The 247,735-nt window shown below is 46.4% G+C and overlaps 1 protein-coding gene across 5 annotated transcripts; it reads right to left on the bottom strand.

Moving 5' to 3' along the window:
* Positions 1–15,892: 15,892 nt before the first annotated feature.
* IGDCC4 (immunoglobulin superfamily DCC subclass member 4) lies at positions 15,893–195,725 on the bottom strand. Of its 5 annotated transcripts, XM_039490080.1 has the most exons (21): positions 195,636–195,725; positions 194,973–195,141; positions 131,392–131,721; positions 113,154–113,295; positions 103,670–103,803; positions 70,537–70,674; positions 65,934–66,089; positions 65,022–65,432; positions 62,719–62,883; positions 60,619–60,756; positions 58,509–58,682; positions 57,386–57,619; positions 48,896–49,003; positions 46,732–46,915; positions 45,806–45,933; positions 44,410–44,580; positions 41,392–41,529; positions 40,662–40,767; positions 39,263–39,497; positions 22,267–22,419; positions 15,893–17,561 (listed from the first exon to the last, which is right to left on the bottom strand). In XM_039490080.1, the coding sequence occupies exons 2-21, from the start codon at positions 195,037–195,039 to the stop codon at positions 17,031–17,033; spliced, it is 3,843 nt and encodes a 1,280-aa protein (XP_039346014.1). In that variant the 5' UTR covers positions 195,040–195,141; positions 195,636–195,725; the 3' UTR covers positions 15,893–17,030. The 5 variants fall into 5 exon arrangements, with proteins under 5 accessions (XP_039346014.1, XP_039346013.1, XP_039346015.1 ...); XM_039490079.1 differs by lacking the exon at positions 195,636–195,725 and having other exon boundaries at positions 194,973–195,399; XM_039490081.1 differs by lacking the exon at positions 195,636–195,725 and having other exon boundaries at positions 58,509–58,679; positions 194,973–195,398.
* Between the last annotated feature and the right edge of the window lie 52,010 nt (positions 195,726–247,735).

Below are 247,735 nucleotides of genomic sequence, written 5' to 3'. Positions count from 1 at the left end.
CCTGAGCAGTTAGGTAAAGACACAGACATTGTTTTTGCACCAGCTATTTTATGATCATGGAGCCATATTCTGCACTCATTAGGACAGGTGTAAATCAGCTGGAGTTTTCCAGACTTTCAGCCTGGAGTGAGTTTGCCATTTTATGGAACGTCTCAAAGAGTCTCATTTTATTTGTCAGGATTTTAACTAAGTTTAAGAGCCCCAGTTCTGAGAGATGAGAATTGAGCTGACACCCTCTCCCCTTTTTGGAAAAAGGCAGCACAATTTGCTGTCCCCGGCATTCTGCCTGGAATCAGCATGGGCTGGAATACCAGAGAATAGCTAGTAATCTTCACTGGTTCCAGGATTTCAGCAAAAGGTTTCTATTGCTGCTGGAGTGGACAGAGCAGCAGGCTGGGACACAGGCAACCTGGGATCTGGTCCTGACTCTACTACTGCTTTTCCTGGGTGACCTTGGACAAGTCACTTCTCTTCCCCATGCCTCAGTTTCCTCCTCTGGGAGAATGATACTGACCTACTTTGTAAAGCCTTTTGAGATCTGTGGATGAACAGTGCTAGGTAGTATTGTTAAAAAGGGAGTAATATTTATTTGTCTGCTGTACCTCCACGGCAGCATGCTCCCATGCCTGCCAAGGGCTCTCCACAGGTCTGGGAATCCCTGCATGGCAGTAGGTATGTGGGCAAAGGAGCTGTGTTACTGGCTTGGAGAAAATCCTCCTGCCCCAGGACTCTATGGGGGGTGAGGCAGAGGAGTAATGCTGCCAGATGCTGTATTGCTTCTTCCCACAGATCCCCCTCAGCAGAGAGGACCCCATCTCAGCGAGGATCCTCAGGTCAGCTGTGGACAGAGAAGGCCAACAGGAACTGGGGTAGGGAAGTTTGGGAGCAGAAACGTGACTTGTTTTAAGGAGGACATCCCCCCCTGACAGAGCTATGAGGGGAATCTGGGTCCTCCCTCACCACCTCCGGACTCAGTGCTAGACCATTTAACCAGGCTATTTAATGGCATCTCTGCCAAAGGGATTAGCTTCTATCTCCAGAATCTCTTCTGAAGAGCTTTGCATGGTGACAGGTTTCAGAGCAGCAGCCATGTTAGTCTGTATCAGCAAAAACAATGAGAGTCCTTGTGGCACCTTAGAGACTAACACGTTTATTTGGACATAAGGTTTCGTGGGCTACAGCCCACTTCATCGGATGCATGGAGTGGAAAATACAGTCGGCAGGTATAAATATACAGCACATGAAAAGATGGGAGTTTCCTTACCAAATTGGGGGGGGGGCAACGTGATATATGCCATCGTGTGCCAGCAATGCCCTCTGCCATGTACATTGGCCAAACCGGACAGTCTCTACGCAAAAGAATAAATGGACACAAATCAGACATCAAGAATTGTAACATTCAAAAACCAGTAGGAGAGCACTTCAATCTCCCTGGTCACTGAGTAACAGCCTTAAAAGTGGCAACTCTTCAACAAAAAAACTTCAAAAACAGACTCCAACGAGAAACTGCAGAACTGGAATAAATTTGCAAACTTGACACCATCAAATTAGGCCTGAATAAAGACTGCGAGTGGCTGAGTCACTACAAAAAATAATTTCCCCTCTGTTGATACTCAGACCTTCTTGTCAACTGCTGGGAATGGGCTAGATTCACCCTGATTGAATTGGCCTCGTTAGCATTGACCCCCTATTTGGTAAGGCAACTCCCATCTTTTCATGTGCTGTATATTTATACCTGCTTACTGTATTTTCCACTCCATGCAGCTGATGAAGTGGGTTCTAGCCCACAAAAGCTTATGCCCAAATAACTTTGTTGGTCTCTAAGGTGCCACAAGGACTCCTCGTTGTTTTCTCTGAAGAGCAAGACCTTAGCCAGCTCCCCAGCTGGTGCCAATGGGCCTCGCTCCCCCCCAGTCAATGAGCCAAGTCTATAGACCCTGAGGATCCAGCCCACTCACTTGCTTTCCCTTGTGCGGCAGAGGGTTTCCTTTCAGTCAGTGCAGTGTGCGATGAGCAAATGGCACATCCGATGGGAAGAGGCGCTTGGAGCACAAGGATGGAGGTGGGTTGTCAGCCGTCCTGTCCTGCCTGAGGAATAGGTCTTTCAATCAGTGGTGGTGGCATGGGGTCTCCCATGCCCTGCACTAGCTCCAGCTGGGGGAAATGTAACAGATTCCAGAGGGGAACTACAACCACAGCCCTTCCCAGTCCTTGCTTGCCTGGGTCTTGACAACTGCCCTCTTTACCAGAGGAATTACAGGCACAAAAGCCCCCAGAGGATTAGAAGACACTAATCCTAAAACTTTCTGGAGCCCATCTTCAGGAATGGAGCTCAAAGACACCCCTGCATGGCAATGCAGTCAGATGACTGCTCCTGAGGTCTCTGCTGAGGCACAGGGAGGGCCCGGTGGGGCTTTCCACTGGAAATCGCTTTCTCTAATAGAAATCCTTTGTTTACGGCCCTAATAGTGGCTGTTAAGGACCAGCCTTCACCATTTCATTACAGCCATAAATGAATGGTAGCTGGTGCCATTGTGCCTTGCTGCACCTATGCCGGGTGATTCTACGTGGCAGTTAGGTTGCTGAGCTGAGGAGGAGTGATATATCCTCGATTAATTGAAAACAACTGTGCCAATGATCCGGCAGTTTTGCTGTCAGTGGAAATGAGTGTGTGGCGTCAGCACTAATGACACCTTAGAGAAAATAGAGGCGCACGACTGTACATCCCATGCAAATGAGATGAACTAGGAAATCCAAAGAAATATCCTTCTGGCTGCTAAGTTGTAGTCCCCTCCCTGCCCCGTTGCAATAGCTTCTCAGTTAAACGAGACGATGCTTTAATGCTGATGGTCATCAGAGGCACTTACACCAACCCCACCATGCAAGTGCACAGAGACTGGCTAACCTGATCGGATTGAGATCAAAATAGCTTGGCTGGGTGGGATTTTTCTATTATTGTTTATTGCTGTAAGTAGATCAGAATGGTCCCCAAAAGCCCGTGGGCAGCTCTGGTTACAGGGCCTGATTTCAAAGCCTGTTGAAGTCAATGGCACTAGTATCAGGGTAAAATTTTCAGAAGTGCCTAATACCCAGATTGTCAAAGGTATATAGGTGCCTAATTCTCATTTATTTCCCTTAGAGGAGCTGGACCTAAGTGACTTAGGAGCCTAAGTCCAATTTTCAAACAGTGACTTGGACATTTAGGAGACTAAACCCCGAGGACTTGCAATGAGATGTAGGCTCCTAAGTCACTTCAAAACATTTTTCCATATTGTCTTCAGAGGACTTTGGCTCAGGCCCAATCCCCATTCACCCCATGGGGCTGATACTGTGAGGTGCTGCGTTCCCTCAGCTTTGATTGGAGTAATAGGCAGCATGCCATAGGCATTGCTCATAGCCATGCAGGACTCGGGCTCCCATGGAGGGATGAGGCATGGTGGGAAGTCAGGATTCCTGGAGTCTATTCCTGGCTTTGACATAGACGTACTGTGGGCCCCTGGGCAAGTCATTGAACCTGGGTGGGCCTCAGTTTCTCCTCTTCTCTCCCCCCACCCCCGCCAACCCCAATAGCAGCTCATGGGAATAACATGGGGCTTAATTGTAGTTAATGTTTGTAAAGTGGTTGGAGCTTCTTGGAGGGTTGGTGCTGTGGAAGCTCAAAGTATGTTCGGTTTCAGTGCTGATTGGGTGGGCCATGCCATAGGGCCAGCCTCACGGCAGGGAAGGCACTTAATAAAATCGTTAATAATAATAATGCTTCCCTAGGTCATTGAACATAGCGGGGTCAGCTCCCCAGTGGGAGTAAATCGATGTAGCTCTATTGACCTCAGTGGACCGAGACCAAGCTGAAGACCTGGCTCATCCAGTCCAACGGGCACTCAGCCATCCTGCCACAGTGGTACACAATCTGGCGTGCAGAGGGAGCTGCTGGCGGGTAGATGCCAATTGACCCAAAGGAAAGTCTTATATTGTCGTATCGACATTATCGTTACAAATGCAATAAAATAATTACAAACAAACACGGATGTCTTCACTGTTTGCTAAATCAGTCAATCAACCTTGAATACCTTAATTGTATTGGTAGTAATCTGAGTTCTTGCCAATTTATGCTTGTCATTTTTACATCAAGAAAATATTACAATCAGACCTCGTAGTTTATGCAGAAAATGTCAATCTGTCACTGCGTGAACAACGTAGCAGATTTGGCTTTTGTGTTCCTATTAATACATGAGGTATTATTGTAATGGAGTATAACAAAGTATATGCGTGGGAGATTGGAGGCTCACAATTTGAGACCTGCCGTTCCTGAACAAGTCAAAATCTTTCTCGGCACTCCCGGTTTCCTTTGCCCCGGCAGAAATCCCCTTCAGAATCAATTGCCTTTACTGGGTGATCCAGGAAACACTCTGCTGGATGGAAACACTGGGGACGCAATGTTGCATGAGTGGCTGGTGTATTGGGTTTGTGAATAAGCCCATAATGTGTTTACTCGAGTCGGCACCTACAGAGGGAGGGGCAGTTCTGGGAACTGGCAATACGGGATAAGTATCTGGGGGTTTGGCTACATGAGAATATTTTTTTCAGTTATACTGGTATAGTTAAATACCGATGTTATACTAGGATAACTCCCTGTATGGGCACTCTCATTCCAGAATTAGTGTGGCATTTCTCACTGCGCTCCAAGTGACATAAGCTGAATTGGAAAAAGGGGGAACTGGAATTGGAATAAGGTTGTCCACATCAGAGGGTTAGACCAGTATAAATATAGGGGATTAAATTCACCCCTTACCTTGTACCAGTCTAACTTTCCTGTGTTGAGGAGCACTTAGGCTAGGCTGAGAGTTCCAATTCAAGCCATTTTTTGGCAGCTCAATAGTCTATATTACAGGCGTATTCACTTCAGAACAGGGCTTAGTGAACAAGGACCAAAGGTCCATATAGGAAAGTGATAACGGTATACAGTAAGGTGTGAATTTTAAGCACTAGAGTTACACCACTATCATCACCGTGTGGACATTCACAATCTGGTATAAGGAGGCCTTTTTTCCAATTCAGTTTATGTAGCTTTGGAAGAGTTTAAGCTAAACCAAAAAAGGCACTCATTCTAGAATAATAATGACCACAGAGGTGTTATGCTGACATAACTATAGTGGTTTAATGATACAGCTGAAAAAATTCCCCATGTAAACAAACCCTCAGAAAAGCAGCCCTATATCATAGAATCATAGAATATCAGGGTTAGGAGGGACCTCAGGAGGTCATCTAGTCCAACCCCCTGCTCAAAGCAGGACCAATTCCCAACATATATCTGGCATTAATTTGCACCTTTGTTGAAGAGCAGAGTCTTGTCACTGTTTAAGTTCCTCGTGGCCCTTTTCTCAGCCCCAGGTGCTGAGCTGGATGGCTCCAACCTATTCCTGGGAATCCAGATCCTGGCCACCACAGCTCTGCCCTCTCCTCACTGAAGTCCCTTCACAAGAACCACTTCTCCAAGGACGCTCCTCCAGGCTGTTATGTTCAGTTGTCGATTTACTAGCTACAGAACAATTCTCCCTCTGCAAAAAGAAAAAAAGAACCTATGTAACTTTCAAGCCGTGTAACTTCACCTCTGAGGCCACCACACCACCATCTCGTGTTCGTCCTTCATCTCTCTCCAGAAGCTCGTCTCCCTGTAATGGCTCCTGCTGGTCTCATCATTCCGAACTTTGGCACAGGACTATTTTCATCCACTTTGTACAACACCCTGGGCATCTGTGTTGCCAAGACGATGCGTTGGGAGGGCATGTGGGGTCACACACACACTTGCTGCTTGGCTTGTACTGAGCATACTCAGTAACACTACTGAAGCTGGCTGCCCTCTCTCTGCCCCCCACCCCGACTATCGGCAGGCATGGGCCGTCTTTGTATGATGCTGTATGAGCAACCAATAGTAACTTTCTGCTGGAGCAGGAGAAACTCAGAGAACCCCCTATCCCATAATCTGCCTTCATGGGCTACAGACAATACCACTTTCCCTCAGAATTTGCTTGGAACATCGCCAACTGGACCGTATTGTACGACAGCCAACTGAATTCCATTAAATCACTTGCTGGGTAATTCATTGCATAGTACAGCTACTGAATTCCATAATGCCTCATCGCAGACTAGCCCCATATCTGTAATACCATTGCCGGCTGTACTGTAGCAGAGAGCGTCTGGGGGTAATAAAAGATAGCGATGAGAATGAAATGCAAACCAATGATTCATTCAGATCCTGGCCTTTTTGAAGGCCCAGCTCCATTGTGACAAATTATTGCAGATGGGGAAGTAAGGGGAGCTGCTAACCCTCTGAGTGCAAGAATAAAAAGGAAGTCCCAGGCCGACAGAATGAGCTCCGGCAGAGTTCTGGCTGACTATGGAAAAAGTGGAAGCTTTCTTCTCTGCATTGCAGGGTTGCTTCTTTCCAACCAGAGTGGCTAGTCAAATTTTGGGGCCCTGGTGATGTTCCAATTGGGAGTAGAAATGGGTCACAAACAGTTATTTCTCTGAGGCTGTTTTGTTTCTTTACAAACCATGTACAAAGTCCTGGGTCTCTGGATACAGATGGAACCAAGAAGTAAAGGAGCAGTGGCCTAGCTTGCAGCCCCAAGCCCCTTTAGCCTACACCCACCTCCATCTGGCCACAATGGCCAGTGGCACCCGCTGCCCGTTTCTGGGCACTCTGTTTGCCTTTGTGTTGGGGGGGGGCCCTTCTCTGTTTCTTACAATGATCTTAACTGGAAGGCTCGCGCCCACATCAGTCTGAACACAGTTTTAACTCAACCCTGTAACCAAACAGGCCATTTTGTCATTTAATTGTGTTACTTGTGGCCATGTTGCCAAACTCCTATGTTCTTTCATGTGCAATCGATGTGCGGTGAATAGATTTCAGTTGTAGATATAGGTATAGCAATAAGCAGGATAGGAGTATAACAGTGATAAACAGTTAGGTGTGATAAGTGTGTATTAGGTATATAAGTAGTGTGATGCCTATAGCTGAGGCCTGTAAGATCTCAGCTTGGTCATAGTAGGCTTCAGGGGGTTTGGCATAGATAGGTGACCCAGGAGTAACCCTATGCCAGGCAAGTTACAAGATTACTGCAATAGGTGATGTTCCAAGAAAATATACGGCACAATGTACCTCTCTAAGCACCTGATTGTAACATCATGGAAAAGTCTGCTCTTACCACGGGTTACCATGAAACATGTTTACACAAATGTTTATAAGGATAAGGGGAACTAAGAAGACAACCTATAAAAACAGGGCACCCCAAAATTGACGAGGGGTGGAAGTAAAGATAAGGAAAGGGAGGTTAGCACTCTCATGCATATGCATAACGTGGTAGGAGTGGTCATAACAACAAGATAAAAAGGGTTCCCTGATATGGATAGGGTGGGAAAACTCCAGGAGGAACTACCCCTCCATCAGTGACCACCTGTTGAGATCCACCAGACTCTATAACATCTCTGGCAACGAGAGTATGAATACAGCAGTAGCTATGGCATGGTCTCTCTCAGGGTTTGTGCACATGGTTGTAACCTTAATCATCTGCTTAGTAAAATTTATAATACAAACAAGACTCCTTACCTGTGACTGTGTTTGTGGTGACTGTTCTCGGTCTCCGTGTGTTCCTAGAGTCTCCCAAACGAAGAGATTCGTACGGGTTGACTTTCACCCTATTGAACTGAAAACTGTAGTACCATGGGAGCTCGGCTGTCTCTCTAGGGACACAATAGTTTATCACAGAACTACCAAGGCTGTTTCAAATAGAGGCTACAACCCAGAACAAGGTTTTGCCCAGCTCATAACAGTAGACAAAGGAGGACACAAGGCAGTTAAATTGTGTGTTGCTCTGTAGCCACGTGTCTAGTGGTTAGGTCAGGGAACGCAGAAACCAGTCTCTTGGATTCTGTTTCTAGCTCTGCTACTTGCCTTGCAGGAGTAGAAAGCAGAGCGGTGGATTTACCAGACTAACGGGAGAATCCCTTTCCGCCGCTGGAGCGAGTGGCTGCACTGATGTGCTACAGCGGTTCAGTTGGAGCTGTGCCACAGTTACATTTTAAGTGTAGACATAGCCTGAGCGTTGTGCAAGTCCCTGGATTCCCAGCATGTTTCTGGGTGACCGGTGTTAATGCTGATGTGCCCGGCCAGGTGCATCTCGGAGACAAACCCTTTCACCTGGTAGTTGAGGTGAGCTGGGCCGCTTGAGCTGCTGGTCCCTGGATGGGAATGTTGGCAAGGCTGGGGGAAGGACACTGTCACAGGCCCCAGACTTCACCCTTGGTCTAATACGCTGGGTTTGTTGACCTTCTGGCATTGTTGCAACTGCCTCTCTCGTCACTCCAGCTTGTTGTGAATTGGGTGAGTTGCACTGGGAGGGATCCTTTATGGTGGGATCGGAAGGTCTCTCTCTGTCAATTTTGACATGCTGCTGGATGAGGTGATTATTGCCAGAGAGTTTAATTCCTTATTGTACGATAGAGGTGCCTTGTATAAATTGAAAATATAAACATGAGTCGGGGCCTATTTGGGTCTGAACCCTCCATAGTCACAGCTATATGTAACTGTATCGCACAGTGTAAGTGCTTGTGTCGATTGAGCACAGGCTTGCCTGGCTCTAAGCGACGTCCACTCATTATTATCGACTGCCTTGGAAGTTGAGGGTGTTCGGTATCTCATAGCTCAGCTTCTTGCAGGATTGCAATGCTTTTTATAGCAAAGTTTTTGGAGTCTGAGCTGAACGTGTCAATCCAAGACACCACTGGGAGAAGAATTCCTCCCTTCATTTGCTGGATGCTTCGTCTTATTAAAACCCCTAAGATTCCAGGTGAGATAAACTGCAAAGTGTTTGAGTTGAGCTGCCCTCTCCCCCATCTTCTTTTAACTGGCCTCCTGAGCAGACAGGGATGGAAATATGTCAGGCATAGAGAGATGCTTAACAAATCCAAACCACCACCTGTGACGCAGATCATCCCCGGGCTAGACTGTGATGTGAAGGAGTTCGGTGCCCAACTTCCGTTGCTTGTCCTGAAGATTTGGATTCGGCTCCCTGGGAAAGTCCCAGCCTTCACAAGCGGGTGGATCCCACAGCTCTGCTCCCCATAGCCCCTCCGGGACCTGTCACTTTGGAGCTGGTGCAAACACACCAATTGCCAGACCAGATCAGGCTAATGGTCCATCAACTTGTCTCCAACCATGACAGCTGATTCAAAGGAAAGGGCAAGAAACCCCACAATGGACAATCACGGATCGTACTGTAGAAATGATGGACAATTATGGGCACAGAAATCCATCCTCTCTGCAGCGCACTCAGATATTGTAGAAGTTCCCTCCAGGCCATTCCCTCATGTGAATTTACCCCTCAATAGACAATATTCTGGATTCTAAATGCTGGAAAACATGAATCCTGTGCAGCCCAACACATCTGAACCAAAGAGCAAAAGAGAGGGTTCTGAGGAGCATTGTTTCGCTCAGACCCAAACTTCCACAAGTTCTAGGAAAGTTTGGAACTGGGGGCTTGATGCAAGTCCCACCCCTTTTGTAAGATACCATCTTTTCTGCTATTATATCTCTGCTTTAAAAGATAGTGTAAGTACCACTGCGTAAGAGCAAAACTCCCATTGACTTCAATATTAGCCGTGTGGAACCCAGTAGCCCGAACACTGGTAAGGAAACTATCCCCCATCTGGGCGACAACCAGCTCTACATACAGATTAAATCCTACATTGGATTCTACCTTTTTTTGTAAATATTTTATTAATAATACATTAGTTAAGGAATATAAGGACAATTTCTTCTTACATTTTAACACTAAAGAGTATTTGTGAAGTAAGAATAGTCTCTGAAGAAATAAAGTTATAATTAAATACAGCATGGAACCAAATACAGACAATCTTTGAATAAGATGAAGTTCTGGTTACCCTTCCTTATGTAAAAAAAAAAAAAAGTATATTTCATTTAATTTTTAAAATATTAGCAAAGGGGAAATGATAAAAATAGAACTAGACTAAACATCTCTTTTCTAACTAGGATACTCAGGAATCAATTTCTAATGAGAACAAAAAAAACGTATATAGTGTGATACAAAAATGGTCACTTTCTTATAAAGCATCCATCCTGGACAGATATCAACGTTATTCATTATTTACTTTTTAAAAATCAGAAACCCTAGAAGGTTATAAATTATCTCATTTGTTACTATTTAAACCAGAACTTTACTGTCTGTGAAAAAATAAACCAAATCAACCAAACGAAAAAGTTGACAGCCAGATGTTTTTAACCAAGTCATGTTTCACATGAGAGGAAATTCAAAGAAAAGAATCAGAATTGTGACTTTCACAGAAGCATGGAAAAGATAGAGTTGTGTAACCAAATGGTAACATTAACACTACAAAACTTACGTTGGGGAGACACATTTGGTATTTAAACAATGTAAAAACAATACAGATAGGCAAAAAGTTGAACAGCAATAATCTTTAGTGTTACTGAAGGAAAGAATGGGTGGTGGAGGAAAAAACAGTGCTAACTTTTAGTAAGATAAAAAAAAACAGTGCTAACTTTTAGTAAGATACATGAAATCTGATGTGTAATTAAAGGTATCAACCTTTTGTGTGCGTCTGTGAGAAAGGTGCAAGAAAGCTACTTACTTCTGGAAAACATTTCATGATACAAAAATATATGCACTGGTTATTTCAGCTTTGTACACAGAATGCATAATATTAACCCATTTCTCCAGCTTTTAGTCAACGATGCGAATATAAACGCCCGACACATGTATAATAAGTGCAGGGGCCAGGGAAACAGTCACGTACATTCGGATACCTCCCTAACCGAACACTGAACATAATCCATGGTGTGCGCTAATGTGGAAGATCGTGTTAAAAAGTGACTTCAGTAGAGTTTTGGGGACAGGTCCTCAGCTGGTGTAAACTCCTTGACTTCAAGAGAACGACACTGGTTGACACCAACAGAGATTCTTTTGTTTTTACCAATCCAGGGGCATTGCAGTAAGCTGATGTTCCCGTGCTGTAAGTTTCATGCTCTGGAACAATTCGGATTGGTGGAATAAGAGTAGAGAGGAAGGTTGGACGCAAGGAAACAAAGTATCCATGTGATGCAAGCTTTCTGCCTACACAATAATGGTAAGTAACGCACTGGAATGGGGGGTGGTGGAATCTCCATCCTAAGAGGTTTTTATGCCCGGCTTGACAACACCTTGGCTGGGATGATTTAGTTGGGGTTGGTCCTGCTTCGAGCAGGGGATTGGAGTCGATGACCTCCTGAGGTCTCTTCCAACCCTAATATTCTATGATTCTAAGTAGCACAAAGAGAATCATTCACACTTTTCATAGCATCTTTCCTCTGAGGATCTCAAAGCGTTTAACTAAGCCGCACAAAACCCCTGTGAGGTAGGTTTGTCCAGATAGAGAAACCGAGGCATGGGAAGGTTATGTGACTTAACCAACGTTATATAGCAAGTCAGTGTGGTAGAGGTGGCAAGCAGAATCCAGAACTCCCTCAAGCTAGCTTTATACCCTAGTCATGAAACTCCACTCCCTCCCCGAATGAAAATTAAACTAAAGAGTTGAGATGTGCAGTCACTGAAAGGGTCAGTTGAGAGGGTGGGTCAGCAAACAGCATCAAGCATTCCTGTCAGGTAAGATGCCCCCAAAATTATACATCAATTTACAATAGTTTTTCCCTTTGATATTTCCGATTGTGTATGAATCACCCCAGCATTTGTTCCTGGGAGCTTTGCCTGTGTCAGGCAGCATGACTGGGCCTTTACAGACCATAGGAAAGGGAAAGATCCTTTCTCAGACTTCTCCTGCTTGGGATGGGGAAGAGACACTAACAGCGAATCAGGTCTCTCAATTTCAGAGGCCTGAGGAAATCAGCAATATCTATTGGCTAGTGAGAAGAGAATGCTGTATATGACACTCACGGCAATCTGAGCATTTAGACGAGTCAAGATTTAACCAGAAAGCTGGTCTTAACCTTAACTATAAGGTAATAGCAGTGGTCCATTCTAGTAAAGAGCCTGATTTCGAGATTTGGCCTCCTCCCATTTTGCATCCACAATTTAGGAGGGACAAATTGGAACATCGGAAATGGCTCCTGCCAGTGAATGATTCTAGTCTGTAATCCCATCTCTGGCAGTGGCCAGTACCAGATGCTTTGGAGGAAGGCCCAGGAAGCCCCAGAGAGGCCCATAGGCAGCTAGTGGTTGGTTTATGCTCCAAAGCAAAAAGGGTTATATTCCTTATGTATTTTTATCCTATCTAATGCAACTGTGGGTTGCTCTTATTGTCCATGGAAATGTTTAATCTTTTGATTTTCAAGCCTGCTAAGCTCTTAGCAAAATATCCTGGAGCAGTGAGTTCCACAGAGTAATCGTGCATTGTTTAGAATGCATTTCCGTTCATCCACTTCAAACTGGGTGCTGTGTGTGTCACCCTGCTCTGGTATTATATGACTAAATGAAGAGGAGCTCCCAACTAACCTTCTCTAGGCTACTCTTTATTTAAATACCTGTACCACATCCCCTCAGATCTGCCCCTCGCTAAACTAAGTGCCAACTTTAACTAAGCTAAGTAAATAGTGCAGTATGTGCACGACTCCTCTACACTAGATTCCGTTCACTAGCAACCCCTCCGTGGCCAGCCACAAGTGGCCATTCTCTGGCTGTTGCCAATAAGGCAGGTTTGCGGGGCTGCAGCCAGGGAAGGCAGGTCCCAGAGTTTCCTTCATTGTCTGCAGCCTCACAAACCCGCTTGTGGCTGAGGCCTTTCCTCCAAAAGCAGTTCTCAGTAAGCGACGTGCCGCTGCTAGTATCTGCAGCTCATTAACATGAAAGTCAATGGGACAGGACTGGTTCCCAGCAAAACGTTGCTATTAACCGGACATCGTTAATATCGGGGTTGCTATTAAGCAGCATTTGCTCTACTGTCCTAGCCTTAGTAGAGGGAGTACTACAAAGACGGAGGTTAGGTCGCAGCAAATCTTCGTTATCTATGGGAAATGGTGAGCTTTTCACCACAACTGTATATTGCTCCATCTTACTCGAATCTCCTCTCGAAGCCTTTTATCCTGTTCTGTGCCCCTCTCTGCACCCTTCCCATTTCTCCTGTGCTTTCTGAGCAGGGAGATCCAGAGTTGAACACTGTCTCCAAGCAGAGTGAGTATCATTGATTTGACAATGGCACTCAGTATTTCCAGCATTATTCCCTGTCCCTTTCTTAATTTAGCCTAACATCTGGTTTTGCTTCCTCCCTCCCCCCCCCACCCCCACCTCCTCTCCTTTGACTGCTGCTGCTCACCGAGCACATGTTTCCATTGCAATGGCTGTATTGACAGCTAGGGCTATTTCCTGAGTGGTTCCAGTTAATTTAAAACCTATCGACATGTATGGAAAGAAATGTAGGCATGGCTGAGGTCAATGAGACGTGATTGGCAGCTGCTATCCCACATGGCACTGTCGACAGTTGCACCTGCAAATATTTGCCTCACAAAATTGGGTGAGTGTGAAATTTCCACCCACAAAACAGGAAGCCAGGTGGAGGCCTCATTTGGAACCAGGCACAGACCACGCGTCTTGAAAAAGGCTCTTTTGGAATAGCAGAGCTGCTCTTTTTTCTTTTTTTTTAATTTAGTCCTTGAGCATAACAGCCCCCTTCACTGACCCTGCCATCCCATGGTCTTGGGGCGGGCATTCCTGAGGGTCTAACAAATGATGGTGATGAATGACGGGCCTGTTCAACAGGGATCTCAGGGTTTGGCTGTATGGAGAGGCAGCGAGCAGCAAACTGGGGTGTAGCATTCTAGGCTGCCGTGCACGTAACTACTGCAAAGCAGGGTCACAGGGTGGCAGGGTCCACACGGCCAGGCTGGGGCGCTGTAGATGGACACCCCGGCTTGCCGCACAGTAACTCTTGTAACAGACACGTCCTCGCCCTGTTGCTCCTTTGGTGTGGGTGGCGCTGGGAGCAAGGTAGGTGGGATGCAAATGGAGGTCGCCTTTCATACCACTTTGTGGCTGCTCATGGACTGGCATTCAGGAGGCTACTCTAGGCTCCAAACCATCTTTGGGGCTGGGCAGGGCACGGAAAGACAAAGCGGTGACAGATGCCACTGGTGGTACTGGGACAGAAGGGTGGCCCAAAGGCAGGGGAAAGCAAGGTCCTCAGACTCAGGTTAGAGCCTCCCAGGGCCTGGTCCATTGGCTTGAATGGGTGTTGGACAGGGCCTTTGTAGTACAATCCTGACACTGTACACACACACGGGGGTCCACTTGGAGGCAAAGTGAGTAGGCAGGGCAGGATCGGGCCCCTCAAGAGGGATCTGATTCTTTCCTTGACAGGCACCAGTAAATGCCATGAACATGGATGGGAGTTACAGGCCCGCACCATGGAATGAAAAAACACTGCAGGATGGGAGAGTCCCCTCCATCTACGCCGTCAGAGTTGATGGGAGAGGAAGGCATCCTTCATATCCATCCACGTTAACAAAACGGAGGAAACAGGGGCCTTTGCAGACTCTTGTCCACGACAGTCACTGCCAACGGGACCTTTTGCAAGTAAATAATGATGAATTAAAGGGACCCAGTCAGGTCAATTCAGCTCCAGTTATAGGGCCAGACTGCAACACTCTTGCATGAAGTGGCATCTTGAGTAGCTAACAGGGCTGCTCACAAGGGTGATCCTGTATCACAATCTGGGCTGAGATGTAAAAACTTTTTACAAAGCCTCAGATCAACACAAAGGTCTCCATGATATTTTTCTGGCTAATTCCAATGGAAGCAGGGTTTGGGGATTTTTGTTGTTTTTGTTTTGCTTCGCTGTTTAACCAACAAATGGCTAAATCCTAAGACATGCTGAGCATCTGCTCAGCACCCGCAACCTCCAATGAATTCAATGGGAAGTGCAGATCCTCAGCACCTCTCAGGATTTGGCCCAGTCTGCAATGTTCGCTATTCAGAGCTGCATTTTGAGAATCTGAAAGCGACCCAAGACAGGGTAGGAATTAAGGGAAACTGACTCCTTTCTTTTCAATGGGTCAAGCGGAGAGAAATGCCCTCAGTCAGAAGAATAAATGAGATTATTTAAAGTCTGTCTGGGATCATTCAAGGTGCTATTTGAACAAGAAAGAACAATTTTTTTTAACGTGGCCCTGTCCTTTTAAGGGGATGTCCACGCTCTGAGCAGCGAGTGCGAATCCCAGCACGACGAGACGGCCCATCGACCTAGCATGCTAAAAATGGAGCGGAGTGCGGTGCAAGAGGTTAGCTCCGTGAGTATGCACCATTGGTCTGTAGTCAGGAAGGCTAGCTCCTCCCACAGCTCGCCTGCCCGTGGCTACACTCCATTTTTAGGGCGCTAGCTTTATGGCAGCTAGTGAATGGAGCATGAATGGAGCGTGAATGCTCACATGAATGGAGCATGCTCAGTAACATTGTTGAAGCCGGCTGCCCTCACTCTGCCCCCTCATTGGCCGGCACAGGTTGCCTCAGTGTAAGTCAGTCTCCTCGAGCAGGGAAGCGGACGTCCCCACTCGAAGGCTAGACCCAGCCTAAAAATCCATTTTGGCCAAGATTGTCAGAAGCGACTTGTGATTTTGGCTGCTGAATTTGAGCCACTTTAAAGGGACCTGATTTTCAGACACTGTTGAGTACCCACCCTCAGGCAATCTGGTCTCTTTAAAATGGCGTTGGTCCTGCTTTGAGCAGGGGGTTGGACTAGATGACCTCCTGAGGTCTCTTCCAACCCTAATCTTCTATGATTCTATGTCTCAAGCTGGGCCCTAACAAACTGACGCGCCCCAAATCCCGTTTGAAAACGTCAGCTCTTCATTTTCTTTACCAGCGTGAGCCCCCTAAAAACAAAACGCTGCTAACCATCGCCCCATTGGAGATGGCCTTTTTGTGCAGCACGTGGTTATACGGCCAAATGTCCTAGGGCAGGTGGTCCTGCCGTAACGGATTCCAAAGAAACGAAAGAGCGAGACGTCAGACCTGCAGCACTATTCATTAAAAAATAGTCAACAACCAGTGCAAACATATTCTTTAGAAAAAGGCAGTATAAGAATAAGTTAAAAACTAAAATGGACTATAACAAAAGAGTCAATCTACTGCTTTTTTTTTTTTCTCCAACAGACATGAGGTAGTTGTGTTGTTAAGGAGGAAAAAATAAAGAGAGAAGTAGTAAAAATGCTACTCTAGACCACACTCTACTCCACTTTATAAAATTAAATAATATAAAGATGCTCCGAGGAAATAAAAATACATTGTCGGACATTAGAAGGAGAGAGAGACGTACCTAAAACCATAGGTACAAGAACCTACATAACACAAAGTCCAGCTTGGTGAAGTGACCGAGGTGCTGGAGAAGGTTCTATATAGTACAAGTTGTTAGAGGCACTCGCAGAGTGTGTAATAAAAGGCCACTACATCAGCCTGCTAGTAATATTTACTGTGGTAGTGTACAAAGGGATCATTAAAATCATTTTAACCACGGGCGAGCGGAGAAGGCGGCTGGTTACGGCTAAATGCCTTTCGGCTGGCGTTTGTCTCAACTCCTTTGGGTGCTTGCTTTGCAAAACGCATCGCAAAGCTGAAGAGGGTTAGGCAAGGCTGGGGCCCTCCCCGGCGAAGAGCAACACTGGAGAAGATACGCTTAATGTATCTCCCTCTTTCCACCGTGACAAACGTCCCGGCACTCCCCATCATGGAATAAAAGGAAACAATGGCACAGGCTGAGGGCAGAAGGTTCTGTTTTAGTCGCTTCAATGGGAGCTGGACTGGGCCCACAGCAATCTACACATTGATTTATTTCATGTGTATTTAAGGCTGTTCACCTGTCTAGGAACCTGAGCCTCTGAGGTACTGAGCACCCTCTTTCCCCCATCGAATTCACTGCGAGATGAGGGCACACAGTATCTCTCCGGATCTGGCCCCCAGTAACTCACACCTACTTCTTCTAGCTCTCCCATGGTCAAAATCAGATTAATTTCCTCTTTAATGGTTATGGACATGGGTCACGTTCTCAGATGCTGAGGATGAATTGATTAGCGCAGAGATACTACACAGGGGGGCGTCTTGCTGGCCTGTGGGAAAAGCTTGGCACTTGACTGGCTGTACGTTCCCTCTGCCTTCTTGGAGACAGTCCGAATCCCCGCTTTCCATAGAGTCCATACTTTCTCCGTGCCTGTGGAAGCCATTGGTGAGCCCATGAGGGCCGACGGCTTCCATTTTGTTAGTCTTTCTGTCAGTACTTAACAAGGCATCCTGGGTCTGAAGCTCAGGTTTGCCTTGGCAGTCCACTACCGCTTTGCTGACATTCTGCTTGGCGTTTGCCGAGGTGTGAAGGGGATGCTCATCAGAGGGGACGTTTTCTGGGTTGTGATCCTCAGGATCCATTTCTTCAGTGTCCAGCGTGTGAAGCTGAGAGTTGCAGTCTCTGTCAGAGGCTGAGAAATCAGAATGGACGATGACCTCGGCTTCCACTTGATGGAGGCTGATGGGTGGTTGATTTTTCATTACTTCATTCTGTTAGTAAGCAGAAAGCAAAGGGAGAAAGTGACTAAATTCAGATCATTCAGTCCCTGGATCCTGACAAATGGAGAAGCCCATGTTTAACCAGGAGCACGTGAGTAATCCCATTGATTTCAATGGGCCTACGCACATGCTTAAAATTAAGCGTGTCTTTATATGCCTCACTGGATTGGAGTCTTAAGCACTGCTCACGCTGTAACATGAGCAATAGCCAAAGACAGAATGGCTTTATGGCATAACAGCTTTGTTCCTCTCAGAAACAATGCAGACAACTTTTCCAAGCTTCTCTTTTCAGGTCTAAAGTCAAGAGATGCTATTTTAACCCAACCAGATTTTCCAAAATGCCAGCTGAGTTTAATTGCATTTTCCATCAGCTTTTGGTAATTGATGTTGGAAATAAAGCATGCAGCTCAGAGACAGAGCTCACTGTATACCCAAAACCAAATACGTCATTTAAAAAAATAAACATCAGGCTGTGTCATTTTAAAAGACAAACAATCTAACAAAAGCCTATTCAGATCAATAGCCCAAAGCATTTCCGGGCATTTGTCCACATGGTTTTAGACAGTTGTGATTCCATCAATGATTTCAGGGGGAAAAAAAAAATTCTGGGTTTTGAGCTTGGCAAGTGAGCAAGGTTGGAACGGCTTTCCCAAGACTGTGTTATAAAACGTATTTGCAAATCTGAAGTCAACCCCCGCAGGGCCTGGCATTCACCTCCCCAGTGTGGACTGCCGATCCCCAGTCCAGATGCTAGGCGCAGCGCGCTCATTTACAACAGCGAAGGCGTTCTCTCGGGAATGAGCACAGTGGGCATAACAGAATTCACACTGTAAACTGGGCAGGAGGACTGCGTCCAGATAGGTGTACTCTGCACTTATACAGCGCCGTCCGTAACAGGCCCTCAAGATGCTTTGGAAGCCTCACAACACATATAGCTACAGGTTGGGAAACTGAGGCACAGAGTGGGGCAAAGCCTTCCACAGGTTACCCAGTGAGTCAGCAGCAGAAAGGGGACTAGCAAACTACACCAGGCAGTGGCTAATAGTGTACAGTGACAGGAAGTGGCTGGAGAGCAGTATGGCCAACCCCAAGCATTCAAAAATAATGAATCAGGTTCCAAAAACCAATGAGAGTTTAAAAAATGAAAAGCGTGGGGTTTCTTTTTATTTGCCTTTGGGTTTTGAGCCTTGAGCGTTCATTTTTTCAAGCATGAGGGGCTCGAAATGTACCTTTTATATTTTAAAAGTAAGCTGAGATTCTCATATAATCACATGACTCCAGGAATTGGGACATTAAAAAAAACAAACCCCAGCACATATAGCAACCATGAAATTGTGAGAGTTGGCAATGTTATAACAACAACAGTAGTAATAACTTGCTCTGACACAGCACTTTTCATCAGTAGATCTCAAAAGGAGATTTTTACAAAGGAGGTGAGCATCATTACCTCCATTGTAGAGCTGGGGAAACTGAAGCACAAAGCATTGTATTATCTTGCTCACAGTCACCTAGCAGGCCAGTAGCCAAGCCAGGAATAGAACCCAGATGTCCGGAGTTCTAGTCCAGTACTCTGTCCACAGGGCGACACCACCGAGAATAACATGGAAGCCTTCAGATTCTTAAGGATATTCCCCAAGTCCTTAGCTATCAAATATTGAAATTGGAACACGTACATTACCACAATTCCACAAGGCCCTCTCCCTCTAGAGACAAAGGCTGAGATTTTCTAAAGTCCTAGTGATTTTAGGTGCTTAAAGGGACAGATTTTCAGAAGGTGCATGCTCAGTACTTTCTAATTATCAGGCCCCTTTGCCGCATCTGAAGTTGGGCACCCAAAACACGGGGCACCCAAGTTGACTATTCTCTTTTGAAAATGTTGGCTGCAGTGTACAAGCAGAGCAACATTTGCTAGTTACCTTAATCCTATTTTGTAATTTGCAAAAGCTGTTACAAAACAAAGCCCTTAGAATCGGAAAGAACAGAACGATTTCACTCATGCAACATTTAAACAGTGTCCTGTGTTCTTGGGTCCTTTGCATTTATTTTTAAGCAGGGAGTTACTATATTAGACTAAAATTTGTTAACTAAGCAGATTTCTCTATTTTGGAAGCCTGTAGAGAGTCTCCTAGACAATTAGCTTTAAAATCTTTTCAAAGTTTATTGCCTTTGCTGGTTAACAACTTCACTTCCTGAAAGGAAACAATCCAAAACAAGGAAGTGAACTATCCTATGTGTAACTCTCTGGCTTCCTATTTAAGCCAATTTTGTGTAACATTTACATATTTTAACACTCCTCTCCTTTTGTTGACAAACTCTGATGGGTAGCTAAACTGTGATGTAAATGACACTCTATAATGGGGTTGTAAAACATTGTCTCAACTCTCTATACAACATTAATTGCACCCTGTGTATAACTGATTTTCACACTGCTATCTAGGAAGGAAGCATAGGATAGGAGGAGGTACTTATTAGAGGAGAGAAGACAAAATCTTAAAGCAACACCAGGCAAATCTCTGGCTTTACCGAGTCAGCTGAGTTTATATCGAATTGCTTCAATGGAGCCTTGACACAGAGATGATGATATTAGCCGCTGCTTAACTGGAATAAATCTGTATTCCCAAGTTTGAGAACACAACGTCAGAAATGTTAATGTTGATTTTCAATAAGTCGTGGAACACTGGGGAAGTTCTAGACGACTGGAACAAAGCAAATGTGCCAATATTTTAAAAAAGATAAAAGGGATGACACAGGTAATTATAAGGCTTGCCAGCCTAACATCGATCTTGGGCAAGATAATGGAGCAGCTGATACGGGACTCGATTAATAAAGAATTAAAGGAGGGTGATGTAATTAATGCAAATCAACAAGCATTTGTGGAAAATAGATCCTGTCAAACAAACTTGATATCATTTTTTTTTTATAAGATTACAAGTTTGGTTCTTAGGGTAAAAGCAATGATGTAATACATTCAGATTTCAGCAAGGCATTTGACAGTACCGCACAACATTTTGATTTAAAAACTTGAACTATATAAAATGAACATGGCACACATTAAATGGATCAAAAACTGGCTAACCGATAGGTCTCAAAATGTAATTGAAAATGGGGAATCATCGAGTGGATGTGCTTACAGTGGGGTCCCGCAGGGATTGGTTCTTGGTCCTACGCTATTTAACATTTTTATCAATGGCCTGGAAGAAAATGTAAAATCATCACTGATAAAATATGCAGAAGACACACAGACTAGGAGAGGGGTCAATAATGAAGAGGACAGGTCGCTGATTTAGAGTGATCTGCATCACTTGGTAAACTGGGTGCATGCAAACAGAATGTGTTTTAACCCAGCTAAATGTATATGTGTACATCCGGGAATAAAGACTGTAAGCCATACTTACAGGACGGGGGACTCTATCCTAGGAAGTAGTGACTCTCAAAAAGATTTGGGTGTGGTGGATAATTAACTGAACATGAGCCCCCAAAATAACACTGTTGCCAAAAGAGCTAATGTGATCCTTGGATGCATAAAGAGGGGAATCTCGAGTAGGAGCAGAGAGGTTATTTTTCCTCTATATTTGGTGCTGGGGCGACTTCTGCTGGAATACGGTGTCCAGTTCTGGTGCCCACAAAGGATGCTGATAAATTGGAGAGGGTTCAGAGAAGAGCCATAAGAGTGACTGAAGGATTAGAAAACCTGCCTTACAGCGATAGACTCACATGCTCCATCTATTTATCTTAAAAAAGAGATGGTTAAAGGGTGACTTGATTACAGTCCATAAGTATCTACATGGGAAACAAATATTTAATAATGGGCTCTTCAGTATTGCAGAGAAAGATAAAACACAATCCAATGTCTGGACGTTTGAAGCTAGACAAAATTCAGGTATAAATTTATAATGTTGCAAGTAATTAACCATTGGAATAATTTTCCAAGGATTTTAAAATCAAGATTGGATGTTTTTCTAAAAGATCTGCTCTAGGAATTTGTTTTGGGAAGTCCTATGGCCTATGTTATGCAGAAGATCAGACTAGATTAACACAGTGGTCCTTTCTGGGCTTGGAATCTATGAAACCTGAATTTTCTCCTGATCTGTAGACGAAGGATAATGGAAATTGCTTTACACTACCTTTCAAAGGAATTTAAAACAACCCTTGATTTTTGACTCTTTCTATAAGCAAAAATGCAATTCCTTCTCCAGGTTGGAATAAAATAGATCTTAATAACTCTCTATGCTGGGTATTGTAGATCCTAACTCAGTTTATGTGTAAGTTTACTGCACTGCTACATAAAAAAAAAAATTCTGTTTTCTGGAGCCTGATTTCTGCTCCCCAGATGAGACCACGGCAGCCTCTCCACCTCATTAACAAGGAATCTGCTCCACTCCCTCCTTGGCCACCGATTCAAGACCACAAGGACTGAGGAAAGTAAGGCAGTGAGAACAGGGGGATTGCTGGACCTCTGAGAGAGACACAGAGGACTTCCTGAAAATAAAACAACTTTTCCCCACGTATGCGAATCACACATGACATGCAGTGATATACTTGGGCAACGGAACAAAAACCATAACCAGCAAACTGAGACGAACTCTATGGGGTAAATATTTTCTCTCCCTCTACAAGCAGGGAAAAGACGAAGGGACACATAACAAATGTACCGCAGTGCACAAGCAACTGACACTAAAACACTGAAAACACCCACCGTAACAGCGTTGTACACCAGGGCTTGTAGCAAAAGCTTTTGTCCTGCATTAGAAGGTGGCTTCAGTGTTCCATTCACAGCAGCAGTGGGCTCTTTTGTAATGGCATCTCCACATCTTGTCCAGTTCTGATTAACTGATTTATTCCATGTAGACTGCAGAATAACAAGGAAAGCCATGATCAGATTCTTTCTGAGACACAGATTTGTATCCTTCCAAACCTGAAAGAACAGGCAGTTCAACACAAAGGAGCTGGAGAAATGCCGTATGGCTTAAAAATGTCGGTCAAATGCAGCCAACACACTTCCAATGACGTCATAACAACACTAGTCCTGACAAACTGACATTACCACCACAGAACATGGGGTTTAGTGCACTGATTTGTTATGGTCCGATGTGGAGCCAGGGGCGGCTCCAGGCCCCAGCATGCCAAGCGCGTGCTTGGGGCGGCATGCCGCGGGGGGCGCTCTGCCGGTCTCCGGGAGGGCGGCAGGCAGGCAGCCTTCGGCAGCGTGCCTGCGGAGGGTCCGCTGGTCGCGCGGCTTCGGTGGAGGCGCGGGACGAGCGGACCCTCCGCAGGCACGCCTGCGGGAGGTCCACCGGAGCCACGGGACCAGCGACCGGCAGAGCGCCCCCCGCGGCGTGTCGCCGTGCTTGGGGCGGCAAAATGTCTAGAGCCACCCCTGTGTGGAGCAAGTGGATAATTGGGATTTTCTTAGCTCTGACCCCAAAATTTCTAATACCGTTCTTCCTGTGACACATTACGAGAAGAGTTCATGCTCCAAATCTAACATGGGGTCTCTGCTGATTTCATAGATTTCAAGACCAACAGGATGCAATGTATCAGGTAGCACCACACTGCATGCATCTTCCTTTTGAAGACCTAATTCAAAGCCCTTTGAAGTCAGTGGGAAAATGATCTTTTACCTCAGTTGGTTTGGCATCAGACCCTACTGCATGTACATGCCAAAACACTAGTGGGATGGAGGCAGTGGGAATAACACTCTACACTTCAGTAGCTACCTGCCTATAACAATCTCAAAGCACTTTATACAGGTGGATAAAGATCTCCATGTTACATGTGGAGAAACTCAGGCACAGAGAGACTGACTGACTTGCCTAACATCTAATAGTGGCTCAGTAGAAAAGTTAGGAATAGAATGCAAGTCTCCAATACGACACTCTGCCTCTCTTTCTTAAAGTTCCTCCGTGAGTTAGAATCTTTTAGCATTTTATTATTTGAGCTTTTCCATTCTGCATGTTTCATATAAGAAAGGATCCCATTTTGGGCCAGATCTTCAGCTGATCTTCTGTCCAGCTCCCTCTTGCATGTGCATATGCAAAAACTGCACACTCATATCTATTCAGCCACACTTTGCAAGTACAAAAACCTGCACGGACGTCTTGAAATGTTTAACACCTATAGAATGTGCACCTGCAAACTCCATTAAGGTATTTCAGGGGTACATTTTAACCCCTGTGCATGCAGAGGTGTCCAAAGATGTAGGTAAGCGTTTGCACCTGAAACATGCAGCTCACGTGTGTTTGTGTGTGCGCGCGCAATTTTGTATGTACGCACATAGAGACTGAGGGCTGAAAAATCAGGTGTTTTATATCAATGAATTCTGCTACGAATCTCATCCTAGGAAACCTGGCAGTAGCAAAAGCAGATGAAGCAGTTGGGTTACTTTTGAAATGCACTTTAATAGAAATTGTTACATCTTGGCCAATTTATATTCAGACACTTCGTTAGCAAAATGGTTAACCACGTTCAGCAGCCGCTACAATCGATACATACACACAGTGGTGACAAGTGAATGTCAGAGTTCTGTGTATTATACCAACATGGAATGGGCTAAGCCAATCAGAGGCTCAAATCTCAGTGCACAACTTATTTTAAAAAAAAGGGGGGAGGGATAGCTCAGTGGTTTGAGCATTGGCCTGCTAAATCCAGCATGGTGAGTTCAGTCCCTGAGGGGGGCATTTAGGGATCTGGGGGAAAATCTGTCTGGGGATTAGTGCTGCTTTGAGCAGGGGTTGGACCTACCTATCTTCTGAAGTCCCTTCCAACCCTGATATTCTATGATTCTAACAAGCCACCTTGGAGTTCCTCGGCTCACAATACAGTTATCACCTCATAAATAGGAAGTACCTTCATATTATTGTCTATTCATGTTATTTCACAGTAACAACACAGTAACTTTTCTGGAAGAAACAGTAACAATTATTGGCTATATAATATTTTCATTTAGGACTATTAATGTTATTTTGAGAAGTAACTTTACCATAGCAATTATGGACATTTACCCATAACACATCAGCTAATTCTCTCCAGCCCTGCCTGTTCTTATACTAGCTACCACTAGTCCCTCTCGACGTTTTAACTACAGTACTTTTTGTGATGGAAGGATCTAAGCCAAAACTCGAGTTCTAACGGTGCATCATTAGGATTATTTATCTACCGCTGTAAGTGCACAGGGCTGCACAGTAAGAGAAAGGTGACAAGTAATGAATTGGTGCCCTACTTTGAAAGGCTGCCTGGAACAACGGGTTAGGAATTTATTTTCCTCTTTCATGAAAAATTTCAATTAATTTTTTTTTTTTTATTATTTTCATTGAAATTTTTCTTTGAAAGCTTCCACGGGATTTTGTAAAAGATGCTTTTTTCAGCAACCAAAAATGGGAGAAAAAAAATTACAATTTTGTTTCATTTTGTCAAAAAGCCAAGTTTTTACCCTAAATAAAAGTTAAAATGAATTTCTTTGCAGCAACTGTTTTGGCTAGGAATGACATAGGACAGCAGGTGGGTCACTGTGAGAGCAATGGCAATTTCCTTGGGAGCTCTCACTGTACTGTTTATTCATCCCAGGGGTCTGGGGATTGTCTGTAACTCCATGGGCGATGGGAACCACAGACCCCCGGGAACTAAGAACACTGCGAGGTGATTAGGCATATTCACTCAGGGTATAACACCTCCACAGAGGTACCACCGCCTGGAGAAGCTCATATATATTGGTTGAAACTGGATTCTCCAGAGACCAACAAAGGAAGGACTTTGGATAAGCAGCCTGCGTTTAAACAGGCTTTCTGATCCACCAAACAGACGAGACCTTCTGTCTAAGGAGGGCCCCAGTCTTTCCTGGGAGAGGCTGGAAGATTTTGGCCTACTGAAGCCCCATAAGACTGATGGGTGACTTCTGGTAAGCTTTTAGTAGGTGTATAGGAACGCTTACTGTTGCTATTATGTTTTCTCTGTAACGCTTTCATCTTGAAAAGAAATGTGCTTGCCTAGACCAGGTCTACGCTGCAAACTTATATCGGCATAACTACGTTGCTAAGTATCCGTGTTAGTCTGGATCTGTAAAAGCAGCAAAGAGTCCTGTCGCACCTTATAGGCTAACAGACATATTGGAGCATGAGCTTTCGTGGGTGAATACCCACTTCGTCGGATGGGACTCTTTGCCACTTTTACGTTGCTAAGGGGTGTGAAAAATCCACACACCTGAGTGACACAGTTATACCAATCTAACCCCCAGTGTAGACAGAGCTATGTCGACAGGAGAGCTAGCTACCGCCTATCGGGGAGGTGGATTAACTATGCCGATGGGAGAAGTTCTCCCGCGGGCGTAGTAGTGTCTTCACTAATGCGCTATAGCAGCTCAGGAATGAGTGATGGGAACAAGCTAGCAGTGACATTTGAGTTGAGCAAAGAGGGTGGGAGGCCATGCAAGAGAAAATTAGAGCCTAGATACAGAGAGAAGCTGATTTATGGGGAACCTTCATGGTGGGAGAAGGGAAAAACGTGGATTTCATTGTGGGAGAATGCATCAACTCCCCACCGGGAGAAATGTTGGGCCAGAAAGAAACCAGGAACAGTTCTAGCCTATTGAAAATTAATTCAGTGATAGAAACAAATGGCCTTGTTTGGAAATCAATGGCTCTTTCAGCACTGTCTGATGGCATCATTCGCTTTGGTGACTGGAACAATCAGTATTCTGCTCTATGGAGAAAGACTCACCACACAAGGACACTAACAAGGCACATTCAAGCTGAGGTATGTATGAATGGATTGCCTGCTTAAAGTTAGAGCCCAGGGAAAAAATGTGGTAACTTCACCAATACAGGGGCACAAAATCTTGGGGTGGGAGGTTTAAGCAGACCACCAAGCTATTCTTAGTCGAGCTTCAAATCCCCCAGGCAACCAGTGTTACCTTTTTGTAGATCTAATTAAATTATATGGGCTGAATGCAATTTGTTCTGGGTTCTCTTGGCTTCCCCTTGCAATAAACTGTTGAATGCACACCTCTGTGCATGGGAAATGTGTGCCTTTAAGAGCTCAAATTATTTTACAGCTCAGACTCTTAGTTCATGGACAGAGGTAATTTCTTTGCAGGGCTTGATTTTACTGGGCAACCTTGTGTTTATGTGGACACACCTTGTTACTAAAAGCTTAGCGTGGTTAGAGCAACTCCTCTTTCTGGCTCGGCAGTTAAGCAGAAATGTAGCCCCATTTTTTCTTTGGTGGTCTGTTTGTCCCACAAAGAATAAATTCCTTGAGAACTGGAGAAGAGCATGGCGGGAGGGAAAGGAAGCTGTACAGTTTAAATGGAGGAAAATCACTCTTCTTTTCTCTCTCAATCTAATCCCCCAGTGAGTATATCACAGAGCCTGTGTCTAGCTGCAAGAGCAAAGAGGCTTCTGACACCAGTGTGGCCTTGTATGAGTCATTTGACCTCCTTGTGCCTCAGTCCATCTGGCTGGAAATGAGGTAGCAACACAGGACCAGATGTTGCACGTAAGCCGAGCATTCCAAAGTCAGTCACTTACAAAAAGTCAGACATTAGACCAGGTTGTCGGGGTTGGCATCAGGCAAATAAAAACAAAATGCTCATGTACATGCTTAGGAGGTGCTGAGCACCCTCGGCCCACTTGGACTTCAAACAGCAGCTAAAGGCGCTTAGCACCTCGCAGGATAAGACCTCTCTAGATAATAATTGCTTTGCACAAAAATTTCTAGGGCCAAACCTTGCTCCCACTGAAGTCCCATCGCTACAGGATCAGGCCTGCAGAGACCAGATATCAAAGATGTTGTTTATGCAGCAGTGAGCTTCAGAAAGAAAGCTTGTCAAAGCAAAGCTGTGGCTTTCAGGTGCTTGTTTTCAAAACTGGAAATATGCTGATCATGGTGACAGCATCTCTGCTAACGGTCACTTCCCGTCCATTAACAATACAGTCTATTCTGGACCACTGCCCCCTGCCCCTCTCCCTTTCGTTTGGGTCAGCGATAATTAAACTAACGGTGAGTAATGAGAAAACAGACAAGTGATCACATATAGCTGGCTGGGATGAAACACAATAAGGAATATTAATAAATGAAACAGCATTTAATTACACTAATTTGCTCCTGCTGCCATCTGAATGGCTTTCTGCAGATAGGTCAATGCTGGTGGATTATGAGCTTTTTCCAGAGAACATATCATTACTGAACAAATAAAGTCTGGATGTTTCAGACTAGAAGGTATACACCCAGGGGTAGGCAACCTATGGCACGGATGCCGAAGGCGGCATGCGAGCGGATTTTCAGTGGCACGCACACTGCCCGGGTCCTGGCCACCGGTCCGGGGGGCTCTGCATTTTAATTTAATTTTAAAGGAAGCTTCTTAAACATTTTAAAAACCTTATTTACTTTACATACAACAATAGTTTAGTTATATATTATAGACTTGTAGAAAGAGACCTTCTAAAAACGTTAACATGTATGACTGGCACGCGAAACCTTAAATTAGAGTGAATAAATGAAGATTCGGCACAGCACTTTTGAAAGGTTGCTGACCCCTGGTATACACACACGCACACCACCATATGTGCTGTTATAGATATCTGCATGCACGCACACGCTATCAGAGATACCTGCACACACATAATACCCCGCCATCCCTGGCATACTTGCACACTCTTTTTGTAGACTTCCTGTGCAAACCAAAAATGTGGAAAGAAACAGCAACCCCGGTGCAATCCTCAAAGGAGCAACTGCTAGCGGAAATGTCAATCTGCCATGTTTACATAGGTTTTGATGACTGTGGGAACAGACTGCTCAGCTCCGGCTGAAGTTAGCTGTGATGAAGAGCAAAGGTTTTTTGTACCAGTTTGCTATTTGCAACAACCAAACAAAAAACCCCATCCGCTTCACCAGGCAACCGTAATCCATGTTACTCAGGCAGGTTCCATTTACAAAAAAAATTCCCTCCTAGGGAGCTAATATCTCCTAGGTCAAGCACTTGCAATTAGCTCCAGGTCTGTTTGTTAAAGCTTAGTTTGAGAAGGATAGGGGAGAAGTTGCATGAAGTCAGGAAAATGGTCTCTGGACTTTTACAGTGTATTAGCTAAGGAACCGAGTGTCAGTCTCAGATTTAATTTAGAGGGGCAAAAAATCACTCTCTGAATAATAAACTGTTCAGTTCAAACAAGAGAATGAATATGTAACCATCTTCCAATAAAGGGCCGACAGCAAAGACATTTCAGTTTCAGCTAAACTCATCAAAGCAAATAAGACTTTCACTGTAACCTCTTTGTAGTATCAGCAACTGCTGGTAAAAATGATATTGGTTCATGTTTCCTTCACCAGCAACAACTTGTGATTTCCTGCAACTCTGTTAGCTGGGGATCCACACTTAGAATATGTACATAGCCATTTATACGCCGAGTGCCAAAGGAGTCTAAAGAACATGGCCTCTCACAACATCAGCACACCCTGAAACCGTATTTGCTTTGGGACCCCATCTGTTTAGACTCAATTTAAATCCCATCATGCAAACATACAGACATCATGGTAAGCAGCAGGGATAGAACCCAGGAACATTGGACCCCAATACAAAAAAACCCTCAGGCCTCTACCACTTGAGTTAAAGGAGACTTTCTGTTAGCTGTCAGCAGGAGTAGGGGTCTTATTTAGAACCAGTTGGAAAATGTCCCTCTCAGCAAATTACTCAAATGAAAAAAAGTGGCCAAACTACATCTCCCATGATGCACCAATCTCTACCCTCTTCCTGAGCCTCTCTAGTGCATCATGGAAACTGAAGTCCACTGCAGAGCATGTCCTATTAAGAAAAATGGAGGCATGAGGCAGCCAAACTACAACTCCCATGAGAGACTCCAGTATTGTCTCCAAATGAAAAAAAAAAAAGCGGTGTTGGTGTTGAAAATGTTTGATTTTTGAGTATTAAGTGTTTGGACGAAGCGTTGCCATGGAAAGCATATACATTTTACGAACAATTTCATTTAGCCAAAAACAATTTAGACAGAAAATGTTCAATCTGCCCCACCCACTAGAGGGACACAGAGCCGTACCACCCTTAGCCACTACATTACAAGCATCATTTATCACCTGTCCTGTTGGATACCAAAGGTAGTGGTGTTTAGGAGGTGCATTTGGGAGGGAAAGGGAGCTGTGTTATTCCCCCGATGACAACTGGAAACCAGCATTTGAAGAAGACACACTGCAACACAGACAAAAAACTATCACAAAACAGGCATGACCCTCCTCTGGCTGAAGCAGCTGCCAGTACTATGCAGGAGCGCCACCAACTGGCCTCTGCTGACAGCTCACCCGCAGTAGCAACCAGCTCTCATTACAGCTGGGTGGTTCAAATGTTTCTTTCTAAGCAAGGAGAAAGGATGGCCTTGTGGTTAAGGTACTGGGCTGGAGAGGCATGTTCAATTCTTGGCTCTGCTAGAGGCTTCCTGTACATAGTGTCTCTGTTTCCTCATCTGCAACATGGGTATGATACAAGTATTATATTAATACTTTCTTTCTCCCTACACACCCACACACATATTATACATACACACCTCTATATTATAATACTTTCTTTCTCCCTGTCTGAAACTGTAAGCTCTCTGGAGCAGGGACTCTCTCTCACTGTGTGCTGATCTGGAACCTGGAGCAGCAGAAGCTCCAGTCTCAGTTGGGGCATCTCAGGGCTATGACAATATCATCATAAAGAAAAATCAAAAGGGAAAGCTGAATACTAAACCAAGAGCCTCAACGTGAATTAATGGAGAAAGAACCTCCACGCACTGAGAGCAGCTTGCTGAACGCAGCTGTAACTTCAAGTGCAAGGCGTTCACAACACCACCGATTTCTGGTTGAACGATTAAAGTCCAAGAGCAGATTTGCTAGTTTTGAAAGGTCACGTAGCCTTGTTACTGCCAATTTCTTGGCATCCTGACTACATCAAACTGTGTAAGAGTAATTACAGTGGCAACATTTGTTAAGCCCTGAGCTGTCAAAAGATCCTGATCAAGAATAATCCCAGATTGCACATATAGAGCATGTTTCAGCTGGGGATCTCAAAGCATTCTAAATCAAGAAAGCTCTGCGATAACCCTGTGCGGCTGGTAAATGTTATTAGTTGTATTCGTTTTGCAAATGGGGGATTGAGGTACAGAGAAGTGAAGTCACGTGTTTGCATCAGTGGCACAGCTGGAATCAGTACTCCAGAGTCTGTGTGGCCAAGTGGGTAGAGCATTGGATTGACACTAAGACGACCTGGGTTTTATTCCAGGCTCTGCCACTGCTCTGTTGGGTGATCTTGGCCAAGTCACCTCATAGCTCTGGGCCTCAGTTTCCCCGTCTGTAAAATGGCACTAATGATGCTGAGCTCCTTGAAATCTACTAAGGAAAAGCCCCATAAAAGAACTAGATCTTATTACTGGCAGTCCTCTGCCCCAACCATTAGACCGTACTCCCTTCCTGTTAATGTCAAAACCAGGATGGGCTGGATAGCTCAGGGGTGAATGATGCAGCCTTTCTTCTCTAGTGAAATGACCTGAATGAAAGCTCATTTCACTGAGCTGTCCTGGCTTATCTCATTTCAGTTCCTAGGACAGGAATTCACATCCCCGCTAGTTATCTGGTGGCATTCACAGCACAGAGGGTAAGGAGTGACTGGATTGTGGAGACTGCCCTAGTCTCCTGTCCCTATGTCCAGCTTCCTGCAACCGGGTCTTGCTTTAAAGCACATAGGCGTGGCAGGAAAGTCTGGCCTGCCGATGCCATTCCCTGGAGAGCCAGGGGATTTCTGTCCCCAAGTGATGCCCATCTGGCAATTGCTATAATTTAATATCTTTCAGCCCATCTGTTGCACAATGATCCAGAGCTGCAAGGATGGATGGATGACGCAGTTGGCGAGAATGTGCACTGCCATGCACAGACCCGGGTTGGGGGGCAGCCTGGGGGATGTCACTCCTTGGTCGGACCTGAGCTGGAGGCAGGGGAAAGAGAGGGGAAGGGCAGAGTGCAGCATGCATTGGGCTCTTGCATCCCCTAGTGGCTGGTTACAGGCTTGGAGAAGGAGAAGAGGCTTGCCCTTCCAGCTAAAGTTTAATTGCACTGCTCTGAGATGTTGCGATGAGGGAGGAAGTATCCCTGCACAGAGCCCCAAGTGGCTACAAAAGCCTTCTGCTCAGCAGGCAGGAAGGCTTCAATTTCAAGTTACTGCCTGAGAAACAGACAGCTCCCTCAGAGTAGGCGTTAGCAGCAGCCAGCTGGACCCAGAACAGGGACTTTGTGGTGCAAGAAGTCAGGTTGAATAGCACTTTGGAGGAATAATGGGGCATAGAGCCTTTTACCTCTGGGTCACTAGACTGAATCCAGAGCAGCTACCAGTCGCATTGCTACCACCTGAGGGCTGTTTGGTGCAATGGGCTCAGTGGGTCTCAGCCCAGTTCCCGGGGGACGGGCACCCACATCACAAAAGCCACCAGCCCAACTGGCCACCTTGTTGACACCCTTAGCAGAGAGGCCAGCACAGGGGGGAGAGATGGAATGACCTTCCCCCTGCCAAAGGTCAGGCTGGAGGTAGTGGTGGGGAAAGGCGGGGAAGCCGAGGGTGGGAAGGTGTCATGAGCGTTAGTCCTGTTCTGTGGGATACCACGTCCGTCTCTGGGGTGGCACTCAGCACCTCCCACCAGTGCCGTGGCCTCGCAATGTTTACTAGAAAAAGCAATATTTAAAGAGAGCGAGAATTGCCTGCAGTGTCCCTTTCATCTGGAAAGGGATCAGGTCACCCCCAGAGCCAGCGGTGCCTCCCGGGCTTCACACGCAGGCTTGGAGAAGATGAGCAAACTCTAAACTGCGGGTGATGGTCCAATTTCCTATACAAACCAGATTGGATCTCTACTCTGCTGAGTGGGGCTTCCCTGGGGTCATTGGTCTAAGTCCCCCACTTTCCTATTGTTCTGCTGCTTTCCACAGCCTCACTCGCAGCTCGGAGCAAAAATCCCCACAGCACAGCAGAGCTCGGTCTGTGGCCCAGTGGAGCAAAACTCACCGTGAGACTCTTCCCTCCACTCCGATCTCCGTGGCTCCTAGCCGATGTATTCACGCTCCCTGCGGCGGGAGGCTGCACAGAGGATGCCATCTGCAGCACACAACAGCCGATATATTCTGGGATGTGTTCTGAGCCCCATCTCCTGGCACCTTATTGATCCATTACCTATTTACATTATATAGGGACACAGAGCATTCTTGCAACAAATTTGGATGCTATCTCGATCTCTGCGGTTACAAGGCTTCTGCCAGCCCCGCCCCTTCATTCAGCTGTTCACCTGAGTACCGATGGAGTTGCAGCTTAGCGTCCGTGCCACGCTAACGCCTGAAGAATTTTTCTGTCATGGTCTGTTTCACTCTACACATTTCAGAGAAAGAGAGAAATGAGGACAAGCCAGAAAGAAGAAGAATGCTTCCCAGTCTGACAGCACCGTCCATCGGAGGCTTGCAAATCACTATGCAAGCCTTAATGAATAAAGTTCTTTTGGTATTTACAGGACTCAGTTTCTGTAGGATCGGAAATGCCATGGGAAATGTAACCGTTGCAAAGGAGACATGTCCTGGTTTTAATGATGATTAGGAAAGTAGCATTGTCACCATTTTATGGATGAGGAAACCAAGGTAGGATAAGTTAAGTGACTTGACAAAGGTCATTTAAAGAATCTGTCAGAACTTGCAACAGCGTCCTCATCTCCAGACGCACAGCCCTGAGCTGTAACTACAAGGCCATGACTCTCTCCAGTGACCAAAGAGTAGAAAACTACATCTGCTGGAATTCTGGTCCCCATTTTCTAAGTGACGGTGTCCAGATGTGCATGCTCCTGACTGCACGCACGCAGCACCTGGGGTGTGCTCACAAATTGCGTGTAAGCACACAGGTTAAGTTTGGAATTTTGGAAGCGTTTGTACAATCCACTAGCTCACTCCATGTCGTGATGTCTCCCTCTGCTGCCCATGTCCGGCAGCTACAACAGCCTGCTACTTGCTGCCTGCTAAAGGAGCGGGTAGGGTTTTGTGCATTCAGCACTGAAGATCCTGGTGCAATTGACACTGATGATCATGCTCTAGATGTACGCAGCCAGGCTTCATCACATGTGCACTTTTGAAGACACGGAGCCTTACATTTGTATCCATTTCTTTGTAACAAAATAATGCCCTGAGTCTTCCAGTGAAAACCGTCCAACACACAAGTAGGGATTCAAAACATTCCATTTCTTTAGGATTCAATGGAGCCCCCTACCAATCTTGAAGTCATTCCAATGGGAGACGGGGGCTGGTAGCTACTTAGTGGAGTTGCCACCACATGATACTCAGGGGTAGAGTTAGAATTCAGCTAGGGAAGAGGCTAGAGATGTTTATGAAAAAAACCCTAAACCTGGAACAGGTTAATGATCATTGTAACGGTGACGCCTCTTCTCTGTCCGCACCACCACAGCATCTGGGCCCCCAGTCTTTATTCACCCCTGTGTGGCAAGGCATGCTCATAGTCCCATTCTGCAGATGAGGAAATTGAGGCACAGTGAGACAAGTGACTTGCCCACAGTCACTCTGTAGCAGACCAGGGAACTCCCATGTCCCAGTCTAGTGCCCTAACCACTGAGCAATCCTTCCTCTGTTAGGAGCTTGTTTGTGTCTCCTCAGGCACAGCTGGGCATTGGAGATGCGGGGACACGCCCCACGCCAGCAGGGGCTCTGTGCTTGGCCGGGCTTAATGCCTGCTGGGACACCTGGGAGCACAGCTGCTGTATCAGCCTTTTCCCTGTCCCGTGCGAGGTCGGTGCCGTGGGCCTGTGCAGCTGGGGAACAGCACTAGCACCTCACCCCCTGGCAGAGGCTAGTGCCACCGGGGAAAGTAGGGCCCCGATTCAGCAAAGCACCTGCTTGACTTTCTGCACACGCCTCGTTGCTGAATCAGGGGCCAGCACTGCGGAGTTTACAGGACACTGATTGCGTCCAGCCCCTGGCATGGGGTGGGGTGTGCGGGAGAATCCTTGCACTCTTCCCTCTTGCACACCCATGCTGGATCAAGCGGAGATAAGCCCCGAGAGCAGCTCTGCAGAGAATTCAGATACTTAATCTATCCGATCTGCTGGCAGATTTCGTTCCAAGCATGTGCACTTTTCCTTGGCATCCTTCAGGATAATGCATACAGTTTGCTGTCCGGTGGTGACACAGATGCCCCAGAAATATATTACTGACTTTCTCAGAGTACAAGAACCAGGAAGTTACTGGCTGTCCGAGCTTCGTGGTCATATCTCTGGAGGCTGCACTCTTCTGGCCTATCGAGACTAACGCTCCTGCATTTCTCCTGCTCACCACGCCCAGGTGGAGCTCCAATATAATTTCATGGAGGACTCAGGATTTCTGAAGACTAGGAGCAAATCCAAGGTGCTGCAGAAGCAGCACAGCACTTGAATAGAAGCATGTACATCCAGGGGCGGCTCTAGGAATTGCGCCACCCCAAGCAGGGCGGCACGCAGCAGGGGGCGCTCTGGCGGTTGCCGGCCCCGCGGCTCCAGTGGACCTCCTGCAGGCGTGCCTGCGGATGCTCCACCGAAGCCGCGGGACCAATGGACCCTCCGCAGGCACGTCTGCGGGAGGTCCACCGGAGCCGCCCTCCCGCGGCACGCTGCCCCAAGCGCGCGCTTGGCGCGCTGGGGTCTGGAGCCGGCCCTGTGTACATCTCCATGGCACAGACAGTCCAACAATGCAGGCAGCAAGGTCCTGCTGAGCTGCCAGAAGCTATGGCAGACTGGGACTGAAAGTGAAACTCTGGATGTAGGAGCATTAACCAGCCTCCCCACTCAGCAGATTAAATTACGGCCAGACCGTACACCATGCAAACCTTTGATCTTTGATAATCCATCTGCCGAACGCCAAGACAGGACTCAGATACTGAGATTCTGAGGCCTTAAACTCTCTGAAGACAAACCCTGAACAGACCGTGATTGGCATCCGGGCTCCTTTGGGGAGCATATCTTGCGTTTCTAGGGAATAAATTCCCACTTGGGCAGTATCTGGATTTATCATCCCCAAAAGGCAGGAGGAAAATGAGTCAATTGGGCAGAAAGTTTTACCTCCAGGACCCCAAATCAGAGATCAGGAGCTAAGTAACTCTTCAAAGAAAAACATGTGTTCCTCATTTAATGGAAAGGGCTGTTAAAAAAATGGGGGGAAAAGCAACCCAACCCTTAGATACTAACACTGCAAGGAACTGTGATTGCTACACAGGAAACCTCACGCACTCTCCTATTAGTCTTGATCTGATGGAACCTCTGGGAAACCACGGTGAATCGCTCTGACCCTTGTGACGGTTAAGGCAGACAAGGATGTGGAGTATCAAAAAGAATAAGTCTCCGCATTCTCTAGCGAAACAGACAAATTCTCCAAGGCTGGGCTGCAGTGCCAGCCTCTCGCACGTCTCCCTTACTTGGCACTTAGATTTGATTAAAGTTTGCTATCATGAATACACCTTAACACCAGTGACATACAAGCATATGATTGATGCAAACATGAAATCCCGTGTGCTCACAATGCGCCTGTTTCACTCAACCTCCTAATTACCTTACACACTCTCCCCGGGTTACAAAGAAAGACATAAACAGATTAACTAAATTAGGCCAATTAAAGGTTCCCTAATGGAATGAAATGCTTCAGACAAGCTTGAGACAGAAAAGGGGGCAGGGAGAAGAGAAAGACGAGGCAACGTCAGGCAAATTACACAGAGCTCAGAGAACACCTCCGAACATATAGATCCACAAATAAAAACATAAGCTCCCTTCAACTGCATTTGCCTTCCTGATGTTTGCTCTTCGTGAACATGCTAGTGAACTTGATGTTTATAAAAATCACATTTTAAGTTAATACTGCGGAGAGTATTTGTAGAAAGCAGAAGTCGAATTGGTGAATGCAAATATTTGCATTGGAAACCCGATCGTTAATCTGTGGAATTCATGGCCACAAGATCTCACAGTGTTTAGCAAGATTCACAAAGGGATTGGAACCTGAGAGCATCCACAATATCAGACAGGACAAACCATTTTTCTCTATAAAAAATGTATCAGATATTTCTCGATACAAGTTCTCCAATCCAGCATTCTGGTTTTGCTTTCAATGCTCTCTTCTGTGACAGGTTGTTTTCAAATAAATGGAGAATCTCATTGCTTCAGTCCAAAGAGAAACTGTCGTCCGCTTTTGCACTTCACCAACAACTACTTCAACCTTCTCTCATAGATCAATGGATTCAATGGCCAGAATGGACCATTATGATCATCCAGTCCCAACTCGTGCATAATACAGTCCCTAGAATTTCACCTCATCATTCATGCATCATGTCCATAACATCGGCTTGAGCTAAAGCGTCTCTCTTTTGATTTACTGATTGCCACAAGATCCTTGTGCAGTTACGTGTCTTAAGTGGAAAGTCAAGTTTCTTGGTCATGGTCATTAAATTGCACCAGGCTTGCAACTGAACCAGAGTTATGACCGGACAGGCAACAAGGTAGAGTCCATCATCATCTTTCTTACCGAAAGGCTGGAGGAAGTTCTCCTTCGTTGAATCACAACATGCTATTGTGGAGCCTTTTGATGGACACACATGCTCTATAGCAGGGCTCAAGGAGCTAACCCAGGACCTGATTAAGATTCTGATGAAGCCAATGGGAGTCTTTCTATTGACTTCAATGGGCTTTGAATCAGTCCTATCAATACCAGAGACTGGTCAAACCCAAGCCCTGGTCCAGAATACCATCAAACTTTGAGGAAGCCTGGAGCCAAAGTGTAGGGGATTTAGCAAACATCAGCATCTGTAACGATATTGCCACTGGCCCATAGACATGCCAGGCAGCTAAAACCCCCAGCACAACTCTGCATGTCTACTCGCCTTTGAAGAAGGGGAATCACTCTGCAGAATCAGCATGGCTGACCGTCAACTACAGTAAGGTCTGGCTTTCAGCAGAATCCTTATGGGAAAGTCCAAAGCTAGATAAGGAGGACCTTTCTATAAAGGTATTTTTTTTTAACCATCGTAGAGAATGTAATGGAGAATTACATCCCTCCTATAGAATGCCACAGGACGAGAAAAGCTAAAGAAAGGATATTAAGTCTCTTTTAAATGTTATAGGTTTAATTTCTAAAAATCCCTATTCGTTTTCTACAGAACTCTGTTTCATCTCACCCCTATTAAATTCTATAGGATGATCGTGTTTTGGTCCTAATGGATTCATATTGGTGCTAAGTAGAGGGTGAAACCTTTTCCCCTTGTCTCTCCAGCAGTGAAGGCCACTAGGACATTTGTATTGAATACAGAGGCCACAGTAACAAACACTGCCCTGCCTCTATTTTGGGCACGAAGGACCTGGATGGAGCAGAACCAATGCAGAGAGGGAGCAGAACCTCTCTACTCCACAGCACAGAGCTGTGCTCCCTGGAAATGAGGTGGAGCTGGACTGAGGCAGAAGCAACAGGTCACAAATCCATAACTATGGAGATCCATCCACTATTCCATCCTTCCCCAAAATGGGATCATTGCAGCCAAGAAATCTACTCCTGCCTTGAAGCTACAGCAGCACCCATGGGTCAACGTCACGGGAGCTCCGCAGACTCAGCTCTGAGACTCTCGCCTTTAGAAGGTGTCTTGTAATATATCAATGGAAAGCTAACACCACACTGGCCGCTCCAATCATTACGAAATGTACGTAACAATGCTGTATGTGACATTATGGATATTCTCTCTTTTGGAATCTGTAAACAAACCAAGGAAGCAAAAAAAAGGTTTTTTTCCAGACAAAGGAGAATGGCCAGCACCTCTTGGACTCAACGGCAAACAAATCAAGCCAGGTGTGCCAAGAACACTGGGCCATTCATTTGCATTGCAAAATCCCAGGAGACTGCAAAAATTAGCATGGTGTCATCTCCCTGCAGGACACAGAGAGCTGATCCCCCAGGACAGTTTCTTGGCTTTGAAACCAAAGATTAACTTGAGGCTATCAGGACCTGCTGAAAGACTTGGGGGTAACCATCACAGAGGGACGGTGGGATACAGCATCCTTCAGGCCTTTGAGAGCTGTGTCGTATTAGCCTGGAAGGCAAGAGTTGCTGCAGGGGAGATGGTTTGGGGGGGGACTCAGGACTGAAAGGGCTGTTGGAGTTGCCCTGCAAGAAGGAACCAGGCTGGTGGAGGCCAGGGTGAGGCCATTGTGCCGGGAGCAGGATGCTCGTGGCAGGGCTTGGAGTCAAAGCTGCACAGCACAAAAGCACCCAGGGCTACAGGGCAGGTGGTGACACACCCCCTTACTGGTCCCAAAGCATCACCAGGGTATAGCTTCCTCCGGCACTGGTGATGACATGGACTGTAGGAACTGGGCCATTCTTACCATGGCTGGATATGAAAACCAGCATGCTGGGGGGAAATAGCTCAGGATAACCATATTAGAGGAAAATACACTTGATAATACTCTATAGTGAGGGACACTCAGCATCAGCTGTTACAGAGACCCCCTTGCTAGCACGGTGCCTGCCCTGGAATGATCCATTCCGGCCAGCACTTTCCAGAGCCAGAGGGGAAATCAGACCCAGACTCTGCACACGATTGCTTGGTTCCTTGGTGCCGCTCCAGGTGAAGAGGGTTATCTGAGCAAGGCAGTGGTGAGCATTCGCACCGGCAATACCTTTCTTATCCCGGGGATGCTGTCATCCGGAAGGCTGGTGTGGATGAGGCTGTGCACTTCCGTCAGCTCCGTGATGTCCATCAGGGGCAAGGGAACTTCTTCAGAGAGCGGGGACATGAGGGATTCCAGCTCGTGAGAATCAGACTTGGTGCTGGGCCTGGGTGGTCCCTGCCTGCCCCGGGGATAGGAGCTGTGATTCCCGGCTGCTTGAGAATCCAGGCTTGGCAGAGCCTCCCTGCAGGGGATGGGAAAACAAACAGAGGTTTCCACCTCGGACGCTCCCTTGTCCAGCCAATCGGAGCTCAAGGGGTGTCGGCTCCCAACTCACAAGCAGTGGCAGACGCTGGACCAAACTGCCCCTCTCTGCTTGGGCTATCATCAGCAGGACTGGAACTGCTCTGCTTCTGTCTACTCGGCTGGGTGTGGGGATCAGTGTTACGGCCCTGTGCTCACCGCGTATGGCCAATACACCCTAAGTCCGTGTTCTGTAACAAGCTCAGTCTGCAGATTCTACAACCCGCCCCCGGCCAGCAGAACACAACGGCTGGTGCTTAGTGTCCCATAACGGGAGCGAGAGACAAGGGCCCGGATTTACTCTCACTCATGCTTATCACACCCCACATGACGTGGATAAGTTTAATCATCCCCGTTTTACAGGTGACAGAGGGAGGTTATGTGATGGGGGTGGGTTAGTGGCAGAGCCTGAATGAGACTTTGGGAGCTCCTAGGTCCCAGGCCTGTGCTCAATCCACCCGCTCACAATGCCTCTCTCTAAAACTACGGCTTACGTCAAAAGTTGGGCTTCAAATGATTTCCTTTATAAGCACTTCCAGGGCAGGTTCTGACACCTAGGTCAGATCAACAGGACTCGGCCAATATGCCCCGAATGAGGATCACGCCAACCCACTCCATTACATCAGGAGGAAAGGGAATCCTCTAACAGTCTTCCCTGCTGGACGCTCACAAAGCTGTTCAGAGCATGCTTAGCACTATCAGCCAGGCACCCAAACGCATCAGAGCCGTGTTGTGCATACACAGAGATGAAGAAAGGACAATGCTCTTTGACAGGGCAAGTAGCATTCTATTTTGGTGCAAAAACAATTACTCTAACAATGCAGATTAAAGAAAAGCTACCGCAGCAGAATACAAACCAGCAAACCAGCCTGCATTCATTAACGAGCGCTCCTTAGCGGGCACGCCCCTCAAAACAACATGACAGAGAAGGAATTCTGTATTGAAAGACGTGGATTATTCTTATGGCCAGCATCTTTAACTGCCTTAAATTCAACTGTTCTACAACACAGCCCATCTCAGTGTGGGAAAGAATCTGACAGGGGGTTTTGTGCTGCTCCACATCAGTGCTTTGTTCTCCTGGCTGTCCGGATAATGCAATGCATACCTCTGCTTGCTGCTGCGGAAACTGGCACACATACAGAAGAGTATGCAGAGGAGACCTAAGCAGACTCCCACGATGATCCCGGTGACCGAGTGGATATCCAGAACATCTAGTAGGCGAAGGACAGAGTCGAGTCAGCGTCTCAAGCCCTACCAGGAAGAGGACGCAGAGCGTCCGATGCATTCAGAAAAGCACCAACTTCGGGTGCGTAGATATAAAATGGGCCTGATTACTGATCCAGAGCTAGTGTTCCCTAAAGCCCAGGGGAAGCGGGCTGAGTGGCCCCACGTTGGGCCCATATCTAATCACGCACACAGAGAGATACGCAGACAACACACTATTATGAAAAGTACTTGGCAGTGACTGTTGAAGCAGATAATAGCAAACTGGCATCTGTCTAAAATTCAGCTGCCTTAATACTACATGAACTAATACAACCGCTGCAAGGTGGGAAATGAGAGCCAAATCCTTGCCCCAAGATACGGATCGGCAACGGCCACAGATGTCAGCAAGAGCTGCACACACACATTCAATTTGGCTCGATCCCCTGCACTGGTTTAAACATGTTCATGTTCTGTGTATCACGCGGCAGGATCAGGCAGTTTCATGCATTCGCTTGCACACAAAACTAAACGACACTACTAGCTAAGGGCCATTATGGAGCGTGACTCAATGCTCGGAGTGACTCCTCGAGACCAGGGCATGCTTCCAGGGGGAGTAAAATCTGGGATACCTGACAGCTTCTCACGAAGCGTGTGCACGTCCTTTACGTTCGAGTACGGCCCGGATCCTACAACGGTCTTTGCTCCCATCTTGAAGTAATACCTGGTGTCGCTCTCCAAGCCACGCACCTCGGTGCTGAAAATATTTCCTGTTTAAAAGCAAGTGAGAAGGTTTAATGTTTACAGTTGAGATGCTATCTGCGGGGTTGCAGAACTTTGTTTCACCCTCTTAGCTAGCAGAGTCTGCGAGCAGTATAACGTACAGAGGTGCCTTTTGTATACCAGGATGTTTTTATGCTAACATAATACGCTCGCTAGCAACCTGACCCGGCATGTGTGAAACTTTACTCATGGGAGTAATCTCACCGAAGCCTCTCCTGCAGCTACACTGCCTCATGCTCCTTGGTTCTGGACTGGACGCACGATGGAATTCTCTGGCCTGTAGTATGCAGGAGGCTGATCAGCTGGTCCCTTCAGGCCTGAAAATCTTGACATTTTGCCATTCATTAGCCATACCGCTAGATCACCCTCTCTGTGCTACCATGGATGGAGCCCAATGAGCCATCCCATTGGAGCCAGTGGGAGGACCCTCATGAGTCAAGTTCACTACATGCTGAACTGTTAGCAGGATCCAGTCCCAATCCACTACGTGCTAACTTTAATTCCTAACTAACATCCATTTCAAAATAGTCAACCAGCAGCCTTCACGGTTCAGCTCCATCCATCCCCAGAGATTTTTGACCCGTTCCATTTTCATAGATTCCCAGGCTAAAAGGGACCATTGTGTTCGTCTACTCCAGAGGAGGGCAAATTACGGCCCATGGGCCGGATCCGGCCCATCAGGGCTTTAAATCCAGCTTGCAGGATTGCCAGCCTCATGGCAGGCTCCCTGCCTGCCCTGGCCCCACGCCGCTCCCAGAAGCAGCCGGCACCATGTCCCTGCGGCCCCTGGGGGAGGAAGGGGCAGAGAGCTCCATGCGCTGCCCTTGCCTGCAGGCGCCGCCTCCTGCAGCTCCCATTGGCCGAGAAGAGGGAACCACGGCCAATGGAAGCTTTGGGGGTGGTACCTACAGGTGAGGGCAGCACACGGCAGAGCCGCCTGCCCCACCCCACCCCCAGGAGCCACTGCCCGACGTGCCGGCCACTTTCAGGAGCGGCGCAGAGCCAAGGCAGGCAGGGCCATCCTGGAGCAGCTGGGCCAGAGCCCGCACCCTGAACTCCTCCTGCACTCCGCACCCCAACCCCCTGCCCTGAGCCCCCTAACCGCCTGCCGAGCCCCCTCCCGCACTCCGTACCCCCTCCTACACCCCAACCCCCTACCCCAGCCCTACATTCCCGATCTAGTTTACAAGTGGCCAGCGATCGAGAATGCATCACATCCCTTGGTAAGTTATTCCAATGGTTAATTACCATCATGATGAAAAATTTGCACCTTCTTTCCTGTCTGAATTTGTTTCACTTCAACTTCCAGCCACTGGTTATTGTTCTTTCATCACAGTTCTGTTCCCCAGGTAGGTACTCACCAACCGGGGTCAAGCAACTCCTCAACCTTCTCTCTGTCAGGCTAAATAGATTGAGCTCCATGTGTCAATCACTATAAGGCAGGTTTTCTAATCCTTTAATCATTCTCGTGGCTCTTCTCTGACCCTCTCCCATTTGTCAGAATGCAGAACTGGCTGCAGTATTTCCAAAATGGTTGCACCAGTGCCACTACTGAGGTCATATCACCTCCCTATTCCTGCTGAGACTTCCCTCTTTGTGCATCCAAGGATCGCACGAGCCCTTTTGGCCACCGTGTTCAGCTGATTAACCAAGTCCTTTCCAGAGTCACCGCTTCCCAGCCTGAGTCCCCCATCCTGTAAGCAGGCTCCATTCTTTGTGCCTCGATAGCTAACTCTATATTTGACCGTACTGAAAGGCATGTTGTTTGCTTGCGCCCAGCTTACCGAGCAATCCAGATCCCTCTATCCAGGACCTGTCCTCTTCCTCGTTTACCTCTCCCCCAAGCTGTTTGTCAGCTCTACACCTTGTCAGTAGCGATTTTCTCTTTTCTTCCAGGCCATTGATAAAAATGGTAAATAGCGTAGGGCCAAGAACTGAGCGCGGCGGAAGTCCACTAGAAATACACCCGCTGGAAGCTGATTCCCCATTGGCAGTTACATTTTGAGACCTAGCGGTTAGGCAGGTTTCAACCCAGTTAACGTGTGCCCTGTTGCTTTTGTATCCTTCTGTCTTCTCATTCAGAAGCTCAGTTCTCCTTCAGGGCAATGGGTGAACAAACTGCAAGAAATGACCAGCTGAGCTCTTAACTTCTCGCTGCACCTTACATGTAGCATTTCCGCTCACTGGCCTGGGCTTCGCCTCCGCAGCCGGCAGCTTCACCCTGACACCGTTATCTATCAGATGAAAACCGCCACACACAGGAGCGACCTGGTTTTGCAGAGGGCCTCCTGGACGATCTCAGGCGGCCGATGTGCTCACAGCAAACATGCAGCATTTTCTTTCAACCACCAACCCACCCACTTTCCTCCTTTCTTATCTCTGAGCCACAGCCTTGACACTCGGTCAACAGAAAGTTCTTTCACTGCCTCGCGATAGCATCTCCTCTCTCTTCAGCCAGGATCCGAAGAGCACCCAAGAGCCTTGCTAAAGAGGCAGCTGGCAAGAGAACCAACCTGCTTCCAAACACACCTCCTCTCCCACACGTCTCTTCTCAGTGCTCATGCTCTGCTCTCAGCTGCGGGTCTCCTCTGCTGCCTCTATTTCTAATTGTACTGCAGGCTAGTACAGCCTTTCTTCAACATTATCTGTTCTCCATCTCATTAGACTTCTCTGTTATCAGTGTTTAGAGGCTGGACAGCAGAGACGCATGACTCCCGTCACAAAGCACAGAGGGCAAGGTAAATGGGGGGATTCTGAACTGACATGTATTAGGATTGGCACACGTGCCCAACTAGGATAGAAGTCAACGCACCTCCACTCTGGACCTGGCCCAAGGGACAAGCTCCTGAGCTACTCCAGGTGCTCACCTTCTTTCCTCAGCAGAGTCCACATGTCGTCCGGCTGCGTGTTGTTTGCATTATACAGGATGACATACTCCACGATGATGCCATTGGGTTCGACTGGAGGACACCAATGCACCTGCACGGCGTATGGGTTGACTGGATGCAGCCTGAGGTCCGAGGGTGGCGTTGACGGCCCTGGAGAGACAAAGGATAGGACGACTGCCCCAAACGTGCAACAGGAACCAAAGGGGAAATGGCGAAAGCTCAGCTCTTTGGGCCACACCTCCAATTTGGTGCCCCCAAAAGCGGGCACGTGCCAAAGCTGCCTTTGCAGATGGGAGCTGGGTGGCCGGATGCGCACCGGAGGGATCTGCACGCACCAGGCAGACGCGCGCCTACTTTGGTGGATGCAAATGGTGCACAAACCAGGCTGCTCACTGTTGACTTTGGAGCTGAATGGAAGGGTGTGCTCTCTGCAGCACAAACAATGGGGAGTTTGTCTGTCTTGGCCAGCGAGCTAAGGAGTAGCAGGAAAACACGGGTGTCGCTGCACAGCTCAGTAAGAGATGCACCATTAAAATACGCCAAAGCTTTTCTTATCCTCGGGCCAGGGATCCTCCGAGCCCCCTGCCCCCTTCTGGTTTTTAATTGCCCCGCCCGCAAAGCTCTCTTCTCACCACAGCTAGATGGGACCCACCCTCCAAAGTTGGTTAACTCCACTCCCAAAACAGCCACTGGAGGTTGCTATTGGACAAGAGAGGTTATCCCCTGACTTACCAGAGCTAGCAGCGCTCTCAGCCTCTGCCAGCCCTAGGGCAGAGTGGGAGGCTCGAACTCCTGCCAGTGTCTCTACATCACCATGCTGGGCTCAACGACCCATTTTGACAACATCTGTCAGCATTAGCCAGGACCCATCGCTCAAAGCAACCCCCAGGGCAGCTCGATTCCTCACTAGAATGCAGGATTTCTCAGAGAAAATCCACCCCCCACCCCCAAACAAAAGAAAACTCAAATCTGAAATAAATGTATTTGCCCTGATTCGTATCAATTGCTCTTCTCGAGTTCTGCTTCCATTCCTCTGTGCTTACAAAGCCAACTCCAGTGGCAGCATCTCGTCAGCAGGCTTTGGGATGGCTCTTGGGCTTTCAAATGGCTCTCAGCCTCCACTGATGCAGGAGAGAACTGAGGGCCGAGAAGTGACAGCGAGCCGGATGCCCAAGCATTTCATCGTACAAATACGTTACATCTGCTGAGTGCGTGCACAGGGGGAACGACAGAACTGGCAGCTGAAAACGGTCTTCAGAGATTTACATTGTTGCTCCTCTAGCGGGCAAGGCACAGGAGGTGAGACTGGCCTTCCTCCAATCAGGGAGAGCTCCGTGAGTTTGGGGATTTGTTTTCACCATGTTGCGGTACTTACGGTCGGGAAGGGTGAACCTCTCCACCACGCTGCCGAACGGTCCGTCAATCCCAACTCCGTTAGACTGGACTGCAAACTCATACTTGGTATAAGGTTTCAATCCGCTGATGAGAATACCTTCATCAGAACTGCCAAGGAACACAGACGCACAGGGCAGATTAACACAGGCCGGGGTCCCATCGCCGGCCACCTCAGCAACTTACCAGGAGCCCGTGGGCCAGAAAAGATGTGGGTGCAATGGAGCGGATCAAAGCGGCAGTGCTCCCACCTCTCACGATTCTATCATAAGTCTCACTATCTTCCATATGTTTCTTAAAGTCCAAGCTCCAGGAATCATGGGATTACGTGACAATCACGTATGTTTCTAGCCTTCATGGCTGTTCATTTATTTATGATTTTCTTGCAGAGAAAAGCTTGAAAATGTGATGCCACTAAAGCCTCAAAACCCAGAAGACAAATATACGAGCCACCCCAAATTTACTATATATTTTTAAATGTCATGATTTTTAAAAAAAAAACCCATTTTGGGGCGTTTGATGAGTCATGATCTTTGAATATTTGGGGCTGACAATGCTGCAACTGGCTTTATCCTTAATATGAAGCCATGGGAACTACAGATTCCAGCATGCAGTGCAGCCTGACCCATACAAATCAAGATGGAAAAATGCCTGCTTTCTCCTAAGCCCCATCTCTGTGTTTCAGATACGGACCGTTCTCCAGGAGCCATTTTTGGCCCAGCCCTGATTTAGAATTGAGCAAATGGATACAAGTCAGCGTCACATGCGGCCTGGATGTAGAAAGGCACCGGGTCTACTAAAATTTAAACCACCCCGCCACGAGGTTTCCCGTGTATTTCTCCCGCATGTTTGTTTTCTTTCCAACAAGGAAGCCGTTGGGTCGCTCAGCCTGTTGCGGGACACTCTTACCTTGTGTAATAAGTGACAAGAGAGGCGTTTTTCAGTCCCCAAGGGCTGAACCGCACAGTGTAATTGACGATCTTGACAGTCGTGAAGTCTGGTTTCTTCCACCTGAGCCAAATCGAGGTCGAACTGTTGGACTCTGCATAGACCTGGGCTGGAGGCAGTGGGGGGCCCTTCTGAACTGGAGGGTCTATGGTACATGAAGGAAGAAGAAAGAAATACACAAGTGTAAGTGGCACGGGAGAGAGACGAGCAGTCACTGCTGGTGAATCGAGAGGCGGATGGGCCCAGTGGTTAGAGCACTAGCCTGGGCTCAATTCTCTATTCTGCCACAGACTTCCTATGTGACCTTGGGCAAGTCACTTAGTTACTCTCTGCCTCAGTTCCCCATCTGTGCAATGGGGATAACTGCCCTGCCTCCCAGGGTGTGAGAGGACAAATCAGTTAAAGATTGTCAGGTGCTCAGACATAATGGTACTGGGCAACGTAAGTACCATGAAAAGGCTACAATTTAGTCACAGAATCCGTGACTTCCAGCGACCTCTGTGACTTCAGCCTGCGGCGGTGGGGAGCTGCTGAGTCGTCCCCTCCCCACCCCCCGCCCATGGGGGCAGGGAGCTGCAGTGTTCCCCTACCGCCTCTGTCGGCCCCCGGAGTTCCAAGCCGCCACAGAGCGTGGGGGTACCCCGCAGTTCCCGGCCCCCGTGGGCGGCTGGGGAACCCACGAGCTCCCAGCCATTGTGGGCGGATAGGGTACCCTGCAGCCCCCAGCTGCTGCAGGTGGTGGGGGCCCTGGCATCTCCCAGCCATAGGTGGGGGGAACCTTGAGCTCTGACAGCCAACCTGTGGTGGGGGCCCCTGTAGCTCCTAGCCCCCGCACAGCTGCCCCGCTGCAGGTGGTGGGGGCACCCACAGATCTCCATTTTGTCACAGGTATTTTTAGTAAAAGTCAGGGTCAGGTCACGTCTTCCATGAATTTTTCTTTATTGCCCATGACCTGTCCATGGCTTTGACTAAAAATATCCGTGACAAAATCTTCGCCTTAACCATGAACATACAGAATACGCGTCGAGAATCACAATAGCAGCCTAATTTCACCATGAAGGGAAACGAATAATGAAACTGACGCATATGTCTGTATTATTATTTATCTGTATTACCCTAGTGCCCCGGAGCCCTGGTCATGAACCAGCACAACACTGTCCTAGGCGCGTTACAAACAAGATCCTTCTAGCCATGTCTGACCTCACTGGGGCCAAACGCCTACTGTTTTGCCACCCTTAGAAACAAATCATATTGCACTTGCAAAATCCTGTCTGGGACAACAGCGGCGAGAGGCCTCACTGTGCCAGGGCGAGGTACCAACATGGAGTCAGAGACAGTCCCTCTCCAAAGAGCTTAAAATCCAAAGAGCAGGAGCAGGAAGAGAGAGCCAGGGAGATGCATTAACGTGCCTGTTATCATCCAACAGATCGGTGTCAGAGCTGGGAACAGAATCCAGGCCCCCAGAGGCCACTCCTGGGCCCTATAGTGCCCTCTGGATCTTTCCTATACAATGGGTGGAACCTAGCGCTATCTTGCATCTCCAGCACAGCTCCCCCAGTGTTTCTCAGAAATAGGGTGACCAGATGTCCCGATTTTATGGGGACAATCCTGATTTTGGGGTCTTTTTCTTATATAGGGTCTTATATACCACCCCCCCACCCCACACCGTTCTGATTTTTTACACTTGCTGTCTGGTCACCCTACTCAGAAAGGGGGGTGTGGAGGGACATTGGGGGTGGGTGGGTAAAGGCCATCTGAGTTGAGTGGCACTCAATCATAGTAATATAGAGTGGAGACATTTCCACCCCCTCCAAGATGCTTTACTATGAACAATGAAGGTTGATCCGTAACGTGTTGAGCACTCCAGCCAGCTCCCAAGGAACAGTGATTGGTGGCTCTAAAAATTCGGATGGCCCCGCTCATTCTCAACTGGGAATGATGATGTTGGACACCAGTGCTAGAGCACAACTCCTGTCTTTGGTTCCTAAATGTCTGCCTCCGTATCTTTATCCCTTTCGCTCTCTTAGAGCCATGGGCAGAGCAGAAGAGAGCAGAACATACACGCAGAAGGTTGCGGGTGAAATAGCTAGGAACTGCCCTATGAAGTCACAGGGGTATTTCTTACCTACTGCAGTCACTGGTGCCTTTTCCGTTTTGCCCTTCCACACGGCCGCGTAGCCATCTTCGTGCTTATTGAAAGCCACCAGCTTCACCTCATAGAGTCTCCCTGGGGCTGGAAAAATGAACAACGTTTTTGGTTGCAAAAATCATTCAGTAGAAGTTCATCTTTGCCCAATCTCAACAGAGCTGCACTGGCTTAAAACCATTCGGATTCCATGTTCAGATATTAGCTAATTCATCAGGCTACCACCTCCCTACAAAGTATTATCATCCCCATTTTATCACTGGGGAAACCAAGGCCAAGAGAAGCAAGGTGACTTGCTCAGGGTCACAGATTGAGTCAGTGGTGGAGCCAATATAATAAGAACTCACAATTTCCTGACCTCCAATCCTGTGTGCCTGCCTCTACCATGGAAGATAGCATCATGCTGCATTAAAGCTTCATCACAACATGGTCCCACAGCGCAAGATGACTGTGTTTAAGAGGTCCCGGAAGTTGTTTGAGGAGCTATGAATGTCCTGCGAGCACTGGAGTAGGATTATCTGGGAAAACTCTGATGGGTGGTAACCCAATGGCCTCTCCAAAGCTAGGTGACACATTAATATTCTTTGCTCCAGTTGCTTTACCCAGTAATTTAAGGCCTGATCCTCAGATTAATTGCTTAGATACTGCACTAACAAGCACTCTACGAAATATCTTAGACCTTACACCCTTTTGCTCCCATCCGAGACCAACCTACCACAGAAGACAAGTGTGTTTATTTCTCTCTCTCGCTCTCACACACACGTATGTGTACTAAAGCTGACTCTCCAAAGTAAACAAAAGCATCACATTGAATTTATCCTTGTAACTCAGCAACACCCTTGCAAATCTACAAAACGCTGTGACCTTCATTTTCCAAATCACCCTCTAATTATGCAGGGGGCCCTTCAGCGGCCCCTGAGCTTGGTGGGAGAACTTCTCTCAAAGCGATTCATGGTATGACTCTGCCAGTAACCTCTGCTCAGGGAAAGCCCAGTTCATGTATTCAGAAGGATACATTCTACAGCCACCGGGGGGGATTTTTAAAGACACGGCGCTGGATCCCGCAATTCCTTGCACCATGAAAACTTCTATTAAAGTCGACAAGAGTTTTTGGTGCACACAGAAGCACAGGATCAGTCTCAATCTGTCTCATCTGCCAAAAGAGATTCTTGTCAGAAAAACTCTGGTGCGCACAACAACAAACTGAGCCTACCGCTTTCTCAGACGCAGCTGCTTTAATAATAAAGTCAGGCACCTTCAGAAAGGAAACAGAGATCCCCATTTCAAGGGTAATTCTTCCACTGACCCCAAACGGGGTTGCAGGAAAAGGCCCAGAATATCTCCCAGCAGCATTAGCTGCGCTTTCGTTAGTTCCTACAACAGACACCAAACTTAGCTCACACAGTCCAAAAGGCCGTTGCAAAGCTTGTCTGCCTCTTTCTTCTCGTCTTTCACAAACTAGAAGCCTCTCCTGCCATGTTGGGGGACATTTTAGCAGAGACGTTTATTCAAGGAAACTACTTAAAAGATTCAGAGTTTTTAAATAGAGGGAAACTGGCAATTCTCTCTGGACATCTAGTCCCTTGTTCAGAAAGGCGCTGAAAGCAGCCCACAGTCTCTTTGGTTCCCTCGGCTGCATTTAGCTGATGAAGTTTGTTAATTAGGGACGTGCCTATTCATCCCCTGCCCCGATGGCTCACCGGCTCCCTTACCGTGCCAATGTAAGCAGCACAAAGCCCGGCTCACTGATGCCAATTTTATTATTACTGCTCCAATTATGCTCCCAAAGGGTGCTCGGAAGGCTGCCCCTGCTTCACAAGACGTGTTCACGTTCGGAATTTAAAAACAGTTCGGCCACATTTTCCTGGCTGAAAAGCTCCCCAAAGCAAACACTGTTTTGTCTCCCTCAAAAGCCGCCTGGGTGTTGTGCGATGATGAAAACAGACTGGCTGACCTGCATTCATGCCTCCTCTGAAATTCACCGAGGCAGGAGCGATCATTGTTGGACTACAGAGTCGCTGAGTTCTCAGGCTCAGGGGCACGTAACTGAACAGTGGCCCTGCTCCCTGTACGCTTGCTCAGAGTTTCGCTCTGTGTGTTACTTTCTCAGCTTCACAAAAGCTTCCGAGAGGAACCTGGGGAAATGGGTCTGGTTTGGGGAGCGGAGAGTCAGGGCAATAAGGAAGATGTTGCAAAATGCGCGGTAGCGGACAATCTGCCTCGGAAGAAATAGCACAAAGACGGGAAAGGAAGGCCAAGTCTTACTGTGCCCGCATACACTGTTAACACAGTAACGACTTTCCCCTTTTAAACATCGTGGCCAAAATTTTACCACAATGGGAGCCTAAAGTCAGGCTCCTAAATTCCCACTTAGGCACTTCACTGAGTGGCCAGATTTCCAGGAGTACAAGTATCCAGCGGATCCCACTGACACCAGAAGTTGCGGCCGGGTGCTCAGTACTTGTATGGGAATTGCCAGACTGGATCAGACCTGAGGTCCATCTAGCCCAGTCTGCGACAGTGGCCAGCGCCAGAGGAAGATACAGGAAACCATACAGCAAGCGGACGTGAGATAATCTGCTCCTCATCCTGATCTCTAATAGAGATTGTGAAACACGAGGTTTGATACTGCAAACTTTCTGCAAGGGGCAGCAGTTATAACTCTGGAGATTCTTAGCATCAATTTTTGCCACTTATGCAGCTAGAAGCTGGGATTTGTATCTGCGAACCCTGGCACACAAATCCAGATAATTTCCACTGCACCACCTGAAAATCAGGCCATGGTGGTTTTCGAAGGCTGGGGTTAGACTCCTGTTTCTTATAATCGAGGCCCAGAAGTTCAGTATCTGAAAGCTTACAGGATACTTGTCAAGATTTGCTATTGAAGCTAGCAGGCAGGGTGAAAACAGATGTATTTCGTTGCATCCCCTCATATATGTGTGTGTGTATATTAAATTGATCCAGAATAATCTACTCTGCATCACTTCAAATATGGGATCTGGGTGGCTGTAATATTTCCAATAGACTAATATATATTTTTGCATTTGTTTTTTTAAGTGCTCATTTGGGTGTTAACTCTCCCACCTTTCTCAGGCTAAGAAGTACCTGGTACCACTCCCAAAGTAAGGTACTACTTACTAGCCATTAGCGTGGATGGTGGAATTAGGCCCTCGGTGTTTCTTTTTCTTCTAGCTCCCGGCCCTGGTTGTTGCATTCTGTTACTAATGATTAATTGCTAGAGTCAGACCTAGAATGTCCACTGAAATCAGTGAGAGTTCTTGGAGCTCAGCACATATCAGGGTTAAGCCCGGAGTGACAGACTTGTGTTGATTACAATGTCCCATTTCTCCTATTTCCTGCACAATGATTTTCCTGACTCTGTTTTCTTTTTAATACTTTGCAGTTCCTTATCCAACCCCTCGTCTCAACTGAATTGCAATATTCTCGCCAAGTGCCCAAGGTCCAGATTGTGCAATCCTGACTCGCACACGTCACCTCAGCGAAATCAACAGCTGCTTGTGTGAGCGGGCACTCACCAGTGCAAGGGTTGCAGAGTCGAGCCTTAAATTAGCACACTCATACTTCAACTCTTGATGGGTTTTCACACTCCCCTGCCACCTTTGCATTCTCAGCGTACACTAGGGGCTTCTACCCCTTCCCTTTTCCAAGCCCCCAGGAGCACGTCATTCCACAGAAAAGCAAAAAAGGATGCCCCCAACTGGAAGACATTGCAGCCTCTTCATGAAGTTACGAGAGTTAATCCACATCAGCCCCATCATAAGGAAACCATCAAGAGATGATTGATGCCCAGATTTAAGGAAGTAATTACAGATGAACAAGTGATGTTCTGAGCACTGATGCGCCAGAACATTTGGAACCAATTCAGATCATTCCTGAGCCACTCTCCTGGCTGGTTTGTCAGTGGTAAGGACAGTACACAATGTACAGATGTGGTTTCCTCAGTGCAGTAATTACAGATCTAAATTCTTCAGAGTGACTTGTAACTGTTAACACCCTCTCCGGGCTATGAGCAGACATAGCTGTAATGCAATTCTAGAGGGGGAAGTTTATTTAGTGGCGACACAAGTTAGCCTCCCAGGTCCTATATACTGACTGTTAAACCATCCATACTATATGTTAGGTGTGTCAATCAAGCTGGCATGCACACTCAGACGGCTGTTTCAACAGCTGGCTGTTGTCAACAAAGCAAAATGCTGCACTATACGGGGCCCGATCCTCAGCTGGGGGAAAAAAGCACAACTGCACTGACTTCCAGGGAGTTACGCTGATTTCACACTAGCTGAAGATCAGTCCCATAGAGCCCTACATATTGTAGCTCTGAGTCTAGTAGTTAACCAACTAGTTACAGGATGCGACAATTACAAGGGTGAGCCATGGGGCAGAGGAGGGAAACAGTCTAAGCAGGAGAGTCCTATTTCAAGAGTACATGTGGCATGTCTGATTTCTTAACAGTTGGTTAATTAACTAATTACTCTAGTCAGATACTATACAGACAGTCTATTATAGTAAACGGTTACAAGCATCTTGTTGGCTCAGGTTATCTTTCAGATCTGATTGCAGCTTATTATCCCAGCTGGGATTCAGACTCGTTCTCTGACCTCCAGCTCTGAACCTTTTTGCCTCAATTTTTCTCCTCTGTAAAATGGGGAAAGTAATACCGACCCGCGAGAGGTGTGGTGAGGGTTAACTCATGGTTGTATTTTAATCTGGAGCAGACATCTCAGGTGCTTTTTAACCTCAAGTAACAAACACGCTTGGCTGCATTAGAGATGCATCTTACATACACTGTATGTGAGGGAGCAGTATGATCGCTCAGAGCTCCAGTATGAAAATGGAGAAAAGCATGTTAAGTGTCTGTGGGTTAAGTTTAGAGGCGAGAGCAACAAGGGTGCTGTCGTGGTGGGCGTCTGCTACAGACCACCAGACCATGAGGCGGTAGATGAGGCTTTCTTCGGACAACTAACAGAAGTTTCCAGATCACAGGCCCTGGTTCTCATGGGGGAATTCAATCCCCTGACATCTGCTGGGAGAGCAATACAGCAGTGCACAGACAATCCAGAAAGTTTTTGGAGAGAGTTGGGGACAACTTCCTGGTGCAAGTGCTGGAGGAACCAACTAGGGGCCATGCTCCTCTTGATCTGTGGCTCACAAACAGGGAAGAATTGGTAGGGGAAGTAGAAGTGGGTGGCAACCTGGGCAGCAGTGACCATGAGATGCTCAAGTTCAGGATCCTGACAAAAGGAAGAAAGGAGAGCAGCAGAATACGGTCCCTGGACTTCAGAAAAGCAGACTTTGACTCCCTCAGGGAACTGATGGGCAGGATCCCCTGGGAAGCTAATATGAGGGGGAAAGGAGTCCAGGAGAGCTAGCTGTATTTTAAAGAAGCCTTATTGAGGGTGCAGGAACAAACCATCCCAATATGCAGAAAGAACAGCAAATATGGCAGGCGACCAGCTTGGCTTAACAGAGAAATCTTTGGTGAGCTTAAACACAAAAAGGAAGCTTACAAGAAGTGGAAACTTGGACAGATGACTAGGGAGGAGTATAAAAAAAAATATTGCTCGAGCATGCAGGGGTGTAATCAGGAAGGCCAAAGCACAACTGGAGCTGCAGCTAGCAAGAGATGTGAATGGCAACAAGAAGGGTTTCTACAGGTATGTTAACAACAAGAAGGCAGCCAGGGAAAGTGTGGGACCCTTACTGAACGGGGGAGGCAACCTAGTGACAGATGATGTGGAAAAAGCTGAAGTACTCAATGCTTTTTTTGCCTCACTCTTCGCAGACAAGGTCAGCTCCCAGACTGCTGCACTGGGCAGCACAGTATGTGACCAGCCCTCAGTGGTGAAAGAACAAGTTAAGGACTATTTAGAAAAGCTGGACATGCACAAGTCCATGGGGGCCAGATGCAATGCATCGGAGGGTGATGAGGGAGTTGGCTGATGTGATTGCAGAGCCATTAGCCATTATCTCTGAAAACTCGTGGCGATCAGGGGATGTCCCAGACGATTGGAAAAAGGCAAATACAGTGCCCATTTTTAAAAAAGGGAAGAAGAAGAATCCGGGGACTACAGCCCGGTCAGCCTCACCTCACTCCCTGGAAAAATCATGGAGCAGATCCTCAATTAGTCCATTTTGAAGCACTTGGATGAGAGGAAGGTGATCAGGAACAGTCCACACGGATTCACCAAGGGCAAGTCATGCCTGACCAACCCGATTGCCTTCTGTGAGGAGATAACTGGCTCTATGGATATGTGGACGTGATATACCTTGACTTTAGCAAAGCTTTTGATACAGTCTCCTGCAGTATTCTTGCCAGCAAGTTAAAAAAGTATGGATTGGATGAATGGACTATAAGGTGGATAGAAAGCTGGCTAGATCATCGGGCTCAACAGGTAGTGATCAACAGCTTGATGTCAAGTTGGCAGCCGGTATCAAGCAGAGCGCCTTAGGGTCGGTCCTGGGGCTGGTTCTGTTCAACATCTTCATTAATGATCTGGATGATGGGACGGATTGCACCCTCAGCAAGTTTGCAGATGACACTAAACTGGGGGGAGAGGTAGATCTATTGGAGGGTAGGGATAGGGTCCAGAGTGACCGAGACAAATTGGAGGATTGGGCCAAAAGAAATCTAATGAGGTTCAACAAGGATAAATGCAGAGTCCTGCACTTAGGACAGAAGAATCCCATGCACCGCTACAGGCTGGGGACTGACTGGCTAAGCGGCAGTTCTCCAGTAAAGGACTGGGGATTACAGTGGACGAGAAGCTGATATGAGTTAACAGTGTGCCCTTGTTGCCAAGAAAGCTAATGGCATATTGGGCTGCATTAGTAGGGGCACTGCCAGCAGATCGAGGGAAGTGATCATTCCCCTCTATTCAGCACTGGTGAGGCCACATCTGGAGTATTGTGTTCAGTTTTGGGCCCCCCACAACAGAAAGGATTTGGACAAATTGGAGAGAGTCCAGTGGAGGGCAACAAAAATTATTAGGGGGCTGGGGCACATGACTTACGAGGAGAGGCTGAGGGAACTGGGGTTATTTAGTCTGCAGAAGAGAAGAGTGAGGGGGGATTTGATAGCAGCCTTCAACTACCTAAAAGGGGGTTCCAAAGAGGATGGTGCTCAGCTGTTCTCAGTGGTGGCAGATGACAGAACAAGGAGTAATGGTCTCAAGTTGCAGTGGAGGAGGTCTAAGGTTGGATATTAGGATATACTCTTTCACTAGGAGGGTGGTGAAGCACTGGAATGGGTTCCCTAGGGAGGTGGTGGAATCTCCTTCCTTAGAGGTTTTTAAGGTCAGGCTTGACAAATCCCTGGCTGGGATGATTTACTTGGGGTTGGTCCTGCTTTGAGCAGGGGGTTGAAATAGATGACGTCCTGAGGTCTCTTCCAACCCTAATCTTCTATGAGTCTATGAGAGGTTCTTAGAAATATGTAGGTGGGAACAGATAATTATTCTGACCTGAGTTTTGAGATACGAACGTAGGATACACCAACCATTTCAATTTGTGCTTCACCAGATATAAGTTAATCACTGATTAGAGAATCATCTGTCACTACATTAGCTTTCAGGAGTCTCTGATTTTAATATTTAATATTTTTAAACGATTTAGCACTTGGATCCTGCACTGACAGGTGGTCTTACAAGTACCTGAAAGAGACAGAGATTAATTTCTGCCCCCTAAGCTCTCAGTACACTAATCCCTGCAACAGTTGGCTAACGATTTAACAGTGGGTGGAGCTTTAGAATTTGGGTACATTCAGACTCTGTAGTACAGTCAAACCTCGCAATAGCGCACCCCGCCATAACGCGAAATCGCATATAACACGATCATAAGTTGGCTCCCCTTTAAGGCCTAATACCAGTGGTCCCCAACGCCATGGTGCCTGCCGGGACATTGATGTGCCCCCGCTTAGTGCCCAGCAGGGGAGAGAAGCTGCGGCCTCGCGCCTGCCGGGGACAGAGAACTCCAGGGCTGCGGGCGCTGGTGCTCTCTGTCCCTGGCAGGTGCAGGGCCGCGGCTCCTCTTGAATCCAGAGAGAAGCCGCAGCCCCACGCCTGCCGGGGACAGAGAGCACCGGTGCCCGCAGCCTCGTTCTCTGACCCCGGCTGGTGCGGGGCCGTGGCTTCTCTCCCCTGCTGGGCACTAGGCAGCGCACATCAATGCACCGGGTTGGGGACCACTGACTTAAACTGACCGGCTTGAAACCCCGCTATACCGCGACCCCGCATTGAGCGCGATGGAAGTTTTTGGACCCCAAACATCGCGCTATAGCGGGGTTTCACTGTAGTAGTAAAAGACTCTGTAAGATGCAATGGTACATCTGGAGGGCTTGCAGCCAAAGAACTTTGCCCCTTCTTAGAAGTTCTTCCTCACGACCGCCTTGCACGGCAAGGTGCAACCGCGGTGCCGGTGCATGTTGGTAAGAAGTAGACTTAACCAGCTAACCTAGGCGAGTTAACTCATACTGCTTCACTTTCTTCTTTAGCTTTATGGGTCCCACATCCCAGCTCTCCTCTTCCGGGCCATCAGAGGGGGTTTCGTCACTGGTCTCTTCTGTGCCCACTTCCCGGTAGTACAGCTTGTAGCCGGAAATCTGGGCGTGGTTGGCTGGGGGCTGCCACGTGACCAGGAGGGATTCCATTTTCGCTCGGACTTTTAATTCTGTCGGGGCAAACGGAACTAGAAAAACAAGAGGAAAGAAACTCACATTGCAGCAACTCCGCCGTGTTTCCTTGCTTTGCTAAGGGGCTTCCTTCTCTCCACTGCTGGAGGACAGGCAGGGTCTGTCCCAGGAAGGGGACATGCCCCTGATGTGCCAGCGAGGAGCGGTGATGATTCTGTCACTGATGGGCCAACCAGATGACCACAGAACAACACAACTGATGTTCATCCACATAGCAAGGGGGTGCCGTCTAGCAGATAGAGCTGGTGGCTGAGAGCTACTGCGGTGGGGTGGGGTTTACCTGCCCTATTTTGAGTTAACCACAGCACCACTTTTACCGGCTGCTGTCTGTTGGCTCTGTGTTTCTCTCTGTATGTCGATTTGGCCTACCCACTTCCAGACATGCCCACGCCCATTTTTCATGAGCCCTTGCTTATAACTTGCAGCCGGAGGAAGATCTGGGAGGTGATGGGGAGAAGGACCCATCAAAAACACACCAAGCAGCATGGGCCGGGGAAAAGCATTCTGGTTCCCTACTCTAAATGGAAAGCTGGGGGAGAGGTTCTGGTGTGACTGGGACCTCGTGATACAATTCCCTAGTGTAGACACAACCTTATGTGGGGTTGGGTATGCCATCTAGTCTAACTGCCTGAGCTTCCCCGTCTGTGAAATGGGGATCATGGTATTGACCTCCCACCCTCACGGGGGCGCTGTTCCAAGCCCCAGTGAAGAGCAAGGAGCTATGCAGCACACGCCACGCCCCCCCCTCCCCCACCATAGGGTGACCAGATGTCCTGATTTTATAGGGACAGTCCCAATATTTGAGGCTTTTTCTTATATAGAAGCCTACTACCCCCCACCCCCGTCCCGATTTTTCACACTTGCTGTCTGGTCACCCTACCCTACCGTGCGTTTGGTTGTCCTTGTCAGGCGTACGATGCTGCGTCCACTCCGAAGGGGCGCCATACCCTGCACTGGTGCTGGCTGCAATGCGCACTTTGTAGACTTTATTGGGATGGAGCGACTCAAGGGTGATTTGTGTCTCATTCGCACCCACCTCGGTGGAGGAGATCTGATCTGCTAGAGCCAAGGAAACCCCAATTAGACTTCATTATTCCAATCCAGGTGAATTTGCCCCAGTGCCTAGGGCCAGCAGCAGGAGCTCCGGGCTGCGAATAAGCTGAGGTGAGACTTGCATGGTGCACTGTGCTGGCCTTCGGCCCAGTGGCAAACTTCCCTGCAGGTCACATTGTCACGTAACAGCGCAATGATGGTTTATAACTAGAGATGAGCCACAGCTGGAATCCTGACTCAGCAATCCCTTTCCAGCTTCGATTGTGGGTCACAATCAGAACAGGAAGGGGTCTGTTCTCCCCAATGAACACACACAATTCCAGTCTGGATACAGCAGGAATCGTGAGACAGCGGGAAGCTGGCAGAAAACTCACGAGAACAGCTGATGGGGTGAAATTTCCACCGTTCTAGATGGCAGACATCTCAATACCTTGGGCCAAAATCTCAGAAGAGCCCCTACTGAGATCTTGGTGCCATCAAATCTGCCGCCAAATGCTAGTCTTAAATTAACTGAAATGAACCAAGAACCTTACCCTCAACTCACAGCACTTCAAATCCAGCCTAAATCTAATCCAGACCCAGATTAGAACACGGCCTCCTCGGATCATCTCTGTTATAAGGTGCGTTCAGTTAAAGGTTTAAACAGAGCCTGGTGGGAGATATCCATTGGAGCTGCAAAGATCAGCCTTGCTAGAGATTCAAACAGTGGCCCTATGGTTAATGCAAAGGTCACGTTTAAACAATTCACCCTGTTTGAGCTCCTGTGGGAATTCTGCCCCGGTTCTTTAACAGAAGGCTGTGTCTACACTGCAGTTGGGAGGTGTGTTTCCAGGCATGTCCTTGAGCTAGTGCATTAAAAACCGCAGTGTGGAAGCTGCAGGTCTGGCGGCAGTTCAGGTGGCCACCCGAGTCCAAGCCCGCCCGACCCCCTGGGTCTGGCTAGCCCGAGCTGACAGCCATGCTGCAAGAGCCACACTGCTATTTTTAGCGCACTAGCTCGAGCGACTGTCCTTCCGCGCTGGGAATCCCACCTCCCAGCTGCAGTGCGGACATACCTGAAACAACCACACATCAGCCCCGGGGTGCAAACTTTTCAACCGCTTCCCACTGCCTCATTGGGTTGGCTGCAACCGCTTTTAGGCACCGAGAATAAACCCAAGAACCAGGTGTCATGGTGCAGAACAGAAACACAGCTCAAACGCATGGGAATGTGGCCCTTTGTCACATTTTCAATCCCCTCCTTACATCCTGGAGGTGAGCAGCTGCAGAGCGAGGAATGCTCTAGGGCTGGGAAGCTGGCACTGATGAGAAAGTGCCCATGTCCCCACTGAAGGGTTAGTGTACTGGCTAACAATAGAAATAAAACCAGATCAAGCCGAAACCTGGCACATGTGGTTACATGGGCTTGCCGGGATACTGGTTTTCTTTCGACACAATGATCCGATTTTTTCTAATTCATCGAATGCACTTCCCCACCTACCCCTATGATCACTGAACCCCTTTCAAAACAAAGCACCAGCGACAGCCAGAAGTTGTTACCCTCTGGAGGTTGTTTGCTGGCCCGTATGAAATACAATCCTCAGTCCAGTTCCCATGTGGCCGTAGGCCGACAGGGCGAAATCCACAGCTGGCAAGTGCAATGGCAGAGCTCAGCCAAGGGTGGCCAGGTACTGAATGGGCTCTGGGGAGTGAATTCTTGTCTAACCCTTTCAGGGGAGGTGTGAGGCACATCAGTGGGGCAGCATGGGGACGTTTGCAGTGCTGGTCGCTATGCGGCACGTCTCCTATGGATAAACAGAGGCCTCTGGTCCCAAAGGGTTTCAGCCCGGCACCTTTTGTCAGCATTAACCACCCACCCACCCACACACCCCATTTCTGAGAACTGCAATAATCCACTGAATGCACCAACCTCTGCTTCTCACTGAGCCCATTTCCCCCTCACCTTCCTTGAGGGTGCAGTAGTCAATTTTATATTTCGTTATCTTCCCATTGCTCAGCTCCGGAGGGAGAGGCAGCCACGTCACTCTGATGTCGGCCGGGGTCGTACTTGACAGAGACAGCTGAGGAGCAGAGCTGGGAACTGGGACAGAAGCAACGAACAAATGAGACGTCTCCTCAGTCCAAAACCAAGAGCAACAAGCTGCTTCAACAAGAGGCGCAACTGGGGATCAGCTCCACTTGGGAGCACGTATGTCTGAACCACGGGGCTTCAGAGGTTCAGGGATTGGCTTTGAGATTGCCCGAGCTGACCCACTCTCCTCTGGGCAGGCGAACCTTGGGTGCCCTCGGTCCTGAAAGTATCGTCCCTGCAGAGCATACATGGTGGCATGCTGACACTCCAGGCCCTTTGCTGCGTCTCACATACTTAATGCCTGTAGTTGGACCACAACGGCTTCCACTTCTGTCTTTGCCCCACTAGCATTTCAATGTTTCGTTACCTGTTTGCTTCCAGAATTTAAACACAGATCTCCTAAGGACACTCAGAAATGCTCCCTGTTCCACTAAGGATTTGGTAATTTGCTTTAGACAGGCCTATCTGCTTTCAGTTTTTTGCCATGGAAACAGAGAGATTTAATGCCACAGGGGATGGCTCAAGGATCTAAGCATCAGGTTTGAAAAACAAGTTTCCCTAGAACCACAGATTTGTATTCCGGGCAGCTGCTCATACTTCCGAGGCAGATTGTGACAGGGAATACACCCCACGCCAGCCCTAATGGGGTTATGGTGGCTCAGAAGGGGCCAATTAACCTTCTACGGCACCGGGGGGGAGAGTCAGGATTGACTGAAAAAGTCTAACTTTTCCAGCTGGGCAGGAGCAGGCTGGGCTTGTATAAGCCAGGAAGTAGAGAACAGCAGGGGGCTGCAGGGAGAGAGTCTGCAGTCAGTCACTCTCTGGAAACCCCTGGGGAGCAAATGCCCTGGGATCCTGTTCGCCCAGGGGAGGCGTGGGGACGAAAGCCTGTGGAAGAAGCCCAGGGACAGAGCAGTGAGAGTTGAGACTGTGTAGACCTTGGATGCTGATGATAGCGTCCCTGTGCAGTAACCCAGTGGGCGGGCCCAGGTTTCCTTAGCAACCACTGGGGAAGTGGCACAGACTGGTAATCGGCACGGAAGACGGGGCCGGTGTATGGACAGTTGGTCCGGAGGGACTCTGGGACCCCGGAGGGGGAAGACTAGGAAGTGACCCATCTGGAGGGCTGGGTCATGAAGAGCGAGCGCGGTGAAGTACGGGAGGAGAGACACTGCAGCGACAGAGCGACTGATGGAAAGGGGTACTAGACTGTACAAGACGTGATCCCCCGACCAGCCACCAGGGGGCACCACCAGCAGTGACTGTACCCCATTACACAGATCATGCAGTTTACTAAGTGGGTGAATTTCCGATTAAACTTTACCAGTTCTGTATGGACATTACAGATCCTATAACAGAAGGGGTTTGCCTGGTACTTGGCAAAAAATTCCCTTTAATGTCCTACAGCGTGTTATGGGCTAGCTGGCCAGTGCCCCCCAGCCCGTGTGTGTCTGCGTTTTGGCAGTGTTCGGTACATACGGTTTAAGAAACGCTTTGAAACACTTGGAATGAAAGGCGATATAAATGCAAAATATAATCTGTTAATAGACTTGACTGCAGGCCTGACCCCAAGCTGCTGGCTGTCAATGGGAGTCTTTCCATTTGCTTCAGTGGGCTTTGGATCCAGTCCACATGGAGCAAAATCATTGTTACCTAAATAAAAATCCAGACCAGCTGAATGCAGTTCAAGTAATGGTGCCTGTGTGTCAACTGCACCAGGATCAGAAGACAGCAGGATAATATCGAATGCCTGTTGCTGCCCATGCAGATCACTGTTCCCCACTCTCTGAAAAAAAACGCGTAAATAAATATCCAGACGCAACAGGCCACATTCACAGTGTGTCTGGATTTCTGCAAGCTGACCCCATTCTCTGTAGGGTGTTTTGTGATGTCTCCATTTGCAAAGTGTAACAATTACTTGATTGTTTGAGAATACTTTCAGACACACCCGTGCGCGTCTACTCAACGCACCGTCCTCCAGTGTCCGCACGATAATGGAAGAGGACGTCCGACTGGCTCCTAGCTGGGAGTACGCAACCATGTAGAAAACATAATTGGTATTGGGTTCCAGGTCTTTCACTTGAAGCTCAGTGGTATCATTATTGACAGCAAATTGGTATTCCACATTATCAGTTCCTGGAGACAAGGCAAAAACCCATCATCAGTACAACGAACAGGAAGCAAGACACCCGTCAAGTCCAAAATCAGCTCTTCCACAAAGCCTACAAACGGTAGCTTTTCCTCTCTGAAACCACTATGGCTTCTCCTTGTCCTCCCTCTGTCACCCCGCCCAGTGCCTGCCACCTTCCTCCGTCATGTTCCGGCAAATCTTAACTTAGGCACTGAGCTCTTGGGGCAGGACATTAGATAACTAGGTGTGAACATTTTAGCCCAAGTTAAGCACCTAAATCCATCCTAAGGCACCTAAATAAGCAGCCTGATATTCGTGTGTGTTCCTGCTTCCCATCGAATTCTCTGAAAGTCAGACCCCTGATTCAGATTGCAGATGCAGACACCTAGCTTTAGGGACCCAAGTTTGACTGTTTTAGTCACTGCCGTTGCCCCTTGGCACCAAGCGTTTTTCTGGCGTTTTGTACATTCACTGGTCATAATAAAGGCTACGATTTAGTCACGGACGTTGCGGAAGTCACAGAATCTGTGACTTCCGCGACGTCTGTGACTTCAGCCTGCAGTGGTTGGAAGCTGCAGGGTTCCCCGCTGCCTGTGGGGGCAGAGAACTGTGGGGTACTGATGCAGAAGGCGGTGGATTACCTTGCAGCTCCCGTCTGCCATGGGTGGTGGGGGAACCCCCGAGCTCCTTGTCGCCCCGAGTGGCAGGGAACCCCTGGAGCTGCTGGTGGTGGGGGAACCCCCAAACTCCCGGCTGCTTCAGGGGAACCCCCGAGCTCCTGGCCGCCCCAGGGGGCAGGGAACCCCTGGAGCTGCTGGTGATGAGGCAACCCCTGAACGGCAGGAAACCCCCGGAGCTGCTGGTGGTGGTGGAACTCCCAAGCTCCTGGCCACCCCAGGGGGCAGGGAACCCCTGGAGCTGCCGGTGGGGGGGAACCCTGAGCTCCACGCCATGGCAGGCCCCTTGAGCTGCAGGGAGGCGGGGGCACCCAACAGCTCCTGACCCTCGTGGGCAGCGGGGGACCCCAGAGCTGCAGGTGGCTCCTAGCCCTTGCACACCTGCCCTGCTGCAGCAGTGTGGGGACCTGCAGATCCCCATTTTATCAGGGATATTTTTAGTAAAAGTCAGGGTCAGGTCATGGCTTCCGTTAATTTTTCTTTTTTGCCCGTGACCTGCCCGTGACTTTTACTATAAATATCCGTGACAAAATCTTCGTCTTAATCGTAATAAATGTACCTAAAATTAAAAGGACAGCAGTGTCCTAATGGAATAAAGACTAACAGAAAAGTTTTCAGCAGTGCCTACATCAATGGGATTTAAGCTCCTGAATCTCCGAGGGTGAAATTTTCAGTCGTGTCTGAGTGAGCACACTCTAGATGGTCACCTGCTCTTCTTTCAGTTTTTCACAGCCATCCAGAGGTCAGAATAGTGATTTGGAAGGTAGGAAACGACTTAGTCTGGCTGGGATCCCAGATTAGAATCCCAGCATGGTTATTTCTTCATTGCATCTGTGGGATTCACCGGGGCCTGTTTCAAATGTGCATTTCTCAGAGATGCTCAAGGTCAAATTTTCATCCCAGGCTTCCACTTTTGCACGGCCATTTCTGGTCATGCAACTGATTGCATCACAAAAGTGGCCACTTGCATGCACAGAATGGGGAGATGGGCACCCAATTGCCCAATATGGATGTGTAAAACTGGCAGGTGCAATGAACTGCACGTGCAAAAGTGGGTAAGCAGAGCCAGAGGTGGTCTTAAGGCGCTGGGGTGCAGCTCTGCCATACAAACTGAGCTTCCAAAACAATCCTAGGGTAAAGTGCTCTGAAACCCCGTTGACTCACTAGATTTCTCTGACCCTAGTGGGGAGAAGTCAATAGTATGAGAGGCAGATTCTCTGGAGAGGCTGCAAACACCACAGTACAGCTGCCTGAACTCTCAGGCTAAGCACACCCAGTTTGATCACACCCTGTCTGACATGATAAGAACACATGAACAGCCGCTCCTGTCTGTGCAAGATGTCGTTAAAAAATAAATAACGAAGCACAAGCCCACAAAGGGGGACATGCAGCGCGTGGATTCGTTTTATCACCGCTATTCTACGGTGGCGGTGGACAACCCAACTACACAAACCGCAAGCACCTACCCAGGGCTTTCTGATAATGCAGGGAAAAGCCAATGATCTGTTCGCTGTTGTACTCTGGACGCTCCCAGGACACTAAGACAGTGGTGCTGGACAGGGAGACTGCTGACACCTTCTTGGGAGCACTCGGCAAGCCCTCCCGCACAATGACCGAGAGCTTGGCCGTGGCACATGCCATCCCCAGCCTGTTCTCTGCCACACACTGGTAATAGCCAGCATCCTCCAGCCCGATCTGGTTGATCACCAGGCTGCCACTGCTCTGAATTTTCACCCGGCCATTGGACAGGATGGGCTCTCCGTTCTTCAGCCAGTGGATGACGGGGACTGGCTCCCCTTCTGCTTTGCACACAAACCTGGCAGTGCTGGCACGGGTGCGGGAAATGGTTTCGGGAGACTGGGAGATGCTGGGAGGTGCTGAAAGAAAAGCAGAGAAATGAAGGTTAAAAAAAGAAAAAGCCAAGATGAGCCCTTTCCTCCCAAGCCACATCATGTCTGAAACAGCTCCAGGTACACGGTAGGGTTTGCCAGGCAAACTCTTGAGGCTTAATTTAGACTAGCCCCCAAAAATCTGTATCAACTCGCTCCCTGTTCCTAGGCTGTTCTCCCCAACGGCTTCCATAATACTGAAAGTTAGTTGCTGATACTGATTTTCACAAGGGAACTCTGCAAAAAGAAAAAAAAAATGCTTCAGTGAGTAAAAAAAAAAATGAAATGGTAATAATGCCACCGAGAACTATTCCACGCTCGGATTGAATAACTGGGACCTGATGGCTTTCATCTAATTACATTCCCCTCTTAGACACAGCGAGGGAGCTGTGAGTATCACTTCTGGGGGTGCCTCTGGATGTGGTTTTAGGGGAAAAGCAATTATCCGGAGTGGTGTTTACATCTGAAATGTTTATTCTGTCAACTCACCAAGGACGCTGAGCTCAGCCGCAGCTGTAACAAACTGCCTGGTCTGGGGTTTGTTCGCCCGACAGACGTATACGCCAGAGTGATGGGGCTGGGCCCGAGGAATTAGGAGGTTGGTCCGGCCTAACACAATCACGTCCGTGGAAATAGGTTTCCCGTCTGCGGAGCACAAAAACACACACCATGGGTGTAAAGCCTACATTAGGGATCCCGGCGAGACACCAGGGCTTCCAGATTTTAACTAATAACCATCACCTAGCTCTGCCTCTGTACATGACCTTGAGCAAGTCAGTTGGTCTCTTTGGGCCTCAGTTTCCCATCTGTAAAATGGGGATAAATAGCACTTTTTTTCCCTCACCCATTCTTTATCTGTCTTGACTATTTAGGCGGGAAACAATTTGAGATAAGGACAATCTCTTACTACATGTCTGTACAGCACCAAGCACAAAACAGTACTGCTCTGACTGTACTTGAGGTACTACTGTAATATAACTAATAATAAAATGGCTTCTATTCCCATCTCTGCCACTGACTTCCTGCATGTGTGGCCTCGGTCAAATCACTTAATCACTATGTGCCTCGGTTTTCTGCCTTGGATAATGCAGATAGTATGGTTGTCAAGAGTCTTCATTGTTTGTGAAGTGCTTGGACACATGGACAATGAGCGCCCTGGAAAAACCTTTAAGTAAATAAATGAAATAGCTGACCTCGGGAAACTAGAGGCAGTTTTTAATTGAGCAATTCAGTTGGATAAATGAAGGAGAACAGAGGAAAACGTGGAAGCCACTTCTAGCTCTATAACTTTTAATTAACTTAATTTACTTCCTAATGCAGAACCAACCAGAAGAATAATGCTGCATCCAAGCAATTTTTTAATGGTCTCTATGATAAAAAATTAAATGCCCCAAACTTCATTAACATAGAGCTAAGATTGGCCAGCTAAGCCTTGTGTCCTTCCAGAATATGGAGATTAGCTAACGTAAACCTCTGAAAAACAGGAAATATACCAATATCACCCCCGTAAAACAACCTTAACAGTGGCCCCAACATGTCAGTAATGCTCATGCTAGCACTCTACACTCATCGATGCTACAGAACAATTTCAGATCAACCTTAACTGTAGCAGAGCATGTGTTCTGCTACAATGAAAGTCAAAGTTGTTCTGCTGCTGAGCAATGGATGGCATCTTTCAGGTGCAGGGCTGTGGTGTGGATTTAATCTCATAGTTAATGCGAACACCAGCTCTCCCCAAGAAGAACCTATATTGCGCTGGCAAGGGGTAGTGGCTGAGAAGAAGAGATAGCCCGTGCTTATCATTTTCACCATTGGGTTTCTCCTAGGGATGGACTCAGATCCCAAGTTCGGATCTGGGTTTAGTCCATTATAGCCAAGAAGTTCTGACTTGGAGCCAAACATCCCCTATGCTCTGGGGTGTCTGGATTCAGACCATATCTAAGGCTGACATATGTGAAGAAGATAATTGCTTTATTACATGCCTACTGGACCAGGTTGAGGGATGGAATCCAGCGTGTATTTGTCTGCTAAAAACCCCACAAGCACATTTTGTTTTACAAGGAGCCAGAGCACTGAGTCACCATTAACTGAAGAGATTTTTTCCTGTCCGGCTCCTGGAAGCTGTACTGAACTGGCTCACAACACGGAGGATGCAATGAATTTGCCAAACCCGCTAATAAATTTTTATGTACCTGCTCTGGTTACTGACCTGTAACATATTAGCCAGTTTGATTACATGGGAATTTACTGGCCTGGTTTTGAAACCTAACCCTGTCATGAACAGCAAAGGCTGAATTTTCCACATGAGCCTTTAACCGACATGAGCCTTGGAACTGACAAAGATTTGTCAGATCAGCTACGTTTGAAGACTTCTGGGCTGTTTCTTGCTGTGGCTAGGACACTGCCATGCACAGCACTGTCACTTTGAAAGCAGGGGAGACCCAGGGACTGGCATGAGAAATTTCAGCAAAGAGAGAGAGTTCTTGGAGAAAGTGATCAATGGCTTTGGGGCCCGATCCTGGGGGGTGATGAGAACCTCAACTTCCCCCTGAAGGCACGGGGAGTTGCGTTTGCCCTTGCCTGGTTTTGCTGGAGGACTTCTCGGGGCAAGGGCACAAGCCCAGTTTCCGTGCCTTCTCAGAACCCCTTTAATTGTAACGTCGCTGCTGCAAAGCTCCAGGAGCAATGCTGGGCCAGAGGCCCGGCAGTTCCGCAGAACAAAGAGCAGAGAGCGGGGCGACGACACCCTGATTCAGGGCTGGCCAGGAGTTAAAATGGCCTGGGTGTAATTTAAATCAACTCTTGGCCTCTCTGCCAAGCAGGGATTCGGCGGAGTGCCCCTGCTGCCACCTTGCTCCCAACAGACCTCCGAGGGAGCCGGTGGCCTGGCGCCAGCAACGTTGACACTACGCAACCCAAGCATCCCCTCTATTGGGGAATCCCCAGCCTGCTCGGTGTCAGGGTTTAAGCAAAGCAAGGAGACTTTGGGCCAGATTGAGTTTGTGGGTGAATTTGCTTGCAGGAGGAGAGGCTTCTCTGGGGGCTTGTAAATCCAACCTGCCAGCTACCAGGCTGAGCTAGACGGGGCAGAGGGGGCTCAGGTTTTGCACTCATGCATGATTTACTATTTTAGAGCTTTGTTTTAGGTTTCAGAAATAACGTACCAGCTTCCAATGCACGGTGAGGAACCATGCTGCTCGCCTCCTCTCCCCCGCACAAGAGCCGCGGTTGCTTTCAACCCTGGCACTGCTGCTAACATCCCTGCTACTTCTACAACTTCTCATCCTTGCTGCGATACACGACAAGCAAGAACACACCCGCTGGAAGCTCTGCCATTCCCCCCACCCTCCAAAGACACTGCCCTAGAAAGCAGAGGCTGAAACGCCTTCCTGGCTCCACAGCCCACTGCTGGCTGCATTCAGTCAAGGCTGGATGTGGAGACTGAGACAAGCTTCCTGCCTTCAGGGTACACAGATGCATCCTCCTCCGAGTGGTGGCTTGCTCCGAGTAGCAAGGGCTACTCACTTAGCACAGTCGATGTGGAACGCAGCTGTGAGCAAAGTCTACACACCCTCACATTTACTGCCCGGTCTGCAGATGGGCCGACAATTCAGTACCCAGGCGTTCAAATCAGGAACGCAACTGCAGGCACATTTTGCACACATGCCTGAACACAAGTGACTTGAAAATCTAATCCCAGATGGAACTGACGATACCGACCGTGGCAGAGTTTGACCTGGTAACCTACAGTTGAAATCCTCAACGTTACAGGACTTTACTCATCCAGAGTCTCTCAGCCCTGCTTTTTATTGCCATTTTGGAACCAAATCTATTTTAATAACCACATGAAGACTGATGAGGCCCAATCAGCTCATCCATGCTAAGCCAAGGACATTCAGACTGAAAAACCAAGGACACGGCACAAACATTTAAAAACCAAAGCTTGAAAGAAAATGCGCCACCCATTTAATAAAAAAACAAAAAACACCCAAACTCTCGCTGTGCTAATTGACTCTGATTACAAATACTCTGGGCACTCACCGCTCTCGGTGTAGCAATGAATAAATTATGTAGCATGGGAAAGATGGGTATTGCTAATTATGTCTTAAGTACACGGGATGAAATGCAAGCTTCCAGCTTTGCCTCAATGATTAATCATCCCTGTTTTTATTCCCCACACTGAGTCCTGCAAGCTTTTTTTTTTTTTTTTTTTGGGGGGGGGGGGGGGAGGATAGGAAATATTAGCACATCCAAAAACATTGCCATTAACGAAGAGCCACTGGAGCAGGCAAGTTACAGCTAAAGACTGGTTTGATTAAATGGTTATGAGGGGGAGGAAAGAGGCTTATGTCAGAACATAGATTTTTGAAAACTCTTTCAATGTGTTTTTGATAAGCGGTTCCTGGGCTGAGAACCCACATGGCAAGTTTCAATGTTTAATCGCTCATGTGAAACATCCGACACAACCTCAGTGATGGTTACACCAGCCCTACTTCTGATTTAGGCTGATCAGCCCTTGACACATGAAAGTCAGTCTGGCTCGTTTATAGGCACTTAATGATATCTTTACTCCTTCTCAGACCTTCATTATCTTGACCATAAGAGGATTTACTTTTGAAAACAAGGCCCCTTAAATGACTAAAGAATCTTTATCACATTTTATAATCCTGCAAGATAACAAAAGTTATTTTTACAAAGCAACAGCAGATGTGTTAGAATTCCCACTAACCTTTCTGAACCGCTACAAAAGAAGTGCCATCAACCTGACCCTTATATGGTGACCTTCAATGCTCTGGCTCATACAATACTGCCATGACTAATTTAGATCAAAAGGCATCAAGTAACCAGAATTTCATATATTTTACAGATCAAACAACTATAAAATAAGTTGCATGCTTTGTAACATTTTAGATTCAATTAGTAATCCCAGCTCAGGAAGGACACTCCAGATCACCGCGTACGCAGCCCCATATGGTTGTTAGCAATTTAAAAAGTGCCCTCTCTTCCACAGCACTTTCCCCTTTAATAGATTTTAAAAATAAAGTGTCCATAGACTCCTCTCAACATCAAAAGAATAATTATCTTCATTTACCCTGTCGTATCCAAGAGACAAATGGGGTGGGATCTGCAGAGGCCATGCACTCCATGACTGCACTCTCTCCAACTACCACTGTGGTGTTCTCCGGAGCAGCAACAATAGCGACATCTCGAGTCACTGCTGGTTGGGAACCTAATACACCCAGAAAAAAATAAAAGAGGGATAAAAGAAACTCTTTAAAGAAGTGTTGTCCACATTCCATTTACATTAAAAACTAGCAAATTCCTCACCTCCATTTCAAGAACAAACCAACATAGAAAACAGATTTTTCTTCCTCACTGATTACACTGTTACATTTTTTGCAGTTCACTCAACTGGTCTGGTCAATTTCACCTTTGTTTCTGGTTACTTTCACTTCCTGGTTCTCCAACAGGCGTGCCATGTGGTTGGGTTTGGAATTGACAAGCAAGACTTCACGGGAATGAGTTTCTATTTCAGACCAACATTTCTGTTCAAGTCAAGCCCTGAACCGCAAGCCCACAGCCAAACATTGTGGGACTTTGCGAAAGTGTAGAACCTGATCTAGAGTCCTGCCCCGATCCTGCAATCAGATCCATATGAGTGAAAGTGGATGCACGCCTGGACCCCCACTGAAATTCTGCACCAACCCCAGGTCCCATCCACATAGCTCCAATAACACTATCAGGCACTTTGTGGTTCAGAACCTCTACAATGGACCAGACCAGAACCTGAGATCTGAACGTGCCCATACGTAGAGGAATCCCAGTGCAAAAGTTTGATCTGGAATCTACATCTTAGGTCCATCTAATTTCTCGTCACATTAAATCTGGTAAGCAGCCCTCATCGCTATTGTTTTTGTCTTCAGAACAAAAGTTCAATTTAATTACTTAAAACTGAGACTTACTCTAGTTGACAGCGTCCCTTTAACCAGCACAAAGGGCCAGATTTTCAAGGGGTTCTGAGCCCAGCTGCAAATGCTGGGTGCACAAAATGAGTGGCCAAATTCCACAATGTTGAAGCTGGCAAAGTTTTGCGCTGAACTGTGGTCAGGAAAGGGTTTTCTAAGGATTCCTAGGAAGCTGCCGAATAAAATACTAGAAATTCTTTGTTTGTGTTCACATTTATTACTTTATCCATTAATAGCTGAATCCTGTCTGTAAGCAGAAAGGTGGATTTCTTTGGTTTTAATATGGAAAGGTTGTCACGGACATTCTGATAACCAGCTGCTAGGTTTTAAAGTCAACCACTGAGAGATCAGTTCTCTGCCACACCACACCTTCATCTTTGTGCACAAAGAACAAGTCAAAATATATATATTATATACAACACACAGAGGGTATAGATGTATGTACAGATAATCCAAAGTGTTTATGCATTCACATAAGGCAGTGGTTCCCAAACTGGGGTTCATGAACCCCTGGGGGTTTGTGAAATGTTACAGGGGGTCCTCAGGAAAAAATTCCCTAATGGCGGACAGAGCTGTCCCTAGGAACCCTGGGCAGCATGGGGCCAGGAGCCCGGAGCCCCTGGACTTTCAATAGCTAAGCAGATCAGTGCAAGCCTATCTATCACACTGAGGAGATTTAAACTTCAAGACTCCTTATAAGAAATGGAAAGGGAGGTGGATATTTTTTGCTTTTTTAAAAATTAAATAGGCAGCTAGTATTGTTTTAAAATTATTATGAAGAACAAGTGTAAGCTTTGTTGTAACGTGTGTTGTTTGCCTGGACTGCTCAAGACCGCTGGCTACTTAAATACCTTCCTGCTGTTTCACATCTGATGCTCCTTGATGAAACGTAGGAGCCTTGTCTTAAAACAGGCTTAATCAAAGTGATACAAGCTATGAAAGTGAGATCTTGGAAGAGTGTTGCCATTTTCATAATGTAATAAAAATCCTGTCATGATAAATAATATTTAATAATAAATAGTGTGTAATAAACATGGCATAAAAACAAATTTTATATTTCCAAAATCACTGCTTTTATAATTTATACTCAGGTACAAGGAGAAAATCCCTGGAAATATTCATTTTTAGGAGGGGGTTCGCGAGACTTGAAATTTTAGTGAGAGGGGTTTGCAGGTTGTTAAAGTTTGGGAATCACTGACATAGGGAGATATATCTATATCCAGTGTGTATACGCATTGCACAACTTCTGGACACTCAAGAGTGGTCTTTTTTTGTTTGAAGTGAACCTTCTGACTCTCTCAGCCAAGTTTAGAAGGAGAGGTTACGGAGACAGGAAATGTCTTTGCTGAAACTAGAATTTTTTAATCAGTTGACAGCAGCTTTGACACTAGGAATCCTATTCTCTCTGCAGAAAGAGATTCACTGCTTTCTGAAGGATGCTGTTGTTTTCTTCGCCAGGTAGGAGATATGCAGTGCTGCACAATACAAGGTTGCTCCGGGTGCTCTTGTTCCTGACAAAGAATATTGTGTGCCTTCAAGGACGCTGTCACTCTTTTAGACCCTGCTTGCTGAAGTTACCAAAAAGTGCATGTCATTTTCACTGAGAGACACAGGCAGCCCTTTTAGTGTCCATACAAGAGGGAATGCTTCATTGTCAGCCTGGTGTATTGCAAAATGCATTCATTGTTGGCCTGGTGTACTGCAAAATGCATACAGCAATATCAGTACTTAGCTCTTAGATGCAGCATGTTTAATCCTCAGATCTCAAAGCATTTCATAAAGATGGGGAAGTATTCACTCTACTTCACCTCCACCCTGCCTTCCTTAATTTCTTCTTCAGCAGAGGACAATGTGGAAGGAGAAGAAAAATAAGAAAGCTAATATACCATAGAGTAGGGTTAATGGAAGAATTCCTGGCTCCTAATCCAGCTGCAGCAGCTTCCCTCTGGCAATAAAACTGCATCCTTCCAGAAGCCAGACCCACCCATGACTGTCAGTGAAAAGGGGCCATGCAGCCACTTTCAGGGTAAAGGGATGGGGTGATTTATCTGATGAACCATGGGTGAAATTGTGCCCTCAATGAAGTCAAAGGAAGTTTCACTCTGGACTCCAACAGGGTCAAGATCTACCCCGAAGTGTCTTGACTCTGTAAGTTACTGGTTTTGATCCCAATGCGTCACCACTTTAGGAACCAACCAGCAAACAAAGCCACAAACAGCATGAGGTTAGAGTCTGCACCTGCCTAACGTGAGCTAAAATAGGGGAATTGAATCTTATGCTTTAAGGCGTAAACTGATCGGGTGGGGGGGGGGGGGACAGGAAGGAACTGCAGAAAGACACATGCACCCAGCATGCTCTCCAGCTCTCCTACATGTTCAGCACTGCAGAGTTGCACAGCTGTATTAGTAGGGCGAGAGGGTTGTTTAACTCCGAAATATCAAACATTGGTCGCGCACAGAGGCAGAACGATGGATTTGCTGGACAAGTGATTTTAGCTGGTATGGCAATGCATGTGTTTCTAAGGATTAACTGTGGCATTGTCTACATGGTGAATAAGGGGTAGATATGCGCGCCAGACCAAGGATATTAGCGAGATAAGGGAGGTGAGGTAATATCTTTTACTGGACTAACTTCTGTTGGTGAAAGAGACCACTCCCCAACAGAAATTGGTCCAATAAAAGATCTTACCTCACCCACTTTGTCTCTCTAATAAGGGGCAGAAGCAGCTCCATGGCTCCCCCGAGGGCATAACATTCCCCCAACAATTTCACTCCGAGTCAGTAAAATACCTGAACGTTCCCAGTTCCTTGGCACTGGTGCAGAAAGTCACAACTTTGCTGACAGCCTTGCGCTGGACGCTGTTTTCAGCACAGAAATTCTAATTCTCAGACCAAGACATGACACAGGACATTAGAAACAGAGCATCAGCTAAGGTGCAGGTAGTAGAGCAAACCGCATAAGCTAGGGATGCAGCGTTAGGATATTCCCACTTGGATTTCTCAGTCTTTCTGGGTGGCAGCTAGCACTGGGGCTAGATTGTCTCACACATCTGAGTTTACCCTCTTTGCTGGGATCCAACAGTATCAAGTGATTCTAACCCCTCCCTCTTTGGTCCAATTAGAATCTCTTCATTCACATGAAGTCATCAATATTAGCAGGAAAAAAGTGTGAATTTACATCTTACAAACCAACATGGCCCTCTATCTTATACTGGTGCCCATCACCATGGTATCTAAGTGTCTAGTTAACCTCCTCCTAGTGTTGGTTGACACTAACTCCAAGGCTAGCAAGGAAACAGATTCTTATGCGCAAGTAAACACATAATCTAGAAATGAAACGAATTATGTTAGTGCAAAGTAGCAGGATTATCAACAAGGAAGTTTGGGATTAGGAAACATAACCCACTGACATGTCGATTTAAAACTAACCTAGAAGATTTTCCTGCAATGTTAAAGAGTGGAGACCCAGAAACACAGGAAGCTTCTGCAGTCTTCTGCCAACAAGGCACCGAGTTTACAGAATGGAACAGACTGTATGAAACCCAGTCCATGCACCACACTGTAAACTGAATGTGGGTTTTTTCCTAGAGTTGGGTCCAACCCCTCAAAGTTCAGAACTGGATCCAAATTTTGCTGAAGTCCCAAGTGTGTCTGAATGAAGACCTCTTCTTTGGAATAATGCAAACGTGCTCTAAAAGAGGACTGGGGAAAATCCCTGAGTCAGGACCCTGTGCAGAAAAAGACCAGTAGCCAGCATTTGTCCACCAGATGGAAGCAGAGATACAAAGAAGCACGCTGTGGACTTTTACCCTGGGCAACATTTATATTGGACATTCTTAAGATTTAACCTCCAAACTCCTTCCAAATACCCAAGCAAAGTCACAACAAAGTTCAGAGAAAAAGTAGGTAATTCAGCCAGGTCTGAGCACGTATGACTTTACACAGTGGAACTATTACATTAGAAGGAGTGACTGATGAAAAAAGGCGCATCTGTGATCTGGTTTCATGCTTATAAAGACACTGGGAGCTGAACAGGATTTTGCTACATTCATCAGGCCAGGCCAGGCCTATGGCATAAAAGGTTACAAACACCATTTGCGTAACAGCCAAAGGTACGATCACACTATAGCAAAATTCAAGGGATACTTGAATTAGCTGACTGGGCTACCTTGGATGGTGCCAGATGGCAAAAGACATTCTATTCCCTGCGGTACATATTGCTGTACTTATTGGGCCAAATAGTGATTTCAGTGGAGTTACACCAGCCAAAAGTCTGGCCCACTGTTTAAATATCAAGGGGGTGATTCTCTACCCTGAAATCACTGGAGTTACCCAAGCAGAGAAGTAGTGAGAGGGGAAGCAGGCGCTGAGGACCCACACTCACTCCATTACGGAGGCACATGTTAGAAAACATCAGCAATAGGTGAGAGGGAGGCGCTCAGAAAAAAGCCCTCGGGTTTGCTGATTGTAACACAAGTGTGACACCACTTAACTGCAGTTGTGTTAGGCCATGGATTTCCTTGACACACTCAGGAGGTGTTTACTATAAAAATGCATGTGGAGAGTTAAAAAGATCCATATCGGCTGAAGTATCAGATAAATGCAACTGTATTCTGAATAGCATCTTTCATCAACACTACAGCTCCAGGTCAGCAAAGCAGGGAAGTCCATGAGTCACACTCTCTCTGTTCAGCAAAGCAGCTGAGCACACTGCCTTGAATGGGGCTTTGCTGAGCAGGGAGAAGGTTACTCGCAGACAGGAGTGCGGTGCTGAATTGGGGCCTATATCCCTAAAATGCTTTAAAGAGTGAAATAACACAGCTACCAAGGAGAAACGGTGGAGAGCGGAGCTTTTGTAGGAGAGCAGGGGAGGGAGGAGAGGCAAAATTTCAATCCAGATTTGAAATGAAATGCTCAAGTGATGAGACACAGGGAGGTTTCTCCCGCTGCAGATTAAAAAGCTTCTGCATCAGGTGTGGGCGTATTACACAAAGGGAGAGCAGGCTGGTTCTAAATGAGCCAAGGGGATGGAAAGAGGCAACATACGGTCAAGGAGGGAGGTCTCAACAAGTCCACCAGGGGGCTGGAAAACATGAGGGCAATTTTGAGATGGAACCAGAAAGAAACCGGGGGCAGGGGAGAGAGTGGAGGACATGGGTGTTGGGTCACTACACCCTAAACATGCAAGTAGATCTTGGGTAGAGTCCACCCGCTGGGGTAGCTGGTGAACACATACTCAGGTGTCTGTGCATGCACACAGGGTGACATTTGCTCTGGCTTTGTGCAGGGATCGGGGAATTGTTGTTATTTATTTATATTACCGTTGCAGCCTCTAGTCATGGGGCTCCCCAGTCCACCCGCTGCATCCAACATACCTGTGAGCTGCAAGAGCATCCGCTTTCGCTCTGCACCCCTCACTGGGATTGCCGGACCTTTGGTGCAAGGCACTAGCATAGCCCATGGGGCTGCCCTCAACTCCCCTTGTGCAGTGTCCTGTTTAAGGCTGGCAGCACAGATGGGGTATGGACCCACTGGACCTATTCAGCCCCTTCTTCATGGGGCATATGCAGCACAAAAGGCATCCCCCAGCCTGCTGGACTGGGTTACCTAGGCATGAAGTTGGCCATTCAGGAGCCAGGCTGTGTATTTCCAAGTAGAATCCAGTGATAAAGCAGAACCCCACTCCTCTCCGCTCGGGCCAACGAGCGCCCGCCTAGATGGGAGCGCTTTGCGCACTAGCCATAACCTGGGACCAAGCTGCTGCCATCACAGAGTTTAATGGTCACTTCTCTTTTTCTGCCTGATTTAAGACTTTCCTCGAAGCCACTGCAGCACGGTGCCAGAATCACCAACCAACTCCAGAGTGGGCCTGAAACGCCGGGATTTTAACACTCTGATCAGCCACGCCTCACGGCAGCTACTCTGTCTCTTCCTTCTGCAGACCCCACGCATTGCTTCAGAAAAGAGCGGGGGGAGGCACTTTGAAAACGATTTGCTTAATCAGACGAGCGCCATTTTCTAGCACAAAGCTTTACCAGACTTTTCTGGGTGCTCCTGGTGTGCTCTGGGGTTACAATTTGGGGGTGGGAGGGTTCATGATTTGGGGGGGGGGGTTTCTGTAAAATGGATCCTCGTGCCTCACAACACCTTTTCCTAAAGGGTTTTACAACTTGACTCAATTTTTGGGGTCTTTTACCATAGGGTCAGAGAGTCCAGCCACCGCGGCTAGCGGTTGCTATAGAAACAGCTCAGTCCTCATCCCTAGAGTTCTGCATCCAGAGCAGCTTAGCTTGTGTGTCCCAGCTGCCAAAATATGCCAGAGTTTGAAATCCTACTGGAAAAGGGGGGCCGGGGGCGAGCACAGAGCCCCCAGCAGTTCTAGGCCAGGCAGCCAAACAAAGCACCTTTCCTATCAAAGCCACAGTGCTGATGGCACCAAGAGCCGTGACGTTCTGACTCATACACTTTATAAAACCTAATACGCTAACAGCAGTGAACACCGACCTCCAAGAACAATCTGGGGTCTGGAAAACATGCCTTGTAATAAGAGACTAAAGAAGCTCAATCAATTTAGTTTAGTCAAACAGACTCTAGGAGTGATCTGGGGAAATTATAGACCCGTAAGCCTTACATCTTTACCTGGCAAACTGGTTGAAACAATAAATTAAAAACAGAATAACTAAATAACTGGAAGATCATCATCTGATAGAGTCTGATCACCACGGATTTTGCAAAGGAAAATCATGTCTCTCTAAATCGCTTAAAATTCTTTGAATGTCTCAATAAAGTTGTGGATAAAGGAGAACCAGCTGACCTAATTTATTTAGATTCCCAAAAGGCTTTTGACCAGGTTGCGCACAAGAAACTACTAAAGAAGCTAAGCAGCCATGGGGTGAGAAGCAAAGCTTTGTCGTGGCTGAGAGACAGAAAGCAAAGAGCGGGATTAAATGGTCAATTCTCTTTCCGGTAAAAGATTAAGAGCAAGCATTCTCAAGGACTTGTGTTGTTTAATACATTTATTAATGACCCGCAAAGGAGGGTGAGCAGGAAAGGGCAAAATTTGCAGATGACACAAGGTTATTTAGGCTAGTCAGGACTAGAGAGAGGCATGAGGAACTTCAGAGGGACCTAACCAAATTAGGCAAATGGGCAACACGATGGTAAATGAAATGTAATGTTGACAAATGCCAAGTAATACACATTGGAGGGGAAGTTAAAACTCCTCATACAGCTCTCAATTAACTGTATCAACTCAAGAAAGGACCTGGGCATCAGAGCTTCATGAAAACCTCGGCCAAAAAGCTAACAAGATGTTTGGATGCAAAAGGAATGGGATGGTGAATAATATAAAGAATGGGAGGCCCTGCTGATCAGTGCCTCCCTTCTCTCGGCAGCGCAGCGGTGCAGGAGGTGGTGGAGGAGCAAGGACATGGTGTGCTCGAGGGAGGGGGTGGGAAGAGGCGGGGCAGGAGTGTGGCATTTAGGGAAGGGAGTGAGGACGGAGCCTGGGACAAAGCTGAGGGTCGAGCACACACACCCCGCTCAATGAAAAGTCGGCACCTGTGAAGGTGGGAAATTCAAAACAAGTAAAAGGAAATACAAAAACTCCCTGCCCCAAAGATAAGATAAGAGATAAGAGACAACAGACGGTTACAGACAGACAGGGGAGTACAAGGAAACAGTAAGACATTTATTCAGGCAGCACGGTCAGGGAGTTCAAAGCAGAACAGTGGCTATCAGCTAAGGAAAGGGCAAAATCTGCAGATGACACAAGGTTATTTAGGCTAGTCAGGACTAGAGAGAGGCATGAGGAACTTCAGAGGGGCCTAACCAAATTAGGCAAATGGGCAACACGATGGTAAATGAAATGTAATGTTGACAAATGCCAAGTAATACACGTTGGAGGGGAAGTTAAAACTCCTCATACAGCTCTCAATTAACTGTATCAACTCAAGAAAGGACCTGGGCATCAGAGCTTCATGAAAACCTCGGCCAAAAAGCTAACAAGATGTTTGGATGCAAAAGGAATGGGATGGTGAATAATATAAAGAATGGGAGGCCCTGCTGATCAGTGCCTCCCTTCTCTCGCCATGCCTCCCGCTGTTGCAGCGTGCAGGAGGTGGTGGAGGAGCGAGGACATGGTGTGCTCGAGGGAGGGGGTGGGAAGAGGCGGGGCAGGGGTGTGGCATTTAGGGAAGGGAGTGAGGACGGAGCCTGGGACAAAGCTGAGGGTCGAGCACCCCCCCCCCAATGAAAAATCGGCACCTGTGAAGGTGGGAAATTCAAAACAAGTAAAAGGAAATACAAAAACTCCCTGCCCCAAAGATAAGATAAGAGATAAGAGACAACAGACGGTTACTGACAGACAGGGGAGTACAAGGAAACAGTAAGACATTTATTCAATGTGCAGTGGCAGTCAAAAAAAAGCGAACAGAACGTTGGGAATCATTAAGAAAGGGATAGATAAGAAGACAGAAAATATCATATTGCCGCTATATAAATCCATGGTACGCCCACATCTTGAATACTGCGTGCAGATGTGGTTGCCCCATCTCAAAAAAGATATACAGGAATTGGAAAAGGTTAAGAAAAGGGCAACAAAAACAATCAGGGGTATGGAATGGCTTCCATATGAGGAGAGGGTAATGAGACTTGGACTTTTCAGCTTGGAAAAGATACGACTAAGGGGGGAAATGATTGAGGTTTATAATATCATGAAGGTGTAGAAAAAGTAAATAAGGCAGTGTTATTTACTCCTTCTCATAACAGAAGGACTTGGGGTCACCAAATGAAATTAATAGGCAGCAGGTTTAAAACAAAGGGAAGTATTTTTTCACACAACACAGAGTCAGTCTATGGAACTCCTTGCCAGAGGATGTTGTGAAGGCCAAGACTATAACAGGGTTCAAAAAAGAACTAGCTAAGTTCATGGAGGATAGGGCCATCAATGGCTATTAGTCAGGATGGGCAGGGATGGTGTCCCTAGCCTCTGTTTGCCAGAAGCTGGGAATGGGTGACCAGGGATGGATCACTTGATGATTCCCTGTTCTGTTCCTTCCTTCTGGGGCACCTGACAGTGACCATTGTGGGAAGACAAGATACTGGGCCAGGTGGACCTTTGGTCTGACCCAGTATGGCTGCTCTTATGTTCTTATGTCATTATGACTGACAGTGGTCTCAGCCCCGCAGATACCTAACCATTGTCAGGTTTTTTGAAGGCATCACAGCAAAGGCGAGTTTTAAAACAGGGATTTGAAGGAGGACAATGAGGTGGCTTTGAGGATGTTTAAAGGGAGTGTCTCCCAGCATGCGGGGCAGCACGGGAGAAAGCATGCAGATGCTTGTTTGAAAATGTTCAACGAGCATGCAGATGCTTGTTGAACAAAGGGGCAATCTCAAAACTTTGAGACAGACTTATTAAAAATAGTCCCGAACTGCAAACAAAAAGTTATCCGTTATCCTTTCCTGTTGTTGCTAGAGCACATCATCAGCTAAGAATACTCCAAATGCAACGGGGGAAAATGTTATTTGCTCAGCTCATTTCCGATGGTCACTTCCGGTGACTAGGAGACTTCTTCCAGAGATGGAATTGACACATCTCCCCTAGATGCCATAAACACTCTGCGTCAGCTAAGACACTGTAGGTTAAACATGACTCGACACCGTCAGCTCTCACATGTCAACAGTTTGTTGCCTGATTGCCGGATATCTCGGTATCTCATTCTTCTTTTCCATTAACTTTCTCACCCTCTGTGGAGGAGGAGTCTGAAATCTAATTCATCCTTATAGATCTCCTCTGGGAACAGATTCTAGCACCGAGCAGCTGTTCAATTGAGAAAGTCAGTGCTATTGCTCCTGTTATTCTGCAGCTAATAAAGAGGCAAATTATCCATTGCAAAGCATGCCCCTTCAGAAATACAGGCATTGTGCTTACAAAAAAACTTTCCCCTACTCCCACTCCCCTCAACTCAGGGGCCATATGGATTGTGCAGAGGGAAAGATGACGACGACACAGGAAGAGAAGTAATGTCCCACAAAGCTGCCTTTCCCCTCTGGCTAGATCCTCTTGTGGCACTATCTGAGTTGTTCCTATGGATGCTGCTCATCTGGGAAGGATTGGAGAGCAAAGAGGTTTGGGATGATTAGATTCTAAGATCTCTGGAGCAGGATGTTTGCACACCACCTATGTACTCAAAGTGTGCCATGAACAGTTCTGGGACAATCTACATAATAAGAGACTCCAAAACAGTGTCACGGGCATTGCTGGATTTATAGCAGTGCTCATCAGAACACAGAGAGAGTGTGCATACAGTGCACACAAGGAAACACAACACCAAGTGGCCCAGAGATGAGCTGGTTCCAGAACGAAGCCAGGTCGCCAACATTTTCAAAAGTGACTAGTGATTCAGGGCGTCCCACTTGAGACACCTGAAATTCAGGCCCTTTCCGATGGTCTCAAGCTGGGCGCTTTGAAGTTAGGCTCCTAAGACCACTCGTCCCTCTTCAAAGTTCAAGCCTGGTATTCTGCCCACAACCATGGCAGTCAGGCAAAAGCATTAGAGCCTCTGAAACATGAGCTTCGGTATCTGCATATAGCAATAAATCTCTGCAGAACGCGGCACTGAATGAGACATATCCTGAGCTGGCGTAGATCAGCACAGTCCCACTGACGTCAATGGGGCAACACCAATTTACACCAGCTCAGGAACACTGGCTCAGTGTTAGGTTTTGCAAAACAATGTCAGCTAGTTTGTAGTTTCTGCTACAACCGTCCCAGGTCCAGAGCGTAATATTCCTGTACCTCTAGAGTGTGGTGACTCTGGATAAAAAGAGATTCATCCTGTACCTCTAGAGTGGGGTGATTCTGGATTAAAAAGTTCTGGTTTTGGCCTCTTTTTCCCTCTCAATTCACCAAAGTGCTTGAGCATGTGCCTACTTTTAGGCGTTGGGAACTACTTACGTGCACAGAGTTAAGCACACGCTTAAGCGACTTGGTGAATTAGAACCTCTAACGCTACGTAGCATCAAAAGCTCAAAACACAAACAAAATCTGGCCCTGACCACTGTTGGGGACCCTGGGCTACGAAGACCATTGCTCTGATGAGGTCTGGCAATGCCCATGTTCCTCGCTTCCTTCATGGAGATGTTCATGTCTTTCTTTTTTAGGCTGCAGTGGAGCAGTCCGGTCAGTGCACAAGGCAGGCATAAAGGATATTTTAGAATGTGGAGATGCTTTTCTCTCTGCTTTGATTACACAGAGGATGCTGCATCAGCCAGCCTTGGTCTTTTCTGCCCATCTACATACATGAGCTTTAATATTGTGTCTTTGCTACTGTATACGCTTTGCACTGCTTTGCAGACAGTTAAGCACTTGGTAGTGCAGTGATTCTCTGGGCAAGACAACAGGTAAGAAAATATCACCCTCTTTTAGCTTAACTCTTTGGAACGCTGTGTCTTTCCAGATATCAAGTCTGTACTAGGATAATATGAATATTATTATTAATAAAATAGTAATAAGTATTTAAAGCAATGATGATACATATAGAATGGGAAACAAATGCACCGAGAAGTTAAATGATTTTTCTATTGCCAGTGAAGGTATCCAGATTAGACCCCAAGACTTTTCACCTCCTGCGCTCAAATCATTGCCCTCAAATAAAATAGCTGGAAGTCTAGCCCACCGGAAAAAATATCCCCAAGTCACTAACAAATAAAAATCCACTCTAGTTTTTAAAAAGCAGCCGCTCTCATGCATGTATAACAGCTGGTACAAACGTTACCACTTCATGTACACGGAGATAAGTGCCTGATTTATGAGCAAAGTCAAGTACTTAGATACCAAAGTGGTAGGATAAAATGGCACCTTCAAAAGAAACCCACAAAAAAGGCTCATTCAAGGCCCTTTCAAAGCGAGGATCAAAGAGTGTAGATAGAGTGCGCGTGTGCACACACACAGGGTAAATGTCACAAAAGACTTTCAAAGTATTTCTGTCGAGAGTGTTACACTGGTTAAGCATCATCGCTGGGAGCAGTTCTGGGCAACATCTGTCCAACCGGCTTGAGATGAACAGTCTGTAAAATAGTTTTCCCTTGTCTGTGCTCTGGAGTTGAGACTCTGGGAAGCCAGTGGAGCCTAATCCCAGTGAAAGAAGAGGCCACCAGACAGTTCTGTTTCACTCCTCTCAACTTCCTTACACAGCCAACATGGATTTCTGCTCAGAAATTAAATCCTTTAATGTACCGATTCACCTAGGAAGTCAACATTCTAAACGATGTGTTCCCAAAAGCCCAGCGAGAGCCCAAGCCATGGCATTCTTCCAGGAACTGATTTGTGGATTTTTTTATTTTTAGAAGCCTTGAGGCCTGCAGGGCACAGAGCTGTATTTACAGGCAGACTTAAGGTCTGCTGCTAATCAGTCAGGGTGCACTTTGCCCACCATTCAGCCTCCTGTAAAGCTGTCAACAATGGCTCGCCCTACACACGTTGAGAACTGTTCTTCATTAAGCCAAAAGGGAGCAGAGGCAGCCAGACTGCACTATGGATGCCCCTTTATTCACTGATAACCATTAAGAATTGCTCAGACTTTAGCCAGCCAAGCTTAGCAGGGCATATTTGTGATCTTCCAGCAGGCTCCACTCTGCAGAACGACTATGTAAAGACGGCACCTTCTTATAAAGAGACTTGTGGCTCTTTTGTCTTTCTACTGGAGGCCCTACTTTAGGGATTCCAGGTTTAGGGATGTCAGATCCTATTGGCTATCCTTCTAAACAGGAGGGACTTGCAGGCATAAGGGGTGGAGGCCAGGGCTGAAAGGGGAGGAGTTGGGGGTATGCACAAGAGCCAGTAGGGCTGAAAGGGGCAGGGCAAGGGGTTGCAAGGGGGCGTGGGGTTATGTTGGGGAGAGGCCAAGCTCCAGAGTGGGAAGGGTCTGGGGATGTGAGGGGAAGGGCTCAGATGGGCTGAGACATCATCATCAGAGAGTATAAGGCCAGATCATCTAGTCTGACCTCTTGTAGCTCTCAGATCACCAACCCCACTCTACACCCACACACTAACCCAACAACCGAAATTACACCAAAGTACTACAGCCCACAGGAGACTAGACTATGGCGTGCCACAGACACAGAGCAGGCAGGACCAATGTGCACCAATGCCCGAGGCCCCTGCAGTGGCACGGAGCAACATTGATCGGCTTTGATAAGGACAAGCCCCTTCCCTTCTGCCAGCTGCTTGTCTATCCATTTCTCTTGATTTCACAGGTCATGTGGCGAACAGACAACACTGATGGCAAGTTGTTCGGGGTAGGGTAAGCTTTCCAGTCAGGGACCTGCATAACAGCAAGAAAACCCTTGGAGAAAAGCTCAGGGTCTCCGAGACGGGGATTCCCACTGCCAGGGGCGGCTCTATGTATTTTACTGCCCCAAGCACGGCAGTCAGGTGGCTTTCGGTGGCATGCCTGCGGGAGGTCCGCTGGTAATGCGGATTCGGCGGCATGCCTGTGGGAGGTCTGCCGGTCCCACGCCTTCAGCGTACCGGCCATCGAATTGCCGCCGCGGGACCGGCAGACCTCCCGCAGGCGCACCGCCGAAGGCAGCCTGACTGCTGCCCTCACGGCAACCGGCAGGCCGCCCCCCGTGGCTTGCCGCCCCAGGCATGTGCTTGGTGCGCTGGTGCATGGAGCCGCCCCTGCCCACTGCAGTTCGCTGTGCAATGCCCTTCCCTCATCCTAAAACAGCTATCCAGCCAGCGTATGCTAATGATGCCTGAGCGATGGACCAACAAGCCCTCAAAGTGCTCCTTCAAACGAGACTTGTTGGAGAACCTAATTCTACAGAAGTTACTGAGAAAGTGGGGGGAGGTCTAAAAAAGGAGAAGAACCGCTGTCATAAATAAACAGATCAGGGTTAAGGTCTCTTTTCCCTGGAAAGGGTTAACAAGCTCAGTAACCTGAGAAACACCTGACCAGAGAACCAATCAAGGAACAGGATAATTTCAAATCTCTGTGGAGGGAAGCCTTTGTCTGTGTTCCTTGTTTGCTCAGAGCTCTCTTTGGATCTAAGAGAGGTCAGTCATGTCTCCAAGTTCTCCTGGAGTAGTTTCTACTATTTAATAGTGAGTATTAATTAGAAAGGCGGATTAGTTTTTTGAGTTGCTTTCTATATTTGCAATTGTGTGTTTGCTAAAGGAAGTCTTTATTCCTGTTTGCTGATATTGCTTTTACTGAGAAAGGGGGAGGGGGAATTCTCTCCAGAGATTAATAAGTTTAGACCCTGTATTGTTCCATCTTGGTTACAGAGACAGTGACTTTTCTTTTTTATTCTTTAATAAATTCTTTTCTATTAAGGACTTGGTTGATCTTTCTTTGGGTGGATTCTCAGGGAAAGGGGAGGGGGAGGTATCCCTCTGTAGTTAAATCCCGGTGTCTCTCCTAGGAAAAGGGAGGGGGGAGGAAGCAGGGGGGAATGGTTTATTTCTCCTGGGTATAAGAACTCCATGGATTTGGGGCTCTTGGGATCCCCTAGGATTTTGGGGAAGGATTGTGTCCCAATCCACGTAATTGATTGGGTGGTGGCAGTTTTACCAGAACTAAACTAGGATTTTAGTTTAGAGGGAAACCAAGGCAGGTCCCCACATTGGAACCCAACAGCTCTAAGTGGGGGTGAGACCTATGACAACCACAAAAGGATCTTTCTGTATGTTGTCCACAGAATGGGACCCGCTATATTATGCAGTCCAGAGCAATATCCTTAACCTGCAGTTTATGCAAAAGGAATTCCAGTGTTATTACAAAGCGATCTGTAGGATACAGCTGTTCTCCTGAACACTGCCACTTGGCACTGAACCATACGAACCTTCATTGTACTCATCCCATTACACTCACTTCCTGCAGTCAGAACTCGGCAGGTCTGGCCCCTCAAGATGGGGCTACCATGAGATGAACGGTATGTACAAGAGTCACTCGACTTTAAATCAGTCACAGGCCAGTGTCAGAGCATCACTCCGTGAGCAAGGCTTCCTAACTTGCAATACAAATAACCCTTACAAAACGGGTACACAGCAGAGGCTACAGACACCATAGCTGGCACCATACTGCCAACATGCCGCTGGGCTCGCCTGGAAGGAGGATTGCATTTTGCGCTCCTGTTTGAAGGACTAGAGAGTCTGGAATGTGCGGCAGCAAGATTGACGGCATTGGCTACAGAGAGACAAGACGTGAAGAAAGGCTCTGTGTAAGCTTGAAAGCTTGTCTCTCTCACCAACAGAAGTTGGTCCAATAAAAGATATTACCTCACCCACCTTGTCTCTAATATCCTGGGATTGACAGGGCTACAACAACATTGCACACAGCACTGGCGATAGCCATACTCACGGCCTGATTCTGATCTCACCAACACCAGCTTTATAGTTTCTCCTGTGAGATCAGAATCAGCCCCACTGTGTAGACGGATGCAGGGGTGGGTATCGAGTTCCACAGCATTACCTCGATCCACAGTGAAATCCCTTACTATCCTGGTCCCATTCCTTACGCACTCCTGTCAACGTGCCTCACTACCTACCCGCGACACCTGTCCTGAGACCAAGCCTCTGCTCTGCACTTTCAGTCCTGCCCATCTGCTTCCAGCCTGGCTGTCGCCCCTTGACAATGCAGCTGCTTCAGCCACCCCTGTTTCCGGCTGCCCGACAGAGCCAGGATCTAACCCTTTAAGGAGGAAATGTGATTCAAGAACAGGAGTGGGAGTCATGAGTTCTCGCTTCTCTGGCCATCTCTGCCACTGACTACTCCTGGGGGAATTCTTCACTACTGTGCACGTGCAGAATTTACGTCCCCCGCAGATTTATTTGCTTTCCCGCAGAAAAATGACTCTCTGATGGGGAAGCAAAGGGAAGCCACAAGAGTGGCCACGCAACCCTCCCCAAGAGTATGTTTTGGGTGCCCAGGGCAGCCAGCAGTGGATTAAATCACTGTGGAGCAGGGGGCGGGACTGGGGAAAATCTGGCTGGTGGCTCCTAACCTGTGGCCTCAGACACACACACTGTCAAACACACACACACACACCTGTCTCTGTGCCACACACATGCACCCTGTGTCAGACACACCCACACCCTCTGTGACACACACACACACACACACACACAGTCTCTTTCACACTCACCTCCCAACACATACTTGTATTATTGTTGTTACTTCTTGGTACTTCCTGCAATGCACATATATTCTGTCATTTTATTCTTTCAACGGGTGTTATTTTAGTGTTTTGACTGGTCTATGCATTTTATAATTTTTATTTCTCTTACACTTAAATTTAATTCTTTGAGTAGTGAGTTCTAAAATGCTTAACCTGTCCTGGCTGGAGTAATTATCCCTATGGTAACTTATTAAAAAATATACATTATATCTAGGTTTTTTGTTTCTACTGGTGGTGCACATCCACACATCTCAGTGCACATAACATTTATTCCGCACATGGATGGAAAAAAATTATAGGGAACATTCGTTAGACCCAGATTTCTCCCTCGGCTGCAGGAAACTCTGCCAACTCCCTTGCCGCTTCCTGCACCCATCGCTCCTCAGCTTCAGGGGGAGGGATCCCTGTACAGGGACCTGCTCCCCCATCCACCCAACCCCCATGCATCCAGACCCCCTCATACCCAGACGCTCCCACCAAGCCTCACCCCCCCTTGTACTGAGAACTCCCCCCCCCCCGATGAGCCCCACTCCCCCTGCACTCGGACCACCCCAACGAACCACCTGCACCTGGATCCTCACCCCACCAAGCTCCAAACAGCTGCATCTGGATCCCCACCTCACTGAGCCCTCCACACCAGACCCCCCCTGATGAGCTCTATCCCCCCCACACCAAGAACCACCCCCCCGCTGAACCCCAACCACTTTCACCTGGACCCCCCTGCAGAGTCCGATTACCTTTGCACCCAGAACCCCTCAACAAGCCCCTGTGCATCCAGATTCCCCCCACACCTAGGTCCCCCACTGAGCCGCCTGCACCCAGATTGCCCCACACAGAACCCTCTCAACCCACACCTGGATCCCCCCCCCCCACTTCAATCCTGCCTTGCTGAGCCTGCCTGCCCACACGCGGTGCACCTGGCATGGAGGGGCAGGGCTCTGGGGCAGGCCCGGTCCTTGCGCTGTGTCAGGGTTGGGTGCAGCTTCACCGCTGAGTCCGTGTCCCATGGGGAGAAGGGGGGAGCTGCACAGGGATCTCCCACCTCTGCGCAGCCGGTGGCCTGTGCTCCCCGGTGCCAGGCTGGAGCCTCCACATTTATTTGACCAATACAATTTTCAGAATTTTAAAATATTGTGTGCGGAATTTTTAATTTTGTGGCGCAGAATGCCCCCAGGAGTACACCGACTCACTGTGTAACCTAGGATATGTCACTTGACCTCTGTATAACTTAAAATATTTGTCTGTCTCACAGAGGCAATGTACATGTGCAAAGCATACAATATTTTCCAACAAACGTAGCAAGGGTCAGATTAACAAATATTGAAATATATAAAGCAGCTTGAATCAGGAAGGAACAAATGCTCGACAGGATACGAGTTTGGTGCCTTCTGTCCAGGACCTAATGAACAAGTGTCCACTCCTCCTTAACCACTCCCACGTTGGGCAGTGTCATTCTCAGCTGAAAGACCTACTCCCAGTACTAGGGGAATCCTGCGCTCACCTGTTTGGTGGCTGGATTCCAGTTCCCAGAGCTGCCAAGCTGGCACCTTTCACCGGAGTAAGACCCACAGGAGGCATGCCCAGTGACACCCTGTCTGCAGCAGGGCTGCATGGCTGAAATCCCTAAGTGATTGGGAGTGAGGGAACAAAGCCAGCTATGCCAACACATGGGAACGGACTCATGTACCCACCATGACTCATCAGTTCCCAGACTCACGCTCGCCCTGTCAGCCCTTCACTTCCAAGAATGGATTTTCCAGTACCAGCAATTCAACTTCCATGGTGCCATAGAAGGAGACACTTCCAGGAACAACATTACAGGGCCGCCACGGATATTGTGCTACCCCTTGTGGAGAAGAGTGCTCGACAAAATTCCCCTCATCCCCACAGGTCAGCAGCCCTGTCACTGCCCCCTACTCAGCTACACTGAGATCGTCCCAGGGATCTGTGTAACATTCACGGATGAGTTTCCCCATTTGGGCTCCATCTGGGCTGAAATCTATTTGCATGAGCTCTATTTGCAGTTCACACTATCATACGTCTAGCAGGAGTACTAGGGAAATATATTTATGGCACTAGGTTCCGTAGCAAAACACTGCACATGCTGCTTTCTGATAAGGGTCATTAACTGATTCAGCTCTGCCCGGTGACAGATGCAGCTTTACACTTCTGGTGTCAGGTAAACAATGCTACTTTGCAGGGGGCTGAGGCAATGCACAGGGGACAGATGATAAGAAAAACCTTTCAGGTCCCCCACCACATATCACACACGAACTTGGTCTTGCAGACAGAGTCAGTGTCGTCAGGTCATGCAGAATGTTTTCTCAGAAAAAAGCAGAGAGTTGCATTTGAGGAGTCACAAATGCAACAGATGGGAAGACCAAAGTCAATCGGGCATGAAATCGGAGTGAAACAATGCATGACAACTTGGAAGGAAAAATAAAACCAGGGAGACGTAACTCATTAAAAAAGATCTGTTCTCTCTTCCACAGAAAGCCCAGAAGGAAGTCTGGCCCTCAGAAGAAAAGGAACTTTAGTAATATCCACTCAGGAATGAGGAATGTGCATCCTGTATGTGATGAGTTGAGACATAATGAGTAAGAAGAGGGTGTTAGTGAAAGCTGTTACCAAAAGGAGATCTCTGAGAAAGAAGATCATTTCCTGCTGGGATCCAACTGTCATATTAAAAGTTGAAGACAAAGTGTCTCTTTTTGAGCCTAAAAAGGTAAAAATATCTCGGAAGCTTCTGTCCATCCAGATGGACTTTTTATGGGGTTTTGGTTTTAGGGAGGTAACCATACTAGTTAGGAGGACTCTGCTACTGAAATGCTCCAAAAAAAGAAGACATCCTTAGGGTAGATCACTGCAGTAAGCAGACAAGCCCATCCCCTCCAAGGTCCTATCTTCATTAGGAAAAAAGGTGGGTTCTTAAATCCAGGTCAAGTTAATGCCTACGGGGCACCCAATTTTTAACTCAACCTGTTAACATAGGTGAAAGCTGCAAAGTGCTTTGTCCTCACTAGGATTTTACCCAAGTGCCTTTCTCCCAGTGAAGACCCAGCCCAAGAGTTTTCCAGGCAATCTTGGAAATTCACCAATGACCTTTCTCAACAGCTCTTCCTAGGAACAGTGACAGACTGTTAGTTTCCTTCTGAAAGAGGAAGAGTTGATTTCCCAACCTCTGCTCAAATCCTCTGGGACCGTTCAGTGCTTCAAATAAAGTTTGGTTTGGTTTTGAAAGCCCAGGGAAATTCTTCTGTTTTTCACAGTCATCGCTACTGTCCAGGAGGTGTGAGTGTCACATGGGGTCAACTTGGAAGGCTTTCCTATGGCTGAGCATTGTGAAGTGGTCTCTTGGGCTAAGTGCCATGCCTTTCGTAACCATGCTAAGGTTACTTCTGTGGATCTGCTTCCTCAGCAGGCCTCACAACCACTCCTTCCGTTCTCTAGGTTATAATTTTGGTGACTACCACACCCCCTCCTTTGCCAAGATGAACAGTGTTGTGTAAAACCCACCCAGGAAAGGAATTCACCATGTGAGCCACTCTCTTCAAACCCATGGGAAGGGGCCAATGACGCTGGAAAGGTTGGAGCTGAGTGAATCGTTTGCAATGACTCATTGGTTCAGTGGATGTCGCCTTTCTTTTTCAGTTCCTGATTTGTCCATAAGCAGATCATCAGGTTCTTGAATGATTTGCCAGTTGCTTCTGCAAACGATTCTTGGTTTGCATATGTATGAATTGCAAATATTACAACTGAATATACAATTTGTGATGTATGCTGGCATGTCTGTAATTTACCCAATGCAAATTCCAAACTATACACCAGACAAGACAGAATGGTCTGGTGGTGACGACAACAGCCCAAGAGTCAGGATCCCTGGGTTCAATGCCTGACTTAACTTCCTTGGTGAAATTGGCTGACTCATCCAATCTGTACGCTGCAGGTCATAATGCTTTATCTCTACCACCCTCTGTATTGTCTACTGATATTGTAAGCTCTTTGGGGCAGGAACTCTCTTACCATTAGTGTGTACAGCTTCCAACACAATGAAATTGTGACCCTGGAGGTGCAATTAGGCACAATTACAACGCCCATAACAATGGTGGTGATATCCTCCTGAAATAAATATTGCAGCCCCTTTAGGAAACTGCCTCTCTTGGGAGTTCTCCGGCTGGAAGGGCCATCTCAGGTCAGCATCGTTCCATGTCTTTGTCTCTTTTTTTTTTTAAATGGGACTAAAATCAAACCCCAGGCTCCAGCTGGGACCAGAAACCTCAAGAAAAAAATCTCTGCTCGTTAGTTAATTGTGCAGGTCCCTAAGGCACTGTGGTGATGGTTGCGGCATTTCCCAGTTAGGAAGGGAAATATGGAGGAGAGAAAGTATAAGAAAGAAGAAGAAATGCAGGCTGGGTTTTACCAAGAGGTGTCAGGTACTTGGAAAATTCCAGCTTCCAAACCCAGTAGGTGTAAAGGTCATTTCAATGGCACCATTACTAGAAACAGTACAGAAGTCCATGAGCTTATGCTACAAACAAACTGCTGGCCAGTTCCTACCGATGTTGTTAGCACATTTTGACCAACAGCCCATAAACCAAACCTACTATTCTCCAGCCTCTTGGTAGCACTGGAGAGCACCTCTCTCCTCCGTAAGGCTGAAATCCACCCGGTACAGAGGACTAGCCCAAGTTCCAGGCACCACTATTGTCCACCCCAAGCAGTCAAAGATCCCGAGTCACGGCCGTAAAAAATTACGAGATTGGCTTAAAAATGAGCTTAAAAAAAGAAAATCAAATGCCAGGTTCCATTTATTCACTTTCTGGTTTCGTCACAGGGCACTCAGGACTCTGCAACCAGGAGGGTTAGCAACTTACTTTTCAAAACAAAAGCCGAGATGCCCACGCAATCTCTTAACTGTAGCTGCTCTGGCTTTAAGAGTAACACCAAGGATTAGGAGACTTCTCAATAAAATGGTGAGAGTTAGCAACACTGATCAAGTCCCAGGGTGATTTCAGTGGCACTGCTCACTTGCATCTAGTTAAGCATGTAAACCTTGGGGCCTTAGATTACAAGAGTCCTTTGGAACAGGGACCATCTCTTACTAGGTGCCTAGCACAATAGGGCAATAATCTCAAGGAGGGCCTTTTGGCACTACCACAATGTTAATTATAATAATTAACAACTCCCATCTGCAACCCAGACACCTCAAACCATTGCCTTTTGGCTCGTGGCTAACTGCTGACCCCAATTATTATCTCTGTTCTTAGCCCCTTTCCCAAAGATGTTTTCACAGGTATAGCCTGTTTGTTTAATATCAAAGGCCAGGATTGGTTCTCCTCTTGGACTGGTATAAACCAGGAGTAATTCCATTGACGTTAATGGAGTTACACAGTCGTAAAGAAACTCGCATAGGAGAACTGAATGAAGCCTGCTATTTATACCAGGATTCAATTTAAAGGATTAGCGGGTACTCATCCATTGCTCCAGAAAACCTCCAGTGCTAAACTATTAACGAGTGGTTCTTAATGAAGTGGAATGTTCTATCCAGCTGCCTTAATAACAAAATGCATATCAGGAGTTTAGAGGGACCTTGACCAAACAACAAGTCCAGCTCTCATTGAGCGTGGGAGGTTCAAATGCAGGGCTGTTTGTAATACAGGAGACGTAACGCACTCGACAGCTTCAGACACTGTGGTCAGGTATCTGTACTTCTGGGCAAATCCTCAGAAGCAGGAGAGACAGCTCACCTTGTCCTAGGTTTACATCCTTCATTTTGTTCTATTACTCTTGACATCTTTGCTGCAATCTCTAGTGCCAACGTCGGGCCTTGTCAGTTCTGCTTAATGGAATATGAGGGATGGGAATTTTGTATCAAACCCACTGTCACCTAGGATTGTCACAGTTGTCAGTAGTGCTGCACTTTCAGAACTTCAGAGACAGCCAAGAGAGATCTCAGATCCTCCAGCTCCAAAAAGATTGGCTTCTAACACTTAAAGGGAGAATTTCTGTCAGCAGTATGGGGTTTATGACACACGTGAGCAGTTCTTATTCCATTCAGTAGAAGGCAGTGGTGCGCACGCACATGCACACACCCCAGTTGAATCACTAATAGTCTCCTTAGCTATATTACTCTTCATCATTACTTTGTTGCCAATTTGTAAAGTACCTACCACAGTGTTAAATACTATTTCATGTCCATTTGAGAAGATCTGATATGCTTTAATCAAACACAAATTATTGAGTTCAGTACAGAGGGAACTGGATGAAATTTAATGGTCTGTGTTATACGGAAGGTCAAACTACATAATCTAATGTTTTTTTCTGGCCTTAAAAGACCAGGTCCGCATTTCATCCCTCCTCTTTCACACCTTCCCTGCCTCTCAAAGTCACATAATCACTTAGCACCTTCTGCCAGAGAAAAAAAGATTAAGAGCGTTTTTCATGACCCAACAGGTTCATTATGCAACAGCTTCAAATATCAGCCACCTGAGAAATCTGATCCTAGAAACTCATGTAAACCGAGCCCGCCCAGCTCTGAGCTTTCCTTATTTTCAAAACGGGTTGCAATTCCGTATTTAAATTGCAAGTAAAAAAGAAATGGAAAAATAGAGAGATCGAGATACTAGAGAGGAAGGTTATCAGCCCCACTGGGGAAACGCACTGAGGAAGGAATACATTGTGTAGCTTACAAAATAAGTTATAATAAATGCAGGAATGATTGGACCTGAATCTCTTTTTGCAGGGGCAACTTTAAATGGAGATTGAAATTAAAGCCTCAAAATAAAAGCACAGCTGCCTCATTCCACACTAGAAGTGGTTGCATTTATAATGGCAAGTTGAAATGATCCCAGACAGGGGCAAATGCTGCTTTTCTTTTACACTAGTGTAAAAACTGGAACAACTCCACTGAATTAAGGAGCTTAATTTAAAAACAATGGAGTCAATCTGGATTTACACCAGTGTAAATGAAAGCAAATTTGGATCTGCAGTTTCAAGGGCAGTGGAATCCTTCAGCATGAAAACCCACCAGTCAAGTGAAAGATGGGGATAGCGTCATTTCCATGTCATACAAAACAGGGCAGGAGTGTGTCCTTTAGAACAACAACTCTCAGCTAGCCATGTGGGATGGGACTGGAGCACAGAACTAAAGCTGCCAGCTGTTTCTTTAAGATACAAACAGGAAAACCCTGCAGGTCTTGATCAAATGAGGAGAACTAATTTTACTGCAGCGTGTAAACGTGGGAATCTTTTTCCAGTGCCACAGGAAAGACTCCGCAGAGTTGTTGCACTTCGAAGGCAAGCAAATGCCACGTTCTTCTCTGCAAGGCTCTCTGTACCCCTCTCACCTCCTCACCTTCAAAGGCCCAGCCTCCCTGTCTGAGCTTTCTCGCAAAGGAAGGCTGCATGCGGCTCTCTCCAGAATCCATCAATGCCGTTCTTGAGTTGCCTTGAGAAGGATGGGGTTGCTAGGCACTACAGCAACACAAACAACAACAACAAACAGGGGCTGCAAATGAGAAACCGGACGGACGGGGAAGTATTCTTATCCGCTAGGCAGAGATTGCTCTAATCTAAATGGAGGTGAAGCCACATGAACTAAAGGCTGCAAGATCACTAGCCTTGTGGGGAAAACATCACAGCTTAGCAGCCATAATCCACTGTGATTCTTTGATCCCACAGCCTCACTCTCACTGCAAAGGGTGTTTTAGCTGCTCCTCAGCTCTGCCCCACTTATCAGATTTCATACAAATATTTGACTGAAAAACACATTTCATGGGACGTTGCCGCAGCAAGCTGTTACAACTGTCAATTTAAATGATGTTCTGCCGACGGCAATCTCCCAGCGTCATCTCTAATAACAGAGTATTAAATCCCAATTCACCAGGAATGTGCGTGTCTGCTGAAAGACTTCACAGCAGCCCAGACCCAACGAATACCCTCTCTTGGTCCATCCCAGTGAATCGTCCATCCATTCCTGTGTCTGCTCAGTACAGATAAAAAGAACAGGAGTCACTTTTGGAAGACACGCCTACTTGAGCTGCGTACCCTTTAAAAGCCGATGTCCTGCTATTTTGTAGCTATTACAAGGAAGACCATTGTGCCTTCCTCAGTCTTCACAAGTTGGCTTAATTTAAAGGCTACATACAAACACTCAGGGGATGGATGTTCAGACAAAATTCATGCACCAAATGTCTGCAGCTATGCACGCCAAATCAGGACACCGCACATGCAAACGGCTACTAAGAAGCAACGCAACATTAGATGGTTGTGCTTACCAATGACGGCAATTGCACTCACAGATTTGCCACATAACTGCACATTCAGACTGCACTGAGCCGAATATATTTGCACAGGTAGCCCCGCATCCTTATCATTCAGATTCCAACTACTGTAATAGTTGTAATCTTTCATAATGATACAGCACTTTCCTACTGTACATCTCTAAGTACTTGTAAAAGGTGACTAAGTATCATTAGCTTCATTTTACTGAGGCAGAATTTGTCGCACAGGAACAGCAAGTGACTGCCAAGTCCAAACTCTATTAGAAATTTAAATTGCTGTTATCTCTCACTTTCCCCAGAACAGGCTCTTTCGAGGCTCCAGGAACAAAAGCATCCACAAATACCTGAAAGGCATAAATACCGAGGTGGGAGAGGAATTGCTTGTGGTGGCCAAACAACGTATAACTAGAAAGAACAGGATGAACTTAAGGAAAGGAGAATTTGAACTGAATATCAAGAAAAATGGACACTATCTATTAGGTTGCGGAAGAGTCTTTCAAACGGAGTGGTAGAAACACCACTGCTTGGGACATTTAAAATCTGGACTGGACAAAGTACTTGAAGACAGGCTGTACCTATCCTGGTAGATGTCTGACCTGTTATGATTACTGGTAATGCAGCACAGCGCAGAGTCCTCCCCGCCCCCCCGTCAAACTCCAGCCCTGCTGTGCTGGGTGCGGTACCAACACATGAGTGAGTGACAGGACCTGACCATAAGAAGTTACATTTTAAATAGACAGTGGGAGGGGAAACAGACCCATGGAGGTGAAGTGACTTGCCTGTGGTCACCCAGTAGGTCAGTGTCAGAACCAGGAACAGAACGCATGTCGCCTGGTTCCTAGCCCAACGCACTAGCACTAGACATGCGCCTCTAAAATGTGGATGTCCTCGTAGATCTTAGATTTTGCTCAGTTCTATGGTGCTTTGGGATTCTAGTCTATCACTGTGTGAAGAGCAAAAGACACAACAAACGTAATAAGAAGAGCGGCAGAATGGGGTCCAAATAGCCATGACTGCTGCATATACACAGCATGTAAGGCCTGGCTACATAGATACACTGCTGCTTTGGTTGAGAGTTGGCAGCTAAAACGCAGCATCTGGTGAGTGCCTCTAGAGGGACTGCTGCTCTATTCCTGTGCCCTGCAGTGAGTAGGCATTCTGAGGTTTCTAGTCAGTGGGCCCTGCTAAGCGTCATCTCCCCTCCTTCTGTTGGTCGTTCCTTATCAACATGGTTATGAAGCAAGCCAACGGGGAGCACCTTAGAGCAGTTCACATGCCCTATGGTGGAAAAGTGGGATGGACCCACCCCTCGCGTGCTGGCTTTGGAGCAGATCTCTGTGCCCATAGGTGCTGGAACTAGGGTGCAGGGGGTGCTGCAGCACCCTGACTTAGAATCATAGAAGATTAGAGTTGGACGAGACCTCAGGAGGTTATCTAGTCCAATCCCCTGCTCAAAGCAAGACCAACACCAACTAAATCATCCCACTTGAAGTGGTTTCCATTATATTCAGAGTTTACAGTTTGGTTCAATGGCTCTCAGCACCCCCACTATACAAACTGTTCCAGCACCCATCTGTGCTCTGCTGCGGGGCGAAAAAACAGTTACAAAACCTGAAACACAACCCCATAAAGCTTTCCTGTAGGAAGCTGAAGAAGGGGGAATTTACACAGAGTATGGCAAAGCGTTCCATGACAGGTTCTTAAGGCCATTTCCGGACGAAAGCAAAAGTGGGGATCTGGGGCTCGCTTCCCATCTGTACAGACGAGGGGGTCGGGGACAGGGCTGGCAGGTGTGTTTTGCACTCAGGCCATTGAGCCAAGTATGCTGGGGAAGCAACAGAGAGAAGAGGAAAATCAAACGTATCCTTCTGTTTCTATTTCTGCAGAATAAGGACACAGCTCGGTTTCAGGGCTGCATAACTGCGTCCTGCCCTAAGTTCTAGTATCCTCATTCTTGCTCGAACTGCTGTTCCCGAAGGAATGTCTGGAAATTTACACCGTGACGGCTGTGCAGCTTGAACATCTGCAGCACACACAGTACCGCCTGCCACAGTTGCTGTCTATCCCACTATTAATCTGATCCCAGCACACATCCAGTTGCAGAGACGCAGCAGGTCCTTCCCAGGATTGTGATACTTTCAGTGGAGGGAAAGGATAGCAGATTGGTTTTTTTAGCTCGTGCAAATAATTTGGATGCAGGACAGTGTGAAGAGAATCACCCTCTCAGCTGAGCAAAGACATTGACTTAGCAAAGAAAATGTTACGAAATCCCGGCTACCGTATCGGGAGGAGAAAAACAGGATTGGCCGGAGAGGGTGGATGGCTGAGGGGAAACAGGCCCTTTCCTTCACTACTAGCTGCTAATTCAAATCCAGCTTCATCTGGCAGCGACTGGCAGTCACAAGTAGGAGACGTCTCCTGGCCTGCATTCAGCAGGCTGGTGGCTTGCCTGGTGGAAACATTTCCACCACAATCAGCACCATCACTCACACTCACTCATGCCCGTCACCCCAATCGGGGTATGGGCCGCCAACCACAGATCTCCAGAGTCCTCTATCCTGGGCCATTCACTCTAGCTGGTTCCAGGTATAGCCCATTTTTTTGCTATCACAAATCACCATCGACACAACTGGTGCCTTTATTAGCAGTCAGCGGGAGACCAGATGGAGTGATGGTGTAGGAGCAGGATTTTATAATTGTACTATGAGAATTAATGTATGATTTGATTTCATCCTGCCAGCCACCCTTTTTGAATAGCAGAAAGGAATGACAGACCAGAACAATCCTTATGACTGATTATGGTCACCCTTTTGTTTTAGGATGAGTTATAAAGTCTACTATGGTTTCCTATATGTATTACAAATTAGGCACTCTAGTTAAATATACATGTCTTTGTTTTAAGGTTTAGTAAGTAAGAGACAAGATCTTGTATTGTATCTATGTTAAGGAGATTAGAGGAAGGTTGAGGGCCTGAAGCCCCAATGTGAATTGTTTTAGTTATAAGATTTAGCAAGGCTTGATTTACAATGTATTCTGCTGAATATAAAATACTGCTGTCTGTATACCTTTGAAGGTTTCTGTAAGAGATTGTTTGTGTGAATGAGGAATGCATGCATCAGGGAAAGATAAGGTGTGAAAACCATCACAAATGTCCAGATGGTCAAGAAAAAGTGAGAGACTTAGAAAGACCAGGAGACAATCAGAAAACATCCATTGTATCCGATGCTAAACATGTTAGCAGCACTGATGACCTCAGAGGTGAGGCAGGCACCCCCGAAGGCGAGACAACAAATAGGAGATAACGATGGGAAGCCCGACAATAACCATCAAATGATAACAGCAGAAAACCCCAAGACTAACACCACTTAAGGACAGGATGACGTTGCAAAATGCATGGACTCAAATGGGAATTTACACCTATAAAGCTGGGGTGTGTTGCCATGGAACTCTGGGCTCAGTCCTGCAAAGCCTCAGAGCGTCGGATCGCAACCGACAAAGCCCAGCTCCTCACTCATGCTCAATCTAACTGACCATTAGATTGACTCGAGCTACAACAGACTGGTGACTATAAACATCAACTGGCAGGACTGGGGGGCGAGGGGGGAAAGATTAGTGGCTGCTGCTCCCCACTGTCTGGATAAACAGAGCAGCTTGTCATGGAGTTTAAGGCCGGAAGAGACCACAACCATCTAGTCTGACCTCCTGCACATCACAGGCCACTAACCACCCCCGAGCCACCCCATACCATGCTCCACAACCAGAATTAGACCAAACTATTACACCCTTCTGGAGAGTAGATTGTTGTGTCCACAGGCTGAGAACAGGATGGACCAAGGTAAACTGATGCCAGAGGCCCCCACAAAGCTCGGTCTCCAGGATTTCAATCAGGCATCTTTTACCAGCACTAAATAGTGTTTTGTTTTGATTTGATTTGGTTTTTTGGGGTGTTTTTTTTGGGGGGGGGAGGGGTGTTTTTAAACAAAGGTGTTTTTTTTTAAATACCTGTTTGCATGTACCATCATTTATGGTAGGTAAACCAGATCGCCAGAGGGAGAATAAGCCACCTGCTGGAATTATCAAGATGTCTAAAATAACATGCATCTTATGGAGATCGCTTAAAAATGAAAAAACTATCAACAAAGCCTGAGTCACCCACAGAGATGTCTGTTGCTTGCAACAGGTTCTGCTGCCTTCCACCTGACTCACATATCCTTTTCCCAATTATAAAAATCTCCAGAGATTTGCCAGAGACATGATTTTCATCACTATTAGCTAAATCCAATGAAAATGTCAACCTAGAGCATTCCTTTGTCTAATCAGCGGGCAGCTTAATGCTTCAGAAGTGGGGTGGAGGGGAGAGAAAAATCAAACCAGAAATCTGCTCAGACCCGTTTGCGTGGCAGAAGGAATGCTCCCTTTTTAACCTCTTTGATTGCTTTCAATTTGAAAAGCAGAGTAAACGTTTTAAAGTTACAAGATATAATTATGCAGAGAACAGAACAAATTGCAGTGCCGGGGAGAGGTTATCCAAAGTGTGGCTTGATCGATATCACTTATCAATAACACATCAGGCCAAAGAGGGGAGCTGTCCCTAGCATGCAGAGGCGCCTGATGCTAGAGCTCCCCTGTTACCTTGTGTTTCATTAGGAACCACAGGATCTGGCAAGGGCTGCTAATTAGATACAGAGTGTAGGACTGCTCAAGAATTCTCTGTAGATTCAACACAGATTATCTCCATAACGCAATTCATTGATCAAAGGTGTATTCTTGGACTCCACGGTTAATTACATTCCCTGCTGATGGATGAACAGCAAAGGCATCTATGTGAAAACACATGAGCGGCAGAGGAACAAGCGAGACACTTCTAAACGAAGACAAAGAGGGCCATGGAAGGGTCTCGGAGCTTGCAAGGGAGTTTTGCCCTGCAGATGGAGGACTGAGCACCCTGCGTATGTACCTGGCTCTTTGGCTGATCCTGTAACAATTCTGTGCCTCAGACTCTCCAATGAGAATAAACAAGCAGGAGGAAGCAAGGTCTAGCCAACAGGCTGTGGATCTGGGAGTCAGGAGACCTGGCTTCTAATCCTGGCTCTGCCATTGTCCAGGCTGTGTGGCCTCGGGCACATCACTGCCCTTCTCTGCGCCTCCCACCCTTTGTTTGTCGCCTATTTAGACTGTAGTAGGTGCTATGGCATTACAAAACATAATACTTCCTTACCTTCCTGGCGTGCGGGGAGGGCTAACTACCTAACAGCTGGGAAGTGATTTCAAGTTCCTCACTGAAGACTGCCAAGTGTTCCGCTCATTATCGTTATTATCCACCCACAAACATTCATGGAATTAGTCATGTCGCCTCTGCCCCTTTCCCGGGGAAACCCTGCGAATTAAGCCTTCTCCTATCCCCCTCTCAACTTTTCTGAACAACAGAGACATGGGCCAGAGCAGAGATCCAGTACTTTAATCTAGGGTCGGGAGTCCTACCCTACCAGCCTCTAATCCGCCCCCCTGCCCGCCAGCCTTCCAGAGATCCTCTCAGCCAACACTGATGGAAGAGTAACCTCCTACTGGACCTTCTGCAGGCCACTGCCACTGGGCTGATTTCACCCCCAGCGTCAGCAGGTGCCACTGGTCTGAGGTCAAATGGAGAGGCTCCCTCTTAGAGCAAGCACAATGCCTCTGCCAGGCAGCTCCATCCATGAACTTGGATGATTATGCATGGAAGACATGGGGCCACTTTTGAAAACATAGGAAAGGCTTCTTTGAAAGGATGCGGTTTGTTCTGCGCCATGCCCACCACCAGCAGCTGAGCATGGACATGACCAAAGCCTTTAAATGCCTCGGAGTGTCACGTTTACCCTCCTTCTCCTGCAAGAGACGTCCCCAAAGAGCAAAACGGAAATCCACGGAAAGCTTTGGAAAATGTCGTTTAGGCAGAATTCTCATCTGGTGCAATCTTTTCTCTATCTCTAGTCTCTTGTTGCTTATCCAGTGATGGACCAGGCCCAGAAGCACCAATGCAATGTTCTTGTAGCTCAGACCTGCTGCACGTTGCGTGAGAACTAGAGCGTGGCTCATCTGCTGTTTATTCCTGAAGTCATCTAGGCTGAATTCCAGGGGCCTAAACTTATTACCACTGAATTCCTAAGCGGGGGGAGGTATCTCCTCTTTAGGAGTGATCAGAAGGAACGCATACATCTGAAACAAATCCTTATTGCACAGCACTTGAAGATGGGATTACAGAATGGGCTTTGATTAAAGTTGAATCCATCTCTGAGCCCCATAAGAAACTCTGTATGTTGCTAAGTTTTGATAAGGAGGGAAATCTCCATGTTGTAGCTCCCAAGACTCTACTGGCTCAAGAGGTCAGTCAGGAAACATGCACCAAACTGGAACGCGAACCTTCCAACAAACATGGCCACAAAACACTGCACTAGAGGTAACCCTGCAGGCATGGGAGAAAGTCATGGTTCTGACGAGCAGCAGCACTTTGGCGGCAGCTCAATCACGCTGCTTCTTCGGTGGCAATTCGGCGGCGGGTCCTCCCTCTCTTCCTCTTCGGCGGCAATTCGGCGGCAGCTCAAAGAGGAAGAGAGGGAATGAGGGACCCGCCACCGAATTCCCGCCAAAGACCCAGACGTGCCACCCCGATACCGGACGGAGTGCCGCCCAAGCACCAGCTTCCTACACTGGTGCTTGGAGCCAGCCCTGCACACAGGGACCCCTGTGCAGCTCCTGTTCAGCTGCCCATGCAGATTACTCATTCATGCTGCACAAACAACCCTAATGAGGGAGTGTGCATAGAGAACATAAGAACGGCTGTACCGGTTCAGACCAAAGGTCCATCTAGCCCAGTATCTGTCTACCAACAGTGGCCAATGCCAGGTGCCCCAGAGGGAGTGAACCTAACAGGCAATGATCAAGAGATCACTCTCCTGCCATCCATCTCCATCCTCTGACAAACAGAGGCTAGGGACACCATTCCTTTCCCATCCTGGCTAATAGCCATTAATGGACTTAACCACCATGAATTTATCCAGTTCTCTTTTAAACGCTGTTATAGTCCTAGCCTTCACAACCGCCTCAGGTAAGGAGTTCCACAAGTTGACTGTGCGCTGCGTGAAGAAGAACTTCCTTTTATTTGTTTTAAACCTGCTGCCTATTAATTTCATTTGGTGACCCTAGTTCTTGTATTATGGGAATAAGTAAATAACTTTTCCTTATCCACTTTCTCCACACCACTCATGATTTTATATACACCTCTATCATATCCCTCCTTAGACTCGGGCTGGGCCAGTCAAAGGAACCTAAGCATGGGATTTGGTTGTGACACCTTGGCACCTTTGAAAATCCCAAACTAAGGATGCATCGACGCCAGGTACCCACACCGCACCGCACCACTGAACCTTCTATGGGTCAATGCACAGAGGATACACAGGCTCCATGGGCTTTAGGGTGCCCAGGACAAGGAATGCCAGCTGTGACTAGCTTCTTCGGTAAAACCACCACCGCCCCCGAATCAGAATTTTGCCCATAGAGTACAACACACGAATAAGCTGTACAAGTCAGTGCAGCACTTGTAAGTAACAGATGCAAAGATACCCTATTATTATAAATACAGTCATTTTTAAATTGTCCACGGCACCCCTAGAAGGAGTCCAACTATCCCACAATTGAAGTGACATCCACAGGGAAAATACCATCACCAACATTTCGTGGCAGCTTCTCTATTTATAAGAAAGAATCCTCAGTTCAGTTTTACACAGCCGTACAAATGCCCTTTCGTGCCTTACCTTTTAAGACACTAAGAATAGCGTCGTCGCTGAAGCGTTTCCGTGCTGCATTGGTCGCTACGCAGTGATAGGCCCCAGCGTCGCTTTCCCGCACATCGACGATTTGGAGGATGCCATTAGGAAGAGTTATAAACCTGGGTAAGTAAAATAAAGAGCATGAGATTTGCTTTTCACAGCTAACACGATTCACACCCCAGCCGCTGGAATGCAGCTATTTTCATTCCTTCCTTATACTTGAGAGCGTATTATGTGCACATCACCAAAGCCCTGGCAGAGAAGAGTGGGCAAGAGACTCTTTAAGCTCCCAATAGGAGAGTTTTAAATAAAGCAAAATGTACAACCCATTAATAGCAATGGATTCAACGCAGCAATAAAACTGCTGCCTTCTTCAGACTAAGCCTACAGGTCTCTGCTGCAGAAAACATTCTCTATTAAAAACTACATGCGTGCGTGCGTGCACACACACACACACACACATATATATATACACACGAGTGTGTGTCTGCATATGTAGGTAGATAGAGAGTAGGAAGAACGTCATCTATTAACCTATAAGGGTATATATACAAGTCTTCATGTTCGGTGAGGCTGTAGTTATGTGTTGCAAATGGATTCTTTAGCTCTTATAATGTGCAGCAGAAGCTCTTCTCTGGGGTCACAGGGCTTTTGATTTCCACCTCATCGAGATGTGGCTCCTGCAGAGTCTTGGGGATTTTCTCTGCAGCTTCCAGCCCGGAACTGTTGGAAAAACTGCCCCCAAAGAACCCCTCCTCTGGCTTTACAGAGAGCTTCGTGCAGACTTTGAATATGCACAGCACTGACTAAGCTCTCAAACAGAGCCCAATCCTGCAAGCACCCTCCAGCTCCCATTGATCTGGATTTGAGGGTGCTCAGCACCTCGCAGGATCAGGCCCACTGTGCCAGAGTCATGCCCAAGGGCAATGATTCAGTACGTCTCGCAGGCAGCAGTACCCTGGCCCTGCCAGATTCTGAGCTGGTCGTGCCCCATCTGTAGATCTCCCTGTCTAGGTCCCCCAGTGCTGTGGGGTTGCAGGTGGCTGAGAAGACCTCTGAGCTCTCTCTACTGGTGAATTTTCCTCCCCACTGGGGGCTCGCTCACAGCTGAGTGTCCTCTGGGCAGTAAATGAGGCCAACAACCAACGTAGTTCAATGTTACCTACTCTACTGGCAAGTCTCAATGCCTCTCTTGATAGGAAGTCCCAGCAACCAGGGTCGTAACAGCTATTGAGACGGGAGCTGAAGAGTCTGTTTCCCCTGCCATCTGACACATGCATAGGAGTAACAGACAGATCTATATATTCAATAGCAGAATAAGAGTTTGCATTTATAAAGCACTTTTCAGCTGAGGATTTCAAGGCACTTTTCAAACATGCGCAACACACCCATGGGAGGTACAACAGGTAAATATTAGACCATCCATTCTGCAGACAGGTGACAGAATTAATTTGCCTATCGCCTACCAGCCACTCTGCTCTTCCTAGCTGAGAAACCCCCTATACTGTATTTGCCTTTGTTTGAACAAAGTGTCAGACCTGCTAAGCACCTTCCCTCTCCAAACAGGAGTTCAGGGAGTTGCCCTAGAATAAGGATCCAGGAACGCTTGTTTTAAATGAACTCGCCATTAAATGATTTTCTGATGTCTCAAAGCAGGAAGCTGCATTTTCGGCATGGAAGCTAAATGCCGGGGACCATGCATCAAACATATGTGCAAATAATTAGATACCAATAAGGAACTACCTCCTTGCAACAGCTCCAAAAAGCAGTCTGCCCTGGAAGCCATGCTCTTTTGATCAGCAGACATTTGTAACAGAACGCTGGGTGAGGAGAAAGGGAGATACAGACTAAGCAATGCCTATAGCAGGGGTAGGCAACCTAGGGAGCTAATTTTTAATGGCACTCACACTGCCCGGGTCCTGGCCACCGGTCCGGGGGGCTCTGCATTTTAATTTAATTTTAAAGGAAGCTTCTTAAACATTTTAAAAACCTTATTTACTTTACATACAACAATCTTTTAGTTCTATATTATAGACTTATAGAAAGAGCCCTTCTAAAAACGTATGACTGGCACGCGAAACCTTAAGTTACAGTGAATAAATGAAGACTCGGCACAGCACTTCTGAAAGGTTGTCAACCCCTGGCCTATAGCATACTGGCGTTAACAACTCCACAGGGGAGTACGTGCTGATGGTTAGAGAGAAGGACTGGGCATCAGGGATTTTCTTCCCAGTTATGCTACTCATTCATTAGCTGGCCTCAGGCATGGAATTTTAATCTTTCTGTGCCTCAGTTTCTCCCTTCAGTAAAATACTACATAGCAGTGGTGCTCAACCTTTCCAGACTATTGTAACCCTTCCAGGAGTCTGATTTGTCTTGTGTACCCCGAAGTTACACCTTGCTTAAAAACTACTTGCTTCCAAAACCAGACATAAAAATACAAAAGTGTCACAGCCACTGTTACTGAAACATTGCTGACGTTCTCATTTTTACCATAGAATTATAAAATAAATCAACTGGAATATAAATAATGTATTTACATTTCAGTGTAAGTATATAGAGCAATGTAAATAAGTCATTGTCTGTATGGAATTTTAGTTTGTACTGACTTTGCTAGTGCTTTTTATGTAGCCTGTTGTAAAACTAAGCAAATATTTAGATGAGTTGATGTACCCCCTGGAAGACCTCTGCATGCCCCTGATTGAGAACCACTGCCATAAAAGACTTCTCTCCCTCACACTAGGGTTGTCAGGTGTCTGGTTTTCGACTCGGCTAAAGCCACTCTGAATTCACAATGGGCCAGTGAAAAAGTGCTGACCATTTCAAAAGAAATCACCCATATGGGACGTTTTCCCCAGAGGTGTAATTAGAAAACTGCTGGGATCATCCATAGCTTTCAGAATAGTGCAAACTTTTCAGCTGTGCCCAGTATAACTGAGATCAGGATCTGGCCCTATAGGAGTAGGGGCCAGATCCTGAGCTGCTGTCAATCCATTAAGTCAATGAAGCTAAGCCAATTAACAGCAGCTCAGCAGCCAGCCGACAATATTTAATAATAATCAGCGCTTGAAGAACGCTGTTTACCCAGGGATCTCAAAGCAATTTATATAGGAAGGCACTGCCCTGATCATCACAGAAGTGTTGAGAAGTGACTCAACTAGTGTCACACAACAGGTCCAGGCCAGAGCTGGGGGGTCAAACGCTGGTCTTCTGACTCCCAGTCACTAGACCAGGGGTCGGCAACCTTTGGCACGTGGCCCGCCAAGGTAAGCCCCCTGGTGGGCCGGGCTGGTTTGTCTACCTGCCGCGTCCACAGGTCCGGCCGATCGCAGCTCCCATTGGCTGCGGTTTGCCGTCCCAGGCCAGTGGGGCTGCGGGAAGTGGCGCAGGCCAAGGGATGTGCTGGCACCCGCTTCCTGCAGCCCCCATTGGCCTGGGACAGCGAACCACGGCCAGTGGGAGCCGCCATCAGCTGAACCTGCAGACGCGGCAGGTAAACAAACCGGCCCAGCCCAGCAGGGGCTTTCCCTGGCAAACCACGTGCCAGAGGTTGCCGACCCCTGCATGAGACCATCCCTGGCAGCTACGCAAAGCAGGTTACGGCCACCTACCAACCAGCTTACCGTGGCTGACTACTGGTGGATCCATTGCCTTGTAATTAAAAACCCAGCTTATACGGTATTAAACTGAATCATACACCTGATCAGCAATTAGCACAGAGAACAAGCTGGCTGTCAGGTTCTTCATTTTCTGCCTGGATTCCTACACTGCAGCTTCTTCTTCTTTTTTTTTTTTTTTAATATAAGGCCCAAGCCTACATGAGCCTTTTTAATTATAGATGGGACCCAGTTTTAATTGAAGAACGCTATAAACAGAGCTGCAGAGCTTTGACAGGCAGCTCTGGGTTACCAGCCTTCATCGCGAAGAGGACGCACTGAAAGCTGATTGGTAAGGAAGGGGCAGCAGATATTCTGTGTGTGCGGAAGGGAGAGGAGCGACAAGCACCAATGCGGGTTTCCTGGTCCTGTTGGGAAACACAGCTGTTTGTAGCACCACACATGGCACAGGTTGTCTGTTCACTGAGCCAGCTGGATCTTCAGGCATCAGCTCCCCTCTCTTGTGTACGCTGGTGAATTCGAAGAGAGAGCATTTTAAGGTAGCTCAGCCAGGGAAGCGATGCTGTCACCGCGGGGCCCATCCTGCAGACCTTACTGACAGGAGTAATCTTGCTGGAGCCAGTGTGTCCACTCACGTGAGTCAGGGCTGCAGGACCAGGCCACGTGTGCCCTTGATGGGACAGTGTTATCCAGAGAGCTACCGTGGGGGCTCCTTGGCTGAATGCAGCAGCACTAAGGCAAACATTTCTCTCTCTCTACCGAGAGAGCTCCCCAGTGCAATGAGATTTATTTTTTATCGTGCATCTGCTCTGAGTGTGCGTAATTACTCTCAGCGTATTTCAAACACCAGGCGAGGCATCTACCGGTTCCAAATATAGAAGTCAAACACACTTCCAAAAGCATATGGCTGAGATCCATTACGTAACCGCGTTCTGCTCTGCGAGGAAGGGTTCTGATCCTAGAGCCGCCTGTCGAGACGGAAAATCCAGCTTACAAAAAACAACCAACCAACATCCCCAGAGGGACATTAAACACAATTAGCTCTCATGGCCAGTTCTCGGTAGCATGCCCAGTGTGTGGTGCTTTACTACAAACTAAACACGAGCTCCGAAAAGCTCAGTGTCTAGGGGTCTGTCTACAATGACAGGCTATGTCAGAGGCTGGCTGCTCACATACCTATCCAGGGCCCCCAGGCAGCCTATGCTACAGAACCTTTCACTGCTGTTGTTATCCGAGCTAGTTAGATCAGAGCTAGCTCAGGTATGTCTACACATGCTGCAGTCACACCTCTGATTGCAGTGTAGACATATCAAAGAAGCACACTGACCGGAGATGGGGTACCACATACAGGTAAACATGAAGATACATTGCCATGCCTGAGCCATCTATCTGTGTGTATGTGTTATGTGGACTATCCTCAATTATTCTCATCCTTTAGGGGTTCTAACTGCACAAAGGGGAAGGGGTAATTGGGGCGAGTTACCATGTCTTAGCATAAAGAAAAACCCCAAGGTCACCAGCTATCCAATATGTTTAACACAACCATTTTTGAGAGCCCTAAAGTACAAAGACGGCTTCACAGTACAGCCACTACTAGGGACTGTATTTCCAACCCAAATGCAAGATAGCGACGTATTGCTCTCCCAAGGAAAGCACGGGCACACGAGATAAAGACGTCTTTACACTTTATCTTTCCCAGCAGATCTCAAAGCTTCCAGCTATTTGTGCTCACCACAGTCATGCTCGTCAACTAGAGACATCAAAAGACTTTGGGGTAGGGACCGTATATACTCATTCATAAGCCAAATGTTTTTGGTTAAAAATGACGCACCAAAGAGCAGGGTTGGCTTATAAATGGGTCTACACCAAAATTTGATGATTTTAAACTCCATGGAATCATTGAATTGAATATGTAATACACTGTCGTTTTGTTTACCTGGAGTGTCTGCAGGCATGGAGCCCCTCAGCTCCTTGTGGCCACCATTTGCTGTTCCCAGCCAATGGGAGCTGCGGGAGCCACTTCCTGCAGCTCCCATTGGCTGGGAACGGCAAACCACGGCCACAGGGAGCTGAGGGGCTCCGTGCCTGCAGACGCTCCAGGTAAACAAAACGTCCCGACCCGCCAGCGGCTTACCCTGACAGGCCGGCAGCCAAAGTTTTCCAACCCCTGAAATATAGGGTCGGCTTATGAAAGGCTTATACAGTTTTTGTTATTTTTGCCTATCCATTTTGGGGGGTCGGCTTATAAATGAACGGGCTAATGAACGGGTATAGACAGTATTTATTTCCCACTGCAATGTAGCAAAGTTTGCCTAATGGTTCAGAATTTTAGGGAGACTCTGGCATTATCCTTTTTTTAGTACACAAAGAGCAGACGTAGCCTCTCTGTCCAAATGACCTTCATTGCAGGTTAGGATAAAAACAAAAAACAAAAGTAAAGTCTCCATAAAAACAGAGAACATTCTGCCAGTGAACTCGTGGCCCCACTGAAATCAATCGGAGTTTTGCCACCAACTTCCTCTAGGGTGAGCAGGTGTCTGGCTTTTGACTGGAACATGCAGTCAAAAACGGACCTAGGGGCTCCGGTCAGCACCGCCAATCAGCCTGTTAAAAGTCCGGTCGGCGGTGCTGCGCAGCTAAGGCAGGCTAGTCCCTACCTGTCCTGGCTCCACGCTGCACCCCGGAAGCAGCCAGCAGGTCCGGCTTCTAGGCGGGGGGGCCACAGGGCTCCGCACACTGCCCCCGCCCCAAGCATCGGTTCCGCACTCCCACTGGCCGGGAACCTTTTATTAGTTGATCAATTCTAACTCTACAAGTAGCTTTGCATGTGAGGTGGCTCTCGAAATATTTTGGTCAAAGACAAAAACAAAAAACTGTCTCTCCTTTGAAAAGTTGCCGACCCCTGACCTAGAGTTTTCTTCAGCCCGTCATACGTGACTTCACAGAGCTTGATCCAGTCATGTGTTCTTAATGTTGGTAAGAGGTAATAGTTCCGCTTTGTTTTCTTCAAACTGGTCCTTTTTTGATGGTCTCTTTCCCCTAAAGCTGTTTCATGGATTGTTGTCCTTAAATCTTCCCAAAATTCCTCTGCCTTCTCTGGTAATGGCTTCCCATGCATTCTAAGTTCAAAATCCTGGCATTTCCTCTGTTTTTGGGGGTTAATAGCATTGATCTTGAGCTTGCTCCTAGGTTTTGCTCTATGTAGCTTCTTGGCTGTAATCTTCACTTTACTAATAATCAATGAGTGGTCAGTGTCACAATCAGCGCTGTGGAACGCGCAAGCGTTCTGCACTAAGGGTAGGCCTTTCCTCCTGACGATAACAAGGTCTAATTGGTGCCAGTGGCCCGATTGTGGATGTTGCCATGACACTTTTTGGCGATCTTTTCCTGTAAAATATGAATTGGCAATGCACATTTGGTTTTGGGCACAGAATTCAAGAAGTCATTGGCCATCTTTATTCATCTTGCCAATCCCAAAATGTCCTAGGCAATCTGGCCATGAGTGGTTGTCCACACCGACTCTTGCATTAAAGTCACCAAGGAGGAAAAGTTGCTCAGCTGACAGTATTCTTTTGATGACTTGATGCAAAGAGTTGTAAAATGTATCCTTTTCCTTGGAGCTAGATTTGAGTGTTGGTGCATAGGCACTAATGATGTTCACAGAGCCAATGGTCGTCTGACGTTTAAGTGAGATGATAAGCTCTGACTTCCAAATGAGTGTTTCTAGGAGCTTTATCCACTTGTTTCTCACAGCGAAACCCACACCGTGCAGATGATTTTCTTTGCTGCTTTTACCTTGCCAAAAGAAGATGTCAGTGGCTTCTTGGACAGAACCAACATCTGCAAGTCTTGTTTCCTGGAGTGCTGCAATGTCAACACTGAGTTTGTACAGCTCACGGTCTATCAAATCTGACTTCCATATGCAGCCTGTGTATTGTAGGTCATCATTGTCTGTCAGACAGGGCACAAATGGATGCACTTCCAAAGGTCCAGTCAGATGCCTCCACAAAGGTGAGCTGAAAAAAATCAGTGGCCAGCTTAAGGCTTGCCTGGAATCTGGTATTGCAGAGAGATTCTGGGTTAATGCTGCCATTGGGTCCTGGCACCCATCTGTGTCAGCTAAGCTTGCCCAGCATTCTGAGACCCCCTAGGCACGAGGGGTATGGCTGATGGACGGAGCAAACGTTCCGTGGCCAGCACTTCCTTGGGCACACTTAATTCTTTCAAAAGTCGATTGTATAAAGTCAACAACAGAAAGCAAATCTCCCTGAAATAGTATATTAGCTAAACATGATTTAAAAGCAAGATCTGAAGCCAACGATTATGTCTGGCTGTTACAAGGAAAGCAATTTTCAAGCCACCTATGTTGAAAGCAATCTCCATGCAAGTAATTTCGCAACATCCATCGAGCTGTCATATTAAAAAGCCATTGCCCTATCTATGGCATGCTTCCCTCCCCACCCTCACCCCACCATTGTTTTTTTTAAACACTTGTTTTTCTTCTCATACAAAGCAACAACCTCCCACAAGCTTCAGATCGCCGCATAACAGCCTCAAGGATATAAACAGTTATTCTTACAGAAACAGCCTTTGTTCCCAAATCATTTCTGAATCTTGTTGGGTCTTTTTTAATCCTTTTTTCCCTTTAACTTTCCTCTTGGGGGGAATGACTCTTCCTGCAGAAAATGAAACCTACCAAACTTTAAGGGACTAAAGGACAATGTCATCGCTAGATCCAGAGAGAGCTATGAAGTCTGCAGAACAGGGTGACCAGACAGCAAGTGTGAAAAATCGGGACGGTGGTGGGGGGTAATAGGAGCCTATGTAAGAAAAAGACCCAAAAATCGGGACTGTCCCTATAAAGTCGGGACATCTGGTCACCCTAGCCACTAGCCCCCGGGGTCCTCTTCTTCCCACACTACACACACTTTGATTAAGACAAAGGAGCAGGGCAGAATGAATTTTTTTTTTTAATTTTGTATATATTTTGCTAACTGAAAGTCCATGTTCTGCCTGGATCGTCCCAGAGGATCTATTAACAGAATCTTTAAGCCCTTGTTAAACCTCTGAGGGAAACAGATTGAGAAAGAGAGTTTGGAAATGTCTTCAGAACCAAACTTTGCATTCAGCGCCACCTGTGAAACACCACATCCCAGGCTGCACAGCTTAGTGGCAGCCACGCAGTCTCAGTTGGCCATGGATTTATGACAAAACACCACCTTCGGCACCAACTCTGCAAAGACTCACACGCTTGACTCTATGCACGGCAAATAGGCAGTCAATGGGGATACTCACCATGCAGGAAGTTAAGCACGTCCTTAAATCTTTACAGGACCAAAAACTTGGCAAAATATCAAATATCTGCATTTCCCTGACACTCTTTACGCTATTTGTCTCCTTTGTTATTTCTCTCCGTTGCCAGAGTGTCCAAGTCCCAGCCAATCATTAAACACACTGAATGGGCAAAAGGATACTTACCAACTGTCAAGAGTTGGTTTGCTATTGCACACAGCCCCTGATGAATAGACATCCGGCACTCAATAGTCCTGTTTGACATTTTTGGTTATTAGTCAATTTCACTTCTATGAAATTATCCTTTGCAACTTATACATTAGCTCTAATGCAGCAAATACTGCAGGGGAAGGCTATTCGGGGGGAAGGGCAGTTTCTTTTCTTTTTTTCAAAGTTTTATGGATACATTTATGTTGGTTCTGAGAACATTTGTCCTTACAAAGTCTAAATTTTAGGTCCAAAACTGCCCTGGCACCACCCCTTAAATTCCAGATTTTTATAGAAGACACTCGGCTCTTAATTTTTTTATTATTAACCCAAGAAAAACACTGGCCACTCACCTGGGCTCTGCAGGAACAGCCGCTTGATCCTTCTCCCAGGTGATGACAGGGGAGGGCAATCCTTCAATCCGACACTCAAATCGGGCCATACCATTTTCTTCCACTGTCTGAGACTCTGGCTGCTGAAAAAAACGTGATAAACCTGGAAAAAAGAAGAGAGTTAATGCCTTGAAATTTGTGCTCTGAGAAACAAACACATTTTCAGTCGTTTGAGAAGCTGTATCAGAAGAGAAGAGAATTCATGTTTTCTAACACTCACGAATCTATAATAACGCAATGTATAAGCTAGGAAGACTCCTATTATGTGGTAAAACTTGGCAATACAAAATGACCAGGCTGGACAAGAGAAATGTAATTCCTTGCTGTCCTCCAACCTGCTAGCTGGCATGCCCTTAACAAGCCTGGGTGTGTTACCAGAGGCATCTGAACATGCAAATTGGCCTCCTGCCTCATCTTTGCTGTAAATGTAACCGAATGGCAGAAGCAGCAGGTCATTTGTCTGCCTGCCCAACTGCTTTGCTAAATGGCCCTTCAGTTTCCAGTCATCCCGTTAGAAGTGGGGAGAACGATACTTTCTTGACAGACAACCAAATCTGAGACCCAGCTTGTTATTGGATGAGCCACAAAATTTGTGCAGAGAAGGGTGAATTTCACCTGTTCAGCTCTGCCCAGCACAAGTGTTACATATACGAGTGTAAAGCAGGAGGACCCACTTGTGCATTAATTGATGTTACACTAGCACCTGGAGGCCACACCCAAGGTCAGGCCCCCCGGGCTAGGCACTGCATCAACACACAGTGAGAGACACTCTCTGCCCCGAAGAGTTTGTAAGCGATGGGAGTATTATTAGAGCCATTGTACAGATGGAAAGCTGAGGCACTGAAAGGTGAAGGGACTGACCCAAGGTCACATGGGGGGTGCGGCAGAGCCAGGAGCTGAAACTTGCCTGCTGAGTGCCAATCCAGTGCTTTACCCACAAGGCCGTTCTGCCTCTCAGCAAGGAGCTGATTTGCCGTGAGGCCTGCTTTAGCAGGAGTGAGGTGACAGAGGAGCGCCTGTAACTAAATGCCTAGTTACAATGAAAAGTGATGTGCTTCCCTCCTAAAACACACCCAATCCCAGCTCCCTTTGTCACATTTTGCTCCTTAGAGTAAGGGGCTTGAGACCTGCTTCTGCTCTTGTTTCTACCCTCTTTCACCCATGGTTAGTGTCTATTCAGACCTGCCCTGGTGCCCGATCCTTCTCCCACTAAAGTGTATGGCAAAACTCCCACTGAGTTCAGTGCTGCAAGATCAGTGCCCCGGATCACAGCTATTTTCTGCTCACTGTCCCGCATCGCACAAGGAACTGCAGGATCAAGAACACAGAAATGAGCACTGGTATATAAATTTGGCCAGGCTATTACATAATGCACCACTAAAATGTCTTAGTCACACAGTGGACTTTTGAACACAACACGCCGGCATCCTTAATAGGCTGTGGAAGGTTTTTATTCTCTTCAACCAGAAGAGTTAGCATTTATTTTAAACACATCTCCATTAAACTGCCTATGACATTAAACCTATCCTGCCTTACAAATGCTTTGTGCCATCCTAGAACACAAATGACAGTAGCACCATAATGCACAGCAAAGGTCTAAGCTAGAAAACATGGAACTCTGTTGCTATGCCAAGCATAAAATTGTACTCAGCAGGCTCAAATTTATCTGCCAAGAGTAATTCTAACATTAGTGTGAAATTATTTGTTAGGCTGATTTCTTACTCTCCTCAAAAACAAGAATTCTATTGGTTTGTAGTTTACAACTTTTTACAAAAACAAGACAATGTTTGTGTTTCTGATCCTGGAACCAGTTTAAAGTGTGATATGGTTGTTATTTTACTACATTTTTTAGACCATATTCATATTAAAAATGAAAGGTCCAAAGGGCAAAATGTGTGCATTGCACAAATGGGCCTTTTTAAATATTGGGTTTCACCTGTTTTCGTGTGCAAACACCATTAATTTTTTAAACAGACAACCTGATGCACGTGCAGCAGTGCTCACTCACCCTTGGAGCACCCCCTTGTGTCAGTGCGGGATGTTGCCGCTATCTTCTGCTCCAGCTCCTCCTGCAGGCCGCCTGCCTCTAGCCCTGCCCTCTGGCCAAGTCACCTAATTTCAGACCCCTCCCTCCTGGGCAGGGTCTGGGGCAGAAGTGACAGATTTGTCTCTTCCGGGACCGACCACACCAGCCAATCGCACCGGCCCGCAGGGCCTGGAGCGGTCGCCCCAATTCGCCCTACCCAAAGGATGGCTCTGCTCCTGGAACATCACAGACAAACCTGAACGAAACTGAACAATTCTTCTGCCTTCTTGGGCTACTGAAGTCTTCTCTTCTCTGCTTACAAACCCTGTCTCAGGGTTCCTGCCTACAGGAGCCTACTCTGCTCCATGTAAGTTTCCCTCCATAGGAGAGTCCTGCCTTCTCCACAGTCTCTCCCTAGATCTTGCGCCTTTTTTCCATGGCCCACCACAGGGACCAACTCTGTTCTGGAGACCTTGTTTAGTCTGCCGACCCCAGGCCTTTCCGTGAGGAGAGGCGGGAACTCCCTAACTCCTCTTTCCTGGGGCTTCCCTCAGGGTGTGTCTACACTACAGTTAAAAACCCACAACTGGCCCATGCCAGCTGACTCGGGCTTAGGCAAAGGGGCTGTTCAATTACAGCGTACACATTCAGGCTACAGCCTGGGTTCCGGGCACCTGTGAGGTGGCAGGTTTCAAAGCACCCAGCCCACCCGGACTCTGCTCCTACAAACCAAGGCTGCAGACCAGGGCTCCTGGCCCTGGCACCTGTGCATTTTCCCTCTGACATACAATCTACTTTTCCCTGGCAATATGGAGGATGATGGTGCAGCCCAGCTACAGAAGCACTGAGCCCCTAGGCCGCAATGTTTCTAACAGGACCCACGCAATGCAGTGGGATCCAAGCACACTTTAAGGCCCTCCCCTTTGGGCGTTGATTTCTGCTGGCTGTGTGGTGAAAGGAGAAATCACGAGACAAAGCAAATGCAGTGGGACTTGGCTGGAGAAAGAGCCGGGTAAGAACTGTTCCTCTGCGGGGTAGCACCGCACGTTGCTAGGAGTCCCACTGAATTCAGGAAGTACAGTACTCCTCAGGGGATGTCAGAATCTGGCCCTGAGGTCGGATCCAGGGCCGAAGCCTGCACAGCACCATTCACCATTTTACCACAATGCCATTTTTCATGGGCCCGGGGTCAGGAACTGGTTAAGCCCTCCAGGAATACACTCCAGTGGAAAAATGAATGGTGGAGCACTGTGGGCATTGAAGGGGCAAGGTGACTGGCATGGAACGATGAAAGACATGAATGTATTCAGCATTATTCAAACCACTCTGGCAGGTTTAGATGGAAGTTTTCATTCAGCCTTGCAAATCTGTCATGAAAATTGACCAGTCCAGCCATAAAACCTACTTTCCCTCCCTTCCCAGGATGATGGTTAGAACGAAAAACTTCGTATTTTACTCTCCAGTCGCCAAAGTTACACACTGCAGGTGAGGGAGCGCCGTTCTGCAAGGCTGCCTTAACACCAAATGGCAACGCACGCTGCACTTTTATTAATGGCACATTCAAACCAAGCACACAACCCTCCACTGACATTTTACACTCAGCTGGAGCTAAGCCCCCTCTGATCACACTTTTAACCCTGTCTCGAGAGGTGACTGCGGTCCAGTGACATGCCTCTACCCCACCCTTCTTAGTCCCATCAGCGCAGAAGACTCTGAGCTTGGAGAGATTCCCTGCCGGAGACATTATATCCTGGTCAGAAAATGCAGTCTATGCCTGGAATTTCAGCCGTCTCAAAACGACTCTCTGGTCTTTCGCGCTGCCTTTTGCCACCAAATTCTGTCTCCGTTTATTTTCTACCTTTGTTCCTTTTATAATTATTAGTATTTATTTTTGGATGGTGGCATCCAGAGGCCTCAGCTGAGACTGGGGCCCCATTGGGACACTGTAGAAACCCACTGTAACAACCCCAGCCAGAACAGCTTACACTCAAAATAGACAAGACTGGCAAAGAGTGGGAGGGGAAACTGAGGCCTAGCGAGATGAAGTGACTTGCCAGAGGTCACCTAGCAGGCTAGTAGCAGAGCTCGGAATGGAACCCAGATCTCCTGAGCCCTAGCCCAATGCCCTCTCCATGCTGCCTGGCTCAGTTTTGTAGATCTGCTCCTGCTTCTCTCGCACACACCTATCTCCCAGTGACTAGAAACGATAGGCAGAGCCTTTGACCTTTAGTCTTCTGCTTCCAGGTCAGGTAACATCTGGTGACTGTCCTGTGGCCTGTGTGTGCAATGAGTCGGTAGTCTCAGCAGGGGTCCCCCAAAACCCCCCTGCAATAACTGAAGCGGTAGTAGGCAATCTGTTCCGTCACCAATGGAGCAAGGAGTGAAACTACCCTCTCATGCTGGAGGTACTCATTCCAGGACGGGTTAGAAGGAAACTGGGGCAGCCAGTCTGGGATCTTTCCTCAACACTTAAAATGTTTTATGACTCTTTTGGTGGGGGAGAGGGGGAAGTGACTCCAATTCTGCATGTCCTTTAATATCAGTGGACGTGCAATTTAACTACAACTACTATTCCTTTAAGCAACTGGAACGTAGGTGAGACAAGCCTACAAGCAAGTTTGTTTCTACTCCTACTTGTAAGCTCGTGTGACCCTCCTAACACAATTGCACTACACCCGTTTAGATTACAGATCATGCATATAACGTGGCACTTTGACAGCCATTTTCAGCTTCTGCCGGCAGAAACGTGATACACTACAGCACCATTCCTTCCAGACACAGCAAATATGTTCACCCAACAGCTTACAATTACTGTAATTTTATAGACCATCCCTTGCAAAACTGTTTAAAGTAAATTAACAGCTTTCACAAATGTCGTGATTAACAGGTAGAGCAAAAACAACACACTCCATAGTTTCACTTTGAGGATATTTAGGGCTCTGAGAAACCTGCCAATCTAATTAATTGACTAAACATCTATTTACATAGTAAACAGACTTGAACTAGAAGTCATCACAGATCAACCAGGTCTCATGTGTAACAGTAACCCCTAAAATCAGTGTATTGACTCTGCCATGTGGCCAGGGTATCACTTTTTGTATCCTGATTCATGGCATGTGATTGACACCAGTAAATAAAGATCAGCCTCTTACTCCAGCCCTCTTGTATGACATATGCAGTGTTGCTGTAGCCCCGTCAGTCCCAGGATATTAGAGAGACAAGGTGGGTGAGGTAATATCTTTTATTGGACCAACTTCTGTTGGAGAGAGAGAGAGAAGTTTTCGGGCCCAGACCTGAGGAAGAGCTCTGTGTGGCTCAAAAGCTTCTCTCTCTCACCAACAGAAGTTGGTCCAATAAAATATACTGTGTCACCCACCTTGTCTCTCTTGCATGTCAGCATTGACTATGTTGTGTTCGAACCGTTGACAAAAATGAGGTCACCTGACTCCATTCGTTTGGAAATAAAGCTGCCAGAGAAGTCCACGAAGTGCTACCAAATTTCCCAGGGAGCATTGCAGAGAACTCAGAGAGGGTGAAATATCCCACGCTGCTGCATGCGGCAGGGTTCACTGTCCGCTGTCTCCAGTGGCCACTGCTACATCATCTACGCTATGAAGACTGAATTCAAAGCCCAGTCCTACAGCAAACATAGTTCCCTAGATGCCATCTGCCGGCTAGGGCTACTTCTGAACCCAGCTGGCAAAAGAAGAAATCCAAGCAACTATCTACCACCTTTCCCATTTAGAAAAGGACAGATTACATGCCACATACACATTTGGATTCCTGGATCTAGGTGGTCCCATCAGAGGACAAGTCTGAATTCGACAGCACAATTCTATTGGGCCACTGGTCTGGAATGGAAACTGGCCAAACATTGGACAGAAGCGTGCGCTCTCCTTCCTTCCAGACTTGGGGTGCAGAAAGACACAGGCATCTGAGAATTCTGCATCAAGGAAGAACATCCTTCCCCTGCTGTTGTCTTTCATTCTCTGAAAGGAGCAAGATTTCAGAAGAATGTAAAGGTTCTGTGCAGGACATCTGCAATCTGCTGACTCCAGTAGCTGAACCTGGGGATAAAATGGCTTTCTATGATGTGAGTCTGTCCAAAGGCAGCAGAGATTTAAATGCCGCCAGCCTTTGTAGGGTTAATGAAATCCACATGCCGCATAAAATGGAGCATTGGTTCAGGTGCAATTTTTGGTCCTATGTCAGCCCCACAAGGTTGTAACCATAGAGATTTGTTGCCATGCTGTGAAGATGTCAGAAGTACAACCTGCCACAACACTTGAGAACAGCACCGTCTTTCTGAAGGAAAAAGGAGAGGGTCACAGCTGCATCAAAACAAAGGTGTCATAATTATACCGTCAGCCTCAGAAACCTTTCTAGCCCTGAAGCCTGCCTGTGGAACAGCCGGGTTCTTTTGCACCCAGGCCACTGCAATGGCTGATCATCTGAGAAAGCTGCTCAGAACCTCCTAGTCACCCCGTCCCAAAACAGAAGTGTGGGAAGGTGCCCGATGAAATTAAAAGGCATTTGAACCAAATAACGAGACAAGTTTATTTTTAAAGGCAATATAGAAAGAAACCACACAACTCTCTGTCCCAGGATACTGTTGAGACTTACCGAGTTTCAAAAACGTTCCGACGTTTCTAACAATAATATCGGCAGTTGCAATTACACTAGTGAAGATACAAATCCTACAGGCTTTCAATACCAGGGCTTCAGGGTATATAATGAGCTCTCCAGCTTGGGAGCCAGGAGGGAATTTCCCCTGTGCTATACCACTGCACAATTAAGCACATTGTGCAGGTTTCCACCTTTCTTTAAAGCAGGGATAGGCAACCTATGGCACACGTGCCAAAGGCGGCACGGCACATAAGCTGATTTTCAGTGGCACTCACACTGCCCGGGTCCTGGCCACCGGTCCGGGGGGCTCTGCATTTTAATTTAATTTTAAAGGAAGCTTCTTAAACATTTTAAAAACCTTATTTACTTTACATACAACAATAGTTTAGTTATATATTATAGCCTGATAGAAAGAGACCTTCTAAAAACGTTAAAATGTATTACTGGCAGGTGAAACCTTAAATGAGAGTGAATAAATGAAGACTCAGCACACCACTTATAATAAATAAAATAAAATAAATAAATAATAATTGGAGATATACCAATCTCCTAGAACTGGAAGGGACCTTGAAATGTCATTGAGTCCAGCCTGCTGCCTTCACTAGCAGGACCAAGTACTGATTTTTGCCCCAGATCCCTAAATGGCCCCCTCAGGGATTGAACTCACAACCCTGGGTTTAGCAGGCCAATGTTCAAACCACTGAGCTACCCTCCCCCCCAACCTTCTGAAAGGTTGCCGACCCCTGCTTTAAAGCATCCAGTCTCAGCCAGTCAGGCAGGATGCTGGGCTATGTGACTCCAGGCTCTTTTCTGATGGAGAAATTCTTATGGCTTTACATAGAACAGGTAGCCCATACATCTTGGCAAACCAGATCCCACAAAGGAGACGAGCTTCTGTCAGACTTGTCCTCTTCTCTTGTAACAATAGCTGGCGCAACCCCATAAATTAAGGGGAAAAAATGCTAGGTCCTTCCTGCTGACGCTGCATTCCTTGTCACCTGGCCAGGCCTGAACATAGCTTCCAAACTTAATCTCTTTCACACGTTCCTGGTGAGACAGACTGTCTCCTCTGACCGGTCCCTTTGAGACTCTCGACTCATTTCCGTCTGATACTTTCCCTTTTCCAGTATGGGAGCCAAAAGCCCTTAAATGTCACAGTGGTCCCAAATTTCTGGGACTATTTGGAGAAAGGCACGGACTGTCTCCACAGCCACTGTCTCAGGTTTCCAGCAGAATCCCTGCAAGTGGCTGACTGACTCCACAGGAGACATGTGACCTGACCGGCCCACTTCGCTAGTGCACACTCTGGGGAGTGAAATAGACCATGCAATAGATTTCTAGGCAGCAAAGATGATCTGCTTAAAGCACAGGACTGGGAGGCAGGAGGAGATGTGGTCCATCCCAGGCTCTGCTACAGGCTTGATGTGGGACTTCCAGCAAGTCATTTAAGACTCATCCAACTCCCAGTAAAGCCACAGTCTTGACACTGATTTCAGTGGGTGTTTGACCAACCCTCCTAGCTTTAGTGCTTCACTCTGCTGGTATTTACCTACCTCACATGGCATCATGAAGCTAAGTTCATCATAAGCACCTGGAGATCTCTGGATGCTTTATGAAGGCCAAGTACTGTCATTATTATTTATTATTATTATTATTTGCATCATCGTATTGATCAAAAAAGAGTCCCCAAGCCACATTCAGGATCTGCAGCACAGACTCATCTCATGGCAGAAACACACCACCTTCCAGGAGAAAAAGGTTGCTGGCTGACTTCTTCTCTCCCTCGTCTTCCCGACAAGCCTTGTTCTATTGCCTACCATTAATCACCCATGGCCGACGCAATCAGCATGAAGAATAACTCCATCTGCATGTAAAAAAGTTCTGATCGACCACGGTGCTCTATTCCGCTTGCACAGAAACAGATCCCTTGGAATACTCCGCTCACACGAAACGAATGCTAATGTTGCAAACGCTTCTCTCCAGCCTGCAAAACAAAATGAGCTGGGGGATGCATTTCATTAATCAACTTCCTCGTCACCCTCGATTCAGAAATAAATATGTTATGTCAGGTGCAAATGCTCGCTGAAGCAGCAGCACTTTCCCCGGGGCAGATGGTAATAAAATGAGACATATGAATGCACACATGAGGAGCGACAAGTCTTAGACAGTTCATCTGAATTTGGATGCCATAGGATAGAGCACGGTGGAAGATGGGGGGGAGGAAGGAGGGGGAGTGTCTTTCCTCATATTCTTACAAATATCCATTTCTAAAGATCTAGAAACAAAAATTTGGGAATTTTTTTTTATATAATATTCCCATTTCTAAGCCAGTATTTTTCCATTGGTCTCCCCTACAGGCTACCAGCCAAAAAAACCAGATCAGTTAAACTGTAAGGCACATTGCTGTACCATACGGTGCAAATTTTTAGCAGTGAGGGTAATTAATCTTGGAGATAATTTACCAAGGGATGTAGTTGACTCTCTCTCGTTCAGAGTCCTTAGCTCAAGAGAGATACGCTCTCTAGTAAATTCAGCCACAAGTTCCTGGGGTCGATGCAGGAGGTGCAAGGCTGATGTTATACAGGGGCTGGGGGGGGGTATCACACTAGATTATCACAATGATCCCTTGTGGCCTTACATGCCGTGACCTATGTTCTGCACAGATTATTTGCTTTTAGAATCTTTGAGTAAAATGAAGTGCTGTGTAAGGTGAGGAATTTTCTGTCCGATCGGAGAGAGGCGTAAGGCAGACAGGCAATCCTGCACTGACAGGGAGAAGGGCTGAATTGACCCAAGGTGGTTTTCCCATCTCTTACCATCACAATTTACCCAGTGTCTGTCTGCACTATACCGGTCTGTCTCCTGTCCAATCCCCGGCATTTCACAAGCCCAAAAAGTCACCCAGTTTATTAAATACTGCTAGTAGCTATTCATCTGGCACTGCAAATGTATGCAGAAGGAAGAGAAAAGGAGAGAGGAACCAGCCTTTGGGACACTGTATGCTTAATATTTCCTAAGCAAACCAACTGGTTCACATAGACCCTACCGAAACAGATAACCAAACAACTATGGCTCCAACCCTGCAAAGATTTGATGCACTGTGAGTAGCATTTGACTTGGGTGGGACTATTCACACAGCACACGGTTAAACACGCGTTGGACAGGCTCAGGGTCTATTTACCCTTCTACTAGAGTAAGTGTGTTTCAATGGGCAAGCACAGGACCCCCCGGCTTCCATACTGAAGATGCTGGGTAAATGCAAACCCATCTGTGCCTCAGTTTCCCCAGTGGCAAACAGGGCTAATATTACTTACCTGCCTCACCGTCATTAGGATCACAGGCCGAGAGGCATTATAGCACAGAAAAGTATTACTGCCTTCACATTATTTTCTAACCTAGCTTAGTTTTTAAGTCAAGGGCTGGTTATTTATTGGCTCTCACATTCTTAAAACAGCTCTGAAGGCAATTTCCAAATGCGAGGGACTTTAATCTAGGATATTACGTTGTTTTATTATTTTAATGCCTCAGCTCTCGAGAGATCTTTTTCTGTGCCTGAAACGAATACCAGCCTGAATTGGAAAGGCCCTTCCTTTCATCTCCGCTTCCTTTTATAAACGGGTAGTCACCTTGCGAGACAGCACAGACAGCGCAGAGTCTTTGCAACTTAGACAGCTGCTACCGCTTTTTAGTGCTCTTCCCTGTCTAGGACTTCTCCCCTCGAGTTCAGAAGGGGGCCGTGCAATATACAGTGACTGCTCCTCCTCCTTACCGTCTCGTCAAGAGACACTGGGACAAATTCTGCCCTCAGTAATACCCATGCAAGCTCCTTGGCATCCAGGGGCGTAATCTCACTAGGGTGCTCAGAAAGTCGCAGGAGTGGACCCCTACAGCAGAATGCAACCTATTTCCTGCCCTTTTTTTCCAACCTCTCTAGGTCCCGCCCATGCTCCTTCTCTGCACAGTTCACCTGGGTCAGAGCGCCTCTCACTGGACAGCAGCTGAGTCTTAGGCATCAACGCCTTTCCATGAGGGGACTGGAGAACGACGCCTCCAAACTAACACAGCAGTGTCAGAGTGGGGTTGCAACCCTCGCTGCTCAAAGAAACCCTTTAAAAACAAGACCAGTACATCTGTTGCAGTTCAATCCAGACCGAGGGATTACTCTGACTGTAAAAATAAAGGAAGCTCTGGAAATGAACATTATTGAGATATTCTGGATGCGTGCCCACCCTCTGCAATTCTAGTCTGTCCTGCATTGGAAGCCGACTGTCCTTAGGGGGCCACATATCTCTGGGGTTGGCAACAGCTGGAGGATTGAGCGTTTATTGTATTCACTCAACACGGGACAGATTTTTTTTCTTAACTTTTTACAGAAAGGTCAGTAAAAAGAACCAGGCAGAATGGGACAAATCTAGAGCTGGGTTCTCCACACGCACCCACATGCAGAAATAAGCAAAAACAGTCATTTTTGGACAAAACCTCGAACTCTTCTGCAGAAAGCAGACACTTCTCATGGCGAGCTGAAAACCAGCGTCAAAGGAAATTTTTCAGTCAGCAGCCCTACAGAAAGCTGCCTTGCTGAATCCTGGCTCTGGGACCAAGGTGGCTTAAAGGGGATTGGGTAGGAAGGCCTGAGGGGCCAATCCCTGCCAGGCCGGGGTTGCGCATCTCCTTGGGAAAGGTCACACTGAGCACTGGAAATCTGACACTCGAACATTGGGACTTGCTGCTGTTTTTCTCTTGGTCTGAGCACGCTGATTCTCTGTGCTTCGCCTCCAGCCTTTGAGAACAGCTCTTTCCCCACCCCCAACCCTTTTCTTTAGGTCCAGAAACCTGCCTGCCCATTTCTGTGTATTTTCCCCTCCACCTGGCAGGCATTGGCAATGAGTCAGAAGCAAACCTAGGCTCTCCTCACTCTTCAAGAGGGGCAGAGCAGGGGTCGGGTTTGCATGCTGGGTCACAGATCTCCCTTGTGTACGTGAATGGTTTTCCCTCCACCCCACTATACTTTCCATGCTTTGCACCAAATGACCTGGAGTCGAGGTGAGGGGCAAATATCACCAGTGTATCCTGGGAGAGATGTAGCGAGGTTGATTAGTTTATAACCCTATGAGGCCTGAAGCCTAAGGGCCTATCTTAAGGTCTAAATAGCCTCTAACGTGACAATATAAGGGTGCGTTCTGTGGGTTCTATAGTCTAACACAGGCACCTCAGCTGGATGCCCAGCTTCCACATTTGGGCAATCACATTGGCACGTGGGCACCCAAAGGTGCGGACTCGAGCATGAGGCCTCTACTGCCAATTCAATCTACGAGAAGGCAAGTGGACAGCAGAATCTGGCGCCGTGACCCGCGTTTCTGAGGATGATGGCAAACAGAAGATTTGATGCAGCCAAGTCTTACTCTGCAAAGCAGAGGGTCTGTTTACATCTCTTCCTAGCATGGTGCACACACCACAGGGAGCTTGAGAAGTCAGATTGCTCCCTCTGCCTTGGGCTGGATTCGTGGACTTTGCCTGGTCGAGCAGTCTTGAGGATAAAAGCACCGCCTGGTTTTCTTTGGCACCTGCAGTCAGAGTCACTGAACTGGAGGAACGAAGAGCTTGGGACCAAAATCCATTATACCTTTCTCAGCTACTTCCCAGGGCGCCTTAAAACACACCCGGCACCTGAGGACATCAGCATGTCTGCACTAAAGCTCCCATTTTACTGCCAGCTTGGACTTTCCTCAAATCTCTTTCCCTGCCAAAGATTAAGCCCCTGCCCTGCTGCTACCTAATGGAGCGAAGGCGGAGCTGAGCTTTCACAAGCAGAAGGCATCACTAAAGAGGAGACACCCGACACCGAGCCCAAGAAGAGCGCACAGCCTACATGGAGAGAGATCACTGGCTCCCAAATGGGGCCTCAGCCACCAAACTAAACAACCTTGTGTTTTACCAGTTCCATCAGGTCCTGGCCCATTCAGTGTTGTTTTCCAATCTCAAAATGGCCAGCAAAATTCCCCAGACTATTTCCTCAAGAGAATTGCTTCATCAGCATCTTTAACTAATTCATCTGGGGGCAGATCTTCCGCTGGTATAAGCTGCCATTGCTCCATTGACTTCAATGGGACTATGGTAATTTACACCAGCCTCTTGGTTTTCGTTGGGGCTATAGAGAGCCCCACAGACGTTCCAGTAGCAGGAGCTCTCAGCTCCCACTGCACTCCCTACTGGCCTGACCCTGCCCTCCTTGGTAATGCAAGTGGCCCCCCTGAAGCTACAGGCATTAGTAACAGAATAGGATTGGCCCCATCATGCTTCTATGCTGCAGTAGCTACCCCTTGATCAAGATGGAATGACCAGCTGCAGCCTAATCCCAGTTTCAAATTTGGCAGAAGTGTACACGCAGTGGACTCCAATCATTTCAATGGCTAGTCTGAAGGCCCTTTCCAAAGAGCCCCCCCATCTGGTTTTTAAAACAAGCTGTGGCCCAGGGACTGCCTTTTAAAAAAAATCCATGCTCCCTCCCTGCTCACTCACCAGTGCTGGAATTGTCAGCACCAGTTCAATTGGCCCCTCCCAGAATCTCAGTGTACAAACCAAAACGCAGGCTCGAGAAATTATCGTGCGTTTGGGGTCAGAAACCTGTGCACAGCAGCCAGTTACGTGCCAGGCAGTGCTGTGCAGAAATGCACAACGTGGGTCAAATTTAAGTTGCTTTTTAAAGGTAATTTATTCTATTTCCACAGCACGTCTGGGAGTCTGCAGTGGGCTATCATAAATTCCTCAGAAAACACGAAGAGTCAGTCTTCCCAGCAGCCCTTACGGTTATTTATGCCGGCACGTACCATACAAGTCACTTTTCTGCCCAGACTGGCACCACTAACTGCAACTTCCAAGCTGAGGTTAAGAAACAAATACACAGGGCAGGCAGAAACCAGCAAAAAAAAAGAGTGTGTAGCTACTTTGAAACTTTACGAGTAATATCTTACTGTAAATCCTTACTGCTTTATTGAGGGTTATCCATTACCAAGAACACTCATACATTTACAGTAACTTATTACCAGCAACCTGCTATTGGGAAGTGCCAACTTCAGAGCCACCCAGATGTAACGAGTGTAAAAGTAACTGTTTGTAATTAGTTACTGGATCTCCCAACACAGCTATAATTAAAAGGACACCACAGTTTTAGTTTCGGCCCAATATTTAGATTTTGTTAAATTATTTTAAGAAATCTAATATTAATAGAAAAGTATTCATATCTTAAAAATAAAACAATGAAAACTGTTTTTGGTTGGCTTTTTGTCTGGGGGAAGGGAGAGATATTTAAACACGCCTGTAAAATGTTGAGTCCTGAAGCACCTACATCAGTACTGTGTCAGTGCACCCGTCTGTCCGATTAGCCAGTCTGCACTCAACTCTATGATATCTGAGCACTTTGGGACGCCACTGTATTTTCCTTTGTTACATTTTCTGTTTAGTTCAATGAAACATTACTAATGATCCTCGGTGTTCCTAAGAACTCATTTTACAAAACGCAGGGGGTAACGTCACCTGCCAGGGTCCCCGGTACTATCGGGTCTCACTAATCCATCTAACATACCAGTTAGAACAACCCTGCCTCTTCTCTTTTGTTGCCTGCTTTTTGCACAGATTGACTCAAGGAGGAGCTATGCCAATGAAGGCCTCCCTCTTTTAAAGGGAAACACTCACCCTCCCAAACTAGCCTATTCATGACAAGTTCGAGTACAACCCCCAACGTTCAACACTTCTAATATTTGGTTTCCTTTTTGCAGTTTATGAGTAATGCTGTTAGTGTACTGGGCCCCGTCCTGCAAGGTGCCAATCACTGTGAACTACCCCCCTGTAAGAACCCACTGCTTTCAGTAAATCCATCCATTCCAGCATATATAGGGTCCTTTAAGTTTTACACATGTAACCAATGCTTACTCTGTGCGGCACTCTGTCGCCCTCTACTGGTGGCTGGGGCACAGATAGGAGGTTGACCTGCTACAGCTGTGGTTAAAGAGCAGAGGCCTTTTAGCGCTGACCGTAGAAAATGCAATATTTAAGACTCAGAAGTCCTTGGTTTGTTCCCCACTTGGGTTGGCAACCCACACAGATTTGTCATGTTACATATAAATCAATTAAACTGTTAACATTTTCTTATAACATGTTTTCTGTCTTTCGTGGTGTAGATTTTTTTTTAAATTACTTATGTGTTTGTGTAACATGTAGCTCAATGGGACGTCTGTTGTAACTGTGGTCTTTAGGCACAACCATAATCCAAATAATAATAATTAGCAGGCAAATGCTCACATTAAAGGGATACCATTAATCTGAAATCAAGTAATTTTAAGAGCAGATTGTGTTTCCAACCCTGGCTCCCCTTGCCAAGCTTTGTGGTTGGACAATTTCTATTTCTTGTGTTTCCCATCCCTTACTGCCACGTGTGGGGGGCACAGATCAGCGTTCATGTCGCACCTCATCTCAGTCCCTGGCCTGGGCCAGGGATGCTAATGATCCAAACAGCAGACCAAATTCGGTGATGAATCCCAGTCATGTGCTACCTGAGGCATGTTGCGCATACACTAAGAAGAAAACGACTGCCATGTGTGAAACCCCAAAACAAATTACAGGGGAGAGCATCTATTCAGGAGAAAGAGTGACACTGGCTAACTGAGAAAACAGATCCAAATATCGTTCTCTAAATTCACAATACTAGTAAACAACGGCAGGTAAACTATTTTGAGAAAAGTGTGATTTTCAAATTGACAATGTCTTTAAAATTATTTGCTTTTTAAACTAGCTCTGTAATTTACAATGAAGTACCCGGGTAGGACAGATGCATTGATTTTTATTGTACATTTTGCAAAAGTGCCACTTAGCTTCTCTCCATTATTTACCAAAGCATGTCTCATTCACGGTGTTAAAGAGGTAACTGTTAGATAAGGAACCACAGAACAAACAAACAAAAAAATGAAAGCCAACCAACCACACACCACGTTATCGGTCATGCCTTTCTATGTATTAATGCTTGCATACAATCAAATCACTCTTGGTGCAAGAGTCTTCTGCTCTGCAGCACTCGTCATCTGAAGCCACTTTTGATTGAAACTGGCCTGCAAACAGCTCCCCATTCCCTGCCTTTAAAGGCATTTCCAAATATGTATGCTTTGGCTCTCTGCAGGGTGGAAGGGGTATGTTCGTGCACTGGCCCAAGTCCGAGCACACTTGCAGATCCCTGAACCCACAAAGGGTCATCCTACAGGTCTGAGCAGAACAGAAGCAGACGAGACCCTTTCTAGGCATGAAAGGGGAGGTCGGCATGGCAAGTTCCGCAGGTGGCACCCCAGTGCACAATCTGGCTCCTTGCAGTTACAACGGTGCTGCTGTATCTTTAGCGCTCTGAAATTTTTTAGTTGCCACCTGTGCCAGGATCTCACAGAATTGTTCTTCCCACCCTGTTTTGAGACTCTCAATCCCATTGTGATTTCTCGTTCCGTTTTTGAGACCCTATACCCATTAACAGGAGTTGACGGGAGAGTGATTGGTGGTTGATTTAGTAGGTCTTCACTAGACACACTAAATCGACTGCCGGTGCATCGGTTGCCGCACATCGAACTCCTGGTAAGTGTAGATAAGGCCTTAGTGTGTCTTGCTGTGACTGCTTGCTAGCTACCAGACGGAATTTACTGATCTCATAAGAACGGCCATACTGGGTCAGACCAATGGTCCATCTAGTATCCGTCAACTCCTGTACTCCACCTGAACAAGAAGCGCAAGGGGAGTCAACGGGAGAGCGTCTCCAGTCGACATCGTGTAGTGTGGACTCCGCGGTAAGTAGATCAAAGTACGTCGACTTCAGCTACGTTATTCACGTTGCTGAAGTCGCGTAACTTAGATCGATCTCCCCCTGTAATGTAGGCAAGGCCTCAGTGTCAGTCCAACTTCCAGTATCCACATCATAGAAACCACCACAAACAACTGACAATAATTGAGATCCTTAGTGCTACTGCAACAGAGGGAGAGAGGACTGAATAGTCATGTGGTCTGAATGATCCTCCAACCGTGGGGGGGGGGGGGTGTCCCACTGGACAGGCACAGAGAGCAGAAGCTTGGATTCCAGTTCCTGTGCTAGACCGGTTATCTGAGCAAAGAGGGCTTCGGTCTCCACAAATGCCAATGCAGCACACTCCAAGGGAACTATACTGACACACACAGAGGTATCTTAAAAAAAACCCACCACCACCAATGACAGAAAACATGTTATAATAAAATTGTTAACAGCTTAACTGGTTATAAGTAACATGACACACCAGTGTGGGTTGCCAACCCAAATGGGGAACAAACCAAGGACTTCTGAGTCTTAAATATTGCATTTTCTACGGTCATCTCTGCTCTTTTAACCACAGCTGTAGCAGACTCATCAACCTGTATATGGGGCCCAGGGAGATGGGACCTACCATAGCACAGCAGGTAGTTTGCATCCAGAGCATGGAATTCTTAGGTAAGGCGGAGAAGTCAGAATGTCTGATGCCTTTCCATTATTCAAAGACACACACAGACCTTATTCCCTTTCCCTTGCTCCCCAGCACAGTCTATTTCAGCATCCATTGTTCTGGAGTATTGTTTTCCCACTTCCCCGCACTCCTCCTTTGTGCTAATGTGTGAGCTGAATGCACTAGAGAAAAGGAGAACGATCTTTAGGGGCAAGGATAGACTTTTCAAAGACTACAGCTCCTCTCACTTCCCCATACTTAATGAGCATAAAGCAGTGCTAATTATCTAGCAGATCCCAAAGGAATTAGGTGAATGGTGACATGCTAAGAAAATATTTTGACCTCTGATCTCATTATTCAGGTCCCATGTAAGTCATTCTCCTAGGTACTCTTCTTGCCACGTGTTGGGTAACACTAATTAATATCAACAGCTAATCAAAGTGCAGCTCGGGATGTGCCAATATAATTTATTTATATATATATATATACACACACACACACACACACACACACACACACACAGAGTATAATTCAACTTAACAAGACCCAGCACCACAGTTTCTGTAATAACACTGGGGCAAAAAGAACCAATTAAGAGACTGAATAAAGGAGGAAGGACAGAAGGTTAGCACAGGATGGAACTGCTTTTTGTCACTGAAGAAATGCTAGAAGGTAGCAGATCCTCAATGGTGTAAGCAGGTATAACTCCATTGACTCCCACTGATTTAGGCCAGCTGAGTGAGGCTCTGGCCTTCGGAAATATAGTGCATTCTGTATACGGACCGTGTGTCCTGAAACAAAAAGGACTCGACGAGATAATGTCCCAAAGGAAAAGCCTGGCTTTCTGAGAACAGAAGGGCCTTGTCAGGAGGGAATCTGGAAGGGTTCCATGGGAAATTAAAATGTAACCGGGAGGTGGGGGGGGAAAGACGACAACGTCGTAACTTATTTTACAGAGAATTCTCAGGCCTGCCAGCATTTAAAGGAACCACGTTTTCCTAGACAATTCTTTCTCCACTCTTAAGCCAGGCCGAAGAGTCTATATCAATACCAGAAAAATACTTACTTGAAAATCTAACTGCAGCCGTTTGACTGGCAACCACGCCTAAGGAGCTCTGGGAGACACAGGAGTAATTACCCTCTGCGCCAGTCTTTTCAGGATATTTACTCTCCTTAGCAGCAGCCGGGGACGATATGAAGAGTGATCCATTTGGAAGCACGCGAAGGTGCTCCTGCTCCACTAATGGGAACCCATTCTTCTTCCACGTGATATTGATCAACTGCTCGACAGAAGCCAGGTTACAGTCCAACACCACGGCGTGGCTCGGCTCTAATGTCACCTTTGCAGAGGCAGCCCTGCAGCTCAGCTCCAGAGAATCCCCCTGCAACAGCTTCCCTGCAAGGAAAAGACATTTGGGTTGTCTCCTGATTTATACAAACAGATGTCACAGCACTTCGCAGTTAACACGATCGGACATAAACACGCAAACTTCAGCCCTGCCAGGGGTCTGGCATCTGACGTGTCACTCACAAGTGGCAGCCCCCTTCGCACATCTCTCTCGCACAGCTGAGAGGTCACCCATTAAGCTGGGCTACAGGAATGACCTGCAGGGTCTCCTCTGGGCTATGGTAGTGTCGTCAGCTCTGCAGACAGCCTCCCTGCCTCCTGTGTTGCTATACCGCTGCTGGGGAAGGTGTATGCAGGAGGCGGCAAAGGTGGCAGTAACAGTATCATCAGGCACAAAAGACAATGGGGAGCCAGCGACAGCCTCTGGCTCTCGCACCTGCCTTCCAGACATCCCCACCCATACAGCCCAGCTACCGTCTCAGACACCCTGGCACCGCCCACTTACCCCCAGACTCCCTCCAGCATCCTCCCATCTATTCCTACACTGCCAGACACCCACTCACCTACCCAAGCTACAGTTGTCCAGTTCCTTGCAGCTCCTTGTCCAATCCCTCGCCCCCGCTAGGGGCAGGGCATGTTGAGCATAACTTGATATTTATGGCTATGGCCAAGTATGTAAATTAGCCAAGACTTTTGCATGAAGTGTCACACGTATCACTGCACAAAACTTGGCAGTTATGCCCTTAGCATCATCAGGCACAAGTCTCACTGAAGCCAGCTTACCCCAGGGGCGGATCTCGGCTCAGCACGGGTAGGAATCTGCTTCCTACCAAACTTAATGACTCTTCTTCGCACAGGATGGGTAAACACACAGGAAAAGTCCTACAAAATTAAAGAAAATAAGAGCTTTCCTGCAGGCTTTAACTACCTTATAAGATGTAATTGAGAATTATCTCCCCGCAATAGCATTCTATATGATGGCTAAAAGCCTATCGAAATTCATTTGTGCTCTGAGATCCTTTAATTTTATAGTGTAATTTTATAGTGTAATCCTATGATTTCACCCTTAGGAAGTTCCGTAGAACTTTTCCATAAAGAAGCGAGTCTTTTTTGCTGAGAATATCCAGCCACCCTGTTTAACCTGGATGCACATGGGGAGAGGGGCCATTTTCCTGTAGTCTACTCCTGTGGGAGTTCTGCACCTCTGCACAACGCAGAATTTTGCAGAAATTATATGTTTTTGCACATAATTTCCTTTCCCCCTCCCGCAGAAATGGGCTGCAGTGCTGCTGGCCGCTACTACGGGTTGCTGGACCCAGCAGAATCCAGCTCACGCACAGAAGACACTGTCCGAGGGAGAGGGGGGAGAGAGAGAAATTTCCTAGCAGCTATAGTTCCCCACAGGCCCTGAAGGAAGGAGACGGCGGCATGTGGGAAACTCCACACAAGCCTGGGACCCAGCAATAGGCTGTTTCTCCTTCTGGATCCCTGGGCAGTAGGGAGACATGTGTCTGGGCTGGGGGGAGGAGGGGGCACAGCTGGACTCTGGAGGGGAAGCGGTGTGGGTATCTGGGCTAGGGGGACCCCCACAACTGGGCTCGGGGGAGGGGAGGGTTCAGGTGTATTGGCTGGGGGGCCCACGGCTGGACTCATAGGGAGGGGTTGTGGGTGTCCGACCTCCCAGCTGGGCTTTTAGGAGGGGAACAGGGGGGCCAAGAAACTGGAACTGGGTTGTCACAGGGGTTTCTTTAACTCTCTAACCCTGGGGAAATTTTTGCGTGAGTCTGTATTGTAACAGACATATTTACAGAGAGGTATTTTGAAATAAATTACCAAACTAATCGAAACTGGCGTGATTATAGAGTGTTATTTTGACAAATAAAATTTGCAGAATTTTGCAAAATTTTAAAATATTGTGTGCAGAATTTTTATTGTTTTGGTGCAGAACTTTTAATTTTTTGGCACAGAATTCTGCAAGGAGTAGGTAGTCATAAGCCAAGTCCTAACTTCAAGGGCGTTCAGAGCCCCCTGTAGAAGCAAGCACAAGACAGGAAGTTCAGATCCAGATTTGGATCCAAATGTAAATTGCCACAAAATTCAGAAACCAGCGTCAGACCTGGGGATCTGATTCAGGCTGGTCACAATTTCTAACAGAATGGGTATTTTACATGTTTGCTTTCAGAACTCCATCTCTGTGGGCTGACTGGTAAGAAACAAAAAGCAGAGCACTACAAAAGAGCCAGACCCCCAACTAACATGGATGGGAGCAGAATCAGACCTAGATAGCTAGACATGGTTGTCCGCTGAAGGCTGCACTACTCAAATCCGCGTTACAAAACATTCACCCACAGAGATCTAACAGTAACAAGATCATGAACAAGGGCTGATTAGTGATGAATCACGAGAGAAACACAGCAAAGGCCAAAAGGGGGAAAAAAGAATGAAAAACAGGGAATACCGATTAAAGCAGGTGTTGAATAGCGGATAACACTTCCACCTTTTCATGTTCTCTGTATGTATAAATATCCCCTGTCTGTGTGTTCCATTCTATGCATCCGAAGAAGTGAGCTGTAGCTCACGAAAGCTCATGCTTAAATAAATTTATTAGTCTTTAAGGTGCCACAAGTACTCCTGTTTTTTTTACAAGGCTTACAGTTTATCATAAGGTAAATGAACAGTCAAAAAAGAACAAACAACAGAAAAATGGCCAAAATATCCATCCCACTGGCTTAGCACTCTAACCCCATGATGATCCCTGCAAGCGGTTCCTAAAGTGCTGTATCTCCACTCTCAGTCAAAAGGAAGGATGTTACAGCTACAAACTACTGGACACCGAGAAGACTGCATCACATCTCTTGGCAGCCTGCTTGCCGCAATGAGATCTTCAATCAGTTACCAGTGGTGAGAAAGTTAAATTGAACAGGTCTTGGTCTGGAAGGTTTCCAAACCAACACACGCAATCCCACTTGCAAGAGAGTTCCACCTCTAGCAACAATGCCTCAGCATTTCCTAAAGAATATTGTCATTAATAAAATGCATTTGCTATTACAGGTCTCCAGAGACACTAAGTCAATGTTAGCTGGCAGCACTGCTTCCACACACCAGCAATTTCAATCTCCACTGTGCTAGAAGCATCACATCCACTCTTTTTATGGCTCCCCTCCAAATTATTTTGTCACTGCTCCAATTGAAAATGTTTCCTGCCTCTATAACGAGTTTATCAACACTGGATATGAACCACATGGCTCCCTGCCCATCCCCTATCACAGAAAGCTACAGATTAATTTTATAGGAATTCAAACACCCTATTAAACCTTCTACTACCTACTGCCGATAAAAGGGCTGCATTTTAAAAGCGCGCACTTTAAGCATGCAATTAGGGGCAATGACACGCAAAATTACACATGCGGGGGAATGGAATTGTTTCTAGGCATCGAAAGCTCCAGGTGCCACTGAAAAGAAGGAATTTGCACGGCCCAAGTGCACAGTTAATTTAGTGACCCCCTGCTGTGCAGAAAACCTGTCAGCTTGCAGCGAGCCCAGGGATACGCATTTGTGCTCACAGAGGCCTGCTGATCCGCGGTCTCAGCTCAGAGTCACAGACATACGTGTTCTCGTCTGTGCACTCTCCTACAGATTATAATGGTGCCTTCCCCCGCTTCATCCAAACAATGGCCTTTTGTTGCCAAGAAGAAAATTAACAGCAGGTTAAAAGGTTCTGATAAAGAAACTAATTTTCATTCAACCTGAAATATAAAATTCCCCCCACCCCGTGACGTCTTTAGTTCTTCACACCTGGAGCAGAGCCCTGCCCATGCCTCAGTTTACCTTCTGCCTTGCATCAAGCAAACCACCACACCTGGGGTTTTCACAGTGCTGCTCTCCTTCGGGGTGCAGCTGTCTTATTACCCTTCCCATGTAATACACACTGCCTGCCATCGCTGGGGTGTGTGGAGGACTGAAGACTTGGAACACAGTCAGCACCGTCTGTGCTCAGGATAGTATCAGAGTTATTAGCAGGGTAAAACAGAATGAAAACGTGCGACGCAATGATTTGGAGCGCAACACAAACCCAAGGGTGGGGCTCTTGACGAGGGTAAATCATGTGTCATCCGAATAAACATGTGTCAGTGGATCAGAAAGGGATGAACTGCTTCTCTTGTAGCTTCCTTTGGGCCAAAGTTCAACCGAGTGCTGCCCGCCCTACCGGAAGCGCACAAGTATCTCGCAGGACTGGGCCCTTTGGTGGCTACGATTTATGCCACTCTTCCATTTTTCATTACTAATTTTGTCCCTCACAAGCAGTGACACTAATAGATGTCATAGCTGACTGAGTAGAGGAAGAACATAACATAAGAACATAAGAACAGAAGAATGGCCGTACCGGGTCAGACCAAAGGTCCATCTAGCCCAGTATCTGTCTACCGACAGTGGCCAATGCCAGGTGCCCCTGAGGGAGTGAACCTAACAGGCAATGATCAAGTGATCTCTCTCCTGCCATCCATCTCCATCCTCTGACGAACAGAGGCTAGGGACACCATTCTTACCCATCCTGGCTAATAGCCATTTATGGACTTAGCCACCATGAATTTATCCAGTCCCCTTTTAAACATTGTTATAGTCCTAGCCTTCACAACCTCCTCAGGTAAGGAGTTCCACAAGTTGACTGTGCGCTGCGTGAAGAAGAACTTCCTTTTATTTGTTTTAAACCTGCTGCCTATTAATTTCATTTGGTGACCCCTAGTTCTTGTATTATGGGAATAAGTAAATAACTTTTCCTTATCCACTTTCTCAACATCACTCATGATTTTATATACCTCTATCATGTCCCCCCTTAGTCTTCTCTTTTCCAAGCTGAAGAGTCTTAGCCTCTTTAATCTTTCCTCGTATGGGACCCTCTCTAAAACCCTAATCATTTTAGTTGCCCTTTTCTGAACCTTTTCTAGTGCTAGAATATCTTTTTTGAGGTGAGGAGACCACATCTGTACACAGTATTCGAGATGTGGGCGTACCATGGATTTATATAAGGGCAATAATATATTCTCAGTCTTATTCTCTATCCCCTTTTTAATGATTCCTAACATCCTGTTTGCTTTTTTGACCGCCTCTGCACACTGCGTGGACATCTTCAGAGAACTATCCACAATGACGCCAAGATCTTTTTCCTGACTCGTTGTAGCTAAATTAGCCCCCATCATGTTGTATGTATAGTTGGGGTTATTTTTTCCAATGTGCATTACTTTACATTTATCCACATTAAATTTCATTTGCCATTTTGTTGCCCAATCACTTAGTTTTGTGAGATCTTTTTGAAGTTCTTCACAATCTGCTTTGGTCTTAACTATCTTGAGAAGTTTAGTATCATCTGCAACTTGGCCACCTCACTGTTTACCCCTTTCTCCAGATCATTTATGAATAAATTGAATAGGATTGGTCCTAGGACTGACCCTTGGGGAACACCACTAGTTACCCCTCTCCATTCTGAGAATTTACCATTAATTCCTACCCTTTGTTCCCTGTCCTTTAACCAGTTCTCAATCCATGAAAGGACCTTCCCTTTTATCCCATGATAAAAGGATGGTCTAGTGGTTACAGTGCTGACCTAGGACTTGGAAGACGCAGTTTCAACGGCCTGTTGTACCACAGACGGCCTGTATGACTGTGTATGCATTGTAGTTGCAGCCATGTCGGTCCCAGGATATTAGAGAAACAAGGTGGCTGAGGTAATATCCAGGGCCGGCTTTAGGGTGATTCACCCGATTCCCCCGAATTGGGCCTCGCGCCCCTAAGAGGGCCCCTCAACCTCCCTAAGGACTCTCCGCCAACGTGCCACCAAAGGCACCGGAAGCCAATTAAGCCTCCGCCGAAGTCCCGCTGCTGTCTTTGGCGGCAGCTCTTTCGAATCGGGCCCCGCAGTGCCTAAAGCCGGCCCTGGTAATATCGGTTACTGGACGGACTGTAACCCACCAACCCCCTCTTCATGTCCTATGACTACACGGGTGTTAACAGGCCACTCTCCCTTGAATGGTCCTTTCCAATACGTGCTAACTACTTATGCTACACAAGGCTTTCTAGCTTGCACTTTGCTGTGATGCTGGGAGTTCTTTTCCCAGAGCTGAAGAAGAGCTCTGTGTGGCTCGAAAGCTTGTCTCTCTCGCCAGCAGAAGTTGCCCCAATAAAAGATATTACCTCACTCACCTTGTATTACCTTGGGCAAGTCACCTAATGCAAGTCTACACTCAAAACCCTGCATCGGCTGTATCACTTTAATGAAGATGCTCTAAGCTGATGGGAGAGAGCTCTCTCATCAGCGTAGTTACCTCCCTGAGAAGCAATAGCTGTGTCGACAGGAGAAGCTTCCTGCAGACATAGTACTGTCTACACAGGGGGGGTTAAATTGGTATAACTATGTCGCCCAAGGGTGTGGCTTTTATGGTTTTAAGGGTGTGTTATGGGTCTCACCAAATGAAATTAATAGGCAGCAGGTTTAAAACAAATAAAAGGAAGTATTCTTCACACAACGCACAGTCAACCTGTGGAACTCCTTGCCAGAGGATGCTGTGAAGGCCAAGACCATAACAGGGTTAAAAAAATAACTAGATAAATTCATGGAGGATAGGTCCATCAATCGCTATTAGCCAGGATGTGCAGGAATGATGTACCTAGCCTCTGTTTGCCAGAAGCTGGGAATGGGCCATAGGGGATGGATCACTTGATGGTAACCTGTTCTGTTCATTCCCTCTGGGGCACCTGGCATTGGCCACTATCAGAAGACAGGATACTGGGCTAGATGGACCTTTGGTTTGACCCAGTATGGCCGTGCTTATGTTCTTTTTCACCCACCCCCATGAACGCGTAGCGTAGTGTAGACGAGACCTAAGTGTCTCTATGCCTCAGTTCCCCATATGTACAGTGAGGATAACAATACCTATCTAGATGGCAATTACCAACTTCCCACAGGGATCGTTAGGCTAAACACATGAACAATGGCCAGGTGCTCAGATATTAGGGTGGTGGGGGCTATAAAAGCACCTTAGATAAGCAGGTATTTTTGTTGCTGACTTTTTAAACGTTGGAGGCGGGAGGGCCACATAACCCTAAGCACAACCTTGCATGGGCCAGAGTCTACATATATTTTAATAAGATTTAAAGTCACCTGCATTGATTTATATTTGAAGTTCAGCTTGTTTCACATGAATTTAGATAGGTTGTTTCTATGTACAGTATTTTTTGATACTTCCTTATGTAAACTAAACTGATGTAAACATGACAACGAAACGCTAATGAATCGGCCATTAATATATTGTGCTGAAGCAGGCCGCGGGTCTTATGAAATGCTCTGGTGGGCCATGTATAGCCCGCGGGCGTGAGGTTGGGCACCCGTGCATTAGCCCCAGCAGCTCAGGAGACAAAGGTGTCCCAACCTGCAGCCTCAGCCTGGATATGCTATGCCCACCCCAGCAACCCACAGAGGGAGAAAGCAGTGCGACAGCCCGTGCACTGTTCTCCGCTCCCCTCCAGTGTTCAAACCCCGACAGAACACACAGCTGCTGGCTGACTACACATTGCAGAGACCATGTCAAATTACCCAGCGTGGTAGCCTACATACAGGCACTGTATTCTGCTACACGCAGAGGCATTGCTCTCTTGGAATGCTGGTTATTGCTCCCTGAGTGGCTCTTGGCACAGGAGAGAGGCCCGAGCCTTGCACATTGGTATAAATAACACTGTGAAAGGAAAGGTATTTTAGGCAAAGAGAAAAATACGCCCTGAGCAGGTTACCAAAAAGAGCACAATAGGAAAGTGACATAATCAATGCAGAAAGCTGGTTAACAAAGCATGCAAGGCAGAGGAGAACTCATCAGTCAGACTAAGGACAGAAGACACATCCGGAGTGATGAATTACTTGCAAGAACACCAATCTGTATTCTTCTCCGGCCAGGACAACACTGGGCTTTCTGAGACCCTTCAAAGGGCTCTCAGCCAACGACAGTTGTTCTTGTAAAACAGTTTATGTGTAGAACGTCATATGAACCCTACTCAGCTTGTATTTATATACGGTATCATGTGAGGGGGAAGCCCTCAAAACGAAGTACTGAGGCATGCAAGTCCAGAGCTGCTGCTACTACCAGTTATTCCAAAACACACTGCTACTTCTTATGGGAGGGGTCTGATTTCTTTGCACTTCCTTAGAAATCCTAAGCATTTTAACAGCCTAATTACTCCTACATAAAGCTACATCTATGATGAACCTCTCAGGATGAGGAGGAGTGTGGTAGCAGTCTGAACACTACATTGCAAGGCTGCAGATTCCAACCCTGCCTCTCATACCAACTTTCTCATAGCCCTGAGTCACTTGACCTCTCTGTCTCAGTTTCCCTATTTGTAAAACGGAGATAACACTTATCTCCCTCACAGGAGTATAGTGAGAATTCATTTGTTATCAGCAATAAGGCTTTGGGGGGAGGGGGGGAGCATCAGATAAAAAGCAGCCTAGTTCAGTGCCCAACTCCCATTGAATTTCAGTGGGATTTGGGTGCCTGAGCTCTGAAAACGCCACCATACGTCCTGCATACATTGACTATTACGACTGATGTCGTAATATGGTCTGGCTACTCACAGCATGGTACAGCGACTAGCACAGAAATCCTCTTCTGTCTGTTTTTGGTACTTGGCCGAGCCTCATTAGCGTAGTCCCAGAGCACCTCAGAATCATTCCCACTGTACAGATGGGGACCTGGACAAAGAGAGACTAAGTGACTTGCCCACGGTTGCCCATGGAGCCTGTGGCGAAACAGGGAACTGAATTTGGTTCACTGGCCAGTGCCACTGGATCAGGCTTCCTCCACACCTCTTTACAAGGCACCTTTTCATCTTTGAGCCGAATCACTCACTTTTTACTTTGAAGAGCAAATTTCCAAAGAGCCACAACTGTCCAGGAAAATTGGGCACAGAAAAGGCCCATTTGGTGCTAGCTAAAAATGTGTACCCGCCAAGCTGGTACCTTTGTGTGCAGCCATTAGAACAGCCTGGCTCATTAACAGCCCATTTAGTGTAAGACCATGAGGACTCTTGATTAGGGAAGGGAAGAACTTCTGTTCAGACGCATGTGACAACTTCCCACCGCTTAGCACTAAACATAGCACTGAACAAACCAAATTCAGACCTGGCATGAGTGCATGCAGCTCCACTGATTTCCGCATGAGTGCTGTGATAAGTGTGCAACTACAGCTCTCTGTTGTCACCTCATCCTCCCGCCTGCTCCTGTTTGCCTGCTGTTGCATATTATCAAAACCCTGGGTTGAGAGTTCTGGGGGCAGGGTCTTTGTATTCGTTTGCACAGTGCCAGGCACAGTAGGGCCCAGGGCTCTGACTGGGTGCTAGGCACTACCACAATAAAAATAATCATAAATTGGTCCTAGATATTCAAAGAACAGAACAGACAGAGAGAAATATCTTACAGCCTCCGGAAATGTAGCAGCGTGGCTGGTTCAAAACACCATACTACGTAAAGTACTTTCAGGGTAAAGGATCACAACAGAGGAAAAACAAATATAATCAGGATTCTAAAATGCTGCAGACTATTTTCAATTTCCAGCCATTGTTATGCACTGATAGAAAGAGATATGGCTCTGTTTAAACACACACACACACACACACACCCCTACCTACCCACCCTGTTGGAGTTAATTTGCTACTGAAAAGACTTTACCAACTAGTAGAAAGTGCTTGGCCAATATAATATAGAAACTATGGTTATTCCAGGACTGTTTCTAATTAAGTGGACTCCTGATCCAATAGTCATGAGGTCCCTTTGGAGGTCAGCCATCAAACGTTTTAACCACTGAGACGGCACTTAGGAATTACATTTACTTCTGAATTTAGGACCTGCTAGTATTGCTTCCTCTTAGCCAGGGGCGGCTCTAGCTTTTTTGCCGCCCCAAGCACGGCAGGCAGGCTGCCTTTGGCAGCTTACCTGCGGGAGGTCCCCGGTCCCGCGGCTTCAGTATACCCACCGCCGAATTGCCGCCAAATCCGTGGGACCAGGGACCTCCCGCAGGCAAGCCGCTGAAGGCTGCCTGACTACCGCCCTCGCAGGGACCGGCAGGGCGCCCCCTGGGGCTTGCCGCCCCAGGCACGCGCTTGGAGCGCTGGTGCTGGTCCACGCAGTGTGCCGAGGCGGTCAAAAAAGCAAACAGGATGTTAGGAATCATTAGAAAGGGGATAGAGAATAAGATTGAGAATATATTATTGCCCTTATATAAATCCATGGTACACCCACATCTCGAATACTGTGTACAGATGTGGTCTCCTCACCTCAAAAAAGATATTCTAGCACTAGAAAAGGTTCAGAAAAGGGCAACTAAAATGATTAGGGGTTTAGAGAGGGTCCCACACGAGGAAAGAGTAAAGAGGCTAGGACTCTTCAGCTTGGAAAAGAGAAGACTAAGGGGGGACATGATAGAGGTCTATAAAATCATGAGTGATGTTGAGAAAGTGGATAAGGAAAAGTTATTTACTTATTCCCATAATACAAGAACTAGGGGTCACCAAATGAAATTAATAGGCAGCAGGTTTAAAACAAATAAAAGGAAGTTCTTCTTCACGCAGCGCATAGTCAAACTTGTGGAACTCCTTACCTGAGGCGGTTGTGAAGGCTAGGACTATAACAATGTTTAAAAGGGGACTGGATAAATTCATGGTGGCTAAGTCCATAAATGGCTATTAGCCAGGATGGGTAAGAATGGTGTCCCTAGCCTCTGTTCGTCAGAGGATGGAGATGGATGGCAGGAGAGAGATCACTTGATCGTTGCCTGTTAGGTTCACTCCCTCTGGGGCACCTGGCATTGGCCACTGTCGGTAGACAGATACAGGGTTAGATGGACCTTTGGTCTGACCCGGTACGGCCTTTATGTTCTTATGTGCCTGGAGCCACCGCTGCTCTTAGCTGTCATGGTCATTTCGAATGCAAACATGTGGCATGACATAAAATATTCTACTTGCCTGGATTTCTAAATCCAGCACTGGGGATTTCTGAGAGAGCAACATGAAGTGGTACATACAAAACAGCTTTTTAGACTAGAGGGTGCTCCCACCTGTCTACCCACTATCCACAGATTGCCTCAGGGTAATTAAGAACATCTTGATAACTTCTCGAGAACAAAACAAGAAAGGGTGAGGGGAAGGATTTGGGGAAAAACATTCACTAGTTCAGATTTAGACATACGTAACTGCAGAGGTGAGTCGATATTAAATTCCATTCACGCAAACGGGTCACTGTTCTATTCAGAACCAGATTGTGATTGCTTCAGAATTTCCTAGATTGGATACTGTGCCTATACCAGCTGTGTGGAGGGATTTGCTTGAGACACGTGGAAACACACAGCGTGCATGTGAGACTGGAACCAGGCCCTGGTGTCTTGTGTTAAAGTGTTAGATTTCCATCAAAACTAGCTTCTTTGAAACCGGCTCTGCAGGGCATTATTATATTAATCTATCTATTGCACTGATAACGGCTCGGCAGGAGGTGATGTGCTTCATGCAACATTAAATCAACATTAATCTAAGCAGAAACATACTCATTTTCCTGTATCCCACCTCCTCATTCCACCTGCTTGTTCAGTTCAATCACCTCTTGAATTTTGGGCCCGATCCAAAGCCCACTGAAGTCAGTGGAAAGATGCCCAGTGACTTAAATGGAAATAAATCTGCCCCTTTCAGATGAATGGGGCAGAGACTTTCCCTACATGTTAGTACACAGCCCAGCATAACGGGCCCTGATCCTGGCACTACAGGAATACACATCAATAATCAGAGAGTAGAAAGAGTATGAATCATTGACTTGCAGCAACTGGATGCTTTACACCTTTCATATGTGTATGTGATGACATACAACCGAGAATACATTAGACCCACACACGCTCAACTGGAGCTGAGCGGCTCGAGGCTTAAACTCGAGTAGAAGGTAAAACTGATGCCCTGGCTTTCGTGGATTACAAAACTATAAATAATTCCATCTGGTGCGAGCTAGCAATCCAGCCAAATTTGACAGATTCCTGATGGGTCAGAAGCGAGGCTCAGCGAGTGCGGCTTTCACATGCAGGATACACCGTAACAGTCGGCCACACGTCTGCTGGGAGCTTGCGCTTTGTGTCTGGTAACAGAACTTGTCTCCTCATGTGTTGCATGTAACTCCCGGCTCCTCGTGTTTTGCATGTAACGCCTCACATCTTCCCCCGCCTCCCTGGAAATTTGCCTTTTAAAATAGAGAGGAGGAAAGATCTACTCAGGGACATACCAACGTGGTAACATTTCAGATATCAGAAGCAAATATGTCCTTGATCTCTGTTACACGGCTTGGGCAAACAAAAGGTTACTGTTCAACAGGAGACAAATGGCTTTGGTCAATGGAGAGAGGGGCTGTGCTTTTAATAAACATTTCTAATACCAGCTAGATTATGTATTTGTATTATTTTAATGCCTAGGAGCCAGACTCCATTGTGTTAGGCACTGCACAAGCCCAGGACAGACAGACGGTCCCTGTCCCAAAGAACTTTCAATCTAAGCATCGGACAAGAAATAGGCAGGCTGATTGGGGAGCTCCAGGGAACAATGAGACAATATGAGTCAGCATGATGGGCAGTGGGTCTCGGCACACCAGCGTCTTGACTGTTGCCAAGTGTTTTGTAGGCATCACAGAAGAGGGGTGTTGTAATGAGGGATTTGAAGGAGGACAATGAGCTAAGTCTGCAGATGTGCACCGGGTACTTCTCCCAAGTGCGAGGGGCAGCGGGGGAGAAAGCACAAAGGGGCTTGTTTGAAAAGGTATCAAGTGAGCGAGGGAGGCTGGCAGCATGGAGGAGTTGACATTTTGCTAGTGAAGAAGAGATGATAGGTAGGGTGGAGATAGGTCATGAAAGGCCTTGAAAGTGAAAACAAGCAGCTTCTGTTTGATGCAAACGAGAAGGGGAAGCCAGTGGAGAGACTCGAAGAGAGGGGTAAGAAGGTCAGAGCTGCATTCTGAATGGGTCTCAGTGGGGCAAGATTGCTTTGGTCAAGGCCCAGAGAGAAGGATGTGGCAGGGATCAAGATGTGATTGGAGGAGAGTTTAGTTGGGTGGATGGACAGGAAAGGCCACATCTTACAGGTGCTATACAGAACAAATAGGCAAGATTGACACATAGGCAAGATGTGCAGACCAAGAGAAGTCGAAGCTGAAGATGATGCCCAGGTTATGGACCTGAGAGACAGGGAGGATTATGAGGGGTACACAGAGAAGAGAAGGGATGGTAGCAGGGCAGACTGCCACCCCAGGGCGTGCAGAGCCAGAGAGCAGCAAGCCCTCAGGAGGTGGCCAGCAGACAGGTGATGGAAATCAGCTGATCCAGCTGAACAGCAGTTAATGTTTCACTCTCATTCCCAGCTGGACCCAGCTCTGTATGAGGAGGAGGGCCAGGAGAGGCAAACCCCTCCCTGAGCAGCAGCAGAGGGCTGCAACAGGTTAAGGGCAGGCAGGCAGGCAGGCCGGCCCTGTGGTTCCCCTGAGGCAGAGAGAGAGGACTGTGACCCTTGAGCCACCAGGGGGTAGAGGACCCTGCAGTATCAGTCCTAGTCAAGGCTATTACTTGTGTTTCCTCACCATATTTTTTTGCATTTGTGTGGCAGTGGAATAAAACTTTGAGAAATGAGTCAAAGGTGGTGAAAAAGCAGCTAGGAGTTACATGCATTCAAACACCCTTGCACAGTGTGTGTCTTGTCTCCCATCTAGTGGCTGGTCCACAGAGAAGGTAGCAGCCTACTACTGCCAGCTACTACTGGAGTTACTCCTTAAGCTCAAGCGGCAGCAGTCTGTGTTGATAGTTCTGGGTCCAAGCCCCAATGACAAGCGTGAGTGGTGCTGTTAGACAAACAATTTAAATGCTCATTTCAGGTTAATAAACAGTCAATTACTATTCACAATGGGCCAAAGTCCTCACTGGCATTGACCTGAGTAGGAGTTCTGCCTACTCTGACAATAACCAATACAGCAATCTAAAGTCATGCCCCCAAGACTGCACTATCAGTATTTTATGCTGTCATGTTCTGGGCCATGACCATAAGGTATTCAAGCACCGCTTTTAACAAGATTGAATACAGACTGAGGATCTGCTTTAGGATAGGATTTGTCCCAGTCAAATTAAATTATCACCAGCTGAAAGCTTCCAAAGTATTTATGTGAAAATCTTTGAATAGTTAGTTTAAAAAAAAAATTTAAGGATGTAGCAAGAGAGGACTCATTATAGCACAGGCCGTGGCAGATTAATGCTTCACAAAGAGCGAAGTACAAAAGTTTGCTAATCTGACACACTTCCAAGGCTGACATCACTTTCAGTTCTTGGCAGCAAGAGATTTTCCTGGAGAGCTGCTACTGTACGGCAGGTCCCGCTTTGCCTGGAGACCGGCCAGTGCATTTCCTATTCCATGCACATCTGGCACATTGGAACTGGTTTATGCACCTTGCAGAATCCAAGCCAAAGAAAACCTTCCAAAGCGCAAGAAAAGCCTTTTAAACAGCGCAAGGAAAATGCTCCCTGACCATGTGTGTTCTGCTAGATATCACACTAAGAGAAAAAGGCTTTTTTTCCCCCTCTTTCTATGTCTTGCAGCGTATGGCACAAATTCAAATTGCAGTTAAGCCTCTAAATTGTCGCCTGTCTTAATTTATGTATTTATTTTGGATGTCGAACCAGGAGATTCAACAGCACAATTAATCTCATTTAATCAGGAGTGAATAGCACTGAAGACAAACTGAAGTTATTCCTTCCAAAGGGGTTTCCTACCATATCAGTCAGCCAACTACTGCAGCATTTTCCCACTTGAAGTGTAACATTCTGCTGCAGCTCTTCACGCAGGCCAAGCTTAAATCTTTAAATTCCATTGTCTAGTTCAAAGAGCAATTACATTAGAGTGTGTCCCCATCAGAGGGGCACAAAACACTTTTTCTTCTTGGGAACCTTAAGCACTGATAATTAAAAAACAATAGCTTGGCCTCAGCCCTTGTTCAGGACAATCACACATTGCAAATGGTGGTCTCCGAAAGAAGCATGGACTGAGATTTTAGTATCTTGCAGCATTCTAAAGAGGAAAAGTATTCTGCTTTCCAGTGGAGGCAGTGCTGCGTAGCAGTTACAGCAGGGCATAACATACCCTAAGGGACGGGAAGGATGGCTCAGTGGTTAAGGTGCTAGGCTGGAACTTGGAAAACCCAGGGTCAAGTCCCTGCTCTTCCACAGACTTCCTGTGTGGCCTTGGGCAAGGATCCCTGTGCCCCAGTTCTCCTTCTGTAAGGAGGATAACAGCATTGTTGCACTCCTCTAGAGCGGTAGCAGATCCCACTTTCGTGCATGCTCCCAACTGCGTCGCTGTAGGCATTGTGCCTGCAAGTAGATGGTGCAGGGATCCAAGTTGTCCCAGCACTACACTGGCTCTCAAAATCCATAGCTTGGCTACTGCAAAACAGGAGCAGGCAGGTGATAAAGACCTTTGCAACTGTCATTCATGTGGGTGGGAAGCTGCATTAAGGAGGCTTCTTTGATCCAGTGTGTCCATTCTGTGGCTGTTGTTAATATTTGCACAAGCCCATCTAAGACTTTGTGTGCATTTTAAATAAATCAGAATTGATTAATGGCATTCCCACTACACTAATGGCATCACCCACTAAATAATCATGCTGGACTAAATCTCTGTTACCCTTCTCTTGCTGATCTTTCTGATACGTTTTCCATTACCCCTTCCACACAGAGTTAAAAACCCAGAAAGCACTTGCATTACAGAGACATCACCAAAAACAACTGCTGCGCTATATTACTGTGTACAGGCCACAACTAAAAAGCTGGGAGCTTTTTGAAACTATAATTAGGGTACAGTATGTTATTCATTGCTTTTATCTAAATGTTTCCAAAGGCTGCCAAAGTAACTTTGATAGAAGAATATCACTGTGTGCGCACGCATGTCACACACACACACACACACACCCAATGAAATGAAATGAATATAGTTTAGACTGTTTCTCCGGAACCACAGATTAACCTGTGGTTTTCCTGTATTTGAACAACCCTCCTGCTATTTTGAGCAGTCTGTCTCAAGTCAAGCACTCCTGCCCAGATTAGCCACCGCTCATACTAGGTGTAGCAAGGCTGTGGCTGGTGTCATGGTGAGATATCACTTTCCTTTAGATTCATAGATTCCAAGGCCAGAAGGGATCATTGTCTGACCTCCTATATAACACGGGACATAGGGCTTGTCTGCCCTTACATTTTAGGGCACTCTAACTTGCTGGCTCAAGGGGTGAAGAATCACCCCCCTGAGCGCAGCAAGTGTGAACAGGCTCCCAGTGCTCGGAGCTAATCCCCTCGTGGAGGTGGATTACCAGGAGTGCTTGGAGAGCTCTCTCCCAGGGCTCAAGCGTGACCACACTCGCACGTCAAAGTGCTGCTGCACACCTCTTGGTGAATTGTTCCAATGGTTAATTACCCTCACCATCAAAAAATTACACCTTATTTCCAATCTGAATTCGTCTAGTTTCAACTTCCAGCCATTGGCTCATGTAATGCCTTTCTCCGATGGAGTGAAGAGCCCTTATTAAATATTTATTCCCCATGTAGATACTTACAGACTGTGATCAAGTCAGCCCTTAACCTTCTCTTTGTTGAGCTAAATAGATTGAGTTCTTTGAGTCTATCACTACAAAGCAGGTTCTTTCATGTTTTAATCATTCTCGTGGCTCTTCTCTGAACCCTCTCCAAATTACCAGCATCCTTGAATTGTGACTGTCAGAACTGGATATAGTATTTCAGCAGTGGTCGCACCAGTGTCAATACACAGGCAAAATAAACTCTCCATTCCTACTTGAGATTCTCCTCTTTATGCATCGAAGGATTGTATTAGCTCTTTTGGCCAAAGCATCACACTGGGAGCTCACGTTCAGCCGATTATCCACTACCCACTACAACCCCCAAATCTTGTTCAGAGTCACTGATTCCCAGGATAGATTTCCCCATCCTGTAAGTATGACCTACATTCTTTGTTCCTAGATGTAAGCATCTACATTTAGCCATATTAAAACACGTACTGTTTGCTTGCGCCCACCTTACCAAGCGATCCTGATGGCTGACCTGTCCTCTTCATTATTTACCACTATCTGAATTTGTCTCATATATGATGATTTTATGTTTACTTCCATAAAAAATTTTAAATAGCATTGGGCCAAGAACAGATCCCTGAGGGACCCCATTAGAAAAAATATCCATTTGATGATGACTCTCCATTTACAATTACAGTTTGAGACCTATCAGTTAGCCAACTTTTAATCCATTTAATGTGTATCATGTTAATCTTATATCTTTCTCTAGTTTGTTAATCAAAATGTCATGAGGTATGAAGTCAAATGCCTTACAGAAGTCTAAATATATTACATCAACACTAATATCTTTATCAGCCAAACTTGTAATCTTACCAAAGATAAATATCAAGTTAGTTTGATAGGCTCTATTTTCCATAAACCCATGTTGATTGGCTTTAATTACATTAGCCTCCTTTAATTTTTTATTAATCAAGCCCCATATCAGCTGCTCCATTATTTTGCTTGGCATCAGTGTCAGATTGACAGATTACCTGAGTCATCCTGTTTACCCTTTTTAAGTACTGGCACAACATTAGCTTTCATCTAGTCTTCTGGAACTTCCCTGGTATTCCAAGACTTCTTTAAAATCAACACTAATGGTCTAGCGAGCTCCTCAGCCAGCTCTTTTAAAACTCTTAAATGCAAATGATGCAGACATGCAGATTGAAAAATGTCTAACTTTAGTAGCTGCTATTTAACATCCTCCTGAGATACCGGTGGAAAGGAAAGAATGGCATCATCAAGTGATATGATTATATCATCTGCTTTTTTCCCCAAATACAGAATAGAAATATTTATTGAACACGTCTTCCTTTTCTGCATTATTATTGATAATTCTACCATTTCTATCTAGCAACCATTGTTGCTGGTAGAACCATTGTTCGGATTCTTCTTGGTCCTAATATATTTATAATGTCTCTTTGCTTCCCTTATAAATTTTCTACAATACCTAGTTTCTGAGTCATATTCATTATTATCAACTTCCCCTTTCCTCCATTTGTTATATATATATTTTTAATTTTGTACAACTGCCTTGACACCCCCCCGAACCAGGTTGGTTTTTTAAACATTACGGCCTTCTTCCTCAATTGTCGCTTTTGGGGCATCTAGTAAAGAGTTCTTAATGTGAAATTATCATTCACGTTTTTCTGATTAAAGTCTTCCTCCCAGATTATTTGGCTTATAATTGTTTTCAGCTTTGTGAAACTGGTCCTTTTAAAGCACCAAGTATATACATCACTGGCTTTATAAAGGTCTGAACTTTATTCTGTTTGCCCACTATAAATGTGATCAAGTCATGATCACTTGTATCCACATTATCACTCATTTTTAGTTCCATGATCAGTTCGTCTTTATCTGTCAAGACGAGGTCCGCACACGTTGGATGCAACGCTTTTTAAGTTAGGAAATTGTCGTCTACAATACGCACGTTTTAGTAATGGCAGCATGAGCCCTCCTGCATATATAACTCAAACTGAAGTCCCCCGTGATCTCACAGCTTTTTTTCTACACATTAGAGATAGGTGCATAAGGAGCTGGTCATCCTGCTCCTTTGGGCTTGGCTACACTTACAAGTTGCAGCGCTGGTGGAGGCTTTCCAGCGCTGCAATTAACACCCCGTCCACACTTGCAGGGCACAACCAGCGCTGCAACTCCCTGGTTGCAGCGCTGGCTGAAAACCCATCCGGGTTGGGGTATAAGAGTGCAGCGCTGGTGACACCAGCGCTGCTCAGCAGGTGTGGACACTCACCAGCGCTTTACCTGTCCTCCAGGGAATAAGGAGCTATCCCAGAATTCCTGTTCAGCCACTCTGCACATCAGTTTGCACTCTACTGCTCTTGCCTCAGGTGACCCGCCTTTAAATGCCCCGGAAATTTAAAATCTCCTTCCTGTTTGCTGCAGCCAGGTGTGGAGTGCAATCAGTTAATCAGTTACAGGTTACAGGTAACCATGCCTCCACGCGGCAAACGAGCCCCAGCATGGAGCACAGGTGAATTGCAGGACCTCATCAGTGTTTGGGGTGAGGCGCCTGTTCAGGCACAGCTGCGCCCGGCCGTAGGAATTACGATATCTTTGAGCAGATATCAAGGGACATGCTGGATAGGGGCCATCAACGGACGCACTACAATGCAGGGTGAAAGTTAAAGAGCTGCGGAGTGCCTATTACAAAGCCCGAGAGGGAATCGCAGATCCGGATCCGCCCCACGACCTGCCGCTTTACGTGGAGATGGACAACATACTTGGGGTGACCCCACTGCCAATCCCAGGGTAACGATGGACACTTCTGAGCAGGCTGGGGACAGGAGGAGGAGGAGGCTGCGGGGAGAGGAAACCGCGAGTGAAGCTCCTGGGATGGGGAAGAAACCGCAGATTCCTGGAGGCATGCAGCCAGGAGCTCTTCTCAAGCCAGGAGGAAAGTACCCAATCGCAGCAGCAGCCAGCAGTTGCAGAAGGACAAGCAGAGGAGCGTGTACCGGTAAGCGGCTTTTATTTTCTGGGTGGAAATGTTTCTGGAGAGGAAGGGGGTTATGGATGCATGCATGGCAGCGTCTAGATGTGGAATAGCCCGTTGATGTGGTCTATCACGTCAGCGGTAATCTGCTTCAGTTATCTCAGCAAAAGCTTCATCCAGAGCGTGGGCAATATGCCTGCGCAGGTTTATAGGCAGAGCCACTGTGTCCCTTGTCCCAGTGACGGTGACGCGTCCGCGCCACTCTTCGGCCAGGGGACCATTTCTGAACACAGGCACGCCGCATAGGGTCCCGGGCGGAATCCACATTGCTCTAAAAGAGCCCCGCTGTTCCCTAGTGACTCGCAGTAGGGAAACATCTTCCAGGATTAAGTCCTGTGAAAAATGTTGGGAGACTCTTTAGTGAAGAGATAGGAGATAAGATCACCCCTGCATCTGCATCTTCACTCAACCCCTCTAGCACTCCAGATTACCCAAGCAACCAGCTCCTCTCACTCAAGCCCCACCTCACTCACCATTTCGTGGCTTCTGTTGTGTTTTCCTTTTGGGATAAAGAATGCAAGTGAGAACTTGCAAGTGAGAACTCCTCAGTGTAACAATTCATGTCTGGAGATAGTGGATACAATGCTGCCCGTGTTAAATGTTGTCATTTCTGTGTGTACAGTGACCTTGACTGGACTGCCCAGATGTTCAACATCACAGAGGCTTCAAAATTTGAGAAAAATCCCCGAAAGAGCAAAGAGGACATGCTGAAAACTGTTCTTCAGCACTCTGCTACAGAGAGAAAAGAATTGAAGGAGTGGCGAGAGAAAGAAAGCAGGACCCGCAAGAGAAATGCAGTGGCCAAGAGGAAAAGCACGGAGCGGCTGCTAAGCATCCTGGAGCGCCAAGCGGAGTCTATAGAGTCACTCGTTGCCATGCAAGCAGAGCACTACCGTGCTACTCCCCCACCCGCCCGTCCTTTGTGCCTTGTGCCCCAATGTCAGCTCCAACCACCTTTCCCCAGCATCCAGGCTCTTACCACCACCAGCTGCCTCCAACACCTGTACGTTCCCCAACCAGCCCTGATACCTACCACCACCCTTACCCTCTGCATTCAACCCCCATCACCATGCAGTATATGCACCCTGAAGTGCAGGATTCATTAAACAGCAATCCAGACATGGCATATGCAAACTTGTGACTGTACAGTTCACCAACCCACACCCTTGCCCTCTTGTGTTAATGAAATGTTGTGTGTCTGTCTGTCTGTCAAGGAAGTTTTTTTCTTTTCAATAAAACAATTCTTGGCTTTGAAAACAGTCTTTATTATAGCAGATAGTGAAAGACACCTTAGCCCAGTAAAGAAAGAGGCACTGCAAATCATATTATTATTATGGATAATAGAATAACAGTGTAAGCAGTGCAATTCACTCCCATGCAAGGCAGCAAACATTACTGTTGGCTTTCAGCCTCAAATTCTTCCTCAAGGCATCCCTAATCCTTGAAGCCCTGTGCTGGGCCTCTATTAGCCCTGCTCTCTGGCTGTGCATATTCAGCCTCCAGGACTTGAACCTCGGTGGTCCATGCCTCACTGAATGTTTCACCTTCCTTCACAAATATTATGGAGGGTACAGCAAGCGCTTATAACCGCTGGGATGCTGCTTTCCCCAAGTCTAGCTTCCCATACAAACATCTCCAGCGAGCCTTTAAACGCCCAAAAGCACACTCCACAGTCATTCTGCACCGCTCAGCCTGTAGTTGAACCGGTCCTTGCTCCTGTCAAGCTTCCCTGTATAGGGTTTCATGAGCCAAGGCAGTAACGGGTATGCGGGTCTCAAGGATCACAGTGGGCATTCGACATCCCCTACTGTGATCTTCCTGTCTGGGAAAAAGTCCCTGCCTGCATCTTCCTGAACAGGCCACTGTTCAAAGATGCGTGCATCATGCACCTTTCAGGCCAGCCTGTGTAAATGTCAATGAAACGCCCGCGGTGATCCACAAGCGCCTGGAGAACCATAGAGAAATACCCTTACGATTAACGTGCTCTGATGCCAGGTGGGGGCCAGAATAGGAATATGCGTCCCATCTATCGCCTCCACAGTTAGGGAAACCCATTTGTGCAAAGCCATCCACAATGTCCTGCACGCCTCCCAGAGTCACGGTCTTTCTTAGCAGGATGCGATTAATTGCCTTGCAAACTTGCATCAAAACGATTCCCACGGTCGACTTTCCCACACCAAACTGGTTCCCGACCGACCGGTAGCTGTCTGGATTTGCCATCTTCCAGATTGCAATAGCCACCCGCTTTTCCACCGTCAGGGCAGCTCTCAATCTTGTGTCCTTGCGCCGCAGAGTGGGGCGAGCTCAGCACACAGTCCCATGAAAGTGGCTTTTCTCATACGAAAGTTCTGCAGCCACTGCTCGTCATCCCAGACTTCCATGACGATGTGATCCCACCACTCAGTGCTTGTTTCGAGCCCAAAAGCGCGGCGTTCAACGGTGCTGAGCATTTCCGTGAATGCCAAGCACTCTAGTGTCACACGCGCAGACAAATCCATATTGATATCATCGCCGGACTCCTCACTGTCACTTTGGAGCTGAAGGAATAGCTCGACTGCCAAACGTGTTGTGCTGGTGACACTCATCAGCAGAGTCCTCAGCAGATCGGGCTCCATTTGCCACAGAAATCGCGATTCACAGAGAGTAACAGAAAGACACTCACAATGGCGCCAAACGCTGCCGGAATGAATGCTGGGATGTGAAGCGATGCACCACGGGGCGCTGGCAAACAGGAAGCGGAATGACCCGCACACTTCCTTCCCCTTCCCACAATACTCAGCGCCAAAACGGCGCCAAAACGGGACGAGGTGTTCTGTGGGATAGCTGCCCACAATGCACCTCTCAATACAGCGCTGGAAAGTGCTGCAAGTGTGGCCACACTGCAGCGCTGGTAGCTGTCAGTGTGGCCACACTCCAGCGCTGGCCCTTACACAGCTGCATGAGCAGCGCTGTAACTCCCAGCGCTGCAACTTGTAAGTGTAGCCAAGCCCTTTGTGTAATTTCACGATCTACAGCAGACACTGGTTAGGACAAGGATACATGAGCATTCGAGATCACTTTCTTCTGAGGTATCAGTGACTTGAAAACAGATTTTTGACATTCCCTCTCCCCTTTTTCCCCCACTCGATCCTTCTTTATACCCACTGATTTTAACATTTCAGTGACGAGAAACATCCCGTCGGGTTTCAGTATTACCAGCTAGATACAATTTATGCTCATAAATGAGCATTTCCAATTCCTCTGGTTATCCAAGATCCTGGCATTGGTGTATAGACAATTAAAGAATTTCTTCTCTTCACATCCTTTGGTTCCTTGATTAATTTTGTTCTCAACATCTCGATTTTGTGCCGATTCATATCTTCCCCCTTTCTACCTTCCCTTTTTGTTATTAGTGAGGTGCTAAGCAACTCCTGTGATATGCTAAGTGATCTCAAAGCCTTCTGATGTTACTGGGAATTGAGGATGCTCCACACATTACAGAATGGGGAGCAGATCCCTGGAAGGACGCACCCTCCCAGCCGTCAGAAGGTAGTATAAACCCAATATAAATTAAATGAACTGATGCAAGTTAGATAATTATGATCTTGGAGTGACATGACAACCACCCACATGGATCATCAGCAGGGTTGGAGCACTTCTAGCACCACAGCGGAGACGTCTATGGGCTTGGCTACACTTGAGAGTTGCAGCGCTGGTGGAGGCTTTCCAGCGCTACAACTTAGTAACTGTCCACACCTGCAAGGCACATCCAGCGCTGCAACTCCCTGGCTGCAGCGCTGGCTGTACACCTGGTCTGCTTGGGGTGTAGCGAGTGCAGCGCTGGTGATCCAGCGCTGCTCATCAGGTGTGGACACACACCAGCGCTGTTATTGGCCTCCAGGGTATTAGCAGATATCCCAGAATGTTTTTAACTAAATTACTCTCTTTGTTTTGTTATGCAGCCTCTCTTTGTTTTGTTGTGAACTCGGAGCTCCGGTGCTCCGGGAGCTGCTTATCTAAAAAACAAACACAGCTCCTGTTTGCTGTGATCAATCTGTACCTGACTGTGAACAATCAAATGAGATAACCCCTGTGAATGAGGCAGGCAGGGAGTGAGTGTTTGCTTGACAGAGAAACAGCGGGGGCAGAGGGGAGAAAGGGAGTCCGTTGGATGCAGGCTGTTTGCAGTTAAGAGTTAAGAGTAAGGGGTCGGGAACATTTTCTGATTTTGCAAGGCAGGAAGCTAACACACAGTGTTGGCTCCAAAAATCCACTCTCTCTCTCCCCCGCTCCCTGTCACACTACACCCCACCCCACCCCCCTCTTTTGAAAAGCACGTTGCTGCCACTTGAACGCTGGGATAGCTGCCCATAATGCATCACTCCCAACAGCGCTGCTAATGTGGCCACACACCAGCGCTGGTAGCTGTGAGTGTGGCCACATACCAGCGCTGGCCCTGCACAGCTGGATGACCAGCGCTGTAAACTCCCAGCGCTGCAACTCTCAAGTGTAGCCAAGCCCTATGTCTTGAGCAAAAGGAATAACCTCATTAGTGGGTAGCAGCAGTAGACTTATTCTGTAGTGGATTAAAAGGGATGACAGAAAGACACTTCCATGCAAGCTTCATGCTTGCCCCTCATTGCATACCTGCTGTATCTACGGACTGTGGCACTCCAGAGGGGAGTTAGACAAAAACAGATTTTACATGGAGTGTTAAATTTCATTCAAACCGTGTGTTACTCTAACACATCCTCTGAAAACAAATCACTCAGAAAGATAAAACAAATCAATAGCAATAATAATTGATTCATTGTGTTGAATTATCAATGTCTGTCACAATGCGAAAGCGAGCTACTGAGTCATAAATGTCAGTTGCTCACTTTCCTTCTCTCTGCCCTCAGCAAGGCATTTAGACCAGCAGGTAAAACTTGTGGACCAAAATCTACAGGTCTTAACTCAATTCTTAATCAGGACCCTCCTCTGTGGAAGTTTTACCCAAATGAGGACTGAACACAAAGTGCACGGTTTGTCTTTGGCTGTGTGTGCCCCTCACGATTCTGGTGTGTCACACTACGGTTCCCACTGCGATTTGCATAAAGCTCCATTTTCCAACTTGTTTAAGGGACTGAGCGGCCTAAGCCCATTTTCAAAGCCACCTACATCACAAAAACTTGCTGAAAAATGACCACACGATCCCATGCCCGGCCTGCAGTGGGAGGAGCTGGGACTGCCCCTCGCAATGTCGAGTTTCATTTTGCAAAGGTCTTGCTCATTGCATTTTGTTTGCTTTCATATTTTTCTCGAAAAGCGACTCAAAGGCCTGCATACCGTCTTTCAGAAGTCGGGGGTGCGTGGGGTGAACTCTCTTTGGTTTGCGTTCATGCATGTACAGCGTATACCCACATTAAAATTCCAAGCTTGACAAACAGCACTGGAACAATAACATATCAGAGTACCCTTAACTGGCCCCATAACTCAGTTAATGACAAAATGCAAAGCAGCTGCAATGTTAGAAATGCTGATGCTAATGCAATCTAAGGTAATTATTGGCAACAGACCATCAAACGAGGGCACAGCGTGCACTGATCAGAGACAAGAATCAGATGGCCAGAGTCTAACATAATGGGGCTTCTCTGTTCGCAAATGCAGACGCTGCAGACTGTTGTGGACCTCCACTCGATTCCCATCACAGTTGGCAGAGAACTGCAGCATAGCACCTCCCTACACCCCGGCATTCCACATGGCCTCAGGGCCCACGTGTCTACCCCTACCACTCCACACCAGAGGAAAGCAGAGACAGCAACAGCTTCACATACACTGATCTGTGAGATCTACGGTTGATGTATGTGTAGCTACAATAGCCATCAATGTTCCATCCTCTTGTTTACTTATTACAGTTCCTATTTTTTGTAAGCTACAATGTATTTAATTTTAAGTCTTCACGTTTATTATTTTTTGGAACTGTTTTCCTAAGAGAATAAAACTCTTTTGTTGGGAAGTAGGTTAGATAAATGTCTATCAGGGATGGTCTAGACAGTATTTGGTCCTGCCATGAGGGCAGGGGACTGGACTCGATGACCTCTCGAGGTCCCTTCCAGCCCTACAATCTATGAATCGTTATTAGTTTACAATACATCATGTCCAATGCCTGCTGGCAGCGAACGCAGTGGTCTTGTACACTCAGCCGCTCCACCTCTGCCCGCCACCCCTGCGGCAAGCTTCCTCCCTTTGCGTCACAATTATGCAGCACTCAGCAGGCAGCTAGAGCCATTGGGATATTTTTCACACTGAGATCCAACCTCATGAGTAGACAACGCCAGCGCCATTTCAATCTACCCAAAGCACATTCAGCTGTCATGCTGCACCTGCTGAGCCCATAGCTGAATCCTTCCTCAGTGCTGTCGAGGTGGTCAGTTATACAGCTTCGTGAGCAGGGTAGTAAGGGGCAGGTGGGTCTCCCAGAATCACTTTTAACATTGCCAACTCTAATCCGCATGTCAGGAGAGACAGTCCCTGCCTGTAGCTTTCTGAACAGGCCTGTGTCTTAAAAATGCGAGAGTCCTGCACCTTCCCTAACCAGCCAACACTGATGTCAACAGAGTGTCCCCGGAGATCCACGAGCATTGGCTTAACCATGGAACTGTAGCCCTTTCTGTCAACGTACTCAGTGGAAAGGCAGTCTGGGGCCAGAATAGGGGTACACATGCCGTCTATTGCTCTACCGCAGTTCGGGAACCCCAAAGCTGCAAAGCCATCCACTAAGTCCTGCACATTGCCTGGAGTCACAGTCCTGCACTGCAGGAGATATTTAATGGTCCTGCACACTTGCATGACACTGGCTCCCATGGTGGATTTTCCCACTCCAAAATGACTTCCCACTGACCAGTAGCAATCTGGCACAGCAGGTTTCCACAGTATGATCACACTCGCTTCTCCACTGTCACTGCAGCTCTCATTTTGGTGTCCCAGCATTGGAGGGCTGGGCCAAGCCCAGCACACAGATCTAGAAATGTAGCCTTGTGCAGCTGAAAGTACTGCAGCCCCTGCTTGTCATCCCAAATCTGCATTACAATGCGAGTCCACCGGTCAGTAATCGTTTCTCAGACCCAGGATCAGCGCTCCACCATCTGCAGCTGCTCCATGAATGCCAACCACCACTGTGAATTGGTTCTCTCTATGTCCCACAGAAAACGGACCACCAGGAAATCGTTATGTTCCCCGCAGTTCTTTTTGCAGCTCTGCAAATACTGGAGGACTATGAGTCCTGGGCTTCGGTCAGAGATGATGAGAATTACAAGTTCCGCACTGGTTCATGGGAAATTAAAAATAGACACGAAAATTATGGGACAGAGATGATACTATGGGATGGAGAACTCTGCTTTGTGGAAAGTTGACCCCTTGCTCTCAGTCACCCCTCCGCCACTCATTTCTGCCCCATCATGCACTGCCAAAACTATCCAAAAAACAGTGCGCTGAATAGTGGTGGGTTGCACGGTGATTTACCCATGGTGCACTACACTATGCAGCGACACAAGCACTCCTGGTGCGTGCCCAGCGCCGACACGAAGAACCAGGTATGCAAGTGCACAAGCAACATACTAACTGCGGCAGCTGTGGGCCGACGTAACTGGCGTTGACAAAACTTTGGAGTGTAGACATGGCCCCATTACTGTTATCTCCCTGTGTTGCTAGTTCCTCCTCTGTTTGTGGAGTTGTTCAAAACTTTGCTGCTAAACTGTGGCCCAAACTGAAACTTAAGATTCAAGAACCTAGAGGGGCACTGTCAGGTTAAAATTAATGGCCCAGATTTTCATGATTTCATGCACAACATTTACAAACACAATTAGGTTTTGCATTTGTTTCAGCTTACATCAGCGGTTCTCAACCAGGGGTACATCCAGGGGTACATCAACTCATCTAGAGATTTGCCTAGTTTTACAACAGGCTACATAAAAATCACTAGTGAAGTCAGAACAAACTAAAATTTCAGACAGACAATGATTTGTTTATACCACTCTACATACTATACACTGAAATGTAAGTACAATATTTATATTCCAATTGATTTCATAATTATATGGTAAAAATGAGAAAGTCAGCAATTTTTCAGTAATAATGTGCTGTGACGCTTGTATTTTTATGTCTGATTTTTTAAGCGAATAGTTTTTAAGTGAGGTGAAACTTGGGGTACGCAAGACAAACCAGGGGTACAGTAGCCTGAAAAGGTTGAAAACCACTGGCTTAGAGAGTGAAACTAGCCCTGTCATGCATTTGCAGTGTTACAAGGGATTGGGATGCCAACGCAACAGGGGAGCTTGAATGAAAGGTGTTGTTACAAAGTTGCCAAACATCTAAATATTGAGCCTAAACTATTTAAATTCTAATTTTTAGCATCTTCGTCTCTCAATGCTTTACAGCAATTAAAAACAAACAAGGCTTGATCCAAACGTCTGTGCCATTTGATAGCTCTCCTTTAACTTTATATTAAGTAAAGTAAATTTATATTACTAAATAAAAAGAAAAGAAAAGGGCAAAGAAGCATTCTGGCTATTTCTTATTATTCCCAGTTCTATAATTAAAATATGGAGCACATTTTGTAGTTCCTTTTCCAGAGGTTTTTGTGTACTCCACAAAAATTAAAAACAGAAAACTTAATATTCAGTTCTTCATCTGTAAATTTCAGAGCACTTTACAAAGGAAGATATGTATCGCTATCCCTTTTTTTGAGATGGGGAAACTGAGGCAGAGAGCAGCCAAGTGACTTGCTCAGTGGCAGAACTGGGAATAGAACCCAGGTCTCCTGAGTCCTCATGCATTGCTCTAGGCACCATGCCATGCTGCCGTCCTTTTCAAATGTAACTACTGCATGGACAGCAAAATACTTTCCCAATGCAAATTTCATACAAGATTTTTACTCACACTTCTGCACAGCAAACTGGCAGAGTCTGTCCTGCCCTAATCTATTCATTTTTAAAAAGCCTCTATGTACCCAGCTGGGATGTACAGTTGGCGATTTCCATGCAAGGCTGGTACATAAATTGTTGGTAAATAATTTGTATTATACATGTTACTGACAGAGTAGAGCAGCATGGCCCTGAACTGCATGGATAAACATTAATCACTTTATAAATGGTCCACAATCACAATACAGGGAGTAGGAGGTGCACTGCCTCTGCTGTGCGATAGATAGCTAGACAGATGGATAGACGGACAGACAGGACAGGACAGACAGAAGCACTCCAACATTTAATGGGGGGCTAGTGATCTGGGCTGGAATAAAGATCCTGTCCCCTCAAAGTCACAGGCTTGACGTTGATAGAAATCAGAAGATCGAAGCTATTGCCAACCAATGATCCAAGCTGGTGCTTTCAGTTCACTTCCCATTTGGGCAGGTTACGTGTTACCAAAACCAACATCTACAGCTCGGCAGAGAGGGAAGAGGCAGGGGACACTGGTGGGGCAGGGAGGAAGCTTGCACTTCCGGTAATGCCCCTGCCCTTGACTAAGGAAAGTTTGTGCATCCCCAAAGCTGCCTGGGCAGTACCTTCCAACAGAACTAAATTCACTCCAAAAAGGACAATATAAAAACTAACCTGAATAGAAATGATCAGGGAAGTTCCTTATGCGCCCACCAAACAATGTGTGAAGCAGCATCATAATGGCTGGCTTGAGGAGTTCAGCAGTAGCACAATATGCCGTTGTGTGGGGGATCCATCCTCAGACTTTCACCTTCTGAGAAGCTGGGGCCTTCAGTGGAAATTCTCCCCCTCGTTCCCAAAGGCCCTCTCCTCAGAGCAGCAGCGATGGGCACCAGAGTGAGACGTGTCCGCCATTTTGGACAGAAGAAAGGAGGGGGATTGATAGAGGAGGAAGGAATGGAAGGTACTGGGTGGGGAAGGGAGGAGACAATACACACACTCCTTTTTAAAAGGATGTTTTGCCTGTTTATCACCTTGGTTTATTGGCCTCACAGCTGTGGAGTCCCCCTACAGGTGGCCTCAAAATAATGACCGACCTTACACACTAGGGACCAACTCCTGCAGCCCTCACTCATGGGATCAGACCCATAAACATCAATGGAAGTTGCAGGTGCTCAGCACCTCTTGCGACCAGGCCCTCAGCCCTTCCTCAGGCAAAACTTCCATCAATTCCAACCGGTTTGCCTGAGAGACGGCGGCAGAACTGGAACCTTTATCAGCCACCTTGTCTAGGCACACAGGGCACTGTCGTATGAGATGCTAAACAACATCAGGCCCCATGTGGGAAATGAAATTATGGGGTTTCACCCTTACCTTTGATAGCCCTGGGTTTTGGCATTGGAGCCAGTGCCTCCCCATTACCTGTGCAGTCTGTGAGGAAAGCACAGATGACAGGATGAGGAGGAAGATGAGGAGAAAGCTCTGATTTATCACTGCCTTCATTTTAAAAAAAGCAAAATGCAGCAACGCGCGAGCTTCCCCCTTCCACACCGTGCATAACGCGGAATCATTCCGTCTTTAACTAGATGAAAACATTCAGGGTGGATTTTTTTTTTAATTACTTCTCCATCAAACATTTATTTCCCTTCACAGACTCCACTGCCAGTTGCATAGCCTGAATTGCCATAAAAAAAAAAATTACAACACGACACTGTATGATGTACTGTAAATCAATACAAATAGCCACAGGGAGAATCTGAAAGGCACATGGAAGGAGCACTCGTCAAATGATATTTATGAGCACAGGATGCTGCAGAATAAAACAGCTTTAGCTCTCTGGTGTATTTCCACTATTTACAATGAAATCTGAAAATCAAAATGATATTTTATGCCGAACGGCACAAAGGAGACATACAAAGTCCTTCTCTCAGTCCCATTTACAATATAAATGTTGGTGACGGACCTGGAACAGCAGATGGTCAGAAACACTCTCTTAGAATATTCAGGCAATTCAACTTGAATCTGTGCCCAAATCATTTAACTTTAATAGATTCTTTCATTAACAACCAAAGAAAGGGAATATGGTTGCCAGGCCATTAAAAATCACTTTTTCAATTATACTGTTATAAAATCGAACAAATTAGCTGTAATTCTTAGCTGAAGCCTAAATGGAAGCACGACTTTATGAAAGAAATCAAAATTGATTTGGATTAGTGGGCATCAAGAGCTTTTTAAAAATTAACAAGAGTCTTATGACTTCATAGCACGGATGGGTTAGCCGGAGTTTTCACTGCTCCATGTTTGCTACCTGCCAAGGCGTTGGTGCAAGCTTCACGGGTGCTTGGTACAATGGTTTTAATTAGACAGGAACTGGAGACTGCAAAGTTTGAGGCGGGAACAAAGTTTCTGAAAAAGTTTGGGGATGTTTGAACACACAGTTTGGGCTCAGCCCAACAGGGCCCAGTTCACAACTTGGGCATGGGTCAGAAGGTTTTAGATAAGAGGTTTCCCTTCAGTATTTGCATTATAGTGGCCCCAATCAGGGATCAAGGCCCCACTGGACATGGAAGTAAAAGTCAAAACAACAGTCTCTGTCCCAAAGACTTCACAGTTTTAGATTAGAATGTAAAATACGACAGGTGGACAAAACAAAGGGGAGGTGATGGGGAGAATTTAAGTAACAGAGCACTGCTGTGAGTAACTGAGGAATTGATAAACACCTGTGCATGGGATGAATAATTACTTTGGGGTGCCAGGAATAAGGAAGCTATGACCTCAGGGATGGGACTGAGCGAAGAAAGAAAAGAATCAGGCTGGAGATTCGATGTTAAGAGCTCTATGAAAGACGACACCATCTGGAGTGCACAACAAGTTGTATTGATCCTACAAAACACAGGTACCATGGGACATATTCTTGAGTGCCACCTACTGGCAATTTATCTATTAACTATTTGCATCTCTGAAGACAGCTCACTTATACAGCGCTTCTGTGACATCAGGAAAAACCTTCCTGACAGTGAGATCTAATAGTCTGTGGAACTGTCACCCAAAGTGAAGTGATGGAAGCCCCAACGCCAGGGCTTTTAAAACCACACTGGATAAAACAGAGTTTAGGGAACAATCCTGCATTGGCCCTTTCAAGATAGAATCATAGAATGTCAGGGCTGGAAGGGACCTCAGGAGGTATCTAGTCCAACCCCCCCTGCCCAAAGCAGGACCAATCCCCAGATGGATTTTTGCCCCAGATCCCTAAATGGCACCCTCAAGGATTAAACTCTCAACCCTGGGTTTAGCAGGCCACTGCTCAAACCACTGAGCTATCCCTCCCCCCGTGGACTAGATGCTTCGATGCATCTGTTCCAGCCCTAATATCTATGAAATGATCTGGTGTTGACAATACCTAGTCAGTTGGCAGAACTCGCTCTTTAAAAAGTAAATGCAGCAGACCGTTTCAAAATCATTTTCATGAAATCTTGCAACACAAAGCACTTTCCGTGACCCCTTTAAGGGTCAGTGTATCATATTTAGTTATTTCTACTCTTTATTGCAACACAGTGGTTGACAGTTTGCATCAGTCAAAGCTGACTTGAAAAGTTAATCTTTCTTTGGACAATCCTGCACACTGCTTGCTTGTCATAATCGCTCTATCAGCATAGATCTGGCTTTCAGCCATGCCGCTGAGTAATATTTTTCAATAAGCGAAGGGAAACTGTTCCCTTTGAATTGGATCTTGTATTGTAATCACTGTGGCTCTCTCTCCATGGTCTTGCCAGGATTATTTTAGTACTTACCAGAACAGAACAGAACAGAGGGTAGTTTTATACAGCACCTTTCATGCTCCAAGCTTCCCAAAGCACTTTACAAAGACATGAGATAGAAACCAGGAGCCACATTGTCTGTTACAATGTAACCGAGGGCAAAATTTGGCTCCATGGAGCAGTGACTGTACAAACAAGCACAGCATCCACTATAAAGCAACTGTATTGAAGGCATATCAAGCCTAAAATGTATACCAACACCTGGAGCAACCAGTCCAGGGCCCTTGAAGAAATACTGAAAAATATCTAAAATACAGATAATGTTAGATACCACAGTGACGTGCACCTTCCAGGGGGATTAAACAGGTCAGCAAATAGACAGTGCACTCACACTCAGTCTGGAACACTAAAACTTGTTGATAATGAAAGAAAAGAAATTAATTAATTAACTACCATCCACTCCTGTGGTGCTGTGTATTGAAACTCTCGCACAATCAGCAGCAAAATCCTCCCCAAAACAGGTTGGCAAACAAGGGTGCCCATTAACACTATCTATTTATTTTTGCTTTATAATTCTGCGCTGTGCTCCATTTCATATCCCATTTTTCCCCAGTCTCTCCCTGATGACTCACTTCTCTGATAATGTTCAAATTTGAGTCAAATTTTCAAACCCACGTTTGAGTGGTTTTCCAACTAGACAAAACAAGCATCTCTCTCTAATAACCAGCCTATATGCATGTAAGAAAACACACCCACAATTTACAACCTCACAACTGCACTCCAGTGACTGGGAGAAGACCCAGCATAAACAATTGGGTGTTGTTCAATTGACAAGTATCTGAACAGACAAGACATAATGGGCCACAAATGTAGCTTATGATAATAAATTAGGAAGTGATCTGTATAGTAATTCCATAGAATTAATGAGTTTTAGGAATATGAGACAACACTACTGCTAAAGTAGTGGGGAGGAACCTTATTTTTTCTACAAATTACAAAGTCCACTGTGGATATGCAGTGCAGCTGAGAGAAGCTCCACTGCACTATATGTCAACATATAATATTGGGCAGTAATATATAAAGAGTTCTTACAACTACACACAACTCTTGAAAGTAAAAATTCCGCCAGGCTGTAAACATATAGCAGGTCAACAGTTGTACTTTACAAGGACAAGAACGTTGAGATAGTTTCAACCCAAACCTATATACACATCACGGAGAAAAGACAGACATTTTTAAAAAACTCCACTATACAACTAAGGGCTTGTCTTCACTGCAAAATTAACGTGAGTGTTGTCCCTAACTCAAGTCTCTCCACACACAAACCCCTCAACTTGAGCGTCATGGTGCTTTTAACTTGACCTACTTGGCCCAAGAAGGGTACAGGCTACAACTCAAGTGAGCACAGCTTGTCAGCTGCTAAAATGACCGCTCTGTAGCATGGACACAGGCTAGCTCCACGAGAGTGCCAATAGTCCACCAATGCCTTCCCACAATTCCCTCTGTGTGACTAGAAAGGACAGATAAGTTCTCCCACAATTCACTGGGAGAGAATCAGAGTGGCTCATCTTACTGCAGCGCTAAGAACCCTGGGATGTGTCCCAGAAGTCTTAGCGCCATACAAGTGAGTGTGGCGCCGATGTGGACACAGCCGCTCAAACCGGGGTAACTCGTGTCGATAACTCAAGTTAACTCTGCAGTGCAGACATACAGGTCTGTCACATCTTACGCGCATGTAACATGCGCGATTTCAGCTTTACGCGGTCGGCAAAAACAAAACAAAAACCAAAAAAAAGAGAAAAATAACAATTTTAATACTGTACCTATAGTGCGGGCGATTCCCCCCGCCATTACACTCAATGTAATTTTGACTATACGCGATTTTCGCTTTGTGCGCTGACTGCAGAACGTAACCCTAGCGTAAGATGCAACAGACCTGTACCCTGAAAGGTCAAATCCTAGTCCCCCTGAAGTCCATAGCAAAATTCCCATTGACTTCAATGGGCTGCGGATTTAACCCTAAAGATGTTACAAACAAAAGCTGTGGTGCATTTGTGTTCAACTTGACACTTGAGCACAGAAAAGCACAGAAATTATGTCCTTGAGGAGGAGCTACTGCTGCTCCATGGATAACCTACTGAGGCCATGGCTACACTTGCAGATGTGCAGTGCTGGGAGTTACAGCCGTGTTCGTACAGCTGTGTAGGGAAAGCGCTGGTGTGTGGCCACACTCACAGCTACCAGCGCTGCAGTGTGGCCACATTTGCAGCATTTGCAGCGCTGTTGGGAGTGGTGCATTATGGGCAGCTATCCCAGCGTTCAAGTGGCAGCAACATGCTTTTCAAAAGAGAGGGGTGGGGTGGAGTGTGACAGGGAGCGGGGGAGAGAGAGAGAGTGGATTTTTGGAGCCGACACTGTGTGTCAGCTCCCTGCCTTGCAAAGCCTGCCTTGCAAATTCTGTGTCAGCTCCCTGCCTGGCAAAATTTGACCATTTCCTCGACCCCTCATTCACTCTTAACTGCAAATAGCCTGCAGACCAGATAAGCAGCTGCTCCAACGGACTCCCTTTCTCCCCCTCCCCCCCCCGCTGTTTCTCTCCTCAAGCAAACACTAGCTGTAGACATTCATCCCCCTGCCTGCCTCATTCACAGAAAACAGGAGCTGTGTTTGTTTTTTAGATAAGCAGCTCCCGGAGCCCCGAGTTCACAACAAAACAAAGAGAGGCATCATAACAAAACAAAGAGAGTAATTTAATTTAGTTAAAAGCATTCTGGGATATCTCCTAATACCCTGGAGGCCAATAACAGCACTGGTGTGTGGCCACACTTGACGAGCAGCGCTGCATCACCAGCGCTGCACTCGTTATACCCCAAGCAGACCAGGTATACAGCCAGTGCTGCAGCCAGGGAGTTGCAGCGCTGGATGTGCCTTGCAGGTGTGGACAGTTACTAAGTTGCAGCGCTGTAAAGCCTCCACCAGCGCTGCAACTCTCCAGTGTAGCCAAGCCATTAGAAACAATTCTGTTTATAGACCATCTGTCTTCTGCATGCCGCTGGCTTTTTCTTTTATTCTTTATCATTCAGAGTATTTGCGTGGAAACAGAAGCTCCACTTCTCAACCGTTCATCTCCTCTTGCTGCTTATTATCCACCTGAAGTTGTAGAATACACAGATCCGGCGATCATACAAACTGTCTTAGCTAAAGAAATGAGAGCAGAGGAGCACAGGAAATAGTGTATGAGCGATTCCTGCATACATTAAGGACTCGGTGCTGCTGTCATTATGCCAAAACCAATGTCACTTTCGCACACACAACAGTTACAATAACGGGCCTTGTGAAAATTTTGCAAACCTTGAGGATGGAAGCTGCTGTATAGATGGAAAATGTTCACAGGGGAGTTTTACACATTTTCCATGAAATTCAAGCAGTCACCAACAATCTTGTGACGAGGTACTGCAACATCGACCACAAAGGACGCAACAGCAGCCACCAGGCTAGGGAAGGTGTTAGCCAGAAGCCTTGGCTTACCACAAACGCAGTGTGAACAACTGGAATTTAGAAGAAACACTGCCAGCATAAAAACTAATCAATCTCATAACTGAGTCAGGTATTACTACTGCTCCTGAATTCCCCTGGGGATTTTGCTATTTTTTTAAAATACGTCTCTGTGCCATGTTCCTGGGTGAAAAACCCATACAAACACGGAAACTGACTTTGGCCCTGATCTAGAAAAGTACTTAAGCACAATCTTGAAGCACAATCATGTGCCCAAGTATCTTGCTCAGTTGGAGCCTATGCACACAGTACTGTCAAATGATCAAAGAAAACTAACTGGGGAAAACAGCCCACTTTTTTCCTCTAATTTGATCCATTTCAGTTGTTACATGTAAACGGAGTTAGTCAACAAATGAAGTGGCTTCCTGAAATATTTCAAAATTTGTGGCATGCATCTGACTAAGTGGGTATTCACCCACGAAAGCTCATGCTCCAATACGTCTGTTAGTCTATAAGGTGCCACAGGACTCTTTGCTGCTTTTACAAAATTTGTGAAGTTGTTTTCAATATTGAAGGGTTCAAAATGTGCCTTTTTTTGCTTTTTCAAAAAAACTGGCAAAAATTCTCCCCAAAACCAGGTTTTCATATTTCAATAATGCGGTTTTAATAATGCTTTTGATGTTTCACTGAAAATGTCAATTAAAATGTCACTGCTTTTTTATTTATTTATTATGAACAATAAGAATTTAATAGAGCAGATAATTTTTCACAACAATTTTGAAAAAAAAAGGGCACTTTTCAAGCAGGAAACATTTTAAAAATTTCAACTGACTCCATATGTAACCATCATAGATTAAAACAAATTTACATGCAGGTGAGACTTACCTCCGGCTGAGGCCCCTTCAACTGCTGACTGCCCCCAGAAAACCTGCAGATCCGCTCTTAAAAATCCTAGCCTCACTGACTGGCAGACACATCTAAAAATGAAACTGCTCGCCTGCCCCAGCTTCCTTCTAAACATCACTCAGTGGAAGGAGAAAAGACTAATTGTCTGGCAAAAGCCACTGCTTTGCTAAGGCCCTGTCTTATTTCAGCCACCACTGGCCAGCCATCAGGGTAGATCACTTCAAACAGGAATAAGCTCCACCACTGCAAATTGAGGCTTTGCCTGTCTACAGTAAGGATTGCAACAGTGCAGCTACCCCAGTGGTCAATCACCAGTGGATGAAATAAGAGCCAATCCCCAAAGGCAATAAGGCCAACACTGCTCCCCAGGTTCTGCTCAGCCAGCACTTAATTTCCTTCTTCAGCAGGTGTAGTGAGGATTAGCAAACATCCATACAGTGATTTGACACTGTAAGGCGCTAGAAAACAAGCTCGGTATTATTATCGCCTCCCACTTAGACTAAACGACTCAGGAGCTTGAATTAGTGACCTAAAGATGAAATTCCCCCCTTACCAAAACAGACCCTGATCCTGCAGAGACAGGTACTTGACACCCTGCACGGGGTCCCACTGAAGCCACCTGCGTCAGTCTTTCAGGATGGGGGCTTTGGGTAGGTAGCGACCCACAGCGATTCTCTTCTGACAATGGCAGTTTCGGTTAAATGAGCCGTAGTGATCAAATTCGGCTCTTCTGAGGCAGCATCAGTGTCAGAGACCACGCTATTACATAATGATTGGCAGACTCAGCAGAAAGAGAGTGAAGATTGATTAGGGTGGTCTCCTCCATGGCAGAGCTCTGCCACATTGCCCAGCCAATGGATCTGCTGTGGTTATCTATGAAAGACGCCCACCTCTAGACATGTCATTCTCTTTGCAGGAAGGGGAAAAAAAGCCCTCTCCCATCACAACTGCTTGGTGGTAATCTCAGGGACACAGGGTGAGATCATCCTGCCATTGGTTACCTCCCATCATGAAAGGCACCAGGACAAGGTCTCCACAGACTCCCATTTAAATCAGCCCCCGGCTGTAATCTCACATTTGTAACATGAGCTTCACAGGCTTGCGCTGACATTGTCACTGGCATTCTGGCGAATGAGGCGCTAACATCGTCAAAAGAAAACAAAAGGGGGCTGTGAAAACTCAGTTGCTCATGCTCACTATTGTGAGTATTTGTAAAGCTATAATCACACCAAGTCATTCTGACACAACTTCATTTCTGAGGGCTACACTGGAGTTAGGGGCTTCACAACACCAAAAGGATGGGCTCTAACCCAGGGTCAAGAAGAGTTCTCTGAAATGTTTCATACTGATCCCGGGCAAAGCCTCATTGTCTTTCTGAAACTTTTGCGGGTTTGATGAGAGAGGGACCCTCCCCTGAGAGCTGCATCCAAACTTTCCCAGAGCTGGAGAGGGTTCCAATCCGGGTTTGTGCTATGGATCCCATCTGTGGCTTTAAAACAGATTTAAAACTATTTTTGTATAAAAGAAAAATGGCTGGCAATTTTTCACCAGGTTTCAACCAAGTTCAGTTACAAATGAAGTAATTAATAAAACCCCAGTGTGCACCGGGGGTTTGCAGTGGAAATATTAAACTCTCAAACTTTGCTTTGTTTTCAAATAGACAAATTCTTAGGCACGGATCCCAATGATGCTTACGTCTCTGATAATACCACTTCGTATTTATATAGTTATTTTCATCCAAAAAAGTCAACGTGCTTCACGAGCATTAATGAACTAAACTTCACAACAACGTGAAGGAGGTGGCAAGATCATCATTTACAGATGGGGAAACTGAAGAACAGAGATTTAAGTGTCTTGTCCAAAGTCTCGCATTGGTGGCAAAGAGAGAAAAGAACCCAGGAGTCTTGACTCCTGGCTCCCTACCCCAATCCCCAGACAACACTGCCTGCCTAAGAAATAAACACAAAGCATCAACCAGTTGACTGTTTCCTTGTCCCACTGGGAACCACCAACTGATACTTCAGAGAGAAGAAAAGGATATCTTACGGGGCACAAGGTGATAGAAGTCTCCAAATGCAGGTGAGTTAGACCACGTATCGATAGCACGACATATTCATAAGGAATAAAGTATCTTAGAACCAGGCACACACCTTGTTCCTGCAATCTTAAAGAGTCAGATTCTTAGCCAGTGAACGGCCCGAAAGCGAGCACAGACATATGAACGGCAGAAGCAATTACTGTGCACCTACAGTCTTACGACTAGCAGCCCTCTCTGCAAATTCATTCTAGGAGCGTGAATAATCTGGTATGGGGTCAAGTCAGCACACCAGGCGCTAGTGGGTTAGTCCTGAGCAAAGAGACAATGGTGATATCATCTGGAGCTCCGGGAGATTTCATTCGGGAGAAAACAGTTGAAAAACTAGAAACAACGTTTATTCTTTTCTTTCTTTGCTTCAGTGTTTCCTAAGCATTAAAATCTTTTGCTAATTACTAGCTATTCATTCATTATCAGGTACTTAATACCTCAATTACTTCCAGAGAAAAACTAACCCGACTATTAGGCAAGCAGTTGATATTATATTTAAAATAAGACTTGACACTAATATTGCACCTTCTCTCCAAGGACCTAACAGTGAGTCACACTAATTAATATTAGCCTCACATCTCCCCTGTGGGACAGGGAAGCATCAGTATCCTCATCTGCTATGGAAACTGTGGCACAAAGCAACTGACTAGTCCAACATCACTCAGGAAGTCTCGGCGGAGCCAGGAGTAGCTAGACATCCCGAGTTCTAGTCCAGATCCTTTTGGCACTGATAAAAAACATCTGCCAAATTCCATATGAGTATTATATATGTGTATCTCCGCACAAATATGTATGACTGTACAAAGGCCCTGACTGAGATGGTGGCCACATTGTGCTAAGGGCTGCACATACCAATAGCAAGAGACAGTTCCTGCACGGGAGAATACATTCTAAATAGACAAGATCACCTCTCTGGGCCTCCTGCCCTTAGTTTAAGTGACTTGCCCTGGGAACAGAACCTTAACATCCAATCCTACAGGACCACGCCTTCAGCACTATACAAAATATATGGAAAATTCAAAAATGGGTTAATTTTATTTTTCTTCTTCCCTTGCAGTCTACCCCCCTCAACGTCCCTGCACCCAGTAAGAGACCCTTCCCCCTCCATGAAGAGGCCCAGGCTCTGGAGATTCCAGAACCTATCAACGCCACCCTTCAATTGGCTAGAAAGGGGGTTGGTTCAAAGAAACACAACAGGGAAGCGGACATGCAGGCCTGGAAGGCCTAGATCTAAATTCTGACCCCCTGCACTGGAGCACAGATTTGGATGAAGGTGTTTTGATGGGGATTTTACACTTCAGTCACATTCCCTCATCATGCATGCAAACCAAAGCAATGTGTGTACGGACATGGGAGACATACACACACGAGAAAGGGACCCAACCCAAAGCCCTCACAAATGTAGGGGACATTTCTGTACTGGCCTGTACTGCCCATCTCTCTGTTATGAACCAGACCAAACCTCTGGCTGAAAAAACACTCTCACCCCACCGAACTCTGGGGCAGTTGAGATTCAGCTCTGAACGGTGCAACTTCAGAGTTTAGGAGGGTAGGATGCCGCTAGTTAACTGCTGGCGTATTCCAGATCATACACAGACACTCTAGTCTGCTCTTCCTACCCTCCCCATATTGTGCTGACAGGAAGACATGATAACACAGCACACTGCTCACTCCTTATCTCTCTCCTGAGGAAAGGAAGACAGTGCCTGAGAATCTAAAATTAGCCTCTAATCTAAGCCAGCTCTAAAGCCTTCTTAGGAACAGTATGTTATCTCTCGCTAGCCTGAATCATTCCAGTTAGGTGTGGAATAATAAGGCAGTTGGCATTTGATAATGATGGGCTTACGGTGGTGTGTTTGCACTGCTATAATTTAACGGTGCCTCATTGTTTACATTAGGAAACCCAGTGTTAAAAGGTTTATAACCATTATAAACTCTAGCTCCAGGTCAAAAACATACCCGTGCTGTCATCTGGATAAACCGGGATTACATGCATAAACCCCCATTCTCTAGAAGAGAATATTCTCCATGATATATACGCAAGATTGTGGGAAACACGTTTTTATGGACTGATTATAAATCAATTTGGCCATGTTAAAGTAAAAGGAGATGGTAGGGAAAAGGGGGGAATATGTTTTCTGCTGCTTCTTTTGACCAGTGTCTAAACTGATCATTCCTAAACAGTTTTGTTTTCTAAAATTACGTTCTCCCAGCCGCTAATTCAGGGCCCACTGAAAGGGAATGAGATTTAGAGTTACTGCGAATGTGCAAGAATTATTTTTCTTCACACATATATTTGACTACGCCATCAGTATTCTGGATACACAACCCACAGAGGTGTGGGATTATGAACAGATGATCATTTTTTAGAGGCCAGTTGGATGGAACAGCAAAGCAGCACATCAATAATGCGAGGATTTGTTCAAACCCTGGGGCCCCTTTTGTTTCCTCAGCGTTTGTGCCAACTCAACCTGCCACAGTCACAAGATTGACATACCTCTGTGGAATGGAGGCTGTGAACTGGGCTGGTAATTGGGTGCCCTGGGAAGGTGACTTTGAGACTGTATTAGCAAACATATACTAGGATAGCCAGGATTGCTGACTGTTACTGACCTTAGGCAACAGGCGGCCTGGCATATAAAGGTCCATCTATATAGCAAAAAAACCTGCAAGGAAGCAAGTCTCAGAGTCTGGGTCACTGCCTCGGCATCTCACTGCAGGGGTAAAAACAGTAGTGTAGCCAATCAGCTCTGAAATCCAGGGCCGGGGTAGGGTCTTGGAACCTGGGCTCCAGCTGAGCCCAAAATGTCTACACTGCTACTATTAGCCCTGCAGCGCAAGCCCCTCGAGCCCGACCCAGGCTCCGACATTTGTTTCCTATGTAAAGGTACCCTTACAGACAACGTCTTCCCTACAGCCTCTTCTGGCTTTGATCTTATTAATTCAGATAAACACGGTCAGGCCTGAGCAGTGCTTGGCTGCAGCCCCAAGGGAAACCCAGGTAACTGTTGGAAATGGTGCTGGTGATTTAAAGGAAGGCATGTTTCCCTCCGAGTCAATATTGAAGCGATGCCTGATTGTAGTGCTAGTTTTTAATAAGACCATTTGTACAATGCATGAAAACAGTTTAATCAGCATGGATCCGCCCCATCCATCTGCCCTTTATTGATTATCCAGCTTGCAATATTCCTTCGCCCCCACCACTTGTCGTTTTTCTTCAGATCATTTAAATATTCCATTTTTTTAAGCTGGATTGGCTCATTTTGAGACGTTGCTCTGCAGAAAGATGGGAAGGCTCTTGGCCCAGGTGAATGGGCTGGAATAAACTGCTGTCAATAAGATACTGACCACATCTTTTATATTAACATAAGAACGGCCGTACTGGGTCAGACCAAAGGTCCATCTAGCCCAGTATCTGTCCACCGACAGTGGCCAATGCCAGGTGCCCCAGAGGGAGTGAACCTAACAGGCAATGATCAAGTGATCGCTCTCCTGCCGTCCATGTCCACCCTCTGACAAACAGAGGCTAGGGTAGATTCCTTACCCATCCTGGCTAACAGCCATTAATGGACTTAACCACCATGAATTTATTCAGTATTTATTGAAATACTGAGAGATATACTCTGTCTGAGCACAAAATGCTTTGTTCCAAGGGACAGGTGGGCAAATCCCTCTCATCATATTCCAAGGAAAGGAAGGATGGCCTTGTAGCTAAAATGCACATCCAGGGTTCAGGGGGCTTGGGTTGTATTTCTGGCTCTGCTCTGCCCCTGTGGAACCTTGGGCAAATCACTCACTTCTGTTTCCCCATTTGCAAGATCATATCGCCTTACTTCACAGAGGTGCTGAGGGAAGCATGGCGGCAAAGAGCTTTGCAGTCTTGAGATGGAAGTCATTATATGGGTCCCACCCAATATTTCAAGATGCCATCCCCATGGTGATTCTTCAGCCAGTGCTGGCAATGAACTTTTGACTCATTAGGAATCTGGAGAACAAACGACATTCTAGCTTTCAGAGTTCAAAACGATGGAATTCCCACCAACTCCTTTGGGACACTAGTCTACAGTCTATTATATTTCATTGTCCAGACATTCAACCTACATTTCCCTTTCTTAGCATCATCCCATTACACCTTTCAAACACAAGAACACAGTTATCTCACTTCTTCCCGCCCTCTCAATCATCTTTGAGCCAAGCTCATACATATTTACCTTTTTTAATCTTCCCTCCTTTGTCAGTCCCTCCAGCCCCTTAATAAGTTGCATTGCTGCTCTCTAAATTCCATCCAGATAACACACAAGAAGAGTTCTCTGGTTTGACATGATTGGTGAGGCCTCACCTGGACTAGTGTGTCCAGTTTTGGGCACCACATACTTTAAGAAAGGCATGGATAAGTTGGAAAGAGTCCAGAGAAGAGCAACAAAAATGATAACAGGCTTAGAAAACATGACCTGTGAGGAAAGGGAGAAAGAACAAGGCACGTTTAGTCTAATGAATTGGAGACTGGGGGCATGGGATACTGTTAGCAGTCTTCAACTATGATGAGGTCTGTTATAAAGAGAACAGTGCTTAGTTTGCAGCAAGGGAGATTTAGGTTAGATATTGGGGGTGGAAACTTTCTAATCACAAGGAAAGCCAAGTTCTGGACCAGGATTCCAAGAGGGGCTGTGTTGTCTGCATCACTGAACGTTTTTAAGAACTGGTTAGACAAACACCTGTCAGGGATGGTCTAGGTTTGCTTGGTCCTGCCTCAGCGCCGCAGAGGGCTAGACTGGATCACCTCTTGGGTTCTCTTCCAGCCCTTCATTTGTACAATTCTACAAACCAAAACCGGTCTGCGCACACCTTACAAAGAGTGTCGGCTCTCCCAGATTGGAGTGAGACACCCTGGACCTGATTCAACTTGGCAGGATCAGAAAGCTGAAGTTTGCACCCAGGTTGGAGTTCATCCCTATGGGAGGGCACATGGCAGCATGACTACCAAGGGGCTCTCTACTGAAAGGCCACTTTACATTCCAACTGGGAGTCCCCTGAGTCTGCATTGAATCGGTGCATCTCCACAGGGCAAGTGCCAGCACTAGTCAGCTCTGGGCCGCGGATGGGTAAGTGCTAGCGGGGCTCATGGCACACCTTCCAACACCGGCCACCCACAGGCTGTGGACGACCCAGCACACTAGTTGGATACATGCTGATTCCAACCAACAACATTCTGCTTAGAGGCGGCGGGGGGGAAACTGGCATCAACCCGTAGAGAGGCAAAGAGCAGGACAGCGTGAGCACTGCTGTAAAAAGTCACAGTGCCGGATTAATGACACTCAAGGGCACTCCTGTTAGGTCTTAGGCCTCCAGCCATCACCTCTCTCTGGGTCCCTCTCCCGCCAAACCAGAGATTTAGGCATGTGGCCCCTCTGCACCTCACTGTGATCTCCCCAGCACATCTGACTGTAGGCCAGCACCTGCCGTTCTCGCTCTCTCTCGGGGACAACGCCAGGGTTACCCGGAACCAGACAGCTTTCACAAAGCACAGTACATTTAAGTAGGACAAAAGCATCACAGAGAAAACAGACCACCAAAAAATAAGCAACCCAGCCACACTCTAGCTTACCAGTGTCACTCATCTTCCACACGGAGACCAGCAGGTCCCAGTCGTTCCAACCCTTCCCTCTTGGTTCCAGCTTCATGGCAGGACAAGTATCAAATGAAGGCTGGTGAGTCAGTTCAGGCTCCCGTTTATACCAAGAGCCTGTTCTTTGTCTCTTGAACCGGGTCTGAACAAGCCTATGCAATTCTCCCCAGCAGGTGGTACTTCTCTGGAGCTGTTTACCAGCTGTAATTACCCCACACTGATTTTAGTTCCTGGAGAAAGCTCCGTGACCCTTCTCCATGGAGCCCGAATACAATTCCTAGCTCACAAAGATACACATAACATTTATAGATACCAAAGTCTATCGGTATTGCATGTGCCTATAATGCCTGGCACATCTCCATACAATAGTCTTTTGAAGTTCCCATATTTCCAAGATCTCACATTTGTTCCTCCTGAATCACTTCCAGTCTAGCCCTGCTCAGTACCTCCTACTTATTCAGAGATAAGACCGAAAGCAATTAGTATGCTCATTGCGTCAGATGCCATAATAACCATGTATAATGCAGGCATATACTCCAGGTCTGCATACTATCAAATTTCCCATCTAACTATTAAAATATTACAGCTAATAACACAGGGCAGGGAGGAAAAGTGATTGCAACCATTACCGTCCCACTAGTTATGGCCTGAGGTATAAATCATGTCAGAATAGAAAACTGGATCCAGACCCTAATTTACAGCAGGCTAAACCCATCGAACCATGAAGCGCATCCCTCATTCATTAATTCAAATGGAACTCAAACAGGATTTGAGGCTTCACGGAGAAATACTAGCAGAAAAGGAAAGAGGTGACAAAGACCGATGGGAAGTGGCATGCGTACATATGCCGTTCCATTATAAGCCATTCATAAAATCCCATATTCCAGTCCATTTCTCTTCAATGGATCCTTTCAACGAGAAGGACCCCAAAATGGCATATAAGATCATTTGTATCTATATTAATGCCTTTTTGCAGCAGATCTCTCAGATAGCCCTGGGTCTTACTCACTTATCATTTTGCTCAAACTTTCTATGTCTAGTCTCAAGACAATGAAAGTTGAAGGGAAATCCCTTTGGTGGGTTTTTTTGGGTTATGGAAGAATAAATATTTTAACTGAATACCCTTGCTCCCCAATGTGTAAGTACAGAAGGAAAACGCACAAATATTGCATGTAGCTTTTGCAACCTTAGTCCCCCAGGTACCTTTTTGTGGGGGAAAGGCTAAGACAAAAATGTCTGAAGCCAGTTCAATGAGTGGAGCCACTGAAACCCCACCTCCCTACATGCCATCACTAGCAGATAGGGAGAATCACATTTTTTCCCCCCAGCTTGGAAAGTCAGAGGCTGCTTCCAGGCTAATGCTCGGACAATTTAACCAAAGGAGACTGTAAAGATCTGACTCAGACACACCATTACGCCTTCCAAAACAAACTGCCTTAACTTCAGAAACTCAGAAAATGGAAGATGTGAGAACAAGACAGTAGTTTTCATTTTCCTTAAAAGCTACCAAGCCAGAGCACACCTGGCTGAGATCCATTACATTCACAGCCTCAGGTGGCTTCAATACAGGTAGCAGATTTTCGTAAGTGCTTTGTTACAAACATTTTGTGGACTAAATTAATCTGTTCACGTGACTGTCACAACAAGGATATCAAAATGTGAAGGCTTGATCTTCCAAAGGCCGTTGAAAAGGTTACAGTCGCTGAGCAGCACTCATGAGTTTGCAACAACAGCTTATGCTGCATATGCATTTAGCTGAAGAATAGCTGACAAAGAACACAGATCGAGCTTGCAGGATTTTTCACAGAGTGCACAAATAGTTACTTTATGTTTAATCTAGAATCACTGAAGCCTCGTGAGGTTGTATAAGAACTGCCAGCAATGAACAAGATGAATGTCTCTCAGATTTGAACGTCTGCATTTTGCACTTATATCAAACTATTAAAGCAATTTATTTCCCCCCACCCCCTCCGGATGAATGGGGCCCTATTTGGCTGAGCAAGCCAAAGGGAACAAGATGGTAGACACAACTTCAAAAGAGGTTACGCTCGCTTGTCTGCCTGGAACAGAACGGATGGGAGGGCTGGACAGGGATTCCCCAGGCGTCACATCCAAATGGCCATGGCAGACGTATCTCTGAAACCACTGCTTAGTATTGCAACCAGTTACAACATTTAAGGCTTGTCTACATTACAAATACTCAGCCAGTACAGCGATACTGGTATAGCTATGATGGCAAAGTCCCCTAGTGGAGATGCAGTGTAAGCAGACAGAAGGTGTTCTGCCAGCGCCATTAAACCACCTCCCCAGAATACATTAGCTTAGCTATACCAACAGAAGCACTCTGTCTACACGAGGAGTGGAGGAGTGTCAGCATAGGCATGTTGGCTACGGGGTGTGTCTCTTCTTTCTTTGCCAAGAAGCAGTGTGGCAGAGAACAGAGGACAAGACACCAGGAAGGAGACTAGGTTTCCATGCCCAGCTTTGTCACCACGCTCACTGTTTGGCCTTAGATAAATCACTCAACCTCTCTGTGTCTAAGAAGTTTCATCCCCAAAACAGGGATAGGGATACTTACCCACCTGTGCATCATGCGTTGAGATCTATGGATGAAATACATGATCTACAAGTGTTGCTAATTATTGTTATTTCAAAATTCTGCATTCTTCTTAGAGCGGAATTATTTAACTATCTGATTAGAAACTTGACGTCTCTGAGAAAACAATCACACAATCAAATGAACAGGTACTAGAAGGCCAACACAACAGAAGCTTCTGAACCAGACATTAAGTGTCAATAGCTTTTTGGCTACATGGAAGCCCGCATGCACAGACCTAGCTGAGCAAATACACAGGTGCCAGCAATATTTCAACCAATGGAAATTCAGCTACCTCTCCCAGGAACTGGGATGTCAGAGGGGTGTGCGTCTACAAAAGCCTTCATTGGAAAAGAAAATCAAACAAATGCGTAATAATCCAGGTGGGTTTAGAACTCGTGAAAGGTGCCATGAGCCATAGCAATGCAAGTCTCTGCAGGCTGCCTGCCACTGTGCTTCACCCTGACGCACAAGGGTTCAGCGTAAGCTGAGGGGATATCACATAATTCGATCTCCGTGGTTCATACACTCCTTTGCCCCTCTGCTGAGACTGCCAGAAAGAGGGTTAAAATCTCATTCTTTTTGCAGAGACCACCATCCTTTATACTCTCAATTCCATTCTATTCCAAATTCCGGTCGATTAGAAAAACATGCTTCACCCAGAAACAGTAGCACCCACCCTCTCTTTCCTTCCTTACCGCCTTCTCCATTCGTGCATCGGCATCCCTTCCACCTCTTTCCTCGGCGTTCGCCAAGCCCAAAGCCTCACCCCTCCCAGTCGTCTTTCTCCAAAGACCGTCTGCGGCTAAACAGACCAGGGCCTGTACACCTCAAGGCTGCCCTACACTGCCCGTAGCCCTCTCAAACTATAAACTTCTTTCTCTGCTTCTTCTGCCTTCTGGGAGTTTGCAAAATTGTTTAGAACAGGCCAGTTTGTAATTGTTTAGCACAAGCCATGTCGGGAGTGCAAAAACCAGGGATTCATATCACATGCTCCCCAGAAGGCGCAGAGAGGAAAAAAAAAAATCCATGAAACAAAAATCACAATGGATTTCCCCTTCCAAACACGGCACAAATCGCATGATCAGAGTGAAAATCTTCAAAGTGCTGTCACTGCTGTTGCTAATGAGGATTTTGCAGTTCACATGAGGAAAAGAATAAAAAAAAAGCAGCTAAGAGTTATGCAGGGGAAGCCCATTCTGCTGTGACAGGCCAAAATCTCATCTCTTAAAGTTATCTGTCAAAGAGCAATCTCACTTCTTCGGCCTTTGCAGGGGTTGTGGACACAGTGCACAAGTGTAGTGACACGTGAGGGAGGAGCTATGGTATGAGAAACTATGATGATCTGACGTATTAATCAGCGACAGGGGCAGGTCACTTCACCTAGCCAGGCCTCAGCTTCCTCCTCTCTAAAACGGGGATAATGACTCCTAGTTCCTCAGATGCAAAGCACTGCGGAAGTGAAAAGTTCAAAGAACTCATGGAGGGGTTTGATTACACTTGAATTCCTGGGCACAAGTTAGAATCATTTCTCAGACAGAGCTGGAAGTTTCTGCAGTGACTAAAATCAGCTCAGTTATATTTAAACTACCTAAAGTTCATTTAAAAAAAAAAAAAGTTTCCCTTCATTTGCTCTCACTTACCTCATGTGCCGACATGCGGCTCTGAAGTAACTGCAGGTTCTCTCCAGGGTACGGTGAAGAATACCACACACAGGGACTGCTACCCAGAATAGCTCCTGTTTTGGTCCCATTAGGAACTTGAGAACACTGGACAGGTAGCACCTGCATCTACTCCTCATTCTCTCCAGGAGCTGCTCAGAAAATAACACAGCCAGCAATCAGAACATCTATGAGTAGGCGGGAGCAGATAGCCAAGGCCAGCAGCTCCTTGTGCATCCATAAATACTCCAGGAGTGGGAGAGTCAAACGTCACAGACTGTGCATACAAAAAGTCAAGCCTAGCGCCCGAGAAGTCAGGCGCATCAAGTTTCCATTAACTACCCTGCATTGCCCAGGTAATTGTGCACCCTAGGACTTAATGAGAAATAATGAGCTAGCATGCAGCTCAATGTGGCAGCCAAGAAAACTAATAGGAAAATGTATTTAAATATTTTATTGCAGATGATGGTAGCAAGACTCATTTCCCCACATCTCACAGCATACAGCCCAGGAGAAGAGACAAGGACCTTACAGATTATCTGCACCACCACTGCAACATGGGTGCCCAGGATCGACCTGAGTGAGGACCAGGCCTACAGGGCCTAATTAGCGTAGCATTAGAGACCCAGCATGGTCTCGGGACCCAGCCCAATCACTCATACAGTGTGGCCATGGATAACCTAGCTACACCGCTGCTGCCCTGGCTGCAGAATGGAGCTAACACTGCTTACCTGCCTTGCGTGATTGTGAGGGCAAAGCCTGGCCTTATCTACCCACTCCCTCCTCTGTTCATGTCATTAACGGCAACTATCATTAAGGTTCAGCCGAACAGCCTCACCGCTCCACTGTAAAACATGAGGGGGAAATGAAGGCGCGAAAGAGAGGAGACAGTAAGAAGAACAAGACATTAAACTGCAATGTCATCAAGATGCGCCTATAAAAACATTACACTGATACCTAGTTATTGGGGATCTGAGTGTTTCAGAACTGTGATTACGTGCCTGTGTAACCGCCACATCATTGTTGGTCTGGTTTATTTTTAAAATTTGGCATATAACTGTGCTTTGGAATCTGAGCTTTCATTAATACCCAAAAAAAAAAAAAATTTACATCTCCAGCCTTTCCGTTGTGAAGAAAACCTTCAAAGCACAAAACAAATGGGAACTGGCCCATTTCTTCCCATGGGTTGTTCACGCTGAAGCCCAATCAAGCTGCTTTAAATGCCAGCATCGTTAACCGTTCTGGGGTTCCCGATGCATAATTTGAGTCTAATGTGGCACATAGGATACCCTTATTTTGTAACCCCTGGTTCTCTTTCTGCTCCCTCCTTGCTCTTTGCTGCTCTCACTGCATCATGTCTAGAACCAGGTCCTGATCTTGCAATTACATCTGGGCAGGGATCCATGCATAAACCAAATGAAGTCAATAGGGCACCATGCAAGTGTAAATGGTCCACCCATGTGGATCATATGGCAAGATCAGTACCTTACTCTGCAAGCTCCTCTGGACAGGGACCAAGTCTCATTTGTACCTAGAGCCCAAACAGTTAATATTTCCATAAATCAGAACTAATGGCTGCTGCTGGCTCCAGCATGCATCTTGATGGCAGGAGAAATTTTATTTAGTTTTAACAACTTCTGGCCATTTTGAATAACTGCTTTTCTTTTAAAAAGAAAAGGAAATTGACTATTTCCCACCCACGCCATCTCTCTCACGTTAAGGCCTGCAAAGCCTTGCAAAGTCTCACTGACTTTATCCCACTTTTACTACTGTTGAGCGGGATTAGTGTTAATTGAGCTCACCTCACATTAGCCGAGGATTATTCATTAGTCACCAGCCTATAATCACTTGCGTTTTCCAACACAGCCCGTACATGTATCACTCAGATAGCTCAGTTAATCCAAGTCACATTTTTTTAATGAAATCTACAAGAAACACATACAACCACTTCCCCCCACTCCTCCAAAATACCCAATTAGTTCAGCTTAGGAAACGCTATAAAAATTAATATTGTGAAATTTCCAGCCTAACAAGTTTCTGGTGAGAATATTCCCTCCTAGGGCAATGTACTTTTTTTAAATCACAACCAACCACCACCCGGGGAGTGGCAGGGTTCACGGGATCCAGAGAGCCCCATTAGCCCATTCTGTGGCACCTGGATTAAGAATTAGGCCCAGCTGGGCAGAACCAGGCTGGGTGGTTCCTATAAAGGAAGGACTGCAGGGTTAATAGGGAGGGACTGAGAGAGGTGAGCTGCAGCAGGGAGCTTATCCCCCGGGGACTTGCCCTGAAGGGAGAGGGCAGCAGGGGTGGAGAGGTTCCAGGCAGATGCCAGAGAGTCTAGAAGTCGCACTGAGAAAGCTTCTATGTTCAGCTTTCTGCAGCTATGTGGGTACCTGAACTCTGGCTCCCAAACATCTGCAACAGTCTGGATTTCCCCAGTGCTAAGTGTCACCCAACAATCCCTATGGTGTTTTTCTGCATTGGTGCATCTAGATGCTGTGGCATAGACAAGGGTAAAAAGGCTTCTCTAGCATCAGGACACTAGTAAGGAGACCTACATTTTTTCTGGATTTTAGCTCCCACTGTTGCTAGCACTTGTGCAGAAAACTGCTCACGATGTTACGGAGTATAAACCCACTCAGGTTGCTAGCCCCTGCTGAAGCCTGCCATGCCTACACTACTATTGTTACCCATGCTAGTTAGATTGCAGCTGGCGTGGGGATGTCTCTCTTTGCTACAATCATCTCTTCATGTGCACTATAGACATCCTGTTAACAGCTAGCTGTGCAATGCTGTTACAGCTTAGAAGGCGGCTTCTTGGCTTTCTTAAGTATGGGGAAGGTGCAGAAAGCTGAATGAATACACACACAGCCAAGAGTCTCTCTCAGTCACTGCATATGGGAAATCAGAACTATGCCATGGCAATGTCTCCACCTGCTGGCTGAAAGGAGCTTTACCAAAGTGCCTTGACTGGTACAGAAAGAACAGAGAGTAAAAGGAATAATTTGACAGCTCACACTGCTGCTGAAGTGTTATTGAAAGCCTTTCACACTACACTGAACTCTCTCTCTGCTAATGCAAAAAATTCTGGCAGCAACAACAAACACTAACTAAATTGGAAGCTATTCTGTGCTGGCAGCTGGAAGCAACCTCCACCTACCTTTGTTTTGTGCATGTACAAAAAACCCAATGACAACACTGGAGACAACATTCCTAACCTGGTTTCCAACTAGTAATATTTGAAAGGGCACGAGAAAAAAAAGTGTGCTCCTGTGGGCCACTGATTAATGGATCAACATTTGACATTCTGGACCAAAAGTCTCTCTCCTCAGCAAAATGTTCCTTGTGCATTATTTAGAGATAAGAAAGTACAGCACAGAGAGGAAGAAATAAATTGGATTTATTGTGATCTAGGAAAAAAGGGGCTAAATAATTTAGATCAATATTTTGTGTTCTCCGACAAAAGCTGCAATCAATAAACAACTAGTTAGCAACCCCAAGAAAAAAAATCAAACCAGAGTTCCAAGACGCTTACTTTTCAATCACAATCATTGTCAATGGCAGTAATTTACATGGCTAATACCGGAACCTGAAGCCTTCTCACACTGTTAGATATCTCTTATGGCATGAAGAAGGCTCCACCATTGCTGTCTATCCCGGGCTGCTCTTTGATGTCCCCTCTGTTGTTAAGTCCCATAAGTTTTCCCACTCTGAGTAGTGTTCGGAGGAATTCATTCAATCAGCCCCTTTTACATGTTCTTCCAATTGCCCAGTGGCTCACCTGCCAAGGCAGATGGTCTGGCTTCAGTCTTCACGCAGGTCCCAAATATTTCCATCTTTTCTGGATAACATGAGAGATGAGGGGTTGTTGAACTCTCTGCCAAATCTCAGCATTTGTTATAAGCTCATTCCATTTAAGAGCTAGAATTTTTCTACAGCATTTAGACATCTATCTTTCCCTTTGGTGGACTTCCAGCTCTCTCAGCCAAACATTAAAATGCAAATACAATTGGCGTTGAAGATTTGAAATTTAGTCTTTAAACTTCAGATTTTTCAATGACCAAATCTTGTTGAAGCTGATGAATGCAGATCCTTGCAATTTGTGACATCATTTCCTTCTGAACATCCCCAATGGTTTGCACGTTACTGCCAAGGTACGTACATTGGCTCATTTCTTGTATTCCTTTGCCTTCTAAAGTAATGCTGAGCTGGGGTGTAAATTAGATTTGCTTTTTCAAAACTGCTTATTGATCCCGTGTTTTTTTGCAAAGTGGACAGTCTTTCAGTCTTTACTTGTATGCTGGTTGAGTGGTCACTTACAAGAGCAGCGTTAACAGCAAAACCTAGACCTTCTAGCATACTGTTGTCGTGCCGTGCAATGCCTGTTTTGTACCCGTCTACCCTTATTCTCATAGCGAAGTCCACAGTGATGCCAAACAGGAGAGGTGAAAGAATGCATCCTCGTTTGACACCAGTGTCTATGTTTGAACCATTCACTCAAGCCTGCATTTACTTTAACTGGGCAAACTTCAACTTGATATAAGGTCTTTTGGTGGCATGCCATAGCACGTCAAGATGGTCCAGAATGAATTGCAAAGGGAGCTGTGAAATGCTTTCTTGAAATCTATGAAGTTTAAGTGCTTTTTGCCATTCAATGATTATTCTTAGTGTGAAAATGTGGCTAACACATGATCTTGTGGATTGAAATCCAGCCTGCTCTTCCTTTAGATTCACCACAACCATTTCCTTTATTCAACTTAAGATGCTACTGCAGCATGATAGGAATGTACCACCTCACCAGCTGTTGCAGTCACTTGTGTCATCTTTCCTTGGTATTTTGACTATAATCCCAGTTTTCCATTGTTCTGGAGGCTTTTCCTCATCCTAGGTCTCATCAACTTGAGCTTTCAGCATTTCCCCACTCACTTAGTCTTCACCAGCAGCTTTCTCAAGTTTTAATATTTTTATTGATTTCTTTGTCAAAGTCAAGAGTTTCTTTGGGCACCGGTCTCTTTAGCACCTCTTGAAAGGACTCTGCCCATCGCTCTCTTTTATCTTTTTCTGTTGTTAAAGTATTTCCTTGTTTACATCATCCTGAGGGCCTGAGGGATAAACTTGTCAAGCAGGACCTTGTTGAGCTGATAAAAGTGTTTTCCTATCACTGCCCAACAGCCTACATTATGTTTACAAAATCATTCTTGAGAAGGGAGATTGTAACTATTTTTTTGGTCAACGTGGACGAGAGACTTGCCGTCAGTATTTGATCAGATGCTGGATTTCTTTTGTCCCATTGATCTGCAATGCACGTATCGCAGAAAGGTACTGACTAAGCAATAATGCATGCTGCCCATGCAAGTATGTAAATAAGCCTATGCGATGTATTTGCTGATTACTAGCAAATGGTTGCTCTCTAGTGACACCATGCCTTGCACTAGTAGCACGGCCAATGGGCATCTGTAACAACACAACTTCCTGTGTCTCAACAGGAGTGAACAACAGACGACAGTTGCAAAATGCTCTACAAAACATTGTAAGGGAATAATACTGGACAATCAAAAAAAATGGGGCCTCAGCACAAAGGCATTTGGCTTCCTGCAACCCAGGCCCCATGACACAGCTGTGAACATGCGCGGACCAGCCCCCGACAACCCATACGCAAGCCTCATCTCCTGCAGCGACCCCCAACCTTCCAGCTAAATCTGTCTCTCCAAGCCTCCGCAGAACTGCTCACACCTCCAACGCCTGGTTCACTCTGCCTGCTCCCCCACATGTCCATTCCCTCCTAAGGCTCCATCTCTCCTCCGACGCCCAGCATGCTTTCCCAAAGCTTTGCCAGGAGCAGAGCTAGCACGCGTGACTGGAAACCAAGGTAGCTAATGGAACTAACACAGATCAACTGGGTGACTTGGATTAGGAGAACAATTCTGCATTGTGTTTTTGAAGTGGCTGTAATGTTAGCAGAATATGGAGTGAAACTCTGGGTTGGTTTCTTTGGGTTTGTCAAACGTGAGAACAATAAAAGGGCAGAGAGTTCCAAAAAGAGGACTTTTTACTCCTTCCTCTGTTAAAGCCAGGACATATTTTAGTTTTAAAAAATGTCATGGAAAATTCAATTACCCTCTGGCAACTCAGTGTGCCCCATCTGGAGATCTGATCCAGCCACCAGGGTGTCATGCATAGGGATTTTAGTCCCGATTTAAGTGCAAATCTCAAGGCAGCTTTAAACTGTGGAGTCACCACTGATACGCCCATGACAGATGGATAACCGAAGCCCTTGTAGGCAATCGAAGAATTTGGCCCAAAATATTTAATAGATTCAGAGGAGACAGCATGAGAAATCCACTGCGTCAGACCTATCTGGTCACACCAATTAACTTAATTGGCTATTGATTGTTTATTTAAAGATTCGCAAGGAGGCAAAAATCCCCGAGTACAGAAAGTAAAACACAAGACAGTTTGTCGCCTTCACATCCTCCCAGCAGTGGCAGTGAATGTCAGGAGACAACCCTGGTGGCAGAAGAATCCTGTTCTCAGGCCCTGTTCCTTCCTCATCTATTCGACAACTCATTTTCGAAACGTGATTGCTGCTTTTAACTCATGAAGAGTTCCCGGGATCTTTCCCCATGGGCTGATCCATTTTAACCTGCTCAAGTCTCGGATTGTAAAATTAAAATGGGGCCAAATCATTGCAACTCCACAGGAACAAAATCACAGCAGACCTGGGGCGGGTAGAGGGGGTCGGAGAGGGGGAGCACTGCCAATCCTCACATCCAGTGCAGAGGGTGAAGCTAGGGGAAAGGTGTACTCCACCGTACTCCACTTCTCCCACCCTCTGGGGTGAGGGAGCTCACGAGGGAACCCACAGGAGCACAGCTCTATCACAGCCATGCTGCCACGGTCTGAGGGCTAGTCTACACTTACCGCGGGTCGGCGGTATTCACGTAGTTAGTGTAGACCAGGCCATAGTGTTTAAGGCCAGAAGGGACTGGGGGAGTGGCAGGAAGCAGTGTGGGGCACAGGTCCCCCGGGGTAGCCTCCTGCCGAATTTGCTGCATCCACAGATTCCACGAGTCAAACCCCTGCCAGGTTCTACGCTGGAACAAACTTTGCTCCCCCTCACTCCCGAGACTAAGTGTTTAGCAAACGTGCAGCACCACCAGCACTGACGCAGGAGGGACATGTCTCTTAAATATTAACAACCCTCAGACGATGAATCTGTGTCACTGAAATTAAAAAAAATAAATAAACCAATAAGTACAAGACAGACCAGGAGCTTCAATACCTAGGTTACATTTAAAGAGACAGAGCCAGGTAACGTGGGCCCAAAATGCAGATCTTGATTTTTTTTTTTTAAATGTACCTAATGTTAAAATCACGCCCTATGCTGGGCAATGGGGTAAATCACTCCCTCCCCATGATGGGCACTGGGTCATGTTAAGCACCCACGATGATGGGCAATGAGGTACTCAGCCTGCAATCCTTCGCACTCTTTGAGCAGTGCTGGACTTTTGACATAAAGCAGATCCATAGTGGATCAATGGGGTTGCCCGGATGTGACAGCAGGGCAGGCTTTGGCCCAGAAACAGAGAGAAGCCCACACACAGAAATAAAAAGTTCATAGGAGCATCTGTAAATTAGGAACATCACCCATCCACCAACTGCAGGCAAAGGGCCTTGACTCTGAGATCTGCAAACGACGGAGCAGGAGGTACAGGGAAAAAACAAGCATCCAGGAGGTGGTGGTGTGTGGAAGATTCCCCCCTCTCTGCTCGGGACCATGTCTTGTCATGCAGATTTGCTATCTACCCACACACAATCAGCAAGTTAAGCCCTGCAGGGAATGTCACTTCTCAGTAGCTGCCACTCTAGCAGATTTTTACCTTTTGCTTAATGTAAACACTGATTAGCTCTTCCCCGGAATGTTAAGCTTTTGTTTCTCTCTAGAAGCCAACAGAACTTGACAGGGTTTGGTTTCAGCAACCCTGCACGGTAAATGCTGCTGAGGTCTCCTTCCCGGCACCAGGAAGCCGTGCACAGAGTGATGTTTAGCATCCCTAGGAGCTGCAGAGAGCGTCCGGATGCGCCCGACTCATAAAGCTGATCAGAGATATGATCGCTCTGGATATTATAGAGGGATGAGGGCAAAGTCAGTATTACCACACTGTGGAGCTGAGTACCAAGAATCAATTACCCCACCAAGAGGACTAGACAAAGGGTCAATCCTGCAAGTTACCTCCACCGTCCACCACCAGAATGAGGCCTAAATTCTCATTGTCCATCTGAAACTAACATTACCATTCCTTGCCACTTTTCTGGCTCTCCTCCCACAATGATCCACATGGGACAAGCATGCTACACAAACCACTATTTGCTGCTTTTCTACTCAAGCGTATCATGGTAGAGGGTAGGAGGAGGAAAGCAAATCAGAGGAAAATGAGACTTTTTTTTTTTTGAAAGAATAAAGAAGAGGTTGAAAGGCTGTACTGCCTAAATGGCAATGGGCATCACCACTGTTTAAAAACATAAACCAGCTGTAGGTTAATAAATCAGAAATCAACGTATTTGGGGTTACTGAAGCATGGGAATCGAATAAACGCTATAAAGCTACTTTGTGTGGAGAACTCCGTCATCCTTTCCCGGCACCTTACAACGTTCCCTGCCAGATAGATAAATATCAGTAGTATCCTCCCTTTACAAAATGGAGAAACTGAGGTAGAGCGGTTGAGTGGCCTGCCCAGACCCAAGAAGGTCAACGTCAGAGCTCAGGGATTCCTGGCTTCCAGTCCTGTGTTCAGACCATGTTCTCCCTATAAGGAAATGGAAAGCACACTAGCGAGAAGGCCATTTGATGCAAATGCTGGTATCACAATAAAACAATGCTTTGGGGTTATTGTTTTTTAAGCATAAAACAAGAGTAAAATAAAACAAATTATAGACACCAGGCCAAGTCCCTCTCCTGAAGATAACAGAGTTGCATCAGAGTTGAATTTGGTCTAATATGTGCTTGGCAAGCCCTTATAACAAAAAGATTTACCATTTTTCCTTTAGTATTACAGCTGACTGTGAAACAAACATTTGCTTTCTACAGATAACAAAATGACTAAAATGATCATACTGGATTTGTAAATGTTTGGGTTACCCTTCCCCAGTAGGGCTAAGAATCTCTTTCAATTACCCATGCAAAAATCCCCTACCTATAGCCCCTATATATCCCCTATCCATAACACACACAACCCCATGCAAAAGTTTGGGATGGATTCCAACAACAAATTACAATGAGATTAAATATTAATTCCCATCTTAATTATATAACCATGACTAGGCTCAATGGTATCACAGCCATTAAATGCTAGAAGAGTGTGTTGAGTACAGTACTCAGAATGCTAAGTACTTGCACTGGTGCAAATACGGCCGCATTTTGCCCGTGGCTGTGAGCAGCTGTCTTGCTATGGCTGACGGTCACCTACGGGGACAAAGATTCCGCTATTGTACATGAATGCTATAGTGGCAACGGTACCAGGGGGTCACAATCAAACTTTTACACACACACAGGGCAAGCCAGCAGTCTATCTCCATGGTTTTCTAGTGTGCCCATCTCCATGGCATCTGGGTACCAATGTGTTCTTCATCACTGTAGCATTTAAGTGCCACGTAATCATTACTAGATTCTAACCAAACGACCCCCTGGGGGAAAAAAGGAGGTACTGTCCCCATTTCTTTTTATGATGGGCAACTGGGACACGAGGGTAAATTAAGTGACTGGCCCCTGGTCTCAGCAGAAGCTGAGTTGGGAACTGAATACAGGACTCCCGAGTCCCAGTTCAGTGCCCTACCCACTAGACCAAACTTCCAATAACTGGTATCAAAATTCACTGCAAAAAAAATAGGAGAAATGTGGAAAGGGTTGTTCGTTTAAGAGTTTAACTTTTTTTCTTATTGCTTCAGAGTAACAATGGTGGTGGAATAAGAAGGTATAAAAAAAATTAAGAACCTGGTGAGGCAAGCCTCTCTGTATGGAGCTGCAGGGAGAAGCCCCGAAACATTTGATTTCCCCACTCACCTGGTGCAACAGAAAAGAAAGAGAAAATTATGCCAGAAAGATTTTTACTTTAGAGACCTGAGGTTACCTACTGATCTGTCAGAAAGACGGTCTGTCACGACTAGGGTGACCAGATAGCAAGTGTGAAAAATCGGGACGGGGGTGGGGAGTAATAGGAGTCTATATAAGAAAAAGCCCCAAATATCGGGACTGTCCCTATAAAATCGGGACATCTGGTCACCCTAGTCACGACAGCCACAGCACAACTGCAGCAAATTCAAGACCTGCACCTGGAAATGAGCCATGTTTGAAATCAGATTATTGTGTGCATCAGAACATGGCCTCTCACAAGGGCACTGCAGATGCTACAAGGATGTCTCAAACACAATGGAAAACTGAGTCTCTAGGAAGTACAGCTCCCCTCACCCCACCGTGCAAACCAACATTCGCCCACCCCCCAAAAAAGACGGCAGTCGGGTGACGCTGCAATAGTATAGTCATCAGGGCAGGTGAATCTGCATGCAGGTGATGGCCTGCAATGAACAGGCTACCATGGCGAAAGACAAGACATGTGACCTCTGGAACAACAGCAAGACTGACAGTTCTAGGCAAAGGCGCTACGCGTATTCAGCACGCTGCAGGGCTGCGGAGCCAGAAAGAATGCGACAAGAACAAAACAGAGCGAAAGTTAGGTAACAGAGGAAGAAAAACAGTTCAGAAACCACAAAGGAGATTTGACAACAGACACCAATTACATAAACCTAGATGGATTTCATCTGATCATTCAATTGGAAAGCTAGCTCTCTCCCTCCCGCTGCCCAAATGCAAGCTGTGTCCCTTTAGAGAGCCCCATGCGAAGAAAGCAATAAAAACCTTTGGCAGGGCCAAGCAAGAGTCTTTCAAAAAAATCCTTCCTGGCTCTTCAGGGAAAACGGTATCAAATTAGACAGCAGAAAGTTTTGCAAAATGCCGGGCCCAATCCTCAGCGTAGCTTCATTAAAGTCCATAGGGGAGGATTTTCCCATTCCAGTTTCTTCGTAAGTGTCTCATACCCCCGATGCTTGAATTTTGGATTGAAACAAGTGGCCACGGGGTCAAATTCACAACTTTTAAAAAGCATTTCAACCTTTCAGAGAATGAATTTGAGATTAAAGCAATTCAAGACTTTTGTTTTCACAGTAAAGCCCACCTGTTGACCACACACACCTCCCCCACCACCACCAAAACCACCAACTTCACTTCTGAACCTTCCTCCACATTGTGCTGTATATTCCTGCACCAGCGTAAACCAGCAAGTAGCAATAGTACAGCAGAGATAATTTTGTTTCCAGGCATAACAACAAACAGCCAATAATTAAAAACCAAATTTTGACTATTCTCTTTACACTAATTTCAAAAACTGCGCAAGCCGCCATTACAAATCCTAGAGAAGGAATTCCAGATTTCTTCATCCGATGAAGTGGGTATTCACCCACGAAAGCTCATGCTCCAATACGTCTGTTATAAGGTGCCACAGGACTCTTTGCTGCTTTTACAGATTTCTTCTTGAATCTTGTTTGAAAACTAAAGTTTCAACCCTTTAAAATCATTATTATTGATTATAATAAGTATTGCAGTGGTACCAAAAGGCTCCACCCACTGTGCTGTTTGTTCAACATAAGAACGGCCAAACTGGGTCAGACCAAAGGTCCATCTAGCCCAGTATCCTGTCTTCCAACAGTGGCCAATCCCAGGTGCTTCAGAGAGAATGAACGAAACAGGTAACCATCAAATGATCCATCCCATGTCACCCATTCCCAGCTTCTGGCAGCCGGAACACTGCTCTCCATCACCTGCCTCACCTCTACACTTCTCCTGCTGCCTGCACCTTTCCTGCCAAACACACAAGGAACCTTGGCTCCTGCCCCAAAAATCCTTCAGTTAATACTGAAACAAAAAACTACAATCTTGTACTATGAGCACTATTTGGGGCCACATGCTCCCAACCATCTAAAGACATGCTCCCCTCGGATGACACTGGGCCACTTCCCTGTACCATTGTTCATTTACACACAGAGAAACAGTAATTTTGTGAGCATGCAATTCTGCACCTATATTATGCGATAATCTGGCCCTAAAATAGCATCAGTAAGATTCAGAGTCAACCCAGTTTAGACAACAGGAGCAGTTCACATCTCTCAGGGTTAATACATCCCTGCATCCATCCACTCATATTGAAAAGGGTTATCTTTGCAACTTTAAGGGCTAGATACTTTAATAAATGAAAACTTATACTCTGCTGAACCTGAAACCATCAGAGGACTGAATAAATATATGCAGTGAAACAGGCATGACACTCCTGGTTTAAATCTTCATTCTGTGTGTTTATCTTAAAACAACCTAAGTCTAGTGGACATTTAACGCACATGATATTGCAATATCATGTGCGTTAAGTTGTATCAAACCATGACTTTCTAATCTTTTTCAGAGAAACAGTTAAATGGGCAAGTGTACACACTGGAAGAAGCAATGGATCCAAAGGTCCACAACGTGAACGAACCTTGGTGAAAGCGTCTATGGTTAAACACAGAGAGTCAAGGATTTAGATCCGCACAAACAGGGGAGTGACTGGTATGTTTATTATGGGATTACTTGATTGATCAACTAAATATTTGCCAATATGGTAGAACTAAGAAAACTGCACTGGTAGGCAGTAAGCTAGTGAAGTGAAAAGGAGAGTCGTAGCTTTTTTTAAAAAGGTATAAAGAGGCACCTGGGCCTGACTGGAAGATACTGGGAGCAAGATTTCATGCTCACCAAGAGGTTCCCATTTGAAGAAGGGAGGCTGTTTCCATTAGCTACACAAAGCTTTATGCAGAGCTTCCCCTGCTTGAAAAATCACACCTGGGTGTTTTGCATGCAGAACGCAAAGGCCTTTCAGAGCCCAAGGGGCACATCCACTGTGACCCTGCTAGCCAGGGGCTGGCATTTCAGGCCCAGACTGGTGGCTGCATCAGAAATGCGGATTTGAGTTCTCAAGGCGCTAAGATCCAACCAGCAAGTTCTCCTCCGCTGATAGAAAGTGATCTATGGAGCCAAGGAACAGCCTAATCTCAGAGCCGCCTGAACACTGCTCTCCATTGCCTCCCTCATCCTCCACCTCACCCCTGCACCTCTCCTGCCGCCTTCACCTGCCCCGCCACCACTGCCCTCCCTTCCCCACTCCCCTCAGTGCTGAGCCGGCCGGGAGGGAAATGGCCCCTGTGAGTTAGTCCCCCCCAAATCTGGAGAGGAGAGGCCCGGGCTCCCCAGGTGCATAGGAGCCCAGCGGTAGCAGTGGACCCCTGAAGCCCGCTCAGGCCCGAAGGGTGGGCGAGGACGGCGGTGGGCACAGGCTTGGGGGGGTTGACTGTTCTCCCTGCCTTTGGGGCACGTGGCTCCCCCCACTGCCCAGGCCCATAGACAGAGGGGTTCCCACCCCCCCACATCCTTCCCCAGGCCCCAGCACTGGCCAGAGGGGCAGCTCCCACCCAGGGTGCAGCTGCTGCTCTTCCCCTTGCAATGGCTGGGACAGGCAGCAAAGGCAACAAACCCCCCAAGCTCCAGGAGAGAATCCGGGGGGGCAGCAGCGCCCCGGGGCAAGGGCCTCTCCCCCCCCCCAGCCTGTGTCCTGGTATCCCGGGGGGGGGAGGGCGCAGGGGCTGCTGCCAGGTGCCCCCCCCCAGGACATCCAGCCTGGGCTCCCCCTCTGCCCTCGCCCCCACACGCCTGGAGGCAGCGCCCCGCCCGGGGAGCACATGGCCCCGAGCGGCCGCTCCCGGAGCCCGGGCTGCGGGCACCGCTCCGAGCTCGCCCGTCCGCCCAGCGCAGCTGTAAACCCGGGGGGGGGGGGGTAAATTAACACACACACACCCCGGTGCACTGAAATTAACTCGGGATCTGCCTGGCCGGGCGCCCCCTTCAAATCCCAGCCCGGCCCCGCCAACTTTCTGCAACGGATTTTGTGTGTTTGTGTATTTGTGTATTTGTGTGTGTGTGTGTGTGTGTGTGTGTGTGTCCCGGCCCCGCGTCTGCGCCACGCTCCAGCCCCGCCGCGAGCCCCGCCGGGCAGCAGGCAGCGGGGGCGAGCCTGAGCCTGGCGAGCCCGGCGGGTTGTTTGCCCCGTGCCCCGCCGGCGGGCGCAGGGGCCAGGCCGCCGGGGCCCCAGGCTCGGGGGCGGCGGCTGCCGGGCTCGCTCCGCCGCTCAGGAATCAACCATCGCAGCGGCTCCCGAGCCGGCCAATGCCCCTGGCAGGGCTCCGGGAGCCGCGCCGGTTCGCGCACCAGCAGCAGCCCAGCGGGACCTGCCGTTCTCCCCGCTCCCCGGCAGCCACACGAGCGTATGGGCAGGGGTGAGGTGCAGGCTCCTATTGCCGAGCGGAGTGGGAGACGGAGCCTCTCCCAGCTCTGCACCAGCCGCCTGGGCTGCTTGCTCAGAGGAGAGGGGCAAGGGGCGAGCCCCTAAATACAGCCCCCAGCACACACCCCCTGCTCCCCCCTTCACACAACACACACGCGCGGACCCCAGCAGCACCCATTACCTTCCACAGCCAGGACACAGAAGGTCAACGAGAAAAAACAGAGACAAAGCAAATCCTCCAGCGCCATGTAAACCCTTCAAATCTCCAGGGGGGGAAAGCAGGGCTCGGTGAATGTCCAGCAGAAGAACATTTAAGAGGGGAGCTGAGTCTCCCTCCACTCCATCGCCATCTTGTGTGAATGTTAAAGACTATGTGAGTTGCTTGCACACACACACATACACACACACACTCAAGTCCCACTTTAGGTGTCCACTAGAGACGCCTGAACCTCTGCCAACAACCCAGCACACACACCCCCCTTTCTGTTTCTCCATGCAGCAGCATGCTGGAAGCGTTGAGGGAAACAGATTGGTCACTCCTTGCTGAAGAGCCCAGCTCTGTGCGCAGGGTTAGCAAACAAGCACCGGAGCATGACAAAAATAAAAAGGCTGGTGGTGGGCTCTGTGTTTCTTTGTGCATGTGGGGAAGAGGAGGGGTCAGCTCTAGCTTGCACACCCTGCCAGCAGCTTTGCAGCAGCTTCTGGGTGACCCAGCAGAGTGCTGTTTAAAAAAAATAAAAATAAAGGACTATTTATTCATTCAACAGGTTGCTAAAAGCTTCAGGGAGTCTAAGACTCTATCCTCCCTTCCCCCAGGAATATGTAGGATTTAAAGGATATTTACATTTCACTCTTAGCCCTTTTCCTCTTCAGAGTGTTTTGCAAACACTAATGGGGAAGTGGCGGGTCAATTTCAGTCCCAGATTGGAATATTTTTGGAGAGGGAAATGGGAACACAGTCAATCTTTTACAAAAAGATTGTCCAAGACCTGCTACCGGGAGGGAGATAGATAAATAAATATTTAAGGGGAAACAAACATTTCCCTGCAAAAACCCAAGCATTGCAGTATTAGGCTAGCACACAAGAATCTCAGAGATTAGAAACAAACTGAGGGGTTGAGCCTCAGCCAAATTGACCCAGATGGATCTGATTGCAGGATAAGGGCCTTCATTTCATTCATTAAGCACATGCCCACTGACTTGAATGGGAACTTAGGGCAGTAAGGACAGAGGGGTAAATTGAGCGAGGACCCCGGCCTTTGGCATATTGGACATAAACAGTGTAATCAAGTAAATTCTATGGTAGATAATTTTGTTAAACAAGATTTTGAACCCAGCGTTTCTCCTCCTGTCACCCCCTAAGCACAGCTGTGTGGCAGGTAAGATCAGTGCTCCAGTTACAAGCTAGATGCCACATCCAGTCATATTTGCCAGTGGGTGTATTCAGCCTATTCTCTTTTTAAGGGTCCCTGTGGGAGCGGAAGGCTTGCTAGGCAGCCGAAGAAGCGCACAGGGTGGCTGGAGCTGTGGGAAGAGGAAGATCTGCCCCCTGTGGAGCCATAGGGCTGAGCTCCATGGGGACAGCTTTTTCTTTAATATGCAAAAGGGTTTTGAGGGTGGGCTGGGAGAGGTGCAGAGCTGGTGGATCCATGACAGCACAGATCCATTTACATCCCCCCCCCCTCACCCACACTCATAGTAATGCGGGGCAGGGGCCAGCAGCAGTCACAGAGTAGCTCTGCTGCTCCACAGGCCAGGATTCCCCCCACACAGCTCTGGCTAGATTTGGACACAAGATCACGCAAATGCGAGAAGCACTGAATATACCTGGTGCAAAAACAAAAATCTAGGGATTATAGTTTGATCAAAATTGGAGCTGCTGGCCTGAACTGGAGCCTCAAATCACCCCTCCCCCCACCTAGATCAAATCCACATCCAACTGGGCCAGTCGTTAACCATGAGCTCCGCATGCCTGGGTGCAGCTTTGGGTTCTGAGTCATTTGTCTCCAGCTCTTTAAATATTGGTGATGTGCAGCCCCCACGTTATAGCTTCCTTTGCTTTTTAAATAAAACGTATTGTGTAACCATCCTTAGCCACTGGCTATGAAAACAGGGGCAGAGCTCATTTGGCTGTTTCTCCAACCCTGCGCAGCAGTGGAAATTATAAAGGGCTCCGGGAGTGCTGAGAGAGGCTGCAAAAACACCCCTGCCTCAGTAGCTTGGCAAATAACAAAACGTTATTTCAGCGCACACTAGTACAAAGCTGTACAGGTGCATTTCTGGCCCAAGAGAGGGATAGCATCCCAGTGACTCCTTTGCCCTCCAGCGGGCTGAACGAGGTCGCTATGTAAACCAGACGGCATTCATCTCCAAGACGGGTAGGAGACGGAGTGCTGTGGGCTAGGAAATAGGGAATAGGTTGGCTAGGGCAGAGAGATGTTTTATCACTGCAGTGTGGAAAGCACAGAGCTCTGACCACGGTGGAAATAAAACCCCTTCATTTACCAAAGAAACCTCTTTAATCCAGAGCTTTCTATTTATTAGCTTGTTCAGTGAACTATGAAAAGAGAAAGGTTGCATGTGGGAAGCAAGTTTCTCATGTTTACTAGTTATGCAATTTTAACTTTGCACTTGGCACTTAGTTACCAACGGACTGCCTGAGCCAACAGTGCAGAGCTATGGCTGGAGAGGTGACCGTGGTTCGCAGGCATGCATCAGAGGTGGGCTGTAAGGTTCTGCTCCGATTCTCACCAATTCTCTGTTGTGTATCTAGAGCTACAGTATATCGTGCTGGACAACAGATTATAATGAGCCCACATTCCTTTGGCTGTTTGACAGCACAGTTTTGGTTAGGCTAAGATTTTCTAAATAGCCTTGAGAGTTGGATCCCTAAATCCCACTGACAATACATGGGAATTGAGGGCCTAACTCCGTCTTCAAAACAGCAACAAGAACTGAAATGGTACAGATGGGATAGGCTTTACGTGCTGAGATTAACGGCACTTTGTGGCTGATTCAGGCAGGTGCATCAATCTCTGCACCTATCCGATAATTCGCACCCAGCAGCAGGAGCAAGGAGTTAGCTGGTGTATTTGGGCTCTACTCCAAACCCACCGAACTACAGGCGGGTGTGCCAGGGCCCGGCCTCGCACCATGGTCTGCATCTAAGTGAAGCTAATGACAGAAAAATGATACCAGAGAAGAGTCCACACAAGACCTGGCTAATGACACCTCATCCACATTGGTCATCAAGATCATGGAGGAAAATCCCCCCACGGAGGTCACCAGGACTAAGCTGAAAGGAGGGCTTTGGCTGAAGACTCTGAAGATTGGTTTGGTTCCTGACTCTGCTTCCTGTGTGACCCTAGGTGAATCATTTCATCGCTCTGTGCCTCAATTTCCCATTTTGTAAAATGGAAATCAGAATTAAGGCTACATTGTCGATTCAACTACGTTTTCCACAGAAAGGGTCTGTTCTTTGCAGAACATTTTGACTTTTCATTAAAAAGATATTTCGGTGTTTGTTGTTTCAACTAAAAATAAAATTTTCCATAAAAAAAAAACCCTCCATTTTTCAACCAGCTTTAATAAAATAATATTTCTTTTTCCTTCCATTTGCCTCCCCTGTCTATTCAATTGTAAACAATCTGAGGCAGGGTCTGTCTCCTACTCTATCTCTGTACAGTGCCTCGCATTGTGGGGACCCTACACACTAGTGGTATACAAATAAATACCGCCTGGGTGTAGGGAAGCAGAATTCCAGTGGTGTTTCTGACCTGGAGCATCTTCACCCACAACTGGCCATTTGCTAAGCATAACACCAAGGCCCCTCTAGTGTCAGCATGGACCAGGTGATCTCAGAAGGAGTCACATTAACTTGGACCCAGCTCTGTAGGATTTCTTCAGGCAAAACACCCACTGAAGTACGACCAAGAGGAGCTAGCCCTTACTGACTCCAGGTGAGAAGTTAACCTCAATAGGCCCAGGGATGCCTTACTCCTTTTTAAACAAATTGTTATGGTATTTCCAGACAGAGGAAGCCGGAAGGAAGAACCATTCCTGCTGCGCTTCTCAAGCATCAGATGTTCTCCTCCCCACAAGAAGCAGCTAACAGCAAACTCCAGGAATGCAACTGTGCCAATACAAGGAGCTCCACCTTCCCAGGTGCTGATATTTCTGCTCCAACACTTATTAGAAGCAAGAAGCCACGTTAATTTACGGCAGAGCATCTCAGATGTTTCCAGCAGGAACTTTCTGTTCTCTTCAGCAGGCAGCTTCGTTCAACCTTTCAATATCTGCAGAGCCTCAGGTGTTTTGAGCAGAGAGACACTCTGGATGATAACAGAGCAACAACTGCAGTGGCAGGTGTTTGTAGTTTAGCCTTTTGTTCCCCACGTGGGAGACATTATTGCAGCACTCCAAAAAATCTGCAATAATTCAAGTATCAGAGCAATAAATCTCATACAAGCATCCTGGTTTGCATAAGATCCTGGCTATGGAAAGAGCAGAAGGGAAATCCTGCCACAAGCCTGATGGAATCATAAAAGCTTCTGTAAATTTACCAAGCTCAGCACGGCTCTCGCAGAGGCGGCTAGAAAGCAGCATTTGGGGTTCTGTCCCTTTTAAAGTGTCGTCTCCAATTTTGTGTTGCTGAAGACACAAGAAATGGATGCAGAGCGACAGCCTGTGTTCGAGAGGGGTCGGAACCCAAGCCCTGGATCCAAACACCCCCGAGATGGGTCAGACCCAAAACATTTCTAAGCCTTTAATACTGATCTGCACTTAGTAGGTCTAGTCTATTTCCAACCTATGAACAGTTATTAGCGGTGGCAGTAGAGGCCCTAACTGAAATCAGCAACCAGCTGTGCTATGCACCGAACAAATGCACAGCAGGAAACAGTCCCAAAGAGCTAATAATTTGAAGAGAAAAGACAGACAAGGCAAAACGACTACCCCCATTTCACAGATGAGGAACCGAGGCACAGAGCAACTTATGGCTTGTCTAGATGGACACTACACTGGGAAATGATCTACACTGGGAAATGAGGTCAATACAACTTCATCGCTCAGGGGTGTGAAAAATCCCCACATCCCCAAGCAACACAGGTAAACTGACCTCACCCCGATGTAGATGGTGTTAAGTCGACGGGCACATAGGCACCGTCTTTTTTAGTTGCTGGAGGGTGCTCGACCCCCACTCTGCCCCAGGCTCCATTCCCACTCCACCCCTTCCTGACCCATTCCACACACCCCCAGTGCACCCCGCCCTCACTCCACCTCCTCCCCCCCAGTACCTCTTGCATGCGGTGGAACAGCTGATCACGGTGGGCGGAAAGCACTGGGAGGGAGTGGGAGGAGCTGATTGGTGGGGCCGCCGGTGGGCAGGAGGCGCTGGGGGTTAAGGGGCTGGAAGAGGCACTGATGGAGGCACCCACTGTTTTTTTTTAATGTGGGTGCTCCAGCCCCAGAGCACTCACTGAGTCAGAGCCTATGGATGGGAGAATTCTCCTGTCAAGCTATCGCCTCTTGGGGAGGTGCAGTACCTACGCCAATGACAGAACCTCTCCTGTTGGCATAGGTAGCATCTTCACTGAAACGCTAGAATGGCGCCACTGCAGTGTTTTAAGTGTAGACCCCCCAGTAAAGTTAAGGTGAATTAACTGAAGAAGTATAGTTAAAGCACATCAAACCCCTGTGTGAACGCTCTCATCCAGAAACAAAGTGGCTTTCATTTGCTTTATCTTGAGCCCTTTTGAAGGAGGATTAAGACACTTTACTTCTGAATGAGGGCATCCGCATAGGAGTTTAATGTGGTTTAATGCCACACCTTTTGTTACTTTGTCTCAGGGCTAGTCTACACTACCGCGTTACACCAATGCACCTGTGCCGCGGTAATGTAGCCATGCTGACGGGAGAGCGCTCTCCTGCCGGCGTAATTACTCCACCTCCACAAGATGCAGGAGCTGTGTTGGCAGGAGCATGTCTCCCGCTGGCATATCACGGTGTAGACACCACTTTAAGTCAATATAACTTACGTTGCTCAGGTGGGTGGTTGTTTCACACCCCTGAGTGATGTAACTTACATCAACTTAAGTGGTCGTGTAGACCATCCCTTAGCTTTCCAAATATCCCTGTGTACGCAAGTCCTTAATGACTCCCCAAGGTCACCAAGAAGACAGGTGGCCAAGACAAGACGTGAACGCAGGGCTCTGGAGTCGTCGGCCGGGTCTGCACTACAGAATTAGGTCTCTAAGTCACTGCACATTGACCTATTTGTGCATGTGTCTACGCTCACATTTGTCTCCAGCTGACGTCAGTGCCCCGTTAAGGCAACACAGTAAAACTGCCTCCCCGAATGGTACTGAGCCATGGTCAACCTACTGTGTTTGACGCAGTGCGTGTGTAGGCATGGCATGAGTCTAGCACCTTGCCTACAAAGCTGTTCTTTCCCAAGCATGACAACTTCTCACCAGATTTGCTACATTTCTTCAACCCAAGACAGATCCCCGATGCTCAGTCTTCTGGGAGAATGAGTCCACCTGGGAACGTTACCCCATGGAGAGTGGGGGACAAGGGAAATCATCCTTGCCAAAGTTATTCCAAGCTGGTGGTGACTCGTGGGCTACAGGAAACACTCACAGAATGAAAAGTGTCCGTGCCCTCCTGTTCTGTATGTGTGAACAATGCCAAACGGGGAGCAGCTGCTTACATTTAATAACATGCATTGTGTAAGTGAGCAACACAGTAAGCAATTTGCTCAACAACCCAGGGACATCAGGACAATTCTGTATAACAGAAAAAGAAAAAGAGAGGGGGGAAAAAGCCATTTGATAGCCAGACCCTAAGGGAGTCTCCGTATAATGCACATTCATTTCATTATGCTTGCCCTCATAAATATTTATTACGCATAATACCTCATCATTCTTCCTTGAATGGGTGTTGCATTATTATTATTATATACAGAGAAGGCTTTCCCTGCTCTCCTGGTCCTCAGCCTCCTGCTACGGGCTGTCCCCTTCTGCAGCTGTAAGTCGTGAAGAGAGGATAAATGGGAGTGACATAACAGTATGAAATGCCACCTAGCAGTGGACTTTATGGCTGGACAATTGCAGCCGCATTTTTAGAGGGACTGGGAGGGCGGAGGAGGAAAATACTGCAAATATAGAAGTCCTGTCTTTACAATATGCTCGCTGCATGGTACCTTTCTTTCTGCAAACTAGAGCCCCGAATCTTATACCCCTGCAGCAGATCCAGCCGTAGCACTGAACTGAGGCCATGGCTTTTGGCATGAGTAAGTGTCAGACCTTGACACAGGGCAAAGTATGGCCAAAGAGGATTTTAAATACCAACGTCACACTGAGCTATTTTTATATTAAAAAGGTGAAACCATTCACATTCCATTCTAAAGATAAGGGGATTTATTTCTAAAGTTACACCAAAACAAATAGGATTTAAAACTCTATGCACATAAAATACATGTCCTTTGATTTGACTTATAGCTGCAGCATTTGTTCTGCTACCTGGTATTTTCTAAATGCAATGAATCCTTACTCTCATGAAGCAGCAAAGAATCCTGTGGCACCTTCTAGACTAACAGACGTTTTGCAGCATGAGCTTTCGTGGGTGAATACCCACCATCCAACGAAGTGGGTATTCACCCACAAAAGCTTATGCTGCAAAACGTCTGTTAGTCTAGAAGGTGCCACAGGACTCTTTGCTGCTTTTACAGAACCAGACTAACATGGCTACCTCTCTGATACTTTACTCTCATGAGTTACTCAGTGGGGCTAACGACATGAGTTAGGATTTGGTTCTGCAGCTCCTAACTAGGGTGACCAGTCAGCAAGTGTAAAAAATCAGGACGGGGTGGGGGGTAATAGATGCTTATATATGAAAAAAAAACCAAAATCGGGACTGTCCCTATAAAATCAGGACATCTGGTCACCCTACTGCTAACTTGCCTTATTTTCAATACAAAGAGACACCCCAACTGATTCATTATTTAAGATCTGACAAGACTACTGGAGTGGGCTGGCTGGATTAGGGAAAATTAAATTCACAAAAATGATGCAAGATTTATAGGAACAGCATGTACCGGGTAGCTTTTAGATCAACCTTATCTGTTTCATTTCAATCAGTCTCCTGTACTGTCATATTAGTTCACTGCCTTTTTCTAAACAACAGGTTCACTGCCAATATAACAAAATACCTTTTTACTGGACACATCAGTATATTATGCGGCAGTTGGATAGAATCTTGTAAACAGGCATGATTATGAAAAATAATATTTGCTCAATGTTAAAAAAAATCTGTGTGCTTCCCCTTGGTCCCACTGATGTCTCGATCTGTTAAGTTGTTCAAATTTCATACCTTGCTAAGAAACTTACTAACCAGGACTGGTCTTCAGTGTAAACAACACATGACATCAAGGAGTTCTGCACCATGGGGGCTGCCTTCAGAAATAACAATCATGCTCCTTTGTGCTAGGAAATGTGTTCATGTGCCAAAAATTAAGAACTGTTCCAGTGTTTCATTAGGTGTACAAAGCTGATGGTAAAATGACATGCTTGGGAAAATATGGTTAAACCACTAAAGAGGTTTAGAGTATGTGATCATGTCGCCCTCTAGTGGCTGGCCTCAGAAAATATAACAACTAGCTATCACTGGAGTAACTAACTCCTGTAGCTCAAAGGGCAGAACTTTGTGCTTTCAGTGCTTATGGTCTTGGGTTTGATCCTGCTAATAGACGGGGTGCCTATATATACGCTGTTATAGTCAGACCTTAGTTTGGTATATATACTGGGATGATTTAGTTGGGAATTGGTCCTGCTTTGAGCAGGGGGTTGGACTAGATGACTTCCTGAGGTCCCTTCCAACCCTGATATTCTATGATGATACCTCAGAAGCAAAGTTTGGGCCTGAATGAAAACATTCCTGAACTTTGGAAAAGTTTGGATCTGATCTCTATATATACTGGACCTAGCTACAATCCCAGCTCCCAAAACTCTGCAAGAATTTAGATTTGGAGAGTGATCTGAATTTTGTGCCTGCCTCTCCTGAGATGCATTTAGTTTAGATACAAAATTTCCTCACTTGCTGCATATTTCACAAAGAATTCTAGCCAGTTTGGGTCTATTCCTGCCATGAAAACAGCAGAGACTTCATCCCAGTCTTTCTTATAGCCCTGTCTCTTTGATACAGTTCCACAGATTGGCGCTAGGAAGGACACTAGGGTTCTATAGGTTTTAGTCCCCTTCTAAGTACACAGCTTTTCACAGTAGGGTGACCAGGTGTCCCAGTTTTATAGGGACAGTCCTGATTTTTTGGTCTTTTTCTTATATAGGCTCCTATTACTCCCCCACCCCACCCCTGTCCTGATTTTTCCACACTTGCTGTCTGGTCACCCTATTTCCTAATTGTCACCTTAAAATGACAATTTTGCACTGAAAGCCTTTCACCACATCTTCTGTGCCCTCCTTGTATGATGAAGGGTAATCCCACCTATCTGATTGCTCTACAAACCTAAATAGATTATGTATTTATTTATGGATTACTGACCACAAGCAAGAAAAGCTTTGCCCTATTGTCAGGCCTACAACATTAGGTCTGCTACAAATAATGCATCATTGTTCAGTGTTGGTTTATGGTTTAAGTTCCAATGAGCATCATGGGCCAGCAGACTCAGCAAAGATGAAGGCAACATCGAGTATTAATAAGAGAAATAATATCATTTGATGAAGACCGCTAGCGAAACGTAGCAAAAAACTAAAACATCTCCAGGATTATTTTCATGTAAATCTCTTCATCCAGAGACCTGTTTATCCCTTTAGTTTAGAAGCACACAAATCTATGATTACCCTACCATTTTCCTTTTTCATCTCTCTTTTGCGAGCCAATTTGATTTCATATAAACACTAGTTCACACTAGAGGTCATAACTATGACCAGCAGGCAGGACTCCAGCGCAGCATTAAGAAACGCTTTTGAAACAGATCTAAAAGTTCCACTAGATCTGAGAAATCAGAAACGTCTCAACAGCTTCCCTTTGAACTGTCCAATTAAAATGTCCACAAATAAAGCTATTGTTTTACATCGGCTTCCTCTGCTGGCCAGAGATCATTAAAAGACCATTGCCTCTGACTAGTCCATTATTCCTCCTATGTTAGATTTGCTTAGGGTTTTCAACACAGTTCTTCTTCTTCATTTCCAGACCGAGGTGGGAATAAGAATATCCAAAATGTTTGTAAGGCAAATATCTACAGCTGTAATACTGGGAGACTGTTTCATGCTAAAAGTGAAGTCTATGGGGAATTTACTTTCTATCTATTGAGCTTAAAGGGGTCTCTTCTAACAATGCCTCATGAGGTTTTCTTGGAGACAATTATGGATAGCCCAAAATACTGAACCACAAAGCCGGTTTCTCTTTGGATTAATAAGATTCCCCTGCCCTCTTCGACTGGGTATTGTGTAGAGAGCTAATCAGTACAATAACCTCTCACCTGTAAAGAAAGTCTGTTTCATAGCACACGTACCACAGAGGAATTAGTTGGCTCAGGGAACCTAGTTATATATGCAGAAGCGCTTGGATTGTGGACTAAGTCATTCGTGACCAAAAGTCATGATTATTTGGTGGCCTCTTTGTAGGGGACGTCACCTAGTTACTAGTGTACAGGAGCCCACATCAAACCTAGAACTCAGAACTCTTGCTTGCAGACTCAGAGGAAGCACCAAGGTTGGAACGGTCAACAGAAAATGAATTCCATTCCTAGTCATAGAGCTCAGGATTTGGACAACAGATTAGTGGGAGTGTGTGGAGAAGCTGGAACTACAGCTGTCTATGTTCTGCGGACACAGAGACAGCACTGCTGTCCACCCGGAGCCTCTAATCAAAAGTAAATTGTTCTATAGACACTAGTCCAGCCTCTAATTTGCATGGCTCATAAAGGAAATATCAACAAGAAAGCATGGAAATCCTCATGCACAATACACACATACACAAATGAAATGAAACGAAACAAATGGGAAGAAAGAACAATATCAGCAAACACCTCGGGCAAATACATATTCTGCCTGGGACGTGTTTTAATCAGTGGTGTTGTTCATCCCAAATCTCAAGACCTCCCTAGCCTACAGCCTAGTGCTGGGGTCAGCAACTTTTCTGATGTGCTGTGCCGAGTCTTCATTTATTCATTCTAATTTAAGGTTTCACGTGCCAGTCATACATTTCAACGTTTTTAGAAGGTCTCTTTCTATAAGTCTATAATATATAACTAAACTATTGTTGTATGTAAAGTAAATAAGGTTTTTAAAATGTTTATGAAGCTTCATTTAAAATTAAATTAAAATGCAGAGCCCCCCGGACCAGTGGCCAGGACCCAGGCAGTGAGAGTGCCACTGAAAATCAGCTCGCGTGCCATAGGTTGCCTACCGCTGGCCTAGTGCGTCAAACTGCCCCAGCAGTACTGGCATAAAGCCCTGTTCTGGTCATTTCCTATGTCTAAAAGAACCAGTAAGAACCACCACGTACTTTGTAGTGGTGCCAGCGTGAGCTGAGGAGTGAGGGAGTATTCAGGAGTCATAACACGACAAGAAGCGTAAGCATTAGCTCCCGGAAAGGGATGTCACTCCACCTCACCTACACAGCAGTAAGTTATCCTACCAAGGGGAGAAAAATCTAAACACTGGGGGACATCAGGCAGTGAGTGATTCTGACAAAAGCCATTCATTCATTGGGGAAAATGGTGTAAGAACATCAAATCCCTATGGAAATGTTGCTATAACATTGCTAAGTTCAGGATCTGCCTCGCTCACTGCCTCCTAACGCAGCTACACAAGGCCTTGGCCAGATCTTAGCCACCAGTGCCCGGCCACCAGGGTAGCTGTCCCAGAGCAAATCCATAGTGTAGACAGGGTAAATTGCTATGAGCCACCATTTGCACTGGCATGGCTTACTTTGTTTTCTGGCCCAGTACAAATGGCAGCATTGCCTGTCTGAGCTGGTGGCCGTAACCAGGGCAAGAGCCATTATACACAAGGCTTTAGTTATGGTTTCGTACCATTTCATTTTTATTGGGGCACCTCCTTTGCGGGCCATTTTCAACTCCCACCTGCCCTCCCCCACCAGCTGAGCAGATCCAACACCCAATGAGAAATCTGCATTTCATTAATGTACTCTTTCCCTCTGACACTTACCTCCTGCATGGTGCTAGCTGTACATGACTGGGCCTGGGATTTAATCAGATTAATTAAGCTGCAGTTGTATTAATTTAAATTACAAGTATCTGAGGGCTTATCCAAACCAAGTGATTTATAGCCCACATCAGTCTAATTAATACCACCATCTCTTAAAATAAAAACCTAATAAATTGGTTTATTATATGAATGTAAGATCAATTTATTAGCTTTGGGTCTCTTGTGACCTGGCCAATTTGAGGGAGGTTTTACAGCCCTGCTGGCAAAGGGTCTTTTTTTCTCTCAGTTTTCACCATTTAAAATGTATATTTTAATTGCAGAAGGCGGGAAAATATCTAGCTAGCAAATCACTCCACAAGCCAAGGGGTCGCAGAAGGGTTGCTTCACACACCTTCTATGGTTTCTAGAATTGCAAGGACCCACAGGAGTACAGTCTGTCCAGGTTTCTCCAGTCAGAATGTACACTGGTCCGTGTATTTAATATCAGGCATCCTGTACCACTTATTAGCCAGCAAATGGCTTTGTGAGATTATGGAAAAGAATAGGAGGAAAATTAAAGGCTTTGTGGATATGGAAGACAGGATACTGGGCTAGATAGATCACTGGTGTGACCCAGTACAGCCGTCCTTATGTTCTTAGCTATCTCAATCAAAATTACAGACTTTCCTACTTTATTTTCTGTATTTTCTGCTTTTTCTCTCCAACCCCAGAAACTTTTTCTGAAGGGGGAAGTTTTCAAAAGTGTCTGAGGGTTAGATATTTTGCCTAAATTCACAGTTCATGCTAAATTTCCTGAGCCGTAAGATTGTTTCCCCAGCTTTTTAAAACCTTCTGTAGAGCGAACAGCTTATTTAACATTTTTTTTAAACAGACACATGCTCAACCTCTTTACTCTTTGCTTATAAAATATATTCTTAAATCTTGTAATCTTCCTGGCTGTCCTGTTTTGTTCTTCCAGTAAAGAAAGAGAAAGAAATCTGCACAACATCATGGGGAGAGAACGCTGGGATCTGCAGAATAATGGTATAACAACAATGCTATCCCAGAATCAGAGAGACAGTTATATAGAGCCAGTCCAGAAAATTAACTAATCAGCCAGCAAAGCCAGTTTAATGCCACACACACACTTAAACGTGTTAATTCAGTAATTTTGTAACATGCACTGAACAATTATCTGACTTGGACATTTCTAATGCACCAGCATCTAGTGCCAGACTGAAAGTGCTGCAGAAGAGAGAAATACTAGGAGATAAGTTTCTTCATTAGGAGTTCAAGGTGTCCCCCGCTCCAAAGCCAAACTGATAGGATACACAAGAAAATACCCCTTGGAAACTGTGCGCTGTCCCTGCTGATATGCCAATGTCTGGCTTGTATGTTATTGCACGCTAGGCGGAGAGCTTCCAGACTTTCTCTGCAAAACCCTTGTGACCCAGCCAGCCCCTCAATGCCAACATACCATAACTCTCATCAGACCTGACACACTCATTGCCCCAACTTGCTGTTGTCATAACCCAGGGGTGGCCAAACCGGGGCTCTTTTACATTAAAGTGCGGCTCACGGAGCCCCCCATGACCCTCTCCCCATTCTCCACCTGCCAGGCTGGAGGAGCGACGGGAGTTTGGGGCTTCAGCCCCATGGGGCGCCTCGTGCAGAGGTGAAGGCCCGAGACGCCCCTCCCTGTGGGGCTGAAGCCCAAGCCTCCGCAGGCGCGTCCGGCTCTCGAACTTCTGAAGATTATTGTATGTGGCTTGGAGGGGCAGTAAGTTTGGCCACCCCTGGCATAATCTATAACTAAAAGGTGTTATGTAAGGTGCCATATCAAACTAGCAACACGCTGGCCACTAATATTATTGTGTAACACAGGGAACGGCAAGGACTCCTCATTTTTTTTTTAAAACTGAAGTGTGTGTCTCTAGGTTATCTAGCAGGCTTGTGTGTGCTCTGGACTTTGGAGGCAGCAGGACACGGTAATTGCTGTGAGGGTCCAGCAGAGATGGTTTGGGGGGGGACTCAGGACTGAAAGGGCTGTTGGTGTCGCACTGTAAGGAGGAACCAGGCTGGTGGAGGCCAGGGTGAGGCCATTGTGCCAGGAGCAGGATGCTGGTGGCAGGGCTCGGAGCCAAAGCTGCAGAGCACAAAAGCACCCAGGGCTCCAGCACACACACCCTTACTGGTCTGGGTAAGCATCATCCCCCTCAGCGCATCACAACCCCCAGCGCATCACCCCCCCAAAGCATCACAACCCCCAGCGCCCTTTGTGATTATTACATTGCATAAGTGCACCGCAGAATATATAATCTGGTTTGGTCCAGGTATTATTTTGCATTTGTCTGCTGCATTTTCCATTTACTGGCCCACTCACCTAAAACATCCAAGTCCCCTTTGAAGCTGATCAGGTGACTTCTAATGTTTTCCACTCACCATTTACATCCAGGATCAATCCAGGTTGCTCTCGGAAAGCAAAGAGAGCTTTGGAGAGGGTGGCTAGAGGGAGGACCAGGCAGAAGAATGAATGAGCATACAGACAACTTGAGAGGGACTCCACCGCTCTTAGGTACCTGCCCTCCTCCCTGAAATGTAAGTCTACATGTTCCCTAGACCAAGTGATTCATTCATCCCAGGACCATTCAGTTATTGCACAGTCAGTCCCATGGTTATCTGCACAACAAGCATTTAGCAAATCTGCCATTTCTTTACTCCACCTCTCTGGCTACCCAACGTTCACTGTCAATAAGAATTCTTCACTGAAACAGCCTCTGCAGTTTGACAGCTAATCTCCACTCTGAGTCACAATGCCGCAGCTTTGGTCTTTCCAGTACAAACTTCAAGGTTTGATTCGAGTAAGGTTGAGCCACCTCAGATTCCCCGGCATCATCATCCAGCAATCCATAGAACATCTAGGAGCCGATGCTGCAGCTCAAAGAGCAGCACAGAGAGAAGATAGTGGTTAAGGCACTAGCGTAGGGCTCAGGAAACATGAGTACAGTTCCTGGCTTTGCCACAGACATTCCTAGGTAACCATGGGTGAGTCACTTAATCTCTCTGTGTCTCAGTGCCCCACCCGCCACATGGGAATAACACTTTACCTCAGAAAGGTGTTGCGTGGATAAATTAATTAATGTTGGTGCTGGAGTCATAGAAGCACCTACTCTCAGACTAAAAATGACCATCAGCAAAGCAGGGGCAGTGCTAAGCAACAGGGAGGAAGAAATAAATGGAGGAATAATTTAAAAGCAAATGAACATTGTAAAAAATAAGTATGGAGACAGCTGCTCAGAGGAAATGGAAACCAATTGGATGAGGGGCAGGTCAGAGCCAGAATACATTCTGCAAGATTGTCTCATCTAAATTAGCTGGAGTAATTTACACTTACAACATTTAGGGCAATCCCGTAACCCTTACTCACAGGAGTAGTTCCACTGACTTCTATTGGTTACTAGCATAAGTAAGGGGGGCAGAGTCATTTTCAGAGCACCAGTGTCTGTATTACTCTCGCTAACCCCCCAAGTCAGCAAGCCTGCTTTAATCAGCCCTTTAAGCACCCAAAATACTGGCTAATGTGCCTCTCTCAACTAGGCCCTCTGCTGAATGGTCTCAGAACCACCCCATTGTGTGTCATAGAGCCTATGCTGATAACAAGCAGAGGCTATTTGGCATTAGCTAAAGTGTGCTGTGGTAGAAGGGGGATCCATCTTCTATCCCTGGTACCACCACCAAGTTTCTAATGATCCTCATGTGCAGAATGGTGGGAAGTCCTAGACGGTCACAATTTGTAACATTATAGCAGAGGTAGGTGTTTTATTTAAAAATGCATGAGCTTATTGAGGTTTGAAGCATGACTAAAATTTAATTGAGAATAATTGAGCCCAGGAAACATCAGTGTAAGTTTTACCACAGTCTGCGGTTTTGGGCAACATGTCTGGATGTGGTTAATGTCATTAAAGCCGATCTCTTGTAAAAAGTTGTCTGCTAAGTCTGTGACTAGTTACCACGGTGAAATTCTTTTCAAATGAAAGCCAGATCACATCAAGGGACATTTTATTAAGAGAAGCAAAATGGCTGAATTCCCAGTACTACGGAAATGTTTAAATCTGTCCTTCGCGAAAGGTTAATGGTGATACACGGCGTACTTACAAACAACACCTATCAAAAGAATCAGGTCTGGCCAATAAAAGGATTCAAAGCCTAAACATTAATCGTTTCTTATAAAAATAAGTGTAGTTTTGTTTTGTTTCAAACCACACTGGAAATAACTGAGTCACCTACTACATCCAGTACAGGAATATAGAGCAAAACAGAACTTTTATTATTTTTATAGTGTGAGGTATCAGGGAAGATGCAGAGAAAAATAAACCAGAGATTTTCAAAACATGCGTCTACTGATTTCACTTTACTTTGTTGTTCTACCAGCTAGATTTTGGGCTCAACATGGAACAAACACAAGGATTGCTGAACTCCAAAAGTGGGTTGATAATGATGCATTCCTGGGTGTATCTGCCAAATTAAAGACGGGTTTGGAATGGGTCCCATATGAGGAGAGATTAAAGAGGCTAGGACTTTTCAGCTTGGAAAAGAGGAGACTAAGGGGGGATATGATAGAGGTATATAAAATCATGAGTGGTGTGGAGAAAGTGGATAAGGAAAAGTTATTTACTTATTCCCATAATACAAGAACTAGGGTCACCAAATGAAATTAATGGGCAGCAGGTTTAAAACAAATAAAAGGAAGTTCTTCTTTACACAGCGCAGTCAACTCGTGGAACTCCTTACCTGAGGAGGTTGTGAAGGCTAGGACTATAACAGGGTTTAAAAGAGAACTAGATAAATTAATGGAGGTTAAGTCCATTAATGGCTATTAGCCAGGATGGGTAAGGAAGGGTGTCTCTAGCCTCTGTTTGTCAGAGGGTGGAGATGGACGGCAGGCGAGAGATCACTTGATCATTACCCATTAGGTTCACTCCCTCTGGGGCACTTGGCATTGGCCACTGTTGGAAGACAGGATACTGGGCTGGGTGGACCTTTGGTCTGACCCAGTGTGGCCATTCTTATGTTCTTATGACCTAACCTGCAAAGTTCAGATCTGAACTACCCCAAAGTTTAGGCATGACCAGATCCAAAGTTTGGTTGAGGTCCGTCTCTACCAGAAGGTGAGCTGGAGCTCCAGACTGAAACCAGGGGAAGGAATGGCTGAACCCACAGCTCTTTCCATCCCAAGGCTCTGATCTTTGCCCATGCGAGTGCTCCTAATGAAATTAACGGGACTATGAGGTGCGTGCAAAGGTGTTTGCAGAACCTGGGCCTGCATTCCAACATCCTCTGGAAGAGGCGGGAGCACCCAGAAAGCACAAGGCCTTCATAAATACAGAGCTTAGTATTTTTGGCAATTAAGCCCACAAGGATGTCTCCCCACCTTTTTTTTTTAAATGTGATGGAATTCAATGCTCAGAAAAGTGCAAGTCTAACAAAACAGTGCAAGTGCCTCCCACACACACAGCTCTGCCAGGGCAGCTTCGACTCTTACTCCCCAGTTATTGGGCTCCCGTTCCCAGGGGTAGTCAATTGTTTTTTGTCAAGATCCAGATTTCTTGGTCAAGGTATAGCCAAGGTCCAGACTCCAGAGAAAATAATAAAACAATCATAATAATGATGATAATAAATAAAATAAAATATAATATAATAATAAGAAGTAATTAAAAGATGTCAGGGTCCATTCAAAAGCAGCTGGTGGTCTGGATTTTGCCTGCAGTCTGTCTATTGATTACCCCAGCTGGCTCTGGAGTAACAAGGATGGGTTCCAGAGAGACTGGTCTCTGAGACTCTCCGTGGCTGGAATCCTCACAGCAGGGGAAAAGCATCGTCTCCATGATTTGCAGGTTGTCTCTCTAGTTTAAAATACATTAGACTCAAACTATTCAATCACATGGAGAGAGGAGTCAGTTATGTCCACTAATGCCAACATTTATCATCCCATTTATCTGCTCCAGCTTCTGAGGCCTATAGCAAATCACTTTCCTGTATTAGTTAATAACTTACAAGTTTATTCCTTGTATCCCTGGGAGGCCCTCAATGGCTATTCTAGCATTGCCGGCAGCATGGGTCCACCTAGGGATAGGTGATCTGGTTTAGATCATACAAAAATGAGCCAAAACACAAACCAAGCTCCTTTTCTTCTCTCTCCAGTGTTCTGTATTCCCTCCAGGAACCAATGTAAATAGTTCTGAGGTTCCCAACCCGCTTTGCGGGCTTTACACCTCCAAACAGCTCTGAGAGGTCATTAAATATCCCCATTTTACAGGTGGGGAAACAGAGACACAACACAGTTAAGTGACTTGCCCAGAGTCACTCAGTGAGGCAGTAGCAGAGAGAGGCCTAGAACTCGGATGTCCAAATTCTCAGTCCTGTGGGTCAACCACTAGGTCACCCTCTGTCCATCACTCTGAGAAGAGTCTCTCAAATACTTTGAGAAAAGCTGCCTTCTGATATTTTCAACCAACTGGGGTAGGGGAAGGAGAGCAGGTGGTGTGGAGTGGAGAAGAACTAGCAGATGGCTTAGAAGAAAAGCTTGTTCTCACAGGATGATTTCTACCATTCTTGCTAGATAATGCTTCAGCCACACAAAAAAGGCTGGAAGGGAGGGTAAGACCAGCTGTGATAACGCATTAGTTCTAAAATGGGTAGAGGGAGACATCCAGGGGACAGTAAAACATTTGGGGCGGTGGACAAAGCATGCAGAAGCAATCCAGCAGCGGTTGTGCCTAGGTTGCTAGAGCAAAGGAGCTTTGCTACTGGAGCTGGTTGGGAGTTTTTTCCAATGTTTCCCCCCTCCCCCCCAATCAGAAAATATCCATTAGTTGAAACTGAAACTTTTTGATGAAACTTTCTGAGGTCCAAAATAGAATTCGAATGAGCAGCCCACCCCAAAATGGCCAACAGCCTGGCAGTTATCTGGGACATGACTAACGCCAGCAGGTAGGGAATGGAACCTGCCTCTTCCTCATCCCAGGGGAAAGCCCAGGCTACTCCGGGGTGGAGGCATCTCTCGATCTCAAAAATTTCAAAAGATCTCAGTTTCATCTAAACAACTCAAATGTTTTCACAGGCTGGGAAAGCCCTTTTCTGCTCAGGTTGATTTGCAACACAATCTAAAAGTAAAAGAAACAGACCCATTTAATCAGATGTGTCTCATTTGCCTGATTTGTAGGAGTCATTTCTAGGAAAACAGGACACATGCATTTTAGTTTGCTAACATCATGAGCCAAGATTGTCAAAAGTAATGAGTTGGTTTGGGGTGTGTCTCTTGGGACACTTTTAAGGAGCCTAATTTTGAGAAGGCAGGAGCTCACCACTCTGTCAAAATCAGGTGCTTTTTGGTTGTCTGAAACTGGGCACCAAGAAAAATATATTAGGCTCCCCAAAATCACTAGACACTTTTGAAAATGTTGGGGCAGGGGCATTTGAATGTTATGGGTATTTCCTCCACTGTTGAGACAGTGTTTCAAGTCTGGTAAGAGGAAAATGTTTTGCTGGTAACAGAATAATTATAACAAAAAGACAAAGCCATGTAATGGACTACAGTCAGCCTTGGTTAGGGTGAACTTACCTACAGAACTTCAGAAGATCCTCTGGAAGAGTTCAGATACTGAGCTGTCTTCATTGCCCATGTGGTCACTCAGTGAAGCCTGAATGTAATTCAGCAGTATCCATAGAAACTAAGGCGCCTTGACAAGATGACAAACAACCCTGCAATAATAATAGCAGGACAGGGATAATGAGGTGTAGCCTAAAAATAAGCAGGAGTCTTGTGGACCTGAATGGATGAGCATGAAGCTTTCCTAGATAACAGGAGAAAATATTGGTAGAAATTGAAGTAAGATAGGACAACAACTAAGGGGCAGTGTGTGTCAGAATGATTTATAATTTTTTTTTAAAATAAAGTCATCATTGCAGAGATTGCTGCATCACACTATGTTAGAAATAGACGGGCCTGATTTCCGCTCACTTACACCGCTGTAAATCCGGAGTTACATCATGGACATCAGTGGTGTCACACTGGTATCTGTGAGGGGAAAATCCAGCTCCGAGAATCTGTCTTTGGCTGGAAGGCTGTGAGATCGGTGGCTCTTCTGTGTTTTAGAAGAGGAGGTTACTTACGTGTCATTGGAGGTTCTTCGAGATGCGTGGTCCCTATCTGTATTCCACTGTGGGTTACACGTGTGCACCATGTGCCCAGAGCCAGAGAATGGGCAGATAGTGGAATACAGAGAAGGACCACACAACTCAAAAAATGTCCAGTTACAGGTAAGGAACCTCCTCCTCTTCTTCTTCGAGTGATGATCCATATCGTATTGCACTGTGGGTGACTGACAAGCATTCCCTAATTAGGAAAGGGTGCAAGGATGTAGACGGTAGGGCTGAGCAGATAATCGTTGTCCCAAAGGAGGCATTAGCAGAAGAGTCCTGCACCAGGGCATGATGCCTTGCAAATGTGTGAACGGAGCCCCACCTGGGCGCTTTACACCTGAAGAGACGCCATCACTGTTGCTCGTGCTCTGGTGGAATGAGCTCTTACCCCTAGCAAGGTGGGGAGGAGAGGTTCAAGAGCTGATGGAGTAGAATGAAGACAGATGCATTTGGAGATTCTCTGGGTGGAGATGGCATGCCCTCCGACTCTTTCTGCTATAGCAATGAACAGTCTCGGGGATTTCCTGATTGGGTCTGTTCTCTGTAGAATAGCCAAGGCTTGCCAAAGGTAAAGGGAGTGGCGTCTTCATTCCTCTGCGGAAGTGTGCGGTTTTGGGAAGAACAGAGGTATGTGAATGGATTTGTTAAGGTGAAATTCTGAAATGACCTTAAGGGTGACTTTGGGTGTAGACATAAATAAACCTTATCCTTATGGAATATAGCGTATGGAGGATCTGCCATCATCGCTCTGAGTTTGCCAACCTTCTCACTGAGATGTGACCTTCATGGAAAGGTGGGACACGAAGCAAGTAGTTAACGGCTCAAAGAGGGGCCTTGTGAGTCCTGAGAAAACAAGGTTTAGGTCCCACTGGGGAGCAGGCTTCTGAATAGGTGATTAGGCCTTTCCAAAATCTATTGGTCACTGGATGTGCAAAAACTGACAGCAGCACGTCTCAGAGCCAAGGTCAACTGATTCGGGCTTGCAGGACCGACACAATGGGGGTCAAAATAGCCATGCAGACATTTCCACTCGTCTCCAAACCCCAGCAAGTGGGGAAGGTCTCAGCCCAGCCCCAGCTCCAGCCCAAGTGGGAATATCTACACTGCTATTTTTAGCCCCATAGTATGAGCCCACAAGCCTGAGGCTGTAGTAGACGGAGGCTCTGAGACTTGCTGCTGCAGGGTGAGGTTGTTTTTTTCCTTTACAGTGTGGACATGCCCTTCAAAGCCCAGCACAATAATCTCACCCTAAGTGTCAGATCAGACACGATGGGCAGGCCTGGGGGTTGCTAGTTCACATCCAGCACAGCTCTGCGGTAACCAAGCACAGCACAGATCCATAGCAACTAGAACTTAGTACAATTATCTGGCTGGTTGGTGGGCCCTGGGAAAAGAGGCTGGCGGTCTCAGTGTCAGCAACGTTCATAGCAGGTCCTTCCATTGCCCGCATGCTCCATTCACCTCTTGTCCTAGCTGCTGCTCTTTTTCCTTCTCACTGAGCTCCCTCGCTGTTCCTGCACCAAGCCTATAGCAAGCAGCCTTCAGCACAGCTTTCACAAGTGTTCCAGAGCACGATTGTACAGTACGTATTCTGTCAAACTGGGTCGGTGCTCTCCTGTGTATTTCAGGACTGCACACTGCTTTCAAGGCTCATTGTAGCTCCATAACTCATTGTTAGTGGAGACCTGACCTTCTCCTTTATTAGCTTAAAACTGCACTATAAAAAAAATCCTCAGTAAAAGCCAGTCACCAATCAAAAGAGGCACCACTCAGAGCAAGCAATGTGTCACCACAAGTGTCCAAGTCAATGGAAACCTTGTTAGGTGGAGAACAAGGATCCCTACTAACAGGCTCTTATCTGTGTTTTTGTTTCCTATTGAAGGTGCATGTCATTAGAAGGAGTGTTAACAAGAGCTCTCAATAGCCTCATATGGCCAGTCTGCCGCTGAATATTCATGAAGGTGTGAACAGAATGTGGGAAAGCAGAAGAGAAAAGAAAGGAAGCAGGACAGTGTATTGTTCAGAACAAAAGAAAGAGAAAGATAAGAACCTGTTGCTCTGTGAGAAAAAGAAATCCTGAATCACTGAAACAACAACAGTATATTCCTTGGGTGAAGCTTGTCTATCATCCTGGGCTAACGTTACTTATTAAACTAAAGATGTAGAATTTTTCTGAGTAACACAGACAGCCTACAGAATCATTGGCAGTGAAACAGATTAGGCATTTGCCCACTTGACGTTTGTGATTCTAATTTTAAAAAAGCAAAACTATGAGTGTGAATATGGTAAAACCTATTTTATCTAAACTTTAGTGCCTATAAAACAGCGATCCCCCAAACTTTTTACCTTGTGTCCCATCTTATCCCTGTCCGCCCCTCCCCGGAGCCAGGGCTGGAAGCGGGGCCGTGGCTGCGAGGGGTGGGGATGGTGCGGACAGGGGTAAGGGGGCCTAGGCAGCCAGGAGCAGAGCTGGGTGGTGCTTCCTCTCTGCCCCCCATGGGGGCTGGCCCAGGTTCCAGACATGACCCCCCAAATGTTCCTTGGTGCCCCCATAGGGGGGCACACCCCATTGTTTGGGGAGCTCTGCTATAAAAGGAGAAAGGAAGATCTTCTGACTAATGCACTCAATTGGGATCCAGGAGATCGGGATTCAATTCCTGGTTTTGCCTGACTCCCTGCAAACCTTGGGCAAGTCACTTGATCTCCGTCTCTCAGTTCCCCATCTGTAAAAACGGGGATAATATGTCCCTTCCCTTTGTCCGTCTTCCTTATTCAAATGGTAAGTTCTTTGTGGCAAGGTCTGTGCCTCCCCATGTGCAGGTACAGACCTCGCACAATGGGGGCCCTGATCCCCAGGAGCTAGTACAACATAAACACAAAACACAGTTTTATTTTGCAAGATTGATACACAACGATGCCCAAGTTGGGTCCTGCCCACGCTGGAATTTTCAGCTGTCGGAACTGAAGAGTTCTTTAAGAGGTGTTGAAACCCAGCTGAAAGTTCCAGCGTATACATCCTACCAAGAATATCTAGAACTATCATAATTAATAGCGACAAACATTTTGCAAGGGAGATTAACCTCACGTTTCAGGGTTTAGGCCAATCTCTAACTACAAGAGACTAGGATGAGACCTAATGTGGGATAATCTGCTCCCCCCCATCTGCCCTATTGTGGGATCATTATACCTTCCACAGGATCATCTGGTGCTGACCACTATAATAGACAGGATACTGGACTAGATGTCTGATCCAGCCTGGCAGGTCCTAAACCCTTACTGTGTGCAGTCAACTATTGGACACACAGATTTTAAGTGGGAAATTGTCTTTATGGAATGGGACAAGCAAAAGCTGTTAAAGGAAACTGTCCAGGTGTTCCCTTTGTGGTGCTGTGGTTCTCCATGCAAATGAGAACAGAAAATGTACACTAAATCCCTGGACATCAGCTGTCTCTAGACTAATAGCTTACAACAACCAGACCACTGGATAACGGCCTAATTTACCTTAGGCAAGAAACCAGACATGAGGGTTGTTCATGTTTTATAGGGCCAGAAACAGAGGACTACTTTGAACAGGGGCAGGGCAGCTTACCATTTGCAAGACGTTCCTGTAGCTATCGTAACCAAGGCTCAGAAGAGAGCACGGCACAAGGAATCTTAATGTAAATATCCAACTCCTTTGATTTCAGAGTAAAAATCATCCCTCCAGTTTGCCTCCTCTCAAAAGGTTCCAACCTCCCATGTCACTTGCAGATAAATAGTTTTCCCTCAACAAATCAATGAATAGAAAAGTGAGGCAAATAATGTCAAGTCATTTCATTGATAATGGCAGCTGCTGGGCTGTAAAGGAGAAACAGATTATGAAAATTAAAAAGCAATGAATCACAGCTGGGGTAGGGAGGGAGGGGGACGACCAAAACCGCGCAGCTCCCAAAGGGCACTGCTTGGTATTTACTCATCTATTTCTAATGAAATTTAAAGTAGAAAGGGAAAAAAAGAGGACTGTGAAAGCTAATCATCAAAAACAACCTCGTTAGAAAAGCAAAGGGCCTTTTCTAGTGAGAAAACTAAACACAGAATGCAAAGCAGCACCGAACAAAGTCCCAGCTGACAGCAGTATTATTGTGAAGCTCAACTCACTTCACTACTCCCATACAATGAGACAATGCACTCTGAGGCAGCCTGCCTTGCTGCTGAATGGGGCTTTTTTCCTCCGTTGAGACCCGAGTACATTACTAATTCACTGCCCTTTTTTTTTCTTCTTTTTTTGGTTTGTTGTTGTTTTTCTTCCTTAAACAACCTCTGTGACGCTAATAGCTTTATCGATGTGAAAAGTGCTGATCAAACAACATGCTGAAAGGGTTTTTAAAAAGGCTCATGGACTTTGCGGGGGGAAATTCACGGGAACCCTTGCAAAAATGTTCTCATCTAGAGCATTCGATATGATATCGCTGGGGAATCTTTGAAGGACGTTTCCTGGAAAGAGCAGATAGAATTTTACATTTTGCTTACTCTAGCGACCAAAGAACGGCGTTGACAATAATGGAGCACATGTAGGTAAACGCGTTTGCTGCTGAGCTAGAAATTAGAGGTGTTCTAAAGACACCTACGGTATTTTTGAATAAAGAATCAATGGAAGGACAAGGGAGAAAGTTGGTATGAAATGAGGCCTTAATCCAGATTTTACATCTGAACACCATCGTGTCACCCTGTCCAAATCTATTCCCCAGGTTTCTAACTGGCTCCTCTTTCCACAACAGCTTGAAATGAACCCCTGGGTCCAGTCAAAACCCCCCAGCCTTTGGGGCATCCGGATTTGCCGCTCAGGCCCATCTCTACCACCAGAAGGAAGGCAGATCCCCAATCCCAGGAGAGGCTTGTGAACAGAGGTTTGCTAAGTTTCCACAGAGAGTACCAGAGGAAGCTCAACCAAAGAATGGCAGAGAGAACAGGGCTTGATGGTTGAAGGCCAGAGAGAAACTTGGAGGAAGGGAAATTGATCAAAGGAGAAATTAGGAAGGTGATTTTAGGGAATTCCGTTTCCTCTGAAGCTCTTCATTCTTTATTTTAAAATAAAAACAAAACTGGCTTCAGCAATAGGCTAACATTGAAATGGGCCGGCAATGGTGCCTGTGTACCACTGCCCTCTACAGGATGGAATCAAAGCTGCTTAAGTGGATGTCATCGGCCCTATACTGCTAACTGGAGACTCACCTCTAGTTGAAGTGGTTGGTGTGTTTTTGGAGTGGGGAGATCCAAGTTCTGTTGTCACTGGTGTCTTTAAGCTCTGAAGAGCCAAAATGTGCAGCACAGAAACAGCCAGGAAGCTTCTGGATGGGCATGGAATTGTTACAAAACTATTAGCTGTGTCAGTCTTCCAAAACAAATCAGGGGCATTTGCTAGCTCAGGATAAAAGCTGATGTCCTGGGGCCAGATCCCACACTGGGCTTGAGATCTGGGGATTTGCCTGTAGGGCATAAGCTTTAGCTGCCGCTCATGCTGCCTGTTGGCAACAGACCAGTTATCACACCAGTCATCCAGTGGGGCTGGAGAGAGGTAGGTAGAATTACTTAGCAGGGGGATTGATTAGTCAGTTGTGGAGACCACGGGAGAGGGTGGGCCTAAGGGATGGAGAACCCCAAACCACCTCAACTCACAAGCAAGAGAGAAACCCAGAGGCCCCAGGAGCAGGAGGAGATGCGCTTTTCCCTCCCCCCCCCTCAGTCTCAGTTCTCCAGTGGTCAGGTAGCATAAGAGAGCTTTCCCTGAAATGCTATGGGGCAGCGGGGGGAGCTCCCGCCTGAAGGTGCCAGGACTGGTGGTGGTGGGAAGGAAACTGCAGGACAAATGGGCATCCTCACAGCATTAAAAGAGTGGAGGGATGGGGGCTGGAATGGATGCTAGCCGCTTAGCTGAACCCCATCCTTTAGAGACCTCGAGAACTGAGATATTCACGCCAAGATCATCTAAAATTCCCCAGGGCATGCACACAGCAGCAGCAGCTCTACTCCGCCACCAGCAGAGCGGGCTACCATGGCGAGACAGAGTTGACCATTCAGCTGATATAAAAAAATTGCGCCTCTGATTTATGCAGACAAAACTGGATGCCAGTATCTGAAAATCTGTCCCTTTTTTCTCATTCTTGTTTGTTAAGTTTCCTATTGCTCCTGTGAGGCGAACGAGTAGTATTATCCCCATTTCACAGCTGGGAAACAGAATTAATTACTTGCAATTCCCTGGCAGAAACCAGAACTGGGTCCCAAGAATTCCAGCTCCCGGCCCCCTATTCTAACCAGCAGGACTCTTCAGTTCCCCATCTGCTTTCCTACTTCAGTGACACAGCTTCCAAAGGGCTCTGTCCGCTTGCGGGGGTGCAGAGAGGGTGCTGTTTACGTGTGTGTGCTGCTAATACTTGAGAGGATGTAGCTGAGGGTCATAAATCTTCGGTTAGAGTTAATGCCTCTGCATCACAGTAAGAAATTAAAGAGACACAAAACCTCTAAGTGCTTGGAGTTGGCACCTGCACATTGGTAAGTGGCCTTTATGCAAAGTGCTGTAAACTCTCAGGAAAATGGAAACAATGCAGTGCATTAAGAATCGCTGGAAGCACAACTTGCTTAGGGGGAAGAAATGTCCTGAAAGGAACTAAGTTGGAAAGAGTCACTTTTACAGAAAGCTCTGTGTGTGCATGTCTCTCCTTGTCTCCCCCTCCCAGCTAGCTCTTTGTGAGGATGGATTGTAGGGAGATGGGAATTAGCCCAGCCAGATCAGACCAGTGCTCCACTATCCTCTCTCTTTGGCCTTGTCTACACTAACAAAATGAGTACCTGTATACCAGCACCAGCCAGCAGTGGTGTAGCTGTAGATGGTAACAATGATACAAGGGCTGATGTAATGCACACCAGTCTGACTCTCTGTCCCTCTCTAGCAGCTGGGACATACCAGGGATGATGAGCCAAGAGAGAGGGGAAGAATGAGGCAGTGGTTAGGGTGCTAGCTGGAGACTCCAGAGACCCAGATTCAGCTCCCTGTCCTGCCACAGACTGCCCGGGTGACCTTGGGCAAGTCACTTAGTGTCCCTGGGCACCAATTCCCCATAACTGCCCTGGGGTGTGAGAGGAGAAATACCTTGAAGATTGTGAGGTGCCCGGATACTGCAGTGATGGGGGCCACATATGTACTTAGACCGAGGCCATTTTAAAAGGAGCTCGTAGTTTTGGATCCACAGGGCCTGGTTTCAGTCCCTCATAGCGACAGCCCATCCAGGGATATCGCCTCATCCTAGCAAAAATGGTGCTCGCAACCCCACTAACTCCAAACAACACCTTCCCCCACCACCACCAAAAAAGCCTGTAAAACCAACCAGCAAAATCAACACACATACCGCAAGCAGAGGCGAACTCCATAAAATCCACCAGGGACTTGGCTATTGCTCTCGCCGTGAATGGCTGGCGCTCAGCTAGATCTGGAAATGGGCAGCACTATAAAACCCTAAAATAGATGATCTGATTAAACCCTCTTCCGGCTAGTTTTACATTATCCTAAACTCATTCCTGCTCTTTGTTTTCTGAATTAATTTCTAACCCAAACTAGACCGTCACCGCTCACTGTGTGGTTTCCTTAATAGCCACACGTGGAGGGACTTCATCAAAGGCCTTTTAGGATTTCACATTTGTATCATGTTAAAACAATAGTCACATTTGGGCAAAAATAGCATGTGGTTGAAAAATGGGTTCTTGTAGCTACTGTAAGTGGCCCAGATGGAAAACAACCCTGGATCACAACATCGCTCCTCTGGAGCTGGGTGGTGAGACAGTGTTCTCAGCTACGTGGTCTCATTCTAGCATGTTAAGCAGCATTTTCATGCTCACGACACTTTAAGCGAGTCACTTGAAGCAGAGAGACGACTCGCAGGGCACTGCATTCTTTCTGCCAGCTGCACGCACCCACCAAGCAAAAAGAAGTCTGGGCTTTACAGATCCCCACTGAGGCCTCTCTCTCTGAAGAGCAGCGGTTTAGAGGAAGACGAATAGTTTAATGGCTGCCCTCCTCGGGGTGTAAGGTTAGAAATCATATGATGGTTAAACATACAATTGCTGCATTATCTTAACATGCTCAAGCTACAACTTTCTCACGGCTCTATCCATGGCAGGTTGCGGTGGCCCCTCACCACCATGACGCCTACCATAGCGTCCTGATGATTCGCTAGCTTGCCAGAGCCACACTCCCTGTACGATCCAGTGAACGACCTACGTGGATGGGGACAAAGTGGCTGGTGTTTAAAGATGTGTACATAGGCGCCGACATTTTTCCGGGGGTGCTTCACCCCCGTGCTGCTCCTTCCCCCCATGGTACCGCCCTTGTTCCGTCTCTTCCCACCCTCATTCTGCCTGCTCCCCGAGGCCACCGCCCGCCCCTCGCTGGCCTCCACTCTCCCCCAAACCCTTCCCCGAGCTGCTAAACAGCTGTTTGGCAGCACCACCTGGCAGCTGTTTCATGGTAGCGCTGATTAGCTGATCGGGACGCCACCAAACAGCTGTGGCTGGTGGGTGCTAAGCACCCACTAGTTTTTTCCATGGGGTTGGAGCACCCCTGGATGTGTAGAATGAGGCACAGTGGGTCACTTTTAGAGGTAGGGTTAGTGCCCAGCCCCATGCACAGCCTCAGATGCACCCGTTCTCTCTCTCTCTCAACATGTAAACCCCACTTTGCCCTGGTCTGGGGAACATCCCCACACAACACACCTCTGCGGTGTACAGCTGCATTACCTGAACCGTAGAAACCCTTCTCACAAACGCTCCAAGCCCTTAAGCCTACCTCCCCCTCCTCTGATCCACTCCAATTGCTGCCCCGTTTCCCCTCTTCCTTCCCGCTCTTTTCACAGCCCTTTCCAAAAGGGGTTTCTCCACACAAATGGAGTCTGAGGGAAAACAATCCTCCTGCTCATGCAGAAATGCATCACTCGAAATGGAAACTGCACAGGAAATCGATGCATGGAGAGAGAAGACAGAGGTCTCATGTCATCACACAAATGGTTTGTGGCTCTGCAAGAGCAGGGGAAATGCTGAGGAAAATTAATCACTAGGCCTTTAGGTAGATTCTAAACCAGATTTAGATTTCTTGTGTTTACACCCCATCTGAATTTGATTTCTGCCATCTCATACAAATGAAGACCTATTTCTACCAACATTGGGGGAAATCAATGTTGGGCCTGGAGGCAGAATTTGTTTCTTAAGAAAACAAACCTCTAGAGGTGGAAACAGAGCAGCAGCCACCTTGCCGTTACATTTGTTGGGCAGCGAAGGGGAAGGATTGGCAGCAGCTACCTGTATAATAACCACCACCAGCAGGAGTCAGACGCACGCACCAGACGCTCAGGCCAAGATTTTTATAACTGATGGGAGATTCTGGGTGCCTGACTTGAGACAAGTTAAAAGGGGCCTGATTTCCAGATTTCCTCAGTGTCTATGAAAATAATTCAGTCAAAATCCTTGTGGTTCTCATCATTGCCCCATAGCTAACTCCCCGAACAGCTGCATCCTGCACATCAGTGCTACCTCACACCTGGTCATGTTTCCTCTCCTCCCAGTCTTTCTGAACATGCACTGTTAGTGTATATTAACCCAGCATATAAATATGGGTGAGTGGGGAAGGGGAATAGAACAGGCTAATGACTACAGCAAGAGATGGGGTTCTGACATGGACCTAGGGTCCATGACTGGTGGTTACAGAACTGCTGTTGGACTATAGGCAAATCAGCCTCACCAAAGGGAAAGATCAGTTACCAGCTGTTTGAGCTGCCTGCGCAGATTGCTGCCAGTCCATGCAATTTTGCAGGAATAAAATATTGGCATTTGCTCCCCTCCCCCTCCCCGCACCCCACTTCTTTTTTTTCTTCTCAAAAATCAAAGGCTGTAGCGGCAAGTTTGGCCCTAACAGAAATTGCAGCTGAATGTAAAAAGAGCTCCTTCCTGCCTCAGGCTGCCATATGCTGGTCTTCTCAGCCCGCCTTCAAGTGGTTCTTCCACAACAGGCCTTTATCCGTGTGCCAGACGGTCGCCTTCCACCCCTCTCCCTCGTGGGAAAACAAGAGCGATCGGCTCAGAAAAGCAACGGCTGCATCAGTATTAATCGCCATCACTAGCATGCGCCACCGTCAGCCTATGTCCCGCTTCGTAGCTCTGCGTCAAAACGATCCTGACCTACATCATCAGGCCTTTGCAAGCAGGGGGGGAAAGGAGGACGAGCTCCATTTTCAAGGTAGCACAGCCTAGCACATTACAGCTTGCAGCCAAGAGCGAGGAACGCCTAAATCCTACTCTCTGGTCCGGTGAGGTAAATTAAATATTCAGTTGGCGTAGGGGCTGGAGGTAGCTGTTCTCCTTCCCAAGTAAGTGCCCAAACCATTGGACTAGGGGGGCTCTCAATCTCTCATTGAAGCTGTTCCACTTTGAATAGTCACCGGGCCAGAGAGAAAGAATCCAGTTGTTAGAGCACTCCCCTGGGGCGGGTGCCCCGTCCCTACTATTACAAATATGTAATTATTTACGCCAACTGGAAAATCTCCAACAGCAGATATGGAGAAACCCATCCCAGAATTCCTTGCAGCCTGGTGGGCAGGGCACTCTCCAGCACCTGCTCCCAAGTCAGGATTGGAACCTGGATCTCCCACCTCCCAGGCGGGTACCCGTACCCACCTGGGGAGTGAGTGTGAGAGGGCAGCACCCCCTGCATGAAACATTTTGTATAGACCAAAACCATTAGTTCACCCCCAAAACAAAAGTTTCAATTCTCCAAAAATTCTGAATAATGTTGGTTTCGGTTTGACTGGATGTATATATTTCAGGACTGCCAGCAAAGCAAAATCCACACAGCTGTACTCCTGAGTCCCTGGCTAGTACCCTAACCACTCAACTAGCTGTACCCGCCTTCCTCTCAAGGCCGCTCCCTTTGCTGGAGGGATGCAGCCCAGTTTAGCACGGGGAATAAAAGACCAAACAAAAACCTTGGAAAGCCCCCTTGCTGCTGCTGTTAAAATGAGTGATAACACACAGCATGTTAATAGTGATGCTATCACCAAGAGCCTGCATAGCCCAGCGTGCCAGGAGAGAGGCCCACAGAACGGAGAGGATGCAGACTCTGTACAGGGATGGTGAACATGCCGGCTGCATGCCACTGGTAGCAGAGAGCCTGCTTATTCTGCACTTGTTCAGGCTAGCGGCAGCAGCAGGTCAGTCGAGGCTGGACCTCATTGATAATTGAGCATTTCATTCGTGTCACCACACAGGAATTAAACTGTAACCTAGCTTAGCAGAGAGCCCACCTGGCAAACCAAAAATAGCTTGCCAAGATGCTGCTGTACTAATGTCACGTGGCGGGCAGGTCCATCAGACGCAGCCTGGTCTGGTGAGTGCTGCATGCACTTAGATTGTGCAAAGGCATTTTCCAGCTGTTTGCTTTAAAAAACGTCTTAGTTCATATATATCATTTGGAAGACAGACAGCTGGGTTCCTAAGCCTCCAGGGGCTTCCATCACTGGGGGGGAAAAAGAAACCTGCAAGCAGTGTCCTTCCAGCTGCAGACAGGAAATAGTCCTGATATAAAGGTTGCTTTTAAAAACCAGTTGTATATGTGTGTGTGGTGGTCAGGGCCGGCTCCAGCTTTTTTGCCACCCCAAGCGGCGAAGGAAAAAAATAAATGTAAAAACTGATTGAGCTGCCGCCGAAGTGCCGCCAACGAGTGAAGAGAGGGAGTGAAGGACCCGCCGACGAAGACCCAGACGTGCCACCCTTTTCTATTGGCCGCCCCAGGCACCTGCTTCCTTGGCTGGTGCCTAGAGCCAGCCCTGCTGGTGGTGATAGCACCAAGCCACAGACTCCTTTCTTTCGGAGGTGCTTGGGTTCACGAGGAACATTGGCTAATACAAGAGCAGGGACAGAGAGTCAGGATTCCAGGGTTCTGATCCCCTGTGATTCCATATGTGACCTTTGGCTAGTCAATACTATTTCACATTTGTACTTTATTTTCACTCAGTCACAATTGCTGATGATGCCAGAGCTACACCTCTGGAAAGACAATATTTTAGTTTTGCTACAAACAGCTCTCAAGTCCTGCTCAGTAGTCAGAAAAGCATGTAACAAATCTAATCTTCAATTGTAACTAACTGAGCTACAGTATAGCTGTAGACAGTGACACTTGGCTTTTCTATAGTAAATCTTAAAGTGCTTTACAAAGGAAGTCAGGATCATTAACCCCATTTTACAGGTGGGGAAACTGAGGCACAGAAGCAAAGTGACTTGCCCAAGGTCACCAACAGAATTGGGACTGGACTCCAGGTCTCCTTCCTTCCTTCCGTGCCAGGAAGTGCACTGTCCACTGGAGTATGCCACAAGCACTTGGCAGCTAGAAAACGTAGGAAACCCCTGGAAAACAACATCAGCTACTATTAGAAAATTCCTCTTGGGTACATGCAGAGAGCCAGGTCCACTTCATTCTCATGCCTTTCCTTTGTGGGTTATGGAGAGTTGCAGTTAAACAGGATTGTGATTCAATTAATTTGTTAATACTTGAAAAACTCTATGAAGATGACATGCACTATGTAAGTGTGACGTATTTAGCACTGTACCTGCTACCATTGAATTCAATGGGTGGTAGCCTCCCACTGTATTCACTCAGCGTCCTTAGCCTGTTCAGGGATGTAACAATGTTCTCTGTAGCATCTAACTAGCTATGAAATAATTCTAGTGTCAAAGTTAGACTCAGGACTCACAGTTTGTCAGACCACTCTGTTTTATTAGCACAGCGCTTCTGCTAATAACACCCAGATAATGTGAGCCCCATGCAAGACACAAACTATCTTATTTATACAGATAAAAGGATGAGAACTTAACAAGTTAACAAAGGGAGCAGAATCAGATAAGTTTACCTGGGCTAGGCATGCATATTTTATTCCCTTACTAACTACTACCCATCTTCTGTTAATGTTTTGCCATTAGCACCATTGTTTATGCCTAATGTTTCTTTTCCTGGCACCTGTATTTCAACATTTCTTATTTCTGCTTAAAGGTACATACAACATTTCTTTAATCCATTCTTATTTTTACAATATAATTTATTCTACTTTCACAATCCCTCCTTTTGGTCAAGCTTACGCCATGACCAAAATTTTACTGGGTTTTACATATTAACCGTTTTTTTATCTCTTTGTTCATTAGCAATATTTAAAATTATTGTATTAGCACTCTGTTCTGGGGCAGTTACCTGAGTAGCATGCCTTACACAATTTTGGGTACAACAGGAGACTAACTGAAAACATACACAAATTATTAGGATTCCAAACAGGATAGTCAGGGCTTCCTGAAACAACCAGTTTCCTATGCCAGAGAAATTGAACAGGTTACTTAGCCACTTCCATAAAGAACTCGGCTCTTCATGGGGAAGATATGCGATTTGTTCTAAGTGGCTAGCGTGATCTATTACCTCATTGGTATCGTCAGGTATAAACACACAACATTGTTTTCCAATGAGAGCACAGGTCCCTCCTTTGGCCGCCAGCACTATGTACAATGCCTGACGGTTTTTGGAGGGCCACCTGTCGGACCGCCCCTGTTTCTTTGGCCAGGGCTCTTAAAACTTTCTCCAGTTTTATTTGCCATTATTTTAACTACTTCTTTTAACCTCAGGAGCCTTTTTGCCCGGTGTATTACTCCCCCAAGTGGGTTAAAGGAACTGCCAATAGTCTCTTCCCAGGTGTCATTACTGTTCCATATTGTATTAAACGGACGAGGTCCTCCAGTGAGGTCTGGGGAATTGAGTGGGATAGCCAGGACAGGAACATCAGTTTGACAGTGGGCTGGGATGTGGCTGCAGACCCAGCATTTAGAAATATTAAGGGTCTGAGCTATCCACACTTGCTGCTGGATAAAAGAATTGTCATTGTGGACTCCCCACACCTTCAGACACCAACAGCCGAGGAACAGGCACCACATGTTGGAGGCAGGGCCCTTCTGGTTCTGACAACCTCAACTGAGGGAACTGTAGTCACAGTTTTATGTCCACCAGGCGCTAGGCTCACTACTGCTTTTTCTTGGGCCTTGCTTTAGGTAGTCGTCTGCTTCTGGCAACCCTTTCGAGAACGTAGATTGTAAGGTATTGCAGGCTGTTCCTCTACGTCATCTTCTGGAGTCAAAATTGACTCTGCGTGGTCCTGAGGTGATGATTGGTTCGCTGGGGGTGGTGCATTCTTACACGGCAAAGCATGTATTCATGCTGCGGATGCCAGACAGTTTAACAGCCGTCTGGGTAGTAAGGAGTGCCTGATGATTCTTTGATACTCTTTAAGTCTTTTTGCTTCTTTCCTTGACTCTGGCTATAACAATGGCCTTCACACCTTATCTTTTCCTGATGCATTCATTCCTCATTCACACAAACAGATTGAGAATACAAACAGTAGTATTTTATATCGAGCAAAAAGGCATTGCAAATTAAACCTTGCTAAGTTTTACAATGAATAACCAAGACAATTTACATTGAGACACAGGCCTTCAATGTTTCTCTAATTTACTTAACAGACACAATAGAGAATCCTGTAAATTTGTAAGTGTAGCCAAGCCCTTAGAGAGGGCCCAATTTGTAATGCATATGGGAAAACAGAATTTTATAGTCCCAGAGGGTCATTTCTTTCTGCTATTCAAAAAGGGTGGCTAGCAGGATGAAATCAAATTGTACATTATAAAGTCCAGCTCCTAAATCAAATTATACATTATAAAGTCCAGCTCCTACATATCCCCCTTTTGACACTAAGATTATCAATCGCCAGTGTCACTTCTTATGTAGTAAAATACTGGGAGGTGATTTGGGCCTGTGGCTTTAGCTTTGCATACATTTGTTTTATTTACCAGCATATTTTAAACATTTTAATTAAACACATACAATTTAAAACCAAAAACAATTAGGGGTAGTAACATTAGTATGCCAGTAGTTGTGGGAGACCATCCAGATAATATGAATGGTTCTGTTTCCCACATTGTTTTGTTTGTTTGTTTTTAGGAACTATGTTACCTTTTTAAACAGATAATGGGTAACTGTTTGCCATTCAATGCCAAGACTGATAGAGAACTCAGCTAAATCAGTGCTTACAGTAAGCTGAGACTTTTTGGTTGTGGCAAATAGTAAATGTGATTATTGGTAAACACAGTACTTACATTACATGTACATTTGTCTACTGGTGGGTTGCTAACACTTTTATCCTTTTAAAACACTTCTTTCCAAGAATTAACACACACATTGCCCGTTATACAATACTTTGGTCTAATTATTAATTTTATCCCACATACAGGATCCTAGTGAGGTGTCTTTACTACAGGGCTTTGGAGCAACAGGCATGGATAAGCATACCCACTTTTGAGGAGTCCACTTGGTACAACCTCTAGTGTCCAATAGTTTCCCTTCCTCCCAGCCCACTGGCTTGAGGTCTGAGGTAGCCAGAAGGATCCCAGGTGCAATCTGTGGAGTGGGCTAACTTTCCATATCTTTGCTTCCAGAGCCTGTTGGTGTGCAATTTTAACAACAATTTCTTCACTTAACAAATTTTGTCTTACCGTACTGGAGACATACTGCATCCAGTTATATTGATAGGTATTAAACAATAATCTTTTCCTTTGATTTAACAGATGCATCAAAACCTTAATATTTTCTGATATTACCCAAAACATCTTATGTTCTAAATATCTGCATTTCAGTACATTCCATAGCTATCACAGGATGTTTTTTTTAACTTTCATTTCTGATTTTCTAAAAGACAAAAAACATTTTTCTACCCCTTTCAGGGTGGCATTGATTGTCGCTTAAAAGATTCCTTTCTTTTACAAATACCCTGGCTGATTGCAGGCAAAACAGAGGAATTACCCCCATATTTTCCTGTGGTTTTTTTGTTCTATAGGCAGGCCAGGTTTTAATGGGTTCTACTTTTTAAGAGTTATGGGAAAAGTATTCCACTGTTTAGTTATTAAATTCATGAGGTGGTGGACCTCAAGTTTTTCCTCTTATATAGCAGACCAAGTTTGTAATGTTTTTCCTGCTGTGTTAAGTTTTAAGTTTATTCACAGGTAATAGCTGAGAAGCATCATTACCATATTACCTTCAAGGATTTTTCCAAAAATCATACACACTATACGTTGTTACAGGGGTACTTACTAACATTAAATTTATTTCAATGTTTAATATTAACAGTAACATTTAGCATCAAATCTCTTAAAGGGATCTTGTTATACCATGTCTTTTATTTAGGCAATTTCTTTTGTGCTGTCAGTTTTCACCTTCCTTTATCAGTTAGGTAATTTGCATCAACATAGGCTTGGCTTTTGGATTCAAAGCCATCAGCAGAGCTCAGAGACTCTGTCTTAAAAGGGACACAATCAACTTCCACCAGAGTTTTGATTTCTTTCCACTTTCAACTCCTGCTTACAAAACACACAGAGATCTGAAAAAGAAAACAGTCTATTGCGGCTCCTTTTTGGAGCCCTAATAGGATTTTAATTCAGTAGCATATTTCATTTGTATTTCTTTTACCCCTTTTTACAATATACACTGCATATGTCCTAGGGAAAAAGCACATTCCTTCTATATTACAACTTTTTTTTTTTTAAACATTAGCCATATCAATTTTTACATACGATGTAACTGTTTCTTTTTTTTTTTCTTACAGAGTTTTCATGTACCCTTATCAAAAGTGACAGTCTGATTACACAGAGCCATTTTAAGGCTCAGTGTTTTTAACATTGCTTCTTTTTGTTTTGTGCACCTCACCTCTGCTGTTGCTTCAGAGGGGCACTGTTAAATTTTTTTTTTTTTATTCTTTCACTACAGCTCTTATCTGCTATTGTTACAAAAAAACAACAACAACAACAACCAACCAAACAAAAAGACTCCAGAATCTCTCCCTATTCTCCTGATTTTGACTGCCCTATTGCAGCCATGACTTGGTTTTTATTTAAAAAAAACATTTTAAATTTTATAAAGAATCAAGTTACCCCTTAAGGGTTAAATGCTAAATCCCAAAGCCAAACATTAATTACCTGTGTCTTGCAAAAAGGTCTGTCAGTTTTGCAACTTTGAATTAAGAGTCAAATGAATTTTTAGTGGCATTAAACACAAAAACAAAACCAATTTATCTTACACCTACAAAACAGGAGTTTTACAAACCAGATGTGCTGGTTTAGCTTCTTAGAACTTTACATATTTTGACAGACAAATAGATACATACACATTTTCTATTCCTTTACACTGCTTTGTTTTTACATAGCTCTATATATATTTGGATTATTTACAGGCATTCTTTTGGAAAAGGGCCCATTTTCCCTTCAGAATGGCTGCAAAGAAACCAAGAATTCTCTCTTTAACATGGTCCTTTTTAACATTTTCACAAAGTTTAACTGCTTAATTCTCTCCAGCCTTTGTAGAGTTAACTTTTCACTCTCTTTCCATAAATCACTTGTTTATCTCCCAAAATAACACCTTTATCACCTCAGATTTCACTATTTTAAGTATTGTTCCAGGGGTTCATGCCTGCACTTACTGCTTTTCTTACTGCCAACACTATGCCCTTAGGGCTTCCAACCTGTTTTTCAGGGGTTTTTTTGTTTTTTTTTTTATCTGTTGCTTGCCTGCTTTTCTGGGCCCGATCCTGCTTTTTGTCCTTTTTACAATGAGATGGGAGTATTAAGGGGGTTGGATCGATCCGGGGTGGGTTTTTGAGAACGGGGTAAAGGGGAGCGCTCGGTCTGGTGGTGGAGAGGAGGCTTTTAATAAACCTTTCAACTTATTATTTTAATATTTGAGAGGCGAGTTTTTTTTTATTTTGTCCAGCTACGATTTGCCTCTTCCCACCACTGAATGAAACAATTAACCTCTTCTTTAGCCAATTTAGTTTTAGGTTGGCCGAGTTTGTCATTTAAGACGTCCACTCGGTCTTGTTCCAAGATTTTAACAGTGGCCACTGAGTTTTGGGATCCCCCTGAGTTAGCCTAGACCATTTTTCCAGAAATTTACAGGAGTCCGGACCCTTCTTACAGGAGTCTGGACCCATCCTAAATATATAAAATGAGCCGGCGTTCGTTTAGGGAACTGTCCTGACTTAGACGTCTGGTTACCCATACAGGAGGACTTCACACACCAATCGCACAAGAAGGAAATTCGGGTTCGTCAGAGCAACACACAAAAGGAGCCCACAGGCTACTGCCTCAATCGCCCTTGCTTTCACACCAAGGCTTTTACCCAAAGTGTGGTGCGGCTGCGATTGTGCAGATTCCACTCACTCAGACCGCGGGGACAGGAACCCCTTGGTCGGCCGATCCCCGGACGGAGATGGCACCCAGACTCAAACACTCCACAGTAGGACGGATAGACACAGAGACAGGACAGTCCTCAGTCCGGACAAAACACAGAAATAATTACCTGACCAGATTCCTGATGTCAGATCCCGGGATCCCTACCAGAACAGAGTGGGAACCAACAGGTTCAATGGCGTAGACTTCACTGTGGTCGTGCACCTTTCCGTTCTGGTGGAGGACCGCTCGGGCCAAATGCCCAGGTGCCGGCTTCCACGGTCGTCCTACAAAAACAGTCAGGAATCACACAGCCCCAGTGAAGACGGTTGCCATCTCGGTGGAACCTCCAAATTGTCAAAGTTAGACTCAGGACTCACAGTTTGTCAGACCACTCTGTTTTATTAGCACAGCGCTTCTGCTAATAACACCCAGATAATGTGAGCCCCATGCAAGACACAAACTATCTTATTTATACAGATAAAAGGATGAGAACTTAACAAGTTAACAAAGGGAGCAGAATCAGATAAGTTTACCTGGGCTAGGCATGCATATTTTATTCCCTTACTAACTACTACCCATCTTCTGTTAATGTTTTGCCATTAGCACCATTGTTTATGCCTAATGTTTCTTTTCCTGGCACCTGTATTTCAACATTTCTTATTTCTGCTTAAAGGTACATACAACATTTCTTTAATCCATTCTTATTTTTACAATATAATTTATTCTACTTTCACACTAGCATCTCTTTTATAAACAAACATCAATATGGCCTGATGTCGGAATGAGAGAAGACTGATTTCCCTTAACAAAGCTTCAATGCAAACCATCTTATAGGTGACCTTTCAGTTTATCATATGCACTGTGTGGAATTTAGTGTGTTTATTACTTGCATTCCAAGGGGATTTAATTCCAGGCCTGGAAAGCATGTTGGAAGCTTTAAGGGTTATTGAGCTGGGGCGTGTTCTCTAAATTAGAGATGCCTTTCTTATTACAGTTACATCAGTCAATCAGATGCCAGTGGTCATGAGTTTTAGAAATTCATCTTAGGTATTAGAGAACCCACTGTAACAACAGGCCCAAAAGCAAGGTAATTGGTGGCAATAAATACCTGGTCTTGTGTGCCAGGGTTGTCAATTTTTCAAAATATTTCTGGTATGCAAGACTGAAAGCTGAAAGGATATGGCTATAACAATCCTGACCTCATCTCTGAGGTCACCTGCCAACAGGGGAAGTGCTATCCTGGCTGAATAAGGGAGCTCGGTACAGGCAAGTTATGGTTACAGCTGATGGGAAGTTTTCTGGCAGAAAGTTTTTCCCATTAGAAAATGTTGATTCATCATAGACTAAAACTTACCTGGCTGTACAACACCAAAACTGGCTGAGCCTGATGGACCGTGTGATTTAAGAACAGCAGCACCTTGAATAGCTATTCTTGCTTTGCCCGGGTGGGTTCCTTGCTCGTCTAGGTTACGGTTTTGTGGAAACATAGCAATTTTGATGAAACTTTGTTGCAAAAGAATATTTGAAAATAAAAATGTTTCAGTAAGGTTAAAATAGTCCATTTGACCTTTTGATGTTCTGTTTCACAATTTCTTTTCCTTTCAATTTTGTGCTTTTGTGTCATATACGATTTATATATAAAGTCTAAACTGAAACAAAACATTTCAATTTTATAGAAATGGAATATTTCAATAAATCCAGTTTAAAAAAATTCCATAATTTCATTTCATGGGAAATGTCAATTTTTTGGGGGGGAAAGGGGGGGTTATTGTTCCATTTCAGAACAGAAAAAAAGAAACAAAATCACAGAATTCCCCACAAACTGGAAAATCCAGTTCCCATGCAGGTCTAGTTACATTGCATTGGAAGGAAGTGGGGAAAGATCAGGAAAAAGCCAACAGAACTTTTTTCCCCATAAGGTCCATGGAGCCATAAAAGAAACAATTCCTGTTATTAATGCATCTGTTGGCTTTAGAGGCCCTGTCAGCTGGCAGAGGCAGGCTTAAAAAGTGTCACTCATCTTGAGAAGGACTCAAGCCAGGAGAAGAAAATAACTGCAACCCTTCAATCTCGACTATCACTTGAGTTTCTCTTTTGGTAACACCAAGTCAGTTGTAAGGTTTCTTTTGCCCAGACCGTAAACTCTTTGGGGCAGAGTCTTTTCTTTATGTGGCAACAGCATCTGGCACACAGGACCCTGATGCCAACCAGGGCTTTTAGGCTCCAATATTGCCAACCACAAGCATTCTAAAACAACGAGTTAGTCCTACCCCATCCTACAAAACATGAGATTTTTTTTTAAACATGAAGTTTGGGGTCATGTTTGTCCCCTGGTTTCAGAGCCTCAAGGGTGTAGCTAAGTCACATTTTCAAGCTTTTCTTGCAACCACAAGGGCTAGAAATTTCATAGAATATCAGGCTTGGGAGGGACCTCAGGCGGTATCTAATCCATCCCCCCTACTCAGAGCAGGACCAATCCCCAGATGGATTTTTGCCCCAAATCCTTAAATGGCCCCCTCAAGGATTGGGCTCACAACCCTGGGTTTAGCAGGCCAGTGCTCAAACCACTGAGCTATTCCGCCACCCTTAAAAATTTACTTTTTTTTTTTTTTTTTTAATGAAAATGGTCCTCATGTATTAACTAGACTCTTACAGCTAAATAACATGAGATTCATAATAAAACCTTGAGCGCTGGTGGCACAAAGTTGCTACCATCATACAACTAATAAAAGAGAGGCCAAGGGGGGAGAAATGTAAAGGGAAGAAAGTTGATTCTTCTGGACCAAACATCCCAACTCGGCCTCGGTGGTTCTTTTTCCATGCTGAGCTGGGTATGTTTGTCTGTAAGGAGTAATCGTAATCATTCCTGGCACTGCATAATTAAATCACAATATAATAGACTTTTCATTAGGTACGAACAGCATAGAGCATAAACATTCTTCGTGCCATAGAGGATCTAACCATTTCCCAGAGCAGCACGGATGACAGACTCAGGCCCCGTATGGCTTAGAGCAGTTTTATGAATGCACACCTACGCAACAGTTTCCGAGCATACATTTAGGATTAGACGTGGGGCTGACTCTCTGTTGTACAAAGTACAACCTGGAAGATTAACAGTTCTTTGCCTTTCCATGGGACCTTCCTCCAGAGGATCCCAAAGCGCTTTGCAAATATTAATGGCTTTAGCTTCACAAGACCCCAGGAGACAAGGGAGTGTCGTTATCCCCATTTTACAGATAGGGAAGCTGGGGCAGAAAGGGCTGGTCAAAGTCACACAGGAAGTAAATCCCAACACCCAGGCCTATGCTCTAACCACACTGCCATCCTTTCTATCCTCCACTCCCACAAGCAACCCTTTCCTCTGAGGCAACCATGCTGAAGTATCCCCAAAGCTCCAAATACAATGCAAACTTTAGTTAAAACTCACCTTGAACAGGCATCCTGTTTCTGCTGGTTTGGGTGGTCACTTGAGAAAGGTTTAATGACGCATGCCGCTCAAGCTGTTTCTAGAGACAGATAGCCTCAGTCCAACGTAACTGGCGTTAATGATGCAGAAGCCAGTTTTGTCCTGAGAACAAGCCAAGATCGGGGATGAGCCTGACTTGCGTCTGCAAGGCATACACTAGATTATAGCAAACCTGCAGCCACCAAAAGCACAACCTCACAGTTGTCGCTATACCATGGCCACTGGAAACTTAATTGCAATAACAGGGCTAGACCTCAGATATGCCAGCTTCTCAAGCACAGCTTCCTGCCACTTGTGCTAAAGGAGGAATGGCAGATTACTATAAGCAGTACAGGGCACATGAAACACAGAGGCGTTTTTCTGACATCAATCCACAGAGGGCAACAGAACACACACAGACTAGGGCAGTTCATTGAAACGCCAATAAAAAGCCCTTTTTAAACATCAGGGGAAAACATGTTTTGCTGCAGCCTGAAAAGGCTGTTAAGTGCTGAGGATCTGGCTGCACTGATACCACAAGAGGCACACATTTCCATGGGAACCAAGCATTTATTTACTTTGAAAAGCAGAGCAAATGGACTAGGAACTTGCCACGTTTGACATTTTGCCAGGGCCGGGAAGAGAAGTCTCTGTGTCCATGAGCCATTAAAGGAAGCTGGCGCCAACTCGCTGAGCGTGTGTGTCAGGATGGGTGAAGGGTGCTCTTTAACTTGCAGGGTGATTCAAGGTTTTAGGACACAAACTAAAGCCCAAGCGGGGACAGATGTGTCTTTTCTCCTCTTTTGCTTCCACGTGCTCATGTGATTTCTTTCTTTTCGCTAAAGTTGTCCAGCGCATCCTTTTAACAGGAAAGCACAGTCAAAAGCCATCAAGTTTCCAGACCTGCAACTCAGCTCCGCTGGTGTATCCATATTACTACTGCCCGAAAATCCCGACCGAGACTGGGGCCCTGTTGTACTAAGCTCTGCCCTCACACTGTGTAAGAGATGGCCCCGCCCGGAAGAGTTTACTGTATAAACAAAAAGGGTGGGAAGGAAGCACAGAAAGGCGAAGAGACTTGCTCAAGGTCACACCATAGGTCAGTGGCAGAGCTAGGATTAGAAGTCAGGTCTCCTCCCTGTGCAGATAGCCACAAGGTAACACTGCTTCCCTCTCTTCATATCTAGGCATTGATTAGCATCAGTCATGTGACAGAACGAAGCAACAGCTCATAGAAGTCAGAGATGGAAGAGACCTTGTAGGCCACTCTGGCCCTCCCCTATCAGTGCAGAACTGTCTTCCCCTTCCCTCATTTCAGTGTGGCATCTGGTTCAGATTTAAGTGACTCATGCAGTTGTGCTTCCACCTATAGATACAACCAGCTAGATGTACAGTAATTGACTCATACAAAATAGTCAGTCAGGGGTCTGCTCCCTCCCAACGCCATAACCAGCTCATTGTTACTGGGAATGTCATAGAAACAGCAGGGATAGAACCCAGATCTTCCTGCTCCAAGAGAAGAGAGGTTCCTAGTACTTAGGATAAAAGGATATCATCCTTTGGCATAATAGGATCTATTACACACAGCTGGGCTGGTGCAGTTCTATCTGGAAGAGAGGATATTAGCCAGACAAGGTGGATGAGGTGAAATCTTTTATTGGACCAACATCTGTTGGTGAGAGGGACAAGCTTTTGAACTTACACAGACCTCTTGACGGCACATTCATTGCAACACCCATTCTACATGTGGCCTCTCGAGGAGTGCGAGCCCGGGTAAAAGCATTTTGGAACAAAGTTGGAGAGATGATTAGTTGAGTGCTTAAAAACTTTACTTTGTAAGCAGAGGCTGGAAATTACAATGAGTTTTTCTACCTGTATGAAATGCATCTTTCTCCTAGTTTGCTGCTTCTAATTATTTCAGGGAGAGTAACAGACCTGGCCTTATTTTTTGGATAAATAATGCAAAACCAAACCAGAAAAATCAGGGTTATGCAAGAGAATGTGGTGATAAGAACAGATCTCGATATAATCAAATTGCATTTGAATACATCTTTAAAACAGGTTTTGCACAAAGGGGAATTTGCGGGGAAATACCCCCAGATGCGGCACCTCAGGGCAGAGCAGCAACAGACGCTGCTACAACGTTCTCACTTTTTAAAGACATGGCTGCTGCAATAAATGATTGAGGTTTCAACCATAGAACATGGGCTTCCAGCAGCGAGGCCTAGTGGCTAGGGTTCTGCCCTGCAAGTCTGCAGACACAGGGTCCGTTCCCAGCTGTGACCCTAACCGGATGTGTGACCACGGCCAAATTGCTTCATGAAAATGCTTTGGAGCAGGGACTGTCACATATCATGTGTATGTCCAGCACAATGAGGCCCTGATCTCAATATGAATAATAATAAAGGCCTTGTGCCTGAGCTGGCTTTAACGTCATGGTGGCAGATGTTAGCACTTTTGTAAACACTTTGATTTGGGGCCTAACATTCACTCTTTAACTGCTTGTGGAGGCCAGACTTACTCTAGAGTTGTCTGATGCATGGAAAGTGAAGGTGATTCCAACGGCGAAGCATCAGCTGACTCTACACACACTGCAAAACTCAAATCCAGCCTGAATCAAGAGAGAGAAAAGAGAGAGAAATGCTTATGTTGAATATTTCTGCTATTGGCAATAGTTTTTAAAATCGCCCACCCACTGAATGCTTCTGAAAGGCACTGAATAGCTCACTAACCGCTGATACAGCTGACAGGACTCCACCACCCTCCCTAATCATCTTTCCATGGAGTTCTCCTTCTAGCACCGAAGCAATTGCATAGCAATTGGCAATACCTTTGGTCTTGGTTTAGATAATGAGATGGGACTAAGCAAAGAAAGCGGATTGAAGACTAGCAATTGCCGCTCTATCTGCACAAAGGGAAAGAGTTGTGATACATTGTCCTGTAATTTGTGCCATTGTTGGAGGGAAAAGCAACAAAGGCAGGTATTAAGGATGAGAGGAAAAGAGATGAATTTCCTGATCTTTTCTAGTTAGCATCCGTGCTATTCAAGTGGGATATTTTTTCTATCTAGTTTATTTCCTTTAGCTCTTTAAAAAGAAAAGAAAAGGAAAAAAAATCACAGCACAAATGAAGGGAAGTGCACTGTCCTAGCAGCATCCTGACGTTCCCAGAGGAGCAGCAGTGTCAGTGGTGACAGCAGCACCTCTGGTATATGTGTACAACGCCCTGGGGAGATCACCTGTGAGGACTGACTCCTCGACCTCGAGATTTAAAAGCATGAGCCTCTAGGCTAGAGCTGGAGTGAATAGGCCCAGGCCGTGATTTCTAAGAGCATCGGCGGGACTTCAGAGCAGAAGTCCCATAAGCCCATGTGACATTCCTAGCCTAGGTCTATTAGTTTGGCAGTGTAGCAGACACAAACCTCTTTATATGGTCCAGTCACTACATGGGGACAAAGACACGTGTAACATTGGAGGATCTGTGCGAGTTCACAAGCATTTTAGTCACCATAATATGTTGGTAGTGCAGCCAGTAGTGGTGGCAGCATCTATTTCCCCCCTCTGTATTAATGCAAGACCTGAGAATGCAAGACCATTTCGAATGGTTGATTCAAGGTTCCCAGGCCACATCTACATTGGGAAGGCACAACTGCAAGCTCAAGATGTTCCAAACAACTCTTGTACAGCCCCTTGCACCCCCAATTCAACGGCCATCTTACGAGTGCTGGCTGCAACGGCTGCTTGCAGCCTCTTGGAGCACCTCTTTAGCGAGAGTCCAGTCTAACAAGTGCAATTCCCAGCATGGACAGGAAGCCGCAAGTGTCGCAGCTGCACCAGCGCAGCCACACCAGCGCAGCCGCCTTTCCTAATTTCAGCCCACCATGCAGCGCCTTATGTAGGGAAGCTAGGAAAAAGTCCTTGCTCTCAGCAACTGTGCTGGGAACTTTGGAGTAGGTAGGTCCTGTCTATGTAACTAGGACAATCATAGATCTGCAGAGCTTCCGAGGCAACGAGGAGGCGGCTTAGGTAATGAGTTATGATTGCACAACGATTCTCATCACGGCTGTTGATGGAGAGCAGGGAGATATGTGCCATTTGAGGCTAGAACAGAGACAGAGGAAATGGGAAGGAGGCCCAGTGGAGCTATTTAACTGTTTCCCCCTTTCCCAGAGCAGCAGAGGGTTTTCATTGAAAACTTGATGGGGGGGGAAAAATCCACCCCTTTGGGGTGAGGCAGGATGACCAGATGACCCAATTTTATAGGGACAGTCCTGATTTTTGGGTCTTTTTCTTATATAGGCTCCTATTACCCTCCACCCCCATCCCGATTTTTCACTTGCTGTCTGGTCACCCTAGGGTGAGGGGACATGGGCTCCCGACTTGCAAGGCTCTGTGCAGAAGGCAGTTTCAGGTTTCTTCTTTCACTCCCTGACTTTGGGTAGCACATGACTGGGCATAATGAAAGCTTTTGTTTGTATCCAGTCTGGCTGCAGGGGATCATGACTCAGCATTGGAGAGGGCAAAGGAACCACTGGATTGTATGTCTACGGCTGCTGCTGCTGAATTTGAAATGCGCCGGGGGACATACCTTCCTCGCTGGCTGCGGTTCAGTCGATCCTCGCACCGTCGCTGTGTTCTGTAATCAAAGCATTATGGCAATCACGGAGAGCGGTGCAAACATATCTGTTACCGGAACAGGACTTGTTCATAACCATAGCAAATGCAGAGTGCAATTTAACCACCAACGGCTTACCGTGCTACCTGTTGAAAGATACACAGATGGATTAAATTCAGTCAGGCCTGGGCATCACATTTATAGCCAGGTTCTAATTTTGATGTAAGATATGTAAAGTGTTCTGAGCTTTGCTTGCTAGGCTAGCGGAGGAGAACGGTCGCCCTCCCTTTGGCTGTCAGGGCCAATACATAGCAAAAAGGAAGGACAAGCTGTCCTAATTCACGGTTTCTTATACTGCAGGTATAAACAACATTCAGCTTCCTGGGGAAAGGAAGAAAGAACAAAGCACATGGCAGATATCAGTCACATTGCTTAATGCTCTTCTGGAAGGTGCTCATGACGAGCACGGAATAGAACTCAAGCAGGAAGCCATGTATGGGTCTCAAACTGGGGCTCCCCCCTTATGACCTCTCCTCCTTTGACTGACTTCTCCCCCACTTCCTTCCCCCCACCCTCACATTGCTAATGGACTCCCTCATCCTCAAGAGCCCACCCTTGACCTGACCTGCCTTTCTGAGTTCCAGCCCTTGTCAGCTTTACCTTCAAAACCATTGTCTACAGCGGTGGCCTTAAGGTCCTCTCCTTTGACTTGATCTTGGACCTTATCCTGTCTAGTTTCTGCCCTACTCACCCACTGAAGCTCTGTCACCATGTTCTATAAGGAAGTTTCCTAATCAAGTTTCAAGGTCTTTGCTCCAGCTGCACCGTCCTTGGTCACTCTGTTGCTCTCATACTGTCAAACACTCCCTGCTCCTAGAAATTTCACCCTTCCTTGGCTTTTGGTACCGTCTTCTCTTGGTTGTCCTCCTCTCTCTGAGGGCACACTCAGCGTCGTCTTCTTACTCTTCCACTCTCCATGGGGTCCCCCAGTGCTCCATCCTCATCCCTCCTCCTCAGGAGATCTCATCGGCTCACACAGCTTCAACTGCCAGCTTTGTGCGATGACTCACAGCGATATTCCATTCTGGTGCTCAGATACCATGGTGATAAGTGAGGTATAAGGACCTGGATAAAGCATCTCGCCTATGGAACCACATGACCTTGGTGCCTTTTCCGTTGCACTGCCCCTGCCTTGTTTCCTCCTGCAGTTCCATACGCGACCTTGATGCATCTTATCTTACAATTACATCGTTAAGTTCTGAGGTGGGGACTGTGTCTTCCTATGCGTCTGTACTGCACAGAGCATGATGGGTCACCAATCCCGACTGAGGCCTCTGAGCACCAGCAGTATGCACACTTCACTAACGCTCTCTGAGGGAGCGCAGAATGACTAGACATTAGCAGACTGAAGGCAACAGTATCCAGGGCCGGCTCTGGCTTTTTTGCCGCCCCAAGCAAAAAAAAAAAAAAAAAGCAAACCTGCGGGGCGGCCGAAGTGGCGAAGCAAAAAAGGATTCGAGGGAATGCCGCCCCTAGCACAAGCTTGCTCGGCTGGTGCCTGGAGCCAGCCCTGACGGTATCGGCCTCTTTCAGAAAGGAGGCTGCCTAGAACAACTCCCCAGCGCCCCCTTTCCCCCCCCCAAGACTTGACACCATGCAGACTCGGAGAAAAGGGGCTTTCAGAAGCTTGAAGAAAGGCAGAGCATTGGTTCACCCCCCCTCTTGCTGCCGCCGCTTCCAAGGAGCTTTCCCGCCAATTTTACTACTCAGCCTCGCTCGCTCTTCCTCACCATAGAGGACAGCAGGAGGCCTCCAGTTTGTATGTCTCACTGCTCCACAAACTGATCAGCTTCCTTCTCCTTGTAACCGGGGCAGAAGGGGACATCCTGGGCCAGATAAGCCCTCAGCTACCTGCCCACCACACCCCCACATGTGTAACCAAGAGCGGATTTGCCCTACCTAGCTTAAAAGGAAAAGAATTCCCACCAAGTCAGAATAATATTCAATAGCAGAATCCTTCAATTGCTTTACCTGATTTAAAGCCTAGACTGGAGAGCAAAGACATAAGATATCAACCGTCGCTTTAAAAATTAATCCTAACTGCCTAATGGAATGGTTTCCCTCTTTCCTTTGCAAATACTTTGATAAATGGTTACTTGAGAGACCACAACTTGTTTTCAAAAGTCGTTTACAATTAGAGGGATTGCATAAATGCTCATTTGTTAGTGTGCTTCAGAAGCCTGGCAGCCTGGCAATTCATCATTCCCAAACCACAGCTAAGCAGCACATTGAGAGAATACCAGTCTGTATCTAATCAATTCCCCACATGCTGCAATACTCACTCTGTACAGCAAGGGCTAACTTGGGTTTCCTTAGACACACTCAGAAGTGTTCTCTAGGGGAGCAGTTTGTAAATATGTAAATGGCTTTGCAACTGCAACTCGTGTTTATTATTTATAATTACAGTAGTGTCTAGAGGCCCCAGCCAAGATCACGTCCCACCTTGCTAAGCATTTACAAACACAAAGACACAGCCCCTGCCCTGCAGAGCTTACAGTCTAAATGGACAAAACAGGCATGGGGAAACTGAGGCACAGAAAGGTGATGTGAGTGACCTGGGATCACACAACAGGTCAGTAGCAGAGCTGGGAATAGACTCCAGGTCTCCTGACTCCTAGCTCGGGGCCCTAGCTAGCAGACCATGGAGCCGCTTTGTCTATTATAGGATGCATAATAAGGCACTCACCCAATTACATATGAGCTACATTTTCAAACTTGTGCACAGTCACGCATGCGTATGTTTCTGCACACCTAATTTAAGTGAGCAAGACACGATCTGCCCATTCAAGGTGCCTGGCCAGTTAGGCACATAAGCGAGTGTGAACATACACAAACCCCTCCTACATGCACACATTGGATATGTGAGTATGTAAGAAAGACTCCTGTGCACCTAACTAAAAAACCTTCCTATGCGCTCTCACAACACGGAAAATAGCCAGCATCTTCTATACAATTCAGTCTAGTTTGTTTCATTAAAGGAGGAACAGATTGTGTCTTTATTTACCTTTTTTGGTAATTACTGGTACTTTGACCCCAGTCACACTCAAGTAGTTAACAATAGGGACAAAGGATGTGGTCCAAAAGTAATTACAGAGTGCACAAAAAACTAGTATGTCCTTGTGGGAAGTTGTGCTAGAAGACAGTCTATAAGAGTCTTTTTAATTTTTCCTATAAATGGAGCCAAAACCAAACCAGGAAATCGGTTGCTGAGTGAGGTTGGAATCTGACTGTTCTACGAACCATATGTTGGGGGCATGACTGCCCTGTGATGATATGGCAATGCTGCGAAGGCCCAGGCCTCTTCCCGACTCTAAAGGAGATCATGCGGCATCATGTATCAGAGCCCAGACTGAATTCCAGCAAGACCACAATTATGCTGCTAGGACAGAAAATGTGAGCAGTATACCAGGCTGTTAAGAACTTCTGGTCTACAATAAGCATTTGCATCAGAAAGCTAATGCACTTCACAAACTAGGCACTTGGGCATTGCTGCCCTTAAAAAAATCAGATGACAACCATGGTCGTCGTGGTGTGACCATCTTAAGAATGGTGATAGACTCCCCCCCATGTCTTCACTTGAAGGTCTGAGGTTACAGCTACATGCTCTGTTGTGAACTGTCAAAGGGGCTCCTGTCACTGACAGCTACTGCCCACTATGGCAGTATAATTGTCACGGTCTGGAACATAAGCATCATCAGCACAAGACAGCTAGTGGTAGGAGAAGGGCTTAGCATTCGCACTAAACAAAAAGCGGGGGGAAGGTTTCTGAAAACGTTCATTTAAGTTCAGAAATTAAATTTCAGTTAGATCCTGTGCATTCACCTTGGTCAAGCTTTACTAACACAAATAGTTGCAGAAAGCAAATTTTAGCCACAAATATTTGTAACTAATGCATTTCAAATTGCACACCCAGTTGCAGTAGCCAAACTCCGAGTTGTGTTGGTTAATTACAGGAGTCATTTAATAACTCATTTGCGACTATTCAGAAAGCCAGAATAGGACTTGATTAAAACCCACTTTGTATACATACACTGCACCTCATTTTTAACATTTGTACCATGTAATTATCAACAGTCCCTCATTTGGCTATAAACTAAGATTTCTAAACAGAATGAAACAAATGTATAAAAGTGTTTGAGTTCAGCAAACTGGATGCATTATACTGATCAGAGTAGCCTAATTCCCTCTGCTGAAAGTTACTCCACAATCATCTATCAGCAAATAAGGACCATGTAACTTCCAAGCCTGTTCCTGTTCCAGTTGAAAAAAACCCAAGAGGATATTTCCTTTTCCTTTCAACAGGACTAGAAGTGGGCTTTCATTACCTATGAACTTGGCCAGATGTTCCTGAGAGATTGTAGATTTCTTCATGGGGGTGGGGGGAAAGCTTGCTCAGCCAAAGAATCAAAACTTCGATACTTTTAAAGCACAGAACAGGTGAGAGTGAAAGCAAAAGCAAGCTCGAGTAAATCAGTGGAGAGATTGCCATTCCAGGCAATATGAGGTCAGGTGCTGCTCTGAATCCCCCACATGAGTGGAGGATGGCTCTCTCACAGAAGGAACATTTTATAAATCAGCGGAACAAGACAAGTGGAAGGTGAGTTTACAGTGACAGCATTTGTCTAAACACCTGATTAATTGCTATTGCAGTTTCTACTGCAGCACTGATAGGAAAATACAATCCTTATGTTAAACTGTGGTATGGAATCGGTTGGGCTGAGAACTCAGTCTGGTTATTCAATAGCAGTTTTGTAGCCAGCTGTAAACACAGAGCATAAATCTTTGCAGCTGCCCAGTTCTGAATGGCTAAACATGTAACGAGGCCATAAATACTCTCATAAAAAGGTACTTTTTTTTTTTTTTGCTTTTTTGCTATAACAGCCTACAATATAGCAGCCCTTGGTGAAGCCACCTTCTCCCTGAGCTGTAGTAATTAAAAAAAAATAAATCTAAACAGCTCAGCTTTAAAGCAGCAGCTAATATATTAGCAGGTGCCACAGGCTACAGGATTCTAAGAGCTGGGTGTCACTGTTACAATTCTTGTTAGCTATATTGCAGTAGCATCTGTGGGCCACGGTCAGGGATCAGGGCCCTATTATGCTATAGATTGTACAAACAGGGAACAAAGTGATGATTACAAGGAGAATTGTAACACACTTTTTTACAGGGTGACACATAAGCACTCATTAATTAACCCCTTAATTCCTAAAAACCACCACAGCGGAAGGATTTTTTTCTTTTTAAATGTGGGTAACAGAACTCTGGAATGAAGGGGTAAATAAAACCAGAGTGTCTATATTCAGAGACGACGCGCCTCCTGCCCCCTCAATCCATTTTTGTGGCATCCTTTAAGAGCGCAGGGGAACCCATGGAAAATGTTTAAACCTGTAGGTGCGGCACTACTTTAGGTGCAGAGCTCCCTTCCCTACAGAGCTGTAAAGCAGAAATGTGGGGAGGGTTATTTGGCTCATGTGTCCTAGTGTCCCCCCCACCCCGAAAGCCTGAGATTGGCGCAAGTAGACCTCCCCTGACCATCCAGAGCACTGAAAGATTCTGCACAGTTGTTTCCAGGTTTTCAAGTGTTTAAATGAGTTCTGAAGAGGGCCTATATTTGCTCCTCTCTCTCTCTGATCCCCAGCCAGCGATCGTATTGACATGTTGGGGAGGGTTCCAAGCTTAGTCAATGTATTTCCTTGCCTTCCCCTACAGATATACACCATTACTGTGCAGAGGCCAGGGAAAAAGTTAGCCCCTGAGACCAGGCAGCCCACAAATGCTATAGTGGGTTCTGTGGGGCAGTGCATTTTTTGGTGGCTGAGACTCCAAAAAGCTAAAGGGGAGGAAGCCTTTCCGAAGGAAGGGAATGTTCTCCTCTTGCTGCACAGTAATTACACATTTCACTCTTTAGCCTTAATAAGAAACTACCAAAATCCCCAGACATCAAGGGAAGACCCCAGAGAGCTTGAACTATTTTGGCTAAGCCCAAGTGTAGTGTCAGCGTAAAAGCGGAGGCGTCCCCTCAAGTCATCCACTTGCAAAGTGCAGCATGTCTTTCCCCATTGCTACCTTCTATGCCCTACAAGATCTGTCGCCAAATTCAAACCCTTGACATGCAGATGCTCAGTGTAC

The sequence above is a fragment of the Mauremys reevesii genome, linkage group 10 (genome assembly GCF_016161935.1).
Source record: "Mauremys reevesii isolate NIE-2019 linkage group 10, ASM1616193v1, whole genome shotgun sequence".
Lineage (NCBI taxonomy): Eukaryota > Metazoa > Chordata > Testudines > Geoemydidae > Mauremys > Mauremys reevesii.
This window is presented reverse-complemented; position numbering and strand designations above follow the sequence as displayed.

Excerpts from the sequence above, each read along its gene's own strand:
- IGDCC4 (XM_039490080.1), bottom strand. The coding sequence starts at position 195,039 with ATGGCGCTGGAGGATTTGCTTTGTCTCTGTTTTTTCTCGTTGACCTTC. Across the intron at positions 65,433-65,933 it reads GGCTGAGCTCAGCGTCCTTG|CACCTCCCAGCATCTCCCAG; the intron begins GTGAGTTGACAG and ends CTTTTCTTTCAG. Across the intron at positions 58,683-60,618 it reads CTACTGCACCCTCAAGGAAG|CAGATCAGATCTCCTCCACC; the intron begins GTGAGGGGGAAA and ends CCTTGGCTCTAG.